Source organism: Eumetopias jubatus, unplaced genomic scaffold (genome assembly GCF_037043125.1).
Source record: "Eumetopias jubatus isolate StellerSeaLion01/CBP00866 unplaced genomic scaffold, mEumJub1_p1.0 scaffold_6, whole genome shotgun sequence".
Lineage (NCBI taxonomy): Eukaryota > Metazoa > Chordata > Mammalia > Carnivora > Otariidae > Eumetopias > Eumetopias jubatus.
In genome coordinates this window covers 139012277-139300634 of record NW_028274812.1, presented here as the reverse complement: position 1 = coordinate 139300634, position 288358 = coordinate 139012277, and the positions used below count along the sequence as shown (strand labels likewise).

Genomic DNA, 288358 nt, shown 5'->3' with positions numbered 1-288358 from the left:
GTCAAGTAGCAGGCTATAAAATCAATGCACAGAAATCAGTGGCATTCCTATACACCAACAACAAGACAGAAGAGAGACAAATCAAGGAGTCGATCCCATTTACAATTGCACCCAAAACCATAAGATACCTAGGAATAAATTTAACCAAAGAGGCAAAGGATCTGTACTCAGAAAAGTATAAAATACTCAGGAAAGAAATTGAAGAAGACACAAAGAAATGGAAAAACGTTCCATGCTCATGGATTGGGAGAACAAACATTGTGAAGATGTCAATGCTACCTAGAGCAATCTACACATTCAGTGCAATCCCCATCAAAATACCATCCAATTTTTTCAAAGAAATGGAACAAATAATCCTAAAATTTGTATGGAACCAGAAGAGACCCCGAATAGCCAGAGGAATATTGAAAAAGAAAAGCAAAGCTGGCGGTATCACAATTCCGGACTTCCAGCTCTATTACAAAACTGTCATCATCAAGACACTATGGTACTGGCACAAAAACAGACACATAGATCAATGGAACAGAATCGAGAGCCCAGAAATGGACCCTCAACTCTATGGTCAACTCATCTTTGACAAAGCAGGAAAGAATGTCCAATGGAAAAAGACAGTCTCTTCAACAAATGGTGTTGGGAAAATTGGACAGCCACATGCAGAAGAATGAAACTGGACCATTTCCTTACACCACACACAAAAATAGACTCCAAATGGTTGAAAGACCTAAAAGTGAGACAGGAGTCTATCAAAATCCTAAAGGAGAACACAGGTAGCAACCTCTTCGACCTCAGCCGCAGCAACTTCTTCCTAGAAACATCACCAAAGGCAAGGGAAGCAAGGGCAAAAAGGAACTATTGGGATTTCATCAAGATGAAAAGCTTTTGCACAGCAAAAGAAACAGTCCACAAAACCAAAAGACAACCGACAGAATGGGAGAAAATATTTGCAAATGACATATCAGATAAAGGGCTAGTATCCAAAATTTATAAAGAACTTATCAGACTCAACACCCAAAGAACAAATAATCCAATCAAGAAATGGGCAGAAGATATGAACTGACATTTTTCCACAGAAGACATCCAAATGGCCAGCAGACACATGAAAAAGTGCTCAACATCACTCAGCATCAGGGAAATCCAAATCAAAACCTCAATGAGATACCACCTCACACCAGTCAGAATGGCTAAAATTAACAAGTCAGGGAACGACAGATGTTGGCGGGGATGCGGAGAAAGGGTAACCCTCCTACACTGTTGGTGGGAATGCAAGCTGGTGCAACCACTCTGGAAAACAGTATGGAGGTTCCTCAAAAAGTTGAAAATAAAGCTACCATTCGATCCAGCAATTGCACTACTGAGTATTTATCCCAACAATACAAATGAAGGGATCCGAAGGGGTACGTGTACCCCGATGTTTATAGCAGCAATGTCCACAATAGCCAAACTGTGGAAAGAGCCAAGATGTCCATCGACAGATGAATGGATAAAGAAGAAGTGGTATATATACACAATGGAATATTATGCAGTCATCAAAAGGAATGAGATCTTGCCATTTGCCACGACGTGGATAGAACTGGAGGGTGTTATGCTGAGTGAAATAAGTCAATCAGAGAAAGACATGTATCATATGACCTCACTGATATGAGGAATTCTTAATCTCAGGAAACAAACTGAGGGTTGCTGGAGTGGGGGTGGGGTGGGAGGGATGGGGTGGCTGGGTGATAGACATTGGGTATGGCATGTGCTATGGTGAGCGCTGTGAATTGTGCAAGACTATTGAATCACAGATCTGTACCTCTGAAACAAATAATGCAACATATGTTAGGAAAAAGAAAAAGAAGAAGATAGCAGGAGGGAAAGAATGAAGGGGAGTAAGTCAGATGGGGAGACGAACCATGAGAGACTATGGACTCTGAGAAACAAACTGAGGGTTCTAGAGGGGAGGAGGGGGGGGATGGGTTAGCCTGGTGATGGGTATTAAGGAGGGAACGTTCTGCGTGAAGCACTGGGTGTTATGCACAAACAATGAGTCATGGAACACTACATCAAGAACTGATGATGTTGTATGGTGATTAACATAACAATAAAAAATTTTAAAAATATATCATTCCATTGCCTTTGGTCTTTTGTAGCCTCCAGTGATTAAGTCATCTGTCTCTCTTATTTTTTGTTCTTCTGTTTTGTTTTGTTTTGTTTTGTTTTGTTTTTTGGCTACTTTTGAGATTTTTTTTTCATCATTGGTTTTCAGCAATTTAATTAGGATGCTCCTTAGTGTGTTCTTCTTTGTTTCCTCTATTTTGAATGCGATGAATTTCTTCAATCTGTGAGTTTCTAATTTTTATCAAATTTGGAAAAATGTGGCCATTATTTCTCCAAATATTTTTCTGTCCCCTCTCTTTTTCTGCAATCTCTAGGATACCAATTACATATTTGTGAGACTGCCTGAGAGTTTACCAAAGGTTACTAGTGTTCTGTTTCTTTTGGTCACTTTTTTCTCCCACTCCACTCTCTACTTTTTGGCAATTTTTTTTGCTGTTTTCCAGGTCACTGATGTTTTCCCCTACAAGATGTAATCTGTTCTCAATCCAAACCCCTGCACTTTTCAAGTATTTTATTTATAATTTTTAGATGTTTTATTTGAGTCTTTTCTTTTATATATCTTATTATGATGATGCCTTCCTCAACCTCTTGAATATGAAACATATTTGTAATAGCTATTTCTTTTAAAGATTTTATTTATTTATTTGAGAGAGAGAATGAGAGAGAGAGAGTGCACAAGAGGGAGGGAGGGTCAGAGGGAGAAGCAGACTCCCTGCTGAGCAGGGAGCCCAACGTGGAACTTGATCCCAGGACTCCAGGATCATGACCTGAGCCAAAGGCAGTCGCCCAACCAACTGAGCCACCCAGGCGCCCTGTAATAGCTAGTTTTAACATGCATATCTGCTAATGTAATCATTTCTCTTATTTCTGGGTCTGAGCCTATTGGTATTTTTCTGGGTTATGGATCATATTTTCCTAATTCTCTGTATGTCTTCCAATTTTCTTTTAGATGTAGGACATTGTGAATTTTATGTTCTTGGATAGAGGATTATCTTGTATTCCTTAAATAGTGTCAACCTCTTCATCTGGAGTACAACTAAATTACTTGGGCTTTCATTGTTTCTGTATAGGACTGCTTTTAAAATTCCTTAGGTAAAAGCAAAGCAGCCTATATTCTAAGGATAATTTAACCCCACTACTAAAATAATTTCCTTTTAAGTATTTTACCCAATGCCTCATTTATTATGCATTATCTTCACTCTAACACAAACAGAAATGATAGCCCATGGTTAGCTTCAGAAATTGTTCAGCCTACTTATTTCCAGTGGTTGTTTCTCTAGCTTTAGATAGTTTATTCTTATTCATGAGGAGATTACTACTCTGCCAAAGACTCAAGGGGACACCTCTGAAGATCTTCCAAGCTCTGTGTTTGTGGACTTCCCTTTACTCCAATATTTTGGTCTCTCTGAACTCCAATCAGTGTCTCTAAAACTCAGTGGGTTTCCTTGGCTTTAATTGATTTCTTCTGTTCCTGTACAGCGGAGGGGACACAGCTTCTATGTGGTAAACTGGGGCAATCATATAGTTCACTTTATAACCGGGGATTGTAATCATCTGCTGTTTTGTAATGTCTGAGAACAGTGACTTCAGATATTTTGTCTGATTTCCTAGTTCAGAGAGTAAATCTGGCCACTGTTACTCCATCATAGTTGTATCTAGAATTCTCTTACCTTTCATTTGGTAAAAGAGTGATTTTGAACAGTATATGTGATATGTTATTAAGCTTGTGGTGGTGGTTATGTTTTATATGATGACATTGATGACCAAGAGGGGTTTAAGTATTACCCCATAGTGTGTGGCTAGCATATATGAAATATAATTCATATGTGCTGTTTATCTTGAATAATGGAGTGATATTATTAATTGAGGAAATATTTTCCAGCCTCAAATAACAAGAAACCATATTTGATTGAGGTGTTAGTATGAATATTCCTCTGGGCAGAACTCAATCCAACACTGTGGGTTTTGAATGCCACTCAAACTTTGTTGGGGAAGAAAAGATATGTAAGGATACGGAGTTTATACATATCAAGCAAAACTTGACTTTTCAAAATAAAATATAATACAAAGGCATGTAAACACTTTGACCATACTTTCATAACTGTCCCTAAGTGAATTTAAAAGTGCATTGTTTAAATATCTGTCATGACTAAAACTTGCATAATTTTATCATAAAATTGCCTTGAAAAAACTTTTGCAGAAGTGTTGACTCTATGAAATTTTGAAAGGTTCATTTATAGAAGCCAACTATTTCTCTCCATACCAGTAGTCTCAGAGAATATAAGCTTATGCCTATGGCAGTTACTTTTAGGATTTTGCCCACATATACAAGTTTTTCATGGAACCCAAATAAAAGCAACAGAAAGCACAGGGAAAGTAGATTTAAAATGTACCAGGGCCCAATGCCAATCACATCCTGTTTTTCTTTGTTTGTTTTGTCACCAGATACAAACTTTGGTATGAAACTTTTTAATGGGTAGTGACTGTTAAACCATGCAATACTTTTACAGATTCTGGGCATCTTTTGTAAAATATATCCCTTAAAATGCACACAAAAGAGCCTTTTACTCATAAAACAGCCAAGACCGATTTTTATGAGTTCTATGAAATACAGTTAAAATGTTAGTGTTTGCTTATATGTTCCTCAATAGATATTAAAGAATGATGTTGCCAACACCAAAATGTCGAAACAACATGGACCTTGATTAAAATTCACTCTTTCTTCTGATGCACTGCCCAGATTTCAACAGAACCTTCACCACCACCACCCCAACACATAGCGAAAGCAATCCTAGTATTTCAAGGCTTTGGCATCTTTTAGTTTTATTCCTGATTTTTTTATTATTCCTTGGGAAATACAGAATGCCAGATTTGAATATATGAATATAATATTTGAATTGCCTATCTTTGAAATCTTAAAAGCATGTTTGTAGTTTCAAAATTAATGTGCATACTTTTATGATAATTTGATATGGCTACAATCTCTCTTTTAAATTTTTCTTTCAAATGTCACCGGCATTCTGTATCTAAAATATCATAGTTTTTCTGCCGCACAGGATAAAGGTATTTCCAACTGCTTTTACATATTTTTTGAAAATTAAAAGAAAGTCATTTCTGGGGAAAAAAGCAAAATGCATAGAATGTTTATTATAACTGGCATTAATATCTCCTTTGCCATTATGTGCTGTTACATAATGACATAATAGTGGGGTTATTTTCATAACTAATAATATATGCCCTAAAGGCAATAAAACGTTTTTCTTATGGCTCCAAAGATATTTCTGCTACCTGTTATTCTGGTCTATTAGGCATTGTAATTATGTAATTAGATGTTCTTTAAAGACTATCTTAGGTACCTCATAGATTAGAATGGTTCCTTTGAAGCAGTTACCAGATCTGTTATATAATTACATAATTAAGTCCATGTAGTAAAAATCTTAACAAAACTCTTTAAAAAAATAAACAGCCTGCATTGGGGCAACAGATGACTTTGATTGCAAATTGGAAGTGAAAAGAAAGTGGCAATGCATCCAATAAGAATAAAGGTTTCTCAATACTTGTTTTTATATTGGGATCTCATCCCTCGAAGGAAAGCTCAAGAGAGTTGGATCTGGCCTCTCAATCATTCTGGTGTTATCCATGACACTTCAAAAGAACCTTCTCTCCATAACTTGCCAATCAATCTTCCTCAGAGACATTCATAAATTTGGTATAGTTTGGGGGTCACTAAGAAAGATAAAGGGTGACTAAAATATTAAAGTTCTTCATATTTTCATTTTATATATTTTTAAGTCCATTAAATTCTGCCACACCAAAGCAATCTTGAAAAAGAACAAAGCTGGAGGTCTCCCAGATTTCAAACTATACTACAAAGCTAGAATAATCAAAAACAGTATGGTATTGGCACAAAAACAGAAACATAGATCAACGGAACAGAATAGAGAGTTCAGAAATAAACCCACACTTATATGGTCAATCAATCTTTGACAAAGGAGGCAAGAATATATATAATGGGATAAAGTCACTTACAGAAATGGTGCTGGGAAAACTGTACAGCTACATGCAAAAGAATGAAACTGGGCCGCTTTCTTACATCATACAAAAATAAACTCAAAATCTATTAAAGACTTAAATGTAAGACCAGAAACCATGAAACTCCTAGAAGAAAACAGGCAGTAAGAAGTTGGACATCAGTCTTAGCAATATTTTGGGGGGTCTGTCTCCTCAAAGACAACAAAAGCAAAAATGAACAAATGGGACAATATTAAACTAAAAAGCTTTTGCATAGCAAGGAAAACCATCAACAAGATAAAAAGGCAAGCTATTAAATGGGAGAAGATATTTACAAAGATATATCTGATAAGGGGTTAATATCCAAAATACATAAAGAATTCACACAACTCATATCAAAAAAAATCCAATTTAAAAAAGAATAGGCAGAGGACCTAAATAATAGATATTTCTTCAAAGAAGACACAGATGGCCAACAGACACATGTGTTGGTGAGGATGTGGAGAAAATGGAACCCTCTTGCACTGTTGGTGGAAATGCAAACTGGTGTAGCCACTGTGGAAAATTGTATTGAGGTTCCTCAAAAAAATTAGAAATAGAACTACCACACAACTCAGCAATTTCACGTCTGGGTATTTATCCAAAGAAAACAAAAAAACAATAATTCAAAAAATTATGTTCGCTACAGCATTATTTACAATACCCAAGACACAGAAGCAACCTGTGTCTATCAACAGATGAATGGATAGAGAAGAGGTGGCATATGTATATATAAGCGCCCCCACACACAGACACACACACACACACACACAATGAAATATTGCTGAGCCATAAAAGAATAAAATCTTGTCATTTTTGACAACATGAATGGACCTCAAAGGATTATGCTATGTGAAATAAGTGAGACAGAGAAAGACAAATACTGTATGATTTCACTTATATGTGGAAGCTAAAAAACAAAACAAAAATAGATTCATAGATAAAGACTAATCTGGTGGTTGCCAGAGGGGAGGGGCATGGGGGTGGTGAGTGAAATAGAGGAAGGGCATTAAAAGGTACAAATTTCCAGTTATAAAATAAATAAGAGTTGGGGATGCAATGTTCAGCGTAGGAAATACAGTTAATGGTATGCAACAGCTTTGTATGGTGACAGACTATAGCTAGATTCATCATGGTGATCACTCTAGAATGTACATAAGTGTTGAATTGCTATGTTGTTTACCTGAAACTAAGATGGTATTATATTTCAACTACTCCTCTATTTAAAAAAAAGTCTGCCACATTCTGCATAGCCCTAGCATATGACCTAACCTGCCAATTACGTATATGCATTTTCAAAGTAGAAATAATGCAAATTAAATAATAAAATAAAATTTGGAGTTAGTACTCACCCTAAAACCCACAAAGATAATCCTTTTAAGCACCATTGGCACTGAAATACAGAGACATTAGGGTCCTAAATTACCTGACAGAAAATCAATATATCTGAAATATATTGACACTACCCTTTGAGACCGGCCCTTGGGACACTGTATGAGACAGAAACAAAGATCAGTCTACAGCAGAACAGACATTCAAGGCAAAAAAAAAAAAAAAAAGTCATTAATTGCCCTTTTAAAACATCTTATCTCTTAGACTCCACAAATCCCTGGGTCACCTCAACTCTTGCATACTGACCTCCACTGATTCTCAGTGACCATTTTACTGGGCCTCTTTCAGTTCTCCCTGCCACCAACCCCACGGGAAACCTTACGTCCTGCTCATTTCTTAATTGCCTTACCTTTCCCCACTCTCATCATCAATTCATCCTCTGTGACTCTATTTCCATTTTGACAACACTGATCAGTGACAGCGCCAATGTTTACTTGCTGCTCATTCACAGAGAAGGACTATTTCAAACCAAAGAGCCTGTGTCTCCTCTGTATTAATTCACTGAACTGGTTTTCTATCACTACACAACAGACCATCCTAAAGCTTAGTGGCTTAAAACAATGATTTATGATGATCTGTCACAGCTCTGTGAGTTGACTGGGCTCACCTGGATCATGAGCACTTCTGGTCTTTCATGTGGTCATGGTCTGGTCTTCATGGTCAGTGGCTGGGGCCAAAGTTATCTGAAAATCTGACTGGACTTTCATGTCCAGACTGGCTTCCATACTCACATTTCTGGCGCCTCAGCTGAAGGAGCTGGAAAAAGTAGGAACTCAGTGTCTGTCCACATGACTTCCCTACATCGCTAGCTTGAGTTCCTCACTGCATGGTAGTTTCAGAGGGATAGGTGGTTTCTTGCCAGAGTGCACGTACCTTCCAAGAGACCAAGGTGTAAGCTGCCCATCTTCTCCTTATGACCAAGCCTCAGAAGGCATGCAATACAGCACCACTTCCATGATATTCTATAAGTTCCACAGGGAGAGACTACAAAATGGTACAACTATTGGGAGATGTGGCTCCTTGGGGGATCATATTTGGTTAAATAGATGATCCACACTTACCAAATATGTTGCCTCACTCATCAAATATATGACAATACAGGATATACAATTTAGAGAATACGATAAAGCAGGCTGTTAGATAATGAAAACGTCCCTGAAGTTGCCAGGAGAGTTATAAAAATTGTTACTGTGTCTGAACAGCTTCTACTTTGTATGAGCATCTAGCCCCACTGATGTTGGAGAAAATCAATGTAGACTCTTTCTCCACAGTACTCACATTCCAGGGAGTTCAAGTTCCTTAAAAAATAGTCATGCCAACTGTTTAAATTTTATAGTGACAACGAAAGAGACACCAATTTGTCCATCAAATAATACTATATATGCATGCGCGTGCACACACACACACATACACATACATGCTATCTGCAGACCAAAGTATGGTGAAACAGTCATATTCGTACCATGCTAATAGAAACAGAAATAGCCAAACCCTTTTTGAAAGAAATTGATAATAAGTTCATCTTGCTTGACCCAGTCATTCCAATTTTGGAATTGAGATAAATCAGAAAATATGCTAAACTACAGAAAAATCTTTTCACACAAAGACATTTATCCTAAGATTATTTATAAAGGTAAAAAACTATAAGCCACCTAAATGTCTAAACATAGGAGAACAAATAACCAAACTATAGTATACACTGAGGATAAATTTTTATGCAGTCAAGTAAAATTATGTTCCTGAATATGTTATAATGATAGGAATAGTAGTTAACATTTTTTGAGCACTTGCTGGACACCAGTACATATAGTATGGGAATGTTTAATATATGTTATTTGATTCTCCCACTCGCTCCCTAAAATACATACAATTATTGTATTTATTTTGTGGATAAAGGAGCTAAGATTTAAAGAAGCAGAATCACTTCCCCAAGTTTGCAAAAAATAGGGAAATCAGGATTTGAACCAACACAGTCTGCCTTTACATTCCTGCATTCATAACCATTGCTTATACCACTTCTGATAATAGCATTAAATAAAAACAACATGCACACACGCACTCATACCATTTTAAAGAGAATACAAATGCAACTAGTTTACAAAATAAAATATGCAGGAAACAGCAAGGTTGGAAGAATATAAACTAAAATACTGATAACAGTTGCCTTTAAGTGCTGATACTCTGGATTGTTTCTCTTCTCCTTTATATGTTTTTAGGATGTTCTAGAATAAAAACAGGTTTTTTAGTCCCTTTATGGGAGATGAGGATTTTTTTTTTTTTAATCCTGAGCTGCTATACCTTTCTGTACAGATAAGAAGCCCAGCTATGTGCCTATCTATCGTAAATAACCTGAGGGTGTAGAATTTTAACACAAACTGGTAAAGTTGGAATTAAGAAAGGAATCTGGAGAGGTCCTGGAAAGTTAGAAAAACAAATGCCACCTTTCACCTGGTAAGTGGTAAGCAGGGAAAACATTCTTTGCACAATGAGGATGGTTTAACTAAAGGCATCCGACAGAAGGAAGGTCTGACAGGGGCTTTGTCAATAGTCAAAGTGCAGTGGGGAATCACAGAGTTCCCGGGGCTTCCAAGGAGTTGGAACTTCCAATGCCTAGAAAGAACCAAGGTAGCAGAAGCTTTTCTGATATTAGTCGTAGATTATAGATGAGGGATGCAACTGGAACTAGGTTTCTTGCCAATCATGTTTGATTAATTCTTACACTAAGCAAAAATACACACATAGATTTCAACATATACATAGATGTACAACATATGCATAGATTTCATACACATAGATTTCAACAATCTAATAATTGATTAAAATATATATATTCACTGCTTTATCAAAAAAATCATTTTCTAAATAATGAGACATTGAATGGAAAACAGGCAAGTCCTTATTTTCTCATTGACTCCATCTGACCTTCTTAGTCTTCAAGACCCCAACCTTGTGGTGGTTTATCTGAACAATAATAAGACAACAAGGAGGAAGTAAATAGGTCTGTGGATATTAGCTTTATAAACCCAAATCCCTGATGGCAGCAGATGTCACAGAACTGGAAGCAACATAACGAGATGGGAGGTTCCCTCCACCATCCTGCCCTGTGTTGGCACTCGTTTCTTGGCAACAACAAGGGGCAGCAACATGGGAAGGGGGACCTTGAAAACAAATAGGCAAGAACTCATCCTAATTGTTAGATTTTCCTTTTCTTTTCAAATGGTTTTTTTTTTTTTTTTGGAACACCAACCAAAAGAAAACCCTAGCCTTGTAGAGCTCCGATAGCTTACTAAATTCTAAGGTGAGCTGACATAAAGTAAGCTTCGCATACACTTAGATTTAATTGGCTAATTACAGGGAGAGAAAGGTGAGGAAATACACATGTATCCAGAGGAGGCCCCATCAAAGGAACTAAAGGAGACTGAATAGCACACTGCCTGTGTTTCCTATGGCTTGTTCCTGTAATCTTCTATTCCTCTTTACATTGAATCTCATTCGTTTCCTTGAAGAATTTGGAAACCTGGTCTAAAACCTTTAGTCCATATACAGATAGAGTATATTCTATAGTATACGATAGGATGGTACACACTCACAAAATTACAGACCCAGCTTAGCACACCTTCTACACGAGCTCCTCATACAATAAACAAAGCTGGTTCCTTTTTTTCTGGCCTTTGTTTCAGCCAGACCAACTTTGTTGTAGGGATGCTTCTTAAAAAGGGGGAAAGTAATCACCTCTATTGAGTAAGTCAGCATTCCAGCTGTACCAGCTGCTTATCGTTGACACCTTGTTTTACATAAATGTTTGATTTTAAATATAACGTCCACGTCAGGTTCCAATATAACTAACTTAGTACCTTCTTGAGGGATACAGACTTTGCCTATAGTAGCTTCCCCCACTTTTCCCTCGAGTGTCCCTGGGGTTGGTGCCAAATCCAAATTAACACTGAACAATTTGAATTTGAATGTTAAGAGATGAAAGGAAACTTGGACACCAATAAAACCTGCCTCCTAATGATACTGTTGCTTTCCTGAGCTGAGCACATTTTTAATCCTTGTTGCTTTTCTCAGAGTTCACAGCCTGATCGTGGTCATCCTTAGTAGATTTCGGCAAGTATCTTCCATCCCTGGAAGACCAGTTCCTTCCCTATTTGCTTGTTCATCATCCTCTTTCAAAGTCAAGCTCCATTAATTCCTGACACTGACAGGGACCTTTTCAGTCATTCCATCCCACAACCAAATGCCTTTTCTCTGAACTCTACGGCATGCAATACCCATACCATCTGTTATGGGTTGAAGTGTGTCCTCCAAAAAGTACCTTGAGATCCTAACCCCTGTACCTTTGAATGTGACCTTATTTCAAAATAGGGTCTTTGCAGATGTATTCAAGTTAAGATGAGGTCATTTGAGTGGGCTTTAATCCAGTAGGATTTGTATCTGTATAAGGGGAGAAAAGACATAGAAGAATATGTCATGAGATGATCAAGGCAGATATTGGGGTGGTGCATTTATAAGCCAAAGAATGTCGAGGATTCCTGGCCATTGCCAGAAGCTAGGAGAGAAAATCATGGAACAGACTGTTCCTCACTGTGACACTGGTAACACCCTGATCTCAGATTTCCAGCCTCCAGACCTAGGAGAGAACAAAATCCTGTCATGTCAAGCCACCCACTTTCTGATACCTTGTTATGGCAGCTGTAGAAATGTATACACAGTTCATTCATTACCCTTTCTTTCAATACACTGATTACCTATCTCCTCCTCCATGACTATATCCTTAACTTGTATGTATGTATGTATGTATGCATAAATAAACAAATAAACTTCCTTCCATTGGGACAGAACCTACATCTTAGTTGTTTGTTATTTTTTCTTATACCGAGATCTTCCCTTATCTATGTTAGGATTGCCAAATAAAATAAAAGACACCCAGTTGCCTGGACACCCTGTATTTTTATTTGCTAAATAAGACAACCCTAATTTATATACAAAATAGGTGATCAGTAAATACCAAGAAAATAAATGTGTGAATCCCTAGTGCATCAACTTTATGAAATGTTCCTTCTTAGAATTTACAACAACCAGTCATCAACAGAGACTCTGAGAAATTCTAACTTACCTTCTATTAAATTTTGGTGGCCCGCGCCTGCAATACTGAGTAAAATACTGTAAGGGTGTATCAGAAGTAGACAAGATCCAAAAGGGAACGATTAGAATGGTCAGAAATATGAAGACAGACGCCATTATGGAGACAGAGACTGAAGAGATTGGGACTCTTCCACTTGCCATTTGAAAAGATTGAGTTGAAAGATTCATGATCAAAGTCTAGAATCATAAGAGACACATTAATGAAAAAATGTTTGGTTCCCCAAATCTAGAATGACCAGCCTGAGAATGAAACTAATATTAATGGATTACTTCTCCATGTGTCAGGCCCTTTACAGACATTAATTCATTTTACCTTAGAGCAATTATGTTAGGAAGTAGGTATTAATACCCCTACATCTCAGAGCTAGGAGAATGAAGTTTAGAGAATACAGTCAGCATTGAAACCCAAGATCCAAGACCTGTGCTCATTCCACACTCTCTAAACCTAGACCATTTCTCTCTAAGCCTTTGTTCCCTGAGCCATGCAAATTGGAAATAATTAAAGGAAGTACATATTCACTATGTAGATAACACCTATTTAAAAATCCATTGATGCGAAGAGCAGACAGGCAGCAAATATAAAGTGATACAAAATTGATGGACAAATTTCTGAATAAGAAAGCCATTAGTGGAAGAGGATTCACAGAGCACTCACCTTTGAAAATGACATCAGAAACTGCTAGAGCTTCTAGAAAACCTGGCTAAATTGACGTGGGGTCTGTTTCAGGGTAACCTTCCCTGATTCTGTGTCACAGCAGAATTGTAATTCACAGGTAATCTTGGCTCAGTTTCCTCTTTCGAAAATGATGGACTGTTTTCTAAGTTCCTATCCAGCAAACATTTAAGAGCCTCTTATATGCTTCTTTCATTTCATAACTATATTAATTCTTTTCAACCGGTGTACTGTTTCCTCCTATATCTTAACTAGAATGCTTCTTCTCTTTATGTCTTTATATTTCACTCATTTATTCAATTAGCTGATCTCCTCTGTCAGGCATTATGTAAGGCACTGGGATGTAAGTGGTAACAAGAGAGACAAGGTCCTTACTTGTTTTAAGATTACAGAATAAAAAGGAATAATTAAAATGGACAGAAATATAAAGGCAGATGCCATTGTCAAGAGACCCTAAACTAATAAACAATTACAATTTTAATGACTATTCTGAAGGACGATTACAGAGTCCTGAGAAACTATTTCACAGTTTAACTTAAGTCTCTGGGGTCAAGGCAAACTTCCCCGAGGAAATTAACATGTAAATTTAAACTTGAAGCGGGGGAGGAGAACGTGGCCTACTAAAAGGTGAGTAGGAGAGTATTCCTGGTAGAGGGAACACGGTGACGGCTCTGATTCAGGCAGGAGCCTGGGCACTAACTGGAAACAAAAGAAGGTCAACACTGCTGAAGCACGGGCAGAGAGAGGACACTAGCTTGAGGTGTGGCTGGACAGTCTCAAAGAGTGAGCTGGGACTGCAGTGAGCTGAGTTAACAGTAGAGAATGCGCAAAACTTGCATACTTATTAAAATACACTCTCTCTGCTGTTTGGAATAGACTGCAAAAAAAGGCATGAAGGAATAATAGGAAAATTGATTTCCCATCCTCTTTTAGATTGGGCATTTTTATTACCCTATTTACCTCCACCATTGGCTCATGATGTATACTTTTTGTGTTGGTTGCCCTGGTGTTTACCATGCACATCTTTAATTTAAAACTTTACCTTTGAATATTACACTGTTTCCGGTGCAGTGTAAGGAACTTAGAATATTATACTCCCAAACTCTCCCACTCATCTTTTATGCTACTGTTGGCATATAAACACACAACACACTGATACTCTTTTTGTTTAGACAGCAATTAAAAATAAGAAAAAATACATTTACATTTGCCTTCATATATGTCATTTCTTGTGCATTTCATTGTGTAAAGCCAAGTTTCTGTATGATATATTCCTCTGCCTGAGCCCTTCCTTGACCATTTCTTGCAGTCTGCTGCAAGGAATGTTCTCATTTTTTGCTCATCTGAAGAAAAACAATGTTTATTTTTCTTTAATTTTTGAAATATATTTTCCCAGGGTTTCAGATTCTGGGTTGACTGTGTGCTCGTCTGTTTGTTTTTCTTCTAGCATGTTAAAGATATGACTCAATTGCCATCTAGATTCCATAGTTTTTTTTAAAGAATTACAATAATTCTTCCAATTCCCTCTTCCAATTCTTCCCTTCCCTCTTTGGTATAGAACACATCTTTCCTCTTGGAGTGCTTTCTCATTATCTTAGATTTTTCAGCAGTTTGGAGGAAATTTATTTAGAAATGTTTTGAGGAGAGAGTATTTATTTAGCTTGATGTTTTCTGAGCCCCCTGGATCTGTAATTTTTATGTCCTTCATTAATCTTGGAAAACTCTTGGCCATTATATCTTTAAATGTTTCTTCTGGGGGTGCCTGGGTGGCTCAGTCAGTTAAGTATCTGCCTTTGGCTCAGGTCTTGATCTCTGTCCTGGGATCGAGTCCCGCATCGGGTTCCCTGCTCAGCAGGGAGTCTGCTTCTCCCTCTTCCCTTCCTTGTGCTCTCTCTCTCTCTCTCTCTCTCTCTCTGCTGTCTCAAACAAATAAATAAAATCTTTAAATAAATAAATAAATAAATAGTTTCTTCTGCCCTGTGTATGTTCTCCTTTCCTTCCTGGACTCTAACTCAGGGCATATGAGAGTTTTTGACATTGTCCCACAGCTCTGAAAGCCTCTTTTTTGTTTTACTATTCTTCTTCGGTGCTTCACTTGGGTGATTTCTATTGATCTATCTTCAAATTTGCTGATTCTTTCCTTACTTTTATCAAATCTAACATCAAAAACATTGTTCATCTCTGTTACCATGTGGTTGGAAAATTTTCTAATACTTCCATTTGATTTTTCTTATGGCTTCCACCCGTGTGCTGTAATTCTCCATCTGCTTATATATGTTGTTCACCTATTGCCTGTACAATATTCACCAGAAATTGGATACATTTCAACAGTTGGATACTTTCAACAGTTGGGCATAAACTGAGTCTGGCTTTGTTGACTTCTCCGACTCCTGACTGTATGTGTGTGTGCTTTGTTTTGTGTGTTGTTTTGTTTGGAAGTCCAACATTGTGTGTAGACTAAGCCGGACATGTAGACTACGGTAAATAATATTTATGCCTGGAAATGGGCACCCGTTTTCCTTTGCCAGGTCTTTCATGTGATTTGTGAGTCAACCTCATCGAGAACTCAGCTGGTTTGGGAATTTGGTGTTGCTGTGAGGACTACCATGACAGACTTCCAACTCGTTTAGTGTTATCTTATGCTTAGGGTCAGGGCTGGTCCACCAGAGAGTTTTCCTCAGTGTTTGTTCTATGCCCTCACAGAGGGTCTCTCTACATGCATTTGTTCCTTTCCTGCAGTGGACCACTATGACTTGTTACTCAGCTCTTCCTAGCCAGGTGGTGGGGACAGACGGAACAATCTCCATTACTGTGGTTCAGCTTCAGTATTTGGAGATGCTGTGTCACTGGCTCTTGGAGGTGGGGACTCCTTCGTGTTCCTGCCCCTCCCCCAGTAGGAGATTTCTAATGGCTGAGACCCAGGGCATTTCCCTGCCGCCACTAAGGGATAAAATATTTTGTATTGTTGTTTCTGTTTCTCCATTACAATGGATTTTTTTTTAACCTGTGGACTTTGGGCCACAGGGTTTAGTACTCTTCTCCTAGAAGCTTAAGGCTTTGATCTGTAGAGGACATAGGAAAGAAAGATCAAGGAAGGACATTACACCTTCCCGCCGTGCTGCCATTACCCTCCTGAGGGCTTGCACTGAGGGAGGCTTGCTCCCCAGTCTTCGTCATGAGTACCCAGGAGGTTCCCTGGAGGAAGAGGACTCAAGTGTTTCTGAACAAGCCTTGTGTCTGTGGCTCTTAGAGTTTTCATACTCTCACACTAGCCAACACTCACCTTTCGAATGTAGTAAACATTTAAGCTGAAGCCCTTTTACACAATTGTATGAAGTCCACCACCACCCCTGCCCCCATGTAAGCAAATGCCCATGCTCCATCTCTCTTTCCGGGCACCGGTCTTTCCTTATATTTTATGTTATTTGTCCTGAGACCTCAGCTTTCTGATGGTTCCAGAAAAGTTATGAATTTGCCCATTACCTGGCTTTTTGATCTTGTTGTGGAATGGCCCCTTTCTAACTTTCCCTAGCTTTCTCCATCCTAAATGGAAGCCAGAAGTTCCCACTTCCCTTTTAGTTATCACTGAATTTCTCTTTTAACAGCAAAATCCCACAAAGGAATTATCTGTTCTCATTGTCTTCAAGTTCTCTCTCCCCTTTTTAGGTTTTTGCCCCTACCACATATGAACATGTATAAACTGCAAGATGATCAATAACCTACATGTGGCAAATCCCAGAGTTGGTATTTAGCCCTCATCCTACTCAGCATGTCAATAAATCTAGACACAGCCCACCTCTCCCCTCCCCTTGAGATAGTTTCTTATTTGCCTCTAGGATGTCACCCTCCCTGGGCTCACCTCCTCCCTCAATGCCTACCCCTACACCGTTTTCTTTGCAAAGGAGCTTCCTTACCTTTCCATCTGCAGAGATTCTAATGGAATGATTCCTAGGGCTTCTTTCCTCTACCCACATTCATTCCTTTGACCTCATCAGTCTCAGGGCCTTATATATCATCCACAAATTGATGACCCCAGATTTATATCTCCAAGCTTATAATTCTACACTTCTCCTCTCAACTCCAGACTTACCTAACTTCTAACTCAGTATTTCCATTACTTGGGATGTCTCAAAGGCATTTTAAAAGGAACATATCCCCAACTGAGCCCCTGATCTCCCCCTCCCCCAACACACTGCTCCTCCAGTAATTTTCCCCATCTCAACAACTGGCAAAAATCCATCCTCCTAGCCACTAGGGCCAAACATGTTTGCATCATTCTCAGTTCCTCTACTTCATTCATACTCCACATCCAGGAAGTCAACAAACCCCATCAGATCTGCCTTCAAGGTCCATGCAGAAGATGATCACTTATATTGGCCAGGATGACCACCTGATTCAAGCCACCATAGTCTCCGTCTCTCTGCAAAAGCCTCCAAGCTGCTCTCCCTGCTCAATTCTTCTGAAGTCGGGCCCTGGTAAAGGAGAAGTCAAAATCCTGGTTGCTGTGCTCAAAATCCTACAAACATGCCTTCCTATTTCACTCAGAGTAAAAGCCACAGTCCTCACAGTGACCTGGAAGACCGACCCACCTTACAGGTGTGACTCTGCCTTCCACCACTTTCCCCTCTGCTCCCCTCTCTGCCCAAGAGGCTGCTCTGACTTTTATGTTGTTCCTCAAATATGCCAGGCAGACTCTGCTTCAGGGCCCCTGGAACTGTTGTTCCCTTTCCTGAAACGTTTTCCTACCAAAATCTGTATGTTTTATCCCCTAACCTCTTTCAGGCCTTTCTTTCCTCAGTCACCACTCCCCCAGAGGTCTTCCCTGCGGTGCTGTCTAAACCACAGCCGCCTCTCCCACAACCCCTCTTGCCTCCTCCCCCGCTTCATCTTCTCCTCAGTCCTGACGACCATCTAACATGCTGTATATTCAATTCTACGTCTGTAAATTGCCTTGATTTATCCCACAAGAATGTGAATGCCTAAAAGGCGTGCAATTTTGTAAGCGTTGTTTGCCGTACTTCAGCCTCCAACACCTTATCTAGCACGTAGTAGGGGCTGGACAAATATCTGTTGAATCCATGAAATTTATCACAGGCTAGGATTTTTTAAGCGGCTGGGAACTTCACTCAGCCTTCTTCCCCCGCCCCCCAAAACCCTGAAATGGTGCTGCCATCCACCTTAATGCATCAGGACACTAGAAGGAAAAAGTTTTATCTCCTCCTCACACTGGCAGCTACGTGCTCAGATTTACTGATCTCTAAGGGCACTTATGTACCTACTGTTTATTTATTTTGGAATTATTTTATTATCAGCTTTACATGGTTATAAACTGTTGCCAGGATGGAAACTCCTCAGAGGACTGTTATTACTCATCCTCAGGATGCTCCCTGACCTGACCTTGAGAAAGAAATGCAGCTCCTTGCAGAAGCCAGAGATAATAAAATCTTCCTTACTTGCTCTGGGCCAAGGAGATTTCTGCCCAGCACCAAGAACAGGCTGCTGTTAACCGTGGCGCTCTGCAACAAGTCTCATGAATCATCCCCAAGGCCCATGAGACATACACCCTCCCTCCCATTAAGAAGACCACGGAATCCACCACAGCCAGGCATCTCTGAAGATTTTATTCATGTGTGCGTGTCTATGTCCCTACAACAAATAAAAAGCAAACAACAAATAAGCAAAAAGCAAACAAAAATACAATTCCTGCCTTTTTTTTTTAAAGGTCAAAAAGTCCTTCAAATTATGGGAAGAATATTCTATGTAAAGTTTCAAAAATAGAACAAGTTGCCCGTAATCACAACATCCCAAGACAACCAAGTTCTTCAATTTTGTGTATCATCTGTCTTTTTTCTATGAATGTTTTACAGTTGTGTTGGTTCACAAACCGGCCCCCACACACAAGGGCAAGGAGACACTGCAGAAGAGGCAGACCACTCCAGATTGGTAGATGGTGGTTTTAATAAGCAAGGGAACTTATTTACGAGGCTTGTCTTGGGCAGCTGCAAACAAGAAATCTCCATACCTGCCCACCAGAACCTTGAAACTTATTTCAGAGGCCTTAACTAGGTTCAGTCACATACACCATCCAGAAAGTCTCCACCTTACTATCTCAAGACTGTATCCTTGAAGGCCTTCTGTGGGAAGGGTGGGCAGAAAATACATTCCAAGGGCGGGGGTAGGGAAACAAGCCTACATTTGACCTCCTCCAACAAACTGTAGTCTTGATGTATGTGCAGTTGCATATCTTTTTTAAAACAAGTATTATAATCATTATCAAGTGGTTAACAAAAATTAATGAGCACAAACTGTGAACCATGTGTTCTAGACATGTGGCTTATATAACCAAAAATTAAACCCTGTCCTCAAGGGGGCTGTAGACAAGTACTATCCAATAGTAATAGAACACAAATCACATACATAAGTCCAAATTTTGAAAGAAATGGGTAAAATTAATATTATTGACATATTTCATTGAACCCAATGTATCTAAAATATTATCATTTCGACATGTAATCAATATAAAATTGTTGGGGAACCTGGCTGGCTCAGTTGGAAGAGCAGGAGACTCTTGATCTCGAGCTCATGAGTTCAAGTCCCATATGGGGTGTAAAGATTACTTAAATAAACTTTAAGAAAAAAGAATATAAAATTGTTAATGAAATATTCTACTTTTTTTTCATACCAAATCTTCAAAGGCTGGTGTCTCTTTCCCTCTCGCGGCACATCTCTATTTGGACCAACCCCATTTGCAGTGTTCAAAGGCCGTACAAGGCTCAGAGCCACCATGCTGGACAGGCCAGTTGCAGCTCAAAAGGTCACCAAATTTCCAGGTTTCTAAGTTTTTGTCTTCAGAATTATCCTTTTTCATGCCTTCATGATATACCATTGGGTTTACATGATCATTGTTGGGTTTTTTTAAACTTTAAGTTAGCTCCATTTTATTTACAGTTATGAATCAGACAGCCTTGGATTTATTTTTCCGTATTTTGAATTAGCATTTAATTAGACTACTGTCACAGATGTGGAATGATTGAGGTAAAAGGTTCAAACATAGTAATGGCTTTTGGTGCACATTTTCAAGTTGCTTTCCAAAACACTGAGTGATTTCACTGTGCCTCTAGCAACGTGTACAAACCAATTTCACTCTGCACACCCTGATGCTGGTCTTGCTATTCCACATCCTTCCTGACTTCCTTCCAGCCTTCTTGGGCGTATGCTTTCCAGAGCTATCTTGTTGTTGTTGTTGTTATTCTGTTTGTCTTTGTTAATCTGGTTTCTCTGGTTTTGCTTGATTTCCTTGATTTAGGATATCCATTGGTTTTAGTGTTGTTGTTTTTATGTTAGAAAGTAATTCCAGTTCTAATTCCACACTACTGCTCACAGGATTTCTCCTCACTTACTGGGCCAACCTCTACCCAGAAGGGAAATGCAGACTCAGAGCAGGGCGGGATTTTTCGATCACCCCCGTTCTTTCTCCTGTTCCCACTCCTGGGAGATCTTCTAGAATGGGAATATGCCTCAAAGTTCTGCTAAAAATTAATTAGCAAGAGATATATTTAAATGTCCTATTTGTTTTAGTAGCATAAACAACGTGAGAACCCAGGGTAATTGGGTCTGCCCATCTGAATGCAAAAGGTAACACCAGTTATGAAACCAGCATCCAAAGGAAGGAAAGAAAATAGAAGAGGAGAGACAATTCCATACATTCAAAGTAAGTGGAGTCAGCCCTAAAAGAAAGGCCAGCTGAGGCCAATGCAAAAGAAATATTTATAACATCTTCTAGGTTTTAAGAAATAAGAAAAGCCCAAGTTTGTGTTATTTCTGGTGATAGACCGGGTCTGTACATCTTTCTTGTCATTGTGGGTTAAAATAGTAAGACCACTTGTATTTTCAGCAGGTTAAATAATACAAATATATCCCATTGATGTTTTATTTGCATTTCAAGAGAACAAAGACTAAATATTTTCCATAACTTTGTTCTTGGTTTGTGTATACATATTCTTTTTTTTTCCTTTTTCTTTGGAAATAATTTTAAAGAAGAGTTGCAAAAAGAATGCAGGGAATTCCCATATACACTTGACCCAGCTTCCCTGATGCTCACATTTCACATAACCATGGTAAAGTTATGCAAACTAAGCAATACCATGAGCTGAACTCTTTGGATTTCACCTGCTCTTTCCCTAATGTCTGTTCTCTGTTGCAGGATTCCACGTCACATGCAGTGATCGGGTCTCCTGGGTCCTCTGCAGTCTATAAAACAGTTTCTGTCCTTTCTCGCCTTTCATCACCTCAACACTTCCAAAGAGCATTTCAGTCAGGCATTTTGCAGAATTTCCTTCAATTTGTGTTTTCTGATGCTTTCTCCTAATTACACTGGGATTATGGGCTTGGGGAAAGGGTACGACACAGCGAATGCCATTCTGAATGCATCATATCAGAGGATGCCTGGAACCAACATGACCTACTACTGACAGTTTTGGTTGCATTTTCATTATTGTGTCCTTGGTTTATTTTATCCATGGTTTTTCTCCAATTTTCTCAAAAAGCATAAAAGAAAGAAGAGTGACATTTGAATATAAATAATTATTTTTAAGGACAGTTACATTCTAAATATTTCCTTCAAACTTGTCACCATAAGAGACTTCAATGTCCAATGAAGCTACCACCATTTATTTTTCCATTTATATATATTTATTTTTAATTTTTAAAATAATTTTTGCAAGAATAGTACAAAAAAATTTGGCATATCTTGGTACGTATCATATCTTTGCCATGGTGTACCATCTTCGGTCTCTTTTGCATCCCCACATGGAGTCTGTAATCATCTTCAGCACGTGAGGGATGCTCAGGAGATATTACTAATTGATTTTAAGTTTTCTCAAAGAACATTCATTATCATTATCATTATGCCCACACTGGAAAAGTGTCAGATGTCAATGTCTACTTGGTAGAAAGAAACTGACTCGTGAATGTTAATACCCCCGTGAAATATTTTTCTATAGATAACAATTTTCTAGGAAAATGCTCTCTTGATGTAATGACTGCATACAGACTCATTCGTTCTCTGGGGAAGGAAAAGCACCCCTACAACACACACCTCCCAGACTTGGCTAGTGACAGGGCTAATATAGATGCCCAGAGCTACATCCCTTACCCACAGTTGACATTCTTTTTATCCGTCATACCTCAAGCATCAGACACTAATTCACGTACAGGATAAGACAACTGCCAAATTATTAGACCACAGAGAGAAGCTCCTCAGACACCTGTCATGTTGATGAAAGCAGCACCGTCCTCTGACCTTTGCTGGTTCAAGGTCGATAATGAGACAAGTCAAGCAGGAAGAGCAGTGTGTGCTGACTCCATTAACGTGCGCTGTGTGCACACTCAGGAGCACTGCATCTCCTGTCAATTAGTGCAGGGAAACTGGGGACTACTGATTACCGGAGATGGGGCATAGTGAGCCACGGTTACCTTTACTTCTGTAACCTGCTGCATTTTAATTAGCCCCAGTCCCCTGACTGTTTCTTCAATGCTTCGTTATTGCCATCCTGAAGAAAGTCAAGTAAGGCTTTGTACATCTCACATCATTAATTGGAAGAAATGTAAAACATTCTGGTAATGGAGTTGGAGGACACTGGACTCTGGGCAAAGGCTATGCAGGGCTTCTCAGAACAATATAGTCAGTCATGACTTTGCTCAGAGCTGCGTGGAGCAGGACCAGTAAGAGAACCACAAGGAGAGACAAACGGTTTTCTGGGAGAGAAGCCATGGGGATGCAGCTAGGAAAGAGACAAAAATAAACGGGTGATGGTGGCCCCTCAGACCGGCGTGTCCATGGAGGAGTCTGCTTGTACTCTTAGAAAGAAAGAAAGGCCAAAAAAAAAAAAAAAAAGAAAGAAAGAAAAGCCATTAAACAAGCCATCTGAGCAAACAAAGGAAAAAAAGGAAGGAATTTTAAAAATCTGAAGAGGAAAATGTCTTCATACTTTTCAAGCTTCTCTCTTATAAAGAGAAAATGGTCTGAACCTTTGCAAAACCGTTCTACCCAGATAGATTTAGGAGAAGAGTTGAAAACACAAAGGCAGCTGAGGCTTGTTCTAATCAACCAACAGCATGGTTCGCAGAGCTGTGGTTTGCAAACTTGAGTGAACATCGCAATCACCCGGAGCCCTGGGAAAACACACACTGCGGGCTCACGCCTCCCCTCCTTCAGGTTTCTGACCGGGTAGGTCTGGGATGGACTAGAGAATTCGTATTTCTAGGAAGTTCCCAGGTGATGCTGTTACTGCTAGTGGGGGAAGGGCACCATATTTTCTGAACAACTTTCCAGGAAACAGCTACCCAAAGTAGCGGTAGCACCTAAAAGAAATAATCAATCCTCGCCTTGCAAAACACAGACAGCTTTATATACGATCACCTAAGTTAGTTGTTAAAATGTTAGCATGAAGTTTTATATGCGCTGACATCCCATTATTTTATTTAATTGGGTAAACTGAAATACTTGTTTTGTTTTAGTGAGATTCTTCAGTGCAAAAATTCTTATAAAGAGTTCGTTGTAGAGTAAAAAGGGCATCTCTTTGCTCAGAGCATGTGTCTGTAATGTCTTCCTTTTCACCTAAGAAACTTTGTTTTATTTATATTTATAAAGGATAACTCACTATAGGCCAAACTGCATGGGACAATGACCAGCGGGAGGCTGGGGGGATAGGGATGTGTGTGTGTTTGTGTGTGTGTGTGTGTGTGTGTGTGTGTGTGTGGTTATGTTACAGTTTAGTTTTCTAGCCACTGATTTATCTAAAAAAGTATACAAAGCTAAATATTATACATATCATTATGACTATGGAACAACTCATTTTAATATATGCAGACTTCAATTACTCATCTATAAGATGTAGAAACCCACTTAAAAATCTTGGTTCTGGGGTATCTGGGTGGTGCAGTCAGTTAAGCATCCGACTCTTGGTTTCAGCCTCTTTCATGATTTCAGGGTCCTGGATCGAGTCCCACGTGGGGGTCCGTACTCAGTGTGGAGTCTGCTTGAGATTCTCTCTCCCTCTGCCCCTCCTGCACATGCGCACTCTCTCTCTTTCCTTCTAATAAATAAATAAATAAATCTTTAAAAAAATCTTGGTTCCTTCTTGCTTTAAGATTCCATGACATGGAATTTCCTATTTTTCTATTTTTGCTATTCTAATTTTCTATAATATTCTATTTTCTAATTTTCTATTTTCTGCGTGAGTCAGCATGTTTACTGCCTGGTGTGACATTCAGATTAGAAATGAACATTTTAAATTCTGAGTTCAGGTTCTTTGGCAAGTTATTTTTTTTCTTCTGGATTAGCACCAAATTGAAACGACCTGTTCCTTTGCCTCTCCTCCACGTTCGCGCAGACAGAAGTTCAGATGCACTGCACATTCTATAAAACACCAACCTTGATACTCCTAGGATAAGTAATGCATTAAAAAGGTCACATTCAGAACCACAGAAAGATCAAGGCTCTTGAGAAATTCTTTCTATGGCAGAAATTGAAATTCCTCAGAAAGAGTGCTGAGAGATCATTATATTTTAATTCAACTGAAAAATCACTTGAAATTCACACTTTCTCCATCCACTTTATTTGACCTAAATTAGAATGTCCAATGCTAATGACTCAGTAGCCTAGTATTCTGAAACTAATGAATTCTGAATCCCTCCTGTAACATCACATTTGTTGAGAGCTTCCAATCACGTCCGCGGTTCATACTGATTCTGTAGCGGACTGTTGGTCAAAGCCTGAGTCCATGGCGGCATGGCACCTGCGGGAGACATCTTGAACGAGGAGTGGGAAAATAGTGCGTGTACGGATATGGTTCTACCTACTTGGTTTAGGTCTAATTCTATTTTTAGAAATGTTTATTTGGAGGCAATAAGGTTTTCTCCAATCCCATCTTTCCCCTTTGGACCCAACTAGCCTATAAGAAACCAGACAATGGGGAGTAGAAATGTGAGTAAAAAATTGAAATCCTCATTAAAAGTTTTCACTAGAGTTTCAGGCTTCTTCTAACACCACAGAACCAATAACTATTTAAACGTGCTGACTTAGACACCTTCGTCTGTGTCCTTGTACACGTAAGGCACGGCTTAAGATTTCAGAAACTGAAAGTCTAACTATGAATCTTTCTTCTCCTTGCCCCCAGCATTTCAGAATTTGAGTGGATTGCCCCTTTTTTAAAGCATTCATGAAGCCCCTCATTTTCTCTCTCATCCCCTTAGATAATAAAGTTAAAACAAATTTTCTCTCACACCTTGGCACACCTCAGATCAAAAGTCACCAAGCTTCTATGTAGAAAATTCCTTTTCTTCAGAGTGGCACTTTCAGACGACAAAACGTGTGCGGATCATGGGGGGCAGGGGAGAAGAAAAGCTCCAGCCCTTTCTTTTCTGATACTGACCTTCCACTTACATAGGGAACACACAGGGAGCTTGCAGGACTCTCGTCAAAAGTATTTTCCTTTGTAGAGGAGTAAACTGAGGCCCTGAGGATTGCAGGAACTAGTGTGAGAGCAGAGCCAGCCCTGCACAACGTGGCAAATCCTTCCTATTGGGTCTCTGCTGCTGCTCAGGGATCCCTCCTCTGCAGGGAGTTGTATGAAGCAGAATTCAACTCTATCAGCGCTCTCTGTATAGAGATGACCACTAAACTGGTGGTTCAACGTTGTGTTAAAATCCTATATATTTTCAGCTGAGATACAGAAAAATAAAGACATAAATTTTAAGAGTGTAAAAAATTCTTGCATGCTAGAGTCACCCATATTTGATTCTACAAAGGAGTCTACTGACTTTTCATGACTCGTATACCCAAGATCTGACAGCTCAAGTTTTCATTTATCACCAAGTATTTTGGTAGCTGCTGAGACAAACCCAAGTTTATTGTTTCCTTCAGGCTGTCCGAGGAAGGGCTTATATCCTCCTTATACAGACCTAAGGGAGACAGTTCCAGGCTTCACGGATCAAATCACTGAGACTACATGTCCGCACACAAGCAAGAATGAAGGGAGTTTATAAATGAAAGGGTGCTGTTGTTTTGTTAACCACCTACTGTGTGAAGCATCACATTCCTCCAGGAAGGGAACTGTAAAGGAAGAAAAAAGAGAAAAAGGAAGGACTCTGTGTGTGTGTGTGTGTGTGTGTGTGAGAGAGTGTGTGTGTGTGAGAGAGACAGTGTGTGTGAGAGAGTGTGTGAGAGTATGTGAGAGACAGTGTGTGTGTGAGAGCCTGTGTGTGTGAGAGTGTGTGAGAGTGTGAGAGAGACAGTGTGTGTGTGAGAGTGTGTGTGAGAGAGAGAGAGAGAGAGTGTGTGTGTGTGTGTGTGTGTGTGTGCGCGTGTGTGTGTGTGTGTGTGTGTGAGATCAGACTGCCCTCTGGTGGACATAATTTATTTCTTTCTTCTTTGAAGATCTAACAAAGGAGAAAGGCAGCAAGAAAAAAAAAACAGGGAAAGGACAAATTAGAACATGAAAAAGAAGAAAAAAAGGGGAGGAAAGGAAAGAATATAGACAAGAAAGTCAAAAGAAAAAAGCAAACGAAAAATACTGGAGAGCAGAAATCAGGGACGTCAAAAAGGATATTTGGGTTAAGAAAAGGAAGAAACGGGATTATGAGCAAAAACAAAGACCAAACAATGACTAGTCTCACCTCACCATTTGATTAATCCCAGTTTTACAGAAAAAATTAAAAATTCTAAATTCTAAATAGATATGGCACATTAATTTTTTCCTCAATATATCTGCTTTGCTCATTTAAACTGTTTTCATAGCAGCTCTTAAAGACATAAAAATTAAACATTTTGTGGAATTTTTTTTTCCAAAAAAGTCACAAATGTAAAATTGCTTTTTCCTTGCACTTTTATAAGTGGAACATAAATTCTGGTAGGAACATACAAATCATAAATATACAGTGCTGGGTCCACTCCATATTTACCACAAACAGGAGGGGAAAGCGACTATTGTTTTATTTTGTTGACAGATTGAATGATTTGCTCACAGATTTTCTAGCTATTTAGATGCTTTGAAGAGCAAACAATGAAGGTTAAAATATTATAAAATTTAAGATGAATTGGCAATTTAAAACGTGTTTATTACATAAAGACTACAGTAAGATCTGAAGTCTTAACTGACAACTGCCAACATCCCTCGTGCATTCTATTGTCAAATTTTGGCATGTGTATCATTAATGTCAAGTATGACAAAAGAGAAATTCAAAGAAAGCTAGAACCACCATCCTCATGCTTCCAACCCTACATTTCCCCAAAATACCACCAACCAGAGCCTTAGTATCTCTGTCCCGGGGGAGGCATGAGACCTTCACTGTCCACCCCTGTGCAAGGGATTCAAGGGTCCAGGAGAGCAACTCCAGTGCCCAGCCCTAACTCATTCCCATCAGCTGTACCACTGTAGAGCTCAGTCCCGTTCGGGACTGATTATCACCCACTCCTTGCTACTGAAACACACACAGTGGCCTCCATCTTGAATTAGCAAACGATCGTTTTCTGCTGCTGCTGCAAGACTGGAACCCCCTCTTAGCTAGTTAGCCAAGGGGACATTTGGAAAAGTGGCAAAATTAATTAGTTTCATTAGCCTTTAAGACATCTTGGGGCATGCAACCAAGCTAAAGCACAGCCAGTTATCTGATTCTGTGCCAGAAATCATAGGCAAAGAGGAAACAAAAGGAAAAGAAAGGCAACCATCAGACGTATTTTTCACCAACAAATCTCTTCCTTCTACCCCAGAAAGAGCAGCCAAAGAGGCTGCCCTGAGCATTCCTCCCTGCCTACAAGTAAGACGGGGATGTGACCACACGTGCCTCCTCACAAACGCACCTGCGCATGGTTGCATCTCTTGGGCTCATTCTCGGCCAAGCTCCTGTTCATGGGACTGAAGGGAAATTCAAGTGGACAGTCACGAAGATTGACCTTTGGTCTACCTTTGGCTTTAATGCTCAGACATGATGTTACTTTGAAACACAAAGCACCCTGTCTAGTTCACCATATTCCCATTAGGCACTTGCCTAAAGGTGCTGATAATGAACATGCATTTTACTTCCTAAGTGTTCAAATTTCTGGGGCGCGGCGTCATCACCTCTTGGCCTGCACGAGTAACCTCAGGATATGAATCCCTTTTTATTCCTCCTCTCCTTCACTCCCTTGATTTATTCACTTCTATCATGTCTTTCCGTACTGAAAAGTAAAACCTAACTATCTTCACTAAGAACCTTCATTTTGCTCAAGCATAAAAAAAACGAGCTTCACACTCTGCTAGCAGCCATCCCTGGTCAAAAAAAAAAAAAAAAAAAGAAAGAAAGAAAAGATCTCTCCCCCTTGGAGCGCAGGATATATTACATACAGGGATCAGACAATAGGCAAAATAGTTGCACAATGGTGGAATAGAAATTCTAAATACCATTAATGAAAAAAGTCTCCCAAATTTAGCATGATAAAGGTTTAATATCCTGGGTGTAATCCACTTCCCATTCTAAAAAAAAACTTTTAGGGGCACCTGGGTGGTTCGGTCGGTTAAGCACCTGCCTTTGGCTCAGGTCATGATCCCGGGGTCCTGGGATCGAGCCCCGCATCGGGCTCCCGGCTCAGAGGGGAGCCTGCTTCTCCCTCTCCCACTCCCCCCATTTGTATTCCCTCTCTCGCTGTCTCTCTCTGTCAAATAAATAAATAAAATCTTAAAAAAAATAAAAAAATAAAAAAAACTTTCAGCTTGGAAGATTATTGTTGGAAAAGTTAGCTTTGCAGGGGAGGCAGTGTTGATTATAAATATGTTTACACCAGAAGGTAAGTCACAGGCTTTAGAACCAGACAAAAACAACAAATTTCAGATGCTTTCTTCTGAGAAATTACAAACTTATCGAAACCAAAAATGAGGTGTTTTTTTGTTCATTAAGCTAAAGGGGTCAGTTTTTCTAATGTCTACATTGATCCATGATAGCAAATTGGACATTAGCAAAAATACGAATTATTTTAGATGATAAAGATGATGCATTTAAGCCTCATTTCTGCTTTGCAGCAATTTGGGGTGTTCACAAATAGTAATGCCAACTGTTGACATTTATTATTAAGTGTGATGGGTAGGGTGCATCTCTGAACATAAGCCAGGTTGCTAATGCCAGAATGACTAGCTATATTTCTAACTATTTATAATTTATAAGATAAATTTCATGCTTTCAGCAATTTGAGAAAATCAAAAATGAATTCAATTTTTGAAAATTATACCCCATTTAACATAACTCTAGGAAAATGAAGGTTCAATCAATCAAGTTACTTAAAATTTCTGTAACTAGATTAATTCATGTGATTATCTTTACCAGATTAGTTTTACTTGAGACTTATAATTATTTTCCTAGTAATTGCTAACTTAGGCCCACAGCTATCGACTCTAAAATTCCCTTGTCACTCAGAAAACATTTATTTACTACTAGGTGTTAGGAATACATTTTTATTTTTAATTGATATTTTTCTGGTGCTGGCACTAGAGAAAAGGAGACAGACGAGTATCTGACAGTTTCATAAATGTCTCGGCAATCTGTTATAGTAGTACAATAAAGGGCTACCTAATCAAACCTGGAAGAAACAGGAAGGATTCCTGGAAGAGATGATATATGAATGGAATTTTTAATAATAGTAAAAACAACAATGCTATTCTAAATATTTCACCTTTATTTTTCATTTACTGTTCACAGCTGAACTGTGATAGATGCATTATCATCATCTCCTGTTACAGATCAGGAGATGGGGGCAAAAGGTTGATTTACTTGCCCAAGTCAGTATAGAGAGGAAATAGAGGTTTCCAGATACCAGTCTAAACTGGCCTGAATCCACAGCCCATTCTTTTTTTTTTTTTTTTTAAGATTTTATTTATTTATTTGAGAGGGAGAGAATGAGAGACAGAGAGCACAAGAGGGAAGAGGGTCAGAGGGAGAAGCAGACTCCCTGCCGAGCAGGGAGCCCGATGTGGGACTCGATCCCGGGACTCCAGGATCATGACCTGAGCCGAAGGCAGTCGCTTAACCAACTGAGCCACCCAGGCGCCCCTCCACAGCCCATTCTTAACCACCCACCATGAACTCTTTCCAGTTTCAAGCAGAGGGAAAAATTCAAAGGTCCTGAGGTCTAGGAAATCACCAAACATTTGGAGACCAGCAAGCAGATCGGTATAGTTAAAGCACAGTGCATAAGATGGGTATTAGTGCCTAACATCAATCTAAATTTATCCATGAGAATTGTAGGCACTGTTGGTTATAGCCTTGATTCAGATGATTATACTAGTTAGAAAAAACTAGGTTGTACTGGGGTGAAAATACAGCTCCAAAATCTCAGTGGCATAAAACAGATGTGTTTATATCTTGCTTACATGACACGTCCAGCCACTCACAAGGCTAACGTGGGCTCCATCTTAACTCTTGACTTCCAGGATTGTTCTGGTAGGAAAAGAGAGGACTGCATGGTCAAGCCCAGGCAATTAAATGCTTTGGCCCAGAAGTGATGTCTGTCACTTTCACTCACACTTCATTGTCCAACACGAGTTCCATGACCACACTTGAACTTCAAGAGTAAAGGAAGTTCAATTCCCCTTGTACTTTGAAGTTGAGCAGTAGAGGATATTGGTAATTATGAGTAATACATTCCATAGTTTTGGTTTTCTCAGTATTGAGAGGTAATAGCATGCAGCACGTAAAAATAGGATTTGAAGTCAGACATAGCCAGGTTGGAATCCCAACATCACAACTTGTTTTCTTCTGATTAAGGTACTTAACCCTCGAAATTACATTTTCTTTTTCCTAATTATAGAGGCATTGCCCTTTCAAGATTGTTGCAGGGTTTAAATGAGATCATGTATCAAAAGCATAATGGAAGTGTTTATGACATAGAAGCCCAATAAATGGTGGATTTATTTTACATTGGTCAAGAATCTGCAACTTAGGAGAAGTGAAGAGGAGATTTGCAAAAAGGATTGTAATATAATAGTTGATTACAGTGGTTACCTCAGTTTACATAACAAAATATTCCGTGAGACAGCAGGAAATTAGAGTTCGCATGCCATAAACAAGGGAGTCTCTACCTTGTTTCTTTCTTGTATTAGTTTTCTATTGCTGCATAATAAATTACAACAATCTTAGTGGCTTCAAGCAGTTCCCATGCAGTTAGCTCATAGTTTTGGAGGTCAGAAGTCCAGGCTGGGTTCAACTGGGTCCTCCAATCAGTTTCTCACCAAACTGAACCACGGTGTTGCTCAAGTTATACTCTCATGTGGAGATCAGGGTCTTCCTCCAATCTTATGAGGTTATTACAGAATTCAGTTTCTTCCTGCTATCAGATGGAGATCCCTGTTGCTTGCTGGCTGTGGGTCAGGAGCTGCTTTCAGCCCCTAGCCACTGTTCCATGCCACATAGCCCCTGAAGGCAGTTCACAGCATGGATGTTTGCTTTCTTCTAGGCCAGTGGAAATACTTCTGACTTCTTCCTCTGTGATTAGAGAAAACTCTATGCTTTTAAAAGAATTACCTGATTATCTCATGCCCACCCCCAGATAATCTCCCCTTTGCAATGTAACATCACATCATACTCAGAGGTTCCACCCACACTCAATGGGAGAAAAGTATACAGAGGTGAGGGTCATTGGCAATCATCTGAGAATTCTGCCTACCACATCCCTTCACAATTCTTACATGTTGAGCACAGCATGGTCTCCAGTTACAGTAATTCAGGGAGATAGAGCGTAGGAGGCATCTCTGGTATATAACATACAATCCTTAGTGCCAACAAGCATAGGATTTCTAGGACAAATGATTTGTTTCTTTCATTTTGAAACCCATTCCTAAGGGAAATCTTCATATATCTGTTATGACACAATTCTCCATGTGTCCTGCTTTTCTGAACATCTTTCAAACAGAGGCACATACTGCCCTTTGTCCTAGACTATCTTTTAAAGGATATCCTTTATATCCTATTATATCCAAACAACCTTGGAATTTAGAGACTGTGTCTCTCTCTAGAGCAAAGGGCATGTTTGCTTACTAGCTTGTATGATAATATCTCCCTCCAAAGCAAAGAGCAGACATGCCTACTGCCTATTATAAAAGATCCAGATTTCCCAAGTCAAGATTCCTCCCCTGGAACACAGCATACTGTATAAGAGACAACCATCTGGCTCCATCTGCTTCATCTCCATTGGAACGTGGAGGCAAAAGGAAACTGACCAAACAGTCTGGTGACTGATTGCTATGAGTAATAAGCAGTCATTTGTCTCTGACCCAGAAGTCTTGTGTCTTCTGCCAACAGCCATAAAATTATGGCAAGCTAACACATTAGCTTGGAAGGAGAGTAAAATCGTAGACTTTTCATGGTTCTTGACAATATTCAGTGCTTTGAAAGACAGAATATAAGGAATGGACAGTGAAGAGAAAATTTGTACTCAAAGAAAAAAGCTGATTGCATTTATTTGTAAAGAATTATACATACATAGCTTTCCCTTTAGAGGATAAATACCTGGAAGGATGCCGTTAAAAATATCTAGATTGATAGACAATTTGAGTGATTTAGATGGCCTGATTTTGGTCATTAAGGATGAAAAATCCTATGAATCTCACATGAATATTTTCAGTGTGTGCTCATTTTTCTTTTCTTTGGTAATATTAATACAGATCATATTATCTATATTTGTATAAAAAACTTTTAAAACAGATTTTTCTTTAATCCCTATGTATAACTGGCTTGTAATCCTATAAATACTGCAATTCAAATTGTTTCCAGTTTTTCTTACAAATGCAGAACACTTGTTATCACAGATCACACTTTTAAGGAAATATGAAACTTTATGCATATCAGAAACCATTCCACGATGAGCAGAATTTACAGATTACTTAAGGTAGACTTTATTTTTTCCATAGGATAAACCTTTTTTTCCAAATAAAATGAAAGAAATTCTTGTAAAACTTTGATTCATCATCAAACTTTTCCCCCAACCTCTATTCATTGGTTCTACTACTGAATATTGAAGTAAACACACCCACGCTCACACATGCATGTTTGTGCATGTGGGCACATACCCCTAGATTCCTGTATAGAAAAGCAAATTTATTAAGAAGCACAGATACCTTTTGGAAATTCACTAAAATGTAATCTCACATCTAGACTGATATTGACATGTCTTTAATATTTCTTGCATATAATTATTTCTCATTGTCTAGTATCATATTAAGATTTTAAATGCTGCAAGAAATGTCCTGGCCTCTGGTTTTAAATGAGTCAGTTTCTAGAATTCGGGAGACCACAAGGACATCCTCTATCTACCATGCCCCAGATTCTTTAGTATGGCACAATTTGTTAGCTCATTACATTTTTTAATTTTTTTCATTTCAGTTATCAGTGTAGCATTAAATCTTTGATTATGTTCAATTTGGGTATGGGATATCAGCCAGTTTGAGAGCCAATTAGTTTCTATTGCAGTTGGTCTAAATTAAGATGATAAACCCCTTTCCACAGCAGGCATCCACTCACCACTGGACTCTGCCCCATCACAAAGTGTGAAAATCACTAAGCTTGTTTTAAAACTAAATCAGAAGTCAAATGAAAATATTTCCTGTGTGCATGAACATTCAAGGGTCATAGTTTACAACGAGTTCATGTTGCAGGGAGAGCAAGGACTGAGTCATAATTCTCTTAGATTAGAACTTTTCATTTTATCCTGCTATTCAGTTTTTCTTTTAGAAACCAATTGACTCCATCAGACACCAATCATATTCACAATGGTATCTTTTCTAAATCATGGAGGCGAGGAGATATGTGTCATTCTTGGCCTTTAATTTATTTCAGAAATCGGTGTCAGGATACCAAAAAAAAAAAAAAAAATCAAGTCCGATTGAAAAGGGATAAGAATGGCAAATGGCACAGCATACAAGCCATTTTAAAAGGCTTAGGTTTGAAATTTTATTATATGAATTAGGTTCTGGAACTTAGGAAGCTAGTCTTAATCAGTTTTGTAAATACAAAATAATACGTAGGTAGAGATAGAGATATACATGGCCATACTTACATTCGTTACAAAACTTGCTGCAACTTTGGGAAATACAGGAAAATGTAAAGAAAAAAACTGATACTATTCAGTACCATAATAGCCATGATAATCCCTATTAACATTTTGGTGAAATTCCTTTTCCTTTCTTTTCTAAGTACGCAAACACGTAACTATGTGTTGGAAACTGGAGTATTGAGTTTTACAGCGTTTTGTAGGTGGTCAGTGTGTGCTATGCAGAACCTCAAGGGAAGCGCTAAGGTGGTCAGTCAGGTGGCAGAAGAAAGGAGCGAAGGGAAAGCTAGGCCGGAACCTTTACTGGGGTTTCTACAGAAAAAGCACAGAGCAGGGCAAACAGTTTAAGATTGAGTCATTTGAATAATTCTGGTGGTCTTCGGGCACAAAAATGGTCTGTGGTTACCTGGTACCTGGCCCTGGGTTGCTTTACAGAGGGCAAATATTGACTGTTGTGTGAGAGTTTGATAAGGATGTAGTTTGGGGGAAAAAATTTTTTTTAATTAAAAAAAAAGTATGTAGTTGGGGGACATGAGCTTGGGATTGGTTGGTTTGTACAGGAAAGGCATGCTCCCGGCTGAGCCCTTTATTTGATCGCTAAGCACTGGCTCTTAGATGGCTCTGGGATGGCCAGTCGCTCCCCCTTTAGCAAGGCCACAAATGCCAGAGCATCCAGAATACAGAAAATAAGAAAATATAGTTGATATAATTGGTCCAGTGATGGATGGATGCCAAATAAGCAAATACAGAATTTACGAAAAGACAGAACAAAAGGCATAGTTTCTTCATGACTGCCTAGCAATCTATCACAGAAGTATCCTGCAATTTACACAGTAATTCTGCCATTTTTAGATGGTTATCTATTTTATAGTTGTTTGGTGTTTTTAAACAATTCCACAATGAACAGAGAAGAAAAAGACAGGAAAAAAAAAAAGACATGAAATCATTTAAAATGCTATATATAAATATATAGCATAATCATACATTATATAATATATATGTATATAATACAATCATACATGTGATATCATTATGTTGTCATTATAAAATTTGTGTGCTTTTGTCTATATAAGGAAATTGGAAAAGCAAGTTAGATCTGTTTTTACTGACTTCTAGAAATGTCTACAATATATCGACAAGTGAAAGGACACTGCAGAATAATGCATGTAATAAAATGCCTATTTCAGCAGATCAATCAACCAAAATCTCTTTATATAATATGCTATATATATTCATTTGAACAAGAAAAAATGTACCAAAGAGTACCTACCAGACCACTAAAATTGGTTTCCAGAGAGGAATGACAGGCTTAGGCAGAAGGCAGGCGAGGGAAAACAATTAACTTTGTTTCTATACTTTTGTATTATATCATTTTATGTATTACAAGAAGGTATTATTATAATTTCAAAATATCCAATAAAGACATTTTTTATTTTTTTATTTTTTTTTTTAAAGATTTTATTTATTTATTTGAGAGAGAGAGAATGAGAGATAGAGAGCACGAGAGGGAAGAGGGTCAGAGGGAGGAGCAGACTCCCCGCCGAGCAGGGAGCCCGACGCGGGACTCGATCCTGGGACTCCGGGATCATGACCTGAGCCGAAGGCAGTCGCTTAACCAACTGGAAACTATTTCGTGTTCATTTCTTATTTTTCCTTTCAATAAATTCCTAGGAAGGATTTACTAAGTTAAAAAAAAGTATAAATATATAAAGGAGATACATATAGATACATATTATATATACATGGAGAGAGAGAGAATGTTATCATATGTGCTACCATCAGCAATGTACAAAGAGAAGTGTATTTCTTTATAATGCCAACACTGGACATTAACATTTTCAAATTCTAAAAAGAAATTATAAACATTTGATTGGTTTTGATTTGACCTGATTACTGGTAAAACTGAACTCTTTAACCATTTGTTATCATTAATGAGGATGCAATGATAAAATATTTTCTTTTTAAAGGGAAGTTATTTTTATTGATTTGTATATGATCTTTGTATATTAATAATATGATGATATATAAAATGATACAGGTTAAATTGGATTAATTGGTGTTTATTATGGTGACCCTGAAAATGTATAAGATTTTAAAATATCTTCTGATTTATCAAAGAAAGATTAAATTATATTTTCCAAGTAAAAATAAATTAACTTAAATGATGTTAACCATTTGCCATACATTGCAAATACATTTCCCTTTTTCTCACTTGAATTTTTATCTTACTCTCGATGTTTTCATATGCAAAATGTAGGAGACATTCCTAGTGGTCAGCACCCTGGTTTTTGCTATTGCTTACTCTACACAGACTCATCCCTAAAGGTGACTTTCAATGTAAATTTATAGCTGCAGTAACTACTGAAAAAGCATCTTTTTCCTTCCAAAGTCTAAGAAAAGAACCCCAAATTCTTTTGATTTTCAGTAAATTTGAGGCTTATTACATTACAATGTTATAGAAGCTCATCTTTTCAGTATATATTAAAATGTCAATATCTGAAAGGGGAAAATTATCATCCCTTTGCCCAGAAGTTTGTAAAATACTCTTGTTAATTTATTATTCAAGATAAACTTTAGAAGCATTTTGTTTAAAAAAAAATCATGATTAGATTTTTATTGGAATAGTATTCACTTGATAAATGAATTTGGGGAAAACTGCTTCTTTATTAACCATCACCACAACATGTTCCTCCATTTATTAAAATTCTCTGTCATTTGGTGAACTCTGGTTTTAGTTACCTGTTGTAGCTCTTCTTAGATATACATTTGCTATTCTTAGGAATAAGATTTGTCATTAGATTTTCTAAGTGGTTAGTTCAAGTCTATGGGCAGGTTACTAACCTGTGTGTGTTTTTAATCTGGCCACATCTCTGAGCTATCTTTCAACTTGATCAGCAGTTTTGTTTTCTTGAAGTTCCTGGCTCTACCACAGATAATTGTTAAGAATTCTGTGTTTTCCTTTCCCGTGAATATTTTGATCATTATGGCTTTCTGCCTCGGTGCGTTAACAAGAACGTCCACAATACTGTACAATAATACTGATAATAGCAGGCACCTTTGCCTCAGTTACTGGATTCTGTGGAAGATAATCACTATTATGTATCACACTGACTTCTAGTTTAAAATGGATATCCTTAACTGACGGAGCCACCCAGGCACCCTCCCTAAAATGGATATCCTTCTACCTAGTTTGAGAAGATTTCTTAAAAATAAGGAACATAGCCTTTTTAGAACCTTAGCCCTTTTCGAACCTATTGAGATGCTCGTTAAGCTTTTTGTTTCCCCTTTTTGATCAACTAACTTGATGTAGTAATAGTTAAAAATACTAAGTCATTCTTGCATCCTTTAAACACAGCTAATACCAGTTTTAGTGGATATAAGTAGCGTTAGGCCTATTTTTGTGTATTTTTGTATGCCTGATATATCTTTTCCCATCTTTTCTACTTAAAACACGATTATTTGGTTTTAGGTACTTCTTATAAATGGGTTCAGTTTAAAATCTAATCTAAGCATCTTCATATAACAAATACATATTGCCATCCCTGGGGCATTTAGTATTATTGGTGGACATCCTGGTTTATAGTTATTTTTCATTTTTAGACTTTGTTTTCTTTTGATGTTGGCTGTCTTGTTATATTATTTCTTAAATTTGTTTTGTTCTTTTTTGCCCTGACCATCCAATCTATCTTAATTTTCCTACTGGTTAAATTAGGATGTCAAATCATATCTAAAACTCTGCTCTTGAGTGATCAAGAAGGAAACTGTGTATTGCCATCCTACTAGACAAGAAGTTCGGCATACATTTACTCCCCAGCCAACAATGATTTCCATAAGCACAGATGGTTGATTTTTGCTCACAATGTATTATTTATATTAAGTATCTTTTCTTTCAAGAATTATTTCTGACGTTTGATTCTAATTTTTGACTAATAACCTAATTCTAATTATTTTACTACTATTTGGACAGGGGGTGTGAGAGCCTTCATTTATACTCTTGTTCCTGGCCCCAGAGAGATGTAGGTGTGGGCCCTCTCACTGCCATCATCTGAAAACTTGTAAGGTTTTCTTCCTTTATGTTTAAAAAATATTAGAAGGATGAGGTCTTCGCCTTCTTTTTTTTTTTTTATGAATCTTACCCACCAACGGGCCCTTGAATTGGCAGATACAAAGCTTTCTTCGGTTCAAAAAAGTGATCGTCTGTTATTTTCCTGTTCAGCGGTTCTTGGGGATTGCTGTTATACCCAGATTGGAATATCCTGATATCGCGTTGGCCCAACTCATTTTCATATATCGATCCTTTCCCCTTGAAATCTCAGACTTTTTATCCTACGTCCTTAATTCAATTTTATGCAGTGTCTAATCTATTTGCCACTTGCACTTCTGTTTTTGAAATATCAATCATGCTTTACGGTTTTAAGCACGATATTCTCATCCCACATTTTCCCTCCTTTATGTCTGTCTTCCTAAATTTAAGTGGATATCACTCCCATGTGAAAATATAAAATGTTCTATCTACAGTCTCCAGTTTCTTGGGGTAAAACTATTTCAGCAAGAGGCACTCCTGTGATTTTTTTTTTTTAGGGCAGCCCTGCCCCCACCTTTTTTTTTTTTTAACTGCAGTTTCTCTTTTGTGGTCTTCTGCCTTTGTTCCTTAGAGAAAAAGCCAGCTCGTGACCTGGTATGATGCCCACTGCTGAAGTTTTCTGGTAACTGCATCCCCCTGGGCACCCGTGTTTGAGCAAGTGTTAGCCAAGTGCCTTCCTGTGTGCTCACGGCAGGTGGTCTGTCCTCACACCTTCACAGTGAAGTGGTGGACGTGGATTAAACTCCTCTCATCCAACACATCCAACACGCTCACAGAAGCCCAGTGCTCTCGCAGGAAGAATGAGAATTCTCCAAACGACTGGAACATGCATCAAACTCTTTCTAGTTTTCATGCAGAGGTAGGAATTTTTACCTGCTTTTATACTTTTCTGGTCAATTCTACTGAAAACTGAAGACAGGAATTTGATTTCTAGTATGCTCTCACCAAAATAACATTTTTTATTTTTAGTCTACTGATCATTTTATTTTTTGTGTATGGGAAACTTCATCAGGAATATGTGCAACTATAATGAAAATTATTCACTTCAATCTCCAAATGGCTTCCCTTGAGGAGATCACAATCTCACAGCAAAACTTGCAGTATGATTTGCCAAAACGTTTAAGAAACTGTATAGCTGGGCACCTGGGTGGCTCAGTTGGTTAGGCGACTGCCTTCGGCTCAGGTCATGATCCCGGAGCCCCGGGATCGAGTCCCACATCGGGCTCCCTGCTCGGCAGGGAGTCTGCTTCTCCCTCTGACCCTCCCCCCTCTCGTGCTCTCTCTCTCTTTCTCTCTCTCAAATAAATAAATAAAATTTAAAAAAAAAAAGAAAGAAAGAAACTGTATAGCTGACCCTTGAACAACGGGGGTTTAGGCGCACCAGTTCCTCTCACCCCTGCGTAGTCAAAAATCTATGTATAACCTTTGACTCCCCCCAAATTTAACTGCTAACAGCCCACTGGTGACCAGCAAACTTACCGATAGTCGATTAACACATATTTTGTATATGTATTATACATTGTATTTTTACAATAAAGCTGGAGAAAAAAGTATTAGGAAACTCGCAAGGAAGAAAAAATATATTTAGAGTGCCTTACTGTAAAAATCCACATATAAGTAGACCACACAGTTCAAAACCGTGTTTTTCAAGGGGTCAACTGTAGTTCACTTCTACAAAGTTAAACTCTTTCTACATGATGGAAAAATTACTGATAGGATATAATGAATTGAATTAGTATTCTTTTAATTTGCAAAGGGCTTTACATCTTTTACCACATTTATTTTCACAACAACATTACAACATCATCTGGTAGATGGGATACATAATAAAAAGCACATTTTCCAGATGAAAAGCCTATGATCCAGAGATAACTTACATAAGAATTCTGTCAAGCAGTGGCAAAGCGAGGACAGAAAGGAGTCATTTAATTAAGTAAGATAAGACTCAGGATATTTACTTAATTTCTAATGATTTCAAATAACATAAATAAACTCCTCTCACTCCAAACTTAGTTGCAGCCACTCATTCAACTCATTCCTGTATCAGATTCCTTACAGACAGGTTTGATTCTTGATATGTTGGCCCCACAAGATAAGGTTTACAAGGTACATAAGATAGACCACTGAAAGAAAATACAACACGGTCTATTTCTTTTTGAAAGAGAAAATTGACCTTATTTTAGAGGACATTAGAATACTGGCTGCCCAGGAACCAAACTCATTATGGCAGTTAAAGATGGCAGAAAATTCTTTAATTCTCTTCCCACCAAAAAAATGGGGCCCATGCCCCTTCTCTTCAAATCTGGGGACTCTCTGTGCTTTTACTAACAGAAACAGCAGAAATGGCCCCGCCAAAACCTTAAGAAACTGGTAGTTTGCATTTCTGGTCTTTTGGACCACTCTTTCTAAGTGCCCATGTAAGTATGAATACCCTGAAACCACCAAACTGGAGAGGTCCCGTGTAGACACTCTAATCAAGAGTCCCAGCTGAACCCAGTTTTCCAGCCATTTCCACCAGACACCAAACACATGATTCTTCAGACCAGACCAGGCACCAGCCCACTACCACCAAATGACTCCAGATGACACCACATGGAACATAAAAATCTCCTAGCCAAGCTCTGCCCCCAAATCATCATCTAGCAATGAAACGATTGTTATTTTAAACCACCGAGCACTGAGATAAGTTGTCATGCAGCAGAAAATCACTGAAATACTTGTCATCCTATTTGAAGAAAGTCTGACTATAGATGAAAGGCACAGCTCCACTTCCCAACACAGAAAAGTCGAAGTAGAAAATACTTTTTCACATCCTTGGTGACCAAAGTGCAAGTGTGTGACCTGAGTTAGTCAAACAGGAGCCCAAGTTCAAGACTTTGAACCATGAAAAGGAGTGACACAAAGGAGAGGTAAAGTTAAAGGAAATTCAGAATAACTGCGACAAATCAAAAAGTCATTTCATGCAAAAGACCATGAATAGCCAAGAAAATGTTGAGGAACGGTAGTAACGTGGGGAGCCTTGCCTTTTCAATATCAAGATTTTTATTAAGGCATAGTAATTAAGATAGTGTGGCTTTGGCTCAGAAATAGACACTGAAACCAATGGAACAGAATACAGAAACTGGAAGAACATGCATGTATGGAAACTCTCCTATATGACATAGGATTTCTAAATTAATGACGAATAAACAGGGCTGAGAAAATTGATTGTCTATGTCAAAAAAAAATAACATTGAATCTTTACCTCAAGCATATGCTGCAATCAATTTTAATTACATTAAAGACACAAATAATGTTGAAATTGAAAACATTTAGAAGGAAATACAGGAGAATCTTTTTTTTTTACTTCAGGGTAGGGAATAATTTATTAAATTCATTCAAAATAATAATCAGAAATAATGAAAATTAAACTACAACAAAATTAGCAATTTACCCTCAACAAAGTCCATAAATAAAAGGACATACTATCGACTGAGAAAGAGATCTGTATATAACTGACAAAGGATTAGTAACTAGAATATATACAGAACTTTTCAAATTAAAAAAAAAGACAACTCAAAAGAAAAATACTGCCAAAATAAAGGAGCAAGAAATGAACAACAACAAACAGGAATGAACAGTAAATACTTGAATCCATGGTAAACTTCAAAAGCAAATAAGGAAATGCAAATTTAAACCACAGTGGGATGCCATTTTACACAAATTACATTGGAAATATCAAAAGTTTGAGAAAAATCAAGTGCTAGAAAAGATATTAGCAACTTGCTCCTTGAAACACTTGTAGGGGAAGAGAAAATTGTTATTCTCACTTTAGAGAGGATTTGGACAACATCTAGTAAAACTTAAGGCATTTACCTTAAAACCCAACAATTCCTTCCCCTGTAAGAACCTTACAAAAACTCTTTATATGTACATTAAAAATAAGTAGAAATATATTAATAGCAAGAAAATAGAAATCATTTAAATACAAATCAAGAGAAAACACAAATTGTGAGATAGTAATATAACATTATTATTCAACAGTGAAAATGAAGGTATGAGACCTATACAAAGGAACACAGATGATTATCATAAATACAACACTGAATCAAAAAGCAAGTTGCAGGGTTACCTGGGAGGCAGAGTCAGCTAAGTGTGGGACTCTTGATTTTAGTTCAGGTTATGATCTCAGGGTCATGAGACTGAGCCCTGCATTGGGCTCCGTGCTCAGTGGGGAGTCAGCTTGAGATTCTCTCTCCCTCTTTTTCCCCCTCTGCCCTTCACCCCTGCACTCCTTCTCTCTAAAATAAACAAACAGGGGCGCCTGGGTGGCTCAGTCAGTTAAGCGTCTGCCTTCAGCTCAGGTCACGATCCCGGGATCCTGGGATCGAGTCCCGCATCGGGCTCCTTGCTCAGCGGGGAGCCTGCTTCTCCCTCTCCCTCTGCCTGTGCGCGCTCTCTCTCTCTCTGACAAATAAAATCTTTAAATAAATAAATAAACAAATCTTTTAAAAATAAATAAATAATAAGCAAGTTGCAGAAAAACATGTAGAGTATGATACCACTCAAAAACTTTTTTTAAAAAGCAAAACTGAACTACATATACATACAAACACAGTAAATCTATTTTGGAGCAAGGAAAAATAAGGAGCAAATTTCAAATAGTTACTACATAATGGAGCAGGATAAGGGATTTTTCTTCTATTTTCTTCTATTAATGATCTATTAATATGGTGTATGATGTTAGGAATGGATTAGGATGATTAGGAATGGATTTCCTAATACTGAATGATATATGTGTATCATTATTTTCTTAAATAGTATTATATTCTTAATGTAGTATTAGATTATGCTTGCTAATATTTAGTGTTTTGCATTATTCGTTAGTGATCTTGACTTATAAATTTCTTTATGTGTATATGTACTATATTAAATTTATATGTCAATGCTTTATAAGAAGAACCTGGAAGTTTCCCGTCAATTTCTATGAATTTGAACAAAAACAGCATTGAGACTGAGTCTGGTAAAATTCTACTGTGAAACTAACTTAGTATCTTGATTTTATGTGAGGTAATCTCTTGATTATTTTATTTCTTTAGAATTTCTAAACAGGCTTCTGAGTCCAATTTTGACAAATTCTGTAATCCTTGAAACTTAAGCATCTAGGTTATCATAAAAGCATGAAAAACAAAAAAGTATGAAAAACAGTCTTTTAATTTTTTAAAAAAAATTACTTCTATTTCAATATATTCCCCTTATCATCTCTTTATCTGCGTATATAGCCTTCCTCATATTTTCCCTTGATAAAGTTAGCTGATTTTTTTATTAATTTTTTTCAAAAAGAAAATTTGGGTAAACTAATTAGAACTTAGATCTTCCGTTCTTCAATGCCTCATTAATTTTTGCTTTTATCTTTGTTAGTTCTCTTTCTTTGACTTTTTTTTTTTATTTTGTTGGGTTTTTTCCTAACTTTTTCAGCTGTGAATTTCATTCATTTATTTTCACTATTTTACTTTTACTGATAAAAGTATTTAGCTCTATGAAGTTTCCCCTACCTGCTTTAAGTGTATTCCATAAATTTTATTTTATTTTATATTTTAGAGAGACAGCATGAGCAGGGGGAGGGAGAATGGGAGAGGGAGAAAGAGAATCTCAAGCAGGCTCCACACTCAGTGCACAGACCAACATAGGGCTCGATCCCATGACCAGGAGATCATAACCTGAGCTGAAACCGAGACTCCGTCGCTTAACCAAATGAGCCACCCAGGCACCCCTCCATAAAATTTTAATATGTACTATTCTAATGATTAATACTTCTTATAAATTCCATTATTTCTGTTTGTATTTTTCCATTTCACCCAAAGAGTTTAATAGAAGGTTTTGTAATTTTCAGTTTTAACCTTGGTGCTTCTGTCTCCTCTTCTCTTTTATGTACTTGGCTGGAGGGAGAGGAGGCAGGAATTAGGATACTGCTCACTCTCCAAAAGGCTTATGGCAGGGGCTTAAGTTGATCATACTGCTTAGAGCTGGGGTACGGTGGTCCTCCTTAGCTGTGGGTGATGTGATCCAAGACCCCACTGAGTGCCTGAAACCAGGATAGTACCAAACTCTATGTTTTTTTTCCTGTATATACATACCTATGACAAATTTGAATTTATAAATTAGGCATAGCAAGAAATTAACAATAACTAATAATAAATTAGAACAATTATGACCATATACTGTAATCAAAGTTATGTGAACATGGTCTGTCTCTCAAAATGTCTTCTTGTACTGTACTCACCTTTCTCGTGATGATACAAGACAATAAAATGCCTATGTGAGGAGATGGAGCACAGTGAATGACACAAATGCCATGATGTAGCTGACCATCAGTACTGACCCTCTGATCACGTGTCAGAGGGAAGATCATCTGCATCCCGACTGCCGTTGACCACAGACAACCAAAACCTGAGAAAGCAAAACCATAGACAAGGGCAACTACTGTATATTTTTCTACTTAAAAACAATTAAAGTGGCAATGTTAATTTTCTTCTGGTTAGGCTCACTATGGGTTATATGGGCTATATTTGTTTCTCTTGTTGATCAGTATAGTTTTTTGGAGATATTCGAACTTAGTGACAGCCATTTTCCTAGGCTACCTGGAAGTCTCCACCATTGCTTTTAACCTAAACATTTCATTCCTTTGATCCAAAATTTTAATATTTAACATTTAAGTGATCTATCTTTAAAGTTTCTTGTTTCTCCTTTTTCCTTTCCCTGGATACAAAATGTAATGTCCAATCTTAAAGCTATCACAGGTCAAAGAAACTCATGAATTATCTAGTCCAGCCTAAAACTACCACAGTTATCATTTCTACAACTGATCCAAAAAAAGGACAGGAGGGAGATGGCTATTCAGGCTCTGGTTTCTTATTTTCAAATTTTCAAGACAACATATGCAAAATTTAGAAAGTTATACATATTTTGATTTTTGTTTTAGAGGTTTTTTTCAGTGAAAAATACAGTCCTAGGAATTTCTGCCCATTGGTCTCATCTCAACCCGCAGGGTGAATGGCATACATGTGTACCCCAGAGAACATGGGATGACACAGAATAAATGCTCGTCTCCAAATATAGGAAGGGAAGAAAGAAAAAAATATTATTTTGCATTATACCAATACAAACTTATAAAGTAGAATGCAATATTTGGATAGTATTTTTAAATGAAATGTGGGTTCTCAAAGAAATGTGACAAGTATCATTAAGGGTACCTTAGTGGAAAATCTGAAAAGCACTTCTCATCTAGAGTAACAGAAAAAATCATGTGTCTTGTATAGAGAGATTGTACATATGGCCTCCAGGGCTTTCATGTCCCTGTAAATTTTCTGTTCATAATCAGCATTCTTATGTTCTCATATTGTTCTCTACATGAAACAGTTTTCACAAGCTCAACTATCCCAGCCTTATTTTTCTATTTACTTTCTGTTTGCAGTAAAAATTCCTAGGGTAGTTACAACACTGTAGGTATCACCGGATATTCTTACATGATCTGAACTTTATGTAATCTCTTATATGTGCAGTCTATTTAATTAAGATTGTTTTTTAACTCCTGAATACTATGTTTGGTTCTTATGGCATTTGGAACTCCTAGGTATTTCTGATATGCATTGTTCTGTGTGTAAATATGTGTATAAATCAGTGTACCTACATATTTTATATAGCTATTACATACATACCTAAAATATACAACTAATTTCTAGTTATAATATTAAATTTCACATTTGTCCACTTACATTTTACTTTGTCAATTTCAATTCCTTTGTCTAACTATTGAGATAATTTTGAATCTTGAATCTAAAAACCAGGGGTGCAGATGGGGGTGGAGATAAGGGTGGTTAGGGGGAAAAGTACTTGCATTTTTTTTTTTTGAGTATAAGACCTAAAGCTACCCAAGATACTTACCAAAAAAAATATTTCTTTAAACTAGCATTAAAGATTGCCCCTACAATGCAAATAGGTTTCCCATAGGTTAAAAAAACATACTTTTGAAGTATTTATTTAATCCCCTGCTTTAAAAATATGGTGAACAGAATATGCCTGGATATAACTTCAGTGGCATGCAGCAAGAGAACCCCTCCTCCAGACATCAATCTCTATGATAAAACTATTATTCAGTTGCTGAGTTATATATGAAACCTCCTCTATTACTCTACATTGCACATTTCTCCATCTGGTCCACAATATTCTAATATACTTTGCTGACATGACATGGTGTTTTGTTTTGTTTTTTAATTTGGTAGACTTTGATGGATGCTCATTAACTAAGACATGGCCTCTCCACATGACTTTCTTATGGAGAAAGGAAGGAAAGAAGGAATGAGAGAGAGAGCAGGGAAGGTGGGAGGGGGGAAGGAAGGAAGGAAGGAAGGAAGGAAGGAAGGAAGGGGAAAGAAAGAGAAAGTAGGGAAGGAGGAAAGGGATAGGAAAAGCAGGAAGGTAGAAAGAAGGGAGGGGGAGGGGGAAGGGAAGGGAAGGGAAGGAAAATATAGCTTCAGCATAAACCTTAGTGAATAATTTGAAGTTGGGATCTCAAAGTAAAGCAATTGGCTTTAAATGGATGCTAGGAAGAACAAGAAAATTTCTCTCTAGTCAACAACTGAAAAATTTGGTCAATAGAAAATCAATAATAACTTTCTTCTTGAAAAATAATAGTGCTTGAGACAAGGGCTTAATTGAATAATGTTAAAAGCAAATATAATATCACTGAGAAAAAAATTAAAGTTTTTCTAAAGAATTAAAATACAAAGAGCACCAAGAATCTAGTTATGATATATACAAAGTCATCACAAAAAATTTCTCCTGACATCAAAACTAGAAAGAAGGCAGGAAGGAGAAACAAAGCACTAAAAAACAGATGGAAGAAGTAGAAAAATGATAGACTTAAACTCAACAATATTTGCATTATATATAAATGGACTACACAGCCCAAGTAAAGACAGAGATTGTCAGGCTGAATTGCGGAAAAGGACTCAACTACATTCTCTTTATAAGAGATACATTATTAAATATGTATCACAGATATGAAACACATAGGTCGACAATGAAAGAAAAGTCTATAACCATGCAATCCATAATCATAAAGTATGGCTATATTACCAGCAGGCCAAGGACACCTCAAGAACATGAAATATTATCAAAAGTCAAAGTCAGGAAGACATAAAAATCAAAGCACGGTATGAATGCACCTAACACCATAACTTCAAAATACTGCAGACCAGATGCTTTCCGACACCTGATTTTCTGTTAGGAAATACAGAATAGTCAATGTAGGAGTTTTTCTCTCCAGCAGATTTTTATATATTAATATATATCTTAACATTAAATATCCCTGGGAAAGTTCCTCACCCATCGTTAATAACAGTAATGATCAGGATAGCAACAGCAACAGCTACCACTACTGTTTATAAGCTCCCTATCTTCCAGATACTATGCCAAGAAATTTACCTATCTTGTCTATGAAGATGTTATTTTTTTTCCTATTTCAAAGATGAGGAAAGTAAAGATTATAAAGAGGTGAAAGGATTTTTAAACAGTCACATTACTAGCAGATGGATGGGCTACAATTCTTCACTGCTCACAATGACATCTTAAAGTGAATTATTCTAATGAGCCAACAGGTTTTTCTCTTTCTAAGATCTACTTAAATAACTAGACATTTGATTTGAGATAGGGAAAAAAGTTAAGAATGGGAGCTTTGGAAGAGAGCAGACCAAATGAAAATATCAGAAGGTGTGGATAAAAGTCCATGAATTTCTGGGAATAAGGGGAATTGAATCACACTGGTGGTACAGAGATAGGTGGGAATCACCCCACATTCAGATAGCAAGCAATACTGGTATGATAGCAACATCTTTAGTTACTGACTACTGCCTGAGATTTTCCTTAATATATATGTAGCATTTTATGATGGATGGATGGATGGATGGATGGATGGATGGATGGAAGGAAGGAAGGAAGGAAGGAAGAGAGAGAGAGAGAAAGAACTTCCTTTAACACTGAATTGTGGAGGGAATTATGATTAGTTGAGTGTATGGATATGTGCATTTATTACCACCTTCTCCCAAACCTCACTAAAATGACAAAAGTAAGATTTGTTTAAAAAATGTTTAAAACCGTCCTGGACAAAGAGAATGAGAAGGATACAACAGCAAACAAGAAATGTCAACTAATTTTGTAAAGATGGAAAGAGAATACAGGATTGATGTCAACTTAAATCAGAGCAAAGGAAGCACAAACCTATGGACCCCCAGAGGGTAATATCAATGAGAAGCAAATTGGTTTATCCTGCAAGAACCTTTAAAAGGTTCAGGAATTGGAAAATAAGGTATTACACAACCTGAAGGTCAAGTTTGGAGGTAAGAAAGGGAAACTGACTTAAAATGTGCATAAGCAGTTAAATTCTCGGTTTCTCTCTTCTGCCTTCCACTTCAAGGTAATTATCCATTTCTTATTCTCAAAGGAGAATAAGGGTCTCTTTCCTAAAGAAATGGAAACAGAAATGCCCCACCCTGAAGACATCAGGCACAGCTAAAAGCAAGGATAAGGTGCTAGATGTAAAAAAAAAAAAAAAAAAAAGAGAGAGAGAGAGAGAGAAAGATTAAATCTGTTTACTGAAAAGTGACACAGCCTTACCATCTCTTCCTCACCTAGTTGCCAGAATGCCTACAGACTGGATCCTAACGTGTTGGGCATTGTGGTTGACAGCTTTCCAAAACGCTTCCACATAATCCCTGTCTGCTGGCATTCACACCCTTAGGTAATAGCCTTCCCTTGTATGTGGGCTGGACCCAGTGACTCAGTTCTAACAAATAAAATGTGGAAAAAGTGATGGAAAGATTAGGTAACTGAAGACTGTCTCATCTCTCTGACACTCTCTCTTGGCTTCTTGGCCTGCTTACTTTAATGAAGCAACTCATCATGCTGGAGAGACTCAAGTGGCAAAAAACAAGGCAGCTAACATACAGAAAGGAACTGAGGTGCTCGGTCCAACAGGCCAAAAGGGACTGAATCCTGCCAATAACCTCACAACTGAGCTTAGAAGCAGATCCTTCCCCAGTCGAGTCTTGAGATGACTAGAGCCCCAGCTGCCCCCCTTGATTACAGACTTTGAGGCACCCTGAGACAGAGGAGGCAACAAGTCACACCCAGATCCTGACATGTAGAAACTGTAAGATAAATGCTGTTTCAAGCCACGAATGTTTTGGGATAGTTTTTATGCAGAAATAGATAACTAATAAAGGCATTTTGGAACATCCCTCTAACAAAAACCTGAGTGACCAAGATAAAAGACCTACAGAAATGGACATCTGCTATACTCTCAACAACAAAAACAGAAGCCTGACCACCCTACAATAAAGTCCACAAGCCAATAAATTCTGCACAGCAATCCAGATCTACCAAATAGCTCTTCGATATGAACAGGAAACCAAGGATCACCAGAAGTTGACTGAAAGTTCCAACGTGGAAGGCAGGCTAAAACAAATTTACAAAACTTAAGGAAATAGAAGCAATTCACACACACACACAAAGGAAGCAAGTTAAGCTACAAATTAAAATTACTATCCTCAGGAAAAGACAGCACATCTATGAAACAGAATTCCAGAAGAAGAAGACAAGAAGAAGGGTGAAGGGGGGGAGGAGGAAGAGCATGAGGAGAAGGAGGAAGACAGTGAGGTGGGAAGGGAAGAAAATAAATTAAAATGGTTCTTGGAAAATAAAAATAATTGCTGAAATGGAAAATTCAATAGGATTGAAAATACAACTGAGGAAAAATCACATACTCTAACGGTGATATGATATAGAAGGTTAACAAAAAAAAAAAAAAATAGACAATCCATCCAGGAAGTTTAATATCTGACTAATAGGAGTACCAAAAAGAAATACAAAAGGAGGGATTAATTAAAAAATACTAAATTAAACTTTCCCAGACTAGAAAACATATTTCTCCAGATAGAAAGAGATCCATGGAAAGCTTAATAATAATAGTAAAATAATAAAATGATAATAAACCACAGTAAGATACATAATCATGAAATGTCAGAACATCAGAGAAAAAAACAAGAGCCTACAGTATCCTGGGAGAGTAGATGTAGATCATTTGCAAACAATCTGGAATATGTACAGTACTGGAATTTTCAAAAACAACATTAGAAGCCAAAGACAAGAGAATAATGACCTCAAAAGTTTGGGGGAAATTAATTTTTTAAAAGATTTTATTTATTTTGGAGGGGGGGAGCAGAGGGGGAAGGGACAGGAGGAGAGAGAGAGAGAATCTCAAGCAGACTCCCCACTGTAAGACTCCGTCTCACAACCCTGAGATCATGACCTGAGCCGAAATCAAGACTCAGACGCTTAACCGCCTGAGCCCCCCAGGTGCCCCTGGGGGAAACTAGTTTTTAGTCAAAAGTTAATGCCTACTACTGGGTATTTACCCCAAAGATACAAATGTAGGGATCCAAAGGGGTACGTGCACCCCAATGTTTCTAGCAGCAATGTCCACAATAGCCAAACTGTGGAAAGAGCCAAGATGCCATTGACAGATGAACGGATAAAGAAGATGTGGTGCGTATATACACAATGGAATATTATGCAGCCATCAAAAGGAATGAGATCTTGCCATTTGCAACGATGTGGATGGAACTGGAGGGTGTTATGCTGAGTGAAATAAGTCAATCGGAGAAAGACATGTATCATATGACATATCACTGATATGAGGAACTCTTAATCTCAGGAAACAAACTGAGGGTTGCTGGAGTGGGGGTGGGTGGGAGGGATGGGGTGGCTGGGTGATAGACATTGGGGAGGGCATGTGCTATGGTGAGTGCTGTGAACTGTGCAAGACTGTTGAATCACAGATCTGCACCTCTGAAACAAATAATACATTATATGTTTTAAAAAAAAAAAAGAAGAAGATAGCAGGAGGGGAAGAATGAAGGCGGGGAAACCAGAGGAGGAGATGAACCATGAGAGACGATGGACTCTGAAAAACAAACTGAGGGTTCTAGAGGGGAGGGGTGTGGGGGGATGGGTTAGCCTGGTGATGGGTATTAAAGGGGGCACGTTCTGCATGGAGCACTGGGTGTTATGCACAAACAATGAATCATGGAACACTACATCACAAACTAATGATGTAACGTATGGTGATTAACATAATAAAAAAAATAAAAATAAAAAGTCCGTGCCTATTCAACTGACTACGAAAGCAGAAGAAATTGAAGTGCAAGGTCTAAAACAGTTGTATACGAAGTATCTTTATACAGGAAGTTACCGAATGTGGTGAACAAAACAAACAAAAAGCAGAAACAGACCCATAGATACAGAGAACTGGTGGTTATCACAGGGGAGCAGGGTGGGGGTTGGGCAAAATGGGTGAAAGGGAGTGGGAGATGCAGGCTTCCAGTTATGGAATGAAGAAGTCACGGGAAAAAAAGGCACAGCTTAGGTAAGAGAGTCAGTGATACTGTCATAGCACTGCATGGAGACAGATGGGAGCTACAGCCATGGTGGGCAGCGCGTAACAGAGCTATGTTGTACACCTGAAATGAAAAAGTATGTGTGTCAACTATACTTCACGAGAAAAACTTATTTTTAAGTGGTACACATCAGGGAATGAATGGATAGAGAGAAAATGATCTAGGTATGAAGAAAGTGAATATGGGAAAAAGTATAAGATAATCTCTAGAAGGCAGGCAAAAAGAAGTGCCAAGACAAGACTTGTATAGCAAGTCCGGAAGAGATGCTGCCTAGCCTACAACGAGTGGGTGGATTCAGGGCTCCAAAAGAGGAAAACCATGATCTAACAATTTGCCTGATAAGGGCACTGAACAGCTGTTGGAGATAGGAGAAAAGTTTGTCTGATGTATAAGAAGAATTAGCATTAGTTTCATGTAAGTTAAGCAAATTGAAAGTTTGAGACAATTTTTAACTGCAGAAAAAAAAAAGTTTTAGAAGAAAAACACCTTAACCATAGAATACTATGGGACTCCGCAAGAGGCTATTTCATAATTACAAGATGTACACTCTGAAAATGTTTTTAATAAAAAAATTTGAAATGTAATTATATTATATTAGAAAGGATAGGAAATACAGCGAGGAACAGAGGTGTAAGAGAGATAAATCCTTACATACCATAAAAGGAACTGGATATTATACCACTAAAAAAGATAAACCAAGAAATTGTAGTAGAGGAATGTTATTTACAGTGTGGAATGGAATAGTCCATGAGATACACAAAGTAACTGGAAATGGTTTTCTAGGAGATGTGAAATAGGTGGAAGAAAGTACTGGTGCCCTTTATTATAAGTCTTTCCATTTGTCTTTAACAATATGCATATATTACCTTAATTAAAAAGAGCTTTAAAAACAAAAGAATTACACAAATCTGTTTCTCTCAAAGGATGGTTCTAATCTACAATTAAATGAAAAAGCCAAGATGCATCTGAATGTATGTGGTAAATTTCCTAATTTTCACAGAATCAGAAAGAAATATACTTCATGTGTGTGCAAACAAAATAGTATAGACAACACTGAAAATATATACACATTGATTCTGATTTATTAGGGGAGGCAGTAGAGTTGGAGTGGGGAAGAGAGATCATTAATTTCCATGCAAAACTTTAACCTGTTACAAATGTGAAAATTAAAAATTCAATCATTTGGATCCTAAACTAGGTAAGTTTTTTTTTTTCTTTCACTGTAAAGGACATTAGTGGGACAATTGGTGAAATTTGAATAAATTGAGTAGATTCAAGTGCTACATCAAGGTTAATTTCCTGATTTTGATAATTATACCATTGTTCTCTAAGAGACTGTTCTTGCTTTAAGAAATATTTTGGAGTAAAAAGAGCTTTATGTCTGCAACTTTCAATCAATTCAGATAAATATATGTGTGTGTATGCACACACACAAATCAATACAGAGAGAAAAATAAAGCAAATGTAACATCTGAAAGAATCCCTGAATTTAAGGGAATTCTTTGTACTATTTTTGCAATGTTTTTATACATCTAAAGTCATTTCAAAATAAAAGTAAAAAAAAATCTAACCATGTGCAAACAGACTCTCATGTTACACTCAGTAATATATCCCTGAGAGTGACACAAAAATACTGTCTTTTTGTCATAGTGTTATTAGGAAGATCCCACCATCAGATACTCATTACAGAAATCATTTAGGAGCCAAGAGATGTTATGCTTGTGCTCTTCCCAAGACAGAAGGAAGTTAAAATGACAAATAAGACTCACCACCCTGAAGTGGTTTCAAGAAAATGCACCATAATTGTTTTTAGAAAGAATTATTTGGAAAGGAAAATATTTTTTGCTCTGCTTCTCATATTGCATCTGTATCAGACAAGTTGGTCTTATTAAAGATAATTGAAAAGGCATACTTTTAGGTGACTCAAAACCCTGAAAAAATTGAAATGGAGCCAGTTCCCCCAGATACATACTTGGAGTAATTGTTTTTCAAACTTCATTGAAGGCATTTCTGAACCAGGTCAGAGTTTTGTGTGGGTTAACATTTTCTAATATTTCACTCTCCTTCAAGGTTAGCCACTGAATACTAGGGCTAAATTTAATAAGGGACAAGCAAATAGTACTGGATGGTAAGCTCTGTTTAGTTGCCCCTCAGATCTACCCACTAAAATATAATAACATATAAAAATATATAGTAACATAATAACAAAGACTAAGGTCTTTATATTGAGGAGTTTAGTAACTTATAAGCATATATTCCATTACAACCTGCCTCTGCCTTATTTACATAATGAATATGATGCGTGGGAAGCACAATTACTTAGCTGGGTAATTTAGGTAAGTCAATTTGTTTCAGTGGGTGCCACTTTTCCTTATCGTTAAAAAGAAGAGCATTGGACTACATGACTTCAAGTTCCTTTTCACCTCTAAGAATATTTGTATTAGTCAGGGTTCTCCACAGAAACAGAACTAATAGGATGGGGTGTGGGCAGGGAGGGAGAATGAGAGAGAAGGAATGAGATTTTGATTGATTTGAAGAAATTGGCTCACATGATCATGGAAGTGCAAGTCTAAAATCTGTGGAGTTCAGTTGGCAGGCTGGAGATCCGAGGAAGAGTTGCAGTCTGAACCCAAAGGCAATCTGCTGGCAGGATTGGTTGGAGGAGTTCAGTCTTACTTCTGTTCTATTTCTTCCTTTTTTTTTTTCTTTTTTTTAAATAGACTTCATGCCCAACATGGGGCTTAAACTCACGACCCTGAGATCAAGAGGCACATGTTCCATCAATTGAGCCAGCCAGGCACCCCTCAGTCTTACTTCTATTAATGCCTTTAACTGATTACATGAGGCCCACCCACATTACAGAGGGTAATCCGCCTCACTCAAAAATCCACCAATTTAAATGTTGATCTCATCCAAAACCATCTTCATAGAAACATCCAGAATAATGTTTGCCAAAAATCTGGGCACGATGGCCCAGTCAAGTTACACATAAAATTGACTATCACAATACTTGATGTTTTGATTACTTTCAAACTTAAAAGTCATACGCAGTGTGAGGAGCACTGTCAGATTTTTCTTAGAGAGAAGCCCAAGAAACTCTACCACAACTCCTTGGAAAACACTGTAGTTTTTAAACAATTAAGATGCTCTTTATCAATGTGTTTGAGCCATGGCATGGAGTGAAATTAGCTTGTAAACAGAATTTTCAGCTACCAACAAGAAGGACGTCATATACAAGGCCAAAATACAGTGACTTCAAGAAAAGATACGGAATCCTACAACTGACTCCACCTCATATCTACTAGAGATGGTTCTGGCCTAAAGTCTCAGAATGTAGGTTTGAACAGAATTCAGCCTATTATCTATGTCCTTTCTCTCTAGAATTGCATGTGCCAGCTTCCTTAGTATGGATTCCCGCTCATCATTTCAGTGTTGTGATATCATATTTGGAGTAAAAGTCCTCCCATCACATTATAAGGAATATTTATCTCAGCAATAAAAGTGCATTAACCAGCAATCATGTTATCACATTTAAAAATACACAATTTTGAAGTAAAAGAAAAATAGCAATGTAATACCAATAGTACCAAAAGAAAATATAAATCTCTTTTATTTGCCTCTTGACTATTATTCTTCCAAGGATTCTAATATCTTGGAATATGGGACCAACTATAAAGCAAGCAGTAGTCAGACTTCCACTAGTATTCTCCCCTTAACGCAAACTAACTCTGAGCAAATTTAATTTTAATCACCCAGTGCCCAACAAGAAAATGTAAGGGAAAGAAGCCACAATTTGAGAACATAGCCCCCCTGGTCTTCACAACATTTCTTAGTCTCTTGCTCACACATTCACCTAAGGACTTTGGTTATAAAGGCAAGAAAGAACACACTTGGTGGTCTAGTTCCAGAATTCCCAGCAAGATCAACTATCTTGTGATTAAAATGAGTGGAGAGTGGCCATCAGAAGGATGTTCAGTTTGCCTGCACATCCTCAGAGAAGTTTGAACAAAGGAGGTAACTATTGAGCTACCACCCACATGCTATTGAGCAGAGTTGATTCTCATTGTTGAATGTGGAGTGGGAGTTTAAGAAAGGAAAAACCTGGTGGTCCTCATTAATGACTATCCTCTAACCTTCCTCAATGGCCTACTCTCCAAGCCCCCTCCTCCCAGACTGAGTGAAAACAAGCCATTCTTTGAAGTCTGAAGTTCCTCATTGAGTGTTTTGGTAAATCCATAGGTACCTTCTCAAGGTGCAGCTTTTCTATGATCTGGTCCTTTCAGGGGACTTTTGCATGAGGGGGCACAGCCTCGATGCCCTCAAACTATTTTTTTACTAAGCCGCAGCTCTCCACAAACCAGATCTAATGACAAATTGTCAAGTTCAATATGAAATTTGCAACAAATACATAGATCAAATCATTATATGGTACACATTGGACTCATATGTTACATATCAATTATAGCTCAGTGAACTGGGAAAAAAAAAAAACAATGTTGCATCTGTACCCACACATTAGGAAAGATTGTTTGCCTGCAGTTCCAAAGGCAAAAAGAGGTTATTTTTGTCATTAGGGCCAGTACTAAAAGGGAATGATTTAAAAGGCATGAAAAAGTTCTTCAAATTGACAAAAGTATACAATAGCTGAGTGCAGTTGCAAGCAAACAGGAAGGAAGTTGGTGCCACCCCATTCTTTTTATGAGGTGTTAACCGGAAGAAGGAGGTAGAGAGAATGAATCATGACCTCCAGGCCCACGGAATGAAAGGAGAGTACCAAATAAGTGGCTGGTCAAGGGCCCAGGTCAAGAAAGTCCCTTGCAACAGACCTCTAACCACAGCTGTTCCCAGCAGGAGAGCACTGAGAAGGTGTTCTGGACCTGCAGAGCCCAATGATTCTCCTAACTCCCCAAAAAAACCCCTAGAAAATACCTCCATCCAATGGTGTCCCAGCTCCCTATCTGGGTCCCTTGACATGAAATCCTCAGCGAGACAGGAAGTTAAAGATCTCTCAATAAGATAGGGACTCTTAACCACTTCCCAGGGAATTATGAAAGAATATAAAGTTATATATGTTTTTACACATGGAGTCGGAATGATCATTGAAAAAAAAACTGAAGCTCTGTGCATGTATGGAATTGTGCTAAAGACACAGGACACACGGCCTTGTTCCTAGATGACTTTGTCTTAAAAGGTGCTTCCTTAGGAAGAAAACACCCTTCAGCTGCATGGCATGCACACCTCACCCATTCTGTTGAGGTTGGTTCCCAGCAATTTTGACTCAGAAATTAATTTCAGACAAGCAGATACGGGACTTCCAAAGATATAGTTGCACTAATAAAAAGCATTCAGATGGTAATGACTTTGCACAACCGAAGTGATTCTTAGGACACAAAAACAGTCATTAAAAACATCAGGTCCTTTCATAGAAAATGGCCAAACAACGTCTTCTTCATGTTAGAGGAAACAAACGGTTATAAATTTTATTTCGCTCCTGCTTCTGTGGGAAATAAAAGCAATGCATGTTAAGAACCAAACCCTTGGGAAATTGCTGATCAAAGGTATTTCAGTGTCACAACATTGCTGCTCAAAGTACACAGATTTTTCTGTGATTTTTTACAAGAATGTCTATAATTATTAATGATAGGGTAGTTGACAAGGTGCTCGGCAGTTTATTAAACATTTACGTTCCCTGACAGACGAACGAATAGGTTCGTCTAACTTTTCCAACATTGCCAGGCCATCCCCTCATCCCCTGCGCACTGGCCCCTTACCTTCTCTCCGTCTCTGGTCACCATTCCTAAAACAAACCCGTCAACATCCTACACAGGAAGCATGTGTGTCTCTGCACCCCACCTTCACAAACAGCTTTGCCTTTTTTCCTCTTTTCTTGAATTTTCCCTCCTTTTCCACCTTCTGTCCTCTACCCTGCCCCCCCCTTGTTACCCCCGGTCCCATCCTCTGCAGCCAAAGTTCCTACTTTCCACATCCATCTTTAATTATCTAATGTTTTTATGTAAACATTTGAAGGAAAAGAACATGCCAGAACACTCACTAGGCAAATAAAAACAAAAGAGAGAGAGAGAGAGGAAAGAAAGAACTTCAAAAGCAGAAAGACAGCCTCACTTTGAGAACTCCAGATGCCATTGTTATGGAGAATACTGAAAACTAGAACTCGGGGCCCTTCCTTCCTTGTGTGCCCTGTTGTTCTCAGTTACAGATCGAAGCAAGCAAATCCTTCTCTGCTGCAGCTCCGACAGTCAGAGACTGGAAAGTTCTGGAAAAGTTCTTCTGTGTGCGGTCGGAGATATTTTAGAAGTTGGACACTCAAACGACAAAAGCAATAGGCCAGAATAACGGAGGCCAACCCGGCTAAATAAATAAATAAGTAAATAAGCACGGCGAGGAGGGAAAATATGGTTTCATTAGAGAAAGCCTTTCTGGGTAATAGAAAAACTAAAGAAATACTGGGAGAAATCAAGCAAAAGAAAATTAGGAGCCGCAAAACTGGAGATAAAGTAGAATTAGAGGTAAAAGAAGGAACGGCAGGATATAATCTGGAAGGTCAATTGATAAAATGTGTAGCAAGCACTGAACCAACACCAATCAATACAGCTCAGTATGAACCGAATCACAGCCTAATAACCACATCACATCCATTTTATGGTACTATCTATCACACGAACAGCAGGAAACAGTGGCAATTCAACTTACTGCACACTCCAGCGACCTGGCTTCCAAGCATCGTTTGGAAGGAGCAGTGCAGGAGTCCCTGTGATAAAGGGCGAGGGAGCAGACAGCTTGCAGAACAAACCGCCTGTGAGCTCCTGTGAGCACAGATCTGGGGCAAGAGCGGGACAGAGAGAGCAGAGAGAGAAGGCCGTGAAGCACGTCTGCTCAGGTTCCAGGTGGAATGAGGACGTCCTGCAGGACCCCGCTCTGCCGCGTTCTGGGGAAGGGCATGGGGCGCAGGCAGAGGCAGGGGTGAGGGACAGAGAAGGCTGGAGGAAACTTAAATCATGCACGGAATCATGGAGAAGCAGAGGCTTGGGAGCTGGTCAAGATGTTCCCCAGAATGAGGGGTTTTATTGAGCGTGTGCTTTTTTTCCTATCTTTACATGGCTGTGGCATTTTGACTTTTCTCCTGGGGGGGAGGGTGGGGGGAGCGGAGACAAAAAAATACATATTAAGCAAAAGTCGGAGTACACGCTATACACCCTAATATCAAGGCTGTTTGGCGGCCACAGGGCTGTCTGCACCATCCTCCCTCCTCCGGGTCTTCTGAGAGCCTGCACTCCTGACCTGGGACAAGGGACGCAGGGACAGCCACCAAACCTTCCAGAATTGTATCACACGTCTTCTCTAAATTTGTTTCAGGAGAACAGTTTTTTTATAAGAAGTCAAAATAGAGCTTCGTTTTCTTCACGAGTATCATTCTCTGCCATTATCAATTGTTTTCAGTTTGTTACATTTTTACTTCCTTTTTTTTAAAGATTTTATTTATTTATTTGAGAGAGAGAGAGAGAGAGAGAGAGAGTGAGAGAGGGAACACCAGCAGGGGGAGTGGGAGAGGGAGAAGCAGGCTTCCCGCCGAGCAGGGAGCCCGAGGCGGGGCTCGATCCCAGGACCCTGGGACCATGACCTGGGCTGAAGGCAGACGCTTAGCGACGGAGCCACCCAGGCGCCCCTTGACTTCCTTTCTTTAACAGAGATGCCAAGTCCATTGTAAGCTCTGGGTAGAGATGTGTGGTCCAAGTAGTTCAGAGAATTAAATCCGTCCCCGTGTCAGCATGCAGTCCTTTCCTTACCTCTGAAAAAGGATGGGAGCCCTGTCTCAACATTGGCTCTGAATACTCTAGGGAATATGTGAAGCATTTAAGCTGGTCAAACCACACCCACCTGGTAAAGTATATGTGTCGTAAAGCAGATTTATAATAGAAAATAATTTTGAAATGGTGTAGAGTTTGATTTTACTTCTCTAGCATTTGCCAGCCACGTTAAACAAAACAAGAAGAAACTACACGAGCTAATTAAAAAGGAATGCAATATTCCATGTAAGAACTTAGTCGAGGTGCTTTATGTAACCACAAGTCTTGACTGTTGGTAGCAGACAGTTATCTATGGAAAGTTTAGTGTCCTCAATTTTTGGTAGAGACACATGCAAAATATCCTCCCTTAACGCAAATGCATTAATTGTTTTCTGAGGAATTTATGTTTTTCCCTAAATTATTTGGCAGCCCAGGTAAGAACATACCACAATTCTCCACTCTTCTCCTCGTAAGGGATGTAGAAATGAGGGGCAGCTAATAATAATAATAATAATAATAATAATAATAACAGACTCTGCAAAACTGAGCCTTTCTAGAGCCAAAACAAACCTGAAAGCCTTCAGTTTCGCCCCAAATTTAGAATCCAAAGTTTAAGTCCAAACGCCTGAAATTATATCCTTTTGCTCTCTCATATCTATCTTCAGCCTCCAAATCCAGCGAATGTTTTTCCCACAAATGACCTTCTAAACATGTTAGATGACTTTCATGTTCCTTTTTTTTTTTCCAAAGCACATCAAGCGATTTTTAAAATGAGACTTGACACACTCCGTCTTGTTTCATCTAATAAAAGAAATGTACGATCCCCTAATGACCCTGCAATCCTTAAAGCTGTGTCTTTCTCCTATGTAAATGATTTATCCTAACATACATTGTATGTTGTCACATTCGAGTGCAGGTAGGTGTTATAATTAGACGCTGAATGGGAAGAAGGTACACGAGTGTGCAAGAAGCCATGAACGTGATGGTGGAAGCAGGTCAAGGACGGGAATGAAGGGGAGGGAGAGAGAAAAGCGAAACTGCAGGTACACAGGCATTTGGAAAGAGGTGCATCATGGCTGGTTCCTTCAGCACAGATTACACCTTTAAACTTGGGAACAAAAAAATTTAAAAAAAAATAAAAAATAACGTCAGGAACAAATCTGGATGGGCAGAACTCAAAATATGAAAGAAGGCGGGAAATTAAAATGAGTACGTCAGGAATTTAAATAAATTCAGGTGCCCAGATTTAAAAAAGAAAAAGAAAAGAAAAAACAAAGGAAAGGAAAGAACTCCTAGAAGGACACTATCTTTGCTGCGATCTTATAATCTTGGGAAATAGCAGGAGAAAGAAGAGTAGAGACAGGGACCTGGTTTTCTTGATGTCATCTCCTTGCAAAATGATTGTCATTAAAACCTAGTAAAATTTCATTGACTTCCAGAAAATTAAATGCACAAGTTGGGGGGGTATCTAACTTGGACTACAGTTTCCCAAAATGGATTTATGATACAAAAAAAGAAACAAACAAAAAGCCTCCGCAAGCTTGTGCCCTTCTAGCCCTGGATGTGGTGATGCAGACGGAGTCTGATTCTTCATTTCCTTGTCGGCAAGACGCATTTAATAACATGCACACTTCTTGCCTCAGGATTACCGTGGTTATCCAATGAAATATATGACAATATTTTGTAAACTGTACTACACCATGGAAAAACCAGGGATATTATTATCAATATATATGAAAGAAGATTTTTTTAAGTTACAGCTGACAATCCACTAAGAGTGAGCCAACACCTGACTGGCCTTAACAGAAGCGCAGTGAGTGAAGTGATGCTGTTTTCATCCTTACTGGTTAGGCTCCACTGGTAAAAGACCCCAAAAGAGATTATTTCCATCTTCTTATGTCTAAATGGCTGGTAAGGAAGAAGGACCACTTACCTTACTCTTTGTTGAGAACAGAACCAAAATACCCAAAAAGAAATTACAAAGAGATTTCATTTGGTTAGAAATTGACTATAAATACCTATAATCATTTTCAAATCCCATTTCTTATAGTTTTAGGTATGGGAAAAGAAAGAAGTTGGTAATTTGGAGAAGAATCCCCTAACAATCCTCTGTGTAAAGCACACTCTTGAGATGAAGAGGGTATAATGTACCCAGCCCGGTAAGGCAGGAATCCCTTCTCTGAGAGGTGGGTGTATTTTCATGTATATAAATATGTGAAGAGAGGGGTGCCTGGGTGGCTCAGTCAGTTAAGCGTCTGCCTTTGGCTCAGGTCACTATCTCAGGGTCCTGGGATCAAGCCCCATGTTGGGCTCCCTGCTCAGCGAGGAGCCTGCTTCTCCCTCTCCACCGCCCACCTGCTTGTTCATGCTTTCTCTCTCTCTCTCTCAAATAAAATCTTCAAAAATAATGATAAATAAATCTGTGAAGAGAGTCAAGAGTTACAAAGCACACCCCTTAAATGGCCATCCCACAGGCCCATGAAGAACTCTTGCTTCCTTCCCTAATCTTCAAGAAACAGTTTTCTAGAGTGAGCACTTCCCACTTCCCAAGAACCTCTTCCTTCTTGTTCTTTGAAAATCATCCCTCACCATAAACTGCCCCTAACTCTTGGGGTGTGAAATAGGGCAGATAAAAGGCACCCCCATCTATTCCCAACTGCCTCAGCTTGGAAAATAGAGCTGAAATGCATCCACATATATTCAAAGGCCTGTGACTTTCTATAAATTCCTGATTGTTTTGAATAGAATATTTAAAACTGAGAAGAGAGAGACCAATCGTTGACCAAAAACTCAGCTATGATATCTGATGACTAAGGAGAAAAAAGACCATGAGGAGACTGTCAGAAATAGAAAACAGTCCTCATACAGAACCCACTACCAGCTTTCTCAGTCTGTACTAACCAAAAGCCAAGCAGCTAGGAAGTTCTGGGATTCCACACTGAACCTTGTGTGCAGCGTGCTGACTTGACTGGCGGCCAGTGTGTGGCCAAGAAGGTGCCCAAAGGGCACTGCTCTCTGTGGAGGCAGTCCTTAGGAGGACCTACCAGAATTGCTTCCACTAAAGCCCGCCTGGCTTGCCATTATTGAGACATTATCGCAAGATCACATCTCGCAAGTGCTGGATTCATATAGGTAGTCCTTTACCCAAGAATTCTGCAAGTATGCACAACAAATATCCAAAAATCACCCGTAAGGTGAATTTACTCCTTCAATTATGTTACTTGTGTTCTATTCTGTTAGTTTTTCCTTGTAAAAAGAGTTTTATTTTAAAACCATATTAGCGTAGATTTACCGTAGAGTTTCTAGGCTTTGGGAGGGAGGGAGGAACCAGAAGGATTTGCTTAAGAGGCTCGGGGTCCCCTTCTGGGGTGATGAAAGCGTTTGGAACTAGATCGAAGTGTTTGCACAACACTCTGAATGCACTAAATGCCGCTCAATTGTCCACTTTAAAAATGGTGAGTATTATGTTACGTGAATGCCACTCAACTAAAAAAGGTATTAGAATGGGATTTAAGATTCAGAGAGCGAAGGGCCTTATGTTAATTAGAAAAATCAACCTCCTGGCCCGTAAGAAAACACACCATTTCCTTCTTTGTTTCTTATGGAGAAACCCTGCCATGATCACACTCAGAAGCACATGAAGTCATCTTTCCCAACCCAGAGACATTTTGGCCCTGCGATGAGTTAGTCAACAGCGATTGTTCCTCTGGGGCCTGGCACTTGGCATTTAACATCTTCCTCCCCTTTGAGGCGCAGGGAACAATGCAAATACTGTCTTCCCTTTTCAGACATGTTACAACTCTCACAAAAAGATTGCCATGAAGAGGTTCTTGTCCAATGTACTGGTTGAAGTATGTCCAATTCTTATTGGTATTGTACTTTTCCTCAGACTGACTTATCCAATGACTCATCTCTGTAGGATTCCTTAAACAAAACCTATTTGGAATTTAGCTAATCTGTCTTGGAAAACAGAATCCAAGCATAGATATTTCCCACAGAAAGGGATGTGTTTGAAAAACTAAACAAACAAACAAAAAAAAACACCAAAGAGATCAGACTTGTGGTTAGCAGAGGTGGTGGGTGGAAGGAGGGGGATTGGGGGAAGGTGGTCAAAAGGTATAAACTTCCAGGGGCGCCTGGGTGGCTCAGTTGGTTTAGCGTCCAACTCTTGATTTCAGCTCAGGTCATGACCTCAGAGTCCTGGGATCGAGCCCCGTGTAGGGCTCTGCGTTCAGTGCAGAGTCTGCTTGTTCCTCTCTCTCTGCTCCTCCCCCTGCTCATGTGCACTCCTCTAAAATAAATAAATAAAATATTTAAAAAGAAAAAAAGGTACAAGCTGCCAGTTCTAAGATAAATAAGCACTAGGGATATCATGTACAACATGATGATCATATTAACACTGTTATGTGGTATAAAGTTGTTAACGGAGGAAATCCTAAGTTCTCATCACAAAGAAAGTTTTTCTTTTCCTTTCGTTGTATCTATAGAAGATGACTGATGTGAACTAAACCCATGGCAGTAATCACTGCACAAAATATGTAAATCTAACCAACATGCTATACACCTTAATTTGTATAGTGATGTTTGTCGATTATTTTCCAATAAAACTGAGTCTGAAAGGTGTGTTTGGAATCACCTGGCATATTAGCAAAGGTTCTCCAGAGAGATATATAAAGAAATTTATTGCCCAGCCAATTTATTGGCTCATGATTCTGGAGGCTGAGAATTCCCAAGATCTGTAGTTGGCAAGCTGGAGACCCCAAAAGCTGATAGGGGTGTTCCAGTCCAAAAGCCATCAGCCTTGAGACCCATGACGAACCAGTGTTTCGGTTTTCAATTCAAAACCAAAGACAGGAAAAGACTGATGTCCCAGTCCAAAGCAGGCAGATCTTCAACTGACTGGGTGAGGCCCAACTACATTAGGGGGTGTGCAATTGACTTCATTCAGCCTACCAATTCAAATGTTAATCTCATGAAGAAATACGCTCAGACACACCTGTGGCCCAGTCAAGTTGACACATAAAATTAACCATCGCACCTGGTCACAGAACTTTGGACCAGGTATCACGTGCCTCACAGCTCCCAACACAGGGTCTTACCAAAAAAAAAAAAAAAAAAAAGGTAGAAACTCAAATATTTGTTGACTGGGAAATGCAGTCTTTATTTTCTCCAAACTTGTTAATTAAGAAGTGTATCCCGTAAAAATATCCGAGTAGTCCTCAAGCAAAATGAACCGTTTAAAATAAACTATATTTACTTTATTAGCCTTGAATGAAGGGTGTAACTACTTACAAAAATGAGCAAGGAGAGGGTTCCTGATGTCATAAGGCCACTTTCTCGATCCTTTTCAGACCTATAGAAGTGTCCAGAGATGGGCAGGTGAGGACCCGAAGGACGACTGCTTCTGAAGAGAGCTGAAATATGTGGACTGAGAATTTTTGTTGTAATACATTAATGTAACCAGCATAATTGGAAGGAAACATTCTACACCAGCAGAAAAAGGGTATATTAAATCATGCACTGGCATGAGAGGTTTAGGGCATGGACTGAGGGGAGAAACCACCTAGCCGAGGAAAACAACCTGACCATGCCCATTGGTTCCAAGCGAGGTTGTCAATCTGTTTCTTGAGTTATCAGATGGGGAAGGCAGCACTTACCATATGGTGCCTATGTCAAGTAATTCAGACATTACTCAATATAGTAGAAACGTTCTATAAATGTCAGCTATCCTTTAACTCTGTGGACATTTGGGAAATTTGTCACACACGTGGCTAAAGGGCTGTCGTCTCCCAAGACCGAAGGTTTCGGCGCTTCAGACGGACAGACCACAGAGCAGCAGTCAGAAGCCACACAGTTCCACGGTGTGATTAGATTAAGATCCCAGTCAACCTACCCAAGGTACTGGAGGCAAAGTGGCCATAAGGAGTGGAGGCAGGTGCAGCCTGTCTCCAGGAACCCCCGAGTCCCTGTAAGGGCGTGGGACATGTTAATGTGCTGCCCACACCAAGGGAGGATGTGGTCAGATCCAAGAGCCCCTTTCCTGCTGTGGATGAAAGAGGAAAACAGAAACAAGCATACCCCAATCATCTCTAGGTCATTAATGGAAATAATGAACATTCACCTCATTCCTGATCCTCAAGCCAAACTCAGCAGTGGTCAGAAGAGCGGCAGAGTCCATTGGGCTCTGAACTGCTTCTCAGCCTCATTCACCAGTTTCCTGGGAGGCCAACTTCCCCCACGAGGTCTATCTGCTGACTCTTTTTTTTCCTAAAGATTTTATTTATTTGACAGAGAGAGAGCACAAGCAGTGGGAGTGGCAGACAGAGGGAGAAGCAGGCTCCCCAAGGAGCAGGGAGGCTGATGCGGGGCTCCATCCCAGGACCCCGGGATCATGACCTGAGCTGAAGGCAGTCGCTTACCCAACAGAGCCACCCAGGCGCCCCAATCTGACGACTCTGCTTAGTGCCCTTAGTGTTCAAAGTATGGTCCAAGGACACAAGTCCAATGTCCTCCAGCGACCATCTTCAATATAAACATAATGTTCCTTTTACTTCCAGTGCCTTCCAGTGTAGTTGTGACAAAGCTAGCTTCCCATCCTCTACATGGCTAGATCGGACCCACAGGCTGAGTACAAAGGGGTAACACCCAGGCAAAGAGAGTCAGAGGCATTTGAAACAACATGGTGTTGTCTCCTCCACTCACCTGCACTGATGTCTGAAAGACCCCAGCAGAGACGATTACTTGGAGAAAGACAGGATTTTGTTGCTACTGGTGCTAAAATTTAGTCATTCCAGAGAAAAGAGATCCTCAAGCCTTTCAAATCATTTATCATGACCCAATTTGGGAGAAGAGAGAGGGCAGGTTTTAGGAATGGAGGAAGATAAGGGGCCGGAAAGAAAAAAATGCACACCAAGCACTGGAGCTAGGTTCAGGGCTCAGGAGCACCCAGAGACACAGAGCATCTGACATAGTAAAGAAAAGAAAGCAAAAGAAAGACAAATCTGGAACTAGAAGCAGGAGAACACCAAAGAAAAGACCCCATCTGCTGAAGAGCAGTTTTTCCATTGCTCTTCCCTCATTTATCAGAGGAGTCAAAACACACTCTGTGGTTCACAAGAGAGGGAATGTAATAATGTCCTACAAGGTTAGTTGATAAACAATCAAATGTTTTACAACATGGGGGGGAGGGGTGATAATGGCTCTTAATTGCCACATAAATTTTAAATGGTTCTTCAACTCTAACCTTCCCTGCAAAGCATCGGATCATGTTATTGGCCTCATGCACACAGCTGGCCTTCACAGTTCCACCTTCTTGGAGGTCTCTATGTGCAGCTTGAGTCAATTAATTCCTAATGCATCAGAGCCCAAATTTTGCAGAGAGCATGTGCTGACTTGAGAAATCAGCATCCTAACATGTGTTGAAAATAATGCTACACCCTCTTTCCACTATCATGCATACTCTGTTTTAGTGGTGGAATTAAACCCAAGGATCTGAGTTTCTAGTACATTTGGCATTTGAGCAATGCAGGTTTGAACTCTGCTGGTCTGCTTATACGCAGATTTATTTTCAATACAGTACAATTCTGTAAATGTATCTTGTCTTCCTTATGATCTTCATAGCATTCTTCTCTAGCTTATTTTACTGTAAGAATATAGTATATAATACATATAACATGCAAAATATGTGATAATCAACTGTCTATGGTATTCTGTGGCTTCTGGTTAAAACAGGCTATCAGTTGTTTGGGGGACTCAAAAGTTATATACAGATTTTCGACCGTGTGCAGGGGGTGGATAGTACACCTAACCCCACTGCTGTTTAAGGGTCAGCTGTATACCAATACACTTCGATTCAGGTAGCACCACATTAAACAGAACACTGAGATTTTGAAAGGGGCTTACAACAATCTCAGTGATTTCAAGCTGTACATCTCAAACATTAATATGCACCCGAATCACCTGGGGGTCTTGATAAACTTTATTTCTGATTTGGTAGGTCTGAGTTTCTAACATCCTCCTAGGAGATGCTGATGGTGCTGGGCTACTGTCATGCTTTGATTAGCAAGTGAAGAACATGTGAAGGTAAACAGCATCAGTTTCCAAGATAGAGTAAGAGTAGTATTAATACAGCTTCAAAGAAACAGAGTTAGAAGGATCCCTCGCGGCCATAAGCATGGATTCTTGAGATCATTCAAAAAGTCACCTATGGAGGAAGAAACCTTTTTAAGATTTTAGAGCTAGAGAGAGGGCACGAGCAGGAGGGGCAGATGGAGAGGGAGAATCTCTAGCAGACTCCGTGCTGAGTGTGGAGCACAACGTGAGCTTCATCTCATGACCCTGAGATCACAACCTGAGCCGAAACCAAGAGTCAAATGCTTAACTAAGCCATCCAGGTGTCCCAGGAAGAAACCTTCTAATAACTTCTAATTCTTAGGTCAACTTCTTGTGCTCTAAAATCCAAAATCCAAATGGCAAATTTGCACACGTGAAACTCCTTCCTGAAAGTTTCATCAAAACATTAAGCTTGCAAGGCTTTCATTCCTCACTTATAAAAGGAGATCAAAGTTTCATTTTCTGATCTAGTTTCATTCAAGATCTGGTAGAAAGTGGTGGTGATACTGGTGCAGGGAAGAGGGTCTCCTTATCATCTGGAGACTAGATTAAAAGAAAATTGAAAAGATATTCTCTAATTCCACTCTCTCCTTTTATTAAGGAAACCTATCATTTTGATCTCTTCAGGGTCACTCAGCTGGTCACATAGTTAATCACTGGAAAATGTGGGACTAAAATCACTAATTTTTTTAAAGATTTTATTCACTTATTTGACACAGAGAGAGAGAGCACCCACCAGAGGGAGCAGCCGAGAGAGAGGGAGAAACAGGCTCCCTGCTGAGCAGGGAGCCGGACGTGGGGCTCGATCTCAGGACCCTGGGATCATGACCCAAGCTGAAGGCAGACGCCCAACCGACTGAGCCATCCAGGCTCCCCTAAAATCACTAATTTTTAACTCCTGATTCACTGCTTTGCTTCTACATTCTTAAGGAAAACTTGCCATGTTTAACCTTTACTTTTTGGATGAGTACTTTACAATTATAAAACTTTATGCAAAGATGACAGAAACGGGCTTTAAACAAAGTTTGGCATCTCAAATGGCTTACAAAAGCAAAAGGCAAGCCTGATGACCTCCTCATAGGACCAAAGAGCTACAATCAGTAGGAAAATAGTGTCCAGGAGCAAGAACTGTTATGTTAAACATACTGTCAGTGATGGGTTGCCTGGGCTTATAATAAGTGTTCTAAAGAACTAAGTGAAGATATAGTTATAGGGCAAAGCCACACACCTAAAGAACTAGCTGAGGATAGGGATTATTTCAAAAACAAGGATACACACACACACACACACACACACACACAATGGAATACTACTCAGCCATCAAGAAATGAAATCTTGCCATTTGCAACGATGTGGATGGAACTAGAGGGCATTATGCTAAGTGAAATTAGTCAATCAGAGAAAGACAATTATCATATGATCTCACTCATATGTGGAATTTAAGAAAACAGACGATCATAGGGGAAGAGAAGAAAAAATAAAACAATGAAATCAGAGAGGGAGACAAACCATAAGAGACTCTTAAGTAGGAAACAAACTGAGGGTTGCTGGAGGGGAGAGGGTCAGGGGATGGGGTAACAGGGTGATGGGCATTACGGAGGCTATGTGATGGAATGAGCCCTGGGTGTTATATGAGACTGAGGAAACAATTAAAAAATTATATAAAAAAAAAAGACTGAGGAATCACTGACCTCTACCTCTGAACTAATACACTATATGTTAATTAACTGAATTTAAATAAATAATTAAAAAAACAAAAACAAAAAACAAGGATTCTCTTGTCCAACACCAAGGAAAATGGCTAAGGATGCTTCCTCCTGCATAGAAACAATGTGCTTGTATTTGTCTTACAAAGAATGGAGACTTCAATTAAGTCTAAAACCAGGCAAGAAACTTTACATGAGCCCTGGTCCTGTGGGAAAATGTTACAAACTGACACAATGGATAATTCTCTTTATGCTGAATTTACTGCATTTTAAGCCTTCTCTTCATTATTTTGGTCTTCTACCGTATTATTGAACATTTTGGTGCATGATCTTCTCAAACCCTTGAAATGTCTGCTTTGTGTGTCTTATGAAATACTTACTATAGAAAGGTCCAGTTTCAAATGGCAAGGAGAGATACAGAGATTTAAAACCTCTTCCTTACACTTAAGCAGCTCAAAGTCCAGGTGGGGAGACAGATGTGCACCCAAATAGGGCATGAAGAGAGGGGGCAGGCAGCTGATCTTGGTTTGGTATGAAATGTAGCCTCAAGCTTCCAAAATGGAATGTGTATAGCCAAGTGGTTAAGAACAAAGACCTACCATTAGATTCTCTGTGTTCAAACCCCCACTGCTCCACTTACTATGCATCCTTGGACAAATTATGTAACTTCTTGGTACCTCAGTTTTCCCATGTGTAAAATCCTATAAGAATAAGGATGGGAAGATACTGATGAAGGAGGAGATGAGGAAGAAAGGTGAAGATGATGATGATGGGGGGGAAGGAAGGAGGAAACAGAGGATGAGTAATGGAACACTGATGGATTCCAACCTTCCTTTTTTAATTTTCTCCAGTCCTTGGAAGTAAGTTGCCGTCTTTTCTTTTTCTTCCTCTTCTGCTTATTTGTCCTGTTTTTTGAAGTCTCTTTTCTCTCCCTTTATACATCATTCTCAACCTATTTCAGGGAAAATACCTTGAGCAGAATACAATGGAAAAAGAATTTCTACCCCTTTCTGTTCCAAATTCATTTTTATCTCTTCCTGTCTCAACAAAAACTTTATGGAATCACCACCACCATGCTCTGTGGGAAAAAAGGAAAACGTTTTGCTCCCTAGCTCCACTAGAAGCTGTAGGGTGTGAGGTCCCTGTGTGGTAGTGCATAGAATTCTGGTTTTCCTTTCTCTGTATGGAGAGATTACACTGTGTCTCTATGTGAATATGGACAGTTAGCATTTACCAAAATGTACCTGCCTACCTTCTCTTGTCTTTTTTTTTTTAAAAAAAAACAACCTTTTTAAAAATGGAGTTATAGAAGGTCAGCAAAGGGTGGGTTTGGGATGTTTGGGTGGGTTAAGTGGGTATTTTGACAACATGGCTTCTATTTTGGCATATTCGTGAAGTTCAATGGCCATCCTTGCAGTTTAAGATGATACTTTTAAAATAAAACTCTCTCTGAATGATGACCTGAGCCCTGCCACTCCATGGGAGAATCCACAGAACCTGTGGGATCTTATTTGGAATGGATATCCTCTATTGTAATTTTGTTCCTATTTTTAAATTTTTTTGGTTTCCCTGGAAAGATGCTTAGTTTTAAATATTAAAAGTGTACAAGTTGGGGCACCTGGGTGGTTCAGTCATTAAGCATCTGCCTTTGGCTCAGGTCACGATCCCAGAGTCCTGGGATCGAGCCCTGCATCCGGCTCCCTGCTCAGCGGGAAGTCTGCTTCTCCCTCTCCTGCTCCCCACGCTTGTGTTCCCTCTCTCGCTGTGTCTCTGTCAAATAAATAAAATCTTAAAAAAAAAAAGTGTACAAGTTGCCGTTACAATAAAACTAAGTGTGTATACACACACACAAAGAATAGTACCTTCCCTATAGAGTTGAAGATTAAATGAATCAAGATACGCAAAGTCTTTAGCAGAATGATCTGTCACAGAGTAAGCTTTACCTAAGTGGTAAGCTACTTCAATTATTCTTCTGAAGACTGACCTATTTGATTCCCGAGGACTTTGTATAGCATAGAATCCTCCCAGAACCTAAAGGGTAAGAGAGCAAACCAGAAGGGGCCGTTCTTAATTTGCACATAGTGGACATATGCCTGCTCCCTCCCATGGTTTTGGGAATAGTGAAACAGTTCATCTCCAAATGCCACAAAAGCCTAAGGAAAGTTTGTTGTCTGTGCCTAATATGTTCTCAGTCACGTGGGCTCTACCAAAGGTGGGGAACTTAAACAGGCTCAGCCCAGTGGGCTTAATCTGTTACCCAAAACCTTGGCACGGACTTCGTGCTCAGAACAGGATTGATTTACAGTAGGGGTAAAAAATAGAAAGGAGAAATATTAAAGTGCAATCATGTTTCTATTTAAAAGTGGTTACTGCCAGCAGTATTGCAAAATAATGCCCAGAAAGCCGCACCTGCACCAGTTCCAGCTGCAGAACCCGGGAACTCTCGCTGTGATTGCCCAGTAACTCCTGTACTTAGCACCACTGGCAAAAATGTGGCAAACCTTATACGCCCACAAAAACACACGTGCACACTCATACTCACACATACACTGGCAGTTTGCTTAGCCCTTAAGACACTCCGTTTAGGATGGTCAAGATGGTATTCTTTTATAACTACTTTTAGAAAATATTTTTCCTGTTATTCTTTGAATTGAAACCATATGCAGCTTTATACCCAGCCATATTGAGTTCCCCCTAAATCAAGTGTCATTTCTGTTATGCATGTGCCTTTAACATCTGTACAGCTCTAGAGGAAAGAGCTTGTCTACCTATAGGAAGAGCCATTAAAAAATGGCTTGACATTCATTTATGTAGTATGGTTTTCTGAGGAGTTCCTGGTGCAATACTACTACCATAATATTTACTAAACTTATGGCAAATTGGAGAGTTCATTTTGGTGTCTGGATTGCAATAGCAACCAGTCCTGGAAGTCCTTAGGAAGACTAAGTGTTGAGTATCAGCCCCACTCCTCAGCAGCTGCCTGCCTGCTCGCCTGCCCTTGGACAAGATACTCTGAGGACCTCAGTTTGCTGATCTGTATGAGGAATTCAAGACCCTGTCCTGCCTAGCTCACCAAGATTGATTGCTGTGAACAATTTAATGGAACTATACATGAAGGGAGTTGTAGCTTACACCACTAAAGTCACTCAACAAAAGCAAGAACTTATTTAAACCCCATGAAAGAACTCAAAAAAAAAAGCAATGTGTCGGCCTCCATCTTTCCTTCCCTGGAGGAACCAAACTTGATTGCCACTGAAATCGCCTATTTTCTCTTCCCAACAAATATTCTCAAAATATTTGATAACATGGTGATGAAAAACAAAATATTCATGATTGAATTTTGTCCTTACATATACACTGTTTGGTAACTTAGAGGTCTCTTAAAAATGAATGGCTGGTAGGGGAGAGGGTGCAAGGAACATGTATACAGTCTCTAAGACTCTCTGAATAAGACCAGAGAAGGGAGGAGGAAGCTTAAAAACAAAGAACAGGAGCACCTGGGTGGCTCAATTGGTTAAGCGTCTGACTCTTGATTTCAGCTCAGGTCATGAACTCAGGGTCCTGGGATTGAGCCCCACATCGGGCTCTGGGCTCAGCAGGGAGTCTGCTCGGGGATTCTCTCTCTTGCTCTTCCTCTGCCCCTCCCCCAGCTCATGCTTTCTCACTCTAAATTTTTCTAAAAATATAAGCAAAATTATATATATAGATGATAGATTTCTTTTTTCTATTTTATTTGGACTTCTCTAAATCAAATTTCCCTGACAAAAATCAACCATTTAAGTTTTGTACTCGTATCTTTTAATATTTTATCCTCAAATAGAAAAGAGCAGCCATGTGAATGACTAATTTTAATAAAATGTGCTCAGTGCAATGAAAAGGAGAGATACTTAACACAGCTCTTAGGGAATCAGGAAAGGCTTCTTAAAAAGGAAATTCCTAACTGAGCCCTCAGGGAAATGGCAATCCCAAAGAAACAACATCCTTTCCAGCTGGAACAAACCCATATTTTCCCCAATAAACTTTGTAACGATATCGTCCATGCTTCACAGAGAACTTTCTTCATGCCTAGCACCAAAGGAGAGGCCTGAGGGCCCCCCATCTTGCTGGCCATTGCAGAAAATTTAAATGATCCACAATAGCATGGAGGAAAGCCACTTAAAACTAATGAGTGTATACCTAGTTGCCTTGAGCAGAAATCAGAGAGGTTCTGAAATATGTATCTAGGCTATATCTAGGCTTCCAGTCTTAAGTCAGATAATGACTACAACCGTGGTCAAGTTTATTTAAACCTCTAGGCCTCCATTTACCCGAGGGCAGAATTCTCCTAGTTTTTACTGTTTGGTCTCAGAATTGTTTTTTAATTCCAGTATAGTTAACACACATTAGATTCAGGTATACAGTATAGTGAATCAACAATTCTATACTCAGTGCTCATCATAAGTGCATTCTTAATCCCCATCACCTGTTTCACCCATCCCCCCTCCGATAACCACCAGTTTATTCTCTATAGTTAAAAGTCTGTTTCTTGGTTTGTCTTTTTTGCTTTGTTCATCTGTTTTGCTTCTTAAACTCCACATTAAAGCAAAATCATCTGGTATTTTTCTTTCTATTATTTCACTTAGCATTAAAACCCTCTAGATCCATCCATGTTACTGCAAATGGCAAGATTTCATCCTTTTTTGGGACTAAGTAATATTCCATTGTGTATATATACCACATCTTTATCCATTCATCTATCAATGGCTAGTTGGGCCGCTTCCATAAGTTGGCTATTGTAAATAACGCTGTGATAAACACAGGGGTGCCTATATATTTTGAATTAGTGTTTTTGCATTCTTTGGGCAAATATCCAGTAGTGTGATTACTGGATTATAGTGTACTTCAATTTCTAAATTTTTTGAGGAATCTCCATTCGGTTTTCCAGAGTGGCTCTACCAGTTTGCATTCCCACCAACAGGGCAAGAGGCTTCCTTTTTCTCCACATCCTTACCAACACTGGTTTTTTGTGTTTATTTTGGCCATTCTGACAGGTGTGAGGTGATACCTCATTGTGGTTTTGATTTGCATTTCCCTGATGTGGAGTAATGTTGAGCATCTTTTCATGTGTCTGTTGGTCATCTGGCTGTCTTCTTTGGAGAAATGCCTGTTCATGTCTTCTGCCCATTTTTTAATTGGATTATTTGGGTATTTGGTGTTGAGTTGTATAAGCTCGTTATATATTTTGGATACTAACCCTTTGTTGGATATGTCATTTGCAAATTACCTTCTCCCATTCAGTAGGTTGTCACTTCCTTCTATTGATGGTTTCCTTTGCTATGTAGAGCTTTTTAATTTGTTTTAACCCCCGGGCCCTTAAGATCTTCAGTTAGTTTTCATCTCTGTTGGTTTTTTTTTAACCTCTATTCTGTTTATAACCTTTCTACAGGTAAGTGGCCAAAAAAATACATATGTGGACATAGCAAAGATTCATGCACACAGTGAGTTCAGAGCTATTTGCATCAGTGGGTGCTGGATGATGAACTCTGAAAGAACAAAAAAGATTTCAGGTGCCTCTTCTACATGCAGCCTCTTTCCTTGCAATGAGCTAGTTGGCCTATCACTTTCAAATCAGCAACTTAGGTGTCTCATTTCAGAAAGGAATTCATCAGAAACTCATTAGTAAGGTAACTGGTTTGACCCTGGTACCTGCTTAGTAATTTGTTCCTGGGTACTATACCATAATCAGAATTTAATGTTTCAAGGACCACAAGAAAATCACTTCAAAAGAACTGAAATTTGGTTCTGATTTTCCCACTAGCATGCAAGTCTTTTGAAAATATGTGAGCCTTCTCTATGTGTTCAGCCTACTAACACATAACTGAGAGCCCAGGGAGTGAAATCCTGACAGTTCCTATTAAGGTAAAAATGGGGTTACAGAATTCATTTTCAAAGTTTCTTTCCAGTTTATTTTATTTTTTTTAAATTAAATTGGCACTACCAAATTTAATGACAAGGCTACCCTGCTGAGTTCAGAGCCCAGAAAGCTATTGTCTCCCTGGTCTATGTATCCTACTCTGCTCTAATGTTTCCTATAATGCGACTAATAACCAACCATCAGCAATAAATGCCTTGTCATCCCATTGTTGCACACAGCGATAGCTGGAGCAGTGATACTGACAAATGAACCCGTGTAATCACTTTGGATTTCTTTGTTACATTTCACAGTATGAAGACAGCTTCTGCTCAGCACGTCCCCAAAAAACAAACAAGCACTATTGCTGTCTCCTCCATCAATCTCTCCTTATTGTTGTCATTCAAACCCCTGCACTGCCCTCACCGCCAACCATCTTCTCAGAAAAGTAAAACATCCTAGATCTTTGAGTGTAGACCTTTGATAATCCCTCTCCCACTGTTCTTTTGCCAACTGTATCCAAGAAAGAAATGGGAATCCAGAGAGTGAGGGATAGAAAGAACACAAACTTTCTCTACTTTTCAGGCTGTTTTCCTTGGGGGGAAAAAAAAGAAAAAGAAAAAAAAAGAAAGCTCATTAAAATCCAGTTGAGTCTGACATTTTCCCTTTTACCTTTTCAATCTTTTTATAGTTTCAAATCATTAACTATCAGCATGAAGCTCAAAGGTAGCTCTCGCCATCTATGAAATGGTGACACATTTGACAATAATGCTTTTGAAGAGCCTGTCACATTCTCTCCCCAAACAAGTCTCATTAATGCTCAAACTGTCTTTCTTTTCTCTCTGCTTTTCTCCTGATTTCTCTGTAATTATCTTGTTTTTTTATGTTCCCTTGTTCCACAGTTTGAGCTTAAAAAAAAAAAAAGAGGTGAATGTCATTTCCATGAACCCCCAAGGCCAAGTTAATCAGCAGAATTAATGACTCTATTACCCATTAGACGGGGGGCGGTGGTGCTTAACTCCGAGCACCCAGCACTCGCCTTCTACCATGCTTCTTCATTTTGCTCTGACAAATGTAAACTTTCGCTCTCTGAGAGCAAACCCCAAGGTTCAACCTATTTGTACAGCATTTCTTTTCCCTTCAGGGTGTGAATCTGGAAGAGAGGTTGAAAATGTAGCCACCTCTGTCTGCAGCGTCCATGCTGAGAAAGTGTCATGGTATTAAATGAGGATGGATAAAAGGAAGTCTCAGGAAATACTGGAAAAGTCATACCCTAGCATTCCCTGTATCACTTGCTACAGTTGATAATTCCTTCCTGTAGAACAGTTCACAGTAAAAACACGCTTCAGCATTTTTAAAAGTCATACTGTGGAAGTAAAAGATATATGGAAAATTGAGCCAGCAGACAAGTTGGTTTGATCAATTTTAACAAACGTGATTAGAGGTTGAATAATTTTTGAAATTCATTTTCAAAAGATGGAGGGCAAAAACTTCAACTAGTTGTTTCCTCTTTGAATAAGAATCGACAAATAGTATTCTTTTATTATAAAAGTGAACACTAACACAAAACCAATTAAACATTTTGTATGTATTCAGAATACTTCATTTTAGAAGCCTCTACCTAGGAGCTGTCAGAAGAATAGGAGAGGTTGTACCTTTCATAACTCAACAAAAATATCTTCCATAGAAGTTCTGAGTTTAATTTTTAATGATATTGCTATCAATAAAAAGATAAAACAAACACACATCTGGGCACTCAAATGGCTTCTAAGGAGTAAAAATACCAAGACCATTTCAGAGAAAAGACTTTCATTCTTCTTCAGCTATACCTCCACTCCCATGTAACATAAAAAGCTTTTTGGTATCATTTGTTGGGTTATCTTTGCCTAAAGGGATTATTCTCAGAAAAATTTCTTTTTAAGGTGAAAATCTTGCCCTAGTTGGGCTTGAATTATCTTGCGCCAGAAAAGAATGCCTGTACTTATTATGCCTTCCAACCTTTCCTTGTCCTTCACCCTCAATTTGGTCCACAAAATACAACTGAAAGGATATTGACAAGAATGATAATCTTAACATTGACTTTATTCTTTTGCCACATCTATTCATAGAAACAATACCATTCTTGTTCACTGGCCTTTTTATTTTTAATGAAGGGAAATCCTCAGGGCATTAAAAAAAATTAAGTCAATAGAAGAACTCAAACTTTCAAGAAAAAAAAAGGTTAGAAAAAAATGACATTTCAATGGTTATTAATGGGAGTTTTGTGTTACAAAGGGTATTTGCAATACTTAGAAATGAAAGGAAGAATATTTGCATTGCTTGGAAAATACCACAATTAGCATAGCTATCTTCAAATATCATTGAAAACATAAGCCATCCAACTTCTCTTTGATGTGTAGTCAACAGGTGTGAAATAAAACGTATCATAAAAATAATACATTTTATTTACATAAGAAAGTGACTTCAAACATTTCCTTTTAAGAGTCAGTGTAATGCAATGATCTTTGTCCCAAATCTGAAACTCAGGAAATAAAAATTCTAGTCCCAGCCTTCCGATCTGCCAACCCCTCAGAATGATCATGGGTAACCAAGGGGTGGAGGCAGGAAGTATGAATTTTACCAACTTCTTTGCCTTATCTCTATACAAAAAATAGTAATATAACATGAAACCACATTATAGGTAAATTAAAAATAGTATATAAAAATCACTACAAAGATTCCTACCACAAAGAAAAATTTCCAAGACCTCATTCAAAAATTTACACACATACACACACACACATATTGAGCTCTATTTGCGTTTATCTATCCTTTGCCACAAACAGTCATTTACCCCGTATCTTCTTTCTCTTGCCTTTATCCAGGTGATATGAGATAATATACTTTTGGGAATTCCTGAAATGTCTTTGTGTTAGGTTGTCCTCCTAAGTGTTCTTATAGCATCCTCTAGTTATCTTATATACCATTCATCTCATTTGGCTCTCTCTATGCCCCATTACAAAGCCATGAGGACAAGAACGGTGTTGTGTTTTCAGTTGTACCCTAAGAACCTAGTACAGTGTCTGACCCATAGTTGGCATGAACAACCTGTAGAATACACAAGCGGGAGAAAAGTGAGTTGATTAACTTAAGCTTCAATCAGCAGTTATAAACTTTATTTTCCTTATAGAGCCATTCACAATTACCTCCAGGTTACCTAAAAACCTAAGACACATCCTAGAATGTATAAAGTATGAGAGTATTTTCGTGTTAAGTTCAGGTGAATAAAGTTGATGGGAAGAAAACAATCCCATGTCAGACACATTACTTTACTGGCTACTTTTTACCCTTGACTCCTTTTAATACTTAAAATGTCAATAATACAAACACATGAAAGAAAATATATGTGCTTCCGTGTTCGTTGTAGCATTATTCACAATAGCCAAGATATGGAAATAAGCTAAGTATCCACCAACAGATGAACAAATAAAATATATTTTTATTTTTATTTTATATTTTAACTAATATTTTAATATATATTCAGCCTTAAAAAAGGAGATCCTGGATTTGCCACAACATGGCTAAATCTGGAGAATATTCTATTTAATGAAATTAACCAGACACAGAAAAAAAAATTACATTCTCATTTCTATGTGGAATCTAAAAAAAAAAAAAGTCAAATACACAGAAGCAGACTAGAACATTGACAGAAGTTGAGACTAGAACATTAATTACAAAGGATGGGGATATGGAGGAAATGGGCAGATATTGGTCAAAGAATACAAAATGGCAGTTATGTAGGATGAGTAAGTCTAGAGAACTAATATACAGTGTGATGACTATAATTAATAATACTGTATTGAATACTGGAAACTTTCTAAGACAGTACATTTCAGGTTCTCTCATCAAAAAAAAAAAGATGGTAACTATGCGAGAAGATATGTTAACATGATTGTAGTAATCACTATATATACGAACATGCTGATTAGTTCATGTTATACACCTTAATTATGTGCAAATTTTTAAAAAGCAAATATTCAACATTTTAAATTAGGATTTTTCCCTGCTGGAGTGGAGGGGAGTGGGAGGGATGGGGTGGCTGGGTGATGGACACTGGGGAGGGTAAGTGCTATGGTGAGCGCTGTGAATTGTGTAAGACTGATGAAGCACAGACCTGTACCTCTGAAACAAATAATAAATTATATGTTAATAAAAAATTAAAAATAAATCAGGATTTTTCCCAATTTCCAGAAGAAAAAAAATGTCTAATACTTGAACTCACTTCCCCTGCTTGAAAAGAGAGCTCTCTCAGCCCTCACTCTACATTAGGATCATGTGTAGTACTTTAAAAATATTGCTGCTCAGACCCTACCCCAGAGATTCCAATTTAATTGGTCTGGTTTGGGGCTGAGGCACTGCCATTGTTATGTCCAGCCAGGGTTGAAAAGAGCTGTTCTAGAAAAAGATGGTGAGTGTCAATCAAGAAATAACATCTTTGCATTAGAGTTCATCCACAAAGACCTTCAGATGCTGTGGGAAGTCAGCACCTTCTTTCATAAAGGACATTCACCTTCTTCATTTCAGTGCTTATGACATGGATGAACTCCACAGGTAATGCCCAAGACCACAATAATGCTGAGGGTCACTAGTGAGTTCAGTGACAATGTAATGTCTATCATCAGAAGACAACGGCATAAATTTCTCACTTCCAAAGCTGACTGGGCATAAGAATCACCTGAGAAACTTCTTAGAGGCAGATTGCAAGGCACCACAAGTGACTGACTGAATCCAGGATCTCCAGGGGTAAAGCCCTGTTATACATTTTTAGCAAACTACCCAAGGGATTCTTACATGTTTGGCTTGTTGATAATTGTTAGACCTGCATAAAGTATGTCATAAATACATAGAAACATTTCATTCTGAACCCAAACCCTTTCTGTGGGGACAGAGGCAGTCTTTGGACTCCAACACATCTGTATTAGAATTCTAGCTTCACCTTAACCAAGATTTGTGTCCGTAAGTTACCTAAAGCCTCTGTGCAGCTGAGAAAGTGAGGGTAAGATACGGCCCTCAAGAGTTGCTGTGAACTATCCCACGATGTAGAACACAGTATAGATGGCCAATACATGTCTGTTCCTTTCTCCCCTCTCCTCTTCTCTGTAATGTGATCAGTGGAAAAAGAACAATAGAAATAGGTAAAATATAAAGTATGGCTGACAAATGAGAAAAAAACAAATATAGGGTATTAAGAACATATTAATCATTTCCTTTAAATCTAAATAATTTCCTATAATTAAAGGGTAAGAATCAATGCTAACTTTTTCTGGGATTCAAACTACCTACAGATTAAATGATTTTCTGAAATATTTTGCTGAACTCATAGCATAGCCATGTTTAGTTGATTTGGGTAAAGGGTTTGGAAACAATTCAGAAACTATGACTCATAACAAATTCATGAAGGCAAAAACAAGATTCCATTTGAAATTGCAGGTGTTGATTATGAAAAAGAAAAGATACAGTAAAATCAGGTCTACCTTCTAGTACTCTAAGTAATTCACTCTTCTCAAAGAACTTGGCTTCTACTCCTTTATTTATAATATAAAAAGTCAAGGGCCCCGTAAGGCTTCTACTAAAAATCCTCTTCTAAACAAGGCGAGTTCAATTCAACAAACATTTTTTGACCAACCAATTGTTTTGGCCATACAAATGCCAAAAACTTTCTCCTTTGAACTCCCAGAATATCCGGAATATGCTTCGGCTACCACACTTTCACACCATTTTGTAAATATCTGTTTCCTTGTGTCTCTCCCCTACTAGACAGTGTGTTCCTCTAAAACAGAAACCAGAACATATTTGTCTTTGAATTCCTCTTGCTCAACACAGCGCCTGGCACAAAGTGGTGGGGGGAAGAAGAGACAAAAAAAATTGGAAGAAAGAGTGTTAATGTTATCCGGCAACAAGGTATGATGTATTCAAATTATATGTTGGTATATATCAAGCATTGGACAAAGCCCAATCTCATTCATAAAGCAAGAGAAATCTAAATAAAATATTAGCAAGTTGATTCTAACAGTACACTAAAAGAATAGCTAATATATCATTACTAAGTGGTGATCATGTCAAGAACACAACAATGGTTCATTGTCAGAAAATGTATCAAGGAAATTCACCATATTAAAAGGTCAACAGAAAAATTATTTTTATCTCAGCAGATGCCAAGAAGGTATTTGATAGAAAGAAACTCCCATAATAATAAAATTTAAACTGAAGTAGATACCAACTTCAGGATAAATGGCGAATCTCTGGAATCATTCATATAAAAGAACAGTAACAGTAATTTCTGCTCTTAACTCCATTATTTAGCATTCTCATATACATATACAACTAAACATTTTTGAAAACATAATTATGGGAAAGAAGGAGAGCAAAATTACCACTGTTTTAAAATGATATATGTGTAGGGCACCTGAGTGGTTCAGGGGGTTAAGCGTCCAAATCCCATCTCTTGGTTTTGGCTTGGGTCATGATCTCAGGGTGGTGAGACTGAGCCCCACCTCTGGCTCCACACTCAGCGTAGTCAGCTTGGGGTTCTCTCTCTCTCCCTCCCTCTCCCTCCCACTCTGCCCCTCCCCTCACTCATACACACTTGTTCTCTCTCGCAAATAAAATCTAAAAAATAAATAAAATTAAGTAAAGTGGCATATTTGTATATCTAAAAGAATCAAAAGATCAAACTGAAAAAAAAATAGGAAATTAGGAATTCAATAAGATGGTCAGATAGAAGATAATCTGTTGTCCTATTTCTTCCAAGAAACTTAACTACATTGGCTACAGGCTCATTCCCCACCCCCCAAATCAACCCTGAAGTATAGAGAGAAGGAGGGAGGAAGTAGAGAAATGAACATCCAGGCAGAAGGAGTGTAATTTTGAAATGGTGTTGCATTGCCAGGGTGGGGTGGGGAAGAAGCAGGTAGATTGGACTTGAGGTGGGAAGCTACTCATCTTGGCTTTAGGAGACAGAATAGAAAGGAAAACCTCGTATCCTGCTCTTCATTCTCCTATGCCAGTGGTTCTAAAAGTGCTATCCCAGGACCATCAGCATCAGCATCACTTGGAACTTGCTGAAAATAAATACTTGTGCCCAAGCCCTGGACTATTAACTAAAAAATTCTGGGAGTGACATATGTGGAAGCTAAGAAAGAAAACAAATGAACATATGGGAAGGGAGAAAAGAAAAAAGGAGAGAGGGAAACAAGCCATAAGGATTCCTAATGGTAGAGAACAAACTGAGGGTTGATGGAGGGAGGTGGGGGCAGGGATGGGATAGATGGGTGATGGGTATTAAGAAGGGCACTTGTTATGATGAGTATTGGGTGTTGTATGTAAGTGATGAATCAATGAATTCTACCCCAGAAACTAGTATTTCACTACATGTTAATTACCTAAAATTTAAATTTAAAAAATACAGAAAATACTCAAAAACAAATAGTAGTAACAAGACTCAGAATGTGACACAATCTTACATAATAGGAGTATACTTTCTGTACCTTCTTTCATTTTGTCCCTCTCTGCACACTGTCTTTGGAAGAGTCAGAAACCACTTTGCAAGCTGAGGGAAGAGAAGCATAAAATGAGAGAAGATACCGACCATACCCACTTACCAGATGTTAATAGCCTATCTAAAATCCTCAACTGAGAGAATGGAAAAGATTTAATTCTCAATCAAGTTTGGAATGAGGTGTTCTCATCCCAAATTGAGAGTGTTCAGTGAGTACAGAACTTATCATTACCTAAAAATGACTACAAAGTCATGGGATTCCCAGATTTTTCATCCAGCAGCAGGACAAAAATTTGCCCTATAGTACATATTCTGAATGGAGAGTGGGAAAGAAAAATAACATCACTTTTTATTATATCCACCCCCTCAAAAAAAAAAAAAATTCTGGGAGTGAGGCCCAGTAATCTAGGTTTTCAAAATGTACTCCCCATGTTTCTCATGAATACTAAAGTTTGAGAACCACTGTCCTCCTAATACTGCTTCTGGGGGGTGGGGGAGGAGGGAGTTGGGGCAAGGGGGAGTACAAAAGGTAAAACTCTGAGGTCTTATTTCATGGTGTAAAAAGTTATTACCCATAGTTTCCAGGTACCTGGGGTTCTCCATTGTTTGGCTCATCTATATCCCACCCTTGTGTTCACTAAGGATGACACAAATTGTGTTCTAGTCTTCTTTCATGTGCTTCCTTTGACCTTGTAAGTACTCTAAGAAAAAAATGAGCTCACAGGCAAAAGTAACAAGGCATTTGAGGATCTTAATTATGCCCAAAAAAACAAGGTATACTGGATAATAAATTTCATCAGAAACAAAAAATCTTACAACAGAGACCAAGAACCTACAATTAGTCAATTAATTAAATAACGGAAAACATTAGCAATAGGAAACAAGAACAAGAAAATATAAAAAAGAACTACACATAAATCTTAGTCATATAAAATATGATGGTTAAAATGAAGAACACAATTGATAAGAAAAACAGCAAAATGGAAATAACTGAGGCATAAATTAGTGAATTCAGACAAATTCCTGAAAGAGAAGAACAACAATAGAAAAATATAAAAAAACAAGTAAGAGCTATGGAGGATCAAGGCAGAAATGGTAATACTGAGATCATCAGAGTGCCAGAAAGAGATGGAGATGAAAATGGAAAGGATGCCATACAGCAGTAATAAGATAGAAATTTTCTGGAGAGAATTCAGATTGAAATTGAAAAGGCCCACAGATTTCTGCTTCCAGCCTTGATGGAGTTAACAAGGAACCACATTTAACCTCTTAAACAACTAAAAACCAGGCAACATACATGAAACAGTCTTCAGACATTGAAGAACAGGCAGCAATGATTCCTGTGAGAAGGAAAACACACACAGTTTGACCCATCATTTTCCCAACTTATTGCCAGAAAGACTTCCCAGGGGACAACATAGGGAGGAAGGACCCAAACAGACTTTGGCAATCTAAGGTCAGGAGATGGAGTTGACAATTCAGGGACATCAAGGAAGTTAGAATTTGTAAGACGAAGTACTAGAAAAGAGGAGACACACAGAGGGCAAGGCCCTGCAGATCTATAAAGGGTGAGTTTTCACATGAGTATGAGTCAAGGTACGAGAGAGGAAATTATCTGAGCCTGGGGGAGAACCCACAAGAAAAAAAAAAAATCAGAGAAAACAATTCTCATTACTCCTACAAGGCCAGGGATATTTATGTTTCCAATGGCCAGTATAGAAAAACTTTGTAATGCATGGAACATCAAGTTGAGTGCTCAGACTGTACTGCCTTAGCAGAAGGACTAAATTTTCCCTCAACTAATGTTTGCTTTGGTTCTGTGGTACAATAAAAAGTACATATCTGGTCTTTGCCCTGGTTTCTTGGCACAGAGCTTCAAGAACCCTTGGAATTGCCTGAGTGATGGTGTTATGCTAATGAAGTAACTCATGAGTTGGGTGGGCCCTAGATGGCTATATGATGGGGGCTGGTCCCCAGAAAAACCCAACCACAGAATGAGAACATTGAAATTTCAAGTTGTCTGACCTCTCAGAAGGGGAGGGAAACTGGAGATTGAGTTCAGTCACATGGCTGATGATTTAATCAATCATTCCTAAGTAATGAAGCTGCCATAAAAATTCTTGGACATTAAGGCTCGACGGAGCTTTCTTCTTGACACATGGATATGCTGGGAGGGTGACATACCCCAATTTCATGAGGAGAGGGCATGGAAGCTCTGCAACCCCCCACCCTCCCCATCTTGCCCTATGTGTCTCTTCCATTTAGCAGTTTGAGTTGTAGCCTTTATAATAGCAACTATACCACTTTCCTAGGTTCTGAGAATTGTTCTAGGGAATTATCAAATGAGAGGTTGAATTGTGGGAATCCCCAGATTTAAAGTCAAATGGAGAAGTGCAGGTAGCCACATAGGGTATGCAAAGCAGGAAAATGCAACACATGAGAAAAAATGAAATCAATAGAAAAAGACACAGAAATGGCACAGATAAGAGAATGAGTGGAAAGGTAATAAAACTGCACTCCAGATGTTCAAGAAGATAGACAAAAGTATTAGTGCTTAAGGAGAAATGTGGAAAACATAACAATGAAACAAACTTACACCAGATGAAAAAAGGACAATGTCTAAGATGAAAACTACATTGGATCGGGATACACAGCAAAGATGACACCACAGAAGAAAACATGAGGGAACTTGAAGACAGAGCAATAGAAACTACCTAAAACAAAACAAAGGAAGAAAAAGACCAAAAAAAAAAAAAGTGATTAGAACATCAGGAAACTGTGAGACAAACTCAACCACTAACTGAAATTTAGAAGGAGGGTGATTTTTTTGTTTGTTTGTTTTAAATAATCACATAGTTGGGAAAATCTTTTAGCATATCATAAAAAGTCAGAAGCATAAAATGAAACACTGACAAATTGACCATATAAAACTAAAAACTTCATTATAAAAGGAAAACTAAGTATATTGAACCTATTTTTTTAAATAAACTGGGAAGTAACATTCACAAAGCATATGACAAAAGATTATTATCCTTAATATGCAAAGACCTCAAAGATATTTTTTAGGATTAAAAAATATAATACAACAAGAGTAGGCAATTATTGAAAGGAAAAACTTAAAAATGGCCAGCACTCACAAAAAGATGTTCTTATTTATAATCAAAGAGATGCAAATTAAAGCAAACATAAATCACGCTACTAGCCTGGCAATGTTGAAAAATACCAAAATCTCTATTGAAAGGGGACTGGAAAAATCAGGCACTTATGATTTGTTGATGAGAATGTCAATTCATAAGCCCCTTCTAGAGATCATTTTGGCAGACACCAACGCAGGAAGAAAAGACCAAAGGAATAAGGGAGGGAGGGATGAGTGATGGTGGGAGAAAAGAAAGAGAAAAAAACACATGTTCTTTTTCTCTTAAATAATGTTATTTAAGCAAATTATGAAACAAATAAGGCAATACCCTGCAGCCATTAAAAATAATATAGGATCCTTCCCATCATGAATAAATGCTCAAAATCAGTATGTTATACATAACTATATAAAGAATAGTATGTGGTCCCAATTACATAAATGGGTATGGAGGCACATTGTGTATATATGCATTCATAGACATCTAAAAGAGTTTTCACCAATATATTAACAGTAACTACACCTTGGTGAAGGAATCCCATGTGTTTTTTTATATTGGATTTATATTTTCCAATAGCTTGAGTTTTTAAAAATAATAAGCATATTCCAGTTTTAAAACAATAATGCCATTTTTTAGATAGATGAGAAAATTGCTTAACAGTAACATGGTAATTGATTTGACTTAAGATCACATATATAGAAGTACTTAAAAACCTGTCTTCTTTGAATAATCCTTCTATTATATTCAGTTTCTTCAATCCTCCCCCTCTTCACTTCAGAGAAGACAGAAGAGAAACAAAATCAGGAAGCATTTGATAATACTCCCAATTAGGAAACCTTTATTAAATTTTCTATATAGTGGTTTTAGCAACTGAATTTCATTTTAGGTTCATTTCTGATATTTAGAGAGAGGCAAACAGAAGGCAACATTAGTATGTCATCAACATGTTTCAAGTACATACCCGGTCCAAGAAAAGCATTACTTATGGCAGGCTAAGAAAAGAAAGAGGCAAAAAGTTGACAACAAACACTTATCATGAGTAGATAGAATGGAAGACCATGAGAGACTCTAAGAGTAGAAGTTAAAAAAAAAAAAAAAAAAAAACACTGAACATTCAGAATCAAGAACTAGTACAGGATAGATTTGAGAAGTCCAAAAGAATAGTTTAAATAAACTAAAACATTTATAAATCAGTGTTCACAGCCATTGTTCATTCATTCATCCTTTTGGTTCAGATCCAATCAGATTACTACCACTGGTGCAATATTTGGCACTGAAATGAACATTAAAACTAAATATTTATTGGCACCTTAATACTATCAGAGCCTTGTTCCAACTATGACCCAGGTTTGTTTCCATTAGGAAGTGCTCTATGATGCTTAATTCTGATCTCCCTAAAATCAAAAAATGCCATCCAAGAGATTTTATTTTCATTTCTAGCATCTGTTTTAGGATGCTGGCTCTCTCTTATATTAGTGTCTGGCTATCCCATACTCTTTCATATACTGAGGTTAATCTAGAATGTTTCTACTTTAAGGTCAATTTAACCAGTGAAGCAGATAACTCTCCTGAATTATTACACACTTCAAAAAACAGATATTCTACATGCCTAACACTTGTACCCTAATTCTAGACCTTTCCACTAAGGAAATCATTATGTAGGTGTATAAAGACTTATTTACAAATTCCAGTACAAGATTGTTTTGACAGGGGAAAAACAAAAGAAATGAAAGCATGCTACATGTCCAAACAATAAGAAGCCAGATAAATTTGGGTACAGACATTCCAAGCGGTCATTAAAATCCATTTGAGTTGTCTTTAAAATGTCAATTTTCAAAACCAACCTATAGAGCAATAGGTGTCATAAAAGAATTTATACAGCTCCCTTTACAGCTATGCCTTTCAAATGTTTGATCATCACAAGCTGACACTGTACCATGTTGCACACTGGGAAGGCTCGATTGTGTGGCTGACACTTATAACTATCGTCAGTGCAACCCTCAACTCTACCTCTCATCACATGAGGTACATGAGACCTCAAGTTGTCTTTAGCTCACAAGTCCTATTGCCATGTTGAGTTTTGATCTAAGATCCCTTCCCTGGCCCACCTTTCCAGGTTGGCCAGATTGCATAACTAACCATAAAGGATCTTAGGTGGTCCATGATTTAAAGTGGGTTGGGAAATGTTTGGATATATGTATTAATACAGAAAATTCAAGCTGTAACTCAAGCTGTCACACTGAGATGCCTGCTCATGAAGGGCACATGTGTGGAGTGGTCTTGATGCTGTTCCAAAGGGCTGTCATCACATTATCTAGGTCACACGACAAGCCATGTACTTAGAAATTGTTCACTCCAAGGTTTTGGATATAGAAGATATTTTGATCCAAAATTGATCATAATACTAAAAAAAAAAAAAAAGAATTGCACATGCCACATTATTGGTCAGGATCCAAAAAAGATATATTCTTCTCCATCATGAAAAGTAAGTAAGAAGCCTTCGTTAGGAATTTATAATAACTTTACAGAGTCAGAGGATGATCCTGTTGATTATGACTGACTTCTTTTTAAAGAATTAATTCCATCATGAACCTCTGCTAAAAACTGTTGAGCCAATTATTTGGAACATAAATTTCCAGGCAATCTAGATTCTGGAAGTAGTTTTGCATCTAACTTAGCTTGGTTCAAGGATTCAATTTTACCCTCGCCGCTTCACGTTCAAGCGAGTGGTCCGATTATAACAGTAGCAAAGACCAAGGGATATGCTTTAGTGAAGTACTGGGAGAAACTGTCCTAGTTCCTCTGTCACTGCATGTTCAACAACTGTTAAATTACCAATGGGAAGAGGTGCCTGGCCGGCTCAGTCTGTTAAGCATCTGCCTTCAGCTTAGGTCATGATCCCGGGCTGCTGGGATCAAGCCCCACATCAGGCTCCCTGCTCAGTGGGGAGTCTGTTTCTCCCTCTCCCTCTGCCCCTTCCCCCGACTCGTACTCTCTCTCAAATAAATAAATAAAATCTTTTTTTAAAAATTACTAATGGGAAGCTATTTGAAATCTTGCTTTGATTCCAGGGAAGGAAAAATATAGAAGCAAAATACCTGGATTTGAATACAACTTATTTCGGTGTGACCCTTGAGACTCCGTTTCCCCATCTGTGAAACTGAAAGAAAGTCTACGTCAGAGAACTGTCATAAGAATTAAATGAGAATGTGCTAAATAAACCACAAAAATGACATTAACCTTTATTATTATTTCCACCGTCACATACCTTCAATGGTCAAGCCTCAGCAGAGCTACTAACATTCTTCTAGAACCACATGGCCTGGCCTTGTGGCCCCCATATATCATCACTTCAGCTATCTATTGCTGCATTAAAAACTACCCCAAAACTTAGTGGCTTAAACAGCATCTCCTTTTTTGCTTACAATTCAATGGGTAATATTTTAAACTAGTCTCAGCTCGGTGGTTCTTCTTCTCCATACAGCGTAGCGAAGATCATTGTCTACATTCAGCCGGTGAGTGCATCACTCCGTACTTATGCCCTTCAAAGCCCCTAATATGTTCTACGACAATTGCCCATTTACGTATCTGTCTCCCCCTGTAGTTATCTTCCTCCAAAAGAGAGACCATGGTTTGTCCACCATTAAATCCCCAGCACGTGGCACAGTGTCTAGCACAGGGCAATTGTGCAGTGTTGGCCAGATTAATCAATCAGCTTTCAGTAGCACAATTCCATTAGACCTTGACTACAGCCTTGTGAAGGAGGTGAAGAAGCTGATACAAATGAACTACGTGACTCGCTCATCCTGACTTGTGACCCATTGGTCTTCTCTCTAGACTGTGTGTCAGTATCAATAGCATACAGAGTCATCTCTTTTTCTTTATTCACTTTGTCTTCTGTGCCATCAAAGCAGAAAGCTCAGGACTTTCAGAAAGAGAGTTGGAGTAGAAAGGGCCCAAGAGACTGTTTTGTCATAGTCCAACTCCGGCCTTTTCCACAAAGGAAACCATTCCAAAGACCAGTGACTTGGGGCACATCCTGGTCTAGGATTCAGGCCTACCAGTAGCCCCTTCATTTCCCTTCCTTTGGTAGAAAGGTAGAACAGTGCAATACTGGATTGATAAGTGCACCTTTTTGCCAGATTTGGGTCTTCGTCCCAGGCCTATTAATGGTATGCAAACAAGTGAATTTGAAAAAGAACATAATTTTCCATTCATCTTTCCGTTCTAGTTCCACATGCCACAAATGGAAACCATTTGGTGGGGGCTCTAAGGGTGAGAAGAGATCTACGACGTGCAGTTCTGCATCGCTGCTCAGCAGGGCTGTCAGTAATATCTTACTTAACATACTGTCACAGAATTTTCCTTCAGTGTCACCTCGGTCGCTACTGTAACACTCCATAAGAAATAATGCCATCTGTTAAAACACACAAGGCAGGGAAACGCAGCTGCTGTCATCAAAGATGGAATTAACCAACACCAAGCAATTACTTTCCTTTTAAATTTCACAATTAGAATTTTAGTCTTGCTTCATTTGTATCACAAAAGTCACCACAACACTGTGCCTGTTGAAGTAACAACACCGCTCTCTTCATGAAAACATGGAGGAGGAGGAGTTTAGCTGGGGATAATGGTAATTGTTAACTCTGTTGCCTCTTTTATAAATATTTTTTAAAATCCCATTGGGCAGTGTTAATTATAGGTAGCAGTACTAAGAATAATGGATTTGCATCTAGTGTTCACATTTAGGCTCTCTTAGTACTCAAAGAAAAAAAAATTACCAAGTGAGGTTTATTGCTGATGGAATGATTGTTACGCTATATATTCAAGATCTTTTTTCTCTCCTTGGTAGAAGATTATAATGGAGAATGGACCCAGCTTATAGGAGACAGGTTTCTAATTTGAACAGAGATAAAATTCTGCCTCTCAGCTTTTATTCCATTCATTGGAAGGGAGCAGATTGCTGGCTAAATAACAGAAGGGTGGACCTATTCAGAGCTTGACTGCTGAGCTAACTCTTCAAAAAGCTGTAAGAGATCAACAATTGCCTTGGCCCAACTCCATTACGAGGGTGTCAGCAAGCTGGTGTTTCCTTTTTGATGCATCTTTTTGCATGGGAATTATATACTATATTTTCTGGGGGCAGAGCAGTAGGCAAAACCTGCCTTCACTGGTTTGCTGATGGGCAGAATTCTCTTACAGGGTAGAGCAAAATCTGTGAACGTCACAAAGGGTTAACTTCTCAGCTTTTCTTCAACTTCTAACCTGTTGATGAATCACCCAATGAGACCACATACCAATGACTCCACAGAGTGTGGAGTTATCGAAGTATTTGTTAACTTGGTCCTCAAGAGGAAGCCTCTCATGTCCACCCTTCTCATGGTACCTTTACTAATTCTTTAACTATGAGTACAATTTCCATTCCTTTGCTTTTAATGACCTTTCATACTCCTCTAGTTCATAAACAGAACAATACACATGGGTTCGTAGGCAGGATGGCTCTCAAACCTGAAAAAAAAACACTTCATTCCTCAGATTAAGTTCATTCTCAACTCTGTGGTCATGACATATGCCTTCATAGTGAAGCTACTTATTAGATAACATACACTTGGGATTTTATCACAAAATATCTTAAAAATTAGTTATTTCTCAAATTCATATAGAGCTTGACCTCCCAAAGACTATAGATTCCTTTAGGGCTGAGATCACGCCCCATCAGATAGAACACAGTGCCATTGGTAAGAAAGGCTCAATGTTTAGGGACTAACAGCTTCAGACTTTAAAACCCAGGTTTTGTCCATTTTGAAATTATTTACGTTAGCTGTTAGATATCTTGGTTGGGGCGGGGCAGGGCAGGGAGAGGATGCCTAACAAAATTATTCTCACAAACAAAATGTGGCTAAATTCATTACTCATACACATGGATTTGCCTGGCTCTATTGACCAAAATCTTGACAAATACAATGATGTCTGATGTATTATTATGTGGAGAAAACTCAATTTTATCACAGACTGCAAGACTCTTCAGGTCCTTGAATACAAAGGACCCTATTTAGAAAGAAATTGCAATCTGCAAATATAATTCACAATCAAGGCTCTCAAAGTCACAAAATAGCAATGACTACATCTCTGATTACTAATTGAATCAGACACTACCAGCACTCCAGTGAAGACCAACCAGACATAGGAAGCCTCTGGACCATGCTAGTCTGTATTTTGCACCACAGGCACATGCCCAGCCACCTTCAGTTCTAAAAGACGCTGTTTCTCTTTGTAGCATGATTTATTAAAAAAAAAAAAAAAGGAAAGATGATGTGCTAAAGCATTATACTAATCTTTTAGCTGTAGTAATATGTGTCCTTTAGGACTAATAGCATGCATTAATAATGATCTAATTTGTGTCTCTCTTGGCCAGTACCACAACCAAAACCAGTTTTTTGGTCACAATGTTGAGCTTCTGTATTATATGACCCCTTCTTTTTTGAGCCAAACTTAAAAGAACGTACAGCAATGATGAAAGTACCTAGTTATGAAGCTAAGAAGATTATTTTCCCCATGAAATGTCTAAGAAGAAATCTTAGGGGTCTCAGAGAGGAAAATATACACACAATCTGTTCAAACCACCCAATTTCTCATTTAATCCCCTCCTTGCACATCTCATACTAACTCTTCATTTTTTTAAAAAACCCCTTGCCTTTCCTACCCTCCTACTGTTGTTCTCTTTTGGGTCCCATAGACTCACTATATATCCACACCCAGACTCAAGTTCTCACAAGACATTTAGCATAAGCATTTCATGTAACATATGAGCACTGCTCAAAGTAGCACATGCAGGAAAAACACAGACAAACCTTTTTCTCCTTGACCCAAAGCAATAATTGGGGCGAAAAATCTCTAAGTGTAAATGAAGTAAAACCTTTCCAACTTTAGGATTTATATTTTCTCAGCTATCACTGCTTTTTTTTTCCATTCTAACAATTTCTCTAAAAATGGACACCATTTTTAGCCAAAAAGTAGAAAAGAATAAGTTTAAAGACAGGTGGAAGAGAGTCAGACTTTAGTTTTAATTCTGCCTCTCCACCCAGGTGTGAGAAGAGGTGGGAAATAAGAAACAACTTCGACTAGCTGAAGACATTAGCGTTAGCAGGGGTCTCCCCTACTCCTACACACAAGCACATACCAGATGGTTCCATGGCAGTCAGGAGGCTTGAAATGAAGCAATCATTTAGCCTGCAGCTGGAATACACAGTATTGCCCAGTTTAAGACACACACACACACACACACACGCGCGCGCGCGCGCGCGCACGTTCATTTTTTCAGATGGATAAAAGGATTTAATCTCATAAGGTATGAGGTTTTACTTTGAGTTTCTAAAAAATCTCAAACATAGTGAACAACACTCCCGCCCCAGCCCAGCCAAACCACTTTCAAAACCAAAGTAAGATATATTCTATTTGAATATGTATCTGATAATTTCCTTAGTCTCCATCACATTTATATGGGTTCTTATGTTAGATTTGACAATCAACATGTCACCATGCTTTTGTGTTTGTCCCACATTGTCATATTTACAGTCAAGCAGCCAGTTTATAAGAGTCCATGTGAAGGTTTTCAAAAATTCCAATCTACAATCAATTGCTCTAGTAACTTCTCAGTATTTAAGCAATCCCTCTAACTTTAGATCAGTGTGGCTTCTCCTAAATATTTATTGGGTTTTATCCAGTGCACATATAATCATAGCCATATTTATGTAATTTTTTTTCATCAAATTCTTCAGCCACTGAAAACTCGTTACCTACGTAGGCCCATTTATTTCTCCTCAGATTCCTGAAAAGACACAAAACAAGGCAATAACTTAATTTATACATGATTCTGCCCAACTAATTTTCCTATTTGTATAACATAAAGGAAGCCTCATAACTTAGGTAAACAAACACAATCTTCACCCTAAAAATAGAGTACAAAAGTGGATGTGGGTGGTGGAGAGGATCCAAGTCTTCTGGTCCCACCAATATGTTATTTATTTAACAGCATGCAAATTAGTTAACAAGAATACATGCCGGGTTCCTGGGGTAAATAATTTCCATTCCTGTCACTGCCTAGAAACCATCCTTAAGTGTCTCCTAAATATTCATGCTATGGAAATAGGCCACAATATGAATTAAGGGGAACATCTCTCACCAAAGATTCTCCCCTAAGAAGAAAGGGTGAAAAGAGAGTAGAGAAAAACAGTGAGAAGAAAGAAAAAGGAAATTTTTCCCATTTTTCCTTTTTTTTTTTTTTTTAAGTTTTCTACTTGGGCCTCTTGGAATTAACCTTGTCTCATGATCAGTTTGTGAGCATCACAGTATCATGCTCATGGAAAGCACAAAGCTTCTGGAACTGTTAAAAAGCAGACTCCTGAGGAAAAGAGCTACATGTAATTAGCGTTGCATGTTACCCAGCCAAGTCACTATTCTAAAAGCAAAAAGCCTAATCCCAATTTAAATTATCACCATGTTTGTGCCCCATTGTGCAAATCAACAAGAGAAATTTCACAAAATATCCCACAAAAATACATAATTTGTGTTATAACATGCATTGAAAATATATTACAAGTCAAGCAATACCTTGGCCAAGTAAGAGATGCCAAAATATCAGATTGTTCCTGTGTAGTATTACACAAGTCCATAATAGTTTAAGCAAATAAAAGTGCTTTTTTCCCCTCACACTTTGCTATGGACTGAATTGTGTCTCCCTAAAATTATGTTGAAGCCCTAATTCCCAATGTGACTATGGCCTTTAAGGGGGTAATTAATCCATTAGGACTGGTGTCCTGATAAGAGGAAGAGACCAGAGATCTCTGTGTGCACAGAGAAGGGGCCATGTGAGGACAGGGTGAGAAGGTAGCCAACCACAAGCCAGGAAGAGAAGCATCACCAGACACCAATCCTGATGGCACCTTTTAATTTTTTTTGACATGCAGAAAGCTATACATAATTAATGTATACAACTTGTTGAGTTGGGAGATAAGTATATACCCATGAACCCATCACCGTGATCTATGCCATAAACCCCTCCATCGCCTCCAAAAGTTTCCTCTCACCCTCTTATTTAGTGTGTGTGAGAAGAACATTTAACATAAGATCTATCTTCTTAGAAACTACTTAAGTATGCAACACAATAATGTTAACTATAAGTATTAATGCCACACTGTAGATCTCTAGGCCTTATTTATCTTATATAACTGAAACTCTGTACCCTTTAACTAATACCCCCATTTCCCCTTCCCCCCACAGCACCCTGCAACCACCATTCTACTCTCTACTTTTGTGAAGTTGATTATTTTAGATTCATCAGATAAGTGGGATCATGTAGTATTTGTCCTTCTGCAATTGGCATATTTCACTTAGTATAATGCCCTTAAGATTTATGAAAGTTGTCACAGACAAAAGGATTTCTTTCTTTCTCATGGCTAGGTAATATTCCATATTCCACACCACATCTTCTTCATCCATTCATCCATTGATGGACACCTAGATTGTGTCCATATCTTGGCTATTGTGAATAATGTTGCAAGGAACATGGGAAGGCAGATACCCCTCTGAGATCTTGATTTCAGTTTCTTTTAATATGTACCCAAAAGTGAAATTACTCAACCATATGGTAGTTCTAGTTTTAATTTTTTGAGGAACCTCCATACTATTTTTCACTATGGTCACAACAATGAACATTCCCACTAACACTGCACAAAGATTCCCTCTTCTCTACATCCTCACCAACATTTATCATCTTTTGACACTTTTTTGATAAAAGTCATCCTAACAAGTGTAAGGTGATATTTCCTTATGGGTCTGATTTGCATTTCCCTGATAATTAGTGATGTCGAACACTTTTTCGTATAGATATGAAATATCTGTTTTTTGTGTGTCTTCTCTAAAAAAAAATTTCTATTTAGTTCTTCTGCCTATTTTTTAATTGGGTTATTTGGTTTTTGTTATTGTTTTCTGTCTTGTTTTGCTATTGTGTTATAGAGTTCCTTATATATTTTGGATATTAACCCATTATCAGATATATGCTTTGGAGATATTTTCTCCCATCCCGTAAATTGCCTTTTCATTTTGTTGATTGTTTCCTTTGCTGTGTAGAAGCTTTTTAGTTTGATGTAGTCCCACTTGCCTGTTTTTTCTTTTGTTCCCTATGCTTTTGGTGTCATACCCAAGAAATAATTGCCAAGGCCAATCCTGACAGCATCCTGAGCTTAGCCTTCCAGGCTCCAGATCTGTGAGAAAAAAATTTCTGCTATGTAAGCCACCCAATCTGCGGTATTTTGTTATGGTAGCCCAAGCAGACTAATACATTCTTGTTCTAATAGACTTGAAATTTGTAAAATTAGCAAAACAAGTTCCTTAAAATGAAGCCACCCACCTTTATCAGCTTTACAAAAGGAACAGGGAAACTGGCTGCTAAAGTGAAAGGTCTACATGGGCACAGAACTTATATATTAATACAAAAATAAAAATTTATCAAGTGCTTTGAATATGTCATACACTATTCCCAGCATTAATGATATAATAATGAACAGAATAGAGAAACTACCAACCCTCAAAGAGATTGTATTATGGTGAGAGAGATAGTAAATGTATAAACAAAGAAATTAATAAAATAATTTTGATTAATGGTGGCATGAGAAAAATAAACCAATACCATGTGAGAGGGAGATCAAAGGGAGAGAGAGAAGGATGGGGGAGAGAGCAGTATTTCTAGAAAGGTGGCATCTGAGCTAAGATAAGCAAGGAAGTGATGAAGCCAGCCATAAAGATGAGAGGAAAGATCATTCTGGGTAGAAGGAAAATCAAGGGCAAAGACTCTGAGGGGGGGCACAAACTTGATTTGCCTAAGGACAGGAAAGAGCATGAGTGTCCCTGGGAAATGGAAGTGTCCCTGAGGAATGGTGTGTAAGAGTGTGTGCAGGGCCACCATTATGTAAGGCTAAAGGAAGGAACTAGGAATTCACAGCACAGTACAAAGCAATGGAAGCTTCTGGAGGGTGAAAGAAATGGGGAAAATTATATGATATGATTTATATTCTTAAAGATCACCTTAGCTAGAAGATGAATGATAAGGAAGGCAACAGGTGATACTGGAAGACCAGCAGGGTGGCAGTTGTAATAGTTGAGGGGAACAATGAAAGTAACTTAGGTTAGAGCAGATGGGTATGGCAGTTGGTTTGATATAACACATCCAGTTTGCATATCTTGGAGGTAGAGTCAACAAGCTTTCTGATGGCTGGAGGGGTAAGGAAGAAAAGGAATCAGGAATGACTGTTTAGGTTCTCGGTTTAAGAGACTAAGCAAATAGTGGTGGATGTACAGGCCTAACTCCATTCTCTATCTCCATAGTACCCTGCCTGGCTAAGAAAAGGCACTCAGTTAATACTTATGAAGGGAAGAGAGAGGAGGGAAGGGGAGTAGAGGAGAAGGGAGGAGAAGGGGGGGAGGAGAGGAGAACTCCCCTGACTATATCCTCATCTGCTAGAAAATCACTGTCTTTTGCAAAAACCCAAGTTATTTAAATAGAACAATCCCTGAATTTTTCAATGTATACTCCCATTCAGTATGCATTCCATAAAAGTCAATAGAGTAAGCATTATGCCTAATAATGACTGTAAAGCATTGCAAAATTCCAAAAAGCTTTCTAAATAAAAGATTAAGTTCTCTTCCAATTGATTTGGAAATATATGTATCATTTCCTCCCACACAAAATACTCTCCATGCTACATGACTCTTTCCAGAGCCAAGTTTGTTCCCAAAAATCCATACTCTGACCATGTCTTAGAATAGTTAGCTTAATGTATTACAAAATTTGGAGACAGGTTATTTTGAAGACTCAGTCTTTAAATATGTCCCTTTGGAACTCAGGTAATTGCCAGAAGGTTTTACTTTAACTTTTTTCTTAAGCTTGTAATTTGGATAACTGCATTCATTATTTCCTTACGAAAAATCACTGGAATGATCATTAGCTCAAAATCTTGTCTTTTTCTTTTAATTGTGCATAAAAACGTACCCATGAAAATTTGCAGGAGTTGCCAAGGCCAAAACATGCTACTTTTAAGAGAAGTTTAAATGAACATCAGGATTTAAATGATATATTTCTATGTCTATATTTTAAATGCCAAAATGAGTAATAGTTTCCTACTACAAGTGATAAAGAGGATTAAACGGCACATAGGGTGAATCTGAAAAGTCGAGAAAGTCAGTCTTAATCATTAACTCGACAGATGAAACATTGTCTGGAAGGCACAGGGTAGGAGGAGAAGGAGCTGAGGTAGCCACACTGGAGGGAAGAGTTTTAATCCCCTGGGCAAGCAGCACAAGGGTATTACAACCTGGGCAGCATTAAATGTAACTGTGCTGAATCATGCTAGTCAAAGATACAAGGACTTATCCTATACAGAAGTTCATGAAAGTGTGCCATGTCTAGTAATAGATATTTAATTTCTTGGTTCCTTGGTGGCTAATTTATTTTTTAATTTTGCCAAGCCCCAAGAAGGCACTTAAATGTTAGTACCTAATTCAGCATGATTATGGAGGAGTAAAATTTGGAAGAGTCACTGCAGAGAGAAATGATCAAGATGTCCCAGGTCCACAAGGATGCGATGCCTGGACACCCTGTGTCTGCCAATCCATCTTCTGCCATCCCCACCAACCAGAGAACAATTCAGCCTGGGGAAACAGAGGAACGTGCACATTGCTCGGGAGACCTCTGGAAAAAACACATTATCTTGTTTTCCTCTGTCACCATTTTCTTCATGAAGTGATCTTTCAAAAATCAAACCATTTAAACAATCAGATAATCAAGGGAGTTACGTTATAACCTCAGACATATGGTTGACTTCCAAGTGCTCATCAGAGGCACCTCTCCTTCATTCCCTATTTCTTCAGACTCTAAAACCAGGATAGAATAGGAGATGATTCCATGGTAAGCTCCAATATGACACGGGATAAATTCACAGTGACCCCTGGGGCTCCTATTCTCCCACATCCCCTTTCACTGCAGACAGAACTGACAGCTCTGAGAGAATGTTCAGGTTCTGTCCTCCTCTGAACACCTGAGAGCAGCCCTCTTTCCAGAAGTCCTACTAAGAAAATACAAGATAAATCCAGCCCAGCAAGAACACTGCATAGACGGTCTATAAATTCAGCCCCACAAAACAGCCCTTGGAAGCCTTCTCAACTGTGCGTGCACATGTGCGCGCACGCACACGCACACACACACACACACACACACACACACAGAGTCAATTCCTTGAGTATCTTTATGTATTTACTATCTTCACTAGCCTCTACTTCTTACCAGCATTGTCAAAGTACCTATGTTAATTTATTGGCAATTGATTTTATGACTGATTCTATACAAGTTTACTTTCTGAACTTCTCTGGATGGAACGAAGCAGGTGTTTCATGAAATACTGTCTAATATAGTAGGTACCTAGAACTCCATAAAAAAATGAATACAGGGGCGCCTGGGTGGCTCAGCTGGTTAAGCGGCTGCCTTCAGCTCATGATCCCAGGGCCCTGGGATTGAGCCCCACGTCGGGCTACCTGCTCAGCAGGGAACCTGCTTCTCCCTCTCCCTCTGCCTGCCCCCCTGCCAACTTATGCTCTCTATCTCTCTGTCAAATAAATAAAATCTTTAAAAAAAATGAATACACTCTGTACAATTACTTTCCTTCAGACCATGAAGACAGAGTTTACCTTAAATTGATGGATATATGCCCATTTTAAGTACCTATCTTCTTAACTGGCATAAGAAGAAATATTGGAAAATTTGTGACTTTGGCAAATGCATATTTTGGTTACAGTTATTGATGACCAGGAGGGTGGAATGTCTACTGAGACTGGCTATATTTAGTCCTCCAAAGTACAGGAGTTCAGACAGCAAAAAAATCACAGCAAAGAGTCCTAAGACATATGACTTTCTTTTGTGGCATAACACGATCAACCTGTCCCACACAGTAACACTAGCTGTCATGCTGGGGAGAGGAAGACCACTGTGGCTTGCCTTTAGAAATATATATGAAAAAATGTAAGGCTTATAAAACAGAGCAGTCTGGAAATTTAAATCTGATTATAAGAAATATTTCATATTTTTAATTCAGCAACAAAAGCAATATGGGTGGCAATTAGAGTTTTAGCCTACAAGAATGCAAAAAGGAAAGAGAAATAATAGGAGGTGTAAGAAAAGCAATTTTAATCAAGTGAGAAAGAGGGAGAGAGAATTGAGAAGGGGCAGCTTCCTCTCAACCTTGCTTTCTATCACTTTCCAGAGACAGAGGAAGTCCATTATGTACCCAGCATCACCTAACGCAATTCTATTCTCTGGCTGACCTTCCCTGAACACACCTCTCTGCAGGATGTCTTGACAAGTTGCCCTGAACATCAGCAGAGAAAACTTTCACTACCTGTAGATCTAGAGAAGCTCATTAAAAACACACCGAGAGTGGCATGGGGCTGTAAATTACTTTAAAAGTCTCAGATTTTTCTCTTCTCTCTCAAATTGTACAGATCTTAAGCTTTGCCACAGAAAAGTAGATCATAATATCTGTTACCATACCACAGCTTTATCAAGCTGCCAGTCATTATTCACCACAAAGAAAGCAAGTTTTATGACCACACTAAACCAAGTGTTATCTTGGAACGAAGGAAGGAAGGAAGGAAGGAAGGAAGGAAGGAAGGAAGGAAGGAAGGAAGGAAGGAAAGGGAGGGAGGGAGGGAGGGAAGAAGGGGTGGTAAGGAGGGAAATAGGAAGGGGAAAAAGAGAAGATAAAAACTATTCACTGGGTAAATTAAGAAAATTTTAACAACAATTGATAAACCAGCATTTACTACACTAATTAGTATCTCCTAGAGGGATACAAAGGTGTTTATATCAATTAAAGACTATCTGATATGACAAGAAAATACCCACGTATCTAACATCAAAAGCATTTCTTTCTTCTTTCTCTTCCTCTCTTACTGTAGTCAGCACATGATGAGCACATGAAGGAAGGTAGAATAATTCATTATGTTGTCTCTGACTGCTTTGTATCTTCAACATTTTTTGAATAAATACAAAGTCATAAATTAGCTTGTAGCAAAACAGAATTAACTGAATGTCTTAAGTAGGATCACCAAACCAAGGTTTGAGTCAATTTATCTAAGATTTCACTAATGTAGTTTCAGCTCATTACGGCAAGAACTGATGCTAGGGATGGGACATTATTAGATATAAAAAGGGAAAATATAAGATCAGGAAAACCTGACTGCTTTTGCAAGAGAACTTCTTGAAGGTTATCTGACGTATGCGACAGAGCATAAACAACTCCCCTTCAAACAATAATCTATGATTGAAAAATAAAGATGCTTTCATAGAATCTGAAGATATTTACACACACACTGACACTGAGAAGGCTCTGCCCTTCATTTTCTTGCCAGAAAACATCTTAGAAACAAGGCATGGAACAGCAATTCGTGTGTGTGTGTGTGTGTGTGTGTGTGTGTGTGTGTGTGTGTGTGTAGGAGAAATAAGCACATACATATAAAATGTATTTATGGAAAAGCAAAATATATTCTGTGTGTTATACATAAATATAGAGAGCCATTAATCTGATTGTTTCCTTGAAAAATAAATTTTTCAGGCATCTAAATGAAACGAGAATAATTGTGCATGGCAAGAAAGAAACAGCAAGGTTGTGGGGGAGGGAGATTTTCCCAGCATTTCCAGTAATGGGATCAAGAATAATCTGTGATTCTTCCAGTAAAAAGGCTTCCCCACAAGGGAACTTATGACAGTCACTGAGCATCCTGCCTGACCCAGGTCAGGCAACAGTTGCATGGATGTCCAGTTCTGTTCTACCCCTACATTTCATGAAGGTGAGTTTCTTTCCTCATGGACAAGATAACAAGATCTCGGAACTCCTAATACAACTTTTTGTAAATAGTAACAATAAATTAAGAAAAACAAAATGTTAGACTAAGGTGTAAGTAATATTAGGTGGGCCCCAAAACACAAGGCTTATGGGTAGATATTTCATTTAGTTGGTCCAAACATTAAAGAATCCATATAAATGGAGCAAAATCTCAAGACTGCATAGTTGGGATAAAATAACCAGAAACAGTTAAAAGTCTGGCTTGGGAGACAAAGTCACTTGCTAGATTTGACCATAGTCAAGTTATGCAACCTCTCAGCTTCAATGCCTTCATCTGTAAAATCCAGATCCGTAACACAGGTTTGTTGTATTAAAATAGAGGATGTATTCAAAGCACTTAGCGTGATACTTAGCACATAATAAGCACTTGATACATGTCAGCTACATTATTTTTATTATTCACTAGACAAATTCTCATCTCTCATGTCACTTAGCTTGTCAGTATACCCTAATAGAGTAGATGTTGTCTTCAAAGTTACCAGGAGTATTTAACAACAGCAACAAAAATCTAGCCTTTATCATGGTTTAAAAAATTGAACTGGTTTTATAAACCAGGTTTAAAAACCAAACAAGATAGATTTTCATTTCTCAGCCAGTGCTGAAAAACCAACGGTTAAAGCAGCTTCATCCACCAGAAAGATCTGTGACACGTCTAACTTCATGATACATATGCTGTGCACAACCTCGGATATTTATAAGGTTAAGCATGTTGAATTTTGTGATGCCAAAAATTAAAACATATGTGTATATACATATATGTGCACCAATTCCTTTCACTTGAACGGCATTGTTTGTAAGCCCTAAGTACGGAACGTTATACACAACTACACTTTGTGTCTTACTGTTGCACCCTCTTACAACTGTGTTTTCGTATTTCCAGTTGAGTTGAAATTATAATCAGTGTGAGTTTCTAAAGTTTATACTCCTATAATGGAGAGAGGGTTGCTCTTTGCCAGAATTAGAGATGACCTTGCCCAAGTAGGGGAAACAAAAGATTGTTTATTTGGGGTGCATTTATCTTTATGGCCAGCAAAATATTTCCCTGGTGCCCCCCGATGCTCCTCTCTGGTACTATGAGAAAGAAACTTTGGTTAGTTGCTCCCACTCACATCTGAGCAGAGCTGCAATAACAGCAAATGATCCTTGGAAATCACAATCACATTAGGCTGCTGTTCAAATAGCTTTTAGGGTTGTGATAATGGGAGGCATTCCTAATAACTGGTGACACTGCAAGACCCTGCCCAGAAGGCCTCCAAATGGCAGCGCACAATTTAAATTTTAATCTGGAAACAGTGGAAATGATGAGATTCCAGCTGGGGACCTTCTGGTCTGAGGGCCAGCGTTCAGCCTCCCCATTAGATGCCCCAAAGCTTCGTTGAGTTGATGAGTGAATGCCCCTACTCTCTTCACTCGTTCTCACTCCATGCCCGTCTCCCACCTGATTCCCTGGATGGCAGGAGGTTGCGTTGCTTTGCTTCTGTGGAGGCAATCTTAGAGCTGATGAAGCACTCCCATGTCGCTGTGATCCAACCTAACACATCTGTGCTTGACATAAATGGAATGGTGCTTCCATTGTTCTGACAAGTGATAACTTTCTGAACTTTCCTCCTTCCATGTATGGGGCGGGCTTTGGGACATACTTACCCACTTTAAGCTTGAAATGAAAGCTGGCAGATGTATGCCATGGGCAGAAGGAAAGTGCTTCATTTTTTCCTACAATAAGCAATAACCCTTAGGATAATCACTCAACACAAGTTAAACAGCAAAAGAGAACATTAGCGGGACCCTGTTGGCATGGAAGGCAACAGCTGACCACGTTAGCAATCACTGCATGTCATTACTTGGGAAGTCCACTCCCAATGCCGCTACCAAGTTGTATTTCCTGAGTGTTTAGGCAGTAACACATGACAGATGAGAAAGCATCATAACAGGACATTGGAGGCAGAACTCTAGATGTTGATGTTCGGCAATGCCAGATTTGGTTTCCAATAAGCAGAGAGGGGGAACAAAAATCTTACTAACGGAAATAAAGTAGAGAAGAAAATGGTGAAGATTCTTATAATTCTCCTCTCATAGCTCTCCTCTCATAGCTCCTCCTTTTACTCTCTTTTATTTTTTATTTATGTGTATCAATGGCTCCCAAGAATGGTGATGTGTCTCTCAGACTAGAAGTGTGAACCTAACAAAAGGATGAACATTAATATATGGATGCCTGGAATACTCAGTGCAAACACAACTGCTTCCACTGGGCTCCATTAGGAAACCTATTCCAGTACCCCAATACCCTCAGCAGCAGAATTAGAAAGTTGTTTTGATTTAAAACACACACACACACACACACACACACAGGAGCAAAAATCTGCAAGGTGGAAATGGGAATAAAAACCAGTGTTTTGGAATTTTTTCTTTGCAGATAGTCATCAAATGCGGTACAATATTTGCTAACAGAGGGTAATTTGAATTATCCACGGATAGTTCAAAAACACAAAGAGTTCATTACCCAGATATCTCTATTTAAAATAGATTTGCTTTTGTTCATCAGTGCAGTGCACATGGCTGGGAAATGGCAAAGTGCCAGAATGAAACTGCTCCTAATTTTCAGAGGAGGCCACCAGCTAATTACACAGACTGCAGGTGTGAAGAGAGAAGCTCAAAGTAATCAATAGCAGTAATTAATCTGCTAGACTGGAGCTAAAGAGCTAACAGCTGGACATCAGAAATGGACACATGCAACAAGATCAGCAATAATTACCTCTTTAAATATTGAATTTCCATAGCAACAATTAGGCTTATAAATAAAGGCTGGAAACCAAGGCTTCAAGGCATGACACTGCATGGCAAACACAACATTCCCCAAATCAACCCTTTTAATAAAACACCAACAATATGCTTGGGCTGGGTTGACCAGTTTTCCAGGGTTGGAAGAAGCTGAATGTAGCTCCTTCAGCCTCAGCCTTCTTGGCAGCCTATTGGATCTCTGAGTCACCAAGATGGCCCTAGAAGCTTGATTTGGGCAAGAGAGCAATGCCTTTCCATGTCACCTAGCACAGCAGAGCAACCAGCTACAAGACACATTTCTCATCTGTGAAATATGTTCCTTTAAAAAAAAAAAATCACAAAACCTGCAAGCAAAATTCCTAACCAATGTGTTGGAAACATCAGTCTTTTAAAAAGCAACTGGGCTGTATTTTGAGGGTTTTATTTTCAAGACCAGTATGATCAACAAGAGACCCAGACACTGAACCTTCTATGACATTCTTTTGTTTTGTGGAAAGAATAAAGAAAACTTTTTGTTAATGGATTTTGTATTATTTTTTAGCTGATGGGGAAGAGGAGGTTGTTACTGAAGGTGAACTAAAAGCCTGGCACTGTGCTACACACTTTATGTTCTTCATTCATTTGAGCCTAATATTGTTTTGTTTGACAAAACAAAAGGGGACAGGGAGGCTATGAACTTGCCAGGGGTCCACAGCCAACAGATTGAAATGGAAGGGTCATAATTTGAACTCAGCCCTGGGAGTTAAGTTATTTCAGCAAAGCATTCAAACATCTTTGGGAAGGAAATCTGTTCTCTAAAACACTGAAAATTGTTAGTTTGAAATGCAATCTAAATTACGCTGTTTATGTTCTATCATCATCACCAAAAAAAAAAAGAAAAAGAAAAAGAAAATCAATGATAACTTGATTACTCAATAAGTATTTAATTTTCTTTCACATTTTTTCATTCTGATTTTGGTTCACAACTTCCATGGCCCTTATTCAAACCAATAAGTATTCTGTAGAAAAATATGGACAATAATTGCCAATAATTTTCTAATCCAGAATCAAATACAGTAGCTCTGGAATATGGAATTAGCCAGGTGCATTTCCGCTTAAGCATTATCAAAATAGAGTTTTTATTGAGATATTATTCTCCACCAATTGCTGAGCAAAGCACTTTTCATGCATTATCTCATTTAATTCTTATGATAATATTATAAACTATAGAATTATCATCCATTCACACTTGAGGAAAAGGAGGCTCATAGAGGGTACGTAATATTCCCAGAGACACGTCTATCAGTACAAGCTCCCTTGAGTTAGGACTCAGAATCAACCTACACTCTATTTCCATGGTATACCCCCTTATATGTTGTCACTTTCCTAAGCCATTAACTCCCAAAACACCAGTGGTGGCATCCTTCTGAGCATCCCAAGTATGCTAAAGTCAGTGGTAGCATGTTGCTAAGGCACATATGGCTAAGAGCTTAGACCCTGATGTTAAACTGGGTTTGAATTCCAGTGCTGACATTTGGTAGCTCTGTAATCATGGTTCCTCAACCTCCCTGTTAAATGGGCATAAAAATAGAATCTGCATAGTGTTAAGCAATTAGCACCGATTGGGCATAGGAGGAGCTGCTTACAGCTGAAACATTACCATTGCTCTTTTTCTAACCTCTGCTATCTTTTCCACCCACCCCTTAATCCAGTCCCTCCTTTTTATTCCCACCACTGCTAATCCAAGTCAATCCCTTACTCTTGCAATGACGCCTTCATCTGCTTGTCCCTGACATCTCTACTACACTATCTATATGGACAAGGGAAGTGCTGATTCTTGCTATCATGTACATGTGTGAATGAATGAGGCACATCAGCACCTGTACTTAAGCACGTGCATCTGTGTAGACCAAGACTCACTCTGATGGCCTCAATACCACCAGAGACATGCCTATTGGCAAAATGAGTTCTAACACAATAACCAGCTCTGGGAAGACTGTGAGTTGTATAATAGCGCCCATTCCAGAATATCTCAGTGAAACTTAGGAACATGGTAAGTCTAGGCGCATAAAGTAATTTTGTGCAATACATGGGAAGATACATAAATTTCCACTGCTCTCAAGCTACGCTGCTTTGCAACTGCATAGTCAGTGCACACGCACACATTCCCTCTTCCGTCAATTTCTTACTCCCATCACTATCCAAAGGGAATCCAAGGTGTGTAAGCAACAATGACAACAGGAAAAGGGACTACATTCTCTCAGAGCAAAGAAATAAAATCGAGAACTGACCAACTGAGTCAGTATTCATCTTTAAGTATTAATCTATGCCCTATATAAAATAAGCATTATTTTTGAAGCTAATTAAAACATGTTACTTTGTGACTTCTGTGATGTTTGGTCAGAAAACCAAGGGGCCAAAGGACTGTGCCAAATAAGGGAACTAGTTTTGTAAACTTTCACTCTTAGTTCAGTCTTTAAAGTACAAAATTTTGTGTGACTCGAGAAACGTCTATAGATAAAACACCCATGATTGTGTCATGTTAAATATTCCGGTTTTATATATAAAAATAATGGGTGATTCCTTTATAAAGACTCATTAATTTGGACAAATCCACTAGCCAAATTCGTAACTGAATAGACACTTTGTGAAAGCTTGACCTTTAAACTATCACTGGGAAAAGATATGTATTCTCCTTCCAAATGCTGTTAATTTACTCATCACCAGACTTTCCGTGAATGGCAGAGCACTTCTACTCCACTGCCCAACAAGAAATAGTTGCGAAAGAGCACTTCTGGCCTCTCTGGCCTCACTTCCTCTTCCCTATGCTAAGAGAAGCAATTTAACTGACACAAGAACCAAGGGAGAGAGAGACATAGACCAAAAAAGAAATAAAAAAACACGTGAAGGTAAGCAATGCACTGGAGTATTTCCTCATGGGAAACCCTACCTAGAGTTTAGTGGCAGATGGCTTTTGGAGGACTACAGTTCATAATAATACAAAACTTAATTTGATCTGAATAGGACACTGGGTGACCCTGGTTTTCCATAGAAGTTGGCAAAGACTGTGTGTGGTTGAACGCCAAAGACTTCCTGTTCTTGAAAAACATCTCAAATCAAAGCAAAGTGAAGGTGGGTATTGTTGCCATACTAACACCAGGAGGAAATGAACTATGGGTGTTGATTTCCATGCCCTAGTAGTGCACTAGACCAAGGGTTGCTAAACTATAACCGTGAGTCAAATTCGGGTCTCCTGCCATCTGTTGATTGATTTATTTTTTTTTTTTTTTGCTTTTCCACTCCTTAATTGTGTTTAAATTTATTTTTTATTACAGTAAAATACACATAAAAATTCACCATTTAACCTTACTCAGTTGCAGTGCAGTTCTGGGGCATTATGAGCATTCACACTGCTGTGCAACCACCACCACTACCATCCACCTCCAGAACTTTTTCATGTTCCCAAACTGAAACTCTGTACCTGTTAAACAGTAACCTCTCCAGTGCCCCTCCCTGAAGCCCCTGGTAACCACGGTTCTACTATCTGCCTCTCTGAATTTGACTACTCTAGGTAGCTCACATAAGTGGAATCCTACAATGTCTGTCTTTTTGTGTCTGGCTTACTTTACTTCCATAATGTCCTCAAAGTTCATCCAAATGGTAGCCTGTGTCAGAATTTCATTTCTTTTTAAAGCTGAATAATGTTCCATTTATATATATCACATTTTGCTTTTCTGTTTGTTGATGGACACGTGTGTTGCTTCCACATATTGGCCATTGTGAATAATGCTACTATGAACATGGGTGTATGTATAAGTATCTGTCCGAGTCCCTGTTTTCGATTCTTTGGGGTATGTATCTAGGATGGAATTTCTAGATCATATGGTAATACTATGTTTCACTTTTTGAGGAACCTGATTCCTGTTTTTATAAATAAAGTTTTATTGGAATACAGCCATGCTCATTTGTCCACAGGTTGCCTATGGCTGATTTTAGGCTACAATGGCAAAGTTGAGTGGCTTTCACAGAAACCACACGGCCTACAAAATCTAAAATACTATCTTGTCCTTTACAGAAAACTTTGCCAGCCCTTGTATTATACCCCCTTAAGGCACTTATAAAAATACAGATGCCTGGGCACCCTCAGACACCTTGAATCAGAATCTCCAGGGGAGGGAACTACGAAGCTATGTTTTATATATTCCTTCAAAATGATTCCGACACAGCTAGTATCTCAGCATTTGGGGACCCATCTACTAAAAAAAGACTTCCAGAAACTGGCAGAAATGTATCCAACTGCCCTAAATGTCAGCAACAATAGTATTCAATTAATCTCAGTACTTAATGAACTCTTAATGCACACCCAACAACTGAAAGCATGGACAGTGAGGATTTGGCAGAAGCTAAGCCTGATTGCAAAACTTGTGTCTGAAAGATGAACAGTTTGGGAACTGAGGGGAGCCCCATTTTGGACAGATGTATTTTAACACCACACAGGAGGAGGTATTCGAGCAGCCTCCCTCTTATAGATCCATGTAATCAAGGAGCAGAATTTCTCCATCCCAGTGGTCTGTCATATCACCTTAACTCAGCATATCTGCACCCCTTGACCTACTGATGGCCCCTCTGCTTTCCAGTGTGCACTGTTTTGTTTTGCTGTGCATTTTCAGAGTCTGCTCATCGACTTCCCTCTCCTTCTATCTTTCTGGGGATCTCGTGTCTCTCATCCCATCTTAACACTGGTGTGTGTTCATTATTGAGACCACAATGAAGAAGCCCTTTGTGCTCTTTTCTTTCCTTTCAGATGTTCTTTAACTCTTTGCATGAGTCCTTGGAAAACACACCATTACAGCCTTGTGAGCTAAGTCACACTCAACCCAAATATTATAGTAATAGCACACATAAAATCCCACTGAAACAAATATAATTGAATGATAATATCTTTGGAGTATAAAAGTCAGTATGTTAGCCTAATTAAAGTCACTCATTTCAGGCAACATACTTTATAAATAATAGTACAACCTAAGAATCTGGATTTTCCTTGGATATGATTAATAAATGGACTGGAGCTATAATTGATTAGGGCTATGATCTTGGCAGCAGCATGTAACCAAAACCAGCCACATGTATAAGAAAAATGTGTTTTAATATGCTTTTAGGCAAGCTGAATATATTTAATATGGCCCCTAGTGGGCACAGAGGAGACAGAAGTTAACAAAGTGTAGTCCAGTGGTCCTCAGCCTTGTTGAGTTTGCTGAACAATTTGAATATTAGAAATTTTGAAGGAGCAGATCCATCCACCATACACTTGGTCATCCTTCATGCTTCCGTAGGTGTTTAAGTAAATCTATGATCTTCCTGATCGTGATCTCTTTTATTGTCCTGCGGGGAAATTCTTACACGCTCCCAGAAAATGAGCCATCTTTCTTGATTTTGGTTTGGTGTTGTCCTCTACCTATTACAACCAGTTGCACCTACTCTGCACTGATTCATACTAGCTCAAACCTTACCCAGCAGACAGCACTAAACAGTGTGGATTCTCAATGGCAGCCAAATATTTTATGCCCTGATTCAAAGTTGTCAGCACAGTTGTAAAGGGTTTGAGTATTTTATAGAAAAGAAACAAAGTCAATGTTTAACCTTTTTCTTTTCTTTCATGACTGAGGTCCATTTCTTGAACTCCAGTCATTATTCTAAATCCCTCAAGTGCTTCTCTAGTAGTGAACACTGTTTCCAACTTCTCTGAGTTCTTACACTTTTTAAAATCTTCTCATTCACCCCCAGGTTAACTGCTATCTTTCATTTCAGACACAGTGATACTGTGGAATGTCCATGGGCTTCAAGGTCAACAGACCTGGTTCCAAACCCAACTCCTCACTTAGCTGCATAATCCTGAGCAACTTTATTAATTCTCAAGATGTTGTCTCCTTACTGATAAAATGTGGGTATTAACACTTGAGAGATTTTTTTAAGAATTAAAAAATTAGAATTTAAGCTAAAAATTCAGGATAATGCATAAACATACCCTCAATAAAAAGAGCCAATTACCATTGTTCATACAGGTCTTGGTCAAATTACGGCTTTACTTTGGTCTCTAATCTCTCAATTCTCACCTTGTTCCCTTCTGCAGTTGACCCTATTTCAAACCATTATCAACACTGCTACAAGTGTGGCTTCTCTACAATATGATCCAGCTTTGTTTCACCTCCCGCCAAAAGTTATTCAATGTCTAACACTTTATCCCAAGCAAATCTCCACTTATACTTCCCTGTGAGAGACTTTATGAGCTTCCTGTTGCTGCTTAAAACAAACTACCATGAGCTGAGTAGCTTGGAAAAAAACCCACAAATTTATTATCCCATGGTACTAGAAGTCAGAAGTCTAAAAATCAAGGTGTTGGCATGGCTGCATTCCTTCTGGTGGCTCTAGGGGAAAACCAGTTACTTTGCCGTTTTGTGCTTCCAAATATCACCTGCATTCCTTGGCTCCTGGTCCTTCCTCCATCTTTTTTTTTTTTTTTTTAAGATTGTACTTATTTATCTGAAAGAGAGAGAGAGCGCACAAGCAGGGGGAGCAGCAGAGGGAGAGGGAGAAGCAGGCTCTCTGCTGAGCAGGGAGCCCAATGCAGGGCTCAATCCCAGGACCCTGGGATCATGACCTGAGCCAAAGGAAAACGCTTAACCAACTGAGCCACCCAGGCACCCTGGTCCTTCCTCCATCTTCAAAGATAGCAGTGTGGCATTGTCATCTTGCTCTCTGGCTCTGACCTCCCTTCTGTCTCTCTCCTCCACTTTAAAGGACACTTGTGATTATATTGGACCCATTTGTATAATCCAGAATAATCTCCTTTTCTTAAGGTCAGCTGATTAATAAACCTAATTCCATTTGCAACTTTAATTTCCCCTTGCCATGTAACATAACATATCCAAAGCTTCCAGGGATTGGGATGTGGACATCTTTGGGGTTTAGGGGATGACATTAGTCTCCCTACAGTAAGGGCCATGTCTTTCCTCACCCCTGTGGTTTCACACATGCTCTTTCCTATAATGCTTTTCCCCCCACTTCTCCAACTGAGTCAATCTCCATTCATTTGAGACTCGAGTACCAACTCATTCAATAAGCTTTTCTACACCCTAGCCCCATCTGAATTATATTCCTCTCCTCCACATTTATCTATCACTCTATACATTACTTAATATTTCTATGATTGAGACTGTAATTACTGATTTATTTATATCAGACACCAGATAAAAAAATGTTGTATGGTCAGGGCCCAGGTCATTGTTTCTGAATATTAGCCCTTAGCAGGGTGTAAAAATTAAAATACGTGCAGAGGAGGTATTTGATGAAAGAGCAAATACATCTCTGGGAAGAAAAAAAAAAATGTTTTATTCTTTGTTTTTTTTTGGTTGGTTTGTGTGTTTTTCCTTATTTCCTGATTTTTGCCTGAATTACATTTCAGTTCAAGGTATCAAATATGTGACTACAGGAAAAGTGTTAGCATAAAATAGAAATTAAGGTCCTTGTAGTTCTCTACACTGGCTTCACCTTGGAAATCATCTGAGGATGATTAAAAAATCCATGAGAGACTATGGACTCTGAGAAACAAACTGAGTGTTCCAGAGGGGAGGGGGTGGGGGGATGGGTTAGCCTGGTGATGGGTATTAAGGAGGACATGTATTGAATGGAGCACTGGGTGTTATATGCAAACAATAAATCATGGAACACTACCTCAAAAATTAATGATGTAATGTATGATGACTAACATAATAAAATAGAATTAAAAAAAAAATACTGAAGACTCCAACCCAGTTTTGGAGATTCTAATGTGATTCCATAGTGTGACCTGGACATTGGGAGTTTTTCCCAGCTCCCAGAAAATCCCAATGTACAGCCCAGGCTGAGAATCACCGGTTAGACCTATTTCTCAAAGATTTCCTATGGGGGGGGAAAAAAAAAGATTTGCTATAGCTATCTCAAGAGAAATATCCTGTATTTTAAGATTAATGATATTTTAATAATATACCAGTATTGCTTCTTGATTAGATATTCCATGACTACTGACAAATGGTGATACTGTAAAACACTATTTGGAAAAAAAAAAAAAAAACAACTCCATGAGTGTGAGCTTACACTCCCTTTTCTGACAATTCTTTACATTCTCTTGAAGAAAAAGAAAGCCAAGTTTTATGTGTTTTTATTAAGTGGCTTTGTGCTATGAAGTAGAAATCATCTCAGCCTCTGAGGAGCTAATTCTCCCTGTTGTTGCATGACTGGCTCATTAAACTTTACTGCTTGGGCCCCAGCTTCCTACCCCTAGAGCTTAGCCTGGGAGAATACAGAGATTCATAGAAAAGGCAAGTTCCTGCCTGTGGAAGCTCTTTGAGGCTGTACAAGGGCAACGCCTTATTCATGAGGCCTCCAGAGCCCAGACTTTTGCCAAATCATCTCTATTTTTTGGCAATCTGTCAGTTACCAAACTAAAAGCATCAATAATGATATCTGGGGGAAAATATCAAATAAGGCTCAAAATAGCTAAATGTACGATATCTTGCTGAAGGGAAGTCGTCCCATGCAATCAGTGTTATACTCATCAGTGAACATTTAGTAACATCTCCTTTCCCTCCAACCCCAAATGTGAATGTGGCAGACTACACACTGGGGAAAGAAAACGTGTTTTTCAATCTTTACAACTGTTTTGTATGTTTAAAGGTTTAGAGCAGATTTAAGAGCATGGTACTTTAGGTGTGGTTTATAATATTTGCTAAGATACTATTACCACCCCTACCTTTGCATCTTATACTAAAAAATAACTTGAAAATGTTTAGGACACAAATGTATTTTTCTGACTATAAATAGCTATAAGCAAATTGCATAAACTAGAATATCTACTTTCTTGTATAAATTATCTATTCCTGGGTAACAAATTACTGCAAACTTGGAGGTTTAAAACAATACATATTTATTATCTTGTAGTTTCTGTGGATTAGGAGTCCAAGCACAATTTAACTGAATCCTTTCCTCTGGGCTCCACAAGGTTGTTATCAAGGTGTCAGCTGGGGTTGTGGTATCATCTGGAAGTTGGACTGGGGAAGAACCCACTTCCAAACCCAGTCAGGCTGTTGGTAGAATTCATTTTCTTGCAATAGAATCTAGAAGCCAGTACCCTGGCTTCATACTGGTTGTCAACTGGAAGCTGCCCTCCTAGAAGTTCCTAGAAGCTTCCTCCAACTTCTTGTTACATGGACCTCCCGATACGACTGACTACTTCTTCAAATCCAGCTCGAGAGAGAGTCTCTAGAGAAAGACCATACTAGCAAGAGTAGGAGTGACATCTATTACCTTTGTCATATTCTACTGGTTATAAGCAAGTCACGGCTTGCATCCACCCTCAAAGGGAGTTGATTACACAAGGATGTGAACATGAGCAGGCAAAGATCATTAGGGGGTCATCCTAGGGTCTGTCTGTCACCCTTCTATGGCCACAGCATGACCCATGGTAGTATGAAATGGAGATTAAGCTAACCTGTTCCAACTATCCAAGACAATGTTATGAGCAGAGTTTCTTGGGCCATGAGACTGGGAACATTTCTAAGACTTTTGTGAGAACCAAGGAGGTCTAACTAGAGAACAGAGTTAGAGTTCTGTTGGTCCTTTGCTTAGAAAGATAAAGACATAAGTTAGGAAATACCTGGATATTTATAGAAGTAAACTATTCTTGCCCAGTCCCAATCTAAGCAGAATATTTGAGGTTTTCTTTTCCTTTTTTTTTTTTTTTTTTTAGAGTTCAGTAAAAGCATTTGCACAGTATTTAAGATAGCTAATTAACTCAAAAGACCACCTGGTAGGATAAAGCCTTGACATAAGGTAGAGCTCTGATTTCAGTTATGTTGCCTTAAACAAGCCAGGTATTCTATGAACACACATCAGATTCAAATGAATCAAGGTACTTCCTTGGCATCCTATGGGGGATGAATGACTTGTCCACAGTCACACCATTAGTAGCTCAGAGTTTTATCTCCAGGTGTCATATGCCAGGAACACCGCCTTTCTGTCATAGTCAGCTGTTACCCTCCTCAATTCCTTATATAGTTGTGTGTGTGTGTGTGTGTATCTCATTTCATCTTAAAAGTAAACTTTCAGCACCATTTGAGAGATGGGAAAACTGAACTTCTTGGAGGCAAAGTAATTTTGCAAACACTACAAACCATATATGCTAAAGCCTAAATATGGATTCAGATTTGTCAGATTTAAGCACTGACATAAATTAGTGCTGTCTCCATTACACCAAGCGAACTTCGCATTTCTGGTAAGGCCTCAGCGGCGACTCAGCAGGCAAAAGGTAACACAGGCTACATGAAAACTGCCTCTCGAAACATTCATAAAAGTTCTGTCATACTATCATCCTCGTTTTGAGCTTTCTACTGCCCACAGTGAAAGGGAACATTTGGCATATAACAGCCCATGGATTGGGTATCATAAACATGTAGTCACTTATCAGATACCAGCAACCACTTCACACAGAACCTGATAATGCATTACCCAACACAGACAGCTAAGAAATTTCACTGGCCAATGCATAGGCAGAAAGAAGAAATGAGAAGGAAGTACATATTTTTCAACTATTTCATCAGGCAATTCTTTTAGGGACATTAAGTTATCATTCCGGTTATAGATTGAATGTGTGTGCCCCAAAAATCGTATGTTAAAACCCTAACCTCCAATGGGATGGTATTAAGAATTAGTGTCTTTGGGAAGTAATTAGGTTTACATGAGTTCATGAGGGTGGAGCCCTCATGATGGGATTAGTGCCCTCATAAGAAGAAACCAGAGAGCTCTCTTTCTCAGTGTGTGTGTGTGTGTGTGTGTGTGTCCCCCTCTTGTGAGGACACAGCAAGAAAGCAATCATCTGCAAGCCAGGAAGAGAACCCTTACCAGAACCTATCCATGCTGCCTCCTGATCTTGGACTCCCCAGCCTCCAGAACTGTGAGAAATGTTTGTTATTTAAGCCTCTCAGTCTATAGTATTTTGTGATAGCAGCTGAGCTAACATTCATAAAAAGTAGGTGGTTTTCCTTCCTTTACAAGTGAGGAAAATGAAGGCCAGAGAATGAAAGAAATTTTTCTAAATAATGAGCTATAGAGATGAATTCCAACCCAAGTCTAGGTGACACCAAGGCCTATGTACATGCTACCATGCCAGATTGTCTCCTCTCTACTTTACTATTAACAGTGTGACCATTGGCAAATCCTTTGCCTGCCATGAAACTCTAGTTAGATGATCCCTTAGCTCCCCTTCCCTGAACTGTAGGCTTTCATGATTCTGACTCACAACTACTAGTTAAAAGTGTTATAGTGAGTGATGTCACCAAGATGGCAGAGTAGGAAACCCCAGCCTCCATCCCACCACAAATGTCAATATTCAACAGCTATCCACAAACAAAAGCATCTCTGGGAGAGTTCTGCAGTCCATTTAGAAATTTCAGCAGCATGTTGAAACAAACAAACAAACAAACAAAAAAAAAAACAGCACAAAAGGGGAAAGAAGTTTTCCCTGTATCATTCCATTCCCCAAGCTGGCCTTGCTCAGTTTCAAGAGTGAACTCCCCAGCTATAAAGAGTTTCCCTCACAGGGAAAAGAAGGGGGGGGGGAATGAGCAATCAGTTTCCCCATCTTTTGGGGACAACTCAAGAAGATCTGCTTCCATTTCAACCAGCCCAGAGACTGCCAAAGCTGAGATATATAGAGGTATCTAGAAACAAGGAAGATAAGCAGGGGCTACCAATAGCAGCCACACAGTGGGAGCAATCTCAACTCCCAGTGACCTGTTCTGCAGAAAAACCTAGCAACTTTAGCCATGAAAAAAACAACAACCAGCACAGCTAGGCAGACCTACTGCAGATTTCACTGGCTTTCACTATATTTGCATTCACTGAAGCTAGCTCCTTGAGTCTCTCCCTGTTCCCCTCCCCCCCTCCTTCATGCCCCCACCTCAACAGCAGCCAGCCTGGGCCACTGCAGTTGCTCAAGTGCAAGACACCAGCCCAGACACCCATGGCTGGTCCCTACTGCCATGCACACACTCCAGTTTAGCCCCTCCAGCTGTGCATTTGCACTGTTTGAGCCTGACACCTATTACCAGTGTCCACTGCCACAAACAAGCCCATGGGGAGATTGTGCAACCACAGGAAAGCACACAGACACCCAGGGCCCCCTTGGCCACTTGTGGACCCAGATCATGCTTTGTCTTCTGCCACTGCCACACTCTAGTGCACCACTGCATTCATCTGCAGCCAGAAACCCCATCTGTGCACCTGTATGCCTCTGGTCCAACCCCCATCACTGGCCTCCAACTCTGGGCACCTGAGATAAGACTCAGCAGCCACAGAATGACAGCCAGCCAGGGCCCATGCAGCTGCCAGTGCACCTACAATTGGCCCTGGCCCTTCCTGCTGCCTCAGCCCCACCACTACACAGAAGCCTGCTGCTGTTTCAGCCAGGCACGTATACATCACCAGCTCCGACCACTACCACTGCTTGTTCTGGTCTCCAGCTACTGGACCTGGAGGCAACGTTGAGAGCCCCAAGAGTCCTTGCAGACTCTGTGGAACCCCTTGCAGCATTCACCATGGACCATGAAGTTGTCAGTGCTGTGGACCCCAACGACCTGAGTCAACGAGCCACTACACCCCCTGGACGTATTGCTACCACAATCCCCTGCATCTGGTGTGCTGTATCATTAGATCCAAGGGCACAGCATACTCTACTGTGCTCCTACCCTTACTGAGGTCAGTCCATAAAGTCTGGAAGGGGTGACAGTTTCTTCAAATGCACAGACTCCTATGCAAAGCTACAGAGATCGTAAGGCGTCACGGGAACAGAATTCCACCAATGGAATACGGTAAACCTCCAGTAACTGGCCCCAAAGAAAAGCAGATATGGAAATTCCTGACAAAGAATTCAAAGTAATTGTTCTAAAAATGCCCAGAGAACAAGAGGACACAGAAACAATTTAACAATATCGGAGAAACAATACAAGAACAAAATGAGAAGCTCAGCAAAGAGTAGGAAGAATAAAGAAACAAATATAAATACTGGAGCTGAAGAAAACAAGGACTAAACTGGAGAATTCATTAGAGAGCTTCAACAACAAAACAGATTAAGCAGAAGGAAAAAAAAAATCAGTGAATTCAAAGACATCTCCTTGGAAATTATCCAGAGAAATGAAAAGAAAAAAATACAGAAAGTCAATGTGACTTGTGAGACAACATTATACATCGTTGGAGTCCCAGAAGGAAAAGAGAGAAGAAAGAGTGTAGAAAGATTATTTAAAGAAACAATGGCTGAGAACTTCCCAAACCTGGGGAGAAATTTGGACATCCAAGTTCATGAAACTAATAGATCACCCCAAAATTTCTATCCAAAATAATCTTCTCCAGGACATGTTATAATTAAACTGTCTAAAATCAAAGACAGGGGCGCCTGGGTGGCTCAGTCGGTTAAGTGTCTGCCTTCAGCTCGGGTCATGATCCCAGGGTCCTGGGATCGAGTGCCGCGTGGGGCTCCCTGCTCAGTGGGGAGCCTGCTTCTCCCTCTGCCTGCCACTTGCCCTGTTTGTGTTCTCTCTCTCTCTCTCTGACAAATAAATAAATTCTTTAAAAATAAAAGACAAAGAGAGAATTTTAAAAGCAGTAAAAAAAAAAAAAGTTCTCATAAAAAAAAAAAAACCCATAATGAAATAAGCAGATTTCTCAGCAGAGACCTTTCAGGTCAGGAGAGAACGGAATGATATATTCAAAGTACTAGAAGAAAGAAAGATATTGCCAACCAAGAATATTTTATCCAGCAAAGTTTTCATTAAGAAATGAAGGTGAAATCAAGACTTTCCCCAATAAACAAAAGCTGAGGGAGTTCATCACCACTAGAACTGCCTTACACCTGGGTGGGTCAGTTGGTTAAGCGACTGCCTTCGGCTCAAGTCATGATCCCAGGGTCCTGGGATCGAGTCCTGCATCAGGCTCCCTGCTCAGCGGGGAGCCTGCTTCTCCCTCTGCCTCTGCCTGCCACTCCCCCTGCTTGTGTGCGTGTGTTCTCTCTCTCTCTCTCTGTCAAATAAATAAATAAAATCTTTAAAAAAAAAAGAAATGCTGAAATGAATTCTTCAAGCTGAAACAAAAAGACACTAAGCAGTAACATAAAAACCAATAAAAATAAACAATACACTAGTAAAGTATGTTGTCCGAATCAGAATACTGTAATACATGGGGAATCAAAGTGTACCACTATAGAATCATCAATCCACAAAGGAAGACAGCAAGAAAGAAAGAAAGGGAACTACAAAATAGTTGACAAGATGGCAACAATAAGACCTTACCTATCAATAATTACTTTAAAAATAAATGGTATTGAGGACACGTATTGCATGGAGCACTGGGTGTTATATGCAAACAATGAATATTGGAACACTACATCAAAAACTAATGATGTACTATATGGTGACCAACATAATAAAATAAAAAAAACAAATAAATAATAAATAAAATGGATTAAATGTACCAATCAAAACAAACAAACAAATGGAGTGGTTGAATGGATATGAAAACCAAGATGCAACTATATGCTGCCTATAAGAGACTCACTAAAGGTTCAAGGACACACATAGGTTCAAAGGGAAGAAACAGAAAAAGATGTTTCATGCAAATGGAAATTAAAAGATCAAGGGTAGCTATACTTATATCAGACAAAATAGACATTAAGCCCAAAACTGTAACAAGAGACAAAGACAATAATTATATAATGATATATCAATTCATCAAGAGAATATAATAATTATAAATACATTTGTATCCAACATTGGAGCACTGAAGTATTTCAAGCCCAATACTAATGGATTTGAAGGGAGTAATACAAAAGATAATAGTAGTGGACTTGGGGGGCGGAGCAAGATGGCGGAGGAGCAGGAGACCTAGATTTCGTCTGGTCTCAGGAATTCAGCTGAATAGGGATCAAACCATTCTGAACACCTACGAACTCAACAGGAGAGCGAACAGGAGAGTAGCAACAACTCTCTGAACAGAGAAGCGACCACTTACTGGAAGGTAGGACGTGCGGAGAAGTGAATCCGAGGCGATATTCGGGAGGATAGACGGCGGGGGAGGGGGCCTCCGCCGGCCGCTTCTGGCAAGTGCTAGAGCCGCGGAGCACAAAATCGGACCTTTTAGAACCCGGCCCCGCGGAGGGACGTCGCTCCCGTGGCTAAGCAGGGGGTGGAACCCTCCCGGGACAGTGTGGTCTCAGGACCCCTGGGGTCACAGAGAGACCGGGGGTGCCTGAGTGCGGCAGAGCTCCCAGGGATCAGAGCGGGGAAGCCGGCTGCAGAGACGGAGCCGAGGCACGGGCTCTCAGCTCGGGGTGGCCACAAACTGTGATCCGCGGCCCAGTCGGGACACGGCTCCCCCAGCAGGGACCCAACAAGCAGCAGATCCGGGGAGACTCCCCTTCCTTCCCGGGGAGGAGCGGTGCGGGAACGCACTGCAGGGATCTGCTGGGTTTGGAGACTCCGCGCGGGGTCGGGTGCCAGAGATAGAAACGCTCGGTCACAGGCCGGGTGAGCACGGAGTGCGGCCGGAGACCAGGGACAAGGAAGTGACTGCTTTTCTCTGGGGGCGCACTGAGGAGCGGGGCCCTGAGTTCTCAGCTCCTCCGAGTGGAGATTGGGAGGCCACCATTTCTGCCCTGGTCCTCCAAGGCTGTACCGAGAGCTTGCAGGGAACAAAAGCTCCAGAGAGCAAACCGGAGCAGCTTCCTTACCCCGGACCAACAAGGGCAGGGCAATTCCGCCTCCGGCAAAGACATTTGGAAACCACAGCAACAGGCCCCTCCCCCAGATGATCAGCACAAACAGCCAGCAAGCCAAGACCAAGTTGATCGATCAAGGAGAATAGGAGAACTCCAGCGCTAGGGGAATACTGCACATAGATTCATGGCTTTTTTTTTTTTTTTTTTACCATGATTCATTATTTCATCAAAGTTAATTTTTGTTGACTTTTTTTTATTTTTCTTTTTCCCTTTTTCAACCAACATCTTATAAATCCCTTTTTTAAAAAAAAAAAACATTTTTTTTTTTTTTCATTTTTAGAGTCATATTTTATGCCTTCATAGTAGTTACCCTTGTTTTTGGCATGTATATATAAGTTGTTCTCTCTTTAAAATTTTGAGGTACAGTTTCTTCTAACAGATCAAAATATACCCTAAATCACTAGTGTATGGCTTTGTCCTAGTCTCCTGCCTGATCACATTCTCTCCCTTTTTCCTTTTCTTTTTCTTCCTTAAATCTTCTTTCTTTTTTCAAACAACTTATCTTACCAAGTCCTTTTATAAAATCTTTTATAATTTTCATCTTTACAGTCATCTTCCATCCCTTCATTGTATCAACCCTTATTTTGTACATATATGTCTTTCTTCCTTTAAAATTTTAGGAGGCACTTTTTTCTAACAGACCAAAATACGCCCAAAATCTAGTGTGTGGCACTGATCTATGCCCTAGCCTGATCATATTTGATCATATTCTGCCTTTTTTGAATTGTTTTGTTTTTGTTTTTATCTTTTTTTTCTTTTTTTTTTTCTTTTTCTCTTTCTTTTTTCTTTCTTTCCCTTTCTTTTCCCCTGGTTTCAGGTCTTTTCTGATTTGTATACAGTATATTTGCTGGGGACGTTGTAAACCTGTTAGCCTTTTGTTCTCTCATTCATCTATTCTCCTCTGGACAAAATGACAAGACGAAAGAAATCACCTCAGCAAAAAGAACAAGAGGTAGTACCGTCAGCCAGGGACCTACTCAATACGGACATTAGTACGATGTCGGACCTAGAGTTCAGAATCATGACTTTAAAGATACTAGCTGGGCTTGAAAAAAGCGTGGAAGTTATTAGAGAAACCCTTTCTGGAGAAATAAAAGAACTAAAATCTAACCAAATCGAAATCAAAAAGGCTATTGATGAGGTGCAATCAAAAATGGGGGCACTAAATGCTAGGATAAATGAGGCAGAAGAAAGAATCAGCGATATAGAAGACCAAATGATGGAAAATAAAGAGGCTGAGAAAAAGAGAGAGAAACAACTACAGGATCACGAGGGCAGAATTCGAGAGAGAAGTGATACGATAAGACGAAAAAACATTAGAATAATTGGGATCCCAGAAGAAGAAGAGAGAGAGAGAGGGGCAGAAGGTATATTGGAGCAAATTATAGCAGAGAACTTCCCTAATGTGAGGAAAGAAACAGGCATTAAAATCCAGGAGGCACAGAGAACCCCTCTCAAAATCAATAATAATAGGTCAACACCCCGACATCTAATAGTAAAACTTACGAGTCTCAGAGACAAAGAGAAAATCCTGAAAGCAGCTCGGGAGAAGAGATATGTAACCTACAATGGTAGAAACATTAGATTGGCAACAGACCTATCCACAGAGACCTGGCAGGCCAGAAAGGACTGGCAAGATATCTTCAGAGCACTAAACGAGAAAAATATGCAGCCAAGAATACTATATCCAGCTAGGCTATCATTGAAAATAGAAGGAGAGATAAAAAGCTTCCAGAACAAACAAAAACTAAAGGAATTTGCAAACACGAAACCAGCCCTCCAAGAAATATTGAGAGGGGTCCTCTAAGCAAAGAGAGAACCTAAAAGCAGCAAAGAGCAGAAACGAACACAGACAACAGACAGTTAACAGTCACCTTACAGGTAATACAATGGCACTAAATTCATACCTTTCAAAAGTTACCCTGAATGTAAATGGGCTAAATGCCCCAATCAAAAGACACAGGCTATCAGATTGGATTAAAAAACAAGACCCATCAATATGCTGTCTGCAAGAGACTCATTTTACACCCAAAGACACCCCCAGATTGAAAGTGAGGGGGTGGAAAACCATTTACCATGCTAATGGACACCAAAAGAAAGCTGGGGTGGCAATCCTTATATCAGACAAACTAGATTTTAAACCAAAGACTGTAATAAGAGATGAGGAAGGACACTATATCCTACTTAAAGGGTCTATCCAACAAGAAGATCTAACAATTGTAAATATCTATGCCCCGAACATGGGAGCAGCCAATTATATAAGGCAATTAATAACAACAGCAAAGAAACACATCGACAACAATACAATAATAGTGGGGGACTTTAACACCCCCCTGACTGAAATGGACAGATCATCTAAGCAAAAGATCAACAAGGAAATAAAGACTTTAAATGACACACTGGACCAAATGGACTTCACAGACATATTCAGAACATTCCATCCCAAAGCAACGGAATACACATTCTTCTCTAGTGCCCATGGAACATTCTCCAGAATTGATCACATCCTAGGTCACAAATCAGGTCTCAATCGGTACCAAAAGATTGGGATCATTCCCTGCATATTTTCAGACCACAATGCTTTGAAACTAGAACTCAACCACAAGAGGAAAGTCGGAAAGAACTCAAATACATGGAGGCTAAAGAGCATCCTACTAAAGAATGAATGGGTCAACCAAGAAATTAAAGAAGAATTAAAAAAATTCATGGAAACCAATGAAAATGAAAACACAACTGTTCAAAATCTTTGGGATACAGCAAAGGCAGTCCTGAGAGGAAAGTATATAGCAATACAAGCCTTTCTCAAGAAACAAGAAAGGTCTCAAATACACAACCTAACCGTACACCTAAAGGAGCTGGAGAAAGAACAGCAAATAAAGCCTAAACCCAGCAGGAGAAGAGAAATAATAAAGATCAGAGCAGAAATCAATGAACTAGAAACCAAAAGAACAGTAGAACAGATCAACGAAACTAGGAGCTGGTTCTTTGAAAGAATTAACAAGATTGATAAACCCCTGGCCAGACTGATCAAAAAGAAAAAAGAAATAACCCAAATCAACAAAATCATGAATGAAAGAGGAGAGATCACAACCAACACCAAAGAAATACAAACAATTATAAGAACATATTATAAGCAACTCTATGCCAGCAAATTAGATAACCTGGAAGAAATGGGTGCATTCCTAGAGATGTATCAACTACCAAAATTGAACCAGGAAGAAATAGAAAACCTGAACAGACCTATAACCACTAAGGAAATGGAAACAGTCATCAAAAATCTCCCAAGAAACAAAAGCCCAGGGCCAGATGGCTTCCCAGGGGAATTCTATCAGACATTTCAAGAAGAATTAATACCTATTCTCCTGAAACTGTTCCAAAAATAGAAATGGAAGGGAAACTTCCAAACTCATTTTATGAGGCCAGCATTACCTTGATCCCAAAACCAGACAAAGACCCCATCAAAAAAGAGAATTACAGACCAATATCCTTGATGAACATGGATGCAAAAATTCTCACCAAAATACTAGCCAATAGGATCCAACAGTACATTAAAAGGATTATTCACCACGACCAAGTGGGATTTATTCCTGGGCTGCAAGGCTGGTTCAACATCCGCAAATCAATCAACGTGATACAATACATTAACAAAAGAAAGAACAAGAATCATATGATCCTCTCAATAGATGCAGAAAAAGCATTTGACAAAGTACAACATCCTTTCTTGATCAAAACTCTTCAGAGTATAGGGATAGAGGGTACATACCTCAATATCATAAAAGCCATCTATGAAAAACCTACAGCGAATATCATTCTCAATGGGGAAAGGCTGAGAGCTTTTCCCCTAAGGTCAGGAACGCGGCAGGGATGTCCACTCTCACCACTGCTATTCAACATAGTATTAGAAGTCCTAGCCACAGCAATCAGACAACAAAAAGAAATCAAAGGCATCCAAATCGGCAAAGAGGAAGTCAAACTCTCACTCTTTGCAGATGATATGATACTGTATGTGGAAAACCCAAAAGACTCCACCCCAAAACTGCTAGAACTCCTACAGGAATTCAGTCAAGTAGCAGGCTATAAAATCAATGCACAGAAATCAGTGGCATTCCTATACACCAACAACAAGACAGAAGAGAGACAAATCAAGGAGTCTATCCCATTTACATTTGCACCCAAAACCATTAGATACCTAGGAATAAATCTAACCAAAGAGGCAAAGGATCTGTACTCAGAAAACTATAAAATACTCAGGAAAAAAATTGAAGAAGACACAAAGAAATGGAAAAACGTTCCACGCTCATGGATTGGGAGAATCAACATTGTGAAGATGTCAATGCTACCTAGAGCAATCAACACATTCAATGCAATCCCCATCAAAATACCATCCACTTTTTTCAAAGAAATGGAACAAATAATCCTAAAATTTGTATGGAACCAGAAGAGACCCAAAATAGCCAGAGGAATACTGAAAAAGAAAAGCAAAGCTGGCGGCAGCACAATTCCGGACTTCCAGCTCTATTACAAAGCTGTCATCATCAAGACAGTATGGTACTGGCACAAAAACAGACACATAGATCAATGGAACAGAATCGAGAGCCCAGAAATGGACCCTCAACTCTATGGTCAACTTATTTTTGACAAAGCAGGAAAGAATGTCCAATGGCAAAAAGACAGTCTCTTCAACAAATGGTGTTGGGAAAATTGGACAGCCACATGCAGAAGAATGAAACTGGACCATTTCCTTACACCACACACAAAAATAGACTCCAAATGGTTGAAAGACCTAAACGTGAGACAGGAGTCCATCGAAATCCTAAAGGAGAACACAGGTAGCAACCTTTTCGACCTTAGCCGCAGCAACTTCTTCCTAGAAACATCGCCAAAGGCACGGGAAGCCAGGGCAAAAATGAACTATTGGGATTTCATCAAGATAAAAAGCTTCTGCACAGCAAAAGAAACAGTCCACAAAACCAAAAGACAACCGACAGAATGGGAGAAAATATTTGCAAATGACATATCAGATAAAGGGCTAGTATCCAAAATCTATAAAGAACTTATCAAACTCAACACCCAAAGAACAAATAATCCAATCAAGAAATGGGCAGAAGACATGAACAGACATTTCTCCAAAGAAGACATCCAAATGGCCAACAGGCACATGAAAAAGTGCTCAACATCGCTTGGCATCAGGGAAATCCAAATCAAAACCTCAATGAGATACCACCTCACACCTGTCAGAATGGCTAAAATTAACAAGTCAGGGAACGACAGATGTTGGCGGGGATGTGGAGAAAGGGGAACCCTCCTACACTGTTGGTGGGAATGCAAGCTGGTGCAACCACTCTGGAAAACAGTATGGAGGTTCCTCAAACAGTTGAAATTAGAGCTACCGTTCGATCCAGCAATTGCACTACTGGGTATTTACACCAAAGATACAAATGTAGGGACCCGAAGGGGTACGTGTACCCCAATGTTTATAGCAGCATTGTCCACCATAGCCAAACTGTGGAAAGAGCCAAGATGCCCATCGACAGATGAATGGATAAAGAAGAAGTGGTATATATACACAATGGAATATTATGCAGCCATCAAAAGGAATGAGATCTTGCCATTTGCAACGACGTGGATGGAACTGGAGGGTGTTATGCTGAGTGAAATAAGTCAATCAGAGAAAGACATGTATCACATGACCTCACTGATATGAGGAATTCTTAATCTCAGGAAAGAAACTGAGTGTTACTGGAGTGGTTGGGGGTGAGAGGGATGGGGTGGCTGGGTGATAGACATTGGGGAGGGTATGTGCTATGGTGAGCGCTGTGAATTGTGCAAGACTGTTGAATCACAGATCTGTACTTCTGAAACAAATAACGCAACATATTTTAAGAGAAAAGAAAAAGAAGAAGATAACAGGAGAGGAAGAAAAGGGGAGTATGTCAGAGGGGGAGATGAACCATGAGAGATGATGGACTCTGAAAAACAAACTGAGGGTTCTAGAGGGGAGGGGGGTAGGGGGATGGGTTAGCCTGGTGATGGGTATTGAGGAGGGCACGTTCTGCATGGAGCACTGGGTGTTATGAACAAACAATGAATCATGGAACACTGCACCAAAAACTAATGATGTAATATATGGTGATTAACATAACAATAAAAAATTAAAAAAATAATAAAAGTAAAAAAATAATAAAAAAAAAATAGTAGTGGACTTCAATACACCACTTTCAACAATGGATAGATCATCCAGACAGAAAAACCAAGACACAGACATGAACTATACTTTAAACTAAATGAACCTGGGGGGAAAAAGAGAGGGAAGCAAACCATAAGAGACTCTTAACTATAGAGAACAAACTGAGGGTTGCTGGAGGGTAGGTGGACAGGGGGATGGGCTTAATGAATGATGGGTATTAAGGAGGGCAATTGTGTTGAACACTGGGTGTTATATGTAAGTGATGAATCACTAAATTCTTCTCCTGAAACCAATATTACACTATATGTCAACTAACTAGAATTTGAATAAAAATTTGGAAGAAAAAAATAAACTAAGGACCTAACAAACCTACACAGAACCTACCATCCAATAGCAAAAGAATGCACATTCTTCTCAAGCACACATGGAACATTCTCCAAAATGTTAAGTCACAAAACAAGTATCATCAAATTTTAGAAGATGTAAATTATACCAAATATCTTTTCTTACTATAATGGTGTGAAACTGACAATCAATAGCAGGAGGAAAAAAATCGCAAATATATGGCTAATTGGAACTGGAAAATTCACAAATATATGGATATTAAACAACATATGACTGAACACCCAATAGACCAAAGATGAAACCAAAGGGAAATCAAAAAATACCTTGAAACAAAAGTGGAAATATAACACACCAAAACTTATGGGATGCAGCAAAAGCAGTGCTTAGAGGGACATTTATAGCGACGAATGCCAACATTAAGAAAAAGAAAGATGACAAGTAAACAACCTCACTTCAATAAGAATTAAGCTGAAACTGAAAAGAAGGAAGGAGATAACAAAGACCAGAGTAGAAATAAATGAAATAGAGAACAAAAAAACAATAGAAAAGATCAACAAAATTAACAAAACTTTAGCTACACTACCAAGAAAGAGAGAGAAGATTCAAATAAAATTATAAATGAGAAAGAAAACATTGCAAATGATACTATAGAAATACAAAGGATCATAAAAGACTATGATAATATGCCAACAAATTGAACAACTCGGAAGAAATAAATTCCTAGAAACATAACCTACCAAGTCTAAATCATGATGAGATAGAAAATCTGAACAGACCAATAACAAGTAAGGAAATTAAATCAGTAATCAAAACGCTCCAAAAAAACAAAATCCCAAGACCAGAAGTCTTCACAAATTCTACCAAACATTTAAAGAAGAATTAATGCCAATTCTTCTCAAACCCTTCCAAAAAAAAAAAAAAAAAACTGAAGAGAAGGGAACACTCCCAAACTGGTTTTAGGAGGCCAGCATTACCCTGATACCAAAGCCAGATAAGGATGCCACCGGGAAAGAAAACTACATTCATCTCTGATGAATATAAATGCAAAATCCTCAACAAAGTATTAGAAAACCAAATTCAACAGCATACATCATGATCATACATCATGATCACATGGGATTTATCCATGGGATGCAAGGTTGTTTCAAAATATGCAAATCAGTAAATGTGATAATACCACATCGATAGAAGAGAGACCAAAATCACATCATTTCAAAAGATGCAGAAAGGGCATTTCATAAAAGTTCAATATCCTTTCATCATAAATACTCTCAACAAATTGGGCATAGAAGGAATGTACCTCAACATAATACAGGCTGTATATACCCAACCCACTGCTAACATTGTACTCAATGGTGAAAAGTTGAAAACTTTCCCTCTAACATCAGGAATAAAACAAGGATGGCCACTTTCACCACTCCTATTAATATAGTACTGGAAATTCTAGCCAGAGAAATCAGGCAAGAGATAAAAGGCATTCAAATCAGAAAGGAAGAGTTAAAATGATCCCTGTTTGCTGATGACATCTTATATAGAAAAAATCTTAAAAATTCCACCAAATAACAACTAGACCTAATAAATAAATCCAGTAAAGTTTCAGGATATAAAATAAACATACAACAATCAATGGATTCTATACATTAACAGTGTATTATCTGAAAAAAAAAGAATTCCATGTATAATAGCATCAAAAACAATAAATACTTAGCAATAAATCTAACCAATGAATTTTAAGATCTAAACACCAAAAACTATAAGAAATTGAAGATAACAAAAACACATGGAAAGACATCCAGTATTTATGGACCAGAAGAGTTAATATTGTTTAAATATCCATGCTACCCAAAGTTATCTATAGATTCAGTGCAATCTCTATCAAAATTCCAATGCCTCATTTCACAAAAGTAGAGAAAACAATGCTAAAATTCATATGGAACCACCAAAGTCCCAAAATAACCAAGTAATCTTAAGAACAAAACTGCAGGCATTGCGCTTCCTGATTTCAACTATACTCCAAAGCAACAGTAAAACAATATGGTACTGTACTAAGAACAGACTCACAGACCAATGGAACAGAACTGAGTGTCCAGAAATAAACCCATGCGTATATGGTCAACTAGTATATTGACCATACGTGTTTGACAAGCTAGCCAAGAATACTCAATGGGAAAAGGATAGTCTCTCAATAAATGGTGCTGAGAAAACTGGATAGCCACAAGCAAAACATTTAAATTGGACCCCTATCTTATACCACTTACAAATATTACCTTGAAATGGATTAAGGACTTGAATGTAATACCTGAAGCCATAAAACTCCTAGAAGAAAACATAAGATACTCTTTGACATTTCTGACAATGTTTTTTTGTATAGGACATAAAAACACAAGCGACAACAAAAATCAACAACTAGGACTACATCACACTCAAAAGCTTTTCACATCAAAAGAAACAATCAACAAAATGAAAAAGCAACCCATGAAATGGCAGAAAATATTTGCAAGCCATATATCTGGTAAGGGGTTAATATCCAAAATATAAGAAATGCACACAACTCAATAGCAGAAAATAAACAATCTGGTTTAAAAATGAGCAGAGAACCTGAATAGACCTTGTTTCAAAGATGACATACAAAAGGCCAAGAAGTACATGAAAAGGTGCACGACGTCACTAATCATTGGGAAGTACAAATTAAAACCACGAGGAGATATACCTTATACCTGTTAGAATGCTATTATCAAAGATACAAGTGATCAAAATGCTGGCAAGGATGTAGAGAAAGGGGAACCTTTGTGCACTGTTAGTGGGAATGTAAACTGGTACAGGCACTAGGGAAAACAGTATAGAGGTTCCTCGAAAAATTAAAAATAGAACTACCGTATGATCCAGCAATCAAAGATAAATCAAAATCCCAAAGAGATATCTGCACTTCCATGTTCACTGCAGCATTATTCACAATAGCTAAGACACGGAAACAACGTAAGTGTCCTGCAATGGATGAATGGATAAAGACAATGTCGTTGTACATACAATGGATATTATTCAGTCATTAAAAAAAAAAAAAAACATTTACAATAACATGGATGGACTCTGAAGGCATTATGTAATGTGAAATAACTACAAGAAAGCCAAATACTACATGATCTCAGTTATATGTGGAATCTAAAAACACAAATTCAGTGGCGCCTGGGTGGCTCAGTCAGTTAAGCATCCTACTCTTGATCTCAGCTCAGATCTTGATCTCAGCGTCATGAGTTCAAGCCCTACATCGGGCTCAAAGCTGGACGTAGAGCCTAACTGCATGCCTGCCTGCCTACCTACCTACCCTACCCACCTACCTACCTACATAACCAACTAAACTCATAGAAACAAAATAGAATGGTGGTTGCCAGAGACTGAGGAATGGGGGAATTGGGGAATGTTGGTCAAGGGTACAAACTTCCAGTTATGATTAAGTTCTGGGGATCTAATGTACAGTACGGTGACTATAGTTAATAAAACTCTATTATATACTTGAAAGTTGCTCTGAGAGTACAGCTTTAATATTCTCACCATAACAACAAAATTTTAATTATGTGAGGTAAAGAATGTATTAACTGAACTTATTATGATAAATATTTCACACTATATACATGTATCAAATCATCCCAGTGTACATCTTAAATTTACACAGTGTTATATGTCAACTTTATTTCAATAAAGCTGGAAAAAATACAATAGAAGTGTCATAGTAGTTGAAGCAAGAATAAAACTCTTTTTCCTTTCTTTTTTAAACTATGAAATAATTTTTGAGAATATAAATGTCTATAGTTTTCTCTCTGGGAATTCAAAGAAGCCCATACAATAGATATTAAATGTGATGTATTTCACAACTACAATATAAGAAAACCTGGCTGTGTATGCATTTGGACTTGGCTATTTCTCAGTCACTTTCTCCTACCACATGCAGCATACACAAGATCTTGCAGAGGCCTACTGGGCATATTCTGAGTGAAAATATGTTAAGTACACAAATATCTCAAAAGCAAGCTTATCCATTCACAGTTTCTTGGAAATAGCAAGCATATAATCTAGGAAGGCCTTAAAGAAAGGTGGATTTTAGCTAGAAGTTTGAAAAGTAGAAAGAATATGGTTGAGCAGAGAGAGCATCTAACGGTGGAAAGAGTTGGCCCAAGGTCCCAGTAAGTGATACAGGTCTGAAGGCTCATCAAAAGATATTTTAATAAAGGGATCCCTTGCAGTGTTGTGGACAGGAACAGAGGAACCAGGGAGAAGCCATTTACATACCTACTGAATGCGCAAAAGGAAAAAGTGGTGCTCCAGGGCCCCAGTGAGCATTGGAGCCTTGATAGGAGTCTTAGGCATGGAGAATATATTTGCTGCCAGAACCATGGCCCCAAATGAGAGGGTGAGAATGACCTCTCCTGCCTTTCATTCTCTTGCCAATGCCTCCCATGGGGCCAACACCAATGGGACGCTGGTCCAGCTGGAACAGCCTCCTGAGGAATGGAGGGATGGTGGAAGACTGGTCTGAAGGGTGCAAATGGAGAAAAACAGCAGAGGAGATGAATTTATCCCTTCTTCTCTAGATGCTAAAGAAGGTTAGGAGCACACAAGAAAAAGTAAACTTTGAAAGGAAGACACCTTCCCCCAAGCAGGCAATCACAGGAGAGTCTAAGCAAGAGCTGAATCGTGTAGGGTAAGTAACAGCAAAGCGGTGTTACTCAGGACTCCTACTAGTAGCAGTTCGCAATTACGTTCAAGTCAAGGCAGATTTCTTTTTAAAGTTGTTGCTTACCTCTTTCAAATTCTTAATGGATCAAGATAACTGGACCATTATTATTATTCATGTTCTTTGCCTTGGGTGTGAAAGGATGATAAAGACCTGACTTTAGCCAGGCTCCCCTAAGCCCTCTTCTCAATTAGGTCTCAACCAGTTTTAGCAAAGAATCATAAGTCCTTCTGGTGAGAATCTGCCCACCTGTAATATCTGAGCAAGTTCTTCTTAGTAATTGTCCATCACTGGCCCCCTCACTCCACTGGCTACAAATCTCCAGCCGTCTTTTCTGTATTCAGAGTTGAGCTCAGTCCTACACTGAAGTCTCTCTCCTCCTACTGCAGTAGCATGAATAAAATCTGCCTTGCCATTTTTAACAAGTATGTGATGCAAAATTTTTCTTTGACATAGATGCTAAAGACGGTTCAGACAGGAGGCATGAGAAAGCACTGCTTCTCACTCCCAGAGCCTCAGAAGAGTGGTCTATCCCTGCTCTTTTGCAGTCAAAGCATAAGCCCTCAGCTGAGGCTCAGCTTGGAAAACACCTGCTGTTGTTCAATCCCTGAAGGATTAACTCAGGGGCAGGCAGCACAATTGTAGAGGGAATTTACTATGAAGATAAAGGAGTCAGCCATAGTGGTAGGATGTGTCCAGAAGCCATGACATCCCAAAACATGTCCAATGCCCATGGCTGTTGCCCTAATCTCTGACCCGATTCTCCCCCTTTCTTGTCGACTCCATTAACTGCTTCTGTCATTCTATTGAATAAATTTTACCTTACTGGCCAGTTAAAATAGCCAACATCAGTTTCTATTGTTTGCACCCCAGAAGCCTGACTAACAGGCTGCACTATTACCTAGTTTCAATTTTATTTTTGTGAAAAACTAAATTTTTTAAATATTATAACACACAGGCCAGTTAGTTTCCCAGGGCTGCCATAACAAATTGCCACGAACTGGGTCACTTAAAACAACAGAAATTTATTCTCTCACAGCTCTCTGGAGGCTAGAAATTCAAAACCAAGGTGTTGGCCAGATTGATTCCTCCTGGACACTCTGTGGTAGAATTTGTGCCTCTGCCCCAGCTTCTACTGATTGGTGGCTATCTTTGGTGTTCCTTGCCTTATAGATGCATCATTCTAATCTCTGCCTCCATCTTCATACGGTATCCTTCCTGTGTGTCCAATTTCCTCTTCTTGTAGGGACATCAGTCACTGGACTAGGCTCATCCTAATCTAGTACGACCTCATCTCAACTTGCAGACATCCACCAAGACCCTATTTTCCAATAAGGTCATATTCACAGGTACTTGGGATTAGGACTTGAATGTATCTTTTGGGAGGACACAATTCAACACACAACATAGAGGAAACTACTGACCATATAGTCGTGGAGCCAAATATCAGAGTGAAGTGAATCCAAGTCAGGGGTAATTGATTAGGGTAAGAGGACGAGAGAGAGAGAAGGTGGTGCAGAGATCTTGGGAGAGAGTGATGAGTCAGTACAGAGAATCATGAGTGGTTGCAGAGCACACTTTCCAAGGCAAGAGTCTTGAATATTAGGTAAAATCAGGTTCCCTACTCTCCTAAGAGCACCAGGAACTAGAGCTAACAGAAGAAGGGGAGAGGGGTAGAGGAAAGTAGTTATATTAAGGTAACAAAAGTTAAAAGTAGACTGACAATTTAAAGGAAATTTTAAAAAATTTTAAAAAATAGAGGCCAAGCTTCAAAAGAATTAAATATAAATATTCTGAAGCAAATATAACAATCTATAATGCTATGCCAAACATTCACATAGAAAATCAAAACTGTATAGCTTAGTAAAAATGTGAATGTAGTTTTAATGAGTCACTGAATAAATATATTCTCGTGAATTACTCTCATTTTTGAGCATACTATTTGCTAGCAAATCAGTCTCAAGATAATTGTACACAAACAGAAAGGGCCAAGGAAAAACCCCAGGCATTAATTCTCTAAAATTGTGGAAACTATAAATGAGCAAAACTTTGTTCTCGGGATTACTTACCCTACTTGGAATGACTGCTGTATTCGGTCCTTGGTCTCCTTTCATTTCTTTTTGATGTCTCCACAAATCCGTGACAGCCACAACATTTCTGCTGAGCCAGCCCTTCCCCCCACCCCCGCCCCCCTCAGTGATCTCAATGTCTGGGAGAATGTTTGGAACTTTGTACACGCCTTGATATGCAAAAGAGAACCTTATTTCCAAGCGCCTCAAGCCAAGACAATGCTTGCATAAATCATGTGGCACAGAATAGAGATGTGGAATAAAATACTCTAAAGGGTTAAAGTAAAAAAAAAAAAATGGGGGGGCAGAAAGAATTGCCACTTATCATTGGAATCTTGGGAACAAAGATTTAACCACACATTTCCTTAAATCTTTGATACTGTACTTTCTACTGTAAGTAAAACAGTATTAAAGAAAAACATCAATAGCTGAATAAAATCAAAGGCAAATGGGGGAAACGGACATTTGCTCTCTTCGGGATCAAAACAAAAGGTTTGTGAAATGAATTTGGAACGTACGACTGTTCTATTCCATTAAAGTATCTTTCTTCCTCTTTCCTTCCCACTCCTTTGACCAAAATATTACTCTTACACAGTCTTCACGACTGGTTCTCATGAGAGAATGGATCTGATGGGGTGCAAAGTAGCTTGAGGCATGGATGGATGGACACTCATGAGAAAGATGCCAAAGGGGATGGGGGAGGTTTGAAACCTGCTCCTTAGTGAACCGGCTCATGATCTTTGCACCACAGCTAAATGTACTCCTACCTCTCTGCCACTGGTAGATGTAAGAGTTGCTATACTCCAGAATCATGACCTCGGACATTACCAATGGTAGTAGGCACTTTTTATTCCACAGAAACATGACAAGAAGGTAAGATATCGATATGAAAATGAAGTCCTTTCACAGAAGGGAGATATTCCTAGTCAGGATATGAGAGCAGAGGTTCCCATTAAGAAATGGCCTCCCTACTCCAGAGAACCCTAGCAAATGATGGAGAACCAACGGTGGGATGAGATTCATGCTCAAAGGAGCAAGGGCTTCCGAGAAAATAGGCTGGAAAAATCTACCGGAGAAGGCTCAAAGATATACCTCTAATCTTTTCAAAAGACTCATTTTTCTAGATTGATCTCAACATTCTTTGTTCACCTTGAAAGGGTAGCACCCTGAACCCACTACCACCTGAGTCTAAGCACTTAAAGTCTATTTTCTGTCTCCATCACTGCACCAAAGTAGCCACCAACCTTCCAAATAAATTCAACGGTCTTAATCCTTCCCTTTTCAGCCACCATGTTGTGTTCAACTCTGTTGGTCTTGTCCTTCAAAAAACTCCCTCCTTACACTTCACTAGATCATACCATCTGCATGGTCCCCTTGTTGCCGATTACTCCTCTCTAGCCTCCGTTTCTTCTCCTTTCCCTGAGCAAAGAAATCCACCCCAAAGTCACTCATTTCACTTCTCTCTCATCTACTGTTCTCCCTGAGCAATGTCACTCACCCACATGGCTTCAGCTATCATTGATTATATGTTTGACCTTCTGAAGTGTCTCTCCAGGCTCAAGTCCTCGAAGTATCTCCAACCTGAATTTCCAACTGACTGCTATAACCTCTTTTAGTAAATGTTCCAGAAGCATCTCAAAACACATAGGTGTAAAACTGAATTCACCTTCCCGCCACAAACTGTAAACCTTGGATTTCTCTTAAAGGTACCAACATCTATGTCTTCCTTCTCCTTTCCTCTCCCCAACACCCAACCAGGTGGGCCTGCAAATTCTCCTGGGACAGTCTCATTATCATCATTCCGCTGATGTCTTTCTAGTTTGATAACCGACTGCCATCTGCCTGGCTAGTTGCCACAATCTCTAATGGCCTGCCAGCCTCCAAAGAGCCCCTATTCTTACCTATTCCTTATATCACTGACAGGACCCAGCCACTCAACTAAATTTCAATGCCCCTTTCTTGCCTCCAAGTGAAATAAAAATGCCTCCATCCCGCCTCAATCCCCATAAATGTTATTCCCATCTACCTTCCTAGAATTCTCTCTCATGATTGCCCCCACAGGACCCTATACTCCAGGCTATTGCCCAGTTCCTGACTGCTTCACCACTTTACCTTTCCCTTCTCTGCCCCAAATCTCTAGGTTCTCTCGATCAGAGCCTACACCTTCCTCCAAGGTCAAAGGTCAGTATTAAAGGCCATTTTCCTCAGGAAGACAGTCCTCATCCCACTTCCCGTAGATTTGAAGTACCTCTCTTTGAACCTCCATTGTAGACTGAAGCATCTCCTGGCTTGTGGTAGAATTTGCTAGCTATTTGCACATGCTTTTTTTTTTTTCCTTTCAATCTATTAGATTCAAGCAGTCAGAAGAACAGAGACCCTGTTATATTTATCATTATATCTCAAGAATTTAGGCTAATGAAAATTTTTCTAATCGAATTAAATCTACTTTTCCCCCACAGAAATGAAAGTTTAAATAAATAAAAGACAGAAGCTTTTGCGGATGCCTTCAAATGACATTTAGATTCAAAATCAGTCTCCTCTCTATATAGAGAAATATAATCATTCCTCCATCTTGTAAGACAAACTAGGATACCCCTGATCACAAAACTGAAGCTGGTTACCACCTTCAAATAACTCGGAATGAGCTGAAATAAGGTAGAAAGCAACGGGTAGGTTTTTTTCTAAGACATATCTTCCATTGCTACCCTACTAGAAAATCACAATGACACATTATTTTCCTCCTTGATATAAAAAAAAATAAAAGCTTATTTCTTTGTCTACTTGAAACAATATACAATCCACAGTCCATAGTGAGATGCTCAAACCTGTAAAAAAAAAAAAAAAATACCACCCATTATAGCACATTTTTTCCATCCTGCCAGGAGCTCAGGCTCACATCAATAGAAAAAAACTTGTGTTCTTCTACCTGGATATGTGAATAGTTCCAAGCAAATCATCTATCATACTGGTGAATTATTTCCCCCCACCTAAAAAAGTGACTGTAAAGAAGAAGTTTCAAGAACTTCCATCAAGATGCTCCAAGATACAGTCTTTGAATGAACGAAGTTTTGCTATCACATGGATCATCTCTGCAGACAAGAGGGGCCAACAAGCCTGGGGAGAGGAGAGAACCTCTTCTTCTGGACCTAATTGCCCGGCTGCAATCTCATTTTCCATCACATTTTATTTAACTTTTCTCTACTTATATCGCATAAATTAACTCAGCAGCCATGCAGAATAATTTTGCTTCATTTGGATCTAAATTAATGAGCGTGATCACAAAGCCATGTGTACAATTTCAATGAAGATACACTGTAATTATTCTCTTGTATGGGTTAGCATTTCAGCCATGTGCTAACGTATTTTGAATACGTAGTATCTGAGGCTTTTGTGGTCTTCTGCCATTACACCCTACTGAAAAAAAAAAAAAAAGTCCTCCAGTTAAGAGATGCTAAAATAAATTATTAAACACAAAGGAAGGAAGAAGAAATGGGGAAAAAATCAAAAAGAAAAAAGAAAATGACAAAGGGAGAAGTATGCTCCCGGGCACTCATTTCCTCACACGAATTTTATTTCCAAATCGCTTCATTAAGTAATGCATTAAGTTATACAACAACAGATCATATTTTTTTCCCCTCAGCATTTGAGAGAGGGGTTTTGCAGAGAGGGAACTCTGGGCATTTGAGCAGACGTAAGAAATAGGAGAAATCACAAAAGAGCACAGGCACTTATGTCTGCAGTCAGTCATGAGTTACGCCGCTAAGTATCAGCTTGAGACCATGAATTATTTCTGCCCAGGCCATACAGTTCATGGAGCCCTGCTCAGGGAACATTAGACCCTGAGGGCAGGCAATTATATGTCTTTAGGATTAATCCCAAACAAGACAATGATTCAGAAATAGACACATTCTCTTTTGAAGAGCTTTTAGTCATAAAAAAGTCATTTTTTCTTCTTTCCTGCCCTTAGGGCCTCCCAACACCCCCTCTCTCCCCTCCGCTATTAAAGGTATAAAACAGAGCGTCCACCTGCTAGCACTCATAGACCAATAACTTTAATTTTTGGCACTTATTTACAGGCTGAATAGACCCATCCACACCTGCTTTCCCCTTAATTAGCTGGCTATCTAAGGGCTGTAGATTGGAGGCTGCCAGCTTCCTGAACTAAGAGGAAGATCATTTACTTGCTGATATAAGAGAACTGGGGTGGAGAAAGGAGGAAAAATGAATCTTTCTGTTAGAGAAACTAGAGAGGAAACCGTTAGCAAGAGAGAGAGAAAACATACATGAATAAGGGAGCAAATTATATATACTCTTACATGTATGATCTAGATAATGACATATGTAAGTATATATATATATAGGATCCTTGAAGCCAGGAAAATAAACAGCAGCCTTAATTGGCAGTGATAGCTGCTTCTACTTAAGAACATCTGAAATCTCTCAAAGAATTCCAAAGAACCTAACATTCTTTCCAGTTTATTACCTAAGACATCACCCTATATCACCCAGGCAGATGGAGAGAAAGTGACCCCCAATAAAGTAGAAAGAGGACTGGGTTGGGGTCTGAAACCCCTGGGACCTTGGACTTCACTCTGCTGCTGACCTACTGCTGGAATTAAGGGGGGTGCCTCAGTGTCCTCATCTGTAACAAGAGGGAATGGATAAGGTCGTCTCCAAATTCCTGTTTAACTGGAATGATTTTGAATCAAATCCTATTGTCATTTCAGCCCTTTTCTGCAATAAGAACCACCCCTGAAATCACCCAGGAGAGGGAGGGAGAACCATAACAGAAAGAAGAGTACATTGTAAAAACTAGTCACTGTTCACACCACTGGAATGTTTGAGGTTTCAAACCATGTTAGGTGCATTTTAAGGCTTAGAGGAAACTTTAGTGATTTCCTCAACTTTCTCATGTTACAGGAAAAAAAAAAAAAAGACTTAAGATGATTAACTGATTTGTCCCAGGTTCATGGAATGCAGTCAAGGCTAGAAATCAAGTTCAACCGCCTCCCCAGACAAGTAACGGGTGATTTTGCAGTGAAACAACCTGTATACGTTTGTCCTTAAGTTTGCACCAAAATAAAAGTACGCTCATTAGAAAAGAAGGGCATGCTGCATGCTAAGGTTTAGGTGCAAGTTTCTCTCTCCTTCATACGGTTTACAGGCTCCTTATAGACGCAGTGGGTGCTCCATATAAATTTGGTATAAATAAAAATATACTACTCCCCAAAGGCCCTTCAAGATCAGTGCTCGACCAGCATATCTTATGGTCCAGATGTGTTGCAAGCATGCTGCTGGACCATTGCACTTCTCAGCTTAAATCACAAATCACACCGATAATTTCCACTGCCCTTAAGATAATTACCAAACTCTGCACCATGGCCTCGAAGGCCCCCCGTGAGCGGACCACAGCTCACCTCGCCAGCTTTCTCTCTACCTGATGCTCACCCCCAGCAGACTGCGTTTCGCGACCAACTGAAACAGGAATAGCCTGTTTCCCACTTCCTGATTCCCCAACTCATTTTCACAGGTGCTAACCTCCTTTTCATCCTATTGTTCCGTATTTGTGTCACTTCCCCCCAAAAAGCAACACCCTCCAATGACCAGGTTGGAGCTAATAGGATCCTGGTGCTCACCCATCTCTCTCCCACCTCACAGTGAGCTTGGTAAGAGAAGGAATTTTCTTGTCCCCCATCAAATGTCCCATAATGCTAAGCACGGTGATGGCTCAAAAACACTTGTCAAGTAAGTCAATATCAAGAGAGGTAAAACTAAGGTTAACTGACTGTGAATCCCTTTGCTTCTGGATATCTTTAAAAATGGACCATGTGTCTTTACAATTTACAAGACAAAATGTTCACGTCTTTGCCTTTATTCCCATAGGTGTCTTGACCTGACGCCTTTGAGCTTCCTCAATTTCATGAGATTTACCAACTAAGATGCGGGCTGTTGACTAGGATTACTCAGTAACTGCAAATCTACCACTGTTCTCCAGTCTTGTAGAATGACCAGTTCAAATCCTGCCCGGGAGTCTACAGAAGGGAGTGATGAAGAGCTGAATTCTGGAGCCTGGCTACCTGAACAGAGTCCGGGCTCTGCCAACTCCTGGAACCTCGAGCAAGTTGCTCTCCCTCTCACTCCCCTCAATGTCCTCATCTGTAAAATGAGATATCAGTATCTACTTCGAAGAGCCATTGGAAAATGAAGTTAGTTAATATACATAAAAACCTTACTCCAGTATCTGGCATATAGGAATTGTCCAAGGCTTGCTTAATGTTTTCATTAGGATGATAATTATAATCATTATCCCTAAGCTTTTTATACATGTTTACTCACTTAACCTTCATAACAGTGCTGAGGGAGTCTTCGTGATCTCCATTACAAAATAACACATCATGAAACACTGCAATGTCCCTGTGGAATCCTGGATGCTGGAAAAGTTGTATCTATGAATGTAATTCAACTATATAACGTCCCCCCCACCTCCCCTCTACCCTCTAAAAAGAAGTTGCCCCTCAAACATCCTTACTCTATTAATGTTAATAGGATTCTCTCAGGTACTCACCACCACAAAATCCTGGACCTATCTGCAACTTGTCTCGGTCAGAACACGCAGCCAGTCTTCTGTCTCTGTCCCTCCCCCCTTTTCATTCCTGCCCTGCCCTCTTCACTCTGATCCTCATTATCTCAAAATTAGATGGCTGCACACTTAACCCTTGTTTTTAGCTTTAAGAGCGCATCCACTTCACAGAGCTAGAGCTCTGCCTTCATGTGTGAAATTTAAAAAAAATAAATCCAATAAAAGTCTACAAAAGTCCACAAACTTCTCCTGATTTTTGCTTCTCCTCCCCAACTCCCATCCAAAAAGCAAAATAGACTGGGGGAAAAAAACTCCCTTCCAATGATTCCCACATCACCATATTACATAGAAAGAGCTTTTGAAATAATCCAACCTGTCAGATTAGGAATGTAAATCCTACACAAATTTGACTTCACATTTCCCTAGTGACTTATTTGTGTTTGGTTTTTTTGTTTGTTTTTTTAGGGTAGTTAAGCAAGAGGAGATGCTTACTTAGTGAAATGAATTAACTTCTCTTCTACAATTTGGTTTTTACCATAATGATAGCTTTTGTAAGGCCAATTATGCTCTGAGATATCAATAAACTTTTTTCTCTGCAGCTCCTAGAAATAAACAAATGAAGAGAAAGATGTATCTCAATTCTCCTTAAGGGTGTGTCAGTCTTTATTTGGCTAAGACTAACTTCCAATTAGATTTTTTTTTTTTCTGATTCTTGTGACTTCTTGGTCATGACAAAATAAGAAAGGAGAGAGTTCCATGGCTCAAAAGTGGAGAGCTACCTGGGGATGATATTCTGCTAACTCACGACTCTAGGACAGCCAGTTTCCACCACCATCACAGCCTGACGGGATGTCCAATGAAATAGACCAAATCCTCTTTTGTCTTCTTGGGAAGCATCAAAGAACCAGAGATGTATTTCTCTACTGCTCCTGTCTCAAACACTGCATCACTCACACACACACACACACACACACACACACACACACACACACACACACACACACCTCATGTCTGCAGGTACCTGGTCTCGAATTCAGACAGGACCCATTTACTTTGCTAATTGTAAAATAAACTGCAGATTTCAAATGATGACCATATCTCCCTGAGGGGCACTCCCCCCATGCCCTCCCCACAGCTGTGTTTAGAGAATAGTGGCTCCTTTGGTAATAAGAATCCATAGAACTTCTCTCCCTGCAAGACTCAGATTACCTTATTCTCAAAATAGATCTGTGTTCCAAGAGTAAACTGTGACAACTTGGAAAACATGGGAGTCCATAGAAACCATTTTTCCCAAAGGTGAGCTTTAGGGTAACTGAGAGAGAAAGAATGGAAATTTGGGAAGAAATAAAAACGGGCATATCTTTGTGTTTAAGGAGACCATTATAATGGTATTATAATACCTTAAAATAGTTCATCTGAAGATCTAGGTGTCTTTTAAAATTATGTTTGATATATTGATATATTAAATTTTTAAGATAGTTTAATCAAATTATAAAATTAAGAAATTTAGCCTAAGTGAAGCCAATATTTAGGAAGTAAAGAAAACCCTAACAGAAAAAAAAATTGCCTAATCTTAAAAGAGTGAAAAGAATACAATGTTTGGTTTTCTGGACTCCATGTTAACTACTTAAAAGTGTTTTTGTTTTCATTGAACTTGCTGAGAGAAAAAAAAAAAAAAAGAAAAGAAAAGACAGGGAAAACCACCCTGAACACTGCTTTTTGCCACAGATGATCTTTAAAATCTTCACTTACTCTGAACGGTCACCTTCAGGGGTCTCTGAGTCTTCCAATGTTCCCTTCTTATCATTTTTAGGCTTTTAAAAACTGTCTAACAGTCCTAAGATGAGTGTTTGTCAAAGCTTGCCAGTATATGATATTTCTAAATCCAGACAAATCGCTTTCATGTTGCAGACAAGGAGGATAAGCTGGGTCCCATAGAGGGCTTGTTGCCACAAAGTTGGGGCTGCATCCGCTCCCGGGCTACGACCCTTGACCAGAGGCCTGGATGCAGCTTATTCTGCAAGAAGACAATGAAACCTTCCCCTACCCACCTCTGAGATTTTGTTTCAAAGCTAGTCAGATATGGTAGCAGCCTATTAGCCCATGTCTGCTTTCACAAATGGGTAATCCTGCAGACTGTTCCTGGGGCTCTTCTGCAAACCCAACCACATGCACCCTGCACTCCTTCCCTGTGTATCCAGGAGGCCCACCTGGGTAGACCCCTCCATGAGTAAGATGGCCGCCAGGTCAGTTCTCTGGGGGGCACCCATCAGAGTAGACAGGGAATTAGAGATAGACCAAAATCAGTATAGACTACTCCATCAGCAAGCTTCTTGCACTCTCCAGTGAAAAGAACCCAACAGAGTAGACAGGAAATCAGAAAGAAGAGAAGGTAGAGGTCAGGTGGTCATCCACCCAGCATCCTCTCTACACAGTCACCATGGGATGGCTCTGTCCCCGGACTGAAGGTCACAGCTCCTGTCAAGCAGCCTTCTCTACATACCTTCCTCTTTCAGAGCTCTGGGAACACTTACTTCCTCTCCTCATTCCAGATTGTACTTTGTGGTTTCTCTACAATCTGAAGATACTGTTGTCAACAGTCCCCTTATTCAATTCTGTCCAAATTACCCAATTTCCTGCTAGGACCTTGACTGACACAGATTGTATTCAACTCCCATACTGTGAACAAATCAAGAGGATGAGGCCATAGCTACAGATCCAAAGTCAACAAAAAGAAACCCATACAGGAGGCAGAGCAGCCTAACTCGAGAAAACAGCAACGATCTCTGGAAGCTAGAAGGTATCCAACCCATTTTTTAAAATGTTGTCCTGCACTGCTTGCCTTTAAAATGGAAAGAATGGTACATTTCCTCACAAACCATGCCCAATTCTAAATAAATGTCTTTAGAAATAGTTTAGTAGGAATACATTCTAGGTGACAAAATATAAAATACTTAATATTGATTTTTTAAATTCTAGAATATTTTCCCCATCAAGCACTCCAGGATTTTAAAATATTTCAAGGGAAAGCATAAGAGAAATCTTAGTGTTTTCCCTCCACTCCTTACCCATCAGGTTTTTGTTTTTTGTTTTTTGTTTTTAAGCCTTCATGTTTCTAAGTAGGTAGAGTCATTTTAACCCCATGTGAGAAGTGGAAAAGCTAAGACTTAAGGAAACGGCACAGCTAACCACTGTTGGGAATAAACTTTCATCAAAGGCCATCCGACTCCTCCTAGAATTCATCACTCCCAACTTACCTAAAAAGGAAATATATGAATATCTTTTAAGATTTTACTTATTTATTTGACAGAGAGAGAGACACAGCGAGAGAGGAAACACAAGCAGGGGGAGTAGGAGAGGGAGCAGCAGGCTTCCCGCCGAGCAGGGAGCCCGATGCAGGGCTCGATCCCAGGACCCTGGGATCATGACCTGAGCCGAAGGCAGACGCTTAACGACTGAGCCACCCACGTGCCCTGCAAGTATATGAATATCTTGACTCAAAGATAGTACTAAGTAATTCCAGAGAGAAGTATTCCTCTGACCCACGGCGCTGATAATCTTACCTCATAGTAACATTTTAATAGTCCATTTGGTCCTAATCCAAGACACAGCCCTGAGCTATAGCCCTAAATGAATTCCCCTCCACTTTTCATCTCTTCTGGGGAATTGGACTAATTATAGTGACTACTTTGGAGAGAGCACTAGTTTGAAAACATTGCCTGAGGGATACAAAAGTTGTTTTATTTCATAATTAGGCATTTCTGTCCCAGGGGCATTTTATAGTCATGGTTTGAAATAACAGCCATTATTTTATTACAGTTTTCTATTTTTTGCACATAAAAATATTTAGAACATGGTTTTAGCTGAGTTTTATTAGTCATAATGCCAGGAAGCGCCTGGTGTTATGGATGATGGAATTATCTTTGAGGGCTTCCCTTTAGTGTTATTTCTTTCTTATAGGCTATACTCTCTCAGCATTTCGTACTATGACTGAAATTTGAAGTGGAAATTGAATATTCTGTTTGCAGAAGTGACCTGTACACAAGAATAAAGCGAACCCTACTCCTAGGTCTTTCTGTTCCCTTGCTTCTAATCAGTGCTCTATCCTCTGTGCCACATGGGGAACCACTTACGTCTTAGGTGATGCTATATTAACAAGAAAAAGAAACGTGGAATCCATTCATGGGCACAAAAGTAACAATGCAGAAACAACTGACATTAAATAATGCCCTTATCAGGCAATTGGATTAAATTTCCCTCTTGGGGGAATCTAATAACCACAGGATCATGTGCACGCCCTGGCACACATGTGCATGTAGAGAACAGAATAACAGAATTCTAGAAATAGAAGGGATTGTCTAATATAACTAGGCAATTTCTTTTAAACAAAACAGGAATTGCCTCTAGAATATCTATAAATTTCTCCATAAATTCTTCTAGGGAATTCTCCTGGGGACACAGCACAGGTTATCTTACAACACACACAGTGCTGGGACTCTAGGAGGATATTATTCCTTATGTAGAGACAGAAATGTGTTTCCTCTTCACTTCTGCCCACTAACACCAGTTCTTCCCTTCTCAGACATCACAGCCTATAAGCGTTCGAAAAATACTCACCAAGTCCTTTCTAATGGAGAATGACCCTTTTTGATAGCCAGTACCCCTCCCCCATCTTCTTCTGGTCACAGCATCTAATTCTCCTTCAGTTCCATACCTTCCTCACTCTTACCGCATGTGGTTGTTTGCAGGGGTTGGAGGCACACACACTCCTGGAATGGGTAAGTGCCCAGGCCTGCCGATAAATACATACAAATTTCCTGCCCCCATGCTCAGTTTCTAAGCGGGCATCTGACAAAGGCTATGTCCATGAGACATAGTTCCACAATTTTTACAGAACCTTTGAGAAAGAGCAGCTCCTTTTCTTGCTCTGGGTTATGAGATTTGATGCACACTCAAAGTTTCAAGGCACCACCTTATGGAGAGAATTTTGCCTGAGAATAAAGCCAAATAAATCAGAGCTGAGAGAGGGGAAAAAGACCTGATGATGTGGTCTGCAATCTAGACATCAGCTGAACTTTTGGCCAGGATGACTCCTGGCTTTTCAGTTACGTAAGTCAGTCCATTTCAATTGCTGTGTAAGGCAAGAGGAGTAATTTCCAAGCAAGAGAGTCCTGAACCAATAGAGACTTCTGGGTCTTGTCCTTTCGAAGGAGCATCACAGTTCCTCCAGTTATTCTTTAAATGGTCTGTCTTCATAGCTTTTCACCATCTCCACCAACTCTCTGCTTGATTTGTTCCAGTGGAAATGAGCTGAATAAAACTGTTACCCAGAACAAAACCCAAATCATGAGATGTGCTCTGAGCAGTGCAGAGTAAATGTTGACCATTACGGATCTATATATGACAATTCTATCACTTCAATATTGGCTCAGCTCAATATTCCATGAACAATTTTGTGATGGTTAATTGTCTATGTCAATTTGTCTAGGCTATGGTACCTAGTTGTTTGGTCAAACACCAATCTAGACGTTGCTATGAAGGCTAGACTTTGAGTGAAGCAGATTACCCTCCATAATGTGGATGAGCCTCATCCAATCACAGCTGAAGGCCTTAAAAGAAAATGATTGTCTTCAGACCACCTTCGGACTCAAGACTGCAACACTGACTCCTGCCAGAGTCCCTCACCTACCTGATTTCAGACGTGCCAACACCCCCACCCCGCATTAATGCCCTGTGCGCGCGCGCGCGCGTGCGTGTGTGCATGCGTGTGTGTGTGCATCCCCATTAGTTCTGTTTCCTCCAGAGAACTGACACAGATAAGGATTTCATGCTTTTTTCTTGTTTGGAACTTTCAGACAATGGAAACACTCAGTGCTTTCACTTTCAGGAAGACTCCCCATCTTATATTTGCTCAATTCATTGTTTTAAACTGAGCTTGTTATACTTTACATGTGTTTCCACTACCATGATTTCCATCAATTCAGATTTTTCAGAAAGATTCCTTCATCCAGCATATTCATTAAGGTTCCCAGTTTGGGACCTATGCACATTTGGTAAGAAGGCTTTGATCTCTCCATCCTAGTAATTAGAAAAATGTTTGTTAAGCTATAGCTTATATCGGAGCCCTATTGAACACAACTTGAAGTTCCCATCAATCAGTATCCTATTGTGTGAGCTCTTTAACCAGTTATTAATCCACCCAACAGGATTATCACCCAGCCCACACTTCTCCAGCTTCCTGTAAGAATATCATAAAAGTTCCCACCAAATGCCCTGCAGAAATAAAACAGTTCACGGAATTCTATCTTTCCATCTAACAACCCATGCAAAAATAGTTACTTTGACATAAATTATTGTTCATGACCTCATTCTGATTCTAACTGGCCACCATTTTCTTTCGTGAAGAATAATTTTTTTTAGGATTTTATTTATTTGAGAGAGAAAAAATGTGCACAAGCAGGGGGGAGGGGCAGAGGGAGAGGGAGAAGCAGACTCCCCACTGAGCAGGGAGCCTGATGTGGGGCTGGATCCCAGGACCCCAAGATCATGACCTGAGCCGAAGGCAAATGCAACCAACCAAGCCACCCAGGTGCCCCTTTGTGAAGAGTTCTCATACACAGTTGATTTAGAATTTTGCCAGAGTGCCACCAAAATCCTAGCAAAGTAAGCTTAGGTCTGCATTTTCGCTCATTTTTAGAAATATCATCTTCCTCAAAGATGAGCAATATTGTGCCCATGATTGCATCTCCAAATTCTTTCATTACCTTGAAAAGTAATTCATCAAAACAATGAAGAGTTTCACACATTTGAAGCAAAGTGCTTCTCACCTTCTTGAGCTTCAGTTCTCTGTTACTCATGTTAGTTTTACTCTTTACAGTTTAAATGTGTTTCTCCTTGATGGAGAAGACAGAGATAAAACCAGGTTAAGTAAAAAGCAAATAACCAGGGGAAAAAAAATACTATAACAGATTAAGGAGTCAAATGACTTTTATCTTTGTTCTATTAAAAAGCACATAAAATCCGATATTTAAACCATCAAAACTCTAAAAGATAAATGAGCAAAGGACATAAATAGATAACTCATGAAATAGGAAATCTATCTGGATCACAAAATATGGAAAAGGTTGTACCTTCCTAGTATTGCAATAAATACAAGATAAACACTTTTAAGCTTGGCCTGTAAAATTATCAGTCTTTTGGAAAAAATATAATATACAACACTGACAGTGAAATATCACCTATATTTTCACATATACACATATTGTGTGATCACATATATTGATAACGGAAATATAACACACTACTACTCTTTCACAAGTTGTATATCAGTATTCTCAACATCCCAAGGAAATATTTTGAAATGCAAGACAATCTTTAGCTACAAAGATTTTTATTGTGTATTTATTCATGATTAAAGATACACACTATACAAGCAACAAGAAATATGAAATAAATTGTGGCTCATCATTACAATAGGATACTGTGTACCCATTAAAATGATTACTCTGAATTTACTGTAAGAGAAATTCTCATTTTATAATTTTTGGCTTAAAAAGAGAAAGTGTATATATTCTATATAATAACTATGTAATACAAGTAGGCAAAACTCTTCTCTGAAAAACAAAAAAGCCTAAGAAGATAAACTAAAGCTAATGTGGTCATGACACACTAGATGCTAAATTAAAGAGTGAATAATTTTTACAAGGGAAAATTTTTTATTTTTTGGAATAGGTTTTATTTTTGAAACTGGATTGAGAGGTTCTATTTTCTTCAAAACCAACAGAACCTGAGCATGTTTTTGTAATAGCCATTCAAATAGTCAAGAAAAATCATGAAGATGGTCGCATTTTCAGAATCATAGAGGGAGAAAGTGCATCAGTCAAATCAAGCATGACCTGTCAGATCTAAGAAAAGCCTTCCTTCAATCCACCACCCTCTCAAAAAAACCTTCCTAATCATGCTTCATCATAGGTTCTTTCCAGCCATACTTAAAGGCATTGTAACTACTCCTCAAAAGGTTAGTACTCAAGATTTTCAGTTATGAATTAATCGTTAAATCATGGTTAGCTAATAGAAGAGCCTCCATCATGAAAGACTGATCAATGTTGAGGTTGGGGCGTAGAAGGAAAAGATAAGTTGCCAGAGGTAAAGCAGCCAATCTCCTCACTTTAGAATGCACCCCTGTCAATCCTGAACACAGAATCCACATGAGTGCACTCAATACACGCTTAACACTTTGCATTTCTTTCACGACACCTTGCTTTCAGAACTAATACCATTCTACACTTAGCAGGAATAAGAAAAGCCATTCTGATTTGGGCCTTACCATACCTCAGTTATAAAAGGACATGAGTTGTTCAATATTTCAAAATGCATGGTATGAAGTGAGAAAAAGAGAGGGAGGACCTCTATACAGAAGGACGACAGAAGCTAAGATTATACTGTGATCCATCTGATGTTTATTAATAAAATTACATTGACAGTGAGAAAACTTAAGGCCAGATACTATATTTTTAGAAACAAAGGCAATTTTCTGGTTCCTATGTGTAGGTTAGAATGAGGAGTATATAAGGCGGAGGTATATAAGAGAAGGCCAAGTTAATGAAGAGGGTGTTTCCTGAGAGTTGTCTGGGAGAGAAGAATCAAAGTAAAATGAGGTTAAGGACAGGAGAGAGAGACTTGCACTGAACTGACCAGTGGGCGGGAGCCAAAAGGACTGATGAGCAATGAGGTCAGGAGAATAAAACAAGAAGCAAAGCATCGAGGAGATAAGGTGGAGAAGTCCAGGAAAGGAAGTCCATCGGACAAGGATTGAGGGGAAATTCCCTGTCATTCCTTAAAGGCTCCAAACTTGGCTTGGGAGAAATAACCAAAACTTACCATTCACATATCCAAGATTTATTCATCTCCCAATAATGGAGTGAGAAGTGACTCAACTATTGACATGTTTTTTGATAAGATGAATAAAAGATAGACTTTAAACCTGTGAATCGTCCAAGCCAATGTCAATATCTGGTACCTTCTCTTTTCCAATGCTGCCCGATCCTCCATGATTCCTCTCCTGTAACACCCGGCCCCCAGGTTCGCCTTTGCGTCCCACTCTAGATGACCGTGACCTCTAACTAAGGATTTTGCTAACGCCAGAGTTAGTCATATGAAATACAACTTCAGTATAGTTATAAAATTGTTCCTACTGCGAAGAAAGTTGGATAAATCAGTACCTATGAACACAACCAGAATGAAAGGCCCCAGAGGCAAGACATACTGCTCTGAATGATCCAAAACTGGCTTCTAAGTCTATTCTGACTGTGTGACTTTTTCTATCACAAATATATAGGATTCTCATGATGGTGACAGGATTTTCTTCCCATAGTGTTTCTCATGGCCTTTTTTTTTTTTTAAAGATTTTATTTATTTATTCATGAGAGACAGAGGAGGAGAGAGAGAGGGGGAGAGAGAGAGACAGACAGACAGAAGCAGAGGGAGAAGCAGGCTCCCAAGGAGCAGGGAGCCCGATGCGGGACTCGATCCCAGGACCCTGGGATCATGACCTGAGCTGAAGGCAGACGCTTAACCATCTGAGCCACCCAGGTGCCCCGCTCATGGCCTTCAAATAGCTTTGTCCATATAAATTTATTAAAAAGAAATGTCAGTGTTAGCATCCACAATAATAAGGCAATCTGACATCATGTTACCTGTTGATGCAATGCAGTAAGAAGGCATAATATCACCCGTGAAGTCTTTTTGCCTTAAAACTGCTTATCTTGAAGCTAAGCACGGGGACACAATCAGACAAATCCAAATTCAACCAAGCAATTGAACTTGATTCTTCAAAACTCCCAGTATTATAAAAGATCCTAGAACACCTGATGGGAGAATCATTCCAGATTAAAAGAAACAAAAAGAACATGACAACTAAATGCAAAGTCTTACTTCGATCCTTACTCAGATCACTAGATTAAAAAAGAAAAACCAAATGATACTGCAAGGAGACTGGGAAATCTGAATATAGACAATATTATATAATGATATTGTATCAATGTTACATTGGGACAATTTGTCATGCTTATGTAGAAGAACGCCTTTGTTCTTAGAAGACACATTCTGAGCTTTTTAAGAGTGATGTTCACAACTTCCAACAACTTAGGTAGGGGGAGAAAGAAAATGCAAAAAAAGATATACATATGCACAATATACATATACATACAGAGGAAGACAGAGAAAGACCCAGGAAGAGAAATCATTGTAGCAAAATATTAAAAAGTAATGAAGAGTATATTGAGATATTCATAAGAGTACATTAGTCATCACAGTATTTACCATTCTTTCAGTTTTCCTATAGCTTTTTTTTTTTTCCAGAATAAGGATGGAAAAAAGACAGGCAGAACAAATACATAACGCTGTGATATAATGGAAGAAACTCAGAAGTCTGAAGATTGGGTTTTGCGCACAGCTGTGACACATGGTTCTGACCCTGAGCAAGTGGCCTCAGTTCTTGGGGCTTTTAGTTCCTTTTCTGTACAGTGAGATGGATGAACTGAATCATCTCCAAGGGCCCTTCCCTGCGATATGATTAAGCGTTTGGGAATAAAAATAGTCACATCTATGCATGTAAATGTATGTTGACATATGCCGATAGCATAATAAAATTGCTATTTCTCTTCATAAAATTACTCCCTGGTAATTTCATAATTTATAAATTATTCCTCCTCAGCACCTTGGCTAATTGTGTGTGTTTAATGATATTAGTCTACTTGGCTCTACAACGCTGTTTCTGGTTCCAAGAATCAGACCCCTTATTTACCTTAAAAAAAAAAAAAGGATTCTACACAAAATAACAAGGAAGAAAAAAAAAAACAGTACAAGAGAGAAAGGAGGAAGGGAGAGAGAGTAAAAGAGGAAGGAAGGAAGGAAGGAAGGAAGGAAGGAAGGAAGGAAGGAAGGCTGGCTGGGAGAAAGCGGAATGGGAGGAGAAGGGGAAAAGCAGGAGGAAGTTGGGGGCAGAAGAAGGAAGAACTGCAACCTGAAGGCTGCTTCAAAGAAGTATGTACCCGAACACCAGAGCTGGAAGGCAAGATGAGAATTGAGGTGTCTATTTAGTAGCACAAATCCCCCAGCTGATTATCTCTAATTAGGAGTTGGAAATGGGACCTGCAGCCACTTCATTAACCCCTGAGTACACGTATCTAATGCATATGTGTGAAGCTCTGTGGTGTCTACTAGGAACCAAAGCAGCAAAAGGAAGCAATAATGAATAGTCCTGAGAAAGAGAGTAGATCAGTTTTTAAAAATTATATGTGTAACTCTCCCAAAACTTTTAAAATGGTCCATCAGGAACAGATAAAAAACATTTTAAGGCTATTAAGAACTAGACCCATTTGACCAATATTCCTTTTTTTAAGTTTTATTTATTTGGGGAGGGAGAGAGAGAGAGCGAGCGAGCATGAGCAAGGATGAGGGGCAGAGGGAGAGGGGGAGGGAGAATCTCAAGCAGACTCCCCACTGAGCATAGAGCCCCATGCAGGGCTCAATCCCAGGAGCCTGAGATCATGACCTGAGCCAAAAATCAAGAGTCAGACGCTTAACCGACTGAGTCACCTAGGTGCCTCTTGACCAAGACTCTTAATCTTAAAAGCAAAAACAGAAGAAAAGAAGCTTCCAAATTTAAAGCATATATTTGAGATTTCTATTTAAAGAATAAGAAAGCAGCACAAAAACTATGCTCACATAAGTTAAAATTTTAAAAAATAAATCTAATTTTTACTATATACTCTTTTGTATATTCTGATTTTTTTTAGACAATATGCTTTATTGCTGCACATTCTGATTTATTTTTACCATGGCCATGGATTATCTTTAAAAAAATAAATGTGAAATCTTAGGAGGAAAAAAGGAAAAGACTTCCATGAAAAATGGCATCATTATAATTGATATGAAGACATTTCCAGGACTATTATAAACTGAGTTGATAAATATATCCACATCAGGGAAGCCTGGGTGGCTCAGTCAGTTAAGCGTCTGCCTTCGGCTCAGGTCATGATCCCAGGGTCCTGGGATCGAGTCCCATGTCGGGCTCCCTGCTCAGCGGGGAGCCTGCTTCTCCCTCTGCCTGCCGCTCCCCCTGCTTGTGCTCTTTCTGTCTCTCTCTCTCTGACAAATAAATAAAATCTTTAAAATATATATATATATATATATATATTCACATCTATAAAGTGATTCTGTAACTGGGAATGTTTTGAAACATGAGAAACTATGATAAATAATGTGAGCTTGTAATCATTCTCCCCATCATTGGGTTGATTCTCTGTTGACTTTTCACTATTCTTGGTGATTTGCATTAGAGTTTCCATAAACCCACTAAAGAACTAAAAAAAAACAAACAAAAATTTTTCTTTAATTGGAGCATATGGATACTTGACCATATCATTAGCAAGGAGAGAAATGACTGGGTCAGAGTAAAGTCTGACTCTAGCCTGCTCTCCTTCAAGGGAAGTGAAGCCCATGCTCTCCCCCAATCTCACCCTCTTTACCTTGCTCCCATTCTCTTCATCTATACAATGGGCAGGGGGGAAGCCCAGAGAAAGACTGTTACCCACCCACAATGACAGCATGTCCCGGACAAAATTTCTAGTACAGATGAGAACTTACTTTATCAAAATGACTGCCCACTTACGTTAGAATTGAGTACACCACTCAGAAGTTACACTTGTCAGGGCAGTTTTCTGCCTGAGCTTATGCTTCTCCATTTGGGCCCATATGGGACCCAGAATCTTCCCTGGAGTGTTCAAAGAGTCCATTCAGACCCGGTACCCAACAACACTACAGAAAGATATGTTGAAAGCCACACTCTGAAATGAGACCCACTTGGACACACTAATGTAAACTGATCATAGGACTAGCACATTTCCTAAATTCAGTATCTGGTTCCTCCTCATCTAGCCAACAGCCCCTCCTTTTCTCCAATCGGAATTCTTCCAGAGTGTGCTGATCCTCTTGCACTTGTCCCCACCTAGCACTGGAACACCTCCAAGCATGCCTGTCCCTGAGAGGTGTCTGGAAAGCTCAGGCTTTCTAGCCGCAAAAGCTAAACAGTCATTTTAAATCATCAATCTTCATCAATTGATTCCTCCAGTGTTCCTCCAATGTTTTCCTCCCATCAATATGCTGTGTAAAATGCGCAAAGTCTGCAAAACGTTAACGGCAGCCTACTTGTTAGTGGGACTGACTGCTTGATGCTGCAGCTCTCACTCGTTTGCACCTGCGGTCCTGAGGCACCCCTCCTGCACCGGGGTCAGTGTTCTGCAGGGGGCGACAACTAGAGGAGCATTTTAAGCCCCTTTGGCTGGGAAACACAACTTATCTGACCTTCACTGAAAAATATCATGACTATCCTTGGATAACACTCCCCTCAATAGTAGCAGTGGTCTGGGAATGTTACTTGCAAGCATCACCCAATATACGGGGGCTACACTGGCATGCACCGCAGCCTAAGCTGCTCCCTGAACCGTTTCAGGGGCGTATGTGTGCTGATATTCACATTCCTCCCACCAGCTCAGCCATACAACTATATAGCTGCTTGAGACAGAACTTTAAGATCACCGATGTGACTTTAAGATCACCAAAACACCCAACTCAAACTCTTCTTTGCCCCTTAAAACTCTTCAGAAAACACACTGCTCTACCCCACACAGGAAAATACTGAGTGCATCTTTTTTAAATCATCATTCTCCTATCACATCCGTATAAGAGGCAAGTAAGTTACAGAATGCCTCCCCCCTCGGCCCGCCAACATCCTCTGGTGGATCTCAGACGTAAGCCGAATTGAACCGCAGTGACCGCACTGTTGAAGAAGGAACAACCTAGTGCCTCTGCCTAAGGTAAGCAGCCAATCAGAACAGTGGAACCAGCGCAAGGGGCGTGGCCCCGTGGACGCGGAAGGAATTACAGCGCAAAAGGCAAATTCCTTCTGCCACGGCAGTGGTCCTCCCAGCAGAGCGCTTCAGGCGTCCACGTAAATGGAATAGAGCAGTTTGCGGAAAATAATCAGCAACTGCAACCAGTTGCCAAACCAATGGACACGTAGTTCTGAATAACTGCTCCATGTAGACAGCCAGAGCAGAGGCCATTGGTTGGACTGCAACATGACTCTGCCGGCAGGGTTTCCACATGTTACAGTATGCCCTGAACTTTGTTTTGTTCCATATAGATATGGAAAATACAATGAAATAAGCCATCTACTTCCAATCAATACTTTGATAGGCCATATTAAATAACTCATCTTGCTTAAAGACTATAGCCAAGTCTCATTAGCTGCTGTGTTCTACTCCTTTCATTCTTGTTGGCTTTCTGGATTGCTTGGACCTTCTCACTAAACTTTAAGGGAAGAGAAAGAGGCTGAACTTTTGGGAATCAGATGAAAACCTTTTGCCCTTATCCCTGAAGGTCTTTCTCTTAAAGTGTATTTTCCGGCTTAAAATAAGGTCTCCCATGAACGTGCCTGTCATGATTTTCAAAATAATAATAATTGGCTGTTAAGGAATAAAAAAGCATGAGGCACGTATGTTTATTTCTTCACTTTTCCCCTCAACTCAATGGCTATTACAGGGCAGTGATAGTCCCCCGGAAACAGGGGTTCTTTTAACTGTATCAGAAAATGCATTTAAAAACCCAAACAAGCTAGCTGCAGCCATATCTTTGTTTGGCAACCTGAGTATTCTCTTCACTTAGGCCTGCTTGTTGCAACACACAAAGGATTACTCTGCAGCCAGGGATAATAGCTGATCCCATAATCTGGCACTAACACTTAGAAAGATTAATTACCCTATTAAAATCTTAGACATTACTAAGAAAATCTTTGTATAAACCTTTTAGCTCACAACAAATGCAGCCTCCTTGGTACCTTCGGTTTGTTATACAATATAGGTCCTCACCCTCCTACACTTGTTCACCGTTGTTTCTAGCATCTTCAGGAATATCCAGATGCACACACACAGAAGTGCACACACATCAGCAAACCTGCACCAAGCAACAGACAGTCGAAGCTGCTTCCTGATACAAAGGCATAAAGTGGGAATGTGGTTGGAACAGATAAAGTAAAAACTCCTCCCGTCTATAAATTGGCTGCTCTGGAGATTAAGCGGCAGGGGAAATAAAAAAAAACACGGATTCAAAAGCTGCTGCTGTGTCAGAAACCAGAGGCACCTAAGAAGATTCGGGTTGTAATCCCCCCACAAATTATATGCCCAATATGTTAAATGATGAGGAGCGTTGAATTCTTGGATGCTTAGCATCAAGTCTCCCTCTGGAGTAAAACACCGAGGATCAGTCTCTAGGGATGCCTCTGGTTTTTTGTTTTGTTTTATTTCTGTACTCTCGGTCAGCCGATCGTGATTCCTTTTTTTCATCAGGGGGTGTTCCTTCCCAGATTTCTTAGGACATTTGCAAGGAGAACCCACGGGTTTCAAGACAGAAACATAACGAAATGCAAGAGGAAGCAGAGGCCCAAGCAAACAGGTTACAAGTCATGTGCAGGCTGATCACGAAAACCACCTCCATCCCACTTATCAGTTATGATACTTCACTGACCATGTCATCAAAAAACCCACGTCAAATGTTACCCACAGAAAAATGCTGAAATGCTGTCAATAGTAAGGTGGTTCAAAGCACAGCCTATAGAGTCAAATTCCCAGCTCCTGGATGGATTGGCTGCGTGAGGCCAGGCAGTGGGCATCATCGGACCAGCCTCAGTCTCAAATGCCCCATCTGTAACTTGGAAATGATAGCAATACCAGATGCCTGAGGATGTTGGGGGAGTAAGTAGCAGGGGAAGTTCGTGGTGTGTCTGGCCCAACCCCTAACACATCACCAGCACTCAGAAAATGTTAGCTGTCCCTGCAGAGTGATTTCAGAATAACAGAGCAGGCTGAGGTCTAAATGAGGACTTTGGGACAAACCTGTCACTTGCCCCTTCCAGCTCAGGTTCCTAAACAGGTATCTTGGCTTTTCCTAAGCAAAGTTTTGACAGACTTAGTAACGGGATATACAAGAACACTAAACACATGATGGGAAGAGGGGAACTGTTCACAAAACTGACAGAAGTAGAGGGGCGCCTGGGTGGCTCAGTCCATTAAGCATCTGCCTTCTGCTCAGGTCATGATCTCAGGGTCCTGGGATGGAGCCCCGCATCATTGGAAAGCCTGCTTCTCCCTCTGCCTCTATTCTTCCTCCTGCTTGTGCACGTGTGCTCTCTAATAAATAAAATCTTAAAAATAAAAAAACTGGTAGAAGTAGAAGACTCAAAGGCACCTTCACTCCCCTAACTGCATCATACCTCCCTCCCAATTCTCATTTATTTTTATCTACTTCTGCTTCCATTTTTTTGATCAAGTTTCACCTACTATCTCAAAGGACCACAAAGAAAAAAGACTTTCTCATTTTTTTTAATTGCAAATGAGAGGCATAAATGATGGAACTTTCAGGAATGCCCCAAACCCCTGCAGCAATACCAGCACTTCCCAGAGAAAGGGTCCTTTGCATTTCCAGGTTAGTATAGAGAACGTCGGCCTTTACAGACTTGCCCAAGAAAATGTGGAGCCATAGATGGTATAAATAGAACAAGCATAAGGATTTTCCTTGCAGTCAACAAAGTTACGATTGAAACTTCAAAACAAAAAGAACACTTCTGATCTTAGCAACAAAGGCCTTCCTTCAGGTCACTGCTCTCACGAGGAGGTGTCAAGACTCTGCTGTGGCATTTGGTTCTGAAGCATCTGGACCTGGAGGCACAAAACTGGTCTCTCTGGGCCACTGGAGAGCTGAAATTAGTGCTTTCTCCTGTTAAGAGTAAGCAAATTCAATTTGTCACGTACCTAGCAATCTTGCTCTTGAGACACTGGAAGAAAATTTCTGAGTGATTAAAATGAGATCCAGTGAAGACAGTAGTCTGGATGTTCAAAATTCTTCCTTCCCGACATAGTCAAACAGTGACTTTCTCCTGTTCTCTGGTGCTTATTTCTCAAGCGTTGCTGCCTACCAGTCTCAGATAAACAGAAACTGTCAGCTCAAACACCATGGAGACAGAAATGTGTACACCAGAGTTGTCCAGTATTAGAGTAAAAATGAAAACCCAGCCACATGAGAGGGAGAGGGGAACTTGGCACTCAAAATGAGCATCGTTCTCTTAAAGATGTGCACATCAGCAATTCTCTGGAAGAAATTTATACAAATAGGCTTGAATTCCACACTTTAAAAATAAAGGACACCTTATCACCAATCCAGGCTTATCAAGGTGGTCAGCTTCTGATCAGAAATGTCATTAGGCGTCTGCCTTCGGCTCAGGTCATGATCCCAGGGTCCTGGGATCAAGTTCCAAATCGGTCTCCCTGCTCTGCAGGAAGCCTGCTTCTCCCTCTCCCACTCCCCCTGCTTGTGTTCCCTTGCTCGCTGTCTCTCTCTGTCAAATAAATAAATAAAATACTTAAAAAAAAAAAAAAAAAAGAGGGTGCCTGGGTGGCTCAGTTGGTTAAGCGACTGCCTTCGGCTCAGGTCATGATCCTGGAGTCCCGGGATCGAGTCCCACATTGGCCTCCCTGCTCAGCAAGGAGTCTGCTTCTCCCTCTGACCCTCTTCCCTCTCGTGCTCTCTGTCTCTCATTCTCTCTCAAATAAATAAAATCTTTAAAAAAACAAAAATAAAAAAATAAAAAAAGATAAACATATATATAGTAAAGATCAGGTAGTGATAAATGCTATGAAGAAAAATAAAGTAGAGCTAGGGGCTATAGAAAGAAAGTACTAGATATTTAGGGTGGGCAGGTGATCACTTCATTAAATCCTGTGGGTTTTTTTAGATTTTTTATTTATTTATTTGACACAGAGAGAGAGAGAGAGAGCGCGCGCACAAGCAAGGGAAGTGGCAGGCAGAGGAAGAGGGAGAAACAGGCTCCCCACTGGGCAAGGAGCCCGATGTGGGGCTCGATCCCAGGACCCCAGAATCATGACCTGAGCCAAAGGCAGATGCCCAACCTACTGAGCCATCCAGGCGTCCCTCAATCCTGTGTCTTCAGGTAGGACATAGATTATTATCCCCATCCAGTACATTGGATAATGAGTTGAAAAGCCAAGTGACTTGTCCAACAACCCAGACCTTGCAAGAAATGAAGTATAAACTAAAAGCCAAATTTCCTACTTCCTACTGCCTCTTTAGTTGCCATATTTAGTCTAATACTTCAACATGTAATTATACTTCCATATGTGCATTTTTAAGCACAATCTCTATGTACTCATTTTTCCTTGTTGGTCCCAATAAAATAACATATTGAGAGTTTTCCCAATTGTAAACATAATTAGTAATGCCTATATATTAATCCACATATACACTAATTTACATAACTTCACCTATTATTCAGCACTTAGATTTTATAAATAGCAAATTAACACCATATTAAATCAACTGATCAACTCTGATTAAAATATGTGTATACACATTAAAAATATGTGTACAAAGCCAATTAGAGTACAGAGGGCAACGTAGTAAGTAATCAGCTAACTTTTCCAATTTTTTATTGCAGTAAAATATGCATAACATAAAATTTACCATCTTAACCATTTTTAAGTGTACATTCTGGTACTATTAAATACATTCATACTGCTGCACAACGGTCATTCCCATCCACCTCTGTAACGCTCTTCATCTTGTAAAACTGAAACTCTATACCCATTAAACAATAACTTCTTCTTCCTCCCTCCCCACCTCCACCCCTGGCAACAACAATTCTACTTTCTAATTTTGACTACTCTAAATACCTTATATAAGTGGAATCATATACTATTTGCCTTTTAATGACTGGCTTATTTCACTTAATGTCCTCAAAATTTAGCTATGTCGTAGATGTCAGAATGTCCTTCCTTTTTAAGGCTTGAATAATATTCCATTGTATGTACTACATCTGCTTATCAATCCATCCGTCAATGGCCTCAGGGCTGCTTCCGTGTTTTAGTTATTGTGAATACTGTTCCTATGAACACTGGTGTACAAATATCTCCTCAATGTTCTGCTTTCAATTTTGAAGGGTATATACCCAGAAATGGAATTGTGGGGTGATATGGTAATCCTATTTTTAATTTTTTAAGGAGCCATTATCTTGTTTTCCACAGCAACTGTACCATTTTACATTCCCACCAACAATGCACAAGGGTTCCAATTTGTCTATATATTAGCCAGTGCTTATTTTCCATTTTGTCATTGTTAGTAGCCAACCTAATGGATGTGAGGCAGTACCTCATTATCTCATTGTAGTTTTAGTTTGTATTTCCCTAATGATTAGTGAAGATGAGTATCTTTTCATGTGCTTATTGACCATTTGTATAACTTCTTGGAGAAATGTCTGTTGAAGTCCTTTGCCCATTTTTGGATTGGGAGTTTTTGTTAAGTTTTAGGAATTCTCTAAATATTCTGGACATTAATCCTTTGTCAGATAGAAGATTTGCAAGTACTTTCTCCCATTCTGTGGACTTTTTTTTTTGTACTGTCCATATTGTATTTTGATGCACAAATTTTTTAATTTCCTTAAAAACCAATTTATCTGGTTTTTGTTTCCTTTGGTATCATCTCCAAGAAATTATTGCCAAATGAAATGTCAAAGCTTTTGTTCTGTTTTCTTCTAAGAGTTTTACAGTTTTAGAGCTTATATTTTGGTCTTTGATTAATTTTGAGTTAATTTTTGTATATGGTGTTAGGTAAGGGTCCAATTGCATTCTTTTGCATGAATCACATAACTTTTTATGTTATTTATTTAGCCCAGATGGGAAACAGTTTTGAAAAATGAAGTTGGAAAACAGATATCTACCTCTACCCTCATCCCCATCCCCACTACCCCCGTATCACAACCCCATACTGACACCACAGAGAACAAAGATGGGAGTGGAGAGATTCTAAGATCCAGAGGAAGAAAGATAGCATGCTTTCCAGTGGTGTATGTCAACCAAGCAGCATGGTTTCCACCCACCCCCAAGTGCCATAAATTATTCCATGTGTGAACATATAGTAACTGATTCATGACACATTGATGCTAGCCATATATATATGATGTCATTTACTCTACTAATTAGTCTTTGCCTACAAATACATGATTCTAATTATGTTTCCAAAATTATATTCATTAGCATGCCAACACATATGGTATTCTTGTCTTTCTGAGATTTTCTGTTTGAATTCTCATCTAAGGGAAAAACCAACCACCTCACAGCTTAACATGTCCCAGTTCAACCATGCCCGATGTGTCTAGCATAGCACCATTCTGATGACTGTGGGACATTGAAAGCCGGGACATAGAGGGAATGTTATGGTGGTGATAGTATCTCAAAATGGTAGTTCTACCCCTTTCCAAATCCCAATTCTACCTCCCGGTCAACATCCTAAATTCTCTTTTTTTTTTTAAGATTTTTTATTTATTCATGAGAGACAGAGAGAGAGAGAGAGAGAGGCAGAGGGAGAAGCAGGCTCCCAAGGAGCAGGGAGCCCGATGTGGGACTCGATCCCAGGAGGCCGGGACCATGACCTGAGCCGAAGGCAGACGCTTAACCATCTGAGCCACCCAGGCGCCCTCCTAAATTCTCTCTTATGGCTATTGGGAATGTCAAAGACCACTACAACACTCTTGGAATGGTGGAAACAAGACTCGAGTCCTATTTTCTCCCAAGTGCTTTCAAGGGATCAGCTAAGAATTTGCAGTGAAATTGCAATCTCTCATGACAATGTGTAAGAAACACTTTTCAGAGAGAATGGTCATCAGAGTCACATTTCAGTCTCATAAACCAAACTAAAAGGGTTTGGAGGGAACCAAGAGAAGAGCCCAAGGAACAAAAGTTTGTGCCCCAACAGCCAAGTTTATTTTGTCGTGGTTCTTTATACAAAGAATTAGGATGTGAACATCTCAGCCTCCCCACTTCACCATTCGCAACGTTGTCTTTGCATCTTGTGAAGCAACTGAAAAGGAGCCCATCCTCTCCAGATGAATCCTGAAAAGACTAAAGCAGAGTGACCAGCCTCGCACAGGGCAACCCAAAGGTACAGCATAACAGGGAATGCTAGGATTGTGTAATGCTCTGGACCCACAGCCAATGAGACTAATGCTGTGCAGAATAAAGGGGAATAATAAAGTGGATAAAAATCCATTAAAATCCTGGGACTCCATGAGGCTTATCCCCCAGTGGGCTACTCCAAGTGCCAACATGGCAAGTTGGCTTTCCAGGAGTTAGCACCATGTTGTAACCAATCACCTGTCTCCCAAGGGAACTAAAATCAGCCAACAAATCCATTAGGCCTTCTCTTCTTCCAGAAGTCTCCTTGGTATTAAAAGCCAGAAAACACTGTAAAAGACTTACAGAGGATACCAGCACTTTATCAGAAGTCCCTATAAATGGCCACTCTTGGTATTTTCCTAAGATCCAAGCCACAAATGGACAAATCAAAGCAGGATGTACATCCTTCTCCATTACTGCCTCCCTGCTCACCCATACTCATGCCCATGTCCCCTGGTTCTCATACCCCTGGTTTATTTCTGCATTTCCCTGCAAACAAACCAACCCCCAGCTGATTCTCATGCTTCAATGGAAAGTCGGTGGTATGATTTGTGTTATGATCCAAGAGACTCTTCACCCCTACACCTGGGAATTTGTCCAAAGGTTGGGGGTTTGGGGGGTGGGAATCTCTCACATGAAGCATAAGGGCTGAGGAAGAGGGAAATAGCTGTATTTTTCTTTGATTACTCAAATCAAAGAGATTATCTAACCAATATCCCTAAATAATAAATATCATAGTCCTTTTTTTTGATTCGGGGATAATTTCACAAAAGTCTCTGGCTTTGTTTTGTTTTTTTAATCATCTAGGTTCATTCCCTAGCCTGGCTCTCTTTGAACACTCACCATATTTTGACTCCCCCCTAAGGCCTCCTTTAAAAGAGAACTGTCCTAAAGGCCTAGCTGGCAGCCAGAGGACCCAGAACTGGACCTGCAAGCTGGGGCTGGTGCACCCCATGGAGATGAGACAGGAAGGGGTTGGCCCCCTTTCTTGGTGGCAGCTGGTTCCACCTTAGCAGGCAGCTGGCAACAGCTTCCTGTTTGCAGCCGGAGCAAAAAAGCTGTGATTCTGATATCATCTTCAGCATCAACCAGCTCTATCTCCCTCTCTTTCCGGCCCACGCTGCTCCTGTCACCATGATTATGGAGACAGCAGTTGTGCAGTAATTAGGATCCTCCTGGGCCAGCCAATCTCAGTGAGAGCCAGACACCAGCTGCTCCATCACCAGAAACATCTCCTTGGCATCCCTCCCTCCTCAGCACTCTTCTGCCTCCCAGATCCTATCCTGTGCCCCGGGCCATGAGAATCACTAAGTCAGGCTGAGGCCAAGTGGATGACGTCTCTGCTACCCCAAAGCCAAGGTTATTTATTTCCCCAGCTCACTGGGAGCAGCCCCAGCTCAAGACCAGGTGGAAAGGGGTTGGGTAGTCAGTCATTGTCAGTATCCCCATTGTTGAGGTGGGGTTTCAGGGATCATCTGAGCTGTGTTTGCTCCAATTCTCCACCTCTTGACTTTATTGTTTGCATAGTGTCATAGGCTCCTCTGGGCCAACAGATACCTTCAATGCCCACATTTCACCCAACAATGATCCTGAGGTCTTTTCAACTCCAGGACCTGTGAAATTCAGGATCTGATGACACTGTCCCTGGGACAGTGTCCCACTTCTGTGGGACAGCACTCTGTGGGGATGCCCTGAGTAGCCTCTCCTCTGATTTCTATTTCTCTGCTCTTCTCTTTCTAGCATCTTCAACTAACAATAAGGCAGAGATGCTGAAAATGCTCGTCTGTCTCCTGATGACAACAGGGGGACTCACCTGGTACCATGGGACAGTGTCCCTCTTGGTGCTCTGATTCCAAGAGCCAGAAAAGAAATGCAGTGATAAAATCTGATTATGTTAAGGGAAACCAAGGGAAACCCCACCACCTGGAAGCCCTCTCTGATCTAACCACACCCCAGAAGTCTGTTTTCCTACTACCCCACTTCCATTCTCTCCTTTTCTCACCTCGTAGTCAAACAAGAACGTCACATTTCTGTGTTACTAAGGACAATGGGTATTTTTAAACCCCATTCCCCTCCCCATGACTCAAAATAAGTACAATGCGTAAAAAGGCTTCTCTACTCCCTGGAGCCAATTCACCCAACCCAGTGCCAACTTCACTCCAGGAAGAAAGTCAGACTTGATGGAAGGAGTACAGTGGTATCCGTGAGGTCTGTATGGCCCACAAGTACTGGGCAGAGTGGGGGGCTGGGGGGGGGCGCCACAGGATTTGCAAAGGCCCCCAGCCTTTCCTCCAGATTGTAAAGTGCCTAAGGCATCACTTTAATCCCTGATAGATGTAAAGGAGTCTTGGGGAAGCAGAGAAACAGGAAAAGACCATGAAGAAAGGGCTTGATTGTATTCAAGAAACGGCCATTCTAATAGCTCTCCGCCCGCAGGCTCTGCTGTCCTGTCCCTATCTCAGGAGGAAATGACCAGCCCTTTCCGGTGGGCTGAGCTGAGCGAACAGCCCACGGGCATCTACAAATCAGAACAGACTAGTCCTGGGATGCCAGCAGAGCAGACAAAAGGTCACCCAGCAGGAAGATGTCACAAGCAGCACCTGGCTCTGCGCCTAGGTTAACTGGCACGTGGCTTGTCGGCAGTATTGGTGGTGAAGCCCAGGAAGTCAGCACATCCAGAGAAGAGAGATGTGGTCAGGTCCTGTGTGACTGTATGATTCACCAGCCAGGGTTAAGGCATGCGTGAGATCTGTCCTTAGATGCAGGAGGTTGACTCCTACAAAAGAAACTCTATGCCAGCCTACAGTGATGCCCTATACACATCCACTTGGCTAAGAGAAGAAACAGAATAATTCCTATTTTGGAGACATTTTCACAGGAAGGATGCACAACCCTTACACCGAGTTCTAGGACACTGGAAAACTGTTGGTCCCTATAGCTCTCCGTAAAATAGAAGAAGTAAATAGTTCAACTCAGGCATGATTTAAAAAACAAAAAAAACAAAAACAAGACAAAAAAAAAAACCAAAACCCTAAAAACAAAGTGTAAAGACTCAGGCTAAGGCTAGGCATCCATGACTTGAAAACTGTATTGATTCCTAAGTGGGAGTATTCTGCCCATGACACCTGTAATAGTTAGAACTGAATTAATTAATAAACCAATGGAGACTTCGCGGCTACGATTTTGAGGACCTGTTCAAATAATTCCCATCACGATTTCCTCTTGTGCCCTGTTATGAAATAACCCCTCACCCCCTCCATGGGTACCATCCCCACCACTGCGCCAAAGCAACACGTCTGCCTCGTCTTCACGTGTAGGTACGCAGACAGATTGCGTCCGTGCATCTACAGTTGCACACACGCATCGCAAGTAAGACCACAGCCGTTTTTCAGTTGCCAAATATCCTGGTCTTACAAAATGGATCCTAAACAGAACTTGTCCTTTTGGAGTTACCCTGAAACAACCAAAAATGGCCTTTGGCATTGACTTGTCACTTGGAGGAGAGGTAAGAACAAGGCACACCGTTCCTTCCCTCCCTTTTATCCCTCATCCCTTTGTTCTCTTGCTTTCTATCTTGCTCCTTCTGTGGCACTAGGTTAATAGATGATGATTTTCATGAAAGCAAACCTGCTCCAAGCTTCAGAAATCTTGCAAGAAACTTATTGTGATTCAATCTTTCAAACTTTGCCGTGTTAATAATCCCTTTCGACTCATAAAGAGCTTATTGGAACCAGCATTGGAATTAATTGAATTTGTAGTCTCACCAAACAGAAACGGCAACTCTATTATTAGGATTAATTATGGTAGGTTTTGATATTTTCACTTTTTATATTAAAGGGACAGTATCAAATTAAACACAAAGAAGTCTCAGCTGTACCTTTATGTCCTCAATTCATAGTTCTGTGACTCAATTGAAAGGATATAAACCATGCATTTAATATCCATATCTTTGTTATTAATGGATCTAAATTAGGAACAACAAAGTCTTCTCATTCCATCGTTTATTTTTAGGCAGGTTTTTGGTTCCTATTAGAATTATGCTCTTTATGGAAAGACTGCTTTTTGTGTCCTAGGTTCATTTTTTATTTAGGAATATTTTCCAACTGAGCTTCCTTTCCAGATTCTAAGTTTTTACATAGTTTGGCTTCAGAATCTGGTAGAAAGATCAACATAAATGGCAAGGACAGCTTGCCCTGATATTTCTGCTACAGGTCATAACAGAATGGACTCAGAGCCAAGAGACCTAAGTTCTCGTCCTGGCTCACCAGCAACCACCTGTGTGATTTTCCAGCATCAGTTTTTCCCTTTGTGTAAAAAACAAACAAACAAACAAAAAAAAAAAACCAAAAACCTACAACAAAAAAAGGATGGTTTTGAATATCACTATCCTCTCTAAACTTTTTCTGTTCCTACCTTTTATGATTATAATTACATGACGTCATAAAAGACCTCAATACTTCTCACTAGTGAATCAACATCATTCTTCGTAATTGATTGTACTCCTTGCTATTGCTTTAAGGGGATGAGAAAGACTTTTTTCCACCATTGCTTGTTATCTAGCATAATGTCATTTGGTCAAGTTTTTGCCTTACACCGTGTGTGTGCATGTGTACAGACACGTGCCTAGGATGAATGTTGGAGAAGGAGGTCACAGTAAGAAGAAAGCAAGTATGGCTTCTGAGCATTAAAAAACACGATTGAGGAGATACAGTTTTCTGCTTTCAGAATCAAAACTATGTCCCATTCTCGATGGTGCTCCCTGATGGTAAATAATCATCTAAACAAGCCAGTCGTAACCATCGTTTCAATCAGGGGTTCTTCAGGGAGCATTTGCTAAGGGATGAATCATGGCAGTAGGTACTGTGTCAAAGTCATAGTTCTTTACCCTCAAGAAGTTAATACTCCAGCTGAGGAAATACAGAATCATAGAATTTTAGGGTTGGAAGACTTTCTAAAGTTCTTCCAGTTCAACCTCGATCCCATGAAACTGTTGTAAAGATTCAATTCTTTAATTTGAAAGAAATGATCTTGCAGTAGGAGATCCTGGCATACTGCACGAGGGAGGGAAGATTCAAAGGAGAAAAAAAAATGCCCATTCATTCCTTCATTTTATCATTCAACCAGCTCTCTGCTGTACTCAGTGAGATTTGTAAAAATAAAATAATATCCACACCATAACTCCACTGAGCATAAAAGATGGGGCTGATATACACTGATGAAACACATTCCTCTACATTTCCACTCCCTCAAGAAGCCGAAGAAAATCAGGTTCTAGGATAGATTGACTTGTGGTGAAGGCCAGGGTGACCGAGGATTGGAGAATCCAGCACCTTGGCCGAGTAATTCCACGTAGTTGCCCTCCCTCTAGTGGTCAAAGTCGAGATGGCAGCTCTGTATTTCCGTTAAGAGTCTGGATGGAAGAAGGAACAGGGGTTACCCAACCCCCAAAGTTTTGACTGTCTGTTTCAGAACCTCAGAACTAAGTTACAGAGCAAGTTGCCTTACAAAGACTTCTTCTTAATTAGAACATCTTGCTTGTTTATAATGATCATGGCACTTAAAAAAGACCATATGTCTTTGAGACACTGCTTGGCAAGACTTTTCCAATGTTTACCAAATCTATTTTGTATCCCATGCTAATAATAGTCCAGTGGGTCCCCAGGCAGAGCGATGGAGACTGAGGACTTCTTGTTTCTCTTATTACTCAGTATTCCGCCTTCAGAATGTGAAAGACCTCTTAGTTCCTGTGGCTCAAAGTTTCCCAAATGCTGTTATTTTGGGAAACGTTTATTTCAAGGGCTAAATTGTAATCTTTTGACAAATCAACATTGAGCAATGTTCCGTTGCTTTGTTATACACACACTTTAAACTATTTCTTTTAAATGACACTTTCATTTGAGTGGCAAATCATTTCGTTATAGTATCCATAATGTCATTCTATCCTCTAGAGCCACTGCATGTAATTCAAGAAAGAGGGTGAAACTGATGCCCAGTGTTGGTAATCAGTGGTTCAAACACACAGCTAGACTATCCCCACTATAATATTCTGACCACGCCATGTGATTGAAAATAGGGAGAGGTTGCACCTACATTATCTATCACCAACATAACAGCAACAGCAATCGGTTTATTTTGTTGACATCACAATAAATAACATGCCCAGTTTGGTTTTTTCACTCCTTAGGTCTGATTTAGGTCATCCAGAAGACTCAGCTTCTGTTATTCCTTGTGGAACAAAGTTATATGGTAAATTAATATAGGGATCTAAGGATTATGTGGCATCCAAGATCTGCGTAATTCACGTGAGTCTTTGAAAGTTCATCAAACATTGGTTGTGTGCAGAATGCATGTCTGATATTACAGTTTTCTTCCTTTGGTTAAGTTGTAGTGAATATATAATGAAGTGTGAAGAATCTTTCTTTTCTTAAGGGTGATAGCTCCACAGCTCTGGGAGCATAATCCTCCGTTGTCACATACTTTATGTACTTGGAATGACTATCACCAGGGCCCTCTTCCTACTTGAGAAATGGTGGCAATAAAACCACTAGAAATAGTTCATCGAGATGAAAAGTGGTCAATGAAAATAACTAGCAGTGCTCAGCATGGGTCAACCAGCACTCTGAATGCCTCTTCTCTAATGACTCACTTAGTCCACACAATAATCATATACTGTAACTACCACTGACATCCCCCTTCAACAGAAACGTGCATTTTATCAAGGGTATCTCTAAGGTTTTTTGGGCACATTATCTCATTAACTGTGACAATATTCTTGTGAGATTACTAAATACTTCATTCTGTATTTTCTTTATTTATAATACCAACATATTCCATTAAGACATAGTACAGTGTCATGTTTTTTTTTAAATATCTGTTGAGGTCTTGAGGGCAGGGCCCATGCTTTAAGTCTCTGGATTTTCTTTTCACAAATAACTTGGTTACATGCAGTGGGCGGATTCTCCGAATAGAATTTCTTTACGTCTAAATTTACTACTGATGTTTTATTGAGCTATCAGAAGCGTTTGTGACATAAAGATCCCTTGTTTCCCAAAGAAGAAAGCAGAGTTTCATTGGAAGTTTGTGAAACAACAATTAAATTTAACTCAGAGGCCTGTGGAACCATTTCCATCAGCTCTAAAATTATTTTGGAATTAGTGAGCACTGAGGGCAAAGAAGTTGGAGAAAGTTCTTCTCTGATGTGACTATGTATTCTTTGGAGACCAAAAAAAAAGTTACAATATATATCCTGGTGCCAGAAAATCTAACAAGAGTTAACAGTGCTGGTGAGTCAGCACCTGAGGGACAGAGCTGTAACTAGCAGATGTGAATTGAAGCCAAACCCATAGAGGGGTGATATACATCTCAGGTTTCAGAGAACACCAAGACAATCTTCCCCAAGACACAAAATACTTTTCATACAATAACAGGCCACACACACAACAAGGTCATTATTTTTAAACCAGTTTACCAAAACTTCAACCTCTATTTCCCCCAAAGCATAGACATGCACCTACAAATCCATCTGTGCTTCCTTCTCCTTAGGATCTGGATAGTTTACAGATCCTGTCTTGGGAAGAGGTGGAAATCATTTTTACATGATGTATGATATCATGTTTGCATGATATGTAACTTCAAAATTCAGTTGAAAAATAAGAAAAATTATTCTAGTAAACAGATCACTTTATTCCAAGGTGTAAGGACGTCTTCCTGCAATAAGCCCCTTTAAGCAACTTCTCTAATGAGGGCTCTTGGTTGGAAACCATCAAGGAAGCCAAGTGCAGCCTCCTAAAAAGCTTACAGCCCAGGAATGCTGGGAAATAAGCCCCAAAACTTGATCAGATAACACAGAACAGTGCATGGCAATCACCATGAAGCGGCATGGCATAGCCGTGAGAGTTCAGAGAAGGGATAATGTGTCTCCAGTTACAAGAATCCAGAAGGATTTCATGGAGAGGGTGAACTATTAGCTGACCAACGAAGAATGGTTAGAAATTTAAATGGCCCGGGCTGGGAGACCTTGGAGATGTAGTTAGCCTTGTGAGCAAAGGCAGAGAGAAGAGAAGGCTCAGGGACAGGAAAAAATAGTCATGCTTGTAAGAGGGAAATGGGACAGGAGGATGGAAAAATCATTCTAAATACTTCCACCCATTTTTACAGTGTTCTGTAGCCAGAGCTGAAAACTCCTTAGAGCCAAGTCACAGAGAAAGGCCCGGTCCAGAAAGGAGTGACGTGCAACAGAAGGTCAAATCATCTGGGGACCTAGAGGCAGAACAAAGAAAAAGGAACCTTTCCAAACAAGCTAAAGTTCTGGGGATGTTAATACAAACAAGGCAATTAGGACAAATGCTGCTTGAGAGCTGGTCTCTGTCTCTTGAGACAGGGCAGGAAGACTCAGCTAATGATACCAAGCTGAACTCTGAAGAATTGGATGGGGGCATTTTCAACGGGGGAACCTTTGACTCCGGAACTGTCTCTAAATGACTGCGACTTTATTGGTCCTTGGGGCACAAGGTCAAGACCCAATTTTTCTATCTAGTCCTCTACAATTATAATGAGGATGCTTGTTATTTAGTAAGGTCGTAGATTAAGTTTGAATGAACAGACCCAGTGGTTGGAAGGATAACGAGAGCATCCTCCACTCATCAAAGAAACAGAACATTAGAATGAAGGGTTCACTCCTTTCCCAGGGGAAAAAAAAAAAAAGTTTTTCACTTGTTTTCACTTGACTTTTAAATGACTTAACCACGAGAAAGGGGGAGGGGGGCGCGAAGAAGCCTAAACGCAACGTGTGAGCACAATGAGAAAATTGGAAAATTAAGAGGCTCTTTGGCTACGTTTTAGTTCCTGTGCTCTTTTTCCTGAAAAAATAGAACTTTCCCCAAACTGAAGAGTATAAAGCATTTAACATAAAGAATGAAAGCTTGACCAAAAGACATGAGCAAGATTTTGAAACTGGCATGTCATTTGCTCATCTCTGATCATGACGACCACTGAAAGTTCATGTCCAGTCAGCTCTGTTACGCTTTAAAAAGTTCTGAGTTTCAGGACAGACTGCACTGATTTGAGATTACTTCCTACACCTGGCATTTTGTCACCTTTATTCCTTAGCGCAACAGATAAGCACTCAAGTTCAGTCTAGACATATGTTTTCATACTATTACCTTTGTTTCTGTGTATTCGGCATCCACATTTATTTATAAAGCTGACAGCTATTGAGCACCTACTATGGGCCTGATACTCTGCACCTGCTCACTATTTCTCTCTCGTTCCCAAAACCAAAATTCTGCAGCTATCCCTATTGACATAATTTGAAATTTAATTTCCAAGTGATCCAAGAGGACATGTTTCATATTTTGCTCCAAAGAGCACTTAATTGGGGAAGGTCTGGAAAGGAAGGGAGGACAGGCACATCTACCAAGAGATAAGAACAGCTAGGCCAGCATTTTACATGCAGACATATTGCCTTTTTAACAGAATTCCTCAAAGCCCTGAATTTTACCCCCCTCTAGCGTTAAGCAAATAATGAGTGCTTGGGAGCTTCAGTTAGAGTATTCGTCCTATTACGATTTTATATTCAAGTCATCATTGTATTACCAAGGATAACACCGGGTTAGTCTAAATTATCTGCCATCGAGATGGGAAAGGAAGAATTATCTTTTCTGTATCTACATGGAACAAAGTAAAATAGAATGTAGCCATGAGCAGCTTTGGGACCACGTCAGAGAAAGTTTCAAGGTAAGCAGACTGTCTACCCAGATCAAATAAACACAATTCCCCATTTTTCTCATTCACAGTCTCAGAGCTAATATTCGTCCTAGCTAGGGTTGTTCGTAAACACAAACTCAATGTGTTAACTATCCATATAGTCCGGTTCTCATAAGCTCTGTACACTAGTTTTTTTTTTTTTTATTTACTTCCAAAAGACAAAATCAAGAAGTAGATATAATCAAGAGAAAAATGGGTAAGTTTCATGTGGACCAAAAAAGTGTGGCATGTCCAATGGCCAGGGACTTTTAAACATATTATTAGTAACTGTTAATAAACAGTGGTTGAGGGGCACCTGGGTGGCTCAGTCAGTTAAGCGACTGCCTTCAGCTCAGATCATGATCTCGGGGTCCTGGGATGGAGCCCCACATCGGGCTCCCTGCTCAGTGGGTAGCCTGCTTCTCCCTCTCTCACTCCCCCTGCTTGTGGTTCCTGCTGTCACTGTGTCTGTCAAATAAATAAAATCTTTAAAAAATTTAATTTAATTTAAATTTAAAAAAATAAATAAACAGTGGTTGAATGTCTACCACCTACAGCCCTGGGGAAAATACACATTTACCTATGTGGTCAGCCAAGTTACATCCCGGACTCTGTGCTGTGGTAGATGCCGGGGGAGCCAGGAGACAGACGGTCTTTATCTTTTGAAAGGACTTCAAGCTGATTAGAGACTTGAATACAGACCACATTCCAAGGAACAGAAGAGAGACAAACAATAAGAGCGTCAGGGCTCCTGAGGAAGTTCTAGAGTCCGCAAAGCTGAGAACAACTGTGTGCGCCAAATGAGGCCAGAGATGGGGGCGGGGGGGGCAAAAATGACCCTGCTCTGCCTGCTGCCTCCACTGGTCCCCACCTCACCACAAAGACAGAGATGTTCTCTTCCTAGGATTTTCTTCCCACTATGTGACAGATTCCAAGCTTCTTTTCTAATTGTTTGGGAACTCTCTGGCAGGGAGACCCAAGCCAAGAAGAACATGCCAAGGGGAACCCAAGTGAGAAAGTGACCAGAGAATCACGAATGACAAAGGCTTTTGGGGACCACCATCTGCTTGCCCCTTTGAACCCGTGGATTCTCTGATGAAAATGAAGAAGAAATGAGCAAATAAGTAAATCTAAATGGTTTATAAACCTATATCCCAAGGGCAGGAATAGGCATTGATGCAATTTGGGGTTGCAACAAAGTAAAAATACAAATTGCAAAACAATTAAAAAAAATACAAATTGCAAAATGAGGATAAATGTTGAAATCCCAGTGCAGTTTCCAACCATACCAAAGAAAGAATACAAGAATTATGAAAGAGACCCAAAAGAAAAAAAAAGTGGAGAAAGTAAATGTTAAATGGTAGAAGAAATCTGAAATGGAAATTTTAAGAGGAAGCAGAGTGAAATCTGTGAGTAAATCTAAACACCACCTCCCACCCTTCGAATCCTCCCTGAGAAAAACCCTAAGAAAAAGAATCAGCATTTATCTCACAACTTAGACTCTGGGAAAACAATGAGTGGGGCCCACCAACAGTTAAAAGATCAATGACATTTCGTACTTAAAAGGCCCAAATCCACCATGAAGATTTAGAATGAAGTGCAAAGTTCAAATCAAAAATAGCAAGCAGCAAAACTCAACTGTCACTGTTGACTCAACGGTATACACTTTAAAGCATTAAAAATAGCAAAGGAAAGGATTACGGTCTCAAAAACTTTTTCAAAACATGGAAGCAAATGCCAACTGAAATCAAAAAGACAAGTTCCAACCAAAAAACAAACATGCAATCCACTGATTCAAATGTCATTGATTAGGGAAAATAAGGTTGAGGAGTTGAACAGTCTTGAAAATCCTCAGCAACGGTGAAGACTGTACAGATGGTAGGCCATTGAGGGGCAATAATTTTCTGACCCTGGTGAAGAGAATTGCAGGAACTTACAGGGACATACAGAGTAGAGGGTGTGTAATATATCCTCAGCCTTAGAACTCCATTTCCTATAGGACAGTATTTCAAGTTGGCTAATTCTGCCACTGTCTCTCTCTCACACACACACACACACACACACACACACACAACATACCAACACATGCCTGATATTCAACTTCCCCATTCCTTTCAGCAAATTCACTTGTCTTGCCCGTTCCCAGTTCTATGCCAAATGTTTTCTGATTATGACGTAGTCTAGTTAGCCCTGTGATCCTGAAAAGTTAATTGATTAGCTCTGGAATGAACAGCTAAGTCTGGATGGTACAGTACATGGGACAAAGTAGTTGTGGTAAGCTTAGAGAAGGAGGAAAGGGGAAATGCGATGTCACCAACATCTATTAGTATCTGTCTCTGCTTTTCCTAGCCTCCTTCAGCTGAATTCTCAGAGATCTGACCACTCCAGCTTTGACCCTTTCTGAGCCCTGAGCCAGTCCTCACAAGAAGAGGAAGCATACTAGGAGATCCCCTCAACAAAGTAACCACTAGAATCAGTTAATCTGCTGTCCAGTATCCACCTACAACCAAGCTTCTGACCCAAGAGTGATAGCAAGGATTTGAAAACCATGATGTTTGTCTCTTTTAAACACTGTATTCCCAGTAGTCTGAGCCTAACCAAGAATGGCTATACAGAAAACCTTCCCAGGCACCCAGGACCCTTGCTGACATGCTCAACACCTTTTCACCTTAGGCTTTGAACTCCTGTCTCCTTACTGTCCCTTCGTGGATTTTTCTACACCCCTTGCTGCAAAGTGCCCCTACCCACTCACCTCAATGCTTCAATACCGAGGTGCCCCCTTCTCCCAAATGCACATGCCCAGGTACGTATTCTCTGCCTGTGGCCCTATACACAGTTCAGGGGTACTATCTACTCTCTAGCCATATTCCCCCTGTTCTATCAGTCTCTGGACAGTGACCATCTGATTATATCTTTACTGCTGTGAACCCACCTGATTCCTGGCATATCCAAGCTTTTAAGCAACAATTTGCTTGTGCGGCTTTCCTGTTCACATGGAGAGAAAATGCCTCTGACATTGGCCATGCCAAACATGTCCTTACAGTCTTGGCGATACCCCAGTCTTAGCTGCAAGGAGACCTCGTGTGGGTATTCCCTCCTACCCTCTTTCTAACTGCCCCTCCTTCATCGGCTTTAAGAAGCCTCAAACATCTGCACAACTCTCTCTAGTCCCCAATGAAAAGTGAGAAGAATAGAAACACATTGGCTGAAATTCACAAGAAGTCTCACATCGCGTCCTCCTCTGGGGGCAGGTTGCAGGGAAAGGAGGTGAGACGGTAGACTATGGACTTAGAGTGGGATGGTTGGTTTACACCTTGCCAAGCACAGACTCATCACCTCCCCTGCACACGATTATAGCCATCATCGGGCAACGTGACATAGAGACCCAAGCCCCCGACTAGCTTGGGGTGTCTGGTCTCAGGTCTGAACTCCTGTGTGACTTTACCACCATCGGCCTCTGTTGCCCAAGATGTGAAATGAAGGCTTAGAAAGGATGATCTCTAAGGTCTTTCCCATCATAAAGAAACCTACCATTCTGATTTTGTAGGGGAAGACAAGAGAGATTTGCATAGAGCCTTTGAGGTCACTGTGCAGGAGGAATACGCACGTACATGAAGACAGCAATTTAGCTTATTTGTGATTTGTAATTTATTTTTTAATTTATGAAAAGATGCCCTATTCACATTCCCTAGAAGCCAGGAGATCGATCCCCAAATATATGGAATATTCTCACATGGACACTCTCTTTCTCAAGTAGAACTGTTCTGTATAAACCCATAAGGCAGAACTGAAACCGATGGGTAGAAGGCAGCCTTAAGTTTAATATAGAAGAAATGTTTTATTCATTTTGGGGATGGTCCTAATATAGAATCAACTAAAAGCCTTCCACAAACTGCTTTCTCCCAAAGAGGTCTTGGAGATTGGGAGTGTTTAAGTCTGCGAGCATGAGCTGATGATGGAGGCTACACGACTTTTTTGCATAAAGGATCCTTCCCAGGGCCTCTCGCTGCTTCCTGCCTCGGCCAACATCCTGTCCAACAGAAGGGCCTTTTAGCTCCCAGATCAAAGCCTCCCTGTGTGCAAAGTGCCCATTGTTCATTAGTGAAATGTGACTTGCACCTGCTCTGCTGAGGTGTATGGTTTTCACTGCGTCCCTCTCGGTTTCAGCAGGCTGTAGCGAGATCACAGGCCAGTCACTTCGGTGACGAAGGAAGCCACGCTTGCCAGTCAAAGGCTGGGCCAGCTGTGCTGGTCCTGTGCGAACCTGCTGCCAAGCCTTGGCAGCAGGGAGGACAAGCAGCTGCTCCTCCAGCCTCAGCCTTGTCGGTCTGTCTCCTCCTCGGTCTGAGGATCTAAGGGCAGTGCGCTGGGGGGCTTGTTACAAAGGGGAGGAAAGAGAACTTTGAGAGAGATACAAAACAGATGCTCACGGAAGGTTGGCTGAGGGTGTGAAAAGCAGAAACGCAGGCAATGTGGGAATGGAGACAAATTTCAACCAGTCTAAACCTCTCATGTTTGGAACAGCATCATCCTCGAGATAGGGCACATGCATAACAGGAAGGGAGCAATCCCAGGGAGCAATTGTTTCTTAGTACTATCAGTGATATTATGATTGATCATTGATTTTAAATCCATGCGAACATCAATCCAAACAAAACACTGATCATGATAAAAATTCACAACCTGAATTTAGATTAGCCGAGAGTGCCATTTGCCCTGCAGGGATGCTCATTCTCATGAAGTTGCATGAATTAATATGGACAACAGTGGCAGGGACTAAGATCACCATTGGTTCTCATGAGCTTTCCTGGTTACAGGTTCCCTCTGTGTCATGACTCAGGAAGCACCACTAGGCTACAACTAAACTGGGCGCATCTGGATCTTGCATTGTGTAGTGTGTGTCCTTTTTCTAGAAAATATCTAAATGCCACCAAGCCACTCAGCCAATTTTCTATGCCCCTTGGATCCCACCATCTCATTAGATCCCAATGATGTTATTCAGCTAGGTGGGACCGGGAGCAAACAACAGATTTGCCAAGTGAGGGACTTCCTCCCCCACAAGGTGCTTCCTTGTGCAGTGTCCTTGGAGCTGTGGCAAAGGGCTCCTTCCCAAGCAGTAAACCTCAGTCAGGAGGTGGGGGGTTGAGATGCTGGGAGTGTAAATGACACTTTTGTGCCATGACTCATCCTTTCACTGACTTCATTCGCTTCTGTGTTTGTAGCCAGTTGGACAGCTGTGTTGGCCATGTGAAGTCAGAGAATTTTTTTGTTCCAAAGACAGGAAGATGGGGAGGGGGGGGAGACAGATAAAACAGTGGGTGCGTGTGTGTGGCGCCATAATTACAGCATGACTTCAGCTTCTCTTGACCAGCTAACAGTCACCGCATTAGTCACCAGTCCTTAGAGGACGAGTCGGGTCTGGGTGGATTCAACATGAAGTGAGACGGGCCCGGCAATGGAGACTCGGGGCCAGGAAAGGGTTCTCATCGTGTCGCAGCGAGGTGAGAGGCAAATGCCGACAACCGAAGGATACGGTCCTTAGCTAGAAACTGAGGAAACTCAAGCTATTACAAAAAATACAGGCGACAAGGACCTTGCCTTCAAAAGATGTCCACAACCTGGGGAAAGAGACAACTAGGATTAGCCAGAAATGCAAGCAATGCTTTCAGACCGCAGAGGAGGAGGAACTCACTCTCTCTGCACCTACATAGCCTATGACAACCACAGTCTGTGTCCAAAACTGCCAAAACAATGCAAATGCGGCTACCGCCGACACATTCCTTCTAATGTCACTTAGACCCTGAGCTCCCCCTGTATGCTGTTCTTCGTCACCCATCAACACTCACCCTCTCTTAGCTCCTGAAAAAATTACTGCAAATCTCCAACGTTTGCTTCGAAACTGTGGCCCGGACCTCAACTTTTGAGCACAGGCAACAGCCAACTGTGGCCCGCAGCTGAAATTCAGCCTGCCACCTCTTTTGCAAATAAAGTTTTTTTGGAACGGAGAATTCATTTTAACATAATGTCTACAGCTATCTTTCCGCTACAATAGCAGAGTTGAGTAGTTGTGACAGAGACTGAAGCCTAAGCTATGGGCTATGTAGCCTTGCAGAGAAACTGGTTTGCTCCCCTGCTCTAATACATACCAGAAAACATCTCTTACTTTGCGCCAAGAAAATGTGAAGGTGAATTCCTTCAACCTCTTGACACAACATCTACTTCATAGTCTACGGCTGTTTCTATTCCCATCTGGGCCGGTGCAGGTCCAGGAGAGGAAGGTGCCTCCTTTCTTGGTCTAGACCAATCTGTCCACCTGGGAAGAGGTGAATTAGAACCAGGAATTCACATCTTCCCTAAATACTCCTCACTCAGAATGAGATCAATGCCCCTCCTCAATGCTCCAAAATCATCCTGTGCACTTTGCACATTTTCTTTGTAGCATCTCCTCCAAGTACATCACACTATGCTGATTTAGGATAGAATAGGACACAGTAATAGATTTCATAGCTGAGTACAGCTTTTCTTCTCAGCCATGCAAAGTCTGATGGAAGTTGGTAGGAATTCCCTCCAGCTGACCATCATGGCCCAGGCTCCCTCCACCATGAGACACTGTCAGGTCAACAACAGCTCATTTCCTGGGTCATGGCAGCATGGGAAGAGAGAACAAGGATTAGTGTACTGCCTCTTCAATGCCTCAACCCATGAAAGGCATTCACATCTCATGACTGGAACTAGTTACACAGTCCCATCTCCTGCAGGAGGCTGAGCAACACAACCTCCTGTCTGTTCAGGAAGAAAAACTCAACATGGTGAGCACCGGAAGCTTCTACCACCTCCAATCTCCTTTGTCTTTGGGCCCCAAGACCTGGAAGAGAGACAAGTGCACACTACGTACTGAACAAAGATTTTCTGAACTGTGTTGACTCTGTCTGGTGAGCTTAAGGGAAGTCTTCACAGAAGAAGAGATCAGGAAGTGGAGAAAAGGCCCCTTCCGAGCCCTAACCCCAGGAAAGGAGTCTGACATAAGAGAAGAACCAACAGACAGCATTGTTGAGGAATCCAAGTGAATGAATTAAGACAAGAATAGTCAATAGCGTCACATGCCACAGAGGAAATAAATAAGAACTTGACTGAAAACAGGCCATTGGATTTGACAATTAGGTCATTAATGGCTTGTCTCTGGTGCAGACCAAATCTCATTATGGTGAGTTTTAAGAGGGAATCCAAATCATTTCAGCGAGCTAGAGTTTCATAGTATGAATGTTGCTTGAAACAGATGGCTGTTTGAGATTTGTGGATGTTTTGTTATTCTGAGATTTTTAACCCTAATAAAATTTCTTGCCATGAGATAGTATTATGGCTACCATTCATCATGCACTTGCTATGTGCCCAGCACTCTGCTAAGTACTTTATTCACATTATTGCTAATATCTAATAACGATCCAAGAAGGTGCTGTTATATTCTGGCCCCACCGTTAGTTGCTACTGCAATGAGTACGAGAGCCCAATCCTGGTTGGTTCCCAAATTTGTCCTTTTTCAACTACAACGGTCTCATTCCTCCAAACACGCCGCGGTTAAAGCCATGGCTATTCGATCTGGGGCACTCCTTCAAGAATAAAATGTCAAGATGGAGTGGCTCTCTGGTGTTGAAGGAGACTGCCCTTTTCATCTTTAGCCTCAAAATCATTCCATGCCAAAGCACAGTGATTGTTGCAGATATTCTAAATCAACCTTCTGAAGTTGTCCTCGCTTGAGAGGAATTATACAATGTATGCAGCATCCAAACTTTCTTTAGTGCTTCCCAGGTTGGCTTACGTTTTACCATTTCAGCCTTCCTTTTACTTCTGCAAGTAATAATTTGGTAAATTATTCTTGATGTTGGTGAATTCTCAGATGTTTTCTCTTTCATGCGACCCGGTGAACAGTGTGCTATATTTGGGTAATGACAGTAAGTGAATAAAATAAAAAGTATACTTCTCAAATTTGGCAGGGAAAACAGTGTCAAGTGTATAGTGGTTTAGTTGCAGTTGGATTGAGAGAATATCTTTGGAAAGTTCTCTTTGGGCCAACAGGGAACGGGGAAGGAAGACTTACAAGTGCTATCTTGGCCATACCAAGAAGCAAAAAGTTCCACCACGGTTCATTTAAAGCGCCCAGAGAAGATAATGCTTATTCTCACCTTTGATTAGTCCTATACTTCTGTGGTGCTTGATTGCTTCACAATCCCAAAATGACTAGACTTTTTCAATTCATATCTGTTTTTGACTCCTTGTTTGATTGGGCCATTTGTTTGCAACATGACTTGTGAACACAGCGTTCACCACACTTTCTGGATGGGAGATACCGGCATCTACTACACCTTGGTCAATTAAGTCAGAAATGTATGTGGCTTAACATTTATGGATTTCATTGTAATTTTTATTCTAAGTTTCACCATGAATTTCAATGAAGTATTACCTTTTCAGAGTCTGAAAATTAAATGATTAGGAATGAGTGTTAGACAATATTAAGCAGAACATTATAGATATGTTTTATTTATTAAAATGTCAAAGTTTTATTGAAATGGGCAGAGTCCTGGAAAGATACTACTTACCCTCATTGTGTCGTAATATAGTAGAAAAAAATAAACTAAGTGAATGGATTTGCATAAAAACATGCAAAGCACTACGTCCACAGGTGCAAAATAACAAACATCTATCTTAAACTTCTGTATACTACTCAATACCCAATTTAGAGAATAGGTAATTTGAATACCTCATCATAAATAGTTCACTTTAACAGATTCATGGAAGGTTTTCTTTAAACAGTGAACTCTTAACACATATTTCTACCGTAATTCTCTGGAAGCTTGATCTCCCACTCTGTTCCAAACATTTTCCCCTCTACTGCTGACCCTTACTTCAGTCCTGGCCCCCACCTTCAGTGGATGAACTGGACTTCTACTTCACAAAGTAGAAACCATCTTCCTGCATCTCATCAGCTTCTCCTTCTTCCATTTGTACAATGAAGGTAGTATCTCACCTCCACTCAAGATTCAACTCCTTCCAATAGATTCTGGGTCCTACCCCTCTACTGATCTCAGACTTGACCCCTTACCTTGTCCCCTTTTTGGCCTTGGACTTAGATCTGCAATTAAATTCATTTAATGTTGAATGCCAGCCTTTCAATCAAAGTTCCCCAAGGCATTGTTTGGGTGGTGAGAGTTAATCCTCTGTTTTCTCAAAATGGGCTTCTATGGATAATATTTTCTAAGTTCTTACAAATTTGAAACTGTTTTATAGCCTTTTAGAAATGAAAGACATCTTGGCCATATATAAAATCTCTGGCTCATTCTTTCTTTTCTTAAATATAAGGATTTTTCCACCATCATCTGGGATTGTTTATATCTTTAGAAAAGTCTGGTGCTTGCCCAGCTTCATTCCATCGTAAGTGAATATTTTCACCTGTTCACCCAAAATATTCTTTCTTTCTTCTAATCACTTTAGAATATGCCTTGATGCTGACGTTTTTAGAAAAGTCAATTTTCCCTGGTATATGGTGAGTGCTTCAAATATGTAGATTCATGCCTTATCTTAATTTTAGAAAAGTTTCCCTGAATTATCAACTATTTGTTCTTTTGTTTTGGTCTTCTTTTGGGGAGACCCCAGGTGTACATGTATACTTGTGTTTATTCCTATAATTTTGTCTCTAAATCCTTTTTCTTTTTGTATTTCTTGTTCACTTCATTTGCTTTTCTCATATCTCTTTTGTTCCCTACTGTGCTTTCAATGGTATCTACTTTTTTTGTGTTCTAATTTAGTCTTTACTTCTGAAAAATGTTTTTATTTCTTACATGATTTCTGCCAAACTAATTCACAGCTCCCTTTATTCATCATCTCCTAGTTGCCCAGTCCTGAATCACTGCATTTTTGCTTTGTATACCTCCATTAATAACTAGTACTCCATTAAGGTTTTCAGACATGCGATATTAACATTAAAATTTTTATCTGTTCCTTGGCAATACTTTTCTGGTGCATTTCATTTGTCTATAGTGGAAAATCTCAGAATTTATTTTTCACAATTTAATAACCATGTCTGTACAGATGCTCTTCCAAGACTTTTTGTTACTCATATTTGACTGAGTTTAATTTTCCTGGACCAGCTATTTACAAAGGTTACAAGGGGGTAGAGAGAAGGACTAGGGAGTTCCAGTCTGCCAAACTTTACAACTCATAGGCTTTTTCTGTTCCAGTCTGTTGCAATAGGCTACTGCCCTTAAAAAGGTTGCCTCTGCTCAACCACATTCCCTTTGCCTTTTAGGTTCAGAATGGATTCTATCCATGTGATCCTCTAGTTTCTTCACTAGACACTGCCACCTAGGACACATCTCTTACCTTCCAAGGTGGTAGCCCCACTTTTTGTTGGTGCATTTTGGCTTCCGCTTTCTGTAATCTGCCACCTCTGTGTCCCTCAGGCCCTTCCCATCATCTCACATCCTGTTCCATCTCATCTAGGGTGAACAACATCCCTGTTTGCCCAGGACTGAGGACGTTCCTAGAACATGGGACTTTCAGTGCTAAACCTAGGAAAGGTCCAGGCAAACTGGAACAAGCTAGTCATCCTGAATTCAACCTTGCTCCCTGCTGTTGCCATTCAGGATGGGATTCTCCCCTTCTGGAAGTGAACACTTACTGGCTTTTCTGAAATTCACCACAGCTGATGCCACCCACCCTCACCATCCTTCTTGATGCCTATTCACCATTTACCATGAAGCTTCTTGCCTACTTCCACTGGCCTCACTTGCTTTTGGCAGCACATATAATTTATAATTTTAAGAGACATCTGGGTCTCCTGGATTCACTGAAAATGGAATTTGTGAATTTTTCTCTTTGACTTCTTTCTTTCTCTGCATAATTTCAGAGAAGTGGAAAAACTCAGATTAAGCCTCTACCATGTATCCTTGGAGATCAACAGATATTTTCTGTCATCTTCATAGAATGCCAGGTTGATGAGCCTCACTTTTGCTATAATTGAATTTCTTGACCAAGTGAACTCTGCAGTTAAGACTGTGATGCTAAGAATAAGCAGACCATGTAAGCAACACCCCAGACCGAATGATGAGCCAACAAGATGAATTTCAGGATGTGTATGCTACACGTTATGAAAGCGCATTAAGGCACATAAAAGCACAAAAGCATTATGAATACCAAGTGCTATGCAGATAAAAGTAATAAAAATAGTGTAGGAAACACTGATAGCTTAAAAAAAAAAAAAAAACACAAAATGAGAGTTAAAGAACACCCTATAAAGAATGTAGACAGAACACAGAATTCGGTTTTGAATAAGCCCTCTGTGAATAAGAAATTGCTCTTTCTTGAGTATGGCCAAACTCATCACACAAATATAAAAAACAGGCAGATTGAGTGGTCCTATATGCAAATCATTGTGCCAAGTGCCATTGCATGGGTTATTTTATTTAATCCTAACAACTCTTCAAGGTAAGTGTAGTGAGACTGAGTGTGAGAAAAGTTAAAATATCCAAGATCATTCAGCAAGCAAGGACTCAAACCTGGGCATCTCTGGGACACTGCCCACACTCTGCTTGCTCTACCACCCATGGCCCTTTTCCATCCAAGAAAAGAATGGAAGTTCAGTGCATGGAAGAAACCTTGAGGGAGATAGTAACTTAAAACAAGGGGAGACAACAGTCACTGGTTTCTAACCAGACGTGGAAAAAGCTCAAGTGTAAACAGTTTAACTGCAGGAGGAACACAGGGAGCAAGAAAGTCAGCAACCTTATTTATTACGATTTTTAATACAGTTGCTTCGACAAAGCTGGAGACATTTAAAACTTGAACACCACACTGCATCTGGTTTCATCCTCTGACAGAAGCCCATTTTTGACGAAGTGGGAATAAAATTCACAAATAGAAGAAACTAGAATAGTTTACCAAATTTCTTCCTGCTGTTATGAAAAATAATACTGTGATAGGGAATGAGATTAAATCTCTCAAAAATCAAATTCAGTTTAAAAAAAAGAGAGAGAGAGAGAGAGAGAGAGAGAGAGAGTGGCAGGCTAACTGGTCTCCCAGAAGGAACAGAACTCTCCGGTCTAATTCTTAGAAAGTGGTTTGCAAAAAGTCTGATTCTCCATGTCACTGAGAAGCTATTAAAATTACATAAGCTCCAGGCATTTGAAAGTGTCGGCTTATAGCCCCTTCCCAAGTTATGAACATAGTGCCTCAAAGACTCAGGCGACCAGGATGACATCACTGGAATCATCTTGATCTTCAGTCAAACCTCATAGGGGCTCCACTGGGAGCAAAGCCATGTGCATGTTTGACCTTGGCATCTGCAAAGCACCCCATGAATGGGAAGAAATTTGGAGCTGCAAGCCTTCAGCTGATAGGAGGAAAGTGCACGATGTAGGAGCTGACTAATTTGAAGGCCATATGCAGCCTTGACCAGAAGCCTCCCTAATATGCCATAAATCTTAATTCCATTAATTTCCAGCTATTCCAGTATGTTATTCAATAAGGAAATAAAATGCTAACCCTTTATCTCCAGATACTGGTGCATTTAGATTCCATTAATCTTCCTCTAGATACTCCAACACATACTGACCTCTTATTTCTCTGAAAATTATTCCTATGGCTGATGTAATATAATTTGACCCTTAATTGCCTTGGGTTGTTTTTGGGTCTTTTGTTTTGTTTTTTTGTGGGGTTTTTTTTTTTTTTTTTTTTTTGGTGAATGTTTATGTAGGTAAACTTTGACTCAAACTACAGGAGAAGCTCTTTAAGCATTAGTTCCAAACACTGTGATAAGCCAGAGCAGATACTTAACATATATTAATTCACAGATCACAGGGCAAGGGAAATTTTAATGGAAGGATTAAAGGGAAGGAAATAATGAAATGCAAAGCGTACAGCATGTTGGGGAAGGGGAGTCTTCAGGAACTATCAAAGCACTGGGTTTGGGGCAGCCAAAGATGTACAAGAAATACTGGACACCAGAGAGAAGAGAGGGCAGAAGTACTAATAGATGGAAAAAGGCATGAGAAATGTTGACTGCTGTCTCTAACTATTCATATACAAACGAAACACTAAATTGAAGGTAATCTCTTCATTAACTTCCTGCATAGCTTCAGGAGAAAGACACATGGATAACAAAGAAAGAAAAAAACAGTCTCCCTCTCTGGAAAGGTCAACCACAGAGATCAATGTGGTGACAGTTGTCAAGGCCAACTTACATTTTTATCTCAGAAACAAGTATGAGAATATACCAAAGATAAACACAATTTGTCCAAGAAAATAGAAATCAAGCCCTTGCTATATCTTCAGGCCACAGAATTAAATGTGTTGTCTTTTCTGCATTTAATTGACTCCATCCTCACCCTGCATTGGTCTTTCTGGTTTCTAAGTTTAAGAAAATTAGTATTAACAAATGATATAATGTGGGGCTTCGTATTTTATATATATAATATCGTATATACCAGACCATTCTCCATTTTCAGGATTTTCTTAAGTACGAAGCATCAATAACACTTCTATTAAATGAGCAAAAATGTTAAGAAACAGACAAGTCAGACCATATGGAAAACAATTTTCATTCTTAAAAAAGCTTAATCATCAAAAGGACAACTTCAGAAGATGGAAGCATTATAATAGATCCAGATGACAACAGATTTTTAACTTTTCCTCATTTTATCTTGGCTTTCAGGGAACAAAGTTGAATCTATAATAAGGCTTTTAAAATCTGAGTGGCCCTAAATTTGGTTTGACAAAGTTATACTTGATGTTAAGAAATTCTGAGTTGCAATGCTGAAAGATGGTAGAAAGACAAAAGAGGATTCAGGTAATCAAGGGTACGTAACAGGCAAGCCTTGTGTCCTTTTGTCGGTTTCACCAAAGTCTCTAGGTGTTCTAATCTTTTTTAATAGGTGTCTAACTTGTTACACTGTAGCTGGGGAGAGGAAGGGAAAGAACCCTGTGATCTACAACTGCTCTCAGAAAAATTTAAGTGTGCCTCTCTACTTCCCAAAATGCTCACATTTTTTTTTTTTTTACTTTTTCTTTTCATTAAACCAACATAAAATTTATGGCATTCTGGCATAAAGTAATCTGAGTCACACAATGATAATTAAGACACTATACTTGTACCAAAAGGAACTTACAATGAGATAAAGAGGAGATTCTAAAAATAACGATAACTGAAGGTGGTAAACATAGTAGATTAAGGAGAGAATGTAGTTTGAGAAAGTACAATCCAGGGCCCCAGACTCAAGTTTCAATATTTGTTTTACTAGATGGGCTGCAATTATTGAATTCTTTGGCAACTGGCTCTATCTTTTTCACCCTAAATTCTGCAATCATCTTGCATGACTTTATTATCCTCATGGCCAGTCCAACTTTATGATTTCAGAAATTTCCTCTTCCGTGCCACTTTAGCTAACCTCTCCCATATTTGACATCACTCAGAACTATTCCATCTTTGACACTGCTCATTAATATAAGCCACCCTCTAACCATAGACTACTGTCATTCCAGCCTACATACTCAGTTACTCCCAACACACACATTCCTCAGTTCTGCTCAAACCTCTGGGGCACTTAACTACTTTCTCTTTTTCCACACCTTCCAGGCTTCATTTCCCTCCTTTTTCATCTAAGATTCTGTGGTTTATAATCTCAACCACTCTCTTACTAATCTCTTCCCCAGCTTTATTGAGATGTAATTGACATAGAACATTATATAAGTTTAAGGTGCATAACATGATGATTTGATACACATATATTGCCAAATGAGTACCACAAGAGAATTAACACCTCCATCACCTCACACAATTACCATTTTTCTGTGCGTAGTAAGAACATTTAAGATCTACTCTCGGTATTGTTAACTATACTCACCTTGCTGTATATTAGATCCTCAGAACTTACTCATTTTATAGCCGAAAGTTTGTACCCATTGACAAACATCTCCCTATTTCCCTCACCCCCAGTCCCTAGCAACTATCCTTCTACTCTCTGTGAGTTTCCATGAGATCAGCTTTTTTAGATTATACATATAAGTGAGATCATACAGTATTTGTTTTTTGTGCTAATCTTCAGGAACTTTCTTGCCCTGATATTTTTAATTGCAACTACATTAACAAAATCCCAACCACAGATGAATTCAAATATCCCACACTCAGTAATGCCTTACAAGTTGCTAAGTATTAACAGAGGAATTCAACCAGGCTGATTGGAACCATCAAAAATTCACATCAGTGAGTTCATTTGGCCCCTAAAATCTGTCCCTCACCCCAAACTGTCCCATTTTCCACTTCAATTTCAAAGTTTCTCAAGTATCCCCAATCAATCTTTCCTCCATCATATTGTAGATGACCTCTTGGAAAATATAGAAAGCATCAAATAAGAACTCCCTCTGCTGCCCAAAAAAGCCATAACCATACTCATCTTTCATCCCCCCATCTAAGATCAATTCTTCCATCCATATTCCAGATTCTATCCTCTTTGGTTTAATCAAGAACATTTTATTATTTGGGGCGCCTGGGTGGCTCAGTCGTTAAGTGTCTGCCTTTGGCTCAGGTCATGATCGAGCCCCGCATCGGGCTCCCCGCTCCGTGGGAAGCCTGCTTCTCCCTCTCCCACTCCCCATGCTTGTGCCTCTCTCACTGTGTCTGTCAAATAAATAAATAAATCTTAAAAAAAAGAACATTTTATTATTAAATATGTCTTTCTTGTATGGTTCCCTTTTTTATTAGTCCCTTTCTATTAGATTCAACCATGTCCAAGAGTCTCCAGATTTTCAGTCTCCTTTGTACTTCTCACCTATTCTAACTAAACACACTCTCTTCTCCTTTCATGGAAAAGTCTTCCAAGGATTGTCAAGAATCAAAATTCCTATATCTTCATATCCCAAAATTCTTTATGCACTCCAATCTGGCTTCTCTCACATGCATCACTAAATTCCATCCAAATAATTGTATAAGGTGTTCAGTTCAATGACTTCCAATGACTCTTAATTTTTTATTTTGACATCTCGAAACATGCAACATTGTTACTCACATCCTCTGATTAAAACATCTTCTTTGCTTCCTTGAACACTCTTCTAACTTGACTTCTCTGTCAATATACTTTGGTCTCCTTTCCTGGGTGGTACTCCTCTACACACTCTTTAAATAATGGACTTCCTTGACCAAATTTCCATGGGCTTTTTCTGATTGTGTTGGAGCTTACAGAAATACTTCGAGAAAGTCATTAAACACCACCAACAACAATAAAAACAAATAACAACAACAAACTCTCAAGAGGGGAGAGAATCTAATTGCTAGAAGTGCCACATTATATCATTTTAAGTGCCCAGTTTTCAACAAAAAATTACTCGATAGCCCAAGACACAGAAAAGTATGGTCTACGTAAAGGGAAAACATAGTCAATAGAAACTATCTCTGAGAAAACCCAACAGTGGACTTACTATACAAAGATTTTAAAACAGCTATTTTAGGTATGTCCAAATAAATGAAACAATGCCTAAATAATTTGTATAAAGTATGAGAACAGTATCTTACAAAATAAAGAATGTCAATAAAAGAATGAAAATTCTCAAAAAGAACCAAACAGAAATTCAGGAGTTGAAAAGTATAATAACTGAAATGAAAATTTCACTAGAGGGACCCAACAGTATATTTGAGCGTGCAGAAGAAAGAATAAGCAAATGTAAAGATAGGTCAGTTGAGATCATCCAGCCTAAAGAACACAAAGAGAAAATAAAGAAAATAAATGGAACCTCAAAGACCTGTGTTACACCAATTAAGCATACCAATACACATAATGGGAGTCACAAAAGGAGAGACAGAGGTAGAAAGAATATTTGAAGGAATAATGGCAGAAAACTTCCAAAATTTGATTTTTAAAAAAACAAGCTACATTTTTTTAAGATTTTTTATTTATGGGGCACCTGGGTGGCTCAGTCATTAAGTAACTGCCTTCGGCTCAGGTCATGATCCCAGGGTCCTGGGATTGAGCCCCGCATCGGGCTCCCTGCTCAGTGGAGAGTCTGCTTCTCCCTCTCCCTCTTCCCCTGCTTGTGTTCCCTCTCTCGCTGTGTCTCTCTCTGTCAAATAAATAAATAAAATCTTAAAAAAAACAAAACAAAAACCATGCCCTTTAAAAAAAAAGATTTATTTATTTTATTTACTATTTGAGTAAAAAAAATAATTTTGTTTTTGAGTAAAATAATCTCTACACCCAACATGGGGCCTGAACTCACAGCCCCGAGAGTCGCACGCTCTACTGACTGAGCCAGCCAGGCACCCCTCTACATTTCTTTGAAAGCTTTAAAAAGCTTTTAAGATAACCTCAAAGAGATCCACACTACACATCATAATCAAACTGACAGAAGTCAAAGACTTCTTGAAAGTAGCCAGAGAGATGTATCTCATCATGCGTGAAGGGTCCTCAGTAAGATTCAGTGAGTTCTCATCAGAAAACATAAAAAGCACCAGGATGGCTTATTCAAAGTTCAGAGAGAAAGACTACCAACCTGCCAACAGGATAAAAGCCTATTATCCAAACTATCCTGCAAAAATAAAAGAGAAAAGAGGACATTTCTAGATAAACAAAAACTAAAGAATCTGTCACTAGCAGACATACAAGACAAACTGAAGTGAGTCCTTTAAGTTGAAATGAAAGGATACTGAATAGCAGCTCAAGTCCACGTAAAGAAATGAAGATATTAAGAAATAAAGGTAACTCCACAGATAAATGTAAAAGCTAGCATGAATGTATTTTTTTGCTTGTAACTTTTTTCTCCTAACTTAAAAGACAACTGTATACAGCTTAAAAATTTATATTGATGGGTACAGAATGTATAGGATATAATTTGTGTGACAACATTAGCCCCAAAAGGAAGGAGAAAATGGAATTACAGAGAAACAAGGATTTTGGATATTCTTGTAATTATCTCTATTAATCTAGATTGTTATGAATTAAGATGTCAATTATAGTCTCTAATGTAACCATTAAAAATAACCCAAAAATTAATTAAAAAATAGCAAAGTGGCAGACATAAATCCTACTTTATCAGTATTACATTAAATGTAAGGGGACTAAACACTGTAATCAAGGTAGAGATGGACAAAATGGATAAAAACAAAATATGAACTATATGTTGTCTACAAATCATACATTTTTGATTCAACACACAAATACATAGAAAGTAAAAAGATGGGAAAAGTTAACTGTGAAAACCATAGCTGAAGAGAGTTGGAGTGGCTGTATTAGTATCAGACAAAACAGACTTTAAGATAAAAATTGTAACTAGAGACAAGGAAGGATATTTTATAACGATAAATGGATAAATTAATCAAGATGATACAACAATTATAACAGGACCCCAAAATACATGAAGTAAAACCTGAAAATTAAGGGGAGAAATAGACAATTCAATAATAATGGTTGGAGACTTCAATACTCCATTTTTAATAACGGATGGAACAACTAGACAGAAGATCAACAAGTATTTGAACAACACCATAAACCTGCAATACCTAATATATATCTATAGAACATGCCACCCAACAAGAGAAGTATACACATTCTTCTTAAGTACATGTGGAACAGTCACCAGAATGGACTATATGTTAGCCCATGAAACAAGTCTCAAAAATTTAAAGGGCTGAACTCATAGGAAGTATGTTCTCGGGCCACAACGAAATGGAATTAGAAACAGAAGGAAACTACTTTGGAAAATTCACAAATATGTATTCATCATATTAGTAGAATAAAGGGTAAAAAGCCACAAGACCCTTGATCTTGGGGTTGTGAGTCTGAGCCCACATTGGGCATAGAGATTACTTAATGAAAAAGCCACAAGATCATCTCAAAATATGCAGAAAAATCACTGGATTCCAAAACCCTTATATGACAAAAACATTCAACAAACTGGGAATAGAAGGTAACTCCCTCAATCTAACAAAATGGAAAGCCCACAGTTAACATCACATTTATGATAAAAACTAAAAGCTTGAAAGATCAAGAACAAAACAAAGATGTCTACTCTTGCCACTTCTGTTCAACACTTTACTAGAGCTTCTAACCATGCTAATTAGGCAAGAAAATAAAAGCCATGAAAATTGAAAAGGAAAAGGAAAATTATATCCATTTGTAGATGACATACTCTTGTATACAGAAAATAAGTTACCGTCCATAAACACACACACACACACACACACACACACACACACACACAACTACTGAAACTAGTAAACAAGTTTAGCAAGGTTACAGGATACAAGGTCAATATACAAAATCAACTGTATATCTACATGTTAGCCATGAAAATTTGAAAATGAAAATTTTTAAAATCTATTTACAACAGCAAAAAAAAAATAGTCCTTAGGAACAGATTTAACAAAAGAAGTGCAAGATTTGGACACTGAAAACTATGAAACATCATTGAAATTAATTGAGGATCTATAAAATGATATCCTGAGTTCATTAACTTAAGGACTTAATATTTTAAGATGGTAGGTAACACTCCCCAACTCAAATCTACAGATTCGATACAATACTGATCAAAGTCCCAGCTGTTTTTGTACAAGTTGACAAGCATATCCTAAAATTCATTGGAAATGGGAAGAGACCCAAAATAACCAAAAGAATCTTGAAAAAACAATCACAAAGTTAGAACACTCAAGATTATTGATTTGAAAACATACACAAAGCTATATTAATCAAGACTGCTTGGTACTGGCATAAAGATAAAATATATAGATCAATGCAATACAATGGAGTGTCCAGAAACAAACCCATGCACTTATGATCAGTTGGTTTTTTACAAGAATGCCAAGATAATTCAATGGACAAAGAATTAGTCTTACAATCTAACAGAGCTGGAACAACTGGATATCATATTAAAAGAATGAAGTTAGACCCATCCTTCACACCACAGACCAAAATGAACTCAGAATGCATCAAAAACCTAACTGTAAAGGCTAAAACAATAAGTTGTAAGAGAAAAACACAGACATAAAACTTCACGGCCTTGGGTCAATGGTTTCTTAGATATGGCACCAAATGCTTAGGCAAAAACAACAGAAAATTGCACTTAAAATTTAAAATTGTTGTGTTTCCAATGACACTATCAAGAAAGTGAATGCAACCCACTGAGCAGGAAAAAATATGTGCAAGTGAAATATCTGATAAGGCACTAATATGCAGAATACACAAAAACCCTTAAAACTCAATAAGAGGGAAGCCCACTATTATGGTGGCCAAAATATTGTATAGACATTTCTTTAAAAAAAGAAAAAGCTATTTTAAAATGGCCAATAATCACATGAAAAGATGTTTAATATCATTAGTTATTAGGGAAATACAAATCAATACCTCAATGAGCTATCACTTCCCAGTCACTAGGATGGCTATAATTAAGTCAGACGACATAACAAGTGTTAGGGAGGGCGTGAAGGATTTGGATCCCTCATACACTGCCGGTGCGAATGCAAAATGTTGCAGCCACTTTGGAAAACAGTTCAGCAGCATCTCAAAAATTTAAACATGGATTTACTATATGACCCAGCAATGCCACTCCTAGGTATATATACCCAAGAGAACTGAAAACACAACAGTTTGTACGTGGATGTTCACAGCAGCATTATTCATAGTAGCCAAGAAGTGGAAAGATTCTAAATGTCCACCAGCTGATGAATGGATAAATAAAATGTGATATATACATCCAAAATATTATTCAGCCATAGAAGAAGTGAAACACTGCTGTATGCTCTACCATGGATGAACCTTGAAAACATTATGCTAAGTGAAAGAAGCCAGACACAAAAGGCCACATATTATACTGTTCCACTTATTTGAAGTTTCCAAAAAGATAAATCCACAGAGACACAAAGCAGGTTAGTAGGTACTAAAGGTTGTAGGGATGGGTGAATGGACGTGGTGTGACCAAAATGTTCTAAAATTAGATTGTGGTGATGGTTGCACACTCTGTGTGAATATACTAAAAACCACTGACGTATACATTTTAAGTAGATGTGTCTTTTGGTATGTGAAGTATACAGCTCAGTTAAAAAAAAAAAAAACAAAAACAGAAGACTTCTGCCACTCAGTAATGCCACAGCTAGGTACATATCCCACGGAGAAACTCTCAAAAGAAGACATGTACAAGAATGTTTATTCCTGCATCATTTGAGGAAAAAATAGAAACAGATTAAAGATCCATCAACAAGAGAATCAATAAATTGTAATTTTATATAGTGGAATACTCTATAGCAGTATATATGCACTGGAGGACATATACGAATGCATATTGAGTGAGGAGCTAGAAAAGCAAAGAATGCATCATTTAAAGATATGGAGTAGAAACCACAAAAGCAATATTATAAACTGCTTATAGATACATATAGAAGTCTAAAATAATCACCAAAATTAAAACTTCAAACTCAGGATACTTGTTACCTCTGCAGATGGCAGAAGAGGAATGGGATCAGATTAGTTACAGGGGTTTCAACTACATCTGTTAGGATTTTAACTTGTAATGGAGAAGGGAGGAATAGAAACGAGGATGGATAAAGGAAGAGATGAAGATAAATCTGAAGCAAATAAGGAAAATTATTCTATGAATGAGCTGAATGGTAAATACATTATATAATATTAGTGTCTATGCTTTCTTACATATGTGAAATGTTTTACAGTAAAATGAAAGACATGCTAATCTTTATATGTACATACACATACACATGGATATGGATAAAGATAGAACCAAAACCTGACCAGCTGTGTCTTCAACTCATCAGTACTTCAAAGTATAGGGAACAAAGAAATCGGGGCTGAAAGTGGCTTACTAGTCCACTGACGTATCTTGCTAATTAATTTTCTGAGAGCTCTATAGAGACCTTTTTAAGATCATAGTTTTACTGTTTGAAAAATAAATTCATGATTATTCCCAAATTTGGAAACTATAATAAAATATAAATAATGCATATATGAAATTGTATATAATTATACTGCTGAGATAAAGCCACTGTTTACGTTTGTCTTTTTTTTTTTTTTTTTTTTAGTCTTTTCTCCATGCAGACATGTACCTTTTTATATAAAGTTAGGCTCGGGGCACCTGGCTGGCTATTAGTAGAGCTCATGACTTGATCTTGGGGTCATGGGTTCATGTCCCACATTGGGCAATAAAAATCTTTAAAGATAAAAAAAAAATTAGGGTCATGTTCTCACATGTAAATTAGATTGTCATTTGCTGAAAACCTCCAATGGTTATCTAACACCCTCCTATAAAATCTAAACTTTCTACCTAACCTTGGCCCTGAGACCATGTATGATCTAGGCCTACATGCTTCTTCTCCCACTCTCCTGCCTATTCTACTTAAACCTCACTAGCCTTCTTGTGGTACTAAGCTTACTTCCAGCACAGGACCTTTGCACGAGCTCTTCTTTCTTCCTGGGATGCTCTCCTCTCATAGGATTGTTTGAATTACTGTTCATCAAATATTCATTCACCTACTATTTCTACTCTACTCATTGAGATTAGGCTTGTCAGTGTGATTTGTTTAGGAATCTGCAATAGAATGTCAGTGAACATGACATAAATAATGGTTTATAATATGCTTATATGACAGGGTTTGCCCTCTTGTCTCTGTCATTGTCATGAGGACATGCTCCAGCCAACCCGCTTGTCCAAGGACGAGACTCACATGACACAGACCTGAGCAAAATTTTCAAGTTGGTGCCAAGCCCAGACAAGCTCAGACTGAATCAGCAAAACCCGGTCTACCTACCTCAGAAAGAATAAATTACGTGGAGAGAATTATTTTATCTTAAACCACTGAGTTTTTTTTTATTTTTTATTGTTATGTTAATCACCATACATTACATCATTAGTTTTGGACGTAGTGTTCCATGAGTCATTGTTTGTGCATAACACCCAGCGCGCCACGCAGAATGTGCCCTCTTTAATACCCATCACCAGGCTAACCCATCCCCCCACCCCCCTCCCCTCTAGAACCCTCAGTTTGTTTTTCAGAGTCCATCATCTCTCATGGTTTGTCTCCCCCTCCGACTTACTCCCCCTCATTCTTCCCCTCCTGCTAACTTTTTTCTTAACATATGTTGCATTATTTGTTTCAGAGGTACAGATCTGTGATTCAACAGTCTTGCACAATTCACAGCGCTCACCATAGCACATACCCTCCCCAATGTCTATCACCCAGCCACCCCATCCCTCCCACCCGACCCCCACTCCAGCAACCCTCAGTTTGTTTCCTGAGATTAAGAATTCCTCATATCAGTGAGGTCATATGACACATGTCTTTCTCTGATTGACTTATTTCACTCAGCATAACACCACGTCGTTGCAAATGGCAAGATCTCATTCCTTTTGATGGCTGCATAATATTCCACTGTGTATATATACCACATCTTCTTTATCCATTCATCTGTCGAGGGACATCTTGGCTCTTTCCACAGTTTGGCTATTGAAACCACTGAGTTTTGCAGTGATTTGCTACCCCGTATTATGGCAACTGTTCATGGATATATTCCATATCTTTGCGTAGCTTAATCTTGCACTCCATTCAGATCTTGAAACCTGTGCTCCCTGCTTTGAATCAATTTCTATCCCCTTAACTCTATTTTATATTTATCCATAATATTGATCATAATCATACATGTATCTGTTTGTCATCTTCCCCACAAGAATGGAATCTTATGAGAGCAGAGACTTTATATTGTTCACTGCAGTCTCTCCAATACCTCTAACAGGGCCTTGCACATTGTTACGGCTCAATAAGTAATTGTTAAGTGAGAGAATATTGGGACCTCCTGCTTTTTTAACGTTTTTCCCAATTATTCCCATTTCCAGATCATTAGACACTTAGTTTACTTATTTTTGCTATTATAAATATCATTATGAAAATACTGTGGTACATAAATCCTTCTCTATGTCCCTGATTATTTTCTTAGAATAGCTAAATCAAAGGTCTTGAGCAAATTTGAGATTCTAAATGTATTTGAACAAACTTCTCTCACTAAAGTTTGCACAGACCTGTAGAAACAAATTTTCACCAATCTTTTGCTCAAACTTAATTTTATATTTTTTTGATCAATAAGGAAATTGAAAATGGTGCACCAGTTTTTTCATTTTTTTGTATTGACGAGGTTAAACATTTTTATATGTATGACACACTGTTACTAATTCTTTAAAAAATAGTATTCACATCCTTTGCCCAGCTTATGTTAAATTCTTTTTCTAATCTTAAGAATTCTTTATAGTTTAAAGCTATTAAGCACTGTGGATTGTCTCAAACACTGCAAATATTTTATTCCAGCTATTCATTTTCCTTTAAATTTTAAACCACTAAAGCATAGTAAGTATAATATTGGCTTTCATAGTAGGGTAGAACTGAATTTGAACACAAACTCAGCCTCTTCCTAACAGTATGATCTTGATCAAAGCTTTATCATCAGGAAGCTTCAATGTCTCATCTGTAAAATGTGAAGAATAACACCTACTATGTAGATAGATGTGAAGATTAAGGTAGCTCATATATGTCTAGTCAGTTAAGATTCTGGTTTCAAAAAAACATTAACTCTGGGTAATTTAAATGAAACAATGTATTGGAAAGATACTGAGACAGCTCACCAGATTATGGAAGAGGTGCAAAAACCATGGACAAAAACCTTGAGCCCAGGGGTCAGTAGCAGGAGCCTTTCCATGGACTACCCAGCTGAGGTCCATCCATTATATGACCCAACTCCAGGTGGTTTTGTCCCTGGTCTCTACAACATAATATATAAACTCCTAGTTGAGAGATTTGGCCTAATCCAGATCAAATGCCCCCCTTCTATAATCAGAAAGTGGGGTTTGATTACAGAAAGGGTGGAAAGTATGTGAGGCACATAGCCCCTCCCAAATAATCAAGAAAGAGGGGAAGGGAAGGAAGGGAGAAAGAGAAAGGGAGAGAGGAGAGAAAGAAATGGAAGGAAAGGAAGAAGCAAGGGTTGGGGCAGGAGGGAGGCGAGCTACTCCTGTAAAGTGCTAAGCTCTGTATCTGCCCCTTTAGTAAATTCGCAAAAATAGTAGCCATTCATATACTAGGCAACATTTTTCTCTGGATTTTATACTTACATAAAAAAAAAAAGAGATTCCATTGAAGTCAGATCTTGAATAAGTTTTTCATGGCAAGTCATCTTTTGCTCTTATTGAACTCATTCTCAAGAGAGCCAGCCCTTGAATCAAGCTGAAAATCTTCAGCTTTCTAAGGGCTTAATGCTTAGTAGTAACCATAAAGAAGCAGCAGCCCTCTTTCGTAGACTCTGTTTCCCTAGGATAGACTGTTCATGTTTAATTGTGTTCTTGAATCGGACAGAATCCTGAATGGAACAAGTATTTGAAGACAACCTTTCAGAAGATGCAGTATTTCAGAGCCAAAGTAGAAATGCCAGAATATGAAGCTTTCAAATTTGTATAATACAACCAAGTTGGAAAATCCTCCAAAGATATTATCCTTGGACAGGACTTAACCTTTCCAAGACTTAATCTCCTATCCTTAAAATAGGTTTAATGGTATCTACCTCTCATGATTACTCTGAAGATTAAAACACGATGAAAATAAGATTTAAATTGTAAGTACCTTATAATAGAAATCCACTTTCCCTATCTCTTTTCCCTGTGAGTCAACTGAAGGCACAATGAAGACCTCCGTTGCCTGATTTTATGTACATATATAGGTATATAGCATATAATGAATGGAGTATAATAATAAAGGCCATAATTCAGTTATTTAAAAGGAGGCCTACAAACCATCCTGCCAGCATCCCAACATGATGTTATTCCTCACAGCAAGCCTGCAAGTTCCATCTTACAGACGAAAAAAGTAAAGCTCAGAAAAGTTTAAGCAAAGAGCATGTCAAAATTCAAACACAACTCTGACTCCAGAGCTCATGCTCTTTGCACTAAGCCACATTGCCTCCTAAGAAGAGAAGATGATCCATAAAGAGATTATTCTAGGACTAGACAACACCGTAGTCAATTGCTCGAGACTGTGATCTGTTCAGCCAGTGTTCTGAAAGGACAGGAAGCACCAACAAGTTGTTTATGTATCTAACCTCAGCCCCTGGCTTGGTGCACAGGTGACATTCCATATGGATGTGTGCAATAAATCTTGTCTGCAGTTTCATGGAGGGGAGATTCCAAATACCACAAAACAGTTCTAGAAAAAGGGTTTGAGGAAACCATCGAACTTTAGCTTGGTGAAATTCCTTCATCTTCCCTTCCCCATCCAAAATAAAAAAAAAGAGGAAGAAAATGAAGAAAGAAGGCCCACCAAGCCCTATAAATCTGTTACCAAGAGTTTGCATGGCTGGTATCCTTTGAGCTTTGATTTTTCGCTCTGATGGGTCACAGTATTTGAAGTCAACCTTTCAAAGAATCTGGTATTTCAAAGACGAAACAGACACTCTAGGTTGCCAAGTTTTTAAAATACCGTAGACATCGAATTATTTGTATGATACAAACATGGCAGAAAATCATTCAAAGAGATTGATCTTAAAGTATATGCGATTTGGATAAAGTCATAGCCCTAAGAGGTAGTTCCGACAGTTCTCTGAATTGGAGCTAAAGAAGTATATGGCATACATATCTATTTTATTTTAGCATTTGGAGATGAATTTTTTTCAACCACAATTAAGGAATAGAGTATCAGATTCTTATAGGGAACTCCAAGAGGGCTTCAAAATGCACATAGCAACTCCTCTCTCTCCAAAGCACGCCATCCAGCTAGATTCTGAATGAGAGTGCGCTCCAACAGGATTGGCATCAACCCCACCCATCCCTGGAGGAGTCTGGTTATTAAATTATTTTTCAAAGACTCGTCTTCCCCCCAGTCTTCGGAGGCTGTACAGCTGGGAGCCATTAGCTGTAATCAGTGGGCAGCCAGCAGAAAGAGGAAGCAGTGGGGGAATGCTCTGTCTTTCTGAAGCAGCCATCTGGGCAGAGTGAATTTGGTTTTAAACCCTAGGGGGTGGAGGAAGTTATTGGGATCTTGTTATATTTGGACTTGACTTCAGATCCTAAACAAAAGGTCTTTTTTCACCAGAGCTTTGCTTTCTGGAAACCGGAGTCAAGAGGGAGCAGTAGTAAGCTAGTGGCCCTCTCGCAGAACATTGTGGTCAATGCAGACAAAGTCTGAATACAAAAGCCAAACACTAGCTGGTTGGGAACCTATTTCTGGCTTAGAGTTTTGAAAGAAAGGAGGAACACATCCTACTGTGGGCAGTCTCTTTTTGTCTTTCCTGTCCAGGTTCGCAAAGAGAAACACACCTCTTCCAACTCCCCGCAACCCCCGCGCCCCGCCAAAAAAAAAGAGAATTATGCTTGTCTTTTAAGTTGTCCATACATATGACAAGATGTCACTTTTGATTTGTTTCAAAATAGAAATACCGTATTTTTCATTTGATCCTCGCTCTCTTCTCTGAGGATGTTGGCAATATGTGTATTAAATGAAGAGCAAAAACGCACTTTGAGGCCAGAAGCCTGGGTTAGATTCTGGTTCCACTACTTACCGACTGTGTGGTCTCCGCAAGCTAGGTCAACTCTGGACCTCTTCTCCCTCATTTGTAAAATAAGGGTAAAAAACAGATGTATCCTAAGGTTGCTAGAATTAGTGATGCTGTGCACCAAATACCCAGCATACTCCCCAGAACACAGGAAGCATCCAACAATTGATGACTTATTCCTATTTACATTATTTACAACCAAACTCTTAGTAAATGTGGTAAAATTCACCAAATAATTTCACAGGATTTTGAGAGGGGAACTTACAGAGTGAGTTAAATATGGCTTATCCCTCCAAATCAGAAGCCCCTGACTTGGGGATCTATGGACCCAAACATCACTTGTAGATGTATTTTGGCCTCCTAGGGTTTTCTTTTTTAAGAGTTTATTTGTTCATTTTAGAGAGAGAGAGAGCGCACATGAGCAGGAGGGGCAGAGGGAGAGGGAGAGAGAATCTCAAGCAGACCCTGCGCTCAATCCCGTGACCATGGGATCACAACCCAAGCCGAAAGCAAGAGTCAGACGCTCAACCAAATGCACCACCCAGGTGCCTCTAGGGTTTTCTTTTTTTTTTTTTTTTAATTTTTTTGAGCATCTTAAAATGCAGATTTCACACTAAAATATATTATTTCCAGCTTTCCTTGGAAAAGTGAAAGTTTAGCCACCCCAGGCCAGCATTCCTGAATGGCACAAAGGCCTAGGACTGACTGGGTGCTGTCTCCCTCAGATGTGCTCTTCTGTCTGCCACAGTCTCCCCCCTCCCCACTGTGGGATCCGGACCCTGCTACCCTGACTTACCTTTACAGGCATTTGAATCTGGGACACCTTTTCTAACCCCTCTGCGCCTAAGTGCAGACGGTTGAAAGAGAAACATGAAGGTGCTTCCTGAAGAATGCTGAGTTCGTACTTGTAGGGACGTACTTGTAGGATGTCATGAAGGGAAAAGAAAATCCTCTTGAGTCAGAGGATTAGGAGGACATGCGGCACCAGACCCAGGGACTCCCCCAGGCACCTGGAGACTTGTCATTTAATTTCAACAAGGCTCAAGTTCCTGACATGTAAAAGGCAGCTAATATTTACTCTGACATTTCACAAGGTGGATACAAGGATCAACTAATGTAATGTATGTGAACAAACTGCACAATGCTCTGTAGAAATGAAAGGTAGATTATCAAAGAGAATGGACACAATATTCAGAGGAAGAAAGTAATTTACTAGACCATTTCTAACAGATCTTTCTGGAAAAATCACACAACTAAAAGAGATCTTTAAAATAACTTAATCTAGGGGCACCTGGGTGGCTCAGTCAGTTAAGTGTCCGACTCTTGGTTTTGGCTCAGGTCATGCTCTCATGGTTGTGAGATCGAGCCCTGTGTCGGGATCTACGCTGAGCATGAAGCCTGTTTGAGAGTCTCTCTCTCCTCTCCCTCTGCATTCCCCCACCCTCCCCTGCTTGCACACACTCTAAAAAAGTGTTCTTTCTTCCTCTCTCTAAAAAAATAAATAACTTAATCTAGCCCTCAATACTACAAATGAGCAATCTGAAACACAAGCAGCAGCTCTCAGGAAGCTTATAATTTTTTTTAAAAGTTTACGATATAGTGAAAAAGAAATATTTGGAAAAGGTGTTCACTGAAGAGATGTCTAGAACCAGATGAGCCTCTATTAAGTCCAGGGGTAGAAATGCTCACTGGGAGCAAATGTTTTTTAAATAACAAACAGTTTCTGCCTTGGATTTCAAACTCTAAGGGTAATAGGCATTTCCTCACTCTGGAGAAAAGGATGGAACAGGACACATGTTAAAAAAACAGGCACAGAAAATCTCTCTCCCCTTGAGTGATGGAACTCCCCTGAGTTCCATGGATGGGACAAGACAATTTGCAGAAAAGAACTATGTGTCCTTCTAAAGAGGGAAAACTCAATCCAAACTCGAAGATTCATAGTTAGGACATCTGTCAGGAAGGACCAGACCAGAATGACCCTACCCCAGGGTCCACTGGCAAGAAAGGCAAGTCTCTAAAGGAACTCACCAAGAAATAAGCGGTCGAAGGTCAAACCAAGGATCTAAGAGTCTGGTAAGTATGAGCGGAGGCTGGAAACCCTTTCATGCCATTTTGGATCTTTCTAAAACCAGACACCAAGACAGGATTAGATATGCAAGAAATTTATTGTGTGAAACGGTCCTCAAGAGCAGAGGGGAGACGGGGCGCCTGGGTGGCTCAGTCGCTAAGCATCCGCCTTCTGCTCGGGTCGTGATCCCAGGGTCCTGGGATTGAGCCCCACATCGGGCTCCCTGCTCGGCGGAAAGCCTGCTTCTCCCTCTCCCACTCCCCCTGCTTGTGTTCCTGCTCTGTCAAATAAAATCTTAAAAAAAGAAAAAAAGAGTAGAGGGGAGGAACAAGAGGTGAGGAGAGTGTCCAGATGAGGACGCAGCACTCACACTAGCAAAGGGAAGGAGAGAAGCAAGCAGGTGTTAAGTCCTGAGGACTTGGGAGAAAATCTGGAAGCGTGAGTTGGGACTGGGTCAGGAGCTGTATCCAGAAGGACGTGGGAAGTATCAAGGCTTTGAAGGAGGGGTGATGCCATTAAAACCATTGGGAAGAGCACTGTGACCAGAGCCCCATGTCTGGTGGTTCGAAGGCAGAGAAATAGACCTGCGGGTTATGGAATTAGCTTAGGCAAGCTAACAAAAGGACGGAAATGATTATAATACTAAATATGGAAGAGTTGAGTGTTAGGGAAATAGAGAATAAGCAAATTCCCATCACAGAGACGGTTTCCAGAAAGAGGGACTCCAGAGACAGGATGGAAATACAGATAAGAAACCAGTGTAGGCAGCTTTTATCTTAAGGATTCTATATTCGGACTAATCCTGCAGCAAATGAGGTTAAGAAATGTTTATGTTAGAAGATTTGCATGTAGAGCACTGTTTTCCTCTTCTCGGTTTCAGGGCACCCAGACAGAAGAAATTAAGTGTAATTAAATATAAAAAGTATCAATTAGCACTGATTTGCCCATCCTCCGAGAGAAATGGCCAGTTGGGACTGAGTGATCTAATCCTCAATCAAGCCTCCGAAGGAGTCAGAAAGCAGACATCCATCTAATCCCAATGGGAAGATATCACAGGAAAGTCAAGGGTCCCTGATAAGCAAACAGGATTCCCCCCCGCCACCAACCCAGGTCATTATGATGGTTAGAATAATAACATTTGATGTCCCATTAAATTATGCTCACAAATCTGACAGCCTGGGGTGAAGTCTTGAATGATGTTTCACTCTTACCTATCACTGAATATTCAAAATCTTTCCATATCCGAAAAGAATAAGCCTGATAATCTGACAGAATAAACACATTTAGCATCAAGTCCCACTTTTGTTAGTTTTTACCAAGTAGATTCCAACAGTCACTTCCCCATTCTCAAGGTGACTTCACATCGCAGTGCTGAACGGCATGTTCCTAGCTTGCAACGTTCTGTTCCTTCTGTGGTCACCTATACTAATTCCCCTCCCCACCCCCAATAGCTTTGTGATTCTGCTGGCCCATTTCTCGGCTCTCCTTGTTCAAGGAGAATCACGTTTGTGCACCACCAGTCAGTGGTCTTAGGGCCTTTTCTGGTCGACGTAGTTTTCCTCCATTTTCCCCTGTCTTTTAGTATCCACCTTACCGCCCACCCCCATACAACAACATATACTCATCCCTTGGGGGGTGTTCTGAATATAGGACAAATGCTTTACCAAAGAGTTATTATATTGAGTTTAACAACATACAATAATTAAGGCAGCTGTTTACATAGTAATGCGGCATACCCAAACCTTACCCACTCAGCCCCAAATCCTGAGCACATCTGATTTTACTCAGATGCCCAGCTACCTCCAGTCTGAATGACCGCCCCCCCATTCTTCTGGGATAAGTCCTGCTTTAGTAGATAAAACAAAGGTTCCAGGCCATACACAGCAGGAGATCTAGAGCGTCCCTCAGATCTAGATCTGGCCCTGCCTCCCGGGAGTCAGTCCACTCCACAGCCTACCATCCCTGCTCCTCCATTCCCAGTATCTGTGACAGGTAGGACCCCCCCCCCATTTATATTCCCCCTCAACACACAATGGACACCGTAGTTTTCCCACATTTCCTGAAACGTCTCTAACAAGAGCATGTGTGTAGATTTCTGCTGACAGCTGGAGTGCAATGTACAACAGCCCAGAGCAGGAAAGGGCTTCCTTTTAGTATCAAAGGTAGACATGTATTGGCCATTCTTGACTAAAGTAAATTTTTCAGGAGCCATATTCCACCTCAGGCCACACCCAGCTTCCCTCCACATTCTTGGGAGCTCCTGCTGACACTACCCACCTCGCTTCATTCCCTCCCCATTCACAGACCCTAGCCCCCTCGGTTTTACTCTACTACGCAGAACAAGAAAGTACTGTCTTTGTCCCCCCTGACTCCTCCTCAATGTGCCCAGGAAGTCTTGTTTTTCTCAACCGAAGGGTTTATCATCAGGGCTTTTTCAAAGGCAATGGAATTATTCCCATGGGAATAATGTGTCATTTCCTTAGAAGATAAAAATAGTACAACTTTTTCATTTCTTAGTAATTTTTCTGTTCGCTTTGTAATGGCAAAACATGTATAAAGTCTTTTAATTAGGGCACAGGTCCCCAAAACTCACATTGTGATGTCCTGGGGATGCTCTCTATAGGCCTGAGGGGTGCGGGACCCAGCCGTAGTCAAGGGCCATGCTAGCTGTGGGCTGACTCCACTCTGAAATCCATCCACAAGACCACCAACACCAGTGATCTCTCCAAGGCAGAGGAAATTTACTTTATTCCTTTGCCAAGCCATCTTGCATTGCTAACCCCGCCCCCCCCCAAGTGATACCCTGTTCAAACCCTCAGCCAGGCAGAACATCCTCCTTGTCCTCCTGTGGTGGCCACGCTGTCCAAGCAACCCACAGACACCATTCCTCTAATTCTGCCACAGCACCTGGCTGTGAGCTTGCTGGTTGCACCAGTGTGACCTCCATGTGCCACACGAAAGCTCTTGAAAGCTCCACTTTCCAGAGGACTCTCCGGGCTGACCCCTGCCATGTGAACTTAGCAGCTCTCATCTTCTTCTAACTTTACCTACTTCTTTGTCAGTTTCCATCTCTCCTCACCTGCAGCCCTGTATTCATTTCCTGAGGCTGCCATAACGCAGAACCACAAACATGGTGGCTTAAAACAACAGGTGTTTATTCCCTCACAGTTCTGGAAGCCAGAGGTCTGAAAGCAAGAGGTCAGCAGGGCTGCACTCGAGACAAAGACTCCAGGGAAGAGGCTCTCCTTGCCTCTTCCAACTTCTGATCCCTCCAGGAGTTCCTTGGCTTGTGGTCTTCTGAGTCTCAAATCTCCCTCTGCCTTTTCTAAGGATGCTTATCATCGGATTTAGTGCCCTCCCAGATAACCTAAGGTGATCTCATCTTGAGATGCTTAACTTAATACACCTGCAAACACTATTTGCAGGTAAGGTCACATTTGCAGGTTCCAAGCAGATGCAGGAGTGGGAGAGGAACAGGGGAGACCATTCACCCCACTATAAGCCCTGCACTTCTAGGAATCCTGGCCTGACCCTTGGCTGTGAAGAACATCCTTCCCACAGCCTCCAAAGATTCCCCCCTGGGTTCAGGAAGACTCACTGAGTTGGCCCACTGTGCACTACATGACCATAAGGAAACTTCATTCCCTTCCCCCTGGGGCAGGTAGATGCTCCCTCTCCGCCACAAATTGCTAGTAGAGATCTAATTTCACAGGCTAGGACTCTACCGCCATGTAAGGGAGGGAAAGTCATCAATCTCACGGGACTTTTCCATCTCCCTCAGCAGGATGAAAATCTTAACCTTCTCCTCTCGCACCTCCCCTGGAATTTGTACATTATACCTCACAACAGCATTTTCCAAACCATGATCTACAGAACTGGGGACATTGCTGGCTGTTCCACAGGTAGATGTCCTGAGACCATGATCACACATGCAAGCTTATTAGCGCTCTGACAAGCCTACAGTACATAGGCTAGAACACTCCTACACTTTAGTTTAAAAAAAAAAAAAAAGAAAGAAACCTTGGTTAAACTCATTTAAACTAGTATTTCCCAAACTCGCTTGACCTTAAAGGCTTTTTTTTTTTTTTTTTAACATAGTGTCTTAAGATTTCATGGAATACTAATGTCCTATAGAACACAACTGGGAAAGGTTTTCTGAAAACATTGGAAGTGTCATAAAATTAATAATGCGCAAGTTATTTTCTTCCTGTTCCCGACATTAGAATACATAGCTGTATTTTAAGTCCTCTCCGTATTACGTATCTAAAATTAAAGCCTTAATCTGGCCAGTTTTGATTTTTCTACTTAGAGCTGAGTACCCTGAATTAGCTGGCATCTGTCAAGGATGAAGGCACCAAACCGACACAGAATAACCCTCAAGATATTTTTGAAGCCAGTGACCCATCTTCATCTTTTCCCAGCCTACTCCCACTCCTGGAAGCTTGTGCGAAACAAGCATGGACTCGCTGTCCTCGGAGTAAGAGCGAAGCCATGAACTGTGATGATCCCATGTGCACTATTGCAATTGATATGTGGGAAGACGAAACCCTAGTTATCTTTCCTTTTACAGACACAGGATAAGATTTCAGTGATTATTTAGGTTTTTGGTATAAAGAAAAAACATTACAAATTACATAACAGACAATTTTCCAAGTTTTCCATGAGTCATTTCAGATTATAAAGCTTGATAACTTTAAGCGCAGATACCACACATTGTTCAAAAAAAAATGTGCTAATGAGACCAGTCATAGGTTTCCCCTCTATTTCCCCAGGAGGCAGCCCAGGGTGGTGGAATGAACACTGACCCGGGAGTCAGAAGACCCAGGTTTCAGTTCCACTTGGATGACTGAAGACAATTCTTTCTGAACTTGGAGTTTCTTTCTGGAGTTTCCAAATACACAAAAAGGATGTACCCATACAGTGAATCCTCGTTAACTCAGGGATTCCATATTTGCGAACTCACCTACTTGCTAGTATTTCTAACCCCTGAATCACTATCCATGGTGCCTTCACAGTCCTTCATGCCCATGGACAGATTGGCAAACAATCCTAACGTGCGTGTTACCTGCTGCTGGTCAACAAGGACACTCTGCCTTTTGGTTTCGGCCCTCATATTGTGAACAAGGGTCCTTTTCCAGGTCTGCTTATTGCCACCTGTCCCACATTGTTTGTACTTTTTGTTGATGATTTCACTGTTTAAAATGGCCCCCGACACGTACACCCCAGTGTTTATAGCAGCAATGTCCACAATAGCCAAACTATGGAAAGAGCCTAGATGTCCATCAACAGATGAATGGATAAAGATGTGGTATATATATACACAATGGAATATTACTCAGCCATCAAAAAAAATGAAATCTTGCCATTTGCAACGACATGGATGGAACTAGAGGGTAGTATGCTAAGTGAAATAAGTCAATCAGAGAAAGACAATTATCATATAATCTCACTGATATGAGGAATTTGAGAAAGAAGGCAGAGGATCATAGGGGAAGGGAGGGAAAAATGAAACAAGAAGAAACCAGAGAGGGAGACAAACCATAAGAGACTCTTAATCTCAGGAAACAAACTGAGGGTTGCTGGAGTGGATGGTGGGGTGGGAGGGATGGGGTGGCTGGGTGATGGACAGTGGGGAGGGTATGTGCTATGGTGAGCGCTGTGAATCGTGTAAGACTGATGAATCACAGACCTGTACCCCGGAAACAAATAATACATGATATGTTAATAAAATAAAATTTATGTGTAATTCCACCAATGGAAAAAAAAAAAGATCACTGCAATCCAGACTTTTTCAAGTAGCAGTGACAGTGAGCATAATCAAAATACCTAAGTAATTTTGTATCCTTTGTGCCTAAAATATAATTTTTTTCTAAAAAAAATAAAATAAAATAAAAGGCCCAAGTGTAGTGCTGACCTTCTGTCTAGTGCTCTAGTGCAAGAAGGCCGGGATAGGTCTTAAATATGTGTTGGATAAGCTTCACTCAGGCATGAGCTGTAGTGATTTTGGCCATGAGTTCAATGTTAATGAGTCCACAATCTATATTAAATGAGGTGTGTTTAAACAAACACACATAAAATAAGGTTATGTATTGATCAGTTGATGGAAATTTTGTGAGCAGATCCTCCTGGGGACTTAACCCTGTATTTGCCTTAGTGGCAATAGTGGCATTCACTAACTCAATGTTCACAATGACTTTATAGAATATAACTACCGTGAATAAGGAGAATCAACTTTATATCCCCAGCCTCATAAAGTAGCTATGATTCTTAAATGAGAAAACATATTTATTCAGCAATATTTAACAATTACAGTTGACCCTCAAACAAGGCAGGGGTTAGGGGCACCGGCCCCTCCTCCCCCCCAAAGATCCACGTATAACTTTATTAATAGCCTGCTGTTGACCAGAAGGCTTCCTAAGAAGAGTCAATTAACACATATTTTGTATGTCCTGTATTATATACTGTATTCTTACAATAAAGCTAGAGAAAAGAAAATGTTAAGAAAATCATAAAAGAGAAAAATACCTACTTATTGAAAAACATCCACATATAAAGTGGACCCCACACCCCAGGCTCTGTACAGACACTGGACAAATTTCTGACATCCTCTAGACCCGGCCCCTTGTCCTGCAGAGGACAGAGACAGGGGAGCACTTGGAAAATATTACAACTTTAAACAGTAAGTTATTATGTTAACTTTTGTGTTAATATTAACAAGTTTTCCTAATATTAAAGCTATTTAAAAAGACTTCACCTTCAAAATGCAGGCTTTGTTCTAACAAATAAACAAAAAGCTGAATCAGACCAATAAATATAGAGAATAAATGGATAGTTGCAGGGCAAAGGGATGGGCAAAATGGATGAGGGGAGTGGGAGGTGCAAACTTCCACTTATGGAATGAATAAGTCATGGGGATGAAAGGTAGGGGCATAGGGAACATGGTCAAGGGTACTGTAATAGCATTGTGTGGGGACACTTGTGGTGAGCATAGCATAAATAGAGTTGTCCCCTCGCTAGGTTATACACCTGAAACTAATGTAACATTGAGTGTCAGCTATACCCAAAAGAGGTTTTTTTGGTTTTTTTTTTTAACATAGGCTTTGTTCTTATGGAACCAGAAAGATTTGGAAAGTTAATGTTTTTGCCAAATCCCCTAATTTAAGCCATAAAAACGAAGAAAGAAAACGTACCAAAAAAAATTTTTCAGGAAAACTTCAGTATTAGATTTAGGTTCATAAAAAAGTTCATTATTACCAGGACACCTGGGTGGCTCAGTCAGTTGGGCATCTGCCTTTGGCTCGGGTCATGATCCCAGGGTCCTGGGATGGAGTCCTGCGTCAGGCTCCTTGCTCAGCAGGGAGCCTGCTTCTCCCTCTGCCTGCCACACACTCTCTCTCCTTCTCTCTCTCTCTCTCTGACAAATAAAATCTTAAAAAAGTTCATATTACAATAATTATGAAGCACAAAACCTACAGAGCATTTTATAAAGAGAAGATCAAACTTCCCAAGGTCTTTAAAAAACTGAACTTGCATCAGGGACAAAAGAGATGAATGACAAATATTGGATCACCCAAGGATCGCTCTGTCCTCGGTGCACTAGAGGCTAATCAAATGCATAAAGACAATGCTGATCTGAGAGTTTTAAGTAAAATCACAAAAGTTCGGAAGTAAACCTAAGACGTTGACCTGGAAGGAATGCCCTTCTCCACACCACTCAAACCACAACCACAGCCAAGACATAGCAGCAACCAAAACAAGCCAAAAGACGTAGGGCAAATGCCAGTAAGAACATATTTCAGTGGCTGCTCCATTGTTTGGGGCCGGTTTTCTCAATGAGCCCAGGAGTCCTGTTACGGAGAACGTGGTAAAATGTCCCAGGTGTTGCAACCCCACCCTGAACGGTTATGCACCTTCTCCCAAACCATCTTCCCCAACTCCACTATCAGTTGATTGAAAGGACTTGGGTTTTGAAAACTCTAACGTGCCTCGCTCCCCTGGGTGGGTAGGCTGCTATGTAACAAAGAACATGCCAGTTCATCTTCCCCTAGCACTAGGCGCAGCTGGAAGGAGAGAAAAGGAAACCCATTTTAAAACATTTTAAAGCTACTCTCTATTCCAGACTATGAGACTGCTCTGTTTAGGATCTAAAATATGCTTACTTTAACCCATCTTTGTTGACACAGCCACAAACTTCAGCAAATACTGGAACCAGACTCAACTAGATTTCTTGTAAACTTTCGTATGTGAGCAAAATCCCCCTCTGATTTTGCCTAATGTTCATCTGCTATAATTTTTTTTTTTACCAAGTTCTAAAAAGGAAATCTGGCATATTCTCTATCCTGTATTTTACAGTAAACACACACACACAAAGCCAACTGGACAAGACATCCATTAAGCTATAGTAAGTTTTGTCTCTTCATTCTCTCAAAAGCTCTTTTCTGATAGTCACTCGTCTTTCTGTTTTAGAAAGTTCTTCTAATCCATGGTACTTTCTCTGACTCCCAAAGTAATGAGCATTGGGTGGGTGGGGGGGGGGGGACAGAAGCCAAAGCTTCAGGTAGCAAGGTAGGGGTTTGGTTGGCCCAAGTGGGGGGGTTGCCACATCTTTCTCAAAGAGCCCAAGGTGTGTTCACAATTGGCTGACTCTCCACTTGGAGAAATGTGCTGTCTTGTGTACAAAGCCAAAGGCTCATGTCCTCAGACCATCTCTCTGACCTGGTATCATGCAGAAAGCCAGGGTTCAGAGCTCCTGAACCCCTTTTCCCTCATGCAACAACCGGCTATGTAACCTCAGGCTGATCTCTGGTCACTTCTAAGCTTCAGGGTCTTTGTCCAGAAAATCTGAGTAATACCTTCTCTGCCTGAAAGCTTAGAAGTAGACCCTTCCCATTTTAGATCCAAGCTCCCTGAGCATGTAACAGGTCCTAAAAAGGCTGTTCCCAATGTGAACATCCCTGACCCTTCTTTCCTCTCCCCTCCACCCATCTCCCCACCCCCATGGCTGGCAGCCCCATCGTCAGCTGGCTGGAGACTCCCTGACCCCCAAATGCTCCCCACACTTACTCGTCCCCATGTCTCTGTTCCAGCTTCCCTGTCTTTCTAGATTAACCTCCCTCCACCTAGAATATTCAGACCCAGTTCTCAAGGTACCTACTCCTTTCAGCCTTCCCTGGTTTCCTCCAGAAACAAATTCTTTCTCCCTCCTGTCCATTCAGTTCCTTATGGAACTCAATACATTCATGATGGTGTTAGATTTATATACAGCCTCATCTTATTAGACATTGGCAGAAACCTCAGTTTACCCATATTTCTAGCTCTCCACTCCAAGTCTCCAAGTCTTGATTTTTCAAGAGTAGTTCATTAAATAGTAGATTAATAAATAAAGCTTAGTAATTTACTTCCCTACGCCAGTCTCCCTTCATTTATGAGGGGGCATAGAAGGTGGCGATACATTTGCTAACTAGCTTGAGATCACTTAAAGAAAAAGGAAAGCAAATATTCACTTTGAATTTAACAGTGTTACATGATAAGTTAATCTTGTGGTCTCTTCCAGCCCGTTGATTCCAGTTATGAAAGGTTTTGGGAAAAGCAATGCATGTGTGTCTTACAGCTGGCCTCCTACGTTCAACCCCTAGGGGCCCAGTTCTTTGGAATGTCCCCTAAGCCCAGCTTCACAGCATGGTACAAGGTGCTTTGCACCTGTAACAGCTGAGACAAGCCTCTTTTTGTACCTGCGATCCAAACTCTCTCTCATATCCGCAACTACAAGTATTGGTAGAAAGGGAAAGGACCTCAAATACGTGATGAAATGTCTACCTTGAAGTCAGATGGGGGGATTCCTACAATTTAACGTGCCTCTTTCATAAGCGGATACATTCCTTCCCAGTAAGGAACAAAGATGCCAAGGGTAGCTTTTCCTTTCTTAGAAACCAAACACTTTTCATCTCAAAAAGTCACACAGGACTTTAAGTCCTACAGATCAGTTTCCCTGCGCACAGGTAGTGAAATACCCAAGCAATACGGGCTTCAGGAAGGAGTGGGGTCAGAAGACCTGTGTCTGAAGCCTTGAGCACACAGCTCACATTCACATTCCTTCTCTAGTGCTTCCTGCAAAAGGCATGGCCCCCAGTGCCCTCTCTGCTCTGGTCCAGTTATACCCACCCTCACCCCCCACATCGCTGGGCACCTGCCACAGGCAGGAGCTCACCACTGCCTGGACATATTGGGCATCTCCTCTCCTCCATGCCTTTGCTCAGGGCTGATGCTCTCCTTCCTCTCCTCTGCCAGATGGAGACCTTTGAGGCTCTGCTTGCTGGGGCATTTGTCCCCTCATCTGTGCTCACATATGACTTTATTTAGTACTCGGCTGTCATGTGTGATTAGGTGGGTTATCTCTGTGGTTCCCACCACCTTAAAAGATGATGGCTTTACCCATCTTTTATCTCCAGAAATTGGCATGGTGCCTGACACCTAATCGTGTCGACTCATACCTGTCCTTCCACTTCCATGGTACAGAAGGGTCACCGTGGATGTCTCGGCAGCCCCAGACTCAGAATCTCATCTAGTGGGGCCATGTAGGCAGCTCTCCCCACAGTACACGAGCAGAAGTGATGTTTGCCCATTTCAGACCAAACGGGTGAGGAAATGGCTATGCCCCCCTTCACCCGCTCCTTTCCCACCAGCTGGAAGCAGAAGATTCCAAAGCAGACAGGGTCACAAAATGGAAGGACCCAGACTCCTAGAGTCACAGCATGGAGGAAAGCCTCCCACCAATTAGGAATACCGTCATTAGATTGTTACATGAGCAAGAAATAGGCTTGTATTGCATTAAACCGTTGAAATGTGGGGCTTTGTTACAGTAGCTTTACTGTAATATTAATTCTCAAAAAATGCATTATTTTATTGACTTAGAGAATTCTGGGTAACAATGCTTCATCCCTCTAAGGTCTAAACCATAAGGGAGAAGGAACGAAAGGGGGAGGCAGAAGAGGGAAGGGAGAAGAGAGAAGGAAGGAGGGCGGGATGAAGGAAAAAGCAAATGCATGCAAGAACAATTGTAGCCAAACCACCACCTCAAACATAAGGAGTCCATATCCCCATCATGGATGGAGTACAAGTCACTCGTTCATGTTGATGCAGTATCCACAGTGCCTAAGCATTCCCTGAGACACAGTGGACTTTCAATAAATATGTGAATTAACTAGTAAATACAACGATGCATGTCTTTGCTTCCTTATAAAATGACCCCAAGAAAGCACATCTCCCTCAGCCTACAGATCATGGGTACTTAATCAGGTATGAAATAATTTCTCGCATCCAAAGGTTTAAAAAACAACACATAAGACGAGAATATGCATCTCAATGCCTATGATGTGCGGTGTGCGCCTTAGAACTCACGTTCCCTGGGGGCTTTCTTCTAAAATAACAGCATATTGCTTGTTATTAAAGAGCTGATACTTCGTAGCTGGCTCTGAAGTAGATAAAAGGCGGCATTTTTCTCCCTTCCTTATCCTAATCTCCAAAACAAGTTACTTATTATAAGAATTTTTAGAAAAACCTTCAGAAGATATTTTTGGGGCGGGAGATCAGGAGGAAGGAGAGATTTCTAAACAGAAAAGAATAATCCAACCTTAATATCAAGTGGGAGAGAAGAGACCACATGTGGTGATGAGACCAATTTAATCTACATCCTCCGGTCCAATGGTCCAATTATTGCAATGTGTGTGTGTGTGTGTGTGTGTGTGTGTGTGTGTGTATAATGCTAAATTTTGCCCAGTCCTGCTAATCAGACAGCAACTCACTGTGTCTGTTTATCTCTAAACCATTACCCAGTGGTACAGTAAATCTGCATTTCCAGAGATGGTCTAAAATAGAAACCCATGCTAGCTAAATTTGTTTTGGGACATATCAGGCAACAGCTAGAAATTTTTAAATGACCAACTTATATTCCACCGAGGCACTGAATGAATTGATTAGGGAAAAGCTAAAAATTGAATAGTATTTTCTGGAGTAGGCTAAGGTTAGTGCTGCCAGTGAAAATATGTAACTAGCAAGAGAATGGCTATCCAACAGAGCTGATTTTCAAATAGAAATGTGGAAAAAAATACAATTCAATTGAAAAGGGAAAGGTCTTATTTTCCCATCGAGATGCCCCTTTCCAACTCGGTCAATGATATAATTAAGTCCTCAGGAATACACGCAAACTCCCAGCACTAAAATTATGATCAGAGAGAACAAATCTTCTCACCAGCCAGAGGTTATTTCTCAGTTACGACACCCTTTGATCAGAAGATGCACACAGATATGCGGAGAAGGGTTGACACCCCATGGACCAATACCGTGTGATTGATTGGTTTCTAATATGGAGTGCGTGGTGCTGTCTCGAGGACTCTCTTGAGAGACAAGCCCAGCTATTGTTTGGCCGCTCTCCTGTTAGCAAGTGCCCTGCGGTAACCCTCGTGCTCTGAAATACTCATATTGGTTATTTCAAAGTTGGGTGCAGAATTGTGCTTTCCCGTGTCTGTCACTAATGACTTGCAGCTGTTGCTAATCTGTGCCTCTGATTTCCTTTGATTACTATGTGTATTGATGCCTGTGGTAAATAGGCATCTGCCAGGTGCCAGCACAATCAGGGGAAAAATATAAAAAGTTCCCTGTTTCAAATTCAATGTGACATTGTGCAAGTTGAGAGGCAGCCATTTAACTATTCAGAGGAACCCGCTTCCTGGGGCACCTCCGGCCTCCTGGCCAGGGACATTCCTCCCATTCTCCCTCTCCCCCCATGAGGCTGACTTTCTTTAGTATTGTTTTCAGCCAGAAGACGACGGTTTCCGTACCACACGACATCAGCAGAGCAGAATATCTCAGTTGGGTGGTTAGGACCCAAGTTTCCAGAGAGCGAGTGGCTCACTCGGCCACTTTAAGTTTTAAAGAACCTCACCTGCCCCAACAAGTTCCTAGAAGTTTCTCCACAATGGCTGTCCCGTGTTCCCCTCCGCCTCGAGGAACACCTCTTACTCAGGAAGAGGTCTGGACAGTATCGCCATCTCCTTCAGGAAAACCAGAGAAAACAGAGCAAGATGGAGGCTCTCCCAGGAAAGACGCAACAGTGATCATGATCGATAACCACCACCTGCAGGTCCAGTGGGAAGGAGCTTCTCTCAAGTGGTTTTTCTTGGCGTGTTTTTGTTTGGTTGGGTTTTTTGGTTCTTCGGAAAGCTATAAGAGAAGCAGAGCTCATCAACTTCTTACCCTCACACAGCAGATCTTAGAGAATATGGAAGAGAGAAAGGAGCTTCCGGTGTCCCCAGCTTGGGGTTTTTCCCTCATGGCTTCCTCGACCCACCTTTACTGCAGCAGTAAGAGAGATGTCCTCTTACAGGGTGGCTCTTCCTGCATCTCGAGAGTTACTCTGCTTTTCACTGTCCTCTCCCCCTTCACCTGTATATCATGAAAATATTAGCCATGCCTTGACAGGTTCACACCTTCAGTTGTCGATGCCCATCTGTTATTTATCATCACTAGGGAACAGAGTGAGAGTCGGGTCTACTTTGGAGTTAGTTGTCAGGCTGCAAAGTGAAGCACCCCAAAGAAGGAAGGGTAACCAACTGAATCCTAGGATACTGGGATAAAAGTCCACAAGATCCCAAGATACGTTGACATTAAATAGGTCATTCAAAACTTATAAAGATCTAACAAGAAAATAAGCATCTGATGGATCTTCTTTAATCCCTACTTGGGTAATTTTAAAACCCAGACTGTGGCTGGGAGATGGATTTAAAAGCAGATCTCATGAATGTTTGTTCCTGTTTGATAGAAGACCAAGGTGAGCACTCTCAACACTTACTCCTAAAAAGGCTTAAAAAAAAAAAAATCAGACAGTATACCCCAACAGTACAGAAAAGCGGTTAGAACATAAATGAAAGAGGACCTCATATCAAGTCAGAATAGTTATAAATGCCTCTTCGCCCAGTGATTAATAATCACCATCACCTGGGCACTAAAGGATTCAGAAACCTCTGAATCAAGCAAAGTACAAGATTAATAAGAGGATATGGGGTGCCTGGGTGGCTCAGTCGTTAAGCGTCTGCCTTCAGCTCAGGTCATGATCTCAGGGTCCTGGGATCGAGCCCCACATCGGGCTCCCCGCTCAGCGGGAAGCCTGCTTCTCCCTCTCCCACTCCCCTGCTTGTGTTCCCTCTCTTGCTGTGTCTGTCTCTGTCAAATAAATAAATAAAATAAAAAAGATTAATAAGAGGATATAGAATAAGTTAGCAAAAATGTGGGGCAACATTCTTGGAAAGAGATACCATTTCCTGGGTATTCCAACCATAAAAGTATTTTACTACACTGCATTTTAAGACAATGGATAAAAAAACAGCTCCCAGATCCAAAATAGAAGTCAACATCTAAAAGTGCCTTGATCGACTGAAAGAAGAAAAGACTTTACTAAGATAGAAAACGCTGCCAAGATGGGTGGCTGGAGGTAAAGACATCAGAGATTCGACTTCTGCCACTGCCCTTTTAATCAAATGCTCACAAAGTGTGCAAAAGCAGGTCTCTTCTCACGGACAGCTGGAGAACAGATGGAATCCGATGACGTGTAGAGTTGATAATCATCTAGAAAACCAGGAGGGAAAGGCTGGCTAGGGACATGTATTACTCTATTAATACCAATCCACACAGCCACCACCCCACTGTCCCTACTCCCCAAAGGAATGCAAATGTCAGGAACAACCCTCACAGCCTCACGAATCATGGCAGTGAAACCCTTGATTTCCCAGCTCCTTGATGTGACCTTTTATTACCAGTAGCCTTACTAATTGGCTTTAAATTGCTGTCGACACATCTGAACACAGCATATTCCAGAGAGACCTGTAAAAGGAACTCTGTTGAGGATCTGTACCCTGCACAAGCAGTGAGGTTGAGCAGAATCCTATATTGGCAGCAAGAGCCAATTGCAGCCAAATGAAGTAGCCAGCTGGATCTTTTGTCTAGCAACCTCCCTCCTCCATCCTCGATAAACACATGCCCAGTGGCTTGGAGGAATCAGAGATCACAGGAAATCCAGTAAGTGTGAACTCGGGAGTTGTCACCCTCAGCATTGCTTTCATCACCGTGTAGAGGTGTGTGCATATCAAATGCTTAGTGTTACCAGTTCATTGAATTTGGGCCATTGCAATGGCAACTTTTTTTCCAAACATTTACACGGGAGTTTTGTGCCTAGGTTCCCAGTGATGCAAGCGGACTTATCACTGAGCGACTAAGCAGATTAAAAATGTAATAAAATTAAAATAAAATCAATTTTGAAAAAAACAAAAACGCTCAACATTGTATGCTCTCTTTTAAAGATTCCTAAAATACATTAGCACATTATGGACTCTGGGGAGTCCTGGAGTTCAATAAAACTTAACATCATTTAATCTAGAATTTTCTAAATACATTTGACAGAAAATTCCTTTATACAGGCAACCCCTATAAAAATACTACAAAAGTATTTCATGGCCATTCTATCTTAATACAGTCATCTTTCTGTATCAAAACAGAACATTTTATTATCGACAAGTTGGCAAAAGTATGGCGTACTTCTATGATAGGTTGTCATCTATATAATTTGGTCCATAAACTGGCTATAATATTTAATTAATAAACCTTGGCAATAATCAAGAGGAGACAAAAATTACTGTTCAGTTGAAATCCCATGGCATGATGAGTTAGTATGGGGTCTTTTTTCCTTAATTGCTTGTTATCCATTTTGTGAAATATTTTATTTGCATTAATGAAAATGGGCAATGTTATTTTTGCTTTAGAAGAAATGTGATCCCAGGGGAATTCTGCAAATGTTTCAAAACAACATTCATTCTCTGTGCCCTCACCCCCCAAAATCTCCATGTGAGTAGCCAAATTTTAAAGAAGACCTTCCGGGTAAAAAGCATGTACTACAGATTGAGAGTCCTTGCTCCTTGTTTCAGAGGTTGTTAAATTCAATCGATGAGACAAGAGAACCATGCTAAGAAATAAGGGCATAATGCTCTAAACACTAGAAGAATAAAAGAGGGCTAGCTCTCACTTAAAACTGGGACTAGATCAGGCAGATCTTCATGAAGTGGATGTCGCTGGAGCAGAGCTCTGGAGAAGGAGCTGACCATTAAGCCACAGATGAGGACAGCAAGAGTATTGAATGACTAAGGAGAAACAGTGCAGAATGAAAGAGACCAGTGGCATTTAAATTATTTTTCCGGCCCTTGAGTACTAGTTAGGACATTTGAAATGTGGAAATAGATCAAGCACACGATGAAGGGCCAGTGAAGATTTTGAGAAGACGTCAAAGAGCACTGTACCCAGGGAGAAGCACGTAGGTTCCATGAGGAGAGAGTGATCAAGAGCAATGGTCCCCAGGGCAGCAGCCTCAGCACGTGCCATGTCAGAAATGCACATTCTCAGGGGCACCTGGGTGGCTCAGTTATTAAGCATCTGCCTTCGGCTCAGGTCATGATGCCAGGATCCTGGGATGGAGCCCCGCGTCGGGCTCCCTGCTTAGCGGGGAGTCTGCTTCTCCCTCTCCCACTCCCCCTGCTTGTGCGTGCGCGTGCTCTCTCTCTCTCCCTCTCTCTCTCTCGCTGTATCTCCGTCAAATAAATAAAATCTTAAAAAAAAAAAGAAATGCACATTCTCAGGCCCACCCCAGACCTACAGAATCAGAGACTCTGAAAGTGGCGCCCAGGAATCTATGTTTTAACAAGTCCTTCTGGGGAGTCTGATGCATGCTCAAGTTTGAGAACTGCTGGTCTGACGACAAAGTCGTTTACAAGATAATTCTAGGAATTGTCCAGTAAACGGGTAAAGAGTTAATCCAGGTAAAATATTCATAAGACGGTAAAGAATAGATGGCGGGGGCAGGGCGGGGGGAGACTGAATTCACCAAACGGTCAGAGATCTGGAGGGTGCAAGATCATCTCTTCAAATACTATCCTAAATTTCCCGGACAGATGACCACAGTTCCCTTTTTCCCCCCAGTGTGTGATACTATAGGAGCACAACTGAACAAGTTCTGCAGACTGACCAGCTTCAAGGAAGGAGAGATGGAGAGGACTCAAAAGAACTCCAAGTTTTAAGCCTCAGAGACAAAGAGACCAGCAAAGCAGGAGGCGATATGAATAGAACAGGATGGATCCATGTGTTTAGTTTTTACTATTTATACCCTTACTAGTGACAAAAGGATTTACAGAAGCTTATAAAAATGCATACTATGCAGTATGTTTAAATAACATAAGGTAAGGGTGCCTGAGTAACTCAGTCGGTTAAGCATCTGCCTTCGGCTCAGGTCATGATCCATGATCCCAGGGTCCCTGCTCAGCAGAGCGTATGCTTCTTCCTCCCTCTCTGCACCCCCTCCATGCTCTTGCTCTTGCTCTCTCTCAAATAAATAAAATTAAATACCATAAGGTAAAATAAAAATCAAAAATGAGGCCAGATAAAAAAATAAGTATAGAAAAATAAGATGAAGCCATGAGGGACCAGAAGAGGGCCACAAACTTGACTTTAAACTTCTTTGTACTCGTGACCCCCAAAAAGTCAGAGGATCCATGAGAGCAAAGTAGATCAGTTGATTTAGCTTATTTCTTCTATACTGAAACCAGAGAGAAATTTCCACCTTAGACCATCAAAGAAGAGACTTAGAACTAACAAATAATGTTCCCAATACTGCTGTTGGAGATGATTTGGTTTAAGAACAGCAGGGGAGGGGCACCTGAGTGGCTCAGTCGTTAAGCGTCTGCCTTCGGCTCAGGTCATGATCCCAGGGTCCTGGGATCGAGCCCCGCATCAGGCTCCCTGCTCGACGGGAAGCCTGCTTCTCCCTCTCTCGCTGTGTCTGTCAAATAAATAAAATCCTAAAAAAAAAAAAAAAAAAGAACAGCAGGGGAATTGTATGTACCCGCAGGACAATAAGGTGAACATTTTCTGCAGAAAGATGAGATAGTGAATCTGAAGCTCAGGAAGAAATATGAAGTGAATGAACTGGGAATTTTCCCACATGAAGGAGTTACCTGGTGGACAGATGACAACACAATAAGAGAAATACAACTGAAAAGGTCCTGTTGCTATTAGGGTTTATGACTATAATATAGAAAATACTTCCTAAACAATGATATGATATTGTCACAAAGATTATACACCAACAGGCTTCAAACACGAATATTTAATTAAAAATCTAAAAGTGTTTCCCTCTTGGGAAAAAACTAAGTCTGCTACATTTTAAATTTATGAACACTAGTCTGATTACCATTCAAAAAGATTCAATATCAAATGTCAACACTGATTTTCATCAACTGGCAATTGCCCTTAGTGACATCAATCTATAAAATCTCATTTATTGCTAATTTTAGAACATGTTTATTGCATTATATGTGGCAAATATATTTTTAAACTACAATCCAAAAAATGTGTTGGGAAATAATTCCTACGATAAACGTGATATGAAAGGAACAAACTCCATTGGTTAAATTAGCTGCTCTGTTTATGTCACAGAACAGAACTTTCTCATAAGGCCATTTCCAAAAGGCAACTATATTCCAAAGAGCAGCGTAAGACTGAGGACTGTTTGGGATGCAACTAGCAGAAAGTGATTCTGATTTTTACATGTGCACATATATATATATCCATATACATTATCAGAAGGATATGTGAAGTGGCTCACAGATCAAAGGAGATGTTGAGTAAGATCTATGAGATCTGCTAGGCCACTGCTCAGGGGACCTACCGTCTTCAGGATGTATCACAACCTCAATGTTTTCCATTCTATGCTTGAGTCGAGTTTCCCATTCCTAGGACAGAGAGCATGGCTTCACATGCCCATCACTTGGCTAGAGAAAGGCAGGGCCTGGGGATCAAAAGCCCCTCCCAAGCAGCCTTCCTTAGCACCTGAGAAGTGAGGTTGTGTTATGGCAAAAGAGAAGAGGCAGGAGGAAAAAAGAGGTCTATTTCTGCTGGGAAAGCAAAAACCAATGTGAATATGGACATAAAACGTGAATCCAATCATCATCCAGAAACTAGAGTATTTTCACATGCACATCCCTTGAGTATCTTAAGAAACCAGGAATTTGCTGCAGGGTATTATCAACTCAGGAGGGATCCTCATCAGATCAGGAGGATCTTTTTTTCTTCAATAAGAATGTGACAGAACCATTTTGTCTTATTCCTACATTTCATAAGAAGTTAAATTAAAAGGAACAAGGCAGGGGCGCCTGGGTGGCTCAGTCGGTGAAGTGTCTGCCTTCAGCTCAGGTCATGATCCCAGGGTCCTGGGATCGAGTCCCGCGTCGGGCTCCCTGCCCAGTGGGGAGCCTGCTTCTCCCTCTCCCTCTGCCCCTCCCCTGCTTGTGCTCTGTCTCTAAGAAATAAAATCTTAAAAAAAAAAAAAAGGAACAAGTATTGTTCATCTTACGCTTGAAATAAGCCAACATTATACCAAAATATTAATACAAACTTAGACAATGAAAATTAAGTCCAAATGACAGGAAGCACAGTCTCAATGCCTTCTATACTGTTTCAAGAGAGCATTATTTTGAATTCTGAGTTTTATAATTTAGAAAGGATGCAGCAAATTAAAACTATATATTCAGAGGACATGACAGGAGAGCAAGGAAATGATCAGAATAACAATGAAGGAAAACAGGACCATTTCACATGAGGACTTGGAGAGTCAATGACAATGTCGTAAGCCTACTACACTGTAGTGCACACAAAACCTGAATGCGTTCTCCAAAGACAGAATTTAGTTCCCATTCTTCCGATTTTGCTGTGTGATCTGGAACAAGTTGCTTACCATCTCTGGGTCTTGGTCTTCATATCTATAAAAGGTGTTGTGTTGTGGCTAATGGCAGGGATATTAATCAGAGAGACCCAGGTCCAGATCCCACCTTCACGGCTTACTGGGTAAGTGATTTTGGTCTGAGTCTCTATAAAATAAGGACAAATAAAGATGCAATCTCCCTTGGAGTTTATTGTGAGGATTAAAGTACTGTAAATATCCTGGTACAGTGACGGATACATAGATCAAGTTAGAGTATTCAATTACCAATTACCAACCAATGGTAATTGTAACTATTTGGTAAGAGGATTCTATGAAATATTTGGAGTGCCATCCCAGAAGAAAGGGACAACATTTTCTGTGGTGTTGTAGGACCACTGGCTAAAAACAGGTATGTAGGTTTTTCTTCAATTGAAGGAATTTTTTTTTTTTTAAAGATTTTATTTGAGAGAGAGAAACAGAAAGAGAGCCGGGAAGGAACAGAGGGAGGACAAGCAGACCCCACACTGAGCACAGAGCCTGACACGGGGCTCCATCCCAGGACCCTGAGATCATGATCTGAGCCGAAATCAAGAGTCGGACCAACCAATTGAGCCACCTGGGGTCCACAACGGAATGATTTTCAATTAACTAGAACTAAGAAGAGAAAATGTTCATTTGTGAAGTAACAGGCTTCCCAACAGTGGAAATATTTCAAAGACATAAGCTAAATAATATCAGTTGGATGTGGAACAGCTTTTTATATTTTGTATAAGTATTTAAGGTCCCCTAATGACCCAAATGTTCATGAATTTCAGCCGAGTGCGGTACCAAGTGCATTCATAGTTTATAATATTAATGTACCACTGCCCTCTAGTGTATAACCTAAGATAAAATCATGAATACAAAAAAAGACAGAAAGAAAATGGCACAAGCACCGTGCAAAAATTTTTAATCAGTGAAGGTTACCTCACTACTCATTGAATAAAACCTTCTCATTTTCAGAGGAGAAATTAGGAATAAAAAGCTAAGTGTTTAGCCGAGCTGGCTACAGAGCAGAGATGGGAAGGCTGGGCCCCTGGCTCTCAGGTCAGAGTTCTGCCTGCTCCGTCCCATCCACGGGACCACAGCATAGAGCCCTGGGTAGCACCCCTCACCTGGGCCAGAGGTCCCTGCTTCCAGCCATCCAACTGCACAAGTCAAGTTCCCCTCCGCACCATCAGCCCAGTGCATCCTCAATCACAAGTTCAAACACTTACAACTATGTTGCTGAAAAAACAATGGTTAATGAGGCCTTGTTGACAAGAACAGTCCGTTATCAGCAAGCTAATGACCACTCGGGCCACAGCAGGGATGCCAGCCTGCAATTAGGTCTGCAGTGATGTACACACAGAAAGGGACTCTAGTTATAATTAAACCTGATCCTTTAGTCCAATTGCTCATTAGGAAAGAAAATAAAACAAAACACAGTCCCCACAACAAGAAGGCCAAAAGCTAGTCCTTTGGTCCAGGGATGGAATTCTAGGCCATTGATGGATTAAGCCAAGTATCCGCCTCCGAGTGAGCGTTTACCCTTATATTCACATTCAGAATACTTTGAAATGAAGGGGGATGGTTCTTTCTGTCCCAGTGATTTTAAAAGTCATGCCACACAGGACGGTGAATAATCTTATTTTGTTTATCAACACTTCCCAATTGTTTTTATTATGAACTTGTATAACTTGTGCAATTAAACATTAAAAACCTAATTGGCAAACCCTCGTTAAGTGACGAAAAAATATCTAGGTAGGAAATACAAGAATACATAAAAGCACAAATCTTTCACCCTTAGGAGGCGGCCCTACTCTATTGGATGGCAAGGTGACGTCAAGTTTAGCATGGGTTCTGGAACCAGACAGACCAGGGTTTGTAAGGACAGTTCTGCTAGTTAATGCCTTTGAGATCTTGGCCAAACGTCTTTAAGGAGGGTGATTTCATTTAGGATTAAATGAAAGATCCTATGTAAAGATCCTAGCAGATGCAAAAAATAAATAAATAAATAAAGGGATCTAAAATTAGAAGCTTCTTCCTCTTCCCCTTACCCCTTTGCATTACCCCTTCATTCTCCCCATAATCCCAAGAACATGCCTAAATCTAGAAAGAGACGGGTCTCACTAAGAAAGACCTACCTACGTAAGGTGTTGGGTTGCTGAGGTAAGTAGGAAGGAGCGGAGAAGAGCAAGCAGGTGCTGATGGAAATACGTGGCTTCACTGGGATTTTAACTGCCCCCAGTGTTGAGAAGGTGAAGAAAAAGTAGAGGGTGAAGCTAATAGGATTACAGAAGACTGGTTTTTTCCATTTCTTCCCATGTGGTTCCCCCCACTTCTTTCCTCCTTGCCTCTTTCATATTTTCCCAGGGAAGTAAAAGATGAGGGGCTTTCTTATTCTTACCCCCTTCACTCTTCATCTGCAACTTCTTGCTCCTAAGCCTGCCCCCTGGCTCCTGTCCTTTTCAATCCACGTCACCGGCAGCCTCTAGAACCGAATGCCTTCAAACTTCCTTTTTGTTACATTATACTTTCCCATACATCCCTTCAATCTGTTCATCTCTACTGGTCTTTTATCCGTCTGTCTAAAAGCCTTCTGAGGGCTTCTCTACTCTTAATATTCAGTCTTGCAAGTCCTTAAATTGCCACGTCTCCGCTCTAGCTAATAGAAAGGGGAAGGACTGTGAATATATAATTTTTTCAAGTGTTCCAGTGCTCAAGGGGCTTGTAATTTAGCTCTGGAGGCAAGACTGCTACTTCACTAGAAACAATGGTGATCAATAAAAGGCAGCATATAATTAAGTCCTAAATTGTGTTGCCAGACTTAGTTTCTACAGCTGGGGGGACGTGAGAAGAGGGAATGCCCCAAGATGGGATGATCAGGGACAACTTGAAGGAAGCACCCGACCAGAATAATGCTTGTAGCAATTACTCAATAAATGTTTGTGATTTGATTTTGATTTGAGATGAAGCCTTGAAAATCATTATCATAAGATCACCAATCCTCCCTTCTATTTGACAATTACCCTTATTCATGGATTTTAAAGGTGCACATTATTTCCCATTTTAACAACTCTGAAACAAGGATATAGCTTTTCATTAATATCTCAGCATGTGTCAGAAATATGCAGTGCTTTTTCTTCGTGGCATATGGAATAACTGTATAACTTACAACTGATGGCTTCTTAGATTCCATAATACACCAAATTCATTGAGCATCTAGTATGTCCCATGCTATTCTTCTTGACTGAGGGGATGGGTGAACCTCAAATGTAAAGTTTCTCCTGTGGAGTTTGCATGGCGGTCAAGGAGATGGACCATAAATAAAGGAGCAACTGTGTGATGAACTGAAGCCAGGCACTGTGACCGAGCAGGAACTAGACTGAAGCCTACATCCCCATCTACTGTGTTAGGAAAGAAAAAATATTTAGAAGCAAATTTTTAAAATTCAAATTCTAGGCCACCTGGGTGGTTCAGTCGGTTAAGCATCTGCCTTCGGCCCAGGTCGTGATCCCAGAGTCCTGGGATCAAGCCCCAGGTCAGGCTCCCTGCTAAGTGGGGAGCCTGCTTCTCCCCCTCCCTCTGCCCCTCCCCCTGCTTGTGAGTGCACGCTCTCTCAAAAAAATCTTTTTAAAAATCGAGTAAAATAGAATTCAGATTTCACGTAAGGAGAAATTACAATTTGGGAGAAACTGAATATAATATAATGTAAATTGGATCTAGTAAAGTAGCCGATTAATGGAAAGACATCAAGCTTGGCAACTGTCTTCATAGCCATGGTACAACCCTACACAGTTCTGTCTTTTCAGCAATTTTGTCAATGGTTTGGGCAAACAAGATATTACATTTGTGTCTAATTTGCAGGTAATAAATCTTGGAAGAAGAACAAGTACATGAGATGGAGTTAAGGCACAAAAAAATGACAGAATAAGACAGTGGGCTAAACCTAACCACCAGGAAGTGCTGCTTTCAGATTGAAATTTCCATTTGCAAAAGAACAGGAGAATCTATGCTGAAACAGAAGTACAGGTAGTAAGATTTGGGGGTTTGGGTTGCTGACAAGATCTACAAGAGGTAAAATTTCTAAGGCTAAATTGTCTTAAGTCTGCTATGCTGAATACCTCTTGTTCTCCTTGTACTGGCCTCCGTCTGGGGTGAACATCGCATTCAGCGTGAGCTGACATCATGTAGACAGAGGCTCAGCAAGACTCAACTGACAGATTTGCTTCTAAGAATCTATGAATCTCAAAATTGTATGTAACATTATGGAGTCTTTTTCAAGGAAGATTGCATAACTTCTATCAGATTCTCAAAGAATTCAGAACCACGGTTTTTAAAGGAACGCGGGCCAACTCTTACGGAACCAAAGGAGAATCCGAGTTGATAAAGGGCCTGGGGGAACACACCACATGAGGGAAAGCTGAAGAAGGAACTACTTAGCAGAGAAAGAGGAGAGTCTTTAAATATTTGAAGGAGCTTATTGGAGAGAACCTGGATCTAGTTGACATGACTCTGGAGGGTAGAACCAGAATGAAAAAGTGAGTCACTAAGGTAATTTCCCCACATCGTAGAATCGGAATTATCTTAATGCAATTGGCTGTTTGTAAGATGGTTTCTTCCTGGACGTGTTCAGAGATGGGCAATGACATCGTAAAATTCTACCCTTGATCTCAAGGGTCAGCAGATGCTTTCTATGAAGGGCCAAACAGTAAATAATTTCAGCTTCATGCATCATATGGTCTCTGACACAATTACCCACCTCTGCCATTATAGTGTAAAAGCAGCCTACACCATACATAAAGGAGCGTGGCTGTGTGCCAATAAAACTTTACAAAAAACTGGTCACAGGCTGGATTGACCCTGCACTGCAGTTTGCCAATCCCCAGCCTGGATAGCTGCTCCTAACGGCTCCTAGAACTCCAGAATTCTTCGGCTCTGAGATCTGAACCTGGAGGCCTATTTACCCACAACCATATACAACACCCACACAAAGCCCAGATTTTTAGGAAGACTACAAAAGCAAATAAACAAGAAAAAGGAGGAGCAATGTTTATGGTGTGTAGGGAGCAGAAATGAACCCATTTACGAATTTTTGCTCGAAGACCTAGAATTTAAACTCATCCCGACACAATACAGCCTTCCTCATAGATTCAGATAATCCTGCACTAAAGAGAACAGGTTTTTGTTTTGTTTTGTTTTGTTTTTACAGCCACAGGTAGGAGGTGAGCAGGTGATTAGTGAGGTCTGTATCCTCAGCCCCAGCTTGTTACACTGCTGGTCAATTACACAGCTTGTTACAAGTGTGTGTGTTTGCACCTGTTCAAGCCTTCAAATGTGCTGATATCATATTAATTAAACAACTCCTTAGAAGCAGGTTAAAAACATATTACATGCTGCCATCCTGCGCCTGTCCCAGCCTTCCCTCAGTGGCCCTTTATCCATAAGGGAACATCTAACAAGTGTAAGGAGCAATGTTCATTTGTAATTAGGGAGGGGCTCATTACCCCCCAATTAATGCTGCCATTACTAGGTGAAAACAGTTGTTGGTACACAGTACAGACTAGTGACTAATAAGGGTTGATGAGCTAAGCTCCCTCTCAAAAGTAGGACAGCCACCTTCCACATGGACCGGGGGTTGGGAAAGGGTCATCAATAGTCTAAAATGAAAGACAGGCATGATGACCCTCCTCTTTCTTAGTGGGTTAGGAGACAGAAGTCCATAGCTAACCAGTACACCTTCCAAATGTAACATTTCCAGATGACTTGAGTTGTCAAGGATCTCTGGCTTAGAATCCGTGAAAAACAGGAAACCACCATGGCAGATGAGCGTGGGAGCTGGTCTTAGGCAGACCGAAGAATGGACACTGTATGTGTATAGTGTATTATAGAACATCAGACATGAATTCTCCATTTCAATAGTCCTGTTGAATTTTTAATTTTTTTTTTAAAGATTTTGTCAGAGAGAGATAGAAAGTGCACAAGCAGAGGGAGCAGCAGAGGGAGAAGCAGACTCCCCGCTGAGTAGGGAGCCCGATGCAGGACTGGATCCCAGGACCCTGGGATTATGACCTGAGCCAAAGGCAGATGCGTAACCCACTGAGCCACCCAGCCATCTCTAAATGTTATTTTTATTAGGAGCATGGAATAGTAGGTAAAAACAGAGGACTGAGTTTGGGGATTTGCTCCATTACAGACCTCGAGAATTGTTAGTGTTTCTATTACAACAGCTCTTATGGCAAATCCTAATCACCTGCTTATCCATACATCACTCATACCCACGGCACAGCTTCGGAGCAGAGAGTCAATAAATCCACCTGCGCACAAGGTGCTTTCCTATATTAATAACTATATAATTTACCATGATTAATCTTTAATTTTTGAGACTCTAGGATCCTGGAAAGCAGATGGTTTGTAGCAGGTCTGTCATTCATTCTCTCCCTTTACCAGGGGCACCCCCAGAAAATAAAAAGTATATAGTCACCGAGCACCCCTAGATGCCAGCCCTGCATCAGACACAGCAGTGTACTTTCTCTCAAGTTGCGCTTACATAATAACGTTAATGTAAAAAAAATTCCCGACCTACGGGGCGCCTGGGTGGCCCATTCGGTTAAGCATCTGACTCTTGGTTTAGGCTCAGGTCATGATCTCGGGGTCATGAGATCAAGCCCCGTGTCAGGCTCTGCACTCATCGAGGAGTCTGCTTGAGATTATCGGCCCCTCTCCCTCTGCCCATCCCCCAGCTCATGCACCCGCACTCTCTCAAATCTTTTTTTAAAAATAATATCGTGTAAAAATATTCCCAACTTACCTAGTTGCAAAGAGCAACTGAACTTCAAGTGCCCTATTAATACCCTAAAGATAGAAAATTCTGTTCCTCCAAACTTTCAGTCATCCAGGCTTCAAATGTGGATTTTTTTCCTCCACCAGATGTCATTACTAATTTTAAATTTTTTCACCTTAAATACCTTAGTAACAGAGATATTTTATTCTTTATCAGTATGGTAATTTTTAAAAATGTATACTGCCCAGTGTTGACAAGGGTGGGAGTATGCAGGTCCATTAGTGGAGATGTACACTGGAAAACCATTTAAAAATATATTGAATCACATTTCTACTCCTAGGAATGTTGCCTTCAAAAGCACTCCCATGCTATGCAAAGTGTGAGTGAAAAGGCATAAAAAGCACAAATTCCCTTCAACTCAAAGATAATTAAATAAACCATGGTTTATCCACATGATGGATAACAATGCAACTTTTGAACACCTTCATGTACAATTAGATGTACCCATAAAAAGACATTCAAGACATAGAAGTGAAAAGGCAAATTGCCAAAGAGCTTCCTTCTACTCTAATACAAATAGGGATAGTAATTATAGCAAAAACAACACAAAAAATATATATGTTCAAGGGGAAAAAAACTGTAGAAAAAGAGCTCAATGACTAAGCATGATCTTTGGGAAATGATAGTATGAAAGGAATTCCACTTCTTATGTTATTAAATATTTGTAAATCCTTACACAGAACATAAGCCATATATGGTAATATCTGCTATAATTTTTTCTGAATAAAAAAATACAATATAAAAATATACAATATTCTATTTGATTGTACTCAAAACAAAAAATGAAAGTTTTTTTAGATCTCTGAGTGGAAAACTGACTCTTTAAAGTGACCATTTTCGGGGCGCCTGGGTGGCTCAGTCAGTTAAGCATCTGCCTTCAGCTCAGGTCATGATATCAGGGTCCTGGGATCGAGCCCCGCATCGGGCTCCCTGCTTAGCTTCTCCCCTCTCCCTCTGACCCTCCCCCCGCTGTTCATGTGTGCTCCTGCACTCGTTCACACTCTCTCTGATGAATAAAATCTTTTGAAATTTTTAAAAAATAAAGTGACCATTTCGAATCTTGCTAGAAATCCCAAATTCTTGTTCTCAGCTGATCACTCCAATTGAAACACCACCAAAGAATTACTAGTGTTTTCACACCTACACCTCATCCAAGAAGTGGCAGAATTCCAAGTAATGTTGTGAATGGCAGTTAACTTACTATTCTAGGACGTTTGCCCCTCTTCTGCTTAGTAGTCATCTTAGAAATACCTATTCAGGCAGACACAGCCAGAGATGTTTTCTCCCACATAGAGAGCCAAACAAATGCTTCAAGACTTCAAAAGATCATCAAAAAAAAAAGAAAGAAAAAAGAAAAAGAAAAAAATTGATGGTACCCATCGACTCCATATATCTATTTTCCAATACCAGGAGATACTGACAGAATACCTGAGTAACCCAGGAATATCACAGCAAGACTCCTTGGGTTGATCCTGAGAGCGAGCCAAGTTTAGAACTTCTGTGGCATTCCTGCAGCCAAGAAATTCTCTCCCCCCACCCCCCACCCCCCAGGAAAAGAGATAAAGAGAAGCCAGGAAGTCAAGAGAGAAAAAAAGAAAGAAAAAAAAGCTAGATGGCAGTTTGTAGGACAAATCCCAGAAGGTTTTCCTTCCATTTTCAAATTTAAGTTGTCCTTGTTAACAGGAAAAAAAAAAAAAAAATTAGCATGAAAGTCCACTGAGGCAGAGTCACCAGAGTCCTAGGGAAGCTGGGGCAAAGACATGGTGCTCAGTGCTCAGCCTTCAGGTTCTATGAAGGCAACTGATTTGATTGACAAGATCCAATACATGCAGTATAATCAAGCAAGTGCTTGCACAGTGGGAGTCTTAAGATTTTTTAATGGTCCAAGTAAATGTTTTGTAACATCTTTGAAGCTTTGCAAGCTAAAGTTAAGTAGTATGGCCTCTGGCAATGGTCCACACATTTTGAAAGCATGAGAACCTCAAACGTCAAAGGACAGTCTTGCAGATCCCTCACAAGTAACAGTTCTACTGTGACCGTTTAAAAATATTTGACACACTTCAGGGGCGCCTGGATGGCTCAGCTGTTAAGTGTCTGCCTTCGGCTCAGGTCATGATCCCGGGATCCTGGGATCGAGCCCTGCATAGGGCTCTCTGCTCCGTGGGAAGCCTGTTTCTCCCTCTCCTGCTCCCACTGCTTGTGTTCCCTCTCTCGCTGTGTCTCTCTCTGTCAAATAAATGAAATCTTTAAAAATAAAATAAAAATATTTGACACACTTTAAAAGAACGTGTGCCAATGTCAAACTCCAAAGATGTCAAAAGAATTTATGCTGTAGCACCTAGTACCATTTTTAAAAAATTAATTTAAAAAAAAATGTGTGCCAAATGCGTACTCAATTGTTGCAGGAATGAAAAAAAACAACACATAAAATAGTTAACCTACAGTTTGTGGAGGGACTGTCCCCTGATCTACAGATTGGGCCATTCTCCTTGGAGTAGAAATTCGGAGTGCAAATGGAGGGCCTGCTTTACCCTCTTGTCTACGTGCTGGAGCAAACCTGAAGCTATGAATCAAAAAGAGTCTAAGCTTTGCCTGGACTCCACCCAATCCCAAATGGAAACTGGGGAGCCTTCCAGGTGGCAAGTGTCCTATTAGACTTCAACTTCCACAAATGGTCAACCCTATGCCCTGCTTAGCTGTTAAGCATGTGGGTCTGTGCTCAGCCAGCAACATGGCTTACCTGTTCTTCAGCTATTGCTGAAAGGAATAACCGTGAAGTCACTGATGCTTAATTGTATCAAATCCTAGCTAAAGAGATATATTTATGAAAGACGATTGGGCAGTCTTTTTCTCTACATCTATGCTTATCGATCTCACTTACATGTACAATGTAAAACAGTCAAACTCAGAAGCAGAGAAACTCCTAGAAGCATAGAACAGTGGTTTTGCCAGGTGCTGGGGAGAGGGGAAAGGGGAGAGGTCTTGGTTCAGGAGTACAAAGTTTCAGTTTTGCAAAATGAGTAAATTCTGGAGCACGGGGGGGCTACAGTTAACCATACTATATTATATACTTGAAATTTGCTAAGGGGGTAGATTTTAATTACCCTCAACACACACACACACACACGCACACACACACACGCACGCGCACACACGCGCACGCACGCACACGCGCGCACACGCACACACACGCACACGCAAACACACGCACACACACACACACACAGTAACTATGTAAGGTGATAGATATGTTAATTAGCTTGGTTGTGGTGATTGTTTCAAAATGAGTATCAAAACCTCAAATTGTACATCTCAAATGTATGTAATTCCCGTGTGCTCGGGGTTTGTCTGGTCTTTTGGTTTTTGGTTTTGTTTTTAGTATTTATGCCCACATCGATCTATTTTATCAAATTGGTGCTTCCCCAGTCTGGTCCCCCAACAGAACTGCTCTCACCAAATCGCACTTCATGTTTATACCATTGGCTCACATTACAGAACGTATGACATTGACTGTGAGGATATTGTTTGAGGGCACTGTTCTCTATGGTGTACAGGGTTCTGTATATAAGGGCCAAGGGAGCAGTTTATCTCCGTTCCAGAAAAAGTTACTTCTCCTAAGCAATTGCTTTTTTCTCCTTTAAAGATATAATAAGAATGCTAACGAGTGATGGTGTTTTTCTACTGTTACAAAACCTCAGAGCTGATCTTGCGAACCTGAGTTTCCTCCAGTAATTTCAAAGCATTTTGAAATGGATGATAACCCACATTTTGTGTACTGACCTCGTCCTCATTTTTACTGTTTTCTAATCTTCTGCTTCATTAGCTCCAATTTCCATTGACGTTTGGCGTCTGCATCGGAGAACAAGTCTATATGTAGAGCCCATCCTGAGCTCAGAGGCTCAGCAGGTACTGCAGCTGACCACTTCCATGAAGAGCCTCCTGGAAAGACGCATTCAGCTGTAAAGGCATGACCACCACCACCTCCACTCGGTGCCCCTTCTACCTCCAGAAAGACTGGGAGGAAGCTGGAGACACCTGTGGAGTGTGTGCAGGATTTGGGTTAAGAAAGAAAAAGGAATTGTCTCCATAAGGAGGAAAGGTTGCATCACACACCAAAGAGCCAAGGGAAGCGCCGGTGAACTTGGAGAAAGCTCTGAAGTGTGGGATTCACTGCAGAGCCCAAGTGCCAGGAATGGAAGATGTGTGGGAGAAGGGCACACACCCCTCTCTCCCAGGAGCCCCCCCTCAAGACCAGGAGTCTAGGCAGCTGGGGTTGTGGGCTCAGCACACCTGCTAAAGGAAGGGAGAATGTCGAGAGAATGTGAAGTTTAAAAACGAACAGCAAGCAGCAAGTCACCTAAACGTGATTCATAGCTGAAGAGCTGACAGATGTATGGAACTGGTCTGAGAGGCTGTGTGGCAGCAACAGGAAAAGGAAGTTTTATGTGGCAGGTTAAAGAGCATGAACAGGTCTCCTGGTTGAGACTTCTGACCCGGCTATCATTATGCCCTTAGTTGTATGGGATCCATTCGATTTGTTAAGATTACTTTTAAAAACAAGGAATAGAATACCGTACCCCTGAAACTAACATAACACTGTGTGTTAACTGGAATTCAAGCAAAAACTTAATTACAAAAAATAAATAAGGAATATACATGGAAAGGATTTCTCTTAAGCTTTTTTTTATTAACATATAATGTATTATTTGTTTCAGGGGTACAAGTCTGTGATTCATCAGTCTTACACAATTCACAGCGCTCACCATAGCACACACCTCCACAATGTCCATCACACAGCCACCCCTGTCCACTCCAGCAACCCTCAGTTTGTTTCCTGGGATTAAGAGTCTCTTATGGTTTGTCTCCCTCTCTGGTTTCTCCTTGTCGTCTCTTAAGCTTCTGAATATTACTGTGTACTGAGTTGAGGGTGGGGGCAGGGAAGGCATGGTACAGGTAGGAGAACCATGGTCTGGGAGCTTCATGGCGGTGCACTTCCATGCCAGCCTCTTGACAACGTTTTCCGTTTGTCAGCCACCAGTTCCCACATGGTTCACAAGCGTGGCATGCTGTAGGAGCCATGATGCTCCCAAATCAGATTTTGGGAAGTATAATGCTCTAAACTTACCAATACCCTTTGACTCAGTTGCTTCCCTTTCTAGAAATTTACTGTGAGGAGTAATCAGATATATGCCTGAAGATTTTCAAAATCAGGTCCCCCTCAGGTGCCTATTTGAGAGTTCCCTTATTTGCTTGATCTTCCTCCTCCTTTTCCCGCAGGACAAACCAGGTTTGTTTCTAGGTGTCTGCCCTCCACACAGGTTTCCTGCTGTCTCAGTAAGGCTGGCAGACCCTCAAAGTTCTCTGGATTTTTGGAGGCGGCTTTTAACCCACCAGAATTTTCACAGAATATCCTCAAAAGTGTTTTTAATTTTCTCCTGCTAATACTAATATAAACTGCTAGTTGCTTTAAACTTCCAGAGTGTCAAGCACAGATCTAGGAAATTTATATTTATTCTGATATTCTGATATCTAAAATGATATCATCATTTTATAGGGAGGACAACCCAGCTAGGAAGGCAAACCCAAGATACAGTATAACTCTAGGACTCCATCTTGTAACCTGACTTCTGTGACAACTATAACCTTGCTGCTCTTGACAAGTTTGGGGGAATGACAACCTTCAGGCTGTCAAAACTGCTGCTGTTCTCCAGTTTGCCAAAAGACCAAAGTCGGGGGAAGAAGAAAAAGGGGGATGGACTAGAGAAAAAGGTCCACCCTAACCACCCAAGAATGTACATCATGGCACCATTTTAGATAGAAAAAATTGCAGATAATCTTGAGGACTGATTCCGTATGTTATGATACACTCAATTTATCACACCATTAAGACACATAAAGACTAGAAGTATTTAATGACAGAGAAAATGCTCCACTGAGATACTGTGGGATAAAAAATCACACTGTCTGCAGGGTAATATAAAACATACGTGTTGTATGTATGCAGATCTAAGACTGGAAGTATGGGACTCAACATTTTAAACTGCTATCTCGGGGGATGGAATTGGGGAGATTTTTTGTTTTCTCCTTTGTGCCTTTCTAGATTTTCCAAATCTTTACAACAAACTTGATATGTTCTAGTCAGAAGGAAAAAAGCTTTTTAAAAACGTAAAATATTTAATATTAAGATCTTCTGTGACATCACAAAAACCATACAATCACTGGAGTTAGCTGGAATTCCAGCTGCTACTGGGACAGTTTGGAGGACACTAAGTGAACTCACACTCCCCCAAACAAAACCTGATAGGACACCACAGTAACAGTGTAGTACATACATAAGAACTGATAGTGTAACCAAATACCCTGGAAGTAGAATCTAACATGTGTCTACTCAAAAAGAACTTAGTACGGGGCGCCTGGGTGGCTCAGTCGTTAAGCGACTGCCTTCGGCTCAGGTCATGATCCCCGGGTCCTGGGATGGAGCCCCGCGTCGGGCTCCCCGCTCGGCGGGGAGTCTGCTTCTCCCTCTGCCCCTCCCTGCCACTCCCCCTGCTTGTGCTCTCTCTGACAAATAAAATCTTAAAAAAATAAATAACTTAGTAGATGATAAAGGTAGCATTACTAATCATGCAGTAGGAGGATTGTTTAATAAAGAGTGCGAAAATAGCCATTTTAAGAAGATAAATCACTACCTCATAATATACAACAATACATCGTTTCGATGAACTAAGTTGCTAAATGTAAATGCTATACTCAGGAGACCTTAGTGAATTTGTGATCTCGAATTTAGAACACCTTTGTAAGCAAAATTTTAAAGGAAGAAAATAAACCAGAGAAAGAGCAATTTTCCTACATTTCTCTATATTGCTTCCTTACATCAAAAACCACCACGAAGGAAATTTTAAGGTAAAAGACACGTAAAGGAAATCTGCAACATATACAACAAAGACTTAAAATTCTTAGTATGAAAAGATCTTATAGGTCAGTAAAAAGCTTCAATTTTTTTTTTTTTTTTAAAGGACAGGATCAAGCATTAGGTTCCATTAGGGCCCGACGGTCTCACTTGTTCTCTGCTGACTCAGCAGAATGCTCCACACATAGTGAACCACCACTACATATTGATTCCATAAGAGATAACTTACAGAAGAGTAAATAGAAATGACCCCAAAAAGTCCATATTTTAGGAGTCCAAAAATCACAGGTAATCAAGAAATGCAAGATAAAATAGCAATAACATTTTATTCCATCAACTTGGCAATTCTTTTAAATAATGCCCACTGTGGTCAAGTATGTGATAAAATGAAGACTATTATCTACTGCTACTATGATTTTAAATTAGTTCAAATTTCCCACACAGTGATTTGTCCCTACAGAAATCTTAATGTTCTTCTGACCCTTCACCAATATTTTATTTCAGAGAAAATAGTCCAAATACACACAAAAATATCAATCTCTCCAATCATTTTAATGTTGTAAATTGGAAACAACCAAATTGTTAAACATAGGGTGTTGGCTAAATAAGTAGATACATGTGATAGGTTATGAAAATAGTTATGATCTAGAATATTTAAATATACGGAAAACTGCATATTATAAAATAAGTTTAAAAAAACATACATGTATATACTGATTTCCACTTGCTTTAAAATATGTGGATGTATATGTTTACTTGGATAATGGAATAGATTTTTAAAGTTTTTCCCATAAGAACTCATACTTACATAATAAGTCAAAAATGATTTTAAGTCCTCTCTCCTTTGAGGTTTGCAAGCTCTTCACACTGTGCAAGCTGTTATTTGAATACATTCTATTGTCCAAAAAATGGAATATGTGTTCTAAATTGAAACTTCCCCCACCTCTGCTATTAAACCACAATTCCAACATTTGATGGAGTCATTGGTAAGATAGCCATATGCATAAAAATGAACTTCCGTTCTTCATACCATATACAAAATTAACTTAAAATGGATTGTAAACCTAAATATGAACTAAAACTATTAAACCTTTGGAAGAAAATGGGGAAAAAATCTTCATGATCTTAGTTTGGCAGAGATTTCTTAAATAGGAAAAGAATACATTGAACTTCATCCAAAGACATCTATATACGGTCCTTGGCTTACAATATTTCATCTTACAATTTTTCAACTTTACAATGGTGTGAAAGCCACATGCATGTAGTAGAAACCATACTTGGAATTTTGAATTTGGATGGTTTCCTTGGGCTACCGATGTGCAATATGGTCCTCATGATGTAGGGCAGCAGCCACCACAGCTCCCAGTCAACCACGTGATCACAAAGGTGAACAATCAATACATGGACAACCATTCTGGACCCACACAACCATTTCACTCTTCCAGTACAGTATTCAATAAATTACATGCAATATTCAACACTTTATTATCCAAGAGGCTTTGCATTAAATGATTTTGCCCAACTGTAGGCTAACGTAAGTGTTCTGAGCACTTTCGAGGTAGGGTAGGCTAAACTAGGATGTTCGATAAGTTAGGTGTATTACATAATTTTCGACTTATGAAATTTTCAATTTATGATGGGTTTATCAGGATGTAACCCCATTTTAAGTCAAGGAGGATCTGTACTTTGAAGATTTAAGACACAGATTGGGGGAAAAAGATCAAAGCATGTATCTGCTAAAGTACTGGTATCAGGAATATATAAGGAATTTTTACAGCAATCACATAGTTTTTAAAAAACAGGAAATATATTTGAACACACACTTCACCAAAGAAGGTATATGAAGGGCAATTAAGCACATAAAAAGATGTTCAACAACATTAGTCATCTGGACCATTAGTCCCAAGTAATACCACAGTGAGATATCACAATGAGATTCCACTGGAATGGCTAGAATTTAAAGACTGACCACACTGTTTCTAAGAATGTGGAGCAACTGGAAATCTCCTATACTACTGGTGGCAACGTAGAATGCTTCAACCTCTTTGGAAAACAGTTTCTAAAAACTTAAACCTACACCTCCCATAGGACCCTGCCATTCCACTCCTAGGTTTTGGTTTTTTTTAAGATTTTATTTATTTATTTGAGAGAGAGAATGAGATAGAGAGAGAGCATGAGAGGGGAGAGGGTCAGAGGGAGAAGCAGACTCCCAGCTGAGCAGGGAGCCCGATGCGGGACTCGATCCCAGGACTCCAGGATCATGACCTGAGCCGAAGGCCGTCGCCCAAACAACTGAGCCACCCAGGCGCCCACCGCTCCTAGGTATTTATCAAGAGAAACAAAAGCGCATGTGCATGTCTACACTTATCCAAGAGAAACAAAAGCGCATGTGCACGTCTATGCAAAGACATACATGAATGTTCATAGCAGATTTACTTGTAATAGCCAAAAACCAGAAACCATCCAAATGTCCAATAGGAAAATTGACAGAAATTGTGGTATGTTCTTACAATGAAATACTACTCAGCAAAAAAAAGGAATGAACTATGGATTCACACAACATGGAGGAATCTGGAAATAATGATTGAGTGTAAGACACAAGGGAAAAAAGATTCTAATTAGAAAGATAAGATTCCTTATTACTGAGCCATCAAAAAGAATGAAATCTTGCCATCTGCAACTGACATGGATGGAACTAGAGGGTATTATGCTAAGCAAAATAAGTCATTCAGAGAATGACAATTATCATATGTTCTCACTCATATGTGGAATTTAAGAAACAAAATAGATGAACATAGGGAAGGGATGGAAAAATAAGATGAAATCAGAGAGGGTGACAAACCATAAGACTCAACTCTAGGAAACAAACAGGATTGCTGGAGGGGAGGTGGGTGAGGGGTTGGGGTAACTGGGTGATGGGCATTAAGGAGAGCACGTGATGTAATGAGCGCTGGGTGTTGTATGCAACTGATGAATCACAAAACTCTACCTCTGAAAATAATACACTGTATGTTAATTTTAAATAAAAAAGATAAGATTCCATAAGATTCTCAAAAATGCAAACTAATCTATAGAAATCAACGGTTGCCTTGGGCTAGGGGAGGGGCATGAGGTAGCTTGTGCAAGTGATAACTACATTCATTAACTTGATTTTGGTGATGGTTTCAAACATACATACATATATGTGTATATACAGATACATTTATACACATCCACATATACATATATATATATATATGTGATGAGGGAGAAGGCTGGCTGAAGACAAAGCATAAGCTGACACCCTACAACCTCCCCCACCCCACCCCCATTCCTGGGTAGGACATGTGGTGTGACATTCCTCCAGGAATCTCCTAACTATCTTAATGTTAATGCCTTGCTAGAGGGGAAAAAGAACCTTAACTTGACAATGGCAAGGCCTCTGGTAGCTTGTAGGTCCTCCTTGGCATAGGAAAGTTCTCTCGAAACCTCTCTTTTCCTTACCTCCCCCAACCCCATAGTATATCATCAGCCGCCCCTCACAACCTTGGGGCAGCCACTCTTTCTGCCCACGGGTCTTGTCCCCGGGCTTTAATAAACCACCATTTTGCACCAAAGACGTCTCAAGAATTCTTTCTTGGTCATCGGCTCCGGACTCCACCCCACCAAACCTCACCTACGTTCCAAAACTACATAATATGGTGCCCAAACGTGGGGCTTTGAGTCTTTACATCGGGACTGTGAGCTTCGGTGCAAAACTGGTGAGTACTTTCTCTCCAATTCCTTAACTCTCATTTCAGGGGCTCTTCAAGAAGTACAGTCTTATTGGAACACTTTCATGCCGATCGTTCAAGCTCCAATCCTCTAGCCCGTGGCTACTCTATGGGGAGGAGAAAGCCTGCCTTTTGGATGGAAGTTAGTACCCTGGCCGGGATGGTAATAAGACCCAGAAACTTGATGCTCTCTCTTTATTCCTGTCCTCAAACAGAGTTGTCTGTCTTGGGCACAGGACAGCCACTTAAGTCAGCAGAGTGGCTGCTGATCTTAAGACTCCTGTGTGAGGTTTCTTCCTTATTTCTCTAATGTGATCCCCTACACATCCCTTGTCTACCAGCTTCTGGCTGTGGGACCTCCACTGGGAGCCGGCCGAAACCAGTACCTGATGAAATTAAAAACCCAACCGGGGGCCGTTTCCTAGGGAAGTTAACTGTAAGGACTACAGTGTGTTGGAATGTCGCTTAGATCATGATGGATTTCAATCTTTACTGTTTTCTGTCAATGTCCTCTACTAACTCCTTAGCTACAAAATTGGGTAATTTCCCCCTTGTAAAACTTTTCTAGTATTTTCCATGGGTTAAAATGGCAGGGGAGTACGCAACCTTTAGGATATAGGATAGCATGGCCCGCGTGTTTCGGTCCATTCACCAGGCACCCATCGACAGCCTAGGATGTGATGGGGAAGGGGAGGGACGGCGGCATCCCTCCTACGGTCCTTTTACGGCCCGAATGCCTTCATGGGAAGGCAGAATGGTGATCAATAGCGATTTTTGAGGGATGCTTCCGGTCGCTTTTGACACCTGGAACCTCTGACTTATCCTGCATGGGACGCCACCCGGGAGTTGGGGGGGCGGGGATTTTGGTAATGGACCTTCTTTGCCTTTCTGGGAGCATGGCCTCAGTAGGCTTCTTCGGTTCCCAAGTACTCTCCCTTGAGATGCTTTTTCACGCACTGGAAACAATTCAGATTACAAAACTTAGGAAAGGACTAAGCTCCTATAACACTGCATGGCCTCAGTGGGATCTATCAGATCTCCTCTGCAGGAAATAGGGCACATGGACCTAGGGTATCTTCATTGCTCATACCTACGCCTTCATTGCTCTACACCAGGACCCGATCTAAGGGCCTCTTGCAGAATCTGATCGCCCGCTGTGTCCACTAATAAACCCGCTCGTGACATATTGGATGATAATTATCTAAATAGGCCTCCTCCGACCAAACCCAGGTTGCTGGAAGAAACATAGGCCATTCCTAGTGAAGGGGACTCTGGCTCTCTTTCTCTCTTCCTAATAGATGCGGGGGCTTCTCCCTCACTCGTTTCCCGGGTTAATGGCTGTAATTGGAGCCAAATGTGGTTATTAGTCTCCCTTGGAACAGGAACTTGAAGGAATATTCCCAAGCAGCTGCCGAAACTCCCTTTGTTTCGGGGAAATTCCTTGTCTTCCCCGGCCCGACATGGACTGCCTAACTCCTCCCCCCTTGTTGGTGGGAAAACATGGTGTCTGCTCCTCTGTTGGAGCCGATGAGCTCTGAAACCGGGAACTCTTTCTCTTGCCTTCTAGAAGCACTTCCCTTCTGCCTCCTCCTGGTTCTGCAGCACCTTGGATGCAGCCTACTTAACTGGCTTCTGTACCATCCTCGGCGCCTCAGGCACCATGGCTCCTCTTACCACCACCATCAAGGAGCAAGAAGAGCACCCCCTGGACCTAACACCTTCCACTCCAGATTTCCCCACCAGTGTCTCAGGTAAAAATTGACACTGGGGAGGGGTGGAATATAAGTCAGCATTTAAACTAAGTTTGTCGGTTTAAGATAGACAGGTCTTTCAAGTTATCAGCACTAAACGTGAAATTTATTCTATCGAGGTTTACTGGAGGTCAAATAAGCTCATGTGATTTTCTGCAAGTTGTTAGCAAAAAGATGACTAAAATGGTTAATTGTCTGTCTCAAGGTTTTCACAGAAGTTAAGATAGCTTTAAAGTCTTTGGTAACCTGAAACTTTAAAGTTTGCTTGGATAATAAATGGGATTAATTCGTTGAACACCTAGGTCTTTTTCAAATAGGATAAAGTGCTAAAGCACTGATTACTGGATGTAGGTTTGTGCTTTTGACTTCTTATTGCAAAGAAACCAAGGATATTTGAGTCTGTTGGTAAACATGCTTTTGCTCAACTGATTCACAAGTTTGCCATCTAAAGTTTTGGTGTAACAGTTCACAATCGGTTACTACTTAGCTTTCACTGGAGACTAAGAGTGCAAAATTCTGCTAAATGTAATTTAAGACTGATGGGAAATCTTTGGAAAGGAATTTTACGTGTGGTCAGGACGGACTAAGATCGAAATGAACAGATTTTAAAGGTACACTGGTATAAGATTGAAATTCTCTCTGTTCAAAACACAAGGTTTCTTGAATTGTTCATCGGCTCTGGGTAAGAAAATGTAAACAAAGGTTTTTTTTGTTTTGTTTTTTTTCCCTCTCATCTGTCCAGAAAACCAGTTTCTATGTTTTGTCATTATCAGATCTTCGATCACTTGGTTAAAACTTTCTCAATTTTAAAGGAGCTAAGGTGTTTTTTTTAATGATTTTTTATTGTTATGTTAATCACCATACATTACATCATTAGTTTTTGATGTAGTGTTCCATGATTCATTGTTTGTGCATAACATCCAGTGCTCCACGCAGAATGTTAAAGGAGCTAAGTTTTGCTAACAACTATGGAACCCTACATATTTGCCTTTCAAATCTCTTATTGTCACCCTGGTTAAATAAAAATTGTTTTGTAATGACCTGTAAGCCTATTCAGGCATGTGCTATAACTTTCTAAGGTTTTAACAAACTTCCCAAGATTTAAATTGTAAATAAACTCATTAGGCCTTTTATTTGGTATGCTAAGTCACTCTGGAAGTACTGTTAAACAAATGATAAGCCTTAAGTTACATTTGGGTAAATGCAATAACTATTCTAGAGGTTATACGCAATTTCTAAAGTTTTAATGTTTTAACATAAGGTCATCATCACTCGATATTCTGGCTATTGAAGTGTTATGTGATCCAGAAATGACCTGATTTCCTTGCCAGCTATGTTGTAAACTCTCATCTCATCAGATCTTTAACCATGTCCATTCTGAGTTTTTGCCACTTCTAATTGTTCTTATTTTCTTGCTAAATGAGTTTAATCTTCAAGGAGATTCATAAAAAGGACTTTTAGGACAAACATAGGTATTCAATATCTTCAAAACCCTAAAACTGAAATGGGTAAGAATTTCCGGAACTAAAGCTGCACTCAAACTAAGTAAAAAATAGTAACATGGGACTCAATGAACTAAAAAGATGATTATAGTTTTGTGACTCTTGCTTGAAACATTGCTGGTTCTCTAATGTTTACTCTTCCAGACTAAGGAGACTTTCTCTTAAGATATCAATGACTTACAAAAACGTGATAAAATGCTCATTTGTAAACAAACTGAAGCATTTAACTTTTCTCTCTACCTGAACCCTCCAAAATTCAAAAGGTCTAAGAAAGTATTCTTTCTTCCATGGCAGTCAGAGTCATTTGCATAAGTTCAATAAGAATCTGTTCTCCTTATAATAGGACACCATTGGAAACATTGGTTATTTTACCAAGGCTTTGACTAGAATGTCATATTTGAGAGAGACACACATAGACTCAGATATGACCAAATAGCTTTAAGGAACTAAGGTTGACTTTATGAAACATGGAGCCATAAAGCCCCTTGGAACTGTTGGCCTGATACCTTGCTTAGAGTTCCCAGCAGCCTCACCAGGTGAGCACAGAACGTCACTTCCTGGCAGGTGCAGGAACCTCAGGATACTTTGGGGATCTCTGTGAAGATGAATTCATCCAAAATCTACAGGTATTGCAGGCATGTCTGATGGCAAGTACCTGGCTTGGCTTCTGGCCTGGGGAGGCTACTAAAAGTTCAACCTAGAAACTCCTTATAAAAGTTCCAGCAAAGCAGATTCTAAAAGATCTATATGATCAACTATTCTTGCTGATCTTATGTAAATGAGTAGGCCAACTTTGTTAAAACTGGACTTGTTTTTTGAACAAATTAGTCCTGATTTGGTTACCTCTGGTTAAAAATGAGGGTTAATTTAGAGAGAAAAATTATGTTTTAATAACCCACCTTTGTGGGGGTTAAATCCTAGTTCTGACTGGCTTTGAATGATGTTTACCAGGCTACACAACGTGAGGTAAACTTCAGAGAAATTACCACAGTAGCTTATGTATAGACAATCTTCATGCTTTTTTTTCTGGGGGATAACAACAGGACTCCAGGGGCATAGGATTATTTGAACAACTGGAAAATGGGATTGATTCCCCAAGGATTGTACAACTCAGCTATCCCCTTGACCAGTTCTCTGTGGCCGGGATAATGAAATCATTCTCTAAAAGCCAGAGCATATCCCACTCCATAGGGTTAACTATGGACTTGTGGAGATAATGGATGACCCCGCTTTCTTAATGATTGGATTGGATAATGTACCTGGGGATGCCCTCATCTCTTGACAAGTCTTCTCCCACTTGCCAGTGATTCCTTGTAATTAGGATATTAATGCTTTACCTCAAACAAAAAGGGCTTCTTAATGGTTTCGTCTCTCATAGTTATATTTATCCTAGAAGCAGATGTACAATTACAAGTAGAGGCTTTAGCTAAGCCTACAACAGTGCTCCTGGTAAAAGGAGCCTCCAAGCTCACTTAGGGACAGTCCCTGACTGGAATGACTTCACATCAGGTTCAGAATGTCTCAGAGACCAAAGGCCACCAATAGATGATCAGAGGCCAACTCATTAAACACCAGGTAATGCTTATAGATATGGCTGAAATAACAGTTGAAAGCTGTCAGACTTTAAACACAGCTACCCTTATGCCTGGACCTGACCATTGTACTTCTAGAGCATAACTGTTCAGAGGTTATAGATTTTGTGTATGCTAGCCGACCAGATTTAAAAGATGCACATATTGAAAATACACATAACAGTTGGTTTACCAAGGGCAATAGTTACATGGAAAAGGTAGTAAGAAAAACTGGGTATGCTGTAGTCAGGCCAGCTCAAGACTGTTGAGGCCAAAACCCTGTCAGCAAACATGTCTGCCCCCAAAGCAGAATCAGTAGCGCCCACCTGTGCTTCGCTATTGGCAAAAGCCTTAAAAATATTTATACTGACTCCACATCTCTTTCTAGTCTTATATGCCCTTGGAGCAATTTCAAGAAAAGGGAATTATCATCAAGCCATAATTCCCCAATAAAATATGGGCCTGAAGTTACTACAAATTCAAAGGATGGCCCTCCAAAACCGAATAACCCTTAATATCCTGATTGCAGTTCAAGGAGGCCCAGAATTAGATGACTGTCTCCTAACAAGACCCAATAGCTATACAGCTCCAACTTGTGTTCATGGCTCCCCGCAGGCTAGATAGGCCACTGTACCCTGGGTTTTGCCTGGATGCATGGACGCATTATTAAAACCTTTTACCAGCCCAGCTAACCCTTGAAATTTAAAACCATGGTGGACATGTTCTGTGTCTCATCGGTAGAACCACCTAGCATCCATCTTTCTTACCTCTTTGAGACTGGAGAATGTCTGACACATGGAAACTCTTTAAGTACATGGTCAAAGCCCTAAATGATACCCAAAACCGTATTTCTCTACTAAATACTAAGATGATTCAAATGTGTCAAGCATTTGTAGAAAGCAAATTCTACAAAATAGAATGGCATTAGATGTTTTAACTGCTACACACAATGGAACTTGTCCTAGTATAAAGACAGAATGCTGTGTAGACAGTCCAGATGACCACAAAAGACTTTTGGGTTTCTACCTGACATGAATACTCAAACTGGTGCTTTAAATGATCTCTTTCCTTTAGTGATTGCTTTAAACTCCTGGACTAGAATACCAAAGGTCAACTATCAAAGATCTTTTATTCAGACTTCTCTTTCCTCTCATAATAGTAACCTTATTTTGTTGTCATTTCTGGTGTCTCCCTGCCTAGCGTCAAGATTCCTTCACTGCCATAACTTCCAGCTAACACATGATCCTTTCTACTCGAGGAGGTTCACATATGTTGACCACGTGGGATTCAGCTGCCTCCCCTTTTGTAACTCTCCTATACATTCCCCAACTGACCGACATTGACCCACAGGTAGGGACATCTCCACACCCCAATTCAGCAGGAAGAAGTTACAGAAGACAAGACCTTCCACCTTCAACAACCTTAAAGATTGAAGGGTCAAAATTGTTCAGGGGGGAAATGATGAGGGAGCAGAAGGCTGGCTGAAGACAAAGCATAAGGGGACACCCTACAACCTCCCCCAATCCCCCACTCCTGGGTGGGACATGTGGTGTGACATTCTTCCAGGAATCTCCTATCTTGATGTTAACGCCTTGCTAGAGGGGAAAAACAACCTTAACTTGACAATGGCAAGGCCTCTGGTAGCTTATAGGTCCTCCTTAGCATATCCAAGTTCTCCTGAAACCTCCCGTTTCCTTACCTCCCCCAACCCCATACTAATAATCAGCCACCCCTCACAACCCTGGGGCAGCAGCTCTTTCTGCCCTCGAGTCCTGTGCCCGCGCTTTAATAAAACCACCATTTTGCACCAGAGACGTCTCAATCTTAGTCATCAGCTCCATCCCACTGAACCTCACCTATATTCCAAAACTATATCATACGCATCTGCGAAACCATTAAGGTCAAGTATGTGTGTATACATGTATACATAACTCAAGTTGTAGACGTTAAATGGGTGTAGTTTATTGTCAGTTACACCTCAAAGAAGCTACAAAACAACATTAAAAATCTATGGGGAGAAAAATTAATAAGTATCCCAGCCCTCAAGTGAGACCACAGGTTTTCTTTTCCCCCCAGCGTGGCATACCTAACGTTAAAGTCCTTTTGCCCAGACTGGGGAGCAACCTGACTGATCCACAGAGACCTGAACAGAGCCAGAGCACTTCCACATCTATCACAAACTTAGGTCTTAATTTTCCCTCTCACCCTTATCTATGGATATTGGGATTCTGGATGTTTTTCTTTTCTGTTTTTGTTAGGTTCCAAGTTTTCTTTCATGATCACATAATCCTTTCATAGTAAAAATCATTTTAATTTAAAAATGTTTAATGAAAAGACCAGTTTAAAAGATTAAATAGTAGAAACATTAAGTATCAAATGCTTAACCATAGTTGAATACCAAATGGAAACATGCACCTGAAGATGGATAGATGTGGCTGTACAGAGAGATTTCAGAAGAAATCATCTTAGTCTAGAGAAAAGGAAATGAAGGAGAGCTCAGAGAATAATTAATTTTCTTTAGTAATGCTTTCAACTCTGCTTTGATACCATCTACCGCAAATCCTTGTCTTACCCTAATCACCCTAATCAGCGGGGAACGGAGGAGATTCTGCCGCTCCAGAAAAAGGCAAAGAAGCCTCCGGCACTTTACCCAAAAAAAGCCCAGGCTGCTGCAGAGGTTATTCGAGCAGCTGCAGTCTTTGTTATGTGTGCACTATTTTGATGGGCACTGAGGGATGGCAAGGGCAATCTGACCTTGACAGCCTCAACAGGCAGGCTGGAAAAGCAAGTGGCAAGGCTCTGCTGTTCCACAGCTCTGGAATGCATGAAAAATCTTCACTAACCTCTTGGAATAATATCACCCTTTGGAGACATTGCCCCCCCCCTTTTTTTTAATACTTTAACTACTCAGGTGTTGCCTGCAGACACAGCACAAACTTAATGGCTCTGCATCAGTTCACCTTCGAAGAACCTTTTTCCAGGAGATGATGCCACAGACCTGTCAAGGGCAAAAGAGAAACCACCTCACCGAGGGGGAGATCTGTGCTTCTCGCTTGAGCATGCCCCCAACACAGAGCTGCATATGCTGAACCATGCAGGGTGGTCGGGGTCCGGTCACAGCCCCTCAGACCCAGGGATCCCTCACATTTACGTCTGCGCATTCCTAGCTCCCGTCCCTATCCAGATGTACGTGGGCAAGGTGGGAGCGACACCATCAGCCTCAAGGCAACTAAAGGGCCAGTTTGAATTTTGAAGACAGGAATTTTTGTCTCTTTCAGAGCAGCACCCATGTTGAAAGTTAACCTCACCTCTCAACAAATCGTTTCACCAACCTAAGTCTTGGCCAACACTGGACTTCCTTCTTACGTCTTCTCAAAATGCAGAGAGCCGGACCTGCAGTCCAGGTCACCCTGATAAATCCCAACAGGTAGGGCTAATCTACCGAAGCGGGTCCTGTTCAGTCGGCTTACCTCAAGGATACAGGCAGGTGCTAATCTCCTTCGCTTTTCTTACAGATTTAAAAGAGAAGCAGGAAGAGAGCAGAGTCAGATCCCTGCTTCGTAAGCAAAACAACTCCACCCACTGTGTTGTACAGGACCCACGAGATTTACACTCACCAGTTGGCCCATTGTCTTCCTTTTGGAAGGGCTTAAAAAAGGATGGCTGGGGAAACAAGAAAGGTGGACTCCAGAATGGCTTAGAACCAAGGTGGTCCTACAAATGATCAAGTTGGAGACCTGGTAGAATGGAGGATCTCGGCACATAAATCCTAAAGACCTCCGTTCACTACAAAGCTCAGAGATAGCAAGAGATCAAGCTAGGGAGATGGTATCAGAGGGAGAAGTCTCAAGTCTCCTCAGTTTCAGATAGGAGATGAGCTCAGGCTGGTGGCAGTGGTCTTCTACCCGTCCAAGGAGAGCCCCTGCCAGGTTGCAGGAAGGTGTGTCGTGGTGAAGTTCTGGATAATTGCTTTCTGTGGCTTCAGAACCCAACATTATCTGTATCAGCTGGCTGTGCCACCCAGTTCTGAAAGCCCTTATGTACAACCTCACTGGTGCCATATCGCTTTCTTATCCAGAGACCTTATAATAGATGGGCAGTCCCATGACAATCGTAATATTACCAGTCCACAAGCTTGCCCAAATAGACATCTCTAAGAAAAACAGAGCACAGCATACCTAATCCCTTTTATGGAATCCCCATTTTACAGATGAAGAAACTGAGTCAGTTACATAACTGCCTAGCATCACAGCTAGGGCCAACAACTGAACCCAAGTGATCTAACTCCAGAGTTCACACTCAATCACGGCACTGTATTGCAAAATGACCTATATAGGTTTCTAAGGAAAAAATGCCCTATGCAGATCAAAGCAAAGAAAGCTTTGCTCTGGTTAGAAAATTAACCTCCACTCAGATTGTCACCCAAAGCCACAGACTTGGAATTAACAAGAGCCATCATCGGATCAAATCTCTAATCCAAACCATAAATCCTGTCTATAAAATCCCCCAACAGATTATCCATCTCCTAGTATTGCCACAAATACCACAACCAAGAAGAGCATATTTACAGAGCATATACTATACTCTGTGCATGCCTCTCCCAGGCCTTTATGGACAGGATCACATTTAGTCCCTATTAAGTAAGAAGTACATAATTCCCATTTTTCAGATAACATATGTCTGAAAGTGGTTTGTCTATAATCATAGACCTTGTGATTAGCAAACTCAAGATGGCCCACTGGAAAGGGGCCTAGGCGTCAAGATGGAGGTGCAAGCCCTTTCCAGGGAAGGGGGGCTGTGCAGGCACAGGTGTCATCTGAGCCCCACGGTGACATGCATGTCCCACAGGACTGCAGCCAATGTTCCCCATGCCATCAGTTTACTCTTTCTGCAAACTGCCTTTTTGCCCCCTCTATTTAATGTTTGTTTTACCTCTTACTCATGTCAGCAGATATTTAGTGAGCCCCCAGTGTGAGCCAGAGACTAACAGAAGCACTGAGGATACACCAGGGAGCCAAACAGAAATCCTGCCTCTCATGGAATATGTATACTGTTGGGGACAGGAGGAAGAAGGTGTGTGTGCATGCAAAATATATGAGAGATGCGTAAATATCCCTATTGTCTATAGATACCTTCTAGAAAAGATAGCTGTACCTCCATGGATAGGTAATAGACACAGAGGAGGAAATCTTTGGTACAAGTATTATGGTAAGAAAATGGAAAATAAGGCAAAGTAAGGATTGAGAGTGATGGTACAGGGAGGAGTGGAATTTTATATCAGATGGTAGGAAAAGTCTTTGCTAATGGAGGGCCTTAGAAGCAGAGACTTTAAGTAGATACTTCATGTACTTTGGGGTCCTTAGATCGGGGAAGGGATGGGGCCAACAGGTCTCATCTGAACAGCCCTAGAGAAAGGTCTCTCTCTCTTCATTCATCTTGGAGTATCTCAGACAGTGATTCCATTACACTAGACTCTGTGAAAGACCCAAAGAGGAAGAGCAACCAGTTGTCTTGAGTAGGGTTCCCTGGGAAATGGTCTCAGACCGATATTTGTGTGCTGGAAGGAGTTTTATTGGGAGTGCTCTGGGGAGCAACATTGTAAGGGAGGAAGAGAAGCAACACTGGGCAGAGGGACGTGCTGACCAGTCTCACAGGGAGCTCTGGAGCTGGGATGGCCCTACAGAGGGCAGGCCTTTGGACCTCTGCATCATCCAGTCCCTGGATACAGACTGTCCCCAAGAACAGAGCAAACCTTGGCTAGGCTGCTTCTACAGAGGGCAGTTAGAAGCAAGGGACTCCAAAAGTAATTAGCAACCAACTCTTCAGCAACTGCAGACATGAGTCACTGAACACCTTACCTGGAGGGAGGTCTGGGCCAGACACCACAGCCTCCACTGCACTAACCGTCCAAGATATTCTCCGTAGGCGGTATCATAAGATGGGTAAGAACATCTTGGGTGAGAGCACCAGGGTAAATCTGACACCATTTATCAGTAGGACTATGGACAAGTTCCCTCTGTGCCTGGACTCCCTGGTCTGTAAGGTTAAGGTAACAATGATGTCTATTTCCTTGGGTGGTTCTGAAGATTACAGGAGTTAGTACATATAAAATGCTTAGAGAAACACCTGGCCTACCATGGTAAGCGCCAAATAAATGTTTGTTGCTCTCAGAGTATCCCCTGCACATATTACTATTTCTATTCTATCAAACAAGTTTGGATAACCCACTAACTCTTCTCTCCCTTCTCTGCTTCGCCATCCACGTGGTTTGCACGGGGCTGGCTCCACCCCTCAAGTGCAGGGAAAGAGCCCGTGAATCGGGCCTGGCCAGTAGGGCAGCTCAGACCTTGGTGCCTGTCTGGAACAAGCATCCAACCTAAACGGAGACCAGCAAGCTCTCCCCTGGGGCTTCCACTAGACTTTCATCAAAGCATGTTCTTCTCCCCTTGAAAATCCAGCTCAAAAGCTTATATAAAGATTCTGAAATTTCTAGGAATCCTCTTTTCTAAATTTTGGAGTGTGCCAGCCTAAAAATGAAGTCAACCCAAAAGAAATAAAGCCAAAATAGGAGAGACAGATTCCTAATGACTGTGATTGGGTTCCTGGATCCTGTCATAGCCGAAACTAGCCTTCCAGGTTTTGTAAGGAAAAGAGAGAGAGAATGAAGAAATTCCGCTTTTGAATTGGGTTTGGGCTGGGTCTTTTCAGTAGCCATACTTGCCTACGTAAGCACAGCTGAGCCAGCTGAAAGTCCACTCTGAACTCTGTAGAGATGTGCATACCCCGGAGAGCGAGAGCCTGGGGTCCTGCTATAAAGAGAAAGAACATAACAAGTAATAGACAACCACAGCCTAGGACAGCCTTGTCAAAAGAATAACCCCTCACCTGAGGGGATGAGAACAACTCTGCCCCAAAACCCAGGCTAGTCAGGAGAACACCATCGAAGTCCAGAGAGCAATTCTACAAAGTACCTGCCCCATCTCTTCAAAGCTGTCAAGAGCATCAAAAACAAGGAAAACCTGAGAAATTGTCACAGCCAAGAGGAGCTGGATGATGATTAAAGGTACTGGGGTGTCCTGGGTGAAGATCCAGGAACAGAAAAAGGACATTATAGACAAATAAGATCCGAGTAGAGGGGCACCTGGGTGGCTCAGTCGGGTAAGCGTCCTCCTCTTGATTTCGGCTCCGGTCATGATCGCAGGGTCCTGGGGTGGAGCCCCACATGGGGTTCCACATTCAGTGGGGAGTCTGCTTGAGGATTCTCACTCTCCCTCCGCCCCTCCCAACTCATGATCACACACACACTCTCTCAATAAGTCTTGAAAAAATATATAAAAGGAGAAGGAAGGTCATCTCTGCACTCTCTTCCAGTTAGTCTTTCCTCTGATGGTTGAGTGGCCTAGTAAGATGGCAGCAAAGCATAACCCTCCAGCAACTGGATCTGCTTCCATCACTCTAGTTCATGCCTTTCCATCACAACGTCTCTCCCATTCATTTAGCACACCAGGCTGTGCGCAGGGTACTGGGGCTCAAAGAAATGTAAGCAAGCTATGGTCTTGCACTCAAGGAATTTGCAATCTAAGGAGCACTGGACAGCAAAGGTGGGTCTCCCAGCTCTACTAGCAGAGCTCCCAGTCCAACTGCCTCCCCTGTAGAGCGATCCTTAGCAGTGGGGTTGGAGCTATAAGACCTTGGCTTAGAGAACCCCTGTACTTCAAACAGCTGGGTCATTACAGAAGAAAGAAGGTAAAAAAAAAAAAAAAAAAAAAAAAAGGAGTTGGCTCAGTTGGCTGCTTTTGAGAAAGGACCACAGGCTCTTAAACCTACAGATCCACAATCCCTTAAGTTAAATCCTTGAGCCAGATTAAGCTTCAGACCAGAGAATTTTTCAAAATTTTAGAAAGCAGCAAGGCTGCATTACCACAAGCTCCAGTAAGATCTGGGGCCACACCCCCATAATCAAATGTATTATCAAAGCAAAACACAGATACGCACTCCAAGCAGGATAAGTAGAGGGATTATAAATAGCTTCATGAATTCCAGACAGGTTTTGCCATGAAAAAAATGTCGGTGCCAAACTTAAAGTGAAATTCTTGGTTTTCAGAGCTTTTGTAACCTTATTAACCCTTTCAGCTTCAACCCCAAGAGAGAGGGGGTAGGGGTCTTCCCATCCACCTCCATTCCCCCTCAAGCTGTGTTTATCTCCTAACCCTGAGGATGATTATCCTTAAAGTTCCTTTCAAACTTCTCTCAGCCATCTGATAATGTCGCTGTTTTGGAGGGAGTGGTCCTGATCTGGTTTCCCTTCCCAGCTAGTGCCTTAGTTCACACTCCCTACCCCACTAACCCCTGCCACCTCGCCCACACACTAATCAGTCCTTCTAAGCTTGAGTGTGCACCCCAAGCACCCAGAGAACTTACTAAAACAGATACTAAGCTCTGCGCCCAGAGTTCCTGATGCAGTGGGTCTGCAGCAGGGCCCCAGAAATGCATTTTTGAACCCATTTGCAACCCTTGGATGCTGCTGGTCCTAGACCCCACTTTAAGGACCCACTGCATTACCTGACTGAGCTTCCTCATTCCACACTGCAGTGAAGAAATCAATAAGCCCTCAAACCCATTTTTCATTCTTATAAAGCTCCCAAATGACCCCAATGTGTATTTGATGGCTCACAGCTGCCTGCCTATTTGACACACATAGAGACAAAAAGCCAGCTGGATACTTGTGAAAAGCTTGATTGCCATGGAATTGTAATGGGATGTCACTCTGAGAAGCCCAAGCTAGACTCTTCACTGGCGTAGGACTCAAACAGTAATTCTAAAGGGACTTGGGAGGTGGGGGGGGTTAGATTTTGATTTTAAAGAAAATTCCTGAATGAAAATTATTTTCCCACACCACTGTATCATGTTGCTATGGGGGGGGGGGATTGCAAATGATTTTTGAAAGTCATTAAATAAAATGCTATTTTCCTTTTAACATAAATAATTGTAAGCCAACATGGGAACCAGTGCACACAGACTCCCTTCCTTCAGGAATCGGGGAAGTTGTCCAAACTCTGAGCTGAATTTCTTAATTTCTCTACCTATATGTTAGCCAGTTGCTAACATCAAGATATCTCTTTAACATTTTTTTCCCCCCAACTCTATTCCTCCATCTTCATCTTCTAGATCTGACCTACTAAGTCCAGAAGAATCTCTTCTTACTCTGTTTCAATTCTCAGGGGAGAAATGGCCACATTTGAGAAATAAAAGCTAAGATAGACCTTCTCAAACACAAAGCTACACTTTTAGAAACAAGAATTGGTGCCACCAACCTCTCAAATTTTGGGTGTCCTTCAATCTTTATGAAAGTTTTCCTATTTCTGACAGTGCATTTATGCAAACATTAATGATAACCAAAAATATATTCTTGTTGAGTTTGTTATCTCCTTTATGATTTTGAATATTCTAGTAGTACTCTTTTCACTTGTTACATTACAAATATTATTTAACCTACATCACAGGTTTAATTTTGGAGGGTTAATCCGGAAAACTATGATTTATAATTTTGTAAGTCAAGGGATGTGTATTTTTGCTGCAACAAAGATCTACCAGCTGGGACGTCTGGGTGGCTCAGTCAGTTGAGTGTCTGCCTCTTGATTTTGGCTCAGGTCATGACCTCAGGATTTTGAGATCCAGCCCCACTTCAGGCTCCATGCTGGGTGTGGCACCTGCTTAGGATTCTCTCTCCCTCTGCCCCTGCCTTCCCCTCCCTACTCCCGGACTCACACTCTTAAAAAAAAGAAAAAAAAAAAAATACAAGCCAATTCATTCCCTTCTCAAGGACTACAGGAATTTCTGTAGTCCCCTAAGCATGACATATCTGTAATAACAGAGTACCTTAATGAACATAGCTTAGCCAACTCCTAGATTATCAAGCTGAACCATTGGGTTTTCTTCTCCTACAAAAAGATCTTTGCTTTTCAAAAAGAACCAACCATAGTTTCCTTTAAATAGTCAGATGTGAAAGCATATTTTGACTCACACAAATTTTCATGCACACAGCTGTTGCTAAAAGCAAATGAGAAAATGAAATAGAAATGAAGGGTAAGTATCATCAGTCTTATCTTAGGCCTGTAGACTCTGCCTTATTAGATTGACTCTCATTTCCTAACAGAAAGGTTCAAAGCACATGACTTTCCGTGTGGCTCTTCGATTTAACCTTGGCCGACACTGCTACATCCCCTCACTGCAGCTCAACAGTAAGTAGCCAGGTGAAATCTAGGACAAGGGATGGTTGCTGATGCCTTACACAGAGGGTTACCAACGGCAAGAATTAAAATGTCTAAAGAGCGATTTGTTTCCAAGTAGGTCTTCTGTAACTCATCCTTAGAAGCAAGAGTTGTATCTCGGGAAGCTCTGCTGTAATGGGAACTATTCTAAAACTGGGGTTCAATGCACACCCTGTCCCTCAGTTAGGGTCCCTGACTCTAACCCTAATTGAAGATATTAAGGATGGGACCTATAAATGGATTTTAACATTCTGTTTCATGCCTTAAAATGCTCTTACCTCACCGTATGTCCTAAGTATCCTTTAAAAACGAAATCCAGCCCTGTTTCTAGAGAAGGACCACGTTGGTACTTGTCCCTTAAAGATATACACCCCATACTCAGGCAACCTGCTTCTGTGGTACTAAGAATCCCATAATTCACTGTCTAAGACCGTGGGGTGTAGGTCTTCCTTGTATAGATGACCCTGTGCCTGAAATCACGCCATCAGTGATGGCCCGAATATCTATTTGCCGGTGCCCCCTATGTAGCAGGTGCCTCCTCGGCCAACTCGGCCCCTACCCTCAGATGACTCAGGGCCCTTAGAAGGGTCCCTTCTTTGGGGGTCAATTACTGTTCTGTCACTGTACACCTGTTAATATGCAACTACTCATGGATAAAACAAGGCATGCTATGGATTTATTCATCAGGTCTTTCTTCCCCATCCTAAAGTATCTGAGAACAGGTAATTTGTAAAGAAAATAATTCTCGAAAACCTCTAGAAAGAAATACAATGACCCACAGGCCCCAGTTTGAGAAAAACAACTGTCACCTTAAGACTCACTTCACTACAATTCACTGCCCTCCTAGGAGCAAGAGCCGCGCATCGGCCATGACTTCAGCGAAGCACTAGATGGCGGTAGAAACCCGCCGCAGAAGAGTAACCGCCCGCGCGGCCTCGGCGGACAGCTTTCCCAAGCACCCCACGTACAGTGCTTCACAATTGGCCCTCGCCGGTCGCTTTCCTAAGAGCTGAGGAAACAAAAACGAATATTCTAACAAAAGAAGCACCTACCATTCTCCCTGTCAACATTCTGATTTAATGCACATGGCCAGCGATGGGGCTTCAAGGAGACCAGGACTTTCCAAGTTACTCTGAGTTCTCATTTCCTCGGATACCATTTAGAGTTAGAATTTCATCTAGCTCCCTGACAGAAAATTGCGGGCACCACGGACCACAATGGATTTAAAGGCTTTTGTACACTGTGGCGGGTTATGTATGAATTGCCATTAGCACACAAAATGAACAGAAAAAGGAATAGATGGCTTAACATGTTTCCCCTTCTAGAAACATCTATATTTACATGAGAATGGTAATAAAAGGACAGGGTTTCAGACAAAGGAACAAATCTCTCTAATGGTTGAATGTGAGACACCGTAAAGAGATTTTAAGTCACCATTTCTTCCCACTGGAAAAATCATCTTTCATAGCTTTTAACAGCCAGCTTTTCCTCCTTCTGCCCTGACCCCAACTGTGCAACTGACTACACTCTGACGTAGTACCTGCCATGCTCTTCCCTTCCCTCCATGCCCCTCAGCAACCACACTTTCAAACTTAGAGAATCGTTCTTTCTGACCCTAAACTCAATGTTGAGGTTCTCCCTCCCTATATACACACTCAACAAATCAAGCTAGCCACAATGTAAGCCCCAAAACTTAGCAATACTATAACTCTTCATACCACTTGAGAACTGAGAGCTTTCCACCCAATACATCAGAGGAAAGGGGGATGCCATAAATTGCCTAAGTTCTCAGACCTAACTGGCAGGATTCAGACCTAAATGCAGATCCCCAGTTCCCAGCATCCCAAGGACTATTCTGGAAGCTACAAGAAGAGCCCGAAGACCAGAATGACACTGCCATGGAAATGCCCCACACCTTCGCCTTCAGGCCCACAGACTTCCCTTGGGAACCAGAGGCATATCCTGTCTATAGTCAGCATTGACGAGCTCACTATCGGGAGTGGAAGGAGACTGAAAATAGATGTATTATCTCAGCCCCTTGCCACTGTTAAGTATTTGAGGGAATCCGTGAGCCCTAAGACAAAGTCCAGCCTAGGCTGAACAGGACCCAGAGGAAACTGGCCATATCCCAGATTCAATCTTGGACCTCAGGTACCTCAAAAAACCGCGAGATGGAGGAAAGAGCTCTCAGAAGCAAAGAGATCTGGGCAGTAAAACCAGGTTCTTGAATCCAGATTTTTTTTTTCAATTAGCCAACTTACAGTACATTAGTTTTTGATGTAGCGTTCAACACTGAATCCAGATTTCTTAATCCTCCCTGAGGATGGCCCACATGGGAAGTACATCCTAGGCTGTTCGGAGCACTACAACTTACTTTTGGCATTTTTACTGAAATCCCCTCCTAGGACTTGACAGTACCCCTACTCACAGCCTTTCTTCCCGTTCGACCATTCCTACTAACCCTTCCTCTTTGGCGCCACAGAGCCACGTGCCCTTCGTGGGCCAGCCCAGTCCTGACGTGCACAGAGTGAAACCTTTGCAAGCCTGGCAGTCCTTCCCCGCTGGGGTAAGTCCAAGGCCTGGGAGGAGATTCCCTTCTCTAGAGCAGGAAGGAGGTGCCCAGAACACCTTCGGTCCTGAACATTTCAACGTGGGGCAGGAGGCAAACAAGGATTAAGAATCATCGAAGACGGCCTTGGAGAAGGGCCACCACCTGTCCTCGAGGGTGCAATCCTGGCAGTGGCCCCTCTAAAGAATGGACATCGGTGTAAAATACTTTCATCTGAGAGCTGGGGAAGCGGCCATGGCTCTCCAGGGCACCCCACGCCCCCAGCACTCTCCTTGTGGGATCCTCTACCTAGAAAGGACTTCCACAGAAGTCACCCAAGGGCAGAAACAGAAGCAAGACATGAAGCTCATTCAATCGTCCTAAGAACGTGTCAGGAAGCCTTGACAGCATCAAGGTAAGGCTGAGGTCACTGCTGCCCCGGGACTTACACTCCTATGGGATGTGCGCTGCCCTCGCACACCCCTGCTCCCAAAGGAACAAGGGGATACTGAATATACATGGGCATACATGTGCATCTGTGTATCCATGTATTGAGGTTTCTCTGTGGCTACGTATACATATATATACACATACACAACCCTTCATGAATGTGACTCAGTGGGACTACAAAGGGCAAAAAACAGTACCCTACACTTTCATAAAGCTTTCTTACCTCTATCAAAACCTGTTCCAATTATGACTATATTGTTTCATTCCAACGTCATGAGGCAGACTGGGCAGATAATATTAGCCCTATTAGAGGAGGAAATTAAACTTCCAATATATTGTGCTGGTGTGAATCAAAACTAGACTTCAAATTTAATGACTTATTCGTGTCATCCTGCACCTAATAGATATTGCTTAATAACTGTACAATAATTAATTACAATTGTGCAGCTTGGGATATAAACTTTCAATGTTTTATAAATCTATCTTAAGAACTATTTTTGTGGGGGCGCCTGGGTGGCTCAGTCGGTTAAGCATCCGACTCTTGATTTCAGCTCAGGTCATGATCTCATGGCCCTGGAATGGAGCCCCACATCTCTGTGCTCAGCAGGGAATCTGCTTGAGGATTCCCTGTCTCCCCTGTCTCCCTCTGCCCCTCCCCACCCCGGCTCTCGCTCTAAAATAAATAAATCTTTAACAAATAAAAAAAATAAATGTAAAGAATTATTTTTGTTGATACACCCCACAGATCACTTTTTACCTCTATAATTAAAATCGAAGTAAGAATGAGCAAAAATCATTTGGATTTTTACCCCAAAATAGCTATTGGTCTATTACACTCAATCCTACCTGCATGTCAGGAATCAACTGAGGATCTTTTTCAAAAATGTCAATGCCTTACTGTAGAAGGCTCTTTGAACAGAATGATGCCTACCCAAAATCGAGAGGCAGCATGATGTGATGGAAGGAGGTTTCGGAATCACACAGACCAGGACTGACATCTTAATGCCATCACTCCACTCACCAGCTATAGGACATGGACAAATCACTTAATCTCTTTGAATCTCGCTCCCCATCTTGCTCCCTGCAGGGGAGTCTCTGGCCATGTTCATTTCCTCCACCCATGAAATGAACTGGTCCACTTCTTCCACCCATCCCCTCATGTTTGCCCGCCGCCTTCCCAACTTTCTTTAGATACCCAAAGCTACCAGGCAGCCCGGCTTCATGGGAATTGGAGAGTCCCACCTCATAGTTGTCAGAATTCAGTAAGAACATACATGCCTTCTCTGGGATCCATAAATGAGCATGACATGACCCTACCCTCAAGGAGTCCACTCCAGCAAATCACCCAACATGGTACCTGGTATACAGTAGGTGCTCAATATTTTGTTGAATGAACTAATAAGTTCATTATTAGTTCATCATCAATAAGAATAGTAGATTCTTAATAAATATCAATGCCTGGGCTTCACCCTGGCCAACTGAGGCAAATGTTTGGGGGTAGACAGGGCAAAGTAATTTTTTAAAGCTCCATGTAGGACTTCACTGTGCAACTGGACTTGGGCCTATGAGAGTACACAGTATCCTCCAATGTGTACCTCGTGCCAGATCATTTTGTACATTTTGTGTGTGCACATGTCTATTTCTATAAGATCTCCAAGTTTACCAGCTATGGAAAGGTCATTCTTTTCACAAACATTCAGATACAATAACTCGAGCTACTATCTAACATATGGTGTGAAACCCACTCACTTCCCTGATTTCCGAGGCATCCAGGAAGCACGTTTTCCTGGTTCATCTCACTCTAAATCCCCATGATCGCCAGTTTCTCAGGCCGACCCACCATCTTGCTTCCTGCAGAGACGGGCCTATTTCTTCAGCCCATCCCCTCACCTTTGGCGGCCACCTTCCCACTTTCCTTCAATATCCAAAGCAAAGATCAGCCCTGCTTCATGGACCAAACCTTTACTAAAAGTTTAATAGAAGGAGACTACAGCTCCTAAAGAAACATTTGCCACCGAGTGCTAAGACATCACTGTTCTTGAAGCTTCTCAGTTCTGCCCCCAGGAGATTCCCAATGCCTGGTTTGTTTGCTTCCCTTAGTCATCAATAATTTTCTACATTGCTGTATCCAACTCGACTTTTCCACCATCCTTCCTTCTGTCATAAATCCAAGAATTCCTCACCACCTTCCCATCAAGCTTCAACCCAAGAAAGTTCACGGTCCCTCCATTTTATTACACAAAGCAGTTTAGCACTTTGGTTTCCTCTTCTCCTGTAGGTCATTCTAGGAGGCTTAACCTTTTTTTTTTTTTTTTATAAACCAAAATATTCCATCTAGTATCTTCCTAAACAAAAGGTTCATCACCCCGGGCGCCTGGGTGGCTCAGTCGTTAAGCGTCTGCCTTCGGCTCAGGTCATGATCCCAGGGTCCTGGGATCGAGCCCCGCATCGGGCTCCCTGCTCGGCGGGAAGCCTGCTTGTCCCTCTCCCACTCCCCCTGCTTGTGTTCCCTCTCTCTTGCTATGTCTCTCTCTGTCAAATAAATAGATAAAATCTTTAAAAAAAAAAAAAAAAAAGATTCATCACCCTTTAGCATCTGGTGGGAGCTTTGAAGTTGTTTTTCTTTGACCTGTCGCAGACTGACTTTGGAGACGGTGTCCCCTTCCCTTGTGACTATTTATAGACGTATACCAATACACGTATAGATGCAGATAGCATTGCGAGGAGCAAGTCCTTGGCTGCCGTGTGTAAGAATGGCTACGACCGGAGGGAACACGGGACATGACAGGGAAGTTCTGGGAAGTACAGAGAGAACTCTAAAGCATGTGGAGAGAGCCTGGGGAAATCAGAGGGTTCTGAGACACAGCCAGAAAAGGACCGAAGGTGGGCCAAAGTAGTCGAGCATGGAGCCATCAGAGAATGCCCCAAGGCCTGTTTCACTTAGGGCAACCTGAGATCTTGCCTCAAGCAATCAAAATGATTTACCAAGAGCCCTCCTTGGCCTCCACAAGTGGCACACTGAGAGGGAGGGGATCTACACTTCTGGGCAGCTATTCAATGCCAGGGACTCAGCTGGGTACTTTTATCACAGCAAGACTTTGAGGCAAGGGATGAAAGAATTCTGAACATCCCCTATATCCCCAGATTGCACAGTCTTGCTAGCGAGTTTTTTGTAGAGGGCAGGCAGCCTCCTACTCACGACCCTCAGAGTCTTAACTGGCAAGTCTGACAATTCTGGACTGTACATATAAACAGCTGCGGCAGAGTTTGGCCGGATATACAACCCAATCGGAAGGATTCCAGGAACAGGGTATCTTGCCATGAGGAATGATCTCGAATTTGGGAGCTACAAAAGAATTCAAATCGTCTAGTTCACCGCTTCGTGACATAAAGAAATCAGGGTCCAAGGGACAGAGATCCCTTAGTAGATGCTCTTGGCTTCTTAGTGGCATGGTGGGGACTACTTGGTCTCCTGGCTTCCTGTTGAGAGACCTTTGGTGAACACACAACCTACCATAAAGTGTACCATTAATCTTTATGTTTCTATATTAGTAGAAGCCTTAAGATGTAAAACACAGTAACAAAACCATGATGGAGAAGAAATACATTTCCTGAGAAGTGTCCTTTCCTTTCTGGCTACACTGCCCACTTCTCTCTTTCTCCCTGATGCCACACCCACCCATCCATCCACCCCAACCCCACCTAATACATATCGCAATGCCGGACGACATAGCATCTCTTCATACAACCACCCATGAAAACAGCCTAGAAAAAGGCCATGGTTCAGTCTGACCCCAGAATGAATTAACAACAAAACTCAGAGCCCTGAACAAAACATGGCCTTAGTCTTACTGGCTTAAGTAAGACTAAGCACATTTTCTCAACTTTACTACCTCGTTAGATCGGCTACCTGTTCAACTAAAGATGGAATATCAATGCCAACCTTGCCTATTAAACCACAAGCTTATAAAATTCCCAGGATTTAGCTAAGATACCAGGCAATCCTCAAAGGAAGTGTATCTCAACCACAAAAAAAAAAAAGAAATAAAAATGCAAACACTTTCCAAGCAAGGGCACAATGAGCAGCACAGTGATTTGAGTGGGAGTCCAGAGACTTAAATCTAGTCCCAGCTCTTTTAGGGACACAAAACACCGTCCCTGTCCCTGTGGGCCTTACTTTCGTCACCTGAAATCAAGAACTTTGGGCTAATAATCCCTCAGTTTCTTCCATTCACATTTCTATGGTTTCAGATAATCATTAGGACATCCTCTGTAATGACTTGAGTGGCGGGACTTAGGTCATCCAGAACAGACCCGCCTCCATAGGCCACCTTGGCAAAGCACAAGAAATTGCATGTTGCTAAGAAAAAAAATGACACTTGAACGAATAGGGTCTCTTTCCTTGGAATTTGCCCAGGTCCCTGCTTTACTTGGAAGAAAACCCTCAGAAGCTCAGTGGCCATGGGCCACCACTAAGGCTGTGGGATTCTTTTCCCACAGCTCAAACTGCCTCACCCAGCACAACAGGGGCCTCTTCGGATACTGGCTCAGAGGGTACTCACCCCATCTGACTTTCCCCCACACATATTATTTTCCTTGGAATGTTCCTTATAAACACTTAACTACAGCCCAGCCCTGCTTATCTTAAATGAATGTACCAGGCAAGGCTCCTCCTGGTCCAGAGCCAGAAAAATAAAAACACAAACAACTCATGGCTACTTTAGTGAGGGCTTTCTGGGCAACGAAGAAGGGGCAGAGGCGAAGGCTCAGAAAGGAAGGGGTCATTGGAAATACTGAATGGACGGATCAGAGAAGGAATACATAGTGCCAAGAACTCTTGGCTATCCTTAAGTCAGGATTGGGCAGTTATTTGGGAAGGAAGGGAGCAGTGGCCTCTCTACTACCCATATGAGAGATTAATTATGGAAGCTGATGGATATGTTCTACAATTGGCTAGCAGAGCGTACATTTCTCAAGAGCACGCATTCAAGAGTCCACACATAATTTGGTGCACGATGCTATGGCAGCCTTCCAATTTAACATTCAGAGCCTCAATTTCAAATGTGGCCCAAAAAGCTGGTATTAGCGCAACCTTGAAAGAAGAGAACACATCAAATGGGAGTATTTAGGATGCATTCCATCTATCACAAAGCTCAAAGATGGCAGAAGAGGTAGAAGCTTTCTACATTCCCTTTCTCCATTCCATCACAGAATCTGAGCATACCAAGTGTTGTGTACTGAATGCTTGTCTCCCCCAAAGTTTGTATGTTGAAGCCCTACCCCCTAATGTGATATTATTTGGAAGGCAGATATTTGGGACATAAGGTCTGGATGAGGGCATGAGGGTAGGGCTCCCAGGAGGACACGAATGTCCTCGTAAGGAGAGAGATCAAAGCACTCTCCACAAAGAGGCCAGAGGAGAGGACAGTAGCCTACAAGCCAAGGGAAGAGACCTCATAATGAAACTTCCTTTGCCAGCACCTTGATCTTGGACTTCCAGCCTCTAGAACTGCGAGAAATCCACTTCTTTTATTTAACCCAGCCGGCCTAGGTTATGTTGTTACGGTAGCCTGAGCTAATACACCAAGACTCAGGAGTCACGGTCCTTCAATTAAGCGCTCTCCCAAGGCCTCAGGTGAATGCGATGGTGCACGGGACGTCTTGAAACCTGAGTTCTATCAACACCACAAAGGTAAAACAAATCTGAGGGCCTATTGAAGTAAATCTGTTTACTAGAAATTCTACAGAGTAGAATTTTCTGGACAAACAGACCTCTGCTGCCTCCTCACTCCTCTCTGTAATGTCTAACATCAAGGTTCTCTGACAGACCATGAGGCAGGTCTGAACTCCTGACTCATCTGACCATTTAGCTTTCCCCTCGTGATTTGCAGCACACCATTCAGCACAGAGACAGGCACTATGGATTTTTCACCTGTGTTTTGTTGTTTTAATCTCTTCTCCCTGAAGATCAATCATAAGCATCTCACGCACAGAGACCACATCTCATTTGTTTCCAGCCTCCACAAAACCTGGCATATTTACCATGTAACAGGGAATCGATATGTGTATGATTTATTGGTCAAATAAAGAGCAACAATTTTTGTGGTCAGGTGAGGAACAATTTGTTACTTGTGTCAAGAGAAGGCCTGCCTTCTTGTACAGACAGGAGAAAGTTTCGTTCTTACTCCTCAACACACCTAAGAGCAACAATTGTTCCCGTGTGTCTCTCACTTCATAGCACACAAAGTACCTTCAAACATTCCCGCAGGCATTTTCCCCCACAGATCTGACAAGCGTGATCCTCAAATGGGCTCCCCTCCACTCTGAGAGGCTCATCAAGCCCACCTCACCAAACACGATCTTCCTCCACTCCCCTCAAACATTACAGGTTCGAGACCACCGACTCTAGCAAAGTTTCCATAGTTGAAGTAAGAGTGCTGTTTTAAAGTTCTATATACTCACAGGTAGGAGACCTAAGGGAGAAGCTCTACGTGACCTAAATGAGAATTAATTTTTCTTGCAGACATGGTCAGATTCCTCACATTCAAAACTCTTTCTTGGTTGAGGGCTAGCTGGAGTCCTTCATACCTAGGAAGGTTCGAGAAGCAGACTCTATCCGGGGTGTAACCCTGCATGTAAATTAGAGTGAAAGTCTCCTGGAGACAGATAAATTACCTATTTCTTTTATAAATAGAACCAGACAGCTTTTATGGGAAAAGTCAGTCATGAAAGGATAACATCATGTCCTTAGGCAGAGGGGTGTATGCAAAAGAGGAAGGAGGTTGTCAAAATCCCTTTGTCCAAAACTACAAGCAAATCTCCAATTTGTTACACCCAGTGAGTACTTTCACTATTCGGGCAACCCCCCAAATTAGAGGGTCATGACCAGGATGGTTTAAAAATTGAACAGAACAGATTTACTTTAATAGGAGAGAGCACCTCACACTTAGGACATGTCAGAATTGCTTCATGAAATTTTATGTATCAAATTGTATTGGGTCTTCCTGTCAAATAGGTTTCTTACTACAGCGGTGGACCAAAAACGTTTGACAGTGTTGCCCCCGCAGTAGCAAGGTTGCTGGTAGAATCGTACTGTTTGCCCTTTCTCCTTTCCTGCTAGGAGCACAATGAAAGAACAGCATTGTTTGTTTTCTGATAGAGCGTGCTGGACCCAGGAGCAGCAGAGCCGGGTGGGGTAAGGCATGGCATCCGGCCCATGAGTCATGGCTGCCTCGTTGCTGAGTGGATCGGCCTGGGGCTAGTTACTTCACCTCTCAGAGTCTGTTTCTTCATCAGCCTCTGGGGGATACTACCTAGTTCACTCAGGAGTCTTGAGGACTGACTAAAATAGTACCTACAAAGTACCTAGCACGGTGCTCAGCAGACACTCCATAAATGGGACTTCCCCCCCTGTCCACGCTCCCCACCCCACCCCTTCCGGAGGGCTTGGGGGACCACCTCTGCGTTTTTCCACTTTTCTGAGGAGGAGCTCTGCCAACCCTGAAGATGCTACCTAACAATCCAACCAAGTCAGGAGGGGCAGTCACTGAATCAAAAGGAGGTGGGCACATCATTTCCTCGGGTTTTTGGAAACACACTTCTCAAGGAATGCATGAAACAAGACCTCAAGATCTGTTATTTGTCTTAGTTTGCACAGGGTAGAAGCCAAAGAGATAGATTTTGATTCATGAATAGTTTCAGTGCCTTTGAGTCTCTAAAAAACATCAGTGTCCTATTTGAAGCAATAAAATATGTCTCCTCCCTCAGAGTCTATACTCCTGGTCATCAGGGTGTTTCCACAGCACCCAGAAAGAACTTTCAATAAATACTGAAACTCTGCTCCTCTCCTTTCCTGACTTAGCCATTAAATCAGAGACTGTGGAAATCCATCCCGCCCCCTTCAATAAGGATCAGCCAGCTAAGCTGGTTTCAAACTCCATCAGGTGTTTTTTTTTTTTTAAGGTTTTACTTATTTATTTGACAGAGAGAGAGACACAGTGAGAGAGGGAACACAAGCAGGGGGAGAGGGAGAGGGAGAAGCAGGCTTCCCGCTGAGCAGGGAGCCCGATGTGGGGCTTGATCCCAGGACCCTGGGATCATGACCTGAGCCGAAGGCAGAGGCTTACCGACTGAGCCACCCAAGTGCCCCCAGGTGTTAATTTTTTTTTTCAAGATTTATTTATTCCAGAGAGAGTATGTGCAGGGGAGAGGGGCAGAAGGAGAATCTCTAGCAGGCTCTGCACTAAGTGTGGAGCCCGAAGTGGGGCTTGATCTCATGACCCAGAGATCATGACCTGAGCCGAAATCAAGAGTCAAATGATCAACCGACTGCGCATGCACCCAAACCCCCCCAGGCACCCCAGGTGTTAAACTTTTCTAACTATGAAAGAGCAACTGTCCTGAACTCCAGGACCCCAGGGGAAGCAAGTTTATTCTACCCCGCCCGCCACCCCGCCCAGAGTTTGGACAGCAATACAGACCCTCAAAACCTTCCAGTTCCTCACCAGCAACAATTCTGTCTGTTGTCACTGTTGCTTTCTCTTGCTTTCTCTGTCCAGGTCCCTTCTTTCCTGAAACCTTCCCCATGTCTCCTGTCCAAATGCTTGTATTCGACTTTGCCTTGCCTGCTATCTTGTTTATGCCCTTCCCAGATCACTGACGATGGTCTGACGTGTGTCACAATTACTTAGAAACAGTGGGCACCCTGAGAGCAGGGACTCGAATCCTTTATCACCCCTTCCCTGACCTTCAGCCGCAACATAATGCCTGGCCCACCATGAACATCCAATACAGGCTGTTGAAGTCTTTGATCAGAGTTCTCCTTAACTTCAGTTGTTCGTGTGCTCCTAAAACCAAGTGCCAGGGACTCCTCACTTTGCCAACGTATCGGGAGAGGGCATTTTAATATACTGCAGAGAAACAGAAGGGCCAGGGAAGAATGGAAGCCAAGAGAAAGCCGAAAAGCTTTCTTCTGCACCATTCACAGCCTCACTTCAGATCTCTGCACGCCACATCTGCCCAGTCCACCTAGAGCCCCACTGCCTATTCAACTGGGATTAAGGGACTGGTTTTACCTGAAAAGCAGCTCACCCACACGGAAGCTTTCAAAGGCTTCCCGGAACTCTAATGAGAATGACACCGGCATTTTCATTTGGAATCCTTTCAACCATAGTCTCAAAGCGTTTTCTAACTAAAGAACCAATCTTTATTAAATCATCTGTCCGGCTCACCTCCCAGCCACCGTTCCTAACGTTCAGGTCTTTGGAGCTTGGCCCGTGAAGGAGGAGAGGGTGTCCTGCAAAGTCGTGACGGCCCACACAATCTCGGGGCATCCCACCCTCCGCTGGTCGCTCGAGTGCCGGCCCCGCACTGCTACAGTCACCAGCTTAACACAGGATGCTGCCTGGGAAGAAATGCTGGGAGTCTGTGGGCAGTGGCTGCAGAGATGCTTCTGACCTATGTTCCCACAGCCATGACAATGACAAGGCTCCTTTCTAATCCTCTTTCTTCCCCCGAAGGGCTGGAAAATGTGCTTTATGAGGCCTGGCTGAGTCAGGACGCAGGGCTCTGGACTGCTCCCCCTCATGTCCCTCACCCACAGGATGCCCAAGGCATTAGCCTATGGCGAACCCTCATGCGGCCTCTTTACAAAAGCGAGAGAGAGGCATTTTTCCCTTTACGGCTGAGGGTGGCTCTGACCATTAGAGTATGTTCCATTAGCAAGAGCAGCCAGAGATTAGAGAGGGCGCCCAGTTTCGTTCCACAATGATCCCACCCAGTAGTAATTTGAAAAGGCTGAGCGGCCCAGGAGCTTTGTGGCTCCCTCTGAATTCAACCCGGCCAGGGCTCTATACTTCTCAGAAACAGTAGGAACCAAGGCTATAAACTGGTTACAGATGCTTGCAGAGACTCCCCTCCCTGCCACCCCAGACTTGAACAACTAGGAGACTATCTGGGGATTGTCACCACTATTACAGTTCTCCTCATCCCACGGGAGGCTACACAATACATCCCAGACTCCCACAACAAAGGCACAGGGATAGGTATATTCACCCATCATGGTCTGTGGCCACACCATGCCCCCGGCTGCTGAAATAGCCCAGAAGTCACTTTTCCCTGTATCCAGTGAGTGAATTCTAAGAGGCTCTTACTCTTTCTTCTCCTCCCCTTCCTGTCATTGCTACGCTACACCCAGCTAACTGGATTAGGTTCCCTTTCTCCCTGAACCTCCTTCCACGAAGCTGCTGGAGTCATTTTTCTAATGTTCAAGTCTGATTTCATCATTCCCTCACTCAAAATTCTTCAGCAATCCCCCATTCAACGTGGAGATAAAAATTGACTTTTTCAGATGGCTTCAGGATTTGGTCCTTCCCTACTTGGCCATCCACCCCTGTAGCTCACCTTCTCCTGTGACTGCAGGGACTCTCACTGGCTTTGGGCTTAGCCTAACTGCTAGACTCTTGCATACCTCCAAAGGAGCTCCCTTCCCTAGAAGGCACCTACTCTCTGGTTTGTTCCCAGTTTTCAAGACCTCCAAATATTTGACTGACTTGCCTAATTGCATTCTTTTTCCCATGCCCAAACCAGGACACATGTTAGCCCATTCTTCTCTATGTTCTGTTTCTTTAGCCAGCCAAGGCCAGAAGTTTGAGAAGTTCCTTTTCCTCACTCCATTATTCCCAAGCAAGAAAACCTTCAGGGGTGTTACACGAGGTGGAATCTGATAGTGAAGAATGAAGTGGAAGGCAGAACAAAGCAGCAAAGCTAAACTGGGTTCTTGGTAACTTTGAGTGACTGAGCCACGCCTGTCTGGAACCCACTCTATATCTAGACTTTTCGATTATATCAACCAACAAATTCCTTGTATTGTTGAATGCGGTTTGAACCGGGTTTTCCATCTCTTGCAGCACAGAGTACCTTATCTGATAAAAGCAGAAATAGTATGCTCTTTGGGGGAAAAAAAAAAGCAGCTTAGAATAAATAATAAAATAAAACCAAGGGGGTTCAGTAAATGGGGCATTAAATAGAGGCGAGATGTTTGAATTCTACCATAGGATTTCATTTATGTGTGGAATCCAAAAAACGAAACCAATGAACAAACATGAAAGCAGAATTAGACCCACAGATACGGAGAACAAATTGACAGTTGCCAGAAGGGAGGGTGGGGAAGGGTAGGGAGATAGGCAAAATGGGTGAAGGGGGGTAGGAGGTACAGGCTTCTAGTTTGAGAATAAGACACAGCATAAGGAATATAGTAATATTGTACTCGTGTTGTATGGTGACAGATGGTGGCTACACTTGTGAACATAACAAGGTACACACTTGCCAATCACTATGTTGTACACCTGAAACTAACGTAACACTGTGTGTCAATTATACCTCAGTTTTAAAAAAATTAAACAGTAAAGCTAAGGTGTAGAAGACACCCAAAAGAAGCTTGAATTCTAACTGAAAATTTGCCTCCAACTTTTGGGAGTCCTAGTTTCTCAAGCTTCATTTTTCTACCTATAAATTGAGGCTCTCCCTACGAACTCCTGATTTAACACACAGTTGATAGGAATAAAGTCTAGAAAGCTATCTTAGTCTGTTTGGGCCGCTCTCACTAAATACCCCAGACTGGGTGGCTTATGAACAACAGAAATTTATTTCTCCCCGTTCCAGAGGCCAGATGTCCAAGATCAGGGTGCTAGCACAGTCCGTTTCTGGTGAGAGCCTTTTCCAGGCTGCAGACCGCCAACTCCTTGCTATGTCCTCACATGGTTTAAGAAGCAAGCATGCTCCCTGCGGTCCCTCTTATAAGGGCTCGTTCACGAGGGCTCTCCCTTCATGACCTAATCACCTCCCAAAGGCCCCACCTCCAAATACCATCAATTTGGGCATTAGGTTTCTAACATATGATTTCAGGCCATAGTGAAAGAGTTTTGCTGCTCCTTCATACATTTGCATTTGGTCATTTAAAAAACATCGCTGAACATTTCTTATGTGCTTGGCAGGGAGTGTCATATATATGGACAAACCTGAGATATCCTCTAGGATATCTATGTAGTTTGCCAAACCCTAGCAAACTACAAGTCTGGTCCCCTCCTGTTTTTGCAAGTAAAGTTTATTGGAACTCAGCTGCACCCATTTGTCTACAGACTGTCTATACCTGTTTTCACCCTATAACAGCTGGATTGAGTAGTTGCCACAGAGACCATATGACCCACAAAGCCTAAAATATTTACTATCTGGAACTTTCCAGAAGTTTGCCAACCTCTGCGCTAGGCCGTTCACCACAGCTAAAAAGTTCGGGTTACCATAAACCCTCCTTCCCTGAAGAGCCCTAGTGAAGTACACTTCATCAGCTTTTGTGTAACACAGTCCCAAATATCAAATTACACACCTCCAGAAAGAAGAAAGCGTTCCCCAGCATATATTCACTTGACTGAAGTTTGAATTTCCAGAATTAACTGGCACCACAAATGAAATGCAGGCCCCATGAACAATCATTAGGATCCTCCTTGAGAGATGGGCAAAACCCATTCCAGCTGGTGTCAATGAAAAACCAAGTGCGGACAATATGACTCATTAACAAAGAAGAGAGGTTTGGTTTTTCTCGCCTCCATCCTTTTCAGCGGTGCAGCTGGTTTCTCAGAATAGTGATCTGATTTCAAGAAACTACAGCCTGGGACTAGAAGGGAAAAAAAATAAAAAGCAGCCCATTTCTAAGTATTAATGCAAAAGATGAAATCTAGAAATTAAGTCCCTGGTCTTTTTTTTTTTTTTTCTTTTTTTCCAAACCGGTCTATTGGTGACTCACAGGCTAGCTTCTAGCCTAAATACCCTGATTTCCATTGCGCACTTGAGGCTTTCTCAAAGCTCTTTTCAGGTGCGAGAGGGATTAGCGCCGAAATCACTCACTTTACTGTACAGTGGAGTGGAAACAGCGCAGGCTGTTGAACCCAACAGCTACCTGGGTGAATTTGTTTTGCCTCTTATAATGTATACAACACAGAAGGATGTATTTTTCCTCTCTGAACTGTGCATTCCTCAACAGTATGCCAAAGGCTAATTCCCCTTTCCTTGAGTTGTTAGAGAATCAAATGAGGTCACACCTGAAAGCATCTAACACAGTTGCAGGCAGGGTGCTGTTTTCTAGAAACGGGGCTTTCCTTCCTCTTCCCTTCATCCTTCTACACAGGAGAAAATTAAAAGCATACCCTCCTCTGAACAAGAGAATCACAGCCTCCTATTGTTTTTGAGTCTTTAGCTGCGTTAAAAGAGAAACAAAAGTTAAAAGCTGAGAGATACAAAGAGATTTAATTGTGTTCTGGGACTTTCTCCTCCCCATTACTTCAACTCCCAGCCCCAAGATTAAAGATGAGAATAGGTTTCTATTTCTAAATGAACAGAATGCTGCAGGCATCAATCAGTAGGAACCACTAATGGAAACTTGGCCACTAGTACCTTCTCCGAGGCTGTCTGACACATTTGGATCTAATTGGCAGTCTGCTTTAGAGCCGCCAAAAAATACAGTGTCTTACACATCACAGATCAAAGGGGAGACAAACTTGCTAGCGGCCATGCGGCTTTGATTGCCAGAATCAGGCAAGCAGGTCTGTGGGTTTTGTTTACGGACAGGTCAATGCTCACCACCTTATTTCAAGAAAACCTCTAAAAGACCCTGTTTTAGCTAGCTCGGACCCAAAATATGAAGGAACAAGAAAAAGCATTCAGGGTAGCCGGCAGCTTGGGTGGTCAGAAAGAGAGACCAACTTATTTTCATGCTGCCACAAAGTATGTTGGAAATTAATTAATATTCTCTTCTGGGCTTTACATAATGAGTGACTTAGCCTTTTCAATAAGAAATCTGCCTCAGCCTGAAGCTCAGGAATGTCAATTATACCTAAAAACCCTCTTAAATCCATTATTTGTAGGAGAAAACAAAATTTCTCCTTCTAAAAATCAACAAAAAGAATGCTTCTTTCTAATTCCGACATGACACATAAATACCTACTCCCCAGAATTTAAATGATAAATGTTCCCATTGAACCCTGTTTCCCTTTCGAGTGTCACAGCCCCCCTAAAAGTCACAGAACCCTCCTTTCAGATAAATACGTACACAACACAATTTTGCATACAATTTCAGTATTGACAGACTTTCTGAGGACCTCCCAGGGATTCCCTTGGGCTCTATAATTCCTAGATTATACTTCCTAAATTAAAGATTCCTGTACCAAATGTATTAAACAGAAGGATAAAACCATTTACTAAATGAGGGTTTACCCTTGAAGGTCTGTCATTACTTCTAATTTGTGTCACTCATTGTGGATTGCCTGTTCCCAGGACCTCCAGCTCCCCAGCCAAAGATTACTACCTTCTACTACCCTCCCGCTCTCAGAACCCCATGGAATATCTGCTATGCAGAACTAAGAGGGCTCTGGCCCAAATTCCTAAATAACCTTAATACAAAACAATGAAAAGGAGTCAGTGGAAAGCATTCAGATATGGGAATTATTCATTCACTCCACAAATATTTACTGTACACCTATTATGTGAAAGACACTTTCAAGAAACTAGGGGTACCAAGTGAACAAGACTGCTCTGATTTCTGGCTCCACAGAGCTTATATCTAGGTTCAAAACTTAGCCTTACATTTACCACATCAAGTTATCTGAGGATATTACAAGACTTGATTTTCTCAAAACAGAGGACTATAATTTGCACCTTGTTAAGTGGTATAAATTTTGTTTTAAATGGTAATGCCAATGCTGCACCTGACACATAGTGGGCTTTCAAGTATTGTCCATTATTATTATCACTATGATTAATAATGGCAAGCATTAATTCTTCAGATTATGTATCACTGCTGAAAGATCTTCCAATATCCCCACTCTTACCAGATTCATACATAGTACCAAAGTATCACACAAGCATTGGAGGAAATGCCAAAGAGGAGGTTTGGGCTCAAGCCTGCAGTTCTGGACCTTCTTCTACTAGCCTCAGTCAGGTTGTTTCCAGAATGTGCTCTCATTATTAGTCATTGATCACTGATGAACTGTTCCTTGGTTAAGATGGTCCTTTCAGTATGTTTGCTGCTCTGTGTCTTTATAAAGGCTGCTACCTTCCCTCTTCTAAGACATCAATGGCTTGGCCCCTATATTTGTTAAAGAAAGTCCCTTTTAATCAAGTTGCTGTTGCTTATTTTCCACTTCAATCTCTCCATCACTGAAATATCCTATGTCACAAGGTAGCTTTTAACACATAGGTGACTCCATACTAGACCACATCACCTGCTAAACTTCCTTGAAACCAAGAAGTAGCAAGTTTATAGAACCAAAAAATCTTCAATCCAACTGCCAGGAAATATATAGGACCTTGATTACAGGAAGTAAGTCTGTCTGACATCTATCTTCAACATCAGACATCACACTCGGAATGTGTTCCGTTCTATGGAATACTTCTAGGATATTACAATCAATCCTGAAGGGCTGTAAACTCATTCCAACTCCTACCTGTGAGAAGTCCTGCACTCCTTGGACTGTTGAGAAGATTAAGGCTACAAATATAACGAGAGGGGAAGGGCCAGAGGAAGAGAATGATGACCAGAGTTAGCATGGAGGGCTCAGCAAGAAGACAGACTAGCTAGCCAAGGAAACACAAGTCTAGGATTCTAGAAATAGAAAACAAAAAACAAAAAACAAAAAAACCCATTGTTCTATGGGGGCAGAGAAACAGCACCTTGAAGTCAGACATGTCTCTAAATTTTATTTTTATTTTTTACTTTTTAAAGATTTTTATTTATTGAGAGAGAGAGAATGATAGAGAGAGAGCATGAGAGGGAAGGAGGGTCAGAGGGAGAAGCAGACCCCCCACTGAGCAGGGAGCCCAATGTGGGACTCGATCCTGGGACTCCAGGATCATGACGCGAGCCGAAGGCAGTCACGTAACCAACTGAGCCACCCAGGCGCCCCGACATGTCTCTAAATTTTAGTTCTCAAGGCAAACGCCAAAATGGAAGTGTTAAAAATTTTCTAAGCAAATATTGGGAGGAAGTAAACCAGGAGACCTTCTGTAGAACATAAGGGATGAACAGTGAATTTTCAAAGAGATGATCCGTTTCAGAAAAAGAGTCACAAAACTCTATCCTATTGTGTTAATTATCAGTATGTTTGCCTCTAAGCTCCACATCCACTCTTCGTTGTCTGTACTATAGAAATGGATATGGGCCCTGTATATATTTCTTCTTTGCCAGTTGGTACAATGCTAAGCTTTGTTGGTGGAGGGAGACAGAGGGGTACTGGAGGCAAAGAGGTATTTTCTCTTCGTGGTGTGGTAAGCTCCTTTTGCCAGGCCCCTACAGCTCCTGATTTCTCCAGCATGGGCACCTGCAGGGCATCGCTTCTGCATATCCAGCTCCACAATGAACCGTTTCTATAATGAACGGCTTCTCTAGCACCTGCTTCCTACAGTGTATGGGGGCAGCCAGCAGCACTCTGTGGCCAGCTGCCTTCCCAGCACTCCCTCAACTGGCCTTGCAGTGATTTCCAGGGCACAGCATGTCCCTGTGGACGGCTCCTCAGCGCCTCAGAGGGTAGATCTCCAGCAAGACCCACAGGCACAGCATCTCAGTGACTCTTCCAGTATCCCGTGAGCCAAGGCTGTGCTGCTCACTCCAGCAAAGTCTGCATCTCAGCCCTGATGGAGAAGGAATGCTCCATCCCAGTCCTAGATGTAATGATGTCCCTTATATCTGATTTCTGAATTCTTCTGAGTTCTCTTTACTTCTTCTAGGCCAGTTCCCCATTACTCTAATCCTCTATTATAGATACTAAGTCCTTACGTTAAACTTCCCTTATTCCAGTTACTCTGTGGCCCTGTCTTCTGGTTGGGTCCTGAGTTACAGATTTGCGTACCACCTGTGAATATAAAAGACATCGTTTTAAGGAAGTAAGGTGCTATTTCTTCAGGTAGAGTATCACAGAACTAGCATGTCAGAAATTACAAGAATCTTTGCAATCAAGATAGAAAATTAGAGGCACAATTATGTTAAGCCATTTCTGGGCCTATTCAAGGAAAATTAATCACTTCCCTATTTGTACCATCACTCCACCTAGATTATATTTGATTATATGTCTATCCATTTAGAGCATGTTCAGGGCATGGCTCATATATTACTTGTTGTATCCCATATGCCCAGCAAAGGCGTATGGGATACGAGAGGTATATGGGTCCTACAAGAGGACCTTCCTAAGGAATTTGTCCAAGGTAAAACAACTACTTAATTTCAAAACCAATGTATTCTGGGGCGCCTGGGTGGCTCAGTTGGTTAAGCGACTGCCTTCAGCTCAGGTCATGATCCTGGAGTCCCGGGATCGAGTCCCACATCGGGCTCCCTGCTCAGCAGGAGTCTGCTTCTCCCTCTGACCCTCTTCCCTCTTGTGCTCTCTATCTCTCATTCTCTCGCTCAAATAAATAAATAAAATCTTAAAAAAGAAAAGATTTTAAAAAACCAATGTATTCTGTTCTCCTTTCCAAAGTCTCATTAACATTTATCCTTTAAATTCTCAAGCAATTGAACATGCTACAATTAAAATAGCTCTGGGATGGGTGATATATTAAGTGTTCTCTATTATTCATACTGGACTCTTCCTCCAGATTGGTTGGGATTCATTCTTTCCTGTGAATACTATTACTGAACTTTCCCTGGTTATTTGCTAGAAACCATATTCCATCTTAATCAGATGTTGTATTTATCTTCGTGTGAAAACTCTGAAGATATAATAGTAGATGAAACAGTGTATGAGGGAGGAAGGGGATAGAAAAACCATTGTATCCTCTATATATACATATTAAATAAAAGAAACTCTAAAGATTTAAAAATTATAGCACTTAATGAAAACGAAAACTGCAATATTAGTAGCAAAGTTAAATTCAAGGCAGACAAGCCTTAACGGGGACAAAATAAGCTGCTTTATTTTTCTATTAGGTAGAATGTAAAGGTAGGTGTAATAGTCATAAATGTTTTTGCACTAAACATAGTGTATATGTGAGCTTAATTATATAAAACAGAATTTCATTTCAGAATGGGAGGCCTGCAGGAATTGAAGTATCTCTTTCCTTTCTATGAGAATCCATTTTAATTAAAGCAGTCATTTTTAAAAGTAAAAGCCTTCCAAAATAAAGAGTAATGAGGGGAGGCCATCAGTGCAGAAGAGAGTTCAATAAATTTCTAGGGAATGGAACACAGATGGAAAAGCCTTGACCAATGGATGAAGCAGAGCAAAAAGTAGCCGCCTAATATATAAACAATGAGGGAAGTGCTCCTACAATGAAGGGCCTTAACTTCCTCAACAGAACCCAAAGGGGATCTTGACTGAGAAGCAGCATATACAGCAGAGATGGGGAGTGAAAACTGGATCGGGAGGTAGGGAAACTGGTGGAAGACTTGTAAAAGGAAGAGCCAACTACAGCTCACTACCTGCCTTCCCCTCTTAAAAAAAAAAAAAATTATTTATTAGAGAGAGAGGGAGATCATGAGTAGGGGGAGTGACAGAGGAAGAGAATCTTTCAAGCAGATGCCCTCCTGAGCGCGGAGCCTGATGCCACCAGGCCTTGATCCCACGACCCTGAGATCACGACCTGAGCCGAAACCCAGGGTTGGACGCCTAACTGACTGAGTACCCAGGCACCCCTGCCTTCCGCTCTTTGGCCAGAAGCTGAAGAAGGCATTTACCCCAAGGCCAAAATAAATAGGTTATGATGATAACAGATAGATGATAGATGATAGATGGATGGATGGATGGATGGATAGATAGATAGATAGACAGACAGATAGATAGATAGACTCTTCTGTAAAGAAAGTCAATAAAATGTCTGCTGGGCAAGAAATAGAGCAATCAGTGTGGATGTTGGTAATTAGAGAAATACATCCTAATTTAGAACTCAAAAAATTACAGTGTAGAGGTCAATTTCCTGACCACTCAGCTCAAAGAGAAGCCCCTCAGCCAACAGAACTCAGTCACACACACCCCGCTCCTGATCATTCACTTGACTCATCCTAAGTGTGAACAGACACCAAGGAACAACAAACATTTAAGAGAAGCCCGCAGCATCGAAGAGACTGTGGCAAACTTTTTAAACAGTTTTTTAGAGAGGGAGCACAAGTGGGAGGGGGCACGGGGCAGAGGGAGAGAGAGAGTGTCCCAAGCAGGCTCCCAGCCCAGCATGGAGCCCGACACGGGGCTCGATCTCACAACCCTGAGATCATGACCTGAGCCCAAATCAAGAGTTGGACACTTAATCAACTGAGCCACCCAGGCACCCCCGTGGCAAACTGTTTTAAAGTTAAAATTCTAATTACCATCCTTCGAGAGATTAGAATAGATATTGCATCTGCAACAGGATGCTATGGAAAAGGGGTGTCTGTAAATAAAAAGAAACTCGGAGATTCACAACAGCTGTCAAAACACACATTGAAGTAGAATGGTTGACAGGCAATAGAGAAAGTCTCCCATAAAGGAGAACATAGAGGATTCAATATTTAATAGGAGTGTTAGAGAGAGACAACAGAGGCAAAGAAGGAAGGAAATTTCCTTCCATTTTTGGAAAATTCCCAGGGCTTGAGAAGAAGACTTATCTTCACATCTAATAATAGATTATTAATAATAGATGTCTTCACAACTAATAATAAGAACAAAGGAAAAGTCCTCATATCTACAAACATGACTATGAAAGTTAAGATGGAGGAAAACAAATCTCCGGCAAACTAATTAGATATCGGAAGGTACAGAATTAATATCTATAAAAATCTGAGTGGGAAAAATTTACAATCTAAAACTCGATACTCAGCCAAACTCTCAATTATCCAAGGAAGGGATAAATTCGAGGGAATACAAAAAAAAAAAAAAAAAAAAAAATGCAGACCAGCAAGGACTCAGAAGTTTTGCCTTCCGCACATATCTTAGTTAAAGATGTACTCCAGCCAAACAAGGGGAGAAGCCAAGAAAATGAAACCCTGGGATTCAGGAAACAGTAGATCAGAACCAGGAGCAGGAAGGGATGTCTCAACATGACAGCTTTGGAACTGGCCTAGAGGTACAAGTTGAGGCAGGAAGATCTGTATATAAGACCTGGAACACTCCAAGAAAAAAAAAACATAGGTGGTAAGCTCCTCCCCATCAGTTCTGGCAATGATTTTTGGGGGGATTTGACCCTAAAAGCAAAGCTGACAAAAGCAAAATGAGCAAGTGGGACTACATCAACTAGAAAGCTTCTGCGCAGCAAAGCAAACCATCAACAAAATGAAAAGGCAACCTACAAAATGGAAGCAATATTTGCAAAGTCTTTATTTTGATAAGAGGTTAATATCCAAAATATACAAAGAATTCATACAATTCAATAGCAAAGCAAAAACAACACCTACAATCTAATTTATAAATGGGCAAAGGACCTGAATAGACATTTTTCCAAAGAAGATATACAAATGATGAACAGGTACATGAAAAGGGGCTCAACATCATTAATCATCATAGAAATGTAAATTGAAACCACAATGAGCTATCACTTCACATCTGTTAGAATGGCTATCATCAAAAAGACAAAAGATAACACATACGGGCGAGAATATGGAGGGAAAAAAGGGGGTCAAGTCCTGAGCCCAAATCAAGAGTTTAGCAGATGCTAGATGATAGATAGACAGATAGGTTTTGTTGGTAGGAATGTAAACTGGTTCAGCCACTGGGGAAAACAGTATGGAGGTTTTTCCAAGAATTTAAAATAGAATTACCATATGATCCAGCACTTCCATTTCTGGGTTTATATCAAAAGGAAAAGAAAACAGGATATTGAAGAGATAATCTGCATTCCCATGTCTACTGTAGCATTATTCACAATAGCCAAAATAGGGAAACAACCTAAGTGTCTATCCACAGATGAACAAAGGAGATGTAATATGCACACATACATTTACGTACATGTATATATACACACACAATGAAATATTATTCAACCATGAGAATGAAGGAAATCATGCCATTTGTGACAACATGGATAGATCGTGAAAGCATTATGCTAAGTGAAATAAGTCAAAGAAAGAAAGACAAATACTGCAGGGTATCTTGTACACTTCAGAGAAAATACTTGTTTATGGAATATCTTCTAATTTTTTCCCACAAAGCAAGCCTCAGTATATTCCCCAAAGTGGAGGGAGTACAGGCTATATGACCCCAATGCAAAAGCAAACGATCTTAGAAATTTGTCATATTTTTAAGGAAAGACAAAATACACCTGGAAACCAAAACCCGCTTTACCAAAACCATTATCAAATAGAAATCAGTATGGTGATTATTTTGCAGAAAAGACCAACAATGATATTATTTATTAAAATTTGTTGGATGTTATCAAACTTATGTGGAAAGGAAATTCATAGCGTTCTTTAAAGATTTATTTATTTATTTTAGAGAGAGAGGGAGCACAAGCATGAGGGGCAGAGGGAGAGAGAGAGAGAATCTCAAGCAGATTCTGCACTGAACACGGAGCCTGACGCGGGGGTTCGACCCTGAGATCAGGACCTGAGCCAAAACCAAGAGTCGTTCACTTAACTGACTACACCACCCAGGTGCCCCAGAAAATTCATGGTTTTAAATGCTTTTATAAGTCAACAAGAAAGAATAAAAATAAGTGAAAAATTCAACCCAAGAAGTAGAGAGGAAAAAAAAAATTAAAAGCTAAGAAAAGCAGGAGGGAAAATTACAAAGATTAAAAAATAAGTTAATGAATTAGAAAGCAAAATAAAATTCATCCAAAAATTCATTGTTTGAAAAAACTAAGAAAAAAGACAAACATCTGGCTATTAAGAAACAACAGAGAAGGAACCAGATAAAAGCAGAAGTTCTGAGAATCAGATTGTTTTTATTTATTTATTTAGATTTTATTTATCTGACAAAGAGAGAGCACAAGCAGGGGGAGCGGCAGACAGAGGGAGAGGCAGGCTCCCCGCTGAGCAAGGAGCCTGATGCAGGACTGGATCCCAGGACCCTGAGATCATGACCTGAGCCAAAGGCAGATGCTTAACCAACTGAGCCACCCAGGTGCCCTAGAGATTGTTTTCAATTAAAAGACTTCTCTATCTGACTTCACTCTTCACCCGCTCAATACAACAAAAGTATCAGCAGAATTGATAGAGGAACATTTGTGTGTGCCCATATCTACGGATGATAAGTTGGACACTTACACTTTTCCTTCCTACTCATCGACTGATCAGCACGGAAGTGTGGGGGGCTGAGCCCTTCTGCTGTTTGTTGCATGGAAGGACATACTGGTCTCTGATCATTTTATGCAACTATTCCTTTTTTTTTTCTCCTAAAATAATGGGTATTGATTGACAGGGGCCAACCTGGCCAGAATTCAGTGTTCCCTGGTCTCTGTTCAGCTATAATTAAGCAGAGCTCCCACAGCTACTGTGTCAGACTTTCAGAGAGCAAATGCTTTCCACGGGCAAAGGGCAAAAGAATATTCTAACGAGGATGGGCTAATCGTCAGTTCTAAAACAGAATCACTGAGTTAAGTAGTTAATTGCTATAAGCTGTAGTCCTTCACATATAAGACAGAAGTATGTACCATAAGGTTACATCAGTATCTCTTCTTAGCAGACAGAGCAGCCGCTAAGTAAGGGGAAAGACACACCTTACTGCACTTTCAAAGGGAATTCCTTTCCAAGTAAATGAAAACAACGTGGTCAGGTGACGTCCTCAGAGGGCTGCTCTCAGGACTCAGCTCCATTTCCGGTCTTTGTTAAGCTGCCATGTACTACTGTACTTCGAGCTTTCTCCAAAAAAGGAGAAGGTAGCTGGGTTGAAAGCATTTCTTAAACACTAATGAATTCCTTTCTACAAGAAACTCTCCTGTGCCCCTTACTTCCTAACAATCAAGCGAAGTTATAAAACCAAGGAGCAATCCATCTCCCACACAGTTGTTCTACATTCGCTCTCGCTGCCCTGTTATCATGCCTCATGAGTAATTTTATTTATTCTCTGCTTTGTTCCAAAGAGGATTTAAGGGTAAACCCCGTGAGTAAGCTTCCCGTTAACAAAACCTCTTCTAAGCTGGTTCTGGGTAAAGACAGAGCAATTGTATGGGGGCTTTCGGATTCGATTCAATAATACGTTCAAGCCAGAAAACAGCAGAATAACAGAATACTTTTTAAAAAGCACTTATTCTGTAAATGTTATGATCACCAAAATGCTATTAAATTTTATAAGCATGAAACATCTTTCTCATTCGCTTTGTCTCCCCTCCCCCCTTTCCTCTGTGGACACTACTTTGCACCAGGCCTTAATTAAATAATAGTTGGACGACTGCCGTAGGCCTCTAACTATTCATGCTACTCCCTTACAATTCAACCAACACACTGCTGTCAGATTAACCAGCAAATGTATACCTTTGCACAAATCACCCCTCAAGCGTACAGCCCTTAAATAACCTCACTGTAGAAAGACCCACCAACTCCTGAGCCAGTCTCTTTTCTCATCTGTATCTGGCTCTCCTCAATGCTACAGGTGCTTTGTTTCAGCTTAATTAGACTATTTATCACCCCCCCAAGCCACCTTGCTGTCACACCCCCCCCTGGAATGCCCTAGTCCCCTTCTTTGCGATGACAATCCTTACAATCTTTCAGAGCCTTGACCCAGTATCAGCTCTGTGAACCCCTAGCCAAAAAGTTTCAGTAACATCTGTGTTCCTCCACATGCTCAGAGTACATATCTCTGCCACTCACCTGGCATTCATCAGGCATGGCCTTACGTGGTTATATTCATCATTCTATGGCCCGGTGTGCTTTTTCTCCTAAACCAGAGTAAGCCACTGGAGGCGAGCAATTGCCACACACTTGTCTATACAAAGGCTCTGAATATGTGCTTCATAATTAGGAGGGTAGTCTGAAAGCCTTACCTTCTTCAGTGAGCTCAGCCATAGGTCCATGCTTCTCAAACAAGCTTAGGTGCACCCCAGGGGTACACAGTGGGTCCTGGAGGAAACGAGATAAAAAAGGAAGCATCTTCGAGTTCATTTTACTTAGATAATTTACAGTGTTATCTTTAAAATAAAATCCAAATGACATGGAGTAGATTGTAATTTTTAGATGAATTTTAAAGACAGTAACACCAGGAAACAAAACAGGAGAGGTCAAGTAAATTTCTAGTCCTCCGTGGTTCACTTTGGGCAATACTTCCAAGTCATCTCCTCTTTCTGCCAGGGGTGAATTTGTGTTCCTACACCAGCTGAGGATGTTTATGTGGAAACATCTGAGAAATACCCTCTAGATTAGGAATGCGTAATAGGGAAAGAATACAATCATTTCCCTTTTCTTTTTTTCCCCATCATTTCCATTTTAAGATGCAATCAATACACATTTTTGTTTTCATTAAAAAAACGGGTAATAGAAATGAAGTCTGCAGATTTTTTCAAGTCTTTGTTTTACTTCCTTGGTTATGTCACCAGCTAGACCCCAAGACCTGACCTTCACTACCCACCTGCTTGTATTCACCCACCTTCGTCCCACATTTTTTTCTTAAGCTCTTCTTTCCAGCTTATCTCTGAACTCAGGAAAATGGAAAGAGAAACGCCCCTCCAGCGACAGCCACCTCCCTGCCGGGACCGCCAGCCCGCCGGGACCACCCACACGAGTTTGAGCGGAACCCCTGACATGCACCTGCGCAGATGGACCATGCCGTGACCTCTAGAAGGACCAATGACCTTTACCTCATCATAACACTAAACTCTCCACCCAAGGAGGAGCGCAAGCCTCATTTACCTAACGTGCAATGTATGTAGAGGCGTGTTTTCCTAAGGCGCATGCGCGACCATATGCCCGCCTCTACATCTGATGCCAAGGCTTCCCTGTCTAAATATTCACCGTAACCCTCAATAAAAGGAACTCATCATCCACCCCTGCTCAGGGAGTCACGGCTTTGGAAGTCAATCTCGGTGAGCTTACTTGCTGCAAATAAAGTTTCCTTTGTGGGACCACTCCACCTGCTGTATCTGGGACTCACCAAGGAGGGAACTCACGTGGGTTCGGCTACAGTTATGATATATTTGTGACATCTGATATAAATACTAGAAATAAGTTTAGTAGGACCACTCTTAAAAATGTTACTCATGTTAAAAGCCCCCAAGTGGAAACATTTTGTCACAAATGAGAGCCATCCTCTGTGAAGAACAGCTTATTGTGGGTTTCAAGCAATCCATGGAAAAATAAACACATTCTAGTTCAAAAATCAAAAATTTTTTAAAGCACTTAAAAATATTTATGAAACTTTTAATTCTTAATTTACTGTTTGAAATCCGGAAGTAGTTTTGTGTTCTACCTTTGAAAGTAGAATTTATTATTTCAGCTTGAATAAAAATTTCATTGTATCTAAGCAGATGTTACCAGCTATCCACCTATGTATTTTTTAAAAGATTTTATTTATTTATTTGACAGAGAGAGAGCGGGAACCTGGGGGGTGGGGGGTGGCAGGGAGTAAGAGAGAAGCAGGCTTCCCGCCGCGCAGAGAGCCTGATGCAGGGCTCGATCCTAGAACCCTGGGATCATAACCTGAGCGGAGGGCAGACGCTTAAGGACTGAGCCACGCAGGCGCCCCTACCCACCTATGTATTTACTACTCATTCACACACACACATTTTCACATACTATCCTATCCATCAACACACACAGGTATATACCTTAAATTTAACTCAATTCATAGAACAAGCAATGTGTACCAGAATCATAGAGAAAAATTAACAGCAAGCAACTGAATGTTAAGAAGAATCCTAAGACTGATACACGCAGAATATACAATCCATTGTATTCTTCAAATAAGGATAATGAGGTTCTGACGTCTCTAATATAAATACTAAAAGAAATATGTCCCTGGAAATTCCCCAAGCAACTTTTGCTGTAAGTCTTTTCAGCCATTGAGAGCTATAAACAAACCATGAAGTTCAACTGTTGTTCTTTAAATTTGCTTATTTTAAATAAACTAGTAATATTTTTCACAGGCATCTGGAATTATCCATAATTTGGTGCCTGGAAGCTGCTTCTGGCAATTACCAGTTCCTCGTCTAAGAAGAAGTTCCCTTGTGCTAACTACTCTCATGCAGATGAAGCTCGCAGTGGGGGCTGGTGATCTTTTCCTTCTTACACAAAAAATTAGATTTGAATTGAATCCAGAAAACAGTCACTTCCAGTTGTCTAGATGAGGAAACTGGAGCCAAGATAACTTGTATATCGTCCAAAGCCACAAGGGGCTAATAGCACTCTCACACCTCCCTCTACTCCTCCATCTCCACTCAGAATGGCCGCTCTAGCTTAAAACACCTGGTCAGGGTCTGCATTCCTTCACTGGGAAGGAGAGAGAAGGAGCAGATGACCTTGATTTCTGGTGCAGGCCCCTCAACAACGCGCAGCAACGCATTAACTCAAATTCCTTGCTTTAGTGGTCTGACTTGAGTGGAAACACCATCCTGTACTTTAAACCAGCTCTCACAAGACCTTGTCCCTTCTGAAACCAACACAAGAGTCAGTCCAATCCTGAAGCTTCTGAAGCTTTGTTGAAAAACATGCGATCAGGTTTTCCTCTAAGTCCATTTGGGAAACTGTCTCCCAGAAAGACCAAAAGGACCTCCCAGCCAGGAGCAAGGATGCTGCTCACACCTTGGCCACACCAGTTTCAACTGAAACTGGAGACCAACAGTCTCCTTGTAGGAAAGCTGGGTTTTGCTCTTAATTCTTCCCTGAGTTTGTGAACTCTTCAGCTGATAGCATTATGTCTGTGAAGTGTTTGGCTTCACAGAGCAGGGAAACAAAACAGCAAAAGGCTAAATCGCCCACTGAGAATGACCACCATAAACATGTCCTCCTTTGCCCCTTTCAGGGAAATCAGAGATGAAGCAGAAGAGAAAGTCAGAGAGATCTGGAGTGACTATGAGAAGAACTCGGTTAAAATAAAATGCAAACAGGGCACCTGGGTGGCCCAGATGGTTGGGCGTCTGCCTTCGGCTCGGGTCATGATCCCAGGGTCCTGGGATCGAGTCCCGCATCGGGCTCCCTGCCGCTTGGGAGCCTGCTTCTCCCTCTGCTTCTCTCTGTCTCTCATGAATGAATAAATAAAGTCTTTAAAAAAAAAAATAAATAAAATAAAATGCAAACAGAACGCAGCCTTGAAAATTCCCCCGAGCAGACAAAACCAGTTTTGTCATACAAACAAAGCTTAATTTAGTTTTTTTTGCAAGGCTAACTTGACCTGGGTCATTTCTTGCTTGTGCCTCTGAAAATCACAAGCAAAACTCTTCCCCGAGGTTGATAGGAGGTCACCAGTGACCAATTCCCTATCATTTAAGAAAATTCTAATATTATAATCAATCACTGCTTTCTCACTATATAAGCTGCTTTATCACAATATGCTGCTGAGCCTAACATTCCATCTTTTAGTTCGAGTGCTCCTGGTTTACAAACTTTCTTTTTGATGTGTGCACAGTAATCTTACTCATTACTACTTTGGCGATTCACTGGTTTCACTTCTGTTATTTCTGAACTTTTGCCATTTCATGTCCTGAGAAATGGGATCCAAAAGATACCCCCAATGAATCTGAGGCCAGTGAGCAAACGGGTACAGTACCCAGAGAGCCCATGAGCTCCCTGCTTTCTTATCAACCCTGAAATTGAACATTGAAGAAAAATATCTTAAGATAATGATTGGTCATTTCATGTCTAATCCAAACATAATTGTAAAAGCAAGTAATTAAATAAATGTAAATAAAAAATTTTCTAACTTAAACTGAATAATAGATATTTATTGAATATGTAAGTCATTTAAAAATAAGGTAAACATTAAATGATAAACAAGAGTGTTTACTTTGGGCTTTTAGTTTTTGATGGAGAGACATAAGATATTTAGGTTTATTAGTGAACATATTTTACGCCACAATGAAAAAAAAATTTAAGGATTATTTATTTGAGAGGGTGTGCACGCATGCGCATGAGTGGAGGGGCGGGGCAGAGGGGGAGAGAGAGAAACCCTCAGGCAGACTCCCCGCTGCGTGCGGAGGCCAGGCAGGCTCTATCCCAGGAGCCTGAGATCATGACCTGAGCCCATATCAAGAGGAGGACATTTAACCAACTGAGCCACCCAGGTGTCCCGAAAATTTCATTATGAGGAAGAACACACTTCTAGAAATTATGAAATGTATTCACAAATTGCTAATCTACGAGATACTAATATATGATAGCTCACAATTGCTTGCTTCCAAGGTTTCTCTGGAAAGCGAAGATTATTAAGAGTTAAAGTTTACAATCCATATGTAAAAATAAAACTGCTAGAAATAATAAAAATGGAAGAAAATGACTGTATATGAAAAGCAGGTAAGGAAAATGGTTTTTTTTTTTTTAATAAGGAAAGGCCTGAAGGACATGAGGTTGATTCGTTGGCTGGTTTTTGGTAAAGGAAGAAAGAAAACAATTTTTTTGGTCCTAAAGTAAAATGATTGTTCCAGAATAAGAAAAGACCAAGAGGACAAAAGCGGAATGGATACAGAAAGTCGTAGGTTTGTGGGAAAGGAAACCTGAGAAAGAAATTTTATGTGTGGTCAAGTCTAAGATCGGAATGGATTTATTTAGGTTAAAAAGAAAAAAAAGGAGAGTTTCACGTCAAAAGTACACTGCTGTAAAATTTGAATTCGGTTTTCTCACTGTTAAAGGGACAAAGTTTTCTTAGATTATCGGTCTGCTCTTAAATAAGAAATCGTAAGCAAAGTTTTTTCTTTACCTTTAATGTAATCTGCCTAGAAAACTGAGATTCTGAGTTTTGTCTTGGCCAGGTCTTTGGTTATGTAAGAAAACGGAGTCTTCTCTAGTAAAAGAGCTAAATTTTTTTTACAGCTATGTAATTTTTTGTACATGTTAAATTTGATAGAAAATAAATAAGAAGTGATGCTAAACTTTCTATAGGGGATATCTGTATGAAAGTCCTAAAAATCTAACATGTCCTGGTATAATGTTATCAGTCATAATTTTTAAATGTATGTCATAGAAATAACCACATTCCCTTGTCAATTGCATTATAATGAACTCTCATCAGATCTTTAACCATGGCCATTTTTAACTCTTTTGTCACTTATAGACAGTTACTGTTTTACTCTTGATTCTTCTCTGAGAGCATTTACAATGAGCTATAAACAAAAGTATTCCATCTTCAAAGAGATTCGTGGAAAAGACCCTGACAAGTACTCTAAAATGCAGGTTTCTGAGAACTTGGAAGATCATAACACCAAACTGAGTAAGAATTGCTAAAACTCTGATGGAAAACTGATTGATTCATAAAGCTGCTAACCCAAGAAGAAGCAAAGCAGGAATAATTACAGTGGACTGACTGAACTGATGAAGATGGTTATAACTTTTTATGATTCCATTTAAAACACTGCTAGTTCTTCAGTGTTTTGTTTCCCAGATTTAAAGGACCCCCTTTTCTCCTCTTTCAAGCTCTCTATAACTTACAGCAATTTGGTAGAGTGTATCTTTGCAACAAAGTTTGAAACGCTTATCTCTTTCTTCCTTCTTGATCCCTCCAGAATTCAGAAACTCTTATTAAATGTTCCTGTTTTCATGACACCATATATACTTGCATAAGTTCAATAAGAATCTGTTCTCCTTGAAACAGGACACGATTGGACAAGGACTTGGCTCGGCTTCCTGGCCTCAAGTGACTTTTGAATGTCCAGTCTGAGATTCCTTATGAAAAGCTCCAGAAAAGCAGGTTTAAAACAGCCTACGTGGTCAATCACTATTCTTGCTGCAGTTATGCAAATAATCAGGACAAGTTTAATCTGCAGACCAGTAAGACTTACTGTGGTTATCTTTCATGGAAAGGAAGATGATTATATAGAGGAAAATATCTGGTATTTATGGATATCAGATTCGAAGTTGCTCGTTGTCTTTGAGGTTTTGTGTTCTACCTATAAACTGGGCTGAACTCTGAATTTTCCTAGTTCCCCCCGCCAATATTTGGCTAGAGCTCTCCAAAAGCTAACATTTCCAATTTTCTCCCACTCTTTTGACTTGGAATTGCTATGAAACTAAAATTGCTCTTTCCCAGAAACCACGGAAGCTAAAGCTGGACTACTTGATAAAGACTTCAGAGAAATCACCGCAACAGCTCGTGGGTGGTGCAATAGCTCGTGCCTATTGCAATGCGGCCACTCAGAAACATCATCAGAAACATTCACATCGCAAACCCGAAAACCTGACAGATCTCCACTACCTGCCCTCGCTCCATCTGAAGATGCTCACGACCCAATGTCCAGAAATCTTCTCAAAGGGCTGCTCTCCGAACTCATAAACAAGTTTTAGAATTTGCTTGAACTATCAACCTTTGTTTACCTTTTATTTCCATAGACATGTCTCATTAAATTACCTGCTTGCTCACACCATAGAGAAGGCTAATTTAGGTGGAAGCTCTCCTACAGTACCACCTCTTGAGATAAAACATCTCAGGTCCGTCCTATCCTAAGTAATCATGAGGATATGCAATTGCTAATACATCATGCTGTGCCTATGTACGTAAGTTCAAGAATTATAACCCATTTGAGTTATTTTATTGGCTAAATCTTGGCTCCTGGGAACCTCTGCTCTAGAGAATTTTGCAATCCTTAGCTATTACTCTCTTTATAGTCATCATATCAACTTCTCAAGTGTGTTATGTATTCTCTAGGGCTTTATACCCGTCGGCAGCCACTCACATGCCAAATGATATCCGTCAGGATCAGACAACTGGATGAAACCAACAGTAACCACAGAAGTGATGAAGATATTGATTACATCTTGGCCTGATGATGCAACTGGATGAAAACCTCAAATGTGTGATTCTTCAACCTGACTACATCAACAGTGGTAACACAGAATCACACCATACTAGTTAATAATACTCTCAGCCTGCTGAGAGAATGACCAAAAGGGGGGAATTGTTAAAATAAAAACAGAGACCAGTCTTGAAAATTCCCTGAATTGCTTGGGGCGCCAGGGTGGCTCAGTTGATTAAGCGTCTGCCTTCAGCTCAGGTCATGATCCCAGGGTCCTGGGATCGAGCACATCAGGCTCCCTGCTCAGCGGGAAGCCTGCTTCGCCCTCTGCCTCTGCCTGCCACTTCCCCTGCTTGTGCTCTCTCTGTCAAATAAATAAAATCTTAAAAAAAAAAAAATTCCCTGAACTGCAGTTTAAAACCCGTTTAGTCATACAAACAAAGCTTAATTTAGCTTATTTTGCAAGACTAACTTGACCTGGGTCATTTCTTGCTTATACCTCTGAAAATTATAGGCAAAACTTAAACTACCTCCCAAGGTTGGTATGAGGCAACCACGGACCAATTCATTTTCATTTAATGCTACTATTATAACCAATCTCTGTGAAGAACAGACACTGCTTTCTCACTATATAAGCTGCTTTATAACAATAGAACACTGAACCTCATTCCATTTTGGTTCAGTGAGTGCTCCTGGTTGGCAAACTGTCTTTTTGGTGTGTGCTCAATAAACTTTTACTAATTATTTCTCGGGTGATTCGTTGGCTTTACTTCTGCTATTTCTGAACTTTTGACACCTCAACGTGGCTTGAAGGTACACGGGGCCACAAGGAAGGCATGAGAAAGAACTGAATTCTGCCAACAATCAGTGAGCTTGGAAAAGCACTCCGAGCCCCAAATGACAACAGCTAGCCAAGCCCTTGATCTTCAGCCCGGCAAGATGCTGAGCCGAGAGCTCGGCCACCTCATGCCAAATTTCTGATGTACAGAAACTGCGGTTAATAAACGT

At 40.3% G+C, this 288358-nt stretch overlaps 1 long non-coding RNA gene across 2 annotated transcripts; it reads right to left on the bottom strand.

The window, feature by feature from the left end:
- Positions 1 to 81071: 81071 nt before the first annotated feature.
- On the bottom strand, positions 81072 to 281766 carry LOC148164167 (uncharacterized). Of its 2 annotated transcripts, XR_015768381.1 has the most exons (5): positions 280463 to 281766; positions 214063 to 214340; positions 89290 to 89351; positions 83047 to 83108; positions 81072 to 81385 (listed from the first exon to the last, which is right to left on the bottom strand). It is a non-coding gene; the product is annotated as an uncharacterized LOC148164167 (long non-coding RNA). The 2 variants fall into 2 exon arrangements; XR_015768382.1 differs by lacking the exon at positions 214063 to 214340.
- Positions 281767 to 288358: the final 6592 nt, after the last annotated feature.